Consider the following 265,813-nt stretch of genomic DNA (forward strand, 5'->3'; position numbering starts at 1 on the left):
GAACTTGTGGTCAATCATCAAGAGACGGGTGGACAAACAAAAACCTTCAAATTCAGACAAAATAAAAGCATTGATTTTGCAAGAATGGACTGCTATCAGTCAGGATTTGATCCAGAAGTTGATTGAGAGCATGCCAGGGAGAATTGCAGAGGTCCTGAAGAAGAAGGGTCAACACTGCAAATATTGACTTGCTGCATTAACTCATTCTAACTGTCAATATAACCTTTTGTTACTCATAATATTGTTGCAATTATATTTCTGTATGTGATAAAAACATCTGACAAACACACATAAAAACCAGAGGGCAGCAGATCATGTGAAAATATAATATTTGTGTCATTCTCAAAACTTTTGGCCATGACTGTATAGTCTTGTACACTTCAGAATTCATCCGGCTGCTTCTGTCTTCAGTCACATCATCAATAAACCCTAATGACCCAGTGCTATTGCATGCCATTCATGCTCATGACAAAGAACAAGAGGGTGGAGGTGTGGCGCTCCTTAGGCTCAGTCGCCACAGAGGTACTGCACCTTCTCCTAAGGTGTAGTGCCCCACCACCTAGGTAAGTTGGGAACTCCTTTCCACACTCCAACACCTGCATCCCACACACAAGATAGTTCAGCACTGACCACATTGCGGCTTCATGCTTAGAGGATAGCAGAGCACCTTTCGTGGTTCCTTGCTTCGTAACACGAGATGTGCTGGGAGGTGGGTGGAGTTAGATATAAAAGAGTGGGAAAGTTTAGAATTACAGGATCAGTCTGGAGGTCAGTCAGTCAGGAGAGTCTGAGGACGGATCCCTGGAAGAGGGATGGAGGAAGGAGTGCTGCAGCTGCCTCAGTGATCTGAGCCAGCTGGCAAGGGAAAGGAACAGAAGGAGAAAGATGTAGAACGGCAACCTAAGCTTCCATAAGAGAGAGAAGGAACAGCGCGGAACGAAGGAGTAGAACAGAGAGGAGTTGTGGGTTGGAAGAGGAACCCTGCCTATAGGTTCTCAGCGCAAGGCCAGGGCCCGGTCCCCGAGGTTGTATGGACACTTATGGTTCTGCAGCAGACACCGGTGGAGTAGTTGGCTGTAAATGCACTACTCCCATCTAAGACTTGGGGTACAACAGCAACTGAATAGAGAGCCAGGACTCCGGAGAAGGGAGTCCCCGAGAGAGGCTACAGCTGTCTGTCATACAAGTAGAGTTGTTAGGAACATCTGACAGGAGGAACTTCAGAGTACCACGGTACTGGAGCTCTTCACACTAAAAGGCGCAATAGAGGAGTCGTTCAGGAAAGGTACATGTTGGCAGAGTGTTGGAGAGGAGAATCCTGACTTGCCCGGGAGGTTGATTGAGTCTCTACCCCGGAGGACACGGCACGGAGGCAGGCACCAGTGTGTACCATGAACTGTGAGTAAAGCTTTGGAACTGCAAGCTCTGGTGTCTTCCATTCATTTGTGCGCCATTCCACCATTATCAAAGTGAACCAATACACCAGTGCACAAAAAATATCATTAAAAAAAAATTTAATTTTTTTCATCCCTGTCAAGGATATTTTGTCTTGCAAAAGCATCAACCCCCTGTATGGGAAGATAATCTATACCAATTATATCAAAAATTTAACAGACTCAGCTTCGCCAATTATATACATATCATGTGAAGCACAAGAAAAAACGTCCAGATAGACAATTTTAAAAAAAAGTTAAAGGAACAATCTCACCCATTTCTGGTAGTGCCAGTCGTCCTTTATCCAAATCATGAAGTCGGGGTCCATATATTGTCCCTACCAGTCCCTATTATGGACTGATCCTGACTCCTACCCTTACAAGCTAGCCCTGCCACTAGCCAGCCCTGGACTGACCCTGTGTGCCTCCCGACGCGTTTCCTCAGTGCTTTGATTCATCAGGGGAATAGCAAATATTCTTCCTTCTATTAGGAGTAACAGGCGGCATGTCCCACCAGGAACAGCATAAATGCAATGGCGATCATATCCTCCCACATTGCCTCTTATATATCGGACCAGATTGATGAATTTAGATTTCAAACACCTGATTAAACCACAGAGGTTCTAATGGGAAGTACGTCCTTTTCTTAAAACGTCCCTAGCGCTCACTAATACATATGGAGCGCTGACATAGTAATTATCCAGAATCCCCCACAGATGTGTTACTCACAGCTTGTATACCGACGGAGGCATTTACTTCCTGCTTATCGCCATATGTATAGTTCCCCCGTCCCACTTCGATCTATCAGACGCTGTGACCACTTCCGGTTCCCAGCTGGTGCTACATCCAACACACCTCTGAAGATAGGAACCTTCAGCTCCCTTAACTGCTGTGGAACCAAAATCACATCCCCTGTTTCTGGGGTGTTCACAAAGTAATCACACCAAGCACACATTTCTCTCTTCCTGGTGTGCAGAGTGCAACAACGCTCCATTGGCGCAGTCTCCTCCCTCAGCATAAGGAGCACATCTCACTAACGCTCACTGAAATATCAGGATATCTTTTATTCAATCGTATAAACATTACTTTCTTATACCACATCACGTTTATAGATATATCCCGATTTCTTTATTCCCTCACAAAGGTAGCACATTTAGCCGCCAGATCGCGCTCATTAATAAATGTGGTACTCATACCAGCCATTCTCTCTGCCTGTTCGCGCTTAATGGTATATTACGATAAAATTATTTTATATGCGCAGCCCTCTGGCAAATCACGCTCACCAATACTTCACAATATCTCAGCTATAGCACCAAAGTCCCATGCCTTGCAAAAGTATCCAAAGTGCACATCATATATATAAAAAATTCCAGGGTGTATTGGTTCACTTTGGTAATTTGGTAATGGTGGAAATTGTCCCCTCATCCCCCAATCCTAGTATGCATCATCCCCTCACCCCCCAATCCTCGTATGCATGGTCCCCTCATCCCCCTATCCTGGTATGCATGGTCTCCTCACCCCCCTATCCTGGTATGCATGGTCCCCTCATCCCCCTATCCTGGTATGCATGGTCTCCTCACCCCCCTATCCTGGTATGCATGGTCCCCTCATCCCCCTATCCTGGTATGCATGGTCTCCTCACCCCCCTATCCTGGTATGCATGGTCCCCTCATCCCCCTATCCTGGTATGCATGGTTCCTTCATCCGCCTATCCTGACACGTATGGTCCCCCTCACCCCTATTAAACTTCACACATGCAAAAAACAAACATTTATACTCACTTTTCTTCGCTGTTCTCCAGCGCTGTCCCGTTCTGCCGGAGGCCAGGGGAGGAGTACGGTGCCGAAGTACGCGCATGCCCATACTGCGCTGTCCAGCGCCATATTGCTGAAGACACACTGCAAATGTGTCTTCAGTAAAATGGATTCGGATAGCGCTATGCACATGCGCGATTCCGACAACAAACTCCTGCCCCTGTCTCCGGCGAGAAGAGAAGTGCCGAGGCAACGCTCCTCCCGGTCCTGCGGATTTAGTGCGGATTTTGTCTGCGTTTTTACACCTGCGGATTCCTAGAATGGAATAATGTGTAAAAACGCTGCAGAACCCGCACAAAGAATTGACATGCTGTGGAAAATAAACCGCTGTTTCCGTGCGGAATTTTCAGCAGCATGTGCACAGCGGATTTGGTTTTCCATAGGTTTACATGGTACTGTATACCGCATGGAAAACTTAAATCCACAATGTGTGCACATACCCTTGGGAGCAGTGTCATTAGCTGATCACATCGGATGCTATATGCTTGTGTGACTCCAGCCTGAAGATGAGAGTCTGCACTTTAAGCCAATATTGATTATATAACTGTATCATGAATTTGTTTCTATAAACCGAATGCTAAAACTTGTGTCACCGTCCAAATATTTCTGGACCTAACTGCATATGTGTTTTAAATGTCTTTATTTCTAACTGGGGGGGGGGGTGGAGGGAGGTGGGTGATTCAAACCATTATAATTTTATTTTGCAGGACTTGCAATTGTCTGATCACCTATAACATATACTGCAACACCACGGTATTGCAGTATGTAATAGAATCATGTGCTCCAATGAACACCAGCTACAGTCTGATGTTAATAAGAGCACTATCATGACAGGCACGGAGGTCTTAGGCTGGTTTCACATTTGCGTTTTATTGCACTGCGTTTTTGCGCATATATTTAACATGGGCATGCGTTTTTTCCCCTATATTTAACATGGGTGAGCATACGTGCGCGTTGGCATGCGCACGTATGCGTTTTTCGTGCACTGCGGTTTTTTAAGGTGTGTGTCCATAAAGTTCAGACGCTACATGTTGCATTTTTTGGTCCGCCCGACTGCTTAAAAAAAAACACATGCGCATGTATGCGCACGTTTTTGCCAAAAAATTAACATTACAGTCTATGGGTGCGCATACGTGCGCGCTGGCATGCGCACGTATGCGTTTTTTTAAGCATGCGTTTTTTAAGTCAACATTGGGGATGAGCTTTACTATATTGACTACTAACCCTAAACCATAACCCTAACCCTACTAACCCTAACCCTATCAATAACCCTAACTCTATCCCTACCACTAACCCTAACCCACCTAACCCTACCACTAACCCTAACCCTACCCCTACTAACCCTAATCCACCTAACCCTACCACTAACCCTAACCCTACCCCTACTAACCCTAACACTACCCCTACTAACTCTAAGCATAACACTAACCCTACTAACCCTAACACTAACCCTACTAACTCTAAGCACAACCCTAACCCGACTATCCCTAACCCTACTAAACATAACCATAACCCCTAGCCCTACTAACCCTACCACTAACCCTAACCCTACTAACCCTAACACTAACCCTACTAACTCTAAGCATAACCCTAACCCTACTAACCCTAACCCTATCAATAACCCTAACCCTACCACTAACCCTAACCCACCTAACCCTACCACTAACCCTAACACTAACCCTACTAACTCTAAGCATAACCCTAACCCTACTAACCCTAACCCTACTAACTCTAAGCATAACCCTAACCCTACTAACCCTAACCATACTAAACATAACCATAACCCCTAGCCCTACTAACCCTACCCCTAACACTAACCCTACTAACTCTAAGCATAACACTAACCCTACTAACTCTAAGCATAACCCTAACCCTACTAACCCTAACCCTACTAAACATAACCATAACCCCTAGCCCTACTAACCCTACCACTAACCCTAACCCTACTAACCCTAACCCTACTAACTCTAAGCATAACCCTAACCCTACTAACCCTAACCCTACTAAACATAACCCCTACCCCTAATCCTAACCCTACCCCTAACCCTTACCCTACTGACCCTAACCCTACCCCTAATCCTAACCGTAACCCTTACCCTACTAAACATAAACCCTAACCCTACCCCAAATCCTTTTTTGGGTGAAGACAAACAATGTGGAAAAAACCGCAAACGCACTAAAAACGCATACAAATGCATAAAAACGCTGCTTTTTTTTCCTGCATGAGCACAAAAATGCTTGAAAAAAAAACACAGCGTTTGTTTGCATTTGTATGCGTTTTTTCCATGTGTTTTTTTTGCACAAAAAACGCGCTGCAAAAAAAAGCAAGTGTGAAAGTAGCCTTAATGAGACTCCCGGCTGTCATGGTAAATGACACCAGAGGGTTACATTGACATTTAACACGACAACAGCGGAGGGTGGAGGCCAGCTCCACCTGCGGCTATTAGTGGCAGATGATCATCATCACAGTCATCATCTGACGGCATAAAGGCAGGCTTAATTGTTGAGCCTGCTTCAAACAAGGGGACCCAGCAAAAGACATAAATGTAAGTCATTTGTTAGGAAAGGGTTGAACCACTTCTTCCTTTTACAATTTTGAATTATTTTAGTTACTTCAGACCAGCTGTGAATGCATTACATCCCATCTTACACAGAACAAATTTTGGACTACAATTTACCATTTCATTCTTCCCTGGCAGGATGCGATAGCAGCGTAGGCATAGTGGAAGTGAGGAACATTCACCAGACGGTTAGAACTGTAGGGCACTGACCCAAATCCTAGACTGCTCCGCTTTATCCAGGAGAGGACGGTTGGGATCTATGGTTTTATTTTTTGTTCCTTTATTCATGGTTGTAGCAGCCATAGATTTCTCATTTTTGTGTATGCTTCACTGCATGACATCTTGCTCTTTTAGATCTGTAAGGTAGTATTCAGAGTGTAAAGGCTGTGGTTTTTGTTTAATGCACGTATTCCGCACCATATTACACAACAAAGATCTTTTCAGGTTATTGCATTTTTTTTAATCCGCTTTCCCCCTTCTCTGATGCATTTTTGGTATAGATTTGAAGCAGCATTTTTAAGATGGGATTTAATAATACAGAAAAACTTTGACTCTGCAATTAAAAAACAGTTTATTATAAGTATTTTTTATGCTCCAAATTGAAGGCTACAGCAAGGAAAAAAACTACCAAAAATAGCACAGTTCAACAGCGTCTTTAGACACACAGGGGGTGCAGTTTTCATGAAATCACATCCGATTTGCTAGGACAAATAAATGCAGCAGATTTTCTGTGCAAAAGAAGCACAGGGAAAAAAAAAATGTCACTGCCTAAATGTCCAAGCAAAAAGGTTGTGATTTCATGAAAACTCCCCCCCTTGGTGTGTCTAAGGGTATGTGCACATGTTGCGGATTTGCCGCTGCAGATTTCCTAGTGATTTACAGTACAATGTTAATCTATGGGAAATAAAAACCGCTGTGCACATGCTGCAGAAAAGTCCACGCAGAAACGCAGCAGTTTATTTTCCGCAGCATGTCAATTCTTTGTGCGGAATCCGCAGCGTTTTTAAACCTATTCCATTATAGGAATCCGCAGGTGTAAAAAAGCAGGGCAAATCTGCACAAAATCTGCAAAAAATCAGCAGGAAAAACGCGCGGATTTTGATCTGCGGATTCTGCCAATATTAGCAGATTCTGCGTGGAAAAATCTGCACAGCAATCCGCAACATGTGCACATACCCTAAAGACGCTTTTCTACCTTGCCATTTTGGTTCCGTTTTTTTTTCTCTATAAGCTTCTATAGGGAGCCTGAATAAATGCATGTAAAAAAACAATGTGGCATTTTTTTAAGCACAGAATTTATTTTCGCTGCCAAATTTTGTTTTTTCTTGGTCGTCACAATACTACAAAAAAGAGATAAAATCTACCTCGAAATGTTACCAGTAGAGTTGAGCGACTTTTGGTTTTTTAGGGTCGCGTTTCGTTTCGTGAAACCCGACTTTTCCAAAAGTCGGGTCGAGCAAGATCGTCCGATTATAGGGAAAAGTCGGGGTCGTCCCGAAACACGAAACCCAATGTAAGTCAATGGGGAATAAAAGTCGGCAGTGAGAGGACAGGAAACACACCTACAGTGCCCATTTGAATGCCAAAAGCATCAATTCTTCTTACTTAAGCTTGTCAACCTTAATTAACTTCATAACACAAGTTACGCACTGAAAAATGGGGGTTATTTGGCTAAAGTTGTGGGGGGGGGAGGGCTGGCTGCAGGTTTTCATGTGCCCTGGGCGAAAGAGCGCCCCTTTAACACATACCACAACTCATCATGCTCCGATACAGCAGATAAATAGCGGTATAGTACAATGAAAAATACCTCACTTTTTACATCTCATGACGAGGCCCATCTATTTCTCCATACAGAATCATTGGTCCCATATAATGTTTGAAACAGTATATGATGAGCTCCACATAATGCTACAGTATATGTTGTTCCCCATGGATGAAGCTCCACTGTCTTATGGGCCCAAATAATGCTCCAAACATAATGGGCCCCATTTCTAATGCTCTAGTGTATAATGGGCCCTGTAAATGCTGCTCCAGTGTCTGATGTCCACCTTTGGAATGTTCCAGTGTATGGTGGGCCCCATCTATCATTCTCCAGAGTATAGTGCTCCCCAAAAATTGCTGTCCCAACATTGAAAACAATCAAATAAGTCTCCTCGCTAGGGAATCCCTGTACTTGTCTGGACAGGTGCTGTAGCTTGCTTAACAGCTCGCCAGCCGTTCTCACGCCCAGTATGGATTGCACGTGATTGCACAAAGGTTAGAAAGGGTACCGTATCCCTGGATAACATGTATGGATAGCGTACACATTCAAAATATATGTCTCAGGAGGCAGGCTCAGACGGTGTCAGGCCCAGTATGGATTGCACGTGATTGCACAAAGGTTAGAAAGGGTACCGTATCCCTGGATAACATGTATGGATAGCGTACACATTCAAAATATATGTCTCAGGAGGCAGGCTCAGACGGTGTCAGGCACAGTATGGATTGCACGTGATTGCACAAAGGTTAGAAAGGGTACCGTATCCCTGGATAACATGTATGGATAGCGTACACATTCAAAATATATGTCTCAGGAGGCAGGCTCAGACGGTGTTAGGCCCAGTATGGATTGCACGTGATTGCACAAAGGTTAGAAAGGGTACCGTATCCCCGGATAACATGTATGGATAGCGTACACATTCAAAATATATGTCTCAGGAGGCAGGCTCAGACGGTGTTAGGCCCAGTATGGATTGCACGTGATTGCACAAAGGTTAGAAAGGGTACCGTATCCCCGGATAACATGTATGGATAGCGTACACATTCAAAATATATGTCTCAGGAGGCAGGCTCAGACGGTGTCAGGCACAGTATGGATTGCACGTGATTGCACAAAGGTTAGAAAGGGTACCGTATCCCCGGATAACATGTATGGATAGCGTACACATTCAAAATATATGTCTCAGGTGGCAGGCTCAGACGGTGTTAGGCCCAGTATGGATTGCACGTGATTGCACAAAGGTTAGAAAGGGTACCGTATCCCCGGATAACATGTATGGATAGCGTACACATTCAAAATATATGTCTCAGGAGGCAGGCTCAGACGGTGTTAGGCCCAGTATGGATTGCACGTGATTGCACAAAGGTTAGAAAGGGTACCGTATCCCCGGATAACATGTATGGATAGCGTACACATTCAAAATATATGTCTCAGGAGGCAGGCTCAGACGGTGTTAGGCCCAGTATGGATTGCACGTGATTGCACAAAGGTTAGAAAGGGTACCGTATCCCTGGATAACATGTATGGATAGCGTACACATTCAAAATATGTCTCAGGAGGCAGGCTCAGACGGTGTCAGGCCCAGTATGGATTGCACGTGATTGCACAAAGGTTAGAAAGGGTACCGTATCCCTGGATAACATGTATGGATAGCGTACACATTCAAAATATATGTCTCAGGAGGCAGGCTCAGACGGTGTCAGGCACAGTATGGATTGCACGTGATTGCACAAAGGTTAGAAAGGGTACCGTATCCCCGGATAACATGTATGGATAGCGTACACATTCAAAATATATGTCTCAGGAGGCAGGCTCAGACGGTGTCAGGCACAGTATGGATTTGACGGCCCAGATTACACAGCGGAGGAGCAGGGAGAGGTAAAGATTGCAAATGCTGGCGCCCTGCCCAAGCAAGGGGGGCCCACTCGTGGGCGTCGGTACTGGCACTGGGCCCCTCATAGTACAGCGGTGTGTCTGACGGCGGGTGTGCACCACCACCGTCAGAGACACTTGATTGCACTATGAGGGACCCTGTGCCAGTGCCCGCGCCCAAGAGTCGGCCTACCCACCTGTCCAGGGCAACGGCACTCGCACGGTGTCGTGCGCTAGGTGGTGACCCCGGCCATGGGGGGGGAGGCAGCACAGTTAGGGAGTTTTAGAAAGTGGCATATGTTGATGTTGGACATTCAGCTGATGCAAAAGGCGAAATAGGTGAAGTACCAGGAAGAGGTGGACCAAAGCAAGCCATTTTTCTGTCACCCTATGTGTCATCAGGGGAAGGTGGGACAAAATCCTTGGAAACCCATGCGTGGTTCATTTTAATGAAGGTTAGATCATCCACATTTTGGGTTGACAGACGGGTTCTTTTTTCTGTCAGGATTGATCCAGCTGCACTGAAGACTCTTTCCGATAGCACACTTGCAGCTGGGCAAGCGAGCTCCTGTAAGGCATATTGGGCCAATTCAGGCCAGGTGTCCAGTTTAGCGGCCCAATAGTCAAAGGGGAATGACCTGTGTGGGAGAACATCGATATGGGAGGAAAAGTAGTTTGTAACCATAGTTGACAACTGCTGTCTCCTGTCACTTTCCATCGATGCAGTATTACCAGTTGTGTGAGCGGTATTTGAAAAATCAGTCCACAACATTGTCATGAAACCCCTGTCTCCAACGCCACTTCTGCTGTGTGCACCACGAACACCTCTGCCAAGCTGCCCCCGGCCCGTACGGCTCGTGTGAGAACCATCACCGCTGCTGTGTGCTGGGAATGCCTCAAGCAACCGATTTACCAGAGTTGCTTGTTTATTAGCCAATATTAGGTCAAGGTTCTCCTGTGGCATGATGTTTTGTAATTTGCCTTTATAGCGTGGATCCAGGATGCTGGCCAACCAGTAGTCGTCATCGTTCATCATTTTGGCAATGCGGGGGTCCCTTTTTAGGATCCGCAAGGCATAATCTGACATGTGGGCCAATGTTCCCGGTGTCAATGATGCACTGCGAGTGCTGGGTGGAGGAGCACTTTCTGGCAAATCCACATCCCTCCAGTCACGCACAAACCCTGTACCAGACCTTGCCATGCCAACATTTTCACTTGCCCCACGAGATGCATCCTCCTCCCCTAAGTAATCATCCCCATCATCCTCCTCCTCCTCCTCTTCTTCCTCCACCTTGTCCAGGAGAGGTCCCTGAGCAGACAATGGCTGAATGTCATCAAGGATTCCCTCCTCCTCTTCCTCCTCATCAACATTGGCTGCAGACGCCTGCTCCTTAAGGTGCGTCAAAGTTTGCATGAGCAGACGCATAAGTGGGATGCTCATGCTTAGGATGGCGTCGTCTGCGCTTACCAGCCGTGTGCATTCCTCAAAACACTGAAGGACTTTACAAAGGTCTTTCAGCTTCGACCACTGCACGCCTGTCAACTCCATGTCTGCTCTCAAAGTGCCTGGCCGTGTATCCTCCCACAAATGCATTATGGCCTGCCTCTGCTCGCACAGCCGCTCCACCATGTGCAGGGTGGAGTTCCACCTTGTTGCAATGTCGATAATGAGGCGGTGGTTGGGAAGGTGGAGCAATCGCTGCAGCTTCTGCATACGAACGGAGTGTACAGGCGACCGGCGGATGTGCGCGCACAGTCTTCGCACCTTCTGGAGCAGGGCTGTTAACTCCGGATAATTTTTGAGGAAGCACTGCACCACCAGGTTCAAGGTGTGAGCCAAGCAAGGTATGTGGCTGAGTTTTGAAAGGGCTATGGCTGCCACAAAATTACGGCCGTTATCACTAACTACCTTGCCTGCCTCAAGATGTACACTGCCCAGCCATGACTCAGTTTGTCGCTTCAAGTACTCGGCCAGCACCTCGGCGGTGTGTCTGTCGCCCAAACACATCATCTGCAACACAGCCTGCTGACGCTTTCCACTAGCTGCTCGATAGGGGGACACATCGTGTGCAACAGTGGCAGCTGCAGATGGAGTGCTCGTACGACTGCGCTCTGTGGACGAGCTTTCGCTTCTGGAGGAGGAGGAGGAGGAGGAGGATCGAACGCCTACAGCCAACTGTTTCCTATACCGTGGGCTAGGCAGCACTGTCCCACCACCGCTGTCCCCTGTGGACCCTGCATCCACCACATTAACCCAGTGCGCAGTGATGGACACGTAACGGCCCTGGCCATGCCGACTGGACCATGCATCAGTTGTGAGGTGCACCTTTCCGCTCACTGACTGCTTGAGTGCATGGACAATGCGGTCTTTCACATGATGGTGGAGGGCTGGGATGGCTTTGCGAGAGAAGTGGCGACTGGGTAGGTCATAGCGTGGTACTGCATAGGCCATGAGTTCGCGGAAAGCTGTGCTTTCCACCAACCGAAAGGGCATCATCTCAAACGAGATTAGTTTGGCAATGTGGGCGTTCAAACCCAGTGTACGCGGATGAGAGACTGAGTACTTTCTTGACCTACTCATAGTGTCTGGGAGGGTGAGCTGGACTTGAGAGCTGCATATGGTGGAAGTAGCGGTGGACAGGACGGACTGAGAGAGGGTTGATGATGGTGATGGAGTTGGTGTTCTTTCTGATGGCCTAGAATCAGTCTTTCGTTGATATAACAGTGGGATTCCCTGACTGCTGTGGTCTTGCAACGACACCTCAACATTTGCTGCTGTGCTAACCGGTGGGCTTACAGTGGGGGAAACAATGTAGCGTTGCTGACTACCTTCGTTGTGATCAGTTGCACATGTGGCACTTGAGGTTTGGTGTTGTGTCCACGCTTGCAAGTGCATGCTGGTTAAATGTCTAAGCATGCAACTGGTATTCAAATTTTTCAGATTTTTCCCTCGGCTAAAGGTCTTTGCGCACTTCTTACAGATAACCTTGGCCTGATCATGAGGATTTTGTTCAAAAAAGTGCCACACTGCACTCTTCCTACTTTGGCAGACATTTTGCGGCCTAGCACGCTGTGATCTTTTGACCCTCTGGACAAGCTGTCCAGCAACTCTTTTGATGTTTGGAACCTGTCTTTGGAGTGCTCCGAGCCTGCCAGATAACAGCTGTTGCGATGTCGATGTCTGCTGTGGATGCTCATCTGAGCTATTGGAAGCAGCACCCTCTTCCCCCAATGGATGCCAATCTGGGTCAACAACTGGGTCATCCATCACCTCCTCTTCTATGTCATGTGCACCTTTCTCTGTGTCACCGTGTATGGTGGTATAGTGTGCGGGAAGGGGCACCTGAGTCTCATCAGGGTCAAAATCTGGCTCTGTACACTGCGAGGACAATGTAGTGCTCTGAGTGAATGTACCAGCAGAATCATCCATCAGCGGCTGTGCATCAGTGCACTCCATGTCAGATTCATCTTGGCCTGGGTAATTCACCATTTCACTTGATAATCCAGGCATGGTATGTGAAAACAGCTCCATGGAGTAATCAGTAGTATGGCCTGCGTCATCCTTCAATCTTGGTTGGGGCGAAGGACACAAGGAAAGGTGTGGTTCATGAACATGAGCCTCCAATGACGACTCAGTGCTTTTACTTTTTACAACTGAAGAAGAGGAGGCGATAGAGCTGGGGGCTGAGTCAGCAATGTAAGACAAAACTTTTTCCTGATGCTCTGCCTTTAAAAGCGGTTTGCCAACTCCTAGAAAACTAAGCGTTCGAGGCCTTATGTAGCCAGACGATGACGCAGGGTCAGCACCTCCTGCATTCGGTCCTATTTTGCTCTTGCCACTACCATCAGATCCACCACCAACACCATCATTACCAGCTGCCAACCCCCGCCCAATTCCACGGCCTCTTCCACCAGCCTTCCTCATTTTTGGTAGAAATGTAGACAAAATCCAACAAACTATATAGTAATGTAAAACAAGGTACAAGGTGTCTATAGGACAGGGGAGATTTAGAATTTCTGCACACACTTGTGGACAGTGGACACTTTTGGATTGTGTGAGGCCCACTGATATCTGAGCGCTATGTGACAGGCTCGATGGCACAGCTGCCTGTGACCAAAGTGACGAGAGGATAATGGAGATTTTGAATCTCTGCGCACACTTTTGGACAATGGACACTTGTGGATTGTGTGAGGCCCACTGATATCTGAGCGCTATGTGACAGGCTCGATGGCACAGCTGCCTGTGACCAAAGTGACGAGAGGATAATGGAGATTTTGAATCTCTGCGCACTTTTGGACACTGGACACTTGTGGATTGTGTGAGGCCCACTGATATCTGAGCGCTATGTGACACGCTCGATGGCACAGCTGCCTGTGACCAAAGTGACGAGAGGATAATGGAGATTTTGAATCTCTGCGCACACTTTTGGACACTGGACACTTGTGGATTGTGTGAGGCCCACTGATATCTGAGCGCTATGTGACACGCTCGATGGCACAGCTGCCTGTGACCAAAGTGACGAGAGGATAATGGAGATTTTGAATCTCTGCGCACACTTTTGGACACTGGACACTTGTGGATTGTGTGAGGCCCACTGATATCTGAGCGCTATGTGACACGCTCGATGGCACAGCTGCCTGTGACCAAAGTGACGAGAGGATAATGGAGATTTTGAATCTCTGCGCACACTTTTGGACACTGGACACTTGTGGATTGTGTGAGGCCCACTGATATCTGAGCGCTATGTGACACGCTCGATGGCACAGCTGCCTGTGACCAAAGTGACGAGAGGATAATGGAGATTTTGAATCTCTGCGCACACTTTTGGACACTGGACACTTGTGGATTGTGTGAGGCCCACTGATATCTGAGCGCTATGTGACAGGCTCGATGGCACAGCTGTGACAAAAGTGACTAGAGGATAAGGGAGATTGGATTGCTTTTAAAAAAGCAGTTTGCGGAGCAGTGGGTAAACAGCAATGCCAGTGTGTCAGGAAGCCTTAAAAGGCAGCCCAACAACCAACACCACTGATACACCACAATATAGCCTCCCCTTGCACTGCACACACAGTGACTTGTGTGTTGTGCAGGCCAAATTGCTAGCAGCAGAAGCAGTTTTTTTGTCTTCTTCCCTGCCTAACGCTCTCCCTACAGAATCAGCAGCAACCTCTCCCTATACTAAGATCGGCAGAAGATGGCGGTCGGCGTGCACGCCCTTTTATACCCCCTGTGACGCCCACCAAAGCAAGCCAATCACTTGCATGCCCTTCTGAAAGATGGTGGTGACCCGTGCCTAGGTCATCACGTTGCCCACAGTGTCCGTGGATCCTGATTGGCTGAAAAAGAGCGCAAAACAAACTTTTGAAACGCGACTTTGGCGCGTAAGTCGCCGACCTCGTGGCCGACCTCATCCTAGGGTCGGGTTTCGTTTCACTTTTGAATTTTTTCGACCCATTTCGCTCAACTCTAGTTACCAGTAAAAAAGTTGTCTTAACCCTCACACAGCTCCATCAAAAGAAAAAGGAAAATGTTATGAGTCTCGGAAGATGGCGCCACAATAAAAAAAAAAAATAAATAAAAAAAAAATTTTTTTTTATTTTTTACAAATTTCAGTTTTTTTTTTCACCATTAAAATAATTAAAAGAAAATGGACACGTTTGGCATCGCCATAATAGTACAATGAGGAGAATAATATTGGCAGGTCATTATTACCACACAATGTACACAGTAAAAATAAATTTCAAAAACATGTCCCCTGATTAATTTCACTTCTTGTCAATTGAGCAACTTTTCCTCCGGCCTGCTCTGTTATCGGGGATTTATTGTAGATGTCAATTATACTGCACGGTGAACACCATGAACATAAATCAATATGACCAAACTGAGTTTTGCTCATCTCACCTCCCCCAAAATGGATTGATGGTGATCAAATTATTGTAAGTAGCGGAACAAAGGAAATAAATAGTAATGAGTAGTAAAGCAAAACCTAAGCGATTGCACAATTCCTGTTACTTTCCCATTGGCTACAGCCCGTTAAGAAATTTGTAGCCGTAAAAATATCTTTGTTACAGTCATACAGTTACATGAGAGGAAATCTTAGGATCTGATCTACTGAGTGGGTTGGCTATTAGGGAGATATTATATGGATATCGCTAATTAGTGAACTGTTATGGTGGATAACATTCCATTACTGAAGTTTATAGGGGGTTGTCCAGTCCAAATCAATAGTCTGCAGCCACTCTAACTGCAGACTTATGAATCGCCCCAGTGCCTGTACTGTGAGGATGCACCGGTTTCTGAGCCGGGAGCGGAGGATACGTAAGCATTATACATACTCCAGGCCAGAACCTGACTAGTGGGCGTGACCTCGTACAATACAAGTGTATGGAGCTATGCCGCGCCTACTAGTCAGGCTCTGGCCGGGAGCATGTATAATGCTTACGTATCCTCCGATCCCGGCTCAGAAACCAGCAAATCCTCACAGTGCAGAGTGGACTGGACAATCCCTTTTACCCTTTCACGACCTTCTGATTTTCCAATTTTGTTTTTCGCTCCCCTTCTTCCCAGAGCCATAACTTTCGTATTTTTACGTCAATATGGCCATGTGAGGGCTTGTTGTATTTTTGAACAACACCATTTGTTTTATCATATAATGTACTGAAAAACGGGAAAAAATTCCAAGTGTAGTGAGATTGCAAAAAAGTGAAATTCCACAACTGTATTTTGAGGTTTTATTTTTTTTTATCATGTTCATTAAATGGTTAAACTGACTTGCCATTATGATTCTCCAGGTCATTAGAAGTTCACAGATACCAAACATGTCTAGGTTATTTTTGATTTAAATGGTGAAAAAAAAAAAATCCAAAGTTTGTAAAAAAAAAAAACCAAAACACATTTTCCGAGACCCATAGCGTCTCCATTTTTTGGGATCTAGGGCTAGGTGAGGGCTTATTTTTTGAGTGCCGAGCTAACATTTTTATTGATACCATTTTGGGGTTGATAAAATGTTTTGTTAGGCCTCTTTCACACATCAGTTTTTTGCCTTCAGGCGCGATCCGGCTTTTTTTTGTAAAACCGGATCCGGCAAAATGCAATGCCGGATCCGTTTTTTCCCCATTGACTTGCATTAGCGCCGGATCGTGCCGGATGGCATTGCGTTTCATCCGTTTTTTGCCAGATCCGGCAACTTGTCTCATTCCGGCGTCTGGAAAAAACGGCTACTGTAACGTTTTTTGTCTCCGGCGAAAAAGCTGGAAGCGCCGGATCCGGCGCTTCCAGCTTTTTGCTACAATGAAAGTCTATGGGCGCCGGATCCAGAAAAAGACGGATCCAGCCACCGGATCCGTTTTTTTTAAGTCTGTGCATGCTCAGATCCAATTGGCCAGCCGCCAGGAACAGAGACGGATCCAGCAAAAAACCGGATCCGTTTCTACAGTTCTCCAAAATTTATGCCGGATCCGTTTTTTCTAAAAAAAGCCGGATCCTGCCTGACGGCAAAAAACTGATGTGTGAAAGTAGCCTTAGCCTGTAATTGCAAGGTTGTGTTGACAAAAAAAATGTAATTCTGGTGTATTGATTTTTTTTTTTCTTGTTAGGCTGTTTACCGATCAGATTAATTCTTTTTAGATTTTGATAGATTGCAAAACACTGCAAAACCAAATAAGTGTTTTTTATGGTTTTATTATTAATGGGGCAAAAAGGGGTCATCAACTTTTATATATTTTTTTTTATTTTTAAAGGCCTTTTCCCTACTCTTTACTTGCTTCAATAGTCTCCTTAGGAGACTTGAAGCTGCAATCGTCTGATCGCTTGTGATACACAGCAAAAATCATCATCTTTTACAAAAAGCAGGCCATGGGCCGGTGTTCATAGCAGATCAGCAATGACAAGCACGGGGGGGGGGGGTTCTCCAAACCTCCAGGTTGTCATGTCAATCCATCAGCGCCCTGTGATAATGTGACAGAGGCACCAATGGGCGAAGTTAATGACACTTCTGGAGCGATTATGTTAAATGATGCTGGAAGATCATGTTTCCACCTGTGGCTGTTAGGGACACATGACAGATTATCAAATCAGCTGTTACGTGCCAGAAAAGATGCAGGCTCTGCACCAGAGCCCGCATCAAAGGGTGATACACGAACTGTGATGTACCTATACGTCAGAGATCTCATTTACATGTATAAATATGTGTAGTAAGTCAGTACAAAGGACTTGTGCATGACTTATTTCTTCCAAAGACCATACTAAGGGACCAGGGGGCACTTATTACGGGTGGTTCCGACAGCTAAATAGGAAAGGGTTCTTTACAGTGAGAGCAGTCAAGACTGTGGAATGCCCTACCACAAGAGGTAGCTTTTAAAATAAAAGGACTGGATGGTTTTCTTGGTATACAACATTGTGGGATATAGTTTTTAGTGACAAAATGTATAATTGCTGGAGAAAGGTTGAATTTGATGGACCTAGGTCTTTTCTTCAACCTATGTATAGGTCATGAAGGGGTTAATATTTTGATTATTTCTAGTAATCCTATAAACAAAACTTCTTTGTATTCAATTACATGAAAAATTTCTCCAATGGTAAAATTAATTTGGATCTATTTCCCGTCCTCGGCCAAGTTTTACAATTGGCCTTCAACAGCCCAAGCAGAATGTGATGATTGCTTGCAGGTGCCTCCATGTGACAGCAAATTTTAGTCGATGCAAGCATCAAACATCAAAAATCTCCAGGCTAGGGTCTAAGAAGTAAGGTTTCTCCTTGCGGAGAGTGACATGCCAGCTGTGGCTTGTCAAGGTAAGGAGACTTATTCGCCGTGCAATGCTCCTCTGGGAAAATAATATGCAAATTGCCTCTTCAGAAAGAAAGAGGATCGCTACTACCAATAGGTGGCGCTGTAGAGTAAAAGTCCTCTTTCTTTCTGAAGAGGCAATTTGCAAAAATCTCCAGAACCTCGCTTTTAACACACCCTGTTTGTTATGTCAGAAGCATACCACAAAAAAAAAAAAAGTCTGGAAAAAATACTTTTATTAATTTCACTATTCAGACACAAAGTGGTAGCCAACAATGGCAATGCATTGCTCATAGCTCTCAGGCCTTATTCAGACTTGTGGGCACGTACATTCTTTCCATAGTCTACCAATAGCAACCTTGCTTTATCCAGCATTTATAGTACTTTTCTAAGGATTTCTGAAGTAAATTTGGAGACCTGACACCTCATAGATCACTAGATGCCAATTCCCTGCGAGCAGAGTAATCGTGTCCAGATGCAGTGACATAAGGAGAGACAATACACCCTTTTGTGATTGGACCCAGATCAGATTTCAAAAGTGTAAAATCAAAGCTCAAACAACTGGTCCTTTTTAATAAATACCATATGCATTTCTTCCAAATAATGATGTCTCCCAATGAGAAACCGCTTAACCTACTAGCTTAGACTCGGGTAAATGCATGATATTAAATGGACTGAAACAATTGGTCTTAATTTGGTGGTTTTAAAGTCTTGCTTTGCTGACTTAGTGTTTCTGGTGATAAAGCAGTACCTACAAACCATCAGGTTATTGACCATTTTACTACCCCCTCTAAATCACACACAGCATTTTGTTTTTAATATTGTTTTGCTAGAACAGAATTTTATGGAGATTTTCTGAACAATTACACGAGAGCGTAGACAAGGTAACGTTAAGACAAAACCCAAGATAAAGACATAATAAGCAAATACCCTGCAGTAAATAAACAGCAATAGCGCATGAAAATAATATAGGGTGCTTAGTTAACATAATTTTGATTAAAAAATTGCAAAAGCCAGCCCATCACGTCACATCACAATGACCCTATTCGGGATGGTCCTAACATCTAATATTGAAACCTTACCATTTGTCAAGTGAGGTACATGTGGATGAGGGCAGAGAAGGACTGAGACCCGGCTAGTGGACACGCAGCCATGGGGAATTACATGAATGTAATATCCAGCTCAAAGAAAGGCCACACCTTTATATGCACTGGGTGCAAACTAACAACAAACCTGAAGAGATGAACTGGCATACGAGTTGGTAAAGTTAAGGACATGAGGATTAATTAGGTATAACTAAATTCTTATAGCTTCGAATTAAAGCTTCCATGTCATTTTATAAAGGGTTATTTTCAGTTCCATTTATTGTACCATTGATAAACAAAAGCTTAATCCTATTAGACGGGAAAATGATGCTTCTCTGGTGACTTTGGGTCACATTTCACAACTCCTAGGCTTGGAAAACAGCCCAAAAACCTGCATTGTTATGTCACTGGAGTGCAAAAATTGTATCATCTTAGGCTTGATTCACACATCCATGTTTCTGAGTACAGACCACTATACACAGACCGGTTGCAGGTCTCGTAATCCACACCTGGCAACATAATATATGCATATAAGGGCGCAGTCAGATGGCCATATAACTTGGACCAAGCTTGGACAGGCCGTGCCTTTCCCGAAAGCGTCATAGCTGATACAAATATAAGGGCAGTCAGGCTCGGGTCGTTAGGGCCGCTTGCCAGTCCTTGCATTGCACTCCTTTTATAAATCCATCTGACTTCGTGATAAGCCTGTCTATGGCCGAATTCAGGTCGGGAGATTTATTTCACCATACATGAAAATCACTGATGGCAAAAACCGACACTCGGACTATTTATTGCATATGTGAAAAATCACAGACATCTAAATGAGCACCAAGACAAAATGTAAACACAAAGCACAACATAACACTATTAAAAAGGCCAAAAGATACAAAAAAGTCCAATCAATTTTCAAATATGGTACGCTGAATAAAATATAAATGTGAATCATAAAATATATCTGAAATCATAGCCAATGCGGAGGTTGATGATGGCATCAAAATGGTTGGAAAGATGGGGAAAAAAATAAATAAAAAGGAATATATGAAAATAATTTATAAAAAAAAATAATTGCAAAAAGCTTGGTCACTTATGAAAAAAATGATGTAGAATTGAAATAATCACAATGGTCTACAAAATAAAAGCTAAAAATTTCATTTATGCTGCACAGGAAATGTTGTAAGCCAAAAAATATGCGGTGTTTGTTTTTTTTTCCATTTTTATCTGCCACACATCTACCTCCTGACCTTCCTCCCCTTAAAAAGAAATACCTCGTACTAAATACAATATATACCAAAGTTTTCTTAAAAATACAACTGGTCCTTTAAACTTTGTAGAAGGCTACTCCAAACGTCTGATTTCATATAAACAATTAGGTTACGTTCCTACCATGCGAGAATACATAGATGTCAGTGACAATACAAAGGTGATATCACCCCACTTGCCACCGCTACAAAGCAAGTGGGAAGAGCAAGGCTAAGTGCCAGAATTGGCGCATCTTAGAGATGCGCCTTTTAGGGTGCAGCTGAGAGCTGATGTTTGTAGCCTGGGGGGGGCAGTATCCATGGCACCTTCCTAGGCTATTAACAGCCCATAGGTGTCTGCCTAACCTTTCCTTGTTATTAATTATAAGGAAACCCTAAGTCATTTTTTTAGGGTCCCCCATTTTAATAGCCAGTAAAGGCTAAGTATACAGTTGAAAGCTGATATTGCCCCCTTCCCAGGCTATAAACATGAGCCCCCAGCCATTGGCTTTCCCTCTGCTGGTTATGAAAATTGCGCGGGAGCCCACTGTACTAACGGTATGTTACAGACCTCTATATCTACCTATTCTATTTGTATTTATTGTATGTAATACATCTCTTCTATCCTGTCGACTCCTGCTGTGATTTTACAGAACACGGCAGATGAACTGCTGGCTTTTCCTCTATGTAATATATATATTTGTGTGTGCCAATGACATCTATATAGCTTTGTATTCAATGTGTATATATCTATTCTAACCTGGCAATCTGATAGTACTGTACACGGCACATGAATTGCCGGCGAGTGTATGTTTTGACGAATATTTCCTTTGAAAACAATGTTTTAATGACAGAATTGCTCTATATAAAAGCTCATGTTAAAATCGCATAGCAGTCTGATAGCATTTGCACTGCATGCAGATGTACAGTACAGACCAAAAGTTTGGACACACCTTCTCATTCCAAGAGTTTTCTTTATTTTCATGACTATGAAAATTGTAGATTCACTCTGAAGGCATCAAAACTATGAATACATGTGGAATTATATAATTAACAAAAAAGTATGAAACAACTGAAAATATGTCTTATATTCTAGGTTCTTCACAGTAGCCACCTTTTGCTTTGATTACTGCTTTGCACACTCTTGGCATTCTCTTGATGAGCTTCAAGAGGTAGTCACCGGAAATTGTCTCCCAACAGTCTTGAAGGAGTTTCCAGAGATGCTTAGCACTTGTTGACCCTTTTGCCTTCACTCTGCAGTCCAGCTCACCCCAAACCATCTCGATTGGGTTCAGGTCTGGTGACTGTGGAGGCCAGGTCATCTGGCATAGCACCCCAACACTCTCCTTCTTGGTCAAATAGCCCTTACACAGCCTGGAGGTGTGTTTGGGGTCATTGTCCTGTTGAAAAATAAATGATGGTCCAACTAAACGCAAACCGGATGGAATAGCATGCTGCTGCAAGATGCTGTGGTAGCCATGCTGGTTCAGTATGCCTTCAATTCTGAATAAATCCCCAGCAGTGTCACCAGCAAAGCACCCCAACACCATCACACCTCCACTTCCAAGCTTCACACGGTGGGAACCAGGCATGTAGAGTCCATCCATTCACATTTTCTGCATCGCACAAAGACACGGTGGTTGGAACCAAAGATCTCAAATTTGGACTCATCAGACCAAAGCACAGATTTCCACTGGTCTAATGTCCATTCCTTGTGTTCTCTAGCCCAAACAAGTCTCTTCTGCTTGTTGCCTGTCCTTAGCAGTGGTTTCCTAGCAGCTATTTTACAATGAAGGCCTGCTGCACAAAGTCTCCTCTTAACAGTTGTTGTAGAGATGTGTCTGCTGCTAAAACTCTGTGTGGCATTGACCTGGTCTCTAATCTGAGCTGCTGTTAACCTGCGATTTCTGAGGCTGGTGACTCGGATGAACTTATCCTCCGCAGCAGAGGTGACTCTTGGTCTTCCTTTCTGGGGCGGTCCTCATCTGAGCCAGTTTCTTTATAGCGCTTGATGGTTTTTGCCACTGCACTTGGGCACACCTTCAAAGTTTTCCCAATTTTTCAGACTGACAGACCTTCATTTCTTAAAGTAATGATGGCCACCTGTTTTCTTTACTTAGAATTTGTATTATGGCAAGAAAAAAGCAGCTAACAGTCCATTCAGTAAGACTATCAGCTGTGTATCCACAAGACATCTGCACAACACAACTGATGGTCCCAACCCCATTAAGAAATCCCACTTATTAAACCTGACAGGGCACGCCTGTAAGTGAAAACTATTTCCGGTGACTACCTCTTGAAGCTCATCAAGAGAATGCCAAGAGTGTGCAAAGCAGTAATCAAAGCAAAAGGTGGCTACTTTGAAGAACCTAGAATATAAGACATATTTTCAGTTGATTCACACTTTTTTGTTAGTTTTATAATTCCACATATGTTAATGCATAGTTTTGATGCCTTCAGAGTGAATCTACAATTTTCATAGTCATGAAAATAAAGAAAACTCTTGGAATGAGAAGGTGTGTCCAAACTTTTGGTCTGTACTGTAAATCGGATGCTAGGTGTGAAAAATTCGATTGTACTTGTATGACACTTGTGTGACTTTCGGCAGGGGGAAACGATTTTTCAAATGTTTAGTGTGACTCCAGCTTTAGAAGATCCCTACCCCACGCTCCAAAGTTTTCAGTTAACTACAGATACAGCTGCAGGTTTCTGTTTGTTTTTTTTAATTATTTAATAAAAAATGCTGTTTCATCAAAGAGTACAACTCAAAGCAAAGCCTTGGGAAGAAAAAGTCAGTCATGATGGAGTCATGGAATTGAATCACCAAATTGTAGTTCATCCAATAATTAACAGAGCAACTGGAGCAATACCAGATTTCATGTTAAAAAAAAAACAATCCTCTGGAAAACCGTACATCAAAAGGCATGATCAGTACTAGCTGTAACATCCAGTGTATAAGGCTGTGTGCACCCGATGCAGATTTGTAGCGGATCCGCAGCGGATTTTACCGCGCAGAAACGTTGCATTTCTGCATTGTGATGTACAGTAGCCTTAAAATCAATCTAAAAAAAAAAACGCTGTGCAGACGCTGCGGATTTTTCCGCGGTACAAAATCCGCAGCATGTTACTTCTTTTGTCCGGTTTTCCATCTCCCCTGTCACCAAATCCGCAGGGGAAAACCGCAATGGAAAACCGCATGAAAAATGGAAGAAATCCGCAGGAAAAATGCAGGTCATTTGACCTGCGGATTTCTTCCATTCTGCGCGGAAAAATCCGCAGGGCCAAAAAGTACGTCTGCACTCAGCCTAAAGGTTACTGAGAATATGGATATTTGTGGAAGCCTTGCAGATCTGCTTGACTTTGCATGTGTCCTCTCAAGATGATGACATCACAAGTGGAATCAACTTTCAGTCTCCGAGTGCCCTTGCTTGTCATATGCTTCGAGTAATACCCAATTGATTATCTATGATGTCATGTACATACGTTGTGTATTTGATCAGTATTTTACCTCAGTATTTGTAAGACAAAACCAGGAGTGGGTGATAAATCCAGAAGTGGTGACGTGTTTCTATTATACCTTTCCTCTGATTGTCCCATTCCTGGTTTTGGCTTACAGATACTGAGGTAAAAAACTCACCAAATACTGAACATGTGCATGCGGTCCAATGGTAGTTTTTTTTTTTTTTTTTTTTCAATAATGCTGCCCTTTCCCATGTTAATAACAACCAATAGTTATGTACAAAAAATATGGCTGGAAGAAAGAGGTTCAAATAGAGGAGATATAAAGGCCCAGAAAAACTAAATTGGGGAACATTTACACTGAGCAATAATTGGAAAACAAACATTCATAGGAAGACTCAATTCTTGATTATTGACCTGTCTAGACAAGTGAAATTATTTTTAAAGCTGTTTAGAGGGTCTTAGATGTAAAAAGTTTTGCTTTGTGAAGAGCACCAAATTGGTGTAAAGAGACTAACAAGTCAGGCAATGTTAAAATGGGAATTTGAATATGCAAACCACCTCTTCAAAGAGGAAAAAGACCGGAATTCAATTGCCACCTATTGGATGTAGCAATCCTAAATGTGAATATCAACCCTTTAAAAAGGGCCCTGCCACATGACTTCGGATAAGCCAAAGTAGACACTCATTTGCATATACAAGTTTTGGGGTGTTTGCCCCTCATCAGTGCAAAGCAAGAGACAACAACCCAGTTCTCTCCTGCATTGCACTGATGAGGGGCAAACAGCTTGAATCAGGACTGCAAATTAAGTTTCTGGTTTTTCATGTGGTAATACCCTTTAACCCCTTAAGAACCAGGGGTATTTCAGTTCTTTGCTTTTCCATTTTTTGCTCCCCTTCTTCCCACTGTCGTAACTTTTTTAGTCTTCCACCAATTTGGCCATGTGAGGGCTTGTTTTTTGCGGGATGAGTTGTACTTTTGAATAACACCATTGATTTTACCATATCATGTACTGGAAAATGGAGAAAAAAAATTCCAAATGCGGTGACATTGCAAAAAAGTGCAATTCCACAATTGTTTTTTGGAATTTTTTTTCCATGTTCACTAAATGGTAAAACTGACCTGCCATTATGATTCTCCAGGTCATTACAAGTTCAGACACCAAACATATCCAGGTTCTTTATCATTTAAGTGGTACATTTTTTTTCCAAAGTTAAAAAAAGTTGCCATTTTCCCCAGACTGTAGCGTATCAAATCTCGTGACTTTGGGTTGGGTGAGGACGTTTTTATGGATACCATTTTGGTGTGTATATAATCGTATGATCGCCAGTTATTGCATTTTATTGCAATGTTGCAGCAACCAAAAAAAAAAAAAAAAAAAAAAAAAAACAATCCCGGCGTCTCGATTTTTTTTCTCGCTACGTTGTTTACCAATTGGATTCATTATCTTTGTATATTGATAGATCGAGCGATTCTTAACCCAGCAATACCAAATATGTGTATATATGACTTTTTTAATGGTTTTATTTTGAATGTGGCGAAAGGGGTGTGATTTGAACTTTTATATTTTGTTTAATATTTTTAAAAAACTTTTTTTTTTACTTGCTTCAATAGTCTCCATGGGAGACTAGAAGCTGCGATCATCTGATCGCTTGTACTACATACAGCAGGGCTGAAGCCCTGCTTTATGTAGCAGAAATGCTCACTTGCTATGAGCACCGACTGCTGGGCGGCACTCATAGCTATCCAGCTATGACAACCACAGGGGTCTCCTGCTGACCCCAGGTTGTCATGTCAAACCATCAGTGACCCGTGGTCACGTGACATGGGCGCCGATGGGAGGAGGCAAGACGTGTTTCCTGCGCGTGCATGTTACACGCCGCCGAGTTTGACAGCGGCATTTAACAGGTTATCAGCTGCGGGTAGATCACGATTCCACCCGCGGCTGTAAGGCTATTTTCACACATCAGTTTTTTGCTGTCAGGCAGGATCCGGCTATTTTTAGAAAAAACGGATCCGGCGTAAATTTTGGAGAACTGTAGAAACGGATCCGTTTTTCTGCTGGATCCGTCTAGCAGGTTATATCTGTTTCCTGGGGGCTGGCCAATTGGATCTGAGCATGCGCAGTCTTAAAAAAACGGATCCGGTGGCTGGATCCGTCTTTTTCTGGATCCGGCGCCTTCCGGTGCCCATAGACTTTCATTGTAGCAAAAAGCCGGAAGCGTCGGATCCGGCGCTTCCGGCTTTTTCGCCGGAGACAAAAAACGTTACAGTAGCCGTTTTTTCCACACGCCGGAATGAGACAAGAAGCCGGATCCGGCAAAAAAACGGATGAAACGCAATGCCATCCGGCGCGATCCGGCGCTAATGCAAGTCAATGGGGAAAAACTGGATCCGGCATTGCATTTCGCTGGATCCGGTTTTACAAAAAAAAGCCTGATCGCGCCTGACGGCAAAAAACTGATGTGTGAAAGAGGCCTTAGGGGCACATGTCAGCTGATCAGATCAGCTGTCATGTGCCAGGAATGAGCCCATCCCATACAGTGGAAGGCATGACAAACTCTGCCCATCATTGGACATTAAGGGTTTAAAGGAATTTTGACTCCAGTTTGCTACCCCATCTGAGAGCAGCATGTTGCAGAGACAAAGACCCTGGTTGTAGTGATGATGGGCTTCATGATGTCATTTTGATAAAATAACCATTTTATCTGTTGCAGATCTACCAGCTCTCTGAAAGCTAATCTGTTTATACCACCACCCACACTCCTGACTGCACATTTTTGAAGGTTAGGCAGAAAGTGGGGGTCCAGTTATACAGAGCTCATGAAAATAGGAGATTACATGGCAGCAGGTTAGCAGTTCCTCTAGTGAAAAAAAAAATCACTGTTTTATCACAGGAGATTATTAAAACTATAGCAAAAAGCCCAGTAAGTGACATTTCTGGAATCAGGGTCCTCAGTCTCTACATTATTCTGCACTCAGGTGACAGATTCCCTTACAGGGGTCGATACTAACTTTTAGATTTGCTACATCCAATAGAAGGCACTAGAGTTCCAGTCTCCTTCCTCTCTCAAGAGGCTATTTGCAGATATCAACTTGCTTAAAACTCCTTGAGGAATGGGCTAAGATTTTTGAGGAACGCTGCCAGAAGCTGGCGTCTGGCTATGCATCATGTTAGCAGAAGGTCATAGCAGCCAAAATGAGCTTGAGCACTAAAGACTCCCATCAAGAAGGGGTTAAATAATTCTAATACTGTGGTTGTAAAAGTGTCATATTATGATACACTTGGAGAAACCATTTGTTATATTACCATAGTTGTTTTGAGCAATTTAAAATGGATCTTGTTTAATAGGTGTACAAGTCAAACATTCAAACTTTCTGCTGTTTGTAATTAACCAAATCTGCAGCAAGGGTTGAATAATTTGGATTTCATCTGTACGTAGCATGTAGAACTCAGCAAATGTGTTCATTTCCAGAAAGAGTTATGAAGTTAGGGTTTGGCTTGGCTAAAACTTTCACAATTAAAAACCATGCAAAAAACATTTACAAAAAACATTACAACTTGATCCAAAATTGCTTGAAGGCACTGCTGGGCAATCACTTCTCCCTCCCCACACCCAACTCCTCACCTATATATAACCAAAACAAAATTCCACATGGTCAAGTGGAAGAAAACCTCTAGACCACAAACATAGAAAACCAAAAAAGAGAAGACCATGAAGGTCAAAGGGGGATCAAGCAAATTCTTTTAAGTGGGAGATCTAAAGAAAAAGATACACATGCTAACTATCAGGCCAATTTTATTACTACCTACAACTCCCAACATAAGGAGATTAAAAATATACTAGGGGACCTATGGTACATTATCCAAAAAGATCCTGTACTTAATAAAGTTTTGCCTGACAAACCTACTGTTACATTTAGGAAGGCCAGATCACTAAAAAATCATCTGGCCCCTAGCAGATTGAGCCAATATACTCCCGACAATCATACCGGCTTGACACCAGGCATTTTTAGATGCCAGAGGCCCAGGTGTAGCCTTTGCAGCAATATTGCCCATAATACCTTCATCTTTTCACATCCATTCACCTCAGAAAAATTCACCATCACTAATCACCTGTCCTGTGTGTCTGCCTTTGTTATCTATGTTATCCTGTGTCCTTGTCCTAAATTATATGTTGGGAGAACCACACAACCCCTTCATTGTAGAATTAACTCACATAGACACAACACTAAAATTGGATATCAACAACATGGTCTGTCACGACACTTTGATTCATTTCACCAAAGAGATTTCTCTAAAGCCATCATTTTTCCTATAGAACACATCCCTGAACACGTTTCCAATAGAACCCAAGCATTAAACAGAAAAGAGGTCTATTGGATCTATAAATTGAAGACAATTGGCCCCTATGGCCTCAATATTATCAATGATGCTTTTATTTGATTTTATCCTTATTGTGATTTTCATACACTTTTATTACATTTTACCCAATTTTAAGTTTTTTTTTTTTTTTTTCCTCTGATGTCCGATTTTGATTTTCTCTCTACAAAATAAAATGAAAAGACAATTTCTTTACAAAAAAACATCATTTAAGTCTAATGGTATAATGTACTAATACATACAAAAAACATCATTACAGTCTTATAGTCGAGTGGACTAATACCTTGTAATTGCACCTTATAGCCTGCTATGAGCCAGGTCCTAATACCATTTGAAGTTTTTTTTTGAATTTTGATTCCTATAAAATAAATTGACAAACAATTCCTTTTATGTTCTTCAAACCACTTCTGTTTATTCTAATGGTTCAGTGGATTAATACCTCGTACTTTACAACCTGCACTTGCACTTTATTAGTCAGGTTCTAATACCACTTCAAGTTATTTTGCTGAATTTTGATTTCTATAAAACAAATAATTTCTTAAATTCTTTCTTAAACCACTCCAGCTAAATCCAATGGTTTAGTGGACTAATACCTGGTACTTGCACTTTACAGCATACATCTGCACTTCATGAGCCAGGTTCTAATACTCCTTGAGGTCTCACCCCTCCCCCCCCCTTTTTTTCATTAACCTTAGCCACTTTTTACCCCGTGATCCATAGCACTCTGTTTTATTTTTATTTTTGCATAATTTTATATATTTTTTCTCATTTTAATACACTTTTATTGTGGTGTTGTTATGTTAATAAAATTTCATTGTTTTTGAGTTTCTTTGACCTTTGCTGATGTCATTTAACCCTGTATTGGCGCCATTTTTTTCTCTATAAGAATGTTTCACCATCTTTCAATGTAATCTGCCCTGATGAAGTGAGCCAGTAGGCTCAGGAAACGCGTTGGCTGAATAAAGAACCTTGTACTCCACCAGAAGCAAGCGCAGTCCTTATTGCACTTTCACACCGTTTTTACAAAGGGGGATCAAGGGTAGACGTAGTTATGGTAAGGAAGAAGGATATAAATATCTATCAAAAATTGTCAGTAATACCTCAAAAATAAATATCCTTCACCTATTAATAACCATAAGTATAGATGTATAATAACATTACTCCTTGATACAATAGAGGCTCCATATACGGTAAATAATTAGCATAAAAAGATTTTTTTATTAATTTTTATTAGACAAAAAGTATAAATAGTGACAACATGGAAGCAAGCAGAACACGGGACAGTGAAAATATAAGTAGGGTAATCATAAATAACCAAAGCAAGGAGAAAAACATATGTCCTATGTGTACAGCCGTATGCCAACACACAGCAGATGAATGCACAAAATATTGACAACAAAAGTACAAGCTTAAATGGCCGATTGTGCGTATAGAGGTCAGCAACATATAAAAAGGACAAATGTCTCCCTGTACAAAATAAATAGGGAAGGAGGGGAAACTGTCACACACTGCCTAGCATGATGGCTGCAGCCACTCTCAATAGGGTAAAGTACTATATGTGTGCGCTGCGCTCGTCCTGTGGTGTCTGGGTGGCGTGCGCGTTGCCTTGTCGATGGATGGGGATGACGTTTGTCCTCCCCTCCATTGCCGAGGCGCGCGCTCGCCGCCTTGCACCACGGACGGGCGCATCACACAGGACGCGCGCCGATATACCTGGACTTGCCCCTGTACTTGGGATGCCACGGCGAGATATCCCAGTACCGCCCCCTTTGGGGGATGTGTACGTCGCTGTGACACTGTTCAGCGACGTCACTGCCCTCTTTTTCATTGGTTGGAGTGCGCTCTGTCGCCTCCCCTTTATGGGCGGACCTTTACACATGACGAACCTTGATTGGCTGAAGTTTCAGCCCTTGTATTTAAAAAGCCCATGCCTCCTCGAATTAGCCACGCCTCCCGACGAAGCCATAGGCGAAACGCGCGTCGAGGCTCCCGGTGTCCCACACGTGCCTGCTGCACCCACTCTCTGCTACACTATGACTAAAGGTATTTAATATAATAGTATATCTACTTATTTGCTCCCACCTATGCCATATTGCCTATGACACAGCCATCACTTTACCTAGGTTTTTCACTGTGGCTGCATCAGATATGGTAAAAGGGGAGTACTTTACCCTATTGAGAGTGGCTGCAGCCATCATGCTAGGCAGTGTGTGAGTTTCCCCTCCTTCCCTATTTATTTTGTACAGGGAGACATTTGTCCTTTTTATATGTTGCTGACCTCTATACGCACAATCAGCCATTTAAGCCTGTACTTTGTTGTGAATATTTTGTGCATTCATCTGCTGTGTGTTGGCATATGGCTGTACACATAGGACATATGTTTTTCTCCTTGCTTTGGTTATTTATGATTACCCTACTTATATTTTCACTGTCCCGTGTTCTGCTTGCTTCCATGTTGTCACTATTCATACTTTTTGTCTAATAAAAATTAATAAAAAAATCTTTTTATGCTAATTATTTACCATATATGGAGCCTCTATTGTATCAAGGAGTAATGTTATTATACATCTATACTTATGGTTATTAATAGGTGAAGGATATTTATTTTTGAGGTATTACTGACAATTTTTGATAGATATTTATATCCTTCTTCCTTACCATAACTACGTCTACCCTTGATCCCCCTTTGACCTTCATGGTCTTCTCTTTTTTGGTTTTCCTCACCTATATAGTTTTAGAAAAATAAAAGTGGGGGGGAGGATTTTTTTATTCTATATTTCAGGATTGTTTGTTTTGATTGTGGTAGTAGAGCAAACCATCACATCAGGACATTCATTAACGGTCAATTTGTAATACTGTGAGCCCTCGTGGGCCGGGTTCTCTCACCTCCTGTATCAGTCTGTGATTTGTATGGTTCATGATTATTGTACTTGTTTTTGGTCATGGAATAAATTGCGCTGTAATAAATAACAGATACACATTTTTGCACTGTTTTATTTAAACAAAATTCAATTCCAATTCTAGCGGTTTACCTTTTTTTTTTTAGCAGCAACAAAAAGGCACATGTTTAAAAAAAGAAGCCAAAAGGAAATTTAGTACAAAATATCAGTAATTACAAACGATAGATTAAAAGATTATTTACCATAGGATAGGGTGGTATAAGAATACACATTTATAATTGACTCTTACTATAGCTACTAAGTAAACGTACATTTTGATTAAGGGACCATTGAAAAGACTAATGTACCCCTGCAACACCAACTGTTTAAAGTATTGTCCCCTGTCCTTGAAATGCAAAGAAACTACACTTCACATAAAACAAAGTTTAAAGTGAACCAGTCACCATGTTTGACCGATATGAGATACGGCCACTACTTTTCAGCCCTCATATACACCATTCTATATTCTGTATATAAGCCTCCAACCCAACCTGCAAGACAGGAAAAAAACCTTTTATGATACTCACCTGCGGCGGTCCGGTCTGAAGGGTGTCGCTAGTCTTGGTCCTGCACCTCCCATCTTCTTGCTTCATGCTGATGATGAGTCCTACATCATCCACACAGTGTAACAAATTGTGTTCCTACGCAGGCATACTTCTCAGACCTGACTAAGGCCGGCTTCACATTTGCGTTCCTCAGAGCTGCGGAGGGCTGCTTAGTTCCTCCATGAAGCTCCGACCACTGCCGCACCTCCTCCGGGCAGCTCCACCAACGTCTGCATGTGGCCTGCGTACCTATCTTTAGCATTGGGTACGCAGGCCGTGCGGATGTATGCAGATGCGTCTGCATGCGTCGTTTTTACGATGCGGCGACCCACGTCGAAAACACAGTGTAGCAATTTGTTCTGTTCGCCGCATCGTCAAAACGACAAATGCGGACGCATCTGCATACATCCGCACGGCCTGCATACCCAGTGTTAAAGATAGGTACGAAGGGTGCATGCAGACGTCGGCGGAGCTGACCGGAGGAGGTGCGGCAGTGGGTGGAGCTTTACTGAGGAACTACGCAGCCCTCTGCAGTTCTGAGGAACGCAAATGTCAACCTAGCCTAAGGCATGCATCGGGGGCCTCTTTGATCTTTCCCAGCTCCTGCGCACTGTAGAACTCTGCTCTGCCCTTGTCAGGGAGAAGGACGCCTGAACAGGAGCGCGATGCTGGGGACACTGTGTGGATGATGTAGGGGGACGAGTCATCCACACAAAAGCACAAAGGAGGATGGCAGTGCAAGAAGGGACCAAGTATGGAAAGACAGTCCAGCTCAAAAGGGTAAAATCCAAAATATTTTATTTAGATATCCATAAAATAGGTATACAAAAAATGCCTATACCCGACCGGAAAACCGGAGGGAAGGTTGAGGAGACACTGTACGCGTTTCGAACAAAAAGTTCTTAAACTCAGTACTTACTGAGTTTAAGAACTTTTCGTTCGAAACGCGTACAGTGTCTCCTCAACCATCCCTCCGGTTTTCCGGTTGGGTATATTCATTTTTTGTATTTTGTATACCTATTTATGGATATCTAAATAAAATATTTTGGATTTTACCCTTTTGAGCTGGACCGTCTTTTTCCATATTTTGTCTACTGCCTGACAGAGCTGTGGCCCGTGCTTGAAAGCAACATGGAAGTACAAAGGGTGACCTGAACAATTTTTATTTTTCTTGCACAAGAAGGGACCAAGACCAAGAACAGCGACATCCCTCGGACCGAACCGCAGGCGAGTATAATAAACAGGTGTTTTTCTGGTCTTGCAGGTCAGGTTGGGGGCAAATATACAGCATATTAGAATGCTGTTTATGAGGCCTGAAAGGTGGTTGTCTTACTTCATATCAGTCAAACCTGGTGATAGGTTCGCTTTAAATCTTTATACAAAGCTGAGCAACTTTGCAGATACTTCATTTTAGCTTTTTTTTTTTTCATTGTATTTAGTTATTTACTATTGTTTTCTACAGTCATATACATAGCACATTATAAAGTGGCTATGTCACCTGATTTTACAATATAAACGGATTACATTATTGCATGAACATGGTAAGGCTGGTGTATTTATTTTGAAAATCCATGCCTGATTGGCTATGTTTCCCTCTTGGTAAAGAAGGCTCAGTATTCTTTTCTCCCCAAACCTTGTGTATGTGATGTAGTGAAAATACATTACAATATTTACAGATCACCATCTTCCCCAGATTCCAGCGTGGTGCTCATCGTCTTCTGGCCCACGTGACCGCTCTTCAGCTATGAATGCTTGTACAGAGAGTCCAATGTAGGGGCGTGCGTCTTTTCTAAACTAAGGCTATGAGAACCAGAACGATGTTCCATAATCTATAGCCTGCTTCAGACATCTGTGCAATTCGGTCCGAACACGGACTGGCCACAAGTCTCCTGAGCATGATAGCTTTAGATCTGACTACGAGCCTGTGATTCTAGGATCGGGAGAGCCATGGCTTGTCCATAAAGAAGCCCTTACATTGAGAAAGTGATTTCCATCCCACACACAAACCTCTGTGCGAGCCTGTTACTCTCTTTTTAAGATCATGTGGGCAAAAGAGAACCAGAGCAGCGCTAGAAACCAGGGAAGACTAATCACTAAGTACTTTATAGGGAACCTATCGTGAAAAAAGGCCATTATCCTACAGATATGGGGTTAATTTGCCAGTAATAGTTTAGAACCTGCCCCTGCCCACACCTAGACCCCTGCTGCTGGGGGGAAACGAGCTTTACTGCTCTGGGCAGCAGTCATGGGGGTGCCGCTGGTGCAGGCTCAGTCCCCGCTCTGCGTATAGTGAGCAGCAGCTGTCTCTGCACTCCCAGCACTGACTGACAGCAGGAAATGCATTAGAGCCGACTGTCAGTGTTGGGAGAGTGGTTACATCCACCGCTTGCTATACAAAGAGCAGTAACTGAATCTGCGCCAACATCACCCCTGTGACTGAAACCTGAGCACTGCCCACAGGAATAAAAGTTTATTTCTTCCCGGCAGTGTGGCTCTAAGTGCGGGCACCGGACAGGTTCCAAACACTAACCTAACACCATATCTGCAGGTTACTAGAGCCGTTTTCCCCCCTTTAACATATGATGTATACAAATTTATATATATATATATATATATATATATATATATATATATATATATATATATATATATATATATATTATATTTAAATTGATGATAGCCATGCTAACTTGGATTTTCAAAGTAAGCAGCTCATCCTCTCATCAGGTATAAGATTTATCTATTAATGTATGCATGTTGCATGATGAAACCTGGTGACAGATGTCCTAAAATTGTGTTCAAATTCAACAAAACAGTCAATAAAAACAGTAAATTTTCAAGCACATAACTTAACAGATATTTATTCTGATCTGCTTCTCCCACCCAAAGCGACAGTAGGAGATAGCAGCTGGTATGTTGGGCATCTGCCAAGAAAACGGCACAATGACCAAAGCATCTACTGTACATAGCTCCCATTAGTGTGTTTAGCCCAAACTTTCGATAATCTCTACTCTCACCATACACTTTATAAATTATTAAAAGGGAATCTGTCAGCAAGTTTTTGCTACCTCATCTGAGAGCATCATGATGTAGAAAAAGAGAAGCTGAATCCAACCATGTTTCACTAAGATTACTGGGTGCAGCCATTCTGATACAATCAGAGCCTTTAGATTTATCAATACAGCAGAGCCGAGAAAGCTAACCCCACCCACACAAGGCTCTCCATGTACAAAGTCAATAGATAGTGAAGTGCTAATAGCAGGGGGCAGGGTCATACTAGTCTGGCAATGTTAATCTCTTAGTGATGAATCCTTCACAATTAGTAAACAACAGCAATCACTTTGACAAGCAACACATCCCTGAATTCTGTGTTTCAGCCTCTATCTCCTGCTGTCTTCAGATTACATAGCAAAAACTTGCTGACAAATTCCTTTTAAAGGATAAAAAAAATCCTTGAATTTAGCTTTGAAAAGCGTAGGTGCATATAATTACACAATATAGAATTGTATTTGACAAAAAACATGTAGTATATTGTTCATAATATGACAACGAAACGTAACATGGCAGCAACAACTAGCAAATATAAAGCTCTGGTTGCACAGGTAATCATGTATGAATATGCTTAATATAAAAAATAGACATGGCAGATGGACAACAGCATAAACAGGAAATGATGGCATGAAGTGACCTTTCAAACAGTAATGTATAGCTGCCATTGTTAGCACAACTAGGTACAGATCAGATCATTAAAGCACCACTCCAGTGGGTTTTTTCTTTTAGGATTTTTTATTTTACCGCAGTAGTAGTGTCACTAATGTAAGTTCCCTGTCTCTAGCCTTATACTTACCAGCCTCCGTCTTCATCTATTCTTGGCGCCGCTCCGGTCGGTCTTCAGTTTGTGACCCGCCGATCACTCCAGTGTTTGCTGGGCGATCCGGCCATCACTGCTCTTCTATGTAAGTCTTTGAGGGCCAGAACAAGGCTGTCATAGACGTACATTGATAACTTGTGACCACTACCTCTGATTTCCGGTGAGTCACAAGTCACGTTCACAAGATGGCGGCACGGGACCGGTGAGGCAATTGGAAAAGCTGAAGACAGAGGCCGGTAAGTATAATACTAGGGCAGGAACTTCCAATAGTGGCACCACTCCAGGGCTGAAATGAAAAAATGCTGTAGTGGTGCTTTAAAGCCCTAATGGTTTTCTACACTGGCATTCACCAGAAGGACAGATACTTGATGTCCCTCTGCAGGGGATATGTTATTTCTTTTTAACACCACGGCTTTAGGTTTCCCCTTTGAAAATATATATAAGGCAGAAAACTAAACGTAACTTCCATCACGCAGTTTTAAGTCACAACGCAACGTAAAAATGGTCAGAAAGTTGTCAATTTTGCTTTTCTATCATGGATGTGACATGTTTGTAAAAGAGATAATGTGCTTGTAACCTGAAGGAATCATGTAGATAAATACAGCCCTTATGTATGGCACGGACGAGTTCTACAATGGTAAACTTGCATCCACTCACATTTGGTATATACACAGACAGCCATTTCTGTGTGTTCATGAAGAGAAGTAGAAAATACTTCACTTAGGAGCATATGTTACAGATACGCAGACCACTATTAAAACTGGAAAGAAAATTCCTGCACCTCTTTGTACATTACTGCTGAAAATGATATGTCTGGTTAAAGGGAATCTGTCACCTTTTTTTTTCCCTATTAGCTGCCGGCATTGACATCGGGGGCTTATCTACAGCATCCTGTAATGCTGTAGATAAGCCCCAGATGTAACCTGAAAGAGAAGAAAAACAAGTTATATTATACTCACCAAGGTGGGCGGTCCGGTCCAATGGGTGTTGCAGTCCGGTCAGACGCCTCCCTTCTTCATGTGATGACGTCGTCTTCTCCCGTCCTGAAATGGCTCCGGTGTATTGCTCTGCCCGGTGTTGAGGACAGAGCAGAATTCTGCAGTGCGCAAGCGCCAGACCTCTCGACGCCTGCGCACTGCAGGACTCTGCTCTCAACAAGGCAGAGCAGTGCGCTGGCGCCGGAGCCATTACAGGACGGGGGAAGAGGACGTCATCGCATGAAGAAAGGAGGTGCCGGACGGAACGGCGAAACCCATCGGACCGGACCGCCCACCTCCGTGAGTATAATATAACGTGTCTTTCTTCTCTTTCAGGTTACATCGGGGGCTTATCTACAGCATTACAGAATGCTGCAGATAAGCCCCCAATGTCTATGCCAGCAGCTGAAAGGTCAAAAAAAGGGTGACATTCTCTTTAAATACATTTACACTGTGTCATCTGTGTTATTTACAGCTATAAAACCCAAATCTTAAAAATAAAAAAAAAATTTTAAAAAATGAAATGATACCATCAGCACAAATTAGACTTGTAAGAAATAGGCATTGTAGATTTAAAAAAAATTAGTTATTCTATATACTTGTATTCATAATTGTTTTTTTTAACACAATCAGGAATATAAAATAGTGATAGTCATATTTATTAATAAACAATCTCCTGTTTCTCTCCTCGAACTATCTGAAATTTTGCAAAAGGTTCAACATAAAAAAGTGTGCATGTATTCAATTGCATATTAGTACACATTTCTATAGAAGCCCACACCTATCAAGATGATAGGCGCAGAACGTGCATCTATGAACATACATGTCTTCTATGTAGCTGTAGGAGGTTTTGTTAGTAAGCACAACAGAAGAGAATTTTCTTGTTCCAGCTGACAAAAAAAACCCTAAAACTGTTTTTAGTTTACATCTCTGTGGGGAATATATATTTTTTTTTTATAAAGTTATTTGGAAGTAAACGGAGTAAGAAAAAAAGATCACAGCGTAACAGTACTAAAACAGTCCATGACAATCTGTACACGCATCATTATTTGGTTTTCCTCTAGTCTTTTTTCCCCATTGCCAGGTCACTCTCTTCACTTCCTCCGACCTGGAACGTACGCTGTTGTAAAGCTACGTGTGTAGCATCTTCCTCTCTGAATTCCTCACACTGAACAAGAGCTTACCATCATTAGAATGTCCGGAATTTAGCAGAAATGTATCAATATAAAAAAGGAAAAGTTAATTTAGTATCAAAGTAGCTGCTTGCTTGATCACAGAGGCAGCCATATCCAATTCTTCATCTGTTTGCTCGACAGTCACAATCACTCTTATGCTGTAAGATACCAAGGAAAAAGAGGTGGTCATTCACTACAAGCAAAATGAGGATTTTTGGTACTCACCGTAAAATCTCTTCTAGTAACCCTCATTGGAGGACACAGGAACCTTAAGTTATATGCTGCCACCTGGAGACTGACACTAAATATATCTTGGGGAAAAAAGTTGGCTCCTGCCCAACAGCCTACACCTGGTCAGCAGACACCCAGGTTTTCAGTTAGTGCAAATGCAGTAGGGGGAACAAAACCAAGACCCTCCCCCCAAACAAGGGAGGGTGTTGAATCTCCAATGAAAGGTACGAGAAATTTTACAGTGAGTACCCCAAATCCTCATTTCTCAAACACTTCATTGGGAGGACACAGGTACCATGTGGGAAAACTAAATACCAATATGGTAGAAGCTTAGGCAAAAACAGGCGTGAAACTCAGACCTGTGTCTACCTCCAACTTGACACTAAGCTAAACTGAAATCGCTGGGTGTTGACTTGCCAGGTATAGGCTGTTGGGGAAAGGCAGACTTTCAAATGAGGAGGCTTCTGTACACCCTTAGCCTCGGTTGCAACCACCCAGAGATTCCTGAACAGTCCATAACAATAGGGCATTTTTTTGTCCCGTCCGTAAAAAAATTGGACGTGTCTGTGATTTTTTGACACTGAAGAAACTTCTACAGATTTTAACTGTAATGATAATTTTATAATTCACTGTAAAAGCAGTTAATTTCTTCATATCAGAATTATGGACATCACTTAAAATCATAAAGATTTAATACAGTTTTCCAAATGGGTCCATAAAAAGTACTGATAAGCTGTCCAGAAAAAATAAAAAGTCAAGCTGGCAACTCTGCCCTTAACGTGGCCAAGAGGAGTTTGTTGCACGGTTATGCCTCATTTGCGTATTGGAGCCCATCCTTCACTTCTGATTGACAGTGCTCGCTTCCCAGAGCAAGCACTGTCTGAATGCTGCAGGCATGTGTGCGTTCTTCTGTATCCTCTCTTATGACGCTACTCTTCTGGGTGTATTAGAGCAGTGTGCAGGATCAGACAAAACGAGACGGGAAGGAGCGGATGGGCCTCAATTTGAAAATGAGACGCCGTAACTGTGCACCATACGCTTGACCACGCAAGGGTACACCAAAGGCTCCCTGTTTGCATATGATTTAAAGCAGGTACAGTGCTAGTATAGTTGTTATAGAGGTCCCTTCCAACTCTGTTCAAGTTATGAGGAGCGAGCTGTTGCTAGAGTTCCACAATGTGGAGAGCTGAAATAAGTGCTGGATAGAATCTGTGCTGACATATGAGCTAATTAAGGACGCAGAACCCTGGATACACACAGATCTCACACCCAACCTATATTACTGGTAGGGACACTCCAATAAAAGAAAATTCTGAAACATAATCGGGCTGCAATTTGCATATGAAGAGAGCCTACAATTGAACAAAGGAATAAAGATTGTGGGCTGAAACTAAATGGATCCACTAATATAAGTAAAAATAATGTCCCAATGTCAAAAGTTGTCCATAGCCTTTATGGCTAACCATACAAACCATGACATGGAATTGAAAATTAAGTTGCAATAGTACAGATATATTTTTTCAGTCTCCCCAGTGGACAAATGGTTCTATGCAATTGTAAATTGCTAAATTTTACAATTACACAAGACTCAGAAATATTTATTAGTTGCGAAGGTCCACTTTATTACCTGAATGACAATATACTTTAGCCGCGCATGTTGATGTACAGTATGTACACTTCCAACACTGAAACTTGGTTCTTTATTTTCCCCACTTTTTATAGACAATTTATTCTTTCTAAATATGCATCTTTCTTTTTACTCCAATACAGCACTTATAAAATATTACACTAAGAAAAGCGAACATGGGGGCGTGGCTAGTTAGCTGAAGAGAGAGGACGCATGTTGGGAGAGCTCCCAAGAATCCTGCCCTTATCCTGCAACTAAGACCTTATCACTGCAATATACCAGGCGGTACTTGGACCCCTGGATATCGGGACCCCCTGGACTCCCGTGGGAGGACACGGAGCATCTCTGGTGAGCTAACTGCTGGGGAGGCCAGGACGGACGGCGGGGCCTGCACGAGGCGGCGGCCATCTTAGACGCGCGCTCTGGCAGTGAGAGCTGCGTCGGCCTTCACAGCTGCAACGCCACCCGGGTAGTGAACATCCATTCTGAGGACTAGAGGGGATGCGCGATGAGTGCCCTGAAAGATTGGGCCCTGCGTTTTCTCCCCCCCTACTGTTATACTCGCTATACCTGTTGGCGCCATTACTGTGGGAGCTTGTGGACTTCCTTCACTGCTGCTGTCTCTGTGGGTGCTGCGGATCCCCCTCCCCGCCGCAAGAAATCCTGTTGACTCGGCACCGGACGCTGTCCTCATAAGCTCACGTGGCTCCTCTGTGTGGGAATTATTCTTGGGCAGGAATCATTTAATAATAGCCCTGTTGTGTTTATCATCTGACGTGGGAAACAACCGGAGCATATACCTCCAGTTATCTTGCTGTACCATACTGTCACTGATCATGAATCGTTCTAAGGGGTCAGGAGCAGCAGAAAAGTTGAAAGAATATGCCAGACCAGATCCCTCTGAAAGTGCACGATCTCTTAGAACCAATCCCTCTCAAGCTCAGCGTAAAAATCGTCCATCTGGGGGAGAAGAAGAATCTGAGCAGGAAGAACTGACCCTCAAACAGGCGTCATAACAGTTGATGCAGGCCATTTCATTGACTAGGACATCCCTGACTGAGAAAATAGAGGATGTATATACTGAGGTGGGATGACTTGGACAGGATATGCAAACCATGAGGGGACGCAGAGTGTCCCAGGTGGAGGACACCATCGCGCCTATGGAGGCCAAGTGAACGAAATCTGCAGGTTCTGTGAACGCCTGGAGGCAGAAAGCGGACGACATGGAGAATAGAATGCGTCGGAATAATATTCGTGTCATTGGTCTGCCGCAACGCTCAGGAGGTCAATATCCTGAGCAACTTCTGGAAGGTTGGCTTAAGGCTTCTTTGGGAGATGAATTCTCTCCAATGTTTGCCGTCGAAAGGGCTCACAGGGTCCCTACAAAACCCCTTCCTCCGGGAGCCCCACCTAGACCTTTCCTGGCACGTCTCCTCAACTGTAAAGACAGACACTGTTCTGCGCCTCACATGGCAAAAAGGCCCCATCAAGTTCAACAATGCCGTGATCTCAATTTTCCCAGACTTTTCCATGGAACTTCAGAAACAGAGGGCACAATTCATCGATGTAAAGAAGCGGCTCAGAGAGAAATGTTATATACTCAATGATCTATCCGGCCCGGCTCTGGGTCGTACATGGGGGCTCCTGTGTTTTTTACGGATCCAGCAGAGGCGACTGAGTGGCTGCGGTCTCATATGGGATCCCCTGCAAAGGAATCCTAATATACTTATTACTAACCTAAATTCTTTTATTAATGGTCTAATGGGGGCTCTCCTTGCAGGTACCCAGTTTACCAACTATACCAGACACTGTGATCAGTGATGGTATTCATCTGCTTGTGTTTTGCTAGGAGCGTGATACTTTGCTCCACTAATGTTTGGTTCCTGTTTTGTTTTCTTTTTTACAATAGTATTGATTGTTACTTAACCCCTTCATGACCCAGCCTATTTTGACCTTAATGACCTGGCCATTTTTGGCAATATTGACCAGTGTCCCTTTATGAGGTAATAACTCAGGAACGCTTCAACGGATCCTAGCGATTCTGAGATTGTTTTTTCGTGACATATTTGGCTTCATGTTAGTGGTAAACTTAGGTCAATAATGTTTTCATTTATTTGTGAAAAAAACGGAAATTTGGCGAAAATTTTGAAAATTTCGCAATTTTCACATTTTTAATTTTTATTCCGTTAAACCAGAGAGTTATGTGACACAAAATAGTTAATAAATAACATTTCCCACATGTCTACTTTACATCAGCACAATTTTGGAAACAAATTTTTTTTTTGTTGGGAAGTTATAAGGGTTAAAAGCTGACCAGCGATTTCTCATTTTTACAACAAAATTTACAAAACCATTTTTTTTTTAGGGACCACCTCACATTTGAAGTCACTTTGAGGGGTCTATATGGCAGAAAATACCCCAAAGTGACACCATTCTAAAAACTGCACCCCTCAAGCTACTCAAAACTATATTCAAGAAGATTATTAACCCTTCAGGTGCTTCACAGCTACTAAAGCAAAGTGGAAGGAAAAAATGAACATTTTAATTTTTCCAATAAAAAATTTCTTTTAGCATCAATTTTTTCATTTTCACATGGGCAACAGGATAAAATGGATCCTAAAATTTGTTGGGCAATTTCTCCTGAGTACACCGATACCTCGTATGTGGTCATAAACCACTGTTTGGGCGCACGGCAGGGCTCAGAAGGGAAGGAGCGTCATTTGACTTTTTGAATGGAAAATATGCTGGAATATTTAGCGGTTGCCATGTCGCGTTTGGAGAGTCCCTGTGCGCCTAAACATTGGAGCTCCCCCACAAATGACCCCTTTTTGGAAACTAGACTCTCCAAGGAACTTATTTAGATGCATAGTGAGCACTTTGAACCGCCAGGTGCTTCACAAATTGATCCATTAAAAAAAAAAAAAGGACTTTTTTTTCACAAAAATTTTCTTTTAGCCTCAGTTTTTTCATTTTCACATGGGCAGTGGGATAAAATGGATCCTAAAATTGTTGGGCAATTTCTCCTGAGTGCACAGATACCTCATATGTGGTCATAAACCACGGTTTGGGCACACGGCAGGGTCCCGAAGGGAAGGAGCACCATTTGACTTTTTGAATGGAAAATTAGCTCCAATCGTTAGTGGACACCATGTCGTGTTTGGAGAGCCCCTGTGTGCCTAAACATTAGAGCTCCCCCACAAGTGACCCCATTTTGGAAACTAGACCACCCAAGGAACTTTTCTAGATGTGTGGTGAGGACTTTGAACCCACAAGTGCTTCACAGAAGTTTATGACGCAGAAAAGTGAAAATAAAAAAATAATTTTTTTTCCTCAAAAATGATTTTTTAGCCCGCTATTTTTTATTTTCACAAGGCTAACAGGAGAAATTGGACCACAAAAGTTGTTGTGTAATTTGTCCTGAGTACACCGATACCCCATATGTCAGGGGAAACCACTGTTTGGGCGCATGGGAGAGCTCAGAAGGGAAGGAGCGCAATTTTGGAATGCAGACTGATGGGATGTTCTGCGGGCATCATGTTGCGTTTGCAGAGCCCCTGATGTGCCTAAACAGTAGAAACCCCCCACAAGTGACCCCATTTTGGAAACTAGACCCCCCAAGGAGCTTATCTAGATGTGTAGTGAGCACTTTGAACCCCCAAGTGCTTAACAGAAGTTTATAAACGCAGAGCCATGAAAATAAAAAATCATTTTTTTTCCTCAAAAATGATTTTTTTAGCCCGCTATTTTTTATTTTCACAAGGGTAACAGGATAAATTGGACCCCTAAAGTTGCTGTTCAGTTTGTCCTGAGTACGGTGGCACCCCATATGTGGGAGGGAACCACTGTTTGGGCGCACGGCAGGGCTCAGAAGGGAAGGAGCGCCATTTGACTTTTTGAATGGAAAATTAGCTCCAATCGTTAGCGGACACCATGTCGTGTTTGGAGAGGCCCTGTCTGCCTACACTTTGGAGCTCCCCCACATATCACCCCATTTTGGAAACTAGACCCCCTAAGGAAAGGAAGTTATCTAGATGCATAGTGAGCACTTTGAACCCCCAGGTGCTTTACAGAAGTGTATAACGCAGAGCTGTGAAAATAAAAATATTTTTTTTCCTCAAAAAATGATTTTTTTAGCCCGCTATTTTTTATTTTCAAAAAGTTTACAGGATAAATTCGACCCCAAAAGTTGTTGTCCAGTTTGTCCTGAGTACGCTGGTACCCCATATGTGGGGGGACCACTGTTTGGGCACACATTGGGGCTCGTAAGGGAAGTAGTGACATTTTGAAATACCGACTTGATGGAATGATCTGCGGGCGTCATGTTACGTTTGCAGAGCCCCTGATGTGCCTAAACAGTGGAAACCCCCCACAAGTGACCCCATTTTGGAAACTAGACCCCCCAAGGAACTTATCTAGATGTTTGATGAGCACTTTGAACCCCCAAGTGCTTCACCGAAGTTTATAACTCAGAGCCGTGAAAAAAAAAAAAATCATTTTTTTTTCACAAAAAACATTTTTTTAGCCCCCAATTTTTTATTTTCCCAAGGGTAACAGGAGAAATTAGACTCCTAAAGTTGTTGTGCAATTTTTCCTGAGTACGCTGATACCCCATATGTGGGGGTAAACCACTGTTTGGGCACACGTCGGGGCTCGGAATGGAGAGAGTGCTGTTTGACATTTTGAACGCAAAATTGGCTGGAATAAATCGTGGCGCCATGTCGCGCTCGGAGACCCCGTGATGTGCCTAAACAGTGGAAACCCCTCAATTCTAACTCCAACCCTAACCCCAACACACCCCTAACCCTAATCCCACCCTAATAATAACCCTAACCACAGCCCTAACGCCAACACACCCCTAACCCTAATCCCAACTCTAACCCTAACCCTAATCCCAACCCAGCCCTAACCCTAATTCCAGCCCTAACCCTAATTCCAGCCCTAACCCTAATTCCAACCCTAATTTTAACCCTAACCCTTATTTTAACCCTAATTCCAACCCTAACCCTAATTCTAGCCCTAACCCTATTTCTAACCCTATCTGTAACCCTTATTCCAACCCTAACCCTAGTTCGAACCCTAAATGGAAAAAAAAATATTTTTTTTATTTTATTATTTGCACCTGGCTATGGGGGTGATAAAAGGGGGGTGTATTTACTTTTTTTTTTCATTTTGATCACTGTGAGAGTGTATCACAGTGATCAAAATGAAAAATGAACGGGCAACCGGCAAATTCATGGGCGCCGCCATCTTGGACAATGGCAGGCGCACTGCGCATGCGCCCGCCATTTTGCAAGATGGCGGCGCCCATGATCCGGACGCCGGGAGCCACGGCGGGACACCGGGAGCACGATCGGAGGTCCTGGGGGCATCGGAAGGTGGGAGGGAGCGATAGACAGGGGAGGGGGAGCAGATGATGACGGCGAACGATCGCCGCCGTCCATCGGTGGCGGGGGCCGATCGGCCCCGCCAGTCGGCGTGTGGGGGGGGTCGGGGGTCAGTGTCCAGCCATGTCCGATGCTATTGCAGCATCGGCCATGGCTGGATTGTAATATTTCACCAAATTTCATTGGTGAAATATTACAAATCGCTCTGATTGGCTGTTAAAAGTGAAACAGCCAATCAGAGCGATCGTAGGCACGTGGGGGCTAAGCCACGCCCCCAGGGATTAACTGTAGAGTGTCCTTTGTGTGCGGGTCGGGTGACCTTTCAGTGACCCTGGTCACCCGACCCGCAGGGGGGCTATTTATAGCATGACGCCTACGTAGGCGTCATAGGTCGTTTGGGCACGACTTTTCATGACGCCTACGTAGGCGTCATGGGTCGTGAAGGGGTTAAACTGTGTTCCAAATTATTATGCAAAAAGAGTTTAGAAGTGATAAGGTTAGAATTATTTTGTTTGTCATTTAAACTCATTGATGGTGATGTGTGTCAGGGCTCTTTATATCACTGAAAGCAATTGCTGTTACCTGTGCAAATTAGTTTGGCAGGTGTGTCCAAATAAAGGTAAGACTACTTAAGAAGGCTGTTACACATTATTAAGCAGCCTACATTTTTTGCCAAAATGGGAAAGAAAAAGGATGTGTTGGCTGCTGAGAAGCAACAAATTGTGGAGTATTTAGGTCAAAGCATGACTACAATCAACATTGCCAAGACACTTCATCGTGATCATCGCACACACAAAAAGTATGTAGCTGATTCCCAGCACACACGTGTGCGTGCTGATAAGGAAAAATTGAGGACTCTTACCAACATGCAATTGCGTCAGGTTAAAAGAGCAGCTGCAAAAATGCCTTGTCATAGCAGCAGACAGGTTTTTGAAGCTGCTGGTGCCTCCAACGTCCCCCGAACAACAAGATGCAGGGTCCTTCAGAGGTTTGCAGCTGTGCGTAAGCCATCCTGTCGACCACCTCTATCCACTGTACACAAGCAGAAACTGCTCCAGTGGGCCAAACGATACATGAAGACTGACTTCCAAACGGTTTTGTTCACCGATGAGTGCCGTGCAACGCTCGATGGTCCAGATGGATGGAGTGGAGGATGGCTGGTTGATGGACACCCCATGAAAACACGGCTAAGGCGCCAACAAGGAGGAGGTGGAGTAATGTTTTGGGCTGGAATCATAGGGAGAGAGATTGTCGGCCCCTTTAGGGTCCCTGAAGGGGTAAAGATGAACTCCATAATCTATGTGGAGTTTCTAAAACAGCACTTCCTGCCATGGTTCAAGAGGAAGAACCGTGCTTTCCGCAGCAAGATCATTTTCATGCATGAGAATGCACCTTCTCATGCTGCAAATAACACATCTGCATCTCTGGCTGCTATGGGCATAAAAGAGGACAAACTTATGGTGTGGCCACCATCTTCCCCTGACCTCAACCCCATTGAGAACCTCTGGAGCATCATCAAAAGGAGTGTCTATGATGGCGGGAGGCAGTTCACATCTAAGCAAGAGCTCTGAGAGGGTATTCTGTCCACATGCAAAACAATTGAAGCACAAACCATCCAAAAACTGACAAATTCAATGGACGAGAGAGTTCAGAAGCTTCTTTCGAACAAGGGGTCCTATGTGCAAATGTAACATCACCTAGAATAAAGTTTTGACTTGAAAACTGTTTGATTTCATTTTGTAATAAGCTGATAATGCTTATAATTTCACAATTGACCATTTTTTTGTTCAAAATAAAAAAGGTTGAAAACTCTGCTGTGCATAATAATTTGGAACATGCATTTTGAGTGTTTCTTATTTTTAAAAATATACTGTTTTCATAGGCAGTTTGTTCAAAAACATTGCAATTATACTAGAATATTAGATGACTGGAAAATAACTGACTGCAATTCATATAGGTAATTTAGAGAAAATATGAGGAAATATTTTTTGCATAATAATTTGGAACACAGTGTAGGTAAAAGTCGCAGCCAATGGCAATCTCTATGTGGTGCCTCTAAATTCTGCTCGGGTAGTACTGTATGCCATATTCAATGGAGTAAGTATGGGGTCTGAGATGATATGCATGACATGGAACGTGAGAGGTATAAAAGGCCCCCCGGAAAAGGATCAAGGTTTTCTCGCAGATCAGACATTATCATCCTCACATTGTGGCCTTGGTGGAGACGCATCTGACCAGAGATACTGCTCGGTGCGTGCAGAAACCTTGGGTACAATGGTTTGGCCATGCATTTCACACTAGTTATTCGAGAGGGGTCTCATTGCTGGTACATAGAGATGATAGATGGGAAGCCAGGGAGACCCAGAGGGATCCTGAAGGTCGCTTTGTCTTTGTACATGCATTGATAAATACCAAGGAATATGTAATCCTACGTGTTTATAACCCCCCCACCGGCCAATACATCCATTCTTCAAAAATCAATGAGCTTTGCCTTAAATCATCCAGAGGCGGAGGTCATCTGCATGGGAGACTTCAACATGGTCATGAATACCCACCTTGACAAATTGAGATCAGAGGGAGGCACGTCTGGGGGAGTTTCTTCGTTGAATGTGACCCAACTCTCAATATTTATAGAGGGTAGCGGGTGGCTAGATTTATGGAGGATGCGTCACCCTGAATCAAGGGAGTATACCTGCCACTCATCCACTAAGCGATCTCTATTGCGCATAGATTATATATTCGGATCCAGCGGTCTGGCGATGTGGGTAGACAACATAGAACATGGCAGGAGGGGGATTTCATTCCATAGTCTGGTCATTCTTAAACTTAAATATGGGCAGCCAAATAATAGGATGTTCTGGAAGTTGAATCCTTTTTGGTTAAAGTTAATGGCGACTCCAGATAGAACGATCGATCAGTTGCATTGCTTCATCTCGTCCCACCCAGAGCCTCAAGATATCAATTTATTTTGGGATGCTCTTAAGGCATATCTGAGGGGTTGCTTATCTTCCACGATTTCTTATATTAAAAGGGTAACCTCAAGGGAGGATGATGAGATGTAGCGGCGATTGAAAGATTCAGAGGCTACATATATATCTAACCAAACTAGCGATAACAGGACTGAGTGGTTGACTGCTCAGAGGTTATATGCTCAGCATAAGGACACTAAGTCTAAGCGTAAACTATTCTTTACTTCGCCAGTCGTATTTTGAGCTGGCAAACCAGGCAAGCAAACTCTTAGCCTATTTGGTGCGCCAACATAACACCTCAAATACAATACTACAGATTCGTAAGCCGGATGATTCATTGGTATCTTCAACCGAAGAAATACTTGGCTGTTTTTATGATTATTACAGGTCATTATATGAATCTAAAAGTGACTGACAGCTTGGGGTGTTTAGACTGTCAGCTGTGACATTTCCTCCATTAGCTCCTGAACAACGGGCCCTTATGGACGCTGAATTTACTGCGGAGGAGATAGAAAATGCCATAACAGACATGGCCTCTGGGAATGCCCCAGGGCCAGATGGATTCCCTATTGAATTGTATAGGAAATATAGGGATATATTAACGCCACTTTTGGTTAAAGTATTTCGGGAATTTGGGAAAGGGAAATCTATGCCTGAATCCTTTTACGAAGCTAATATCATAGTGCTTAAGAAGGAGGGGAAGGACCCTTTGAAATGTGGATCCTACCGCCCTATCTCGTTAGTAAATGTGGACTATAACATTTTTACTAAGACTCTAGCTACCAGACTGAATTCGATTATATTGAGCCTTATACATTCTGATCAAACAGGTTTAATGCCTGGTAAGAGCACTTCCATTATCAGATGGGTCCAATCAATAGCCCTCTAATGCCAGACAACAAGTGGGCACTGGCATCGCTAGATGCTGCCAAAGCTTTTGACTCGGAGTGGTCTTTCCTCTCCGCATGCTTACAAAGATATGGCTTTGGGGATTATATATATATATATATATATATATATATATATATATATATATATATATATATATATATATATATATATATATATATATATATCCCAAAGCCCATATTATAGTGAACAACTCCGTGTCTGAGTCTTTTCCATTGCATAGGGGGACTCATCAAGGGTACCCCCTCTCCCCGGCCCCATTTGCTCTTGCAATTGAAGCATTAGCAATACGCATTAGATCTTCCCAGGTATAAAGGTATAAATATAGCGGGTCGGGTAGACACCATTGGTCTATATGACGACGATATGGTGATATTCATGGATGAAGCGGAGGAGACTCTACTACAAGTAATTGCCATTATAGATAGATTCAGTAAATACGTAAATACTCAGGTCTACATATAAATTGGGAGAAGTCCGCTCTGCTACCCCTTTCTCACGCCCCAATGCCCCAGCTAGAAGCTCTCTCCTCGCTGCCTATTGTATCTAGTTTTAAATATTTGGATATATATATATATATATATATATATATATATATATATATATATATATACACAGTGCCTACAAGTAGTATTCAACCCCCTGCAGATTTAGCAGGTTTGATAAGATGCAAATAAGTTAGAGCCTTCAAACTTCACACAAGAGCAGGATTTATTAACAGATTCATAAATCTTACAAACCAAAAAGTTATGTTGCTCAGTTAAATTTTAATACATTTTAAACATACAAGTGTGGGTCAATTATTATTCAACCCCTAGGTTTAATATTTTGTGGAATAACCCTTGTTTGCAATTACAGCTAATAATTGTCTTTTATAAGACCTGATCAGGCCGGCACAGGTCTCTGGAGTTATCTTGGCCCACTCCTCCATGCAGATCTTCTCCAAGTTATCTAGGTTCTTTGGGTGTCTCATGTGGACTTTAATCTTGAGCTCCTTCCACAAGTTTTCTATTGGGTTAAGGTCAGGAGACTGACTAGGCCACTCCAACACCTTGATTTTTTGCCTCTTGAACCAGGCCTTGGTTTTCTTGGCTGTGTGCTTTGGGTCGTTGTCTTGTTGAAAGATGAAATGAAGACCCATCTTAAGATCCTTGATGGAGGAGCAGAGGTTCTTGGCCAAAATCTCCAGGTAGGCCGTGCTATCCATCTTCCCATGAATGCAGACCAGATGGCCAGGCCCCTTGGCTGAGAAACAGCCCCACAGCATGATGCTGCCACCACCATGCTTGACTGTAGGGATGGTATTCTTGGGGTCGTATGCAGTGCCATCCAGTCTCCAAACGTCACGTGTGTGGTTGGCACCAAAGATCTCGATCTTGGTCTCACCAGACCAGAGAACCTTGAACCAGTCTGTCTCAGAGTCCTCCAAGTGATCATGAGCAAACTGTAGACGAGCCTTGACATGACGCTTTGAAAGTAAAGGTACCTTACGGGCTCGTCTGGAACGGAGACCATTGCGGTGGAGTACGTTACTTATGGTATTGACTGAAACCAATGTCCCCACTGCCATGAGATCTTCCCGGAGCTCCTTCCTTGTTGTCCTTGGGTTAGCCTTGACTCTTCGGACAAGCCTGGCCTCGGCACGGGAGGAAACTTTCAAAGGCTGTCCAGGCCGTGGAAGGCTAACAGTAGTTCCATAAGCCTTCCACTTCCGGATGATGCTCCCAACAGTGGAGACAGGTAGGCCCAACTCCTTGGAAAGGGTTTTTTTACCCCTTGCCAGCCTTGTGACCCTCCACGATCTTGTCTCTGATGGCCTTGGAATGCTCCTTTGTCTTTCCCATGTTGACCATGTATGAGTGCTGTTCACAAGTTTGGGGAGGGTCTTAAATAGTCAGAAAAGGCTGGAAAAAGAGATAATTAATCCAAACATGTGAAGCTCATTGTTCTTTGTGCCTGAAATACTTCTTAATACTTTAGGGGAACCAAACAGAATTCTGGTGGTTTGAGGGGTTGAATAATAAATGACCCTCTGAATAAACTTTTCACAATTTAAAAAAAAATTAAACAAAGAAATAACATTCTTTTTTGCTGCAGTGCATTTCACACTTCCAGGCTGATCTACAGTCCAAATGTCACAATGCCAAGTTAATTCCGAATGTGTAAACCTGCTAAATCTGCAGGGGGTTGAATACTACTTGTAGGCACTGTATATATATATATATATATATATATAGAGAGAGAGATAGATATATACATACATATTATATATATATATATATATATACACACACAGTCATATGTAAAAGTTTGGGCACCCCTATTAATGTTAACCTTTTTTCTTTATAACAATTTTGGTTTTTGCAACAGTTATTTCAGTTTCATATATCTAATAACTGATGGACTCAGTTATATTTCTGGATTCAAATGAGGTTTATTGTACTAACAGAAAATGTGCAATCTGCATTTAAACAAAATTTGACCGGTGCAAAAGTATGAGCACCCTTATCATTTTCTTGATTTGAACACTCCTAACTACTTTTTACTGACTTCCTGAAGCACTAAATTGGTTTTGTAACCTCATTGAGCTTTGAACTTCATAGCCAGGTGTATCAAATCATGAGAAAAGGTATTTAAAGTGTCCACTTGCAAGTAGTTCTCCTACTGCACAGTGACACCATCTGCAGCAAGATGATGCTGCAGGTCTTTGGAGGTGGTCTGTGGATTGTCCTTGACTGTTCTCACCATTCTTCTTCTCTGCCTTTCTGATATTTTTCTTGGCCTGCCACTTCTGGGCTTAACAAGAACTGTACCTGTGTTCTTCCATTTCCTTACTATGTTCCTCACAGTGGAAACTGACTGGTTAAATCTCTGAGACAACTTTTTGTATCCTTCCCCTGAAAAGCTATGTTGAATAATCTTTGTTTTCAGATCATTTGAGAGTTGTTTTGAGGAGCCCATGATGCCACTCTTCATAGGAGAACTACTTGCAAGTGGCCACTTTAAATACCTTTTCTCATGATTTGATACACCTGGCTATGAAGTTCAAAGCTTAATGAGGTTACAAAACCAATTTAGTGCTTCAGGAAGTCAGTAAAAAGTAGTTAGGAGTGTTCAAATCAAGAAAATGATAAGGGTGCCCATACGTTTGCACCGGTCAAATTTTGTTTAAATGCAGATTGCACATTTTCTGTTAGTACAATAAACCTCATTTGAATCCAGAAATATAACTGAGTCCATCAGTTATTAGATATATGAAACTGAAATACCTGTTGCAAAAACCAAAATTGTTATAAAGAAAAAAGGTTAACATTAATAGGGGTGCCCAAACTTTTACACATGACTGTGTATGTATATATATATATATATATATATATATATATATATATATATATATCAAAATAGTACGCTTGACTCACAACTCAATATTCACCCACTGTGCTGGAACTAGTTAAAATTAAATTCACAACTTGGCGCAAACTCCCGCTGTCTGTGGCCGGACGTATAAACCTAATTAAAATGATATTACTGCCCAAGCTTAGCTACTCCCTTCAGCATAGTGTTGTAATAGTACCCAAATCCTTCTTTGTAAATCTCAATTCCCAGATCATATCTTTCATCTGGGGGAAAACTAGGCCCAAAACTTAAACTGACCAGCCTGCAGAGACCAAAATAGGGGGGTGGGGCGGCGTTACCAGATTTTTTCTTATACTATTTGGCTGGGCAAGCTAAAGCTTTAAAAAAATGGATGCTTGGTAGTTGCCTCCCCAATTCAGAAAGCCACCTACTCCATGCTGCGTGAACTGACTGCCCACTAGGTTTCCTTGAGTTGGAGAGGACTAATGTCCCTCATCTACTACCCTTTGCTCCGACTGGCACGATTAGTATGGAGACAGATTAAGAAAGTGATTGGGTTTAAAGATTTTATAGCTGAAATGCCCCTATGGAATAATGACTATTTCCCAGAACTACTGAACCACCCATCCACGGTTTTTTGGATGCAATATAATGTTTCCTCGATGGGAGACATGTATGACCTGGGGACCTTGGTGTCTTTTGAGCAATTACAGGTTGCACATGATATTCAGAGATCCCAGTTTTTCTGTTATTTACAGCTGAGATCGGCTCTTCAATCACACGAGATGTGGGGGTGTGGACCGTACCATTTCATCTCTGCCTCTGATAGGAATCCTTAATTCGCAGGGTCCCCAGGGTCTCATCTCCTCTTTATACACGTACATGCTGTCGGTGGGAACGGAATCTGCTATAAGCTCTATTAAAAGGAAATGGGACAGACTCATCCCTGATGCTCAGGGAGAGGAGTGGGAGGAGCTCCTGGAATCTCCGATCGGAGTATCACCATCTATTAATAATAGAATGATACAGCTGTATATAATTAATCAATCATACTTAACTCTGACACAACTTTTCAGGATGGGTTGACTTCAATCATCAGAATGTCTGCGATGTCATTCACCAGATGCGGATTTTGTTCATATGATCTGGCAATGTCCCATTATTTTACAGTACTGGAAAGAGGTGACCCTGCTTTTGTCATCCTTGATGCGGGCCCCAGTTCCTGTTGTACCACTGGTCTGCTTGTTTGGGGTATGGGATGAGGAGAATTGGGGTCATTATGACGGGATTTTTCTGCGTGAAACACTATTTATGGCACGGAAGGTGTTGGCACTACGGTGGATGGGGGGTTTATGTCCCTCCCTTAGAATGTGGATTGACCTGGTGAACTCGATTGTTCCATATGATCGTACGCTTTATCAAAATAGGGGATGCCCGGGCAAGTTTGAGATGATCTGGGAGAAGTGCAATTCCTCTCACCTTACTTTGCAAAATTGAGACATCATATGTGAGATAACATGATATAAGATATTAGGCTGAGCAGTAGTAGGCACCAACTGATATAGTGAAGGAATGTTCTTTATTATCCGAATGCATAATATGATAACAGCTGGTGAAAGTCAACTGATATACATGCTTCACAATGTATAACCGGTTGGCTGTTTTCTGTATTCTTGAAAGGCTAATGTTCTTTATTATCTGCATGAACAATATGATAAAAGCCTGTGAAAGTCAACTGATATACATGCTTCACAATGTATAACCGGCTGTTTTCTGTATATTTGTAAGGACTATGCGAGCATTTTATTATCATAAGCCAATATGTATGTTATTCTCCTTTTTGTTCAATAAACTAATTTAAAAAAAACAAAAAAAAACGAACATAAAGTAAAACAAAATACTCTTATTACAGATTTCCAGAGGAATAATATAGGGTTACTGACCTTGGAGGTGGGAGATTTTTCTCCTCTTTTTCCAAATAACGAGCTTGAGTTAATGCAATTTTCCTATTCATGCACTGAAACATGAATAAGTTGGGTTTAATGTAATGCCCAGATGTTGTGCATTTAAACAGTAATGCCAAACCTGTAAATGCTGTGACCGAACACTGTCCTGTACTAATATAGATTAAGCTATGTAAAATCATTAACATCTAAAAAAAAACAAAAGGCAAATCACAGTAAGGATCAAAATTTTTGGAAGCTGGCATAGTACATCCTGAAAACACCAATAAGAAATTTTATAAATATACTTCACACAGCACAAAACTTCTCAATTAGTCTGTAGAAAGTAAAATACCCAACAACAAGTGTCAAAGTCACACTTAAATGTGGAAATGTCATAAATGTCTGAGATGAGATCACGATCGCCAGTTCAAGATGGCCATAAACTTGAGAGCTTTTGGCAAAACAAACATTCAGGCAGTAACTCTCAATCCTGAAAACGCCATATGCATGGTGTATTTCAATGGTTAATAGGAGAATAAGAAGGTGGCAAACATCTAGCAGCAAGACCCTATACATTTTAGATAGGCTTCTAGCTGATTGATGGTTTGGTTATCATGCATGGATCTTTCATACATGTGAGTGCTCACTCTGCCGAGTCGGGTGGGCCCACATACACAGACTGTGGGTTCGGCCGGCGATGGTCTCATATGTATGGGGGCCTTTGGATAATCGATATTTGGTCAGCTGGTCTGATTTTTATTCTAGGTGTAAGTCCAGCTATAGAAGCCAGCCCAAAGAGGATACAGTATGTGCCAATGTACATTTGTCTCACTGTGTGAAAATCTAAATGAAGCTTTCCACAGATATACACACGTAGTCAAAATAGTTGGTACCCCTAGTTTAGTGACAGAAAAACCCAAAATGGTCACAGAAATAACTTGAATCTGACATAAGTAATAATAAATAAAAAATCTATGAAAATGAACAAATGAAAGTCAGACATTGCTTTTCAACCATGCTTCCACAGAATTTAAAAAATAAAATAAACTCATGAAATAGGCCTGGACAGAATTGATGGCACCCTTAACTTAAAGGGAATCTGTCATCCTTTTTTTGGCCTTTCAGCTGCCGGCATAGACATCGGGGGCTTATCGACAGCATTCTGTAATGCTGTAGGATAAGCCTCTGATGTAACCTGAAAGAGAAGAAAAACACGTTATATTATACTCACCGAGGTGGGCGGTCCGGTCTGATGGGTGTCGCCGTCCCGTCCGGCGCCTCCCTTCATGCGATGACGCCCTCTTCTCCTGTCCTGTAATGGCTCCGGCGCACTGCTCTGCCCTGTTGCCGGCAGCCAATAGGAGAAAAAAAAAAGGGTGACAGATTCCCTTTAATGTTTTGTTGCACAACCTTTTGACGCAATCATTGCAATCAGCCGATTCCTGTACTGTCAATGAGACTTCTGCACATCTCAACAGATATTTTGGCCCACTCCTCAAGAGCAAACTGCTCCAGTTGTCTCGTGATTGAAGGTTGCCTTTTCCAGATGGCATGTTTCAGCTCTTTCCAGACATGCTTAATAAGACTTAGGTCAGGGCTCATAGAAGGCCACTTAAGAATAGTCCAATGTTTTCCTCTTAGCCATTCTTGGGTGTTTTTAGCTGTGTGTTTTGGGTCATTATCCTGTTGCAATACAGTGTTCTTTCCTTGATATGCTTCATTTTTCCATCTGTGAACATAGAGCTGATGTGCCTTGCCAAAAAGCTCCATTATTGACTCATCTGTCCATAGGACATTCATCCAGAAACTTTGTGGCTTGTCAATATGTAGTTTGGCAAATTCCAGTCTGGCTTTTTTATGATTTTTTTCAACAATGGTGTCCTCCTTGGTCGTCTCCCATGAAGTCCACTTTGACTCATACAACGATGGATGGTGCGATCTGACACTGACTGATGTTCCTTGAGCTTGTTTACCTTTAATCTGTTAAGAAGTTTTTCTGGGCTCTTTCTTTACCATTTGTATTATCCGTCTCTTTGATTTGTCATCAATTGTCCTCCAGCGGCCACGTCCAGGGAGGTTGGCTACAGTCCCATGGAGCTTAAATTTCTGAATAATATGTGCAACTATAGTCACAGGAACATCAAGCTGCTTGGAGATGGTCTTATAACTTTTACCTTTAACATGTTTGTCTATAATTTTCTTTCTAATCTCCTGAGACAACTCTTTCCTTCGCTTCCTCTGGTCCATGTTGATTGTGATACACACCATGTCACCAAACAGCACAGTGAGTATCTGTAGCTCTCTATACAGGCCCACTCACTGATTCCAAGATTGTAGACACTTGTGATCCTAATTAGTGGGCACACCTTGATTTAACGCGTCCCTTTTGTCACATTATTTTAGGGGTACCATCATTTGTGTCCTGGCCTATTTCATGAGGTTTTTTTTTTTGTTTTTTTTTTAATTCTGCGGAAGCATGGTTGAAAAGCAAGGTGTGACTTTCATTTGTTCAATTTAATAGATTTTTGATTTATTACTACTTTTGCCAGATTCATGTTATTTCTGTGACCATTGTGGGTTTTTCTATCATTAAACATGGAGTACCAACAATTTTGACCACATGTGTTGTTATTGGAGATCACTGGCAGATCCAGCCGCTGGTAATCCACTATAAACACCAAGATCTCTAATATATAGCTGGATCTGCAAATTGGTTACATAGTAAAATATTTTGTCTGACGACTACTTGAAACTGATGACACAGACTCTTAATTAAGCTAATTGATAGGAGTGCAAGCAGTCAGACACCCACCAAAGAGTCATTAAAACCCCCTCTAACTCCTTAAGGAGGCAGACAATTTTGATTTTTGCAGTTTCCCTTACCTTTTTTAACAAGTCATTACAAGACATGAGACACTATACATTTTACCAGATAGTGTATGGGTAAAAAAATTTAACGTGGAGTGGAATGGTTAAGAAAGAAAAAAACAATACACCATTGTTTTTTGTGGGAGGTGCAGCAACAAAACGTGACAATTTTGACATTTAAATTTTTTTCTTTTTTTACGATATGTACCGTATAGGATATTTAATTTTATATTTTGATATAAAAAAGGGGCAGGTGGATATTAACATTTCTATATATTAGTTTTTCTTTACCATATATTTTATACCACATCGTAATACTGTATTATTGCAGCCTATAGTAAAAATAACAGCCTACTACAAAGACCCCAAGCTGCGATGGCAACCCATCAATGTGATTGTGAGGGGCCGATGGGCGCCTATCGCAGCTGACTGCAGCTGTTAGGCCATGTTCAGTATTTGGTCAGTATTTCACATCAGTATCTGTAAGCCAAAACCAGGAGTTGGTGGATAAATACAGAAGTGGTGACGTGTTTCTATTATACTTTTCCTCTGATTGTTCCACTCCTGGTTTTGGCTTACAGATATAGAGGTAAAAAACGGTTTGTGGCCTTAGAGGCACAGATACTGGCTATGTAACAGATGGCATTTTCACTGTTTGGAGTGAATGTAGATCTGTCACCAGAATTAACAATACAAACTGCTTACATTACCAAATAGTTCTCTTAGACCTGATGAGTCTGGTGTCTTAGAATATGTGTATAATCCGGAAATTCAAATGAGCATTTTGTCAATCAAGCTAAAGAGTAAAACCCTCACGGGTCCAAGAGAGTTCAGTCTGTAGCCTCCAGCTGCACTTATAATGGCATCTGGCCCAGTGAGATCTCAGCAGAAAAGAGGGACACTGAGGAGCTGTCAATCAGGATAAAAGGTAATACAGACATTCTGACATGAATTTACAAAATATATACTGTACATCAGCTTCGTTGGGTTTAACAGATGTATTTAACCCTTTCACGACAGAGCCCATTATCGTTCCCGTTTCTCCCTCCCTTTCTTCCCAGAGATATAACATTCTTCTGCCCACATACATACGATTGCCTGTTTTTTTGCGAGACGAGATGGAGTTTTGAATGACATTAATAATTTTACCACATAGTGTACTCGGAAATGGGGAAAAAAAAAAAGATGGATTTTTGGTTCTTACCGTAAAATCTCTTTCTTGGAGTCTTCATTGGGGGACACAGATTACCATGGGTGTATGTTGCTGCTGCTGCTAGGAGGCTGACACTATGCAAAAACAAGAAAATTGGCTCCTCCCCGGCAGTATACACCCGCCGACAGATACCAAGTACCTCAGTTGGTGAAAAAGCAGTAGGAGAAGCCACGCAACTATAAACATATGTACCAACCCAACAAGGGACTCAAGGACCCAACACGGTACAACTTAAACAGGGAGGCTGCTGTGTCCCCCAATGAAGGCTCTAAGAAAGATTTTACGGTAAGAACCAAAAATCCATCTTCCTTTATCGCCTTATAGGGGACACAGATTACCATGGGACGTTCCAAAGCCGTCCCAAGGGCGGGAACAACAATAAGGAACGAAAGAACAGGAAGGGCTTAGGTCGGCCGGTGCGCCACCGCCGCCTGCAGGACCTTCCTACCAACGACTGCATCAGACGAGGCCTGGGTATGAACCCTGTAGAACCTCACAAACGTGTGCAAAGACGACCAGGTCGCGGCCCTGCAAATTTGCAAGGCCGAAGCCTGGTGTCGAACAGCCCACGAAGCTGCCACAGCCCGGGTGGAGTCAGCCCTCACTCCCGGAGGGGGCCGTTTTTCCTGAAGTCGGAACGCTTCCAGAATGGTAGAACGAATCCAGCGAGCGATCGTGGATTTGGATGCCGGAAGCCCTTTCCGGCGACCTTCAGAGATGACCAGCAAGGAATCGGACTGGCGAAGTGAAGCAGTCCTGGCGAGACAGACTCGAACTACATCTAGTTTGTGGAGAGACTTCTCAAGAGGGTGAGAAGGAGCGGGACAAAAAGATGGGAGGACGATATCCTCATTAATGTGGAAAGAGGATACCACCTTTGGAAGAAAAGAAGAACGGGCCTCAGGACGACCTTATCCTGGTGGAGAACCAGATAAGGGGAACGACATGACAAGGCCGCCAACTCAAACTCTTCTGATGAATGTAATGGAAATCAAAAAAGTTACCTTCCATGGAGAGAAAGGATAACGGAATGTCCTGGATAGGCTCGAACGGCGTCTTTTGAAGAGCACTAAGAACGAGATTGAGATCCCACGGTTCTATCGGCGAATGATGAGGAGGAGCCACGTGGGCGACCCCTTGGAGAAAGGTTTTAACCTGCGACAAGGAAGCAAGCTCTGTTTGGAAGAGGATAGAGCGGAGACCTGGCGCTTGAGGGTACTAAGGAACAGACCCGCCTCCAAACCAGACTGGAGGAACCCAAGTATGGATGGAATAGAAAAGGACATCGGAAAGACTTTTTTTTTTTTACCGTCGCACCAACGGAAAAAAGCCTTCCAGTATCTATGGTAAATGCTGGAAGAGGCCGATTTTCTGGCCCTGATCATAGTCTGGATCACCTGGTTGGACAAACCTGATTCTCTCAGGATTGCGGCCTCAATGGCCATGCCGTTAAACTCAGACCGAGAATTCTCGTGGTAAAGAGATGATCTGGACGGTCTGGAAGCCTCCAGGGAACGTCCGCGAGCATGTTCACCAGTTCCGCGTACCAAGGCCGTCTCGGTCAGTCTGGCGCCACTAGAATCACTGGCACGCCTTCCAATTTTATCTTTTTGACCACTTGAGGAATCAAGGCAAGAGGCGGAAAGAGATAAGGAAGATGGAACTGGGACCACGGAATTACTAGGGCTCCGCAAGCGACGGCTAGAGGGTCCCTGGACCTGGTTACGAAGCGTGGAACTTTGTGGTTCATCTGAGATGCCATGAGATCGACATCCGGCGAGCCCCAGCGCTGGCATATCTGATTGAAGACTGTGGGATGAAGAGCCCATTCGCCGGATGCTAGGCCCTGACGACTCAAAGTTGGCTGCCCAATTTTCCACCCCTGGAATGTGAACGGCGAAGATCGCCGGAACGTGACGCTCTGCCCAACGCAGTATCTTTGCCACTTCTGACATTACCTGCTTGCTGTGAGTACCGCCCTGGAGGTTTATGTACACCACGGCTGTGGCGTTGCCTGATTGAATGCGGACTGGTTTGCCTACGAGGAGAGGCTGCCAACGGAGGAGAGCAAGAAAAATTGCTCTGATTTCCAGAAGGTTGATGGGAAGAAGAGTCTCCTGGGTGTTCCAGCGCCATTGGGCCGTTTTCCGCTGGAAAACCGCCCCCCCATCCTAGGAGACTGGCATTGGTGATGACTTGCCACTGAGGCGGAAGAAAGGACCTTCCCTGGAGAACTGATGCCGGCAATGCCCACCAAGTCAGCAATTGCCTTACTCAGAGGTAGGAGAATGGGAAGGTCCAGAGAAAGCGAGGTCTTGTCCCAGACTGAAAGGATGAACTGCTGGAGAGGGCGAGTGTGAAATTGTGCAAAAGGCACTGCTTCCATGGAAGCTATCAACTTCCCCAGGACCCTCATGCAGGACCGAAGGGGAATGGGCTCTGAGCGTTTTATGGATCAGATTCCCTTGCTAGGAGCCGAAAATTTGTCGTTCGGAAGAAACACCCGGGCTCGATTCGTGTCGAATTCCATACCCAGAAAGGTCAGACGCTGAGCAGGATGCAGGACAGACTTCTCTTTGTTGACTATCCATCCGAGGCGGTCGAGAGTATTCAGGGTTATCTGAAGACTCTGAAGATAGTCCTGGCGGGACGAGCCTTAGATCAAGAGGTCGTCCAGATAAGGGATGATGAGAATCCCCCTGGAGCGAAGAATAGCCATGACTGTTGCCCTCACCTTCGTAAATACCCGGGGAGCGGAAGCTAGGCCGAAGGGGGGGGCAACTCCCCGGGTTCCATTGAGGCCATCACCGAGCGCAGGGACTCCATCTTGAAGTAGAGGATCCTTACGTGGCGGTTGAGCAACTTGAGGACCAAGATTGGACGAAGGGAGCCGTCTTTTTTGGGAACTATGAAAAGATTTGAGTAGAACCCTGAAAACCGTTCGTTTGAAAGAACGGGGACGATAATTCCGTCGGAGAGAAGGGAGGAAAACGGCTTGAAGAAACCCTGGAATTTGGGACCGCTGTCTTGGTGATCGCGACAGGAAGAAGCGCATTTTGGGGGGGGGGGGGAATTCGATTTGTATCCGGACAGGACGACTTCCCTGACCCAAGCGACGTCGACAACAGACGGCCATGTGTCCATGAAAGAGGAAAGTCTGCCTCCCACCCTGGAAGAATTTCAGGCCTGAGGACCTGGAGGGTTGGCCTCTTGATCTCCAGCGGGGAGCGTGTGTATACGATGGTTTTCTGCGATCTCTGGAGACAGAGGACCGGTCCTGCTGGGATGATCCTTCTGCTGAAGGGAAGGGACGAAAGGACCTAAACGGCCGCGGAGCCTTTTTGTTGAAAAAAGTGTCTAGGCCAAGACTGGGGAAGAGAGATACTTTTACCACCTGTGGCATCGGAGATTATTCTGATCCAGCTTGGCGACAGAGTCTAGAGCCGTGAGATGCTAGGTTAGTGAGTGACTTCTTGGAGGTGGTAACCGCACTCCAAGACTTCAACCAAAGAATACGGCGTATAGCTACTATGATGCTGTTAGCTCTTGCTACACACCCGGCCGCCTGTAAGGCGGCGGCCAAAAGGTATTTACCCGCATGATTAATTTGGTCTGCCAGATCTGCCAAATCGTCCTGAGGGGCAGACGACAGAATGCCCCTGCGAAGAATTTTTGCCCAAGCTGAAATGACTTGCCACCCAGGCAGAAGCAAAAAATAGGGCAGAAAGAGGCGCCGGATGCTTCAAAGAGGACAGACGAGAAACTGGTCGGTCCACGTCGGGAGCTTTCGTCCATTTTGTAAGAAGGTGCGCATCGAATGGATACAGGATGTCTAAGTACCTGCGGCCTGAGAAGCGCTTCTCAGGGGGCTCCCAGTGTTTGGATAAAGTGGTCTCGAACTCTTTGTGGTTAGGAAAGGTTCGGGAGGAAGGTTTCGCTCGTTTAAAGGGGACGGAGCCGTCCTGAAGAGGAGCTTTATCTTCCTTTATTTCGAGCGTTTTGAAAATGGCCGATATGAGACTATCGACCATGTCCTGAGACTTGGACATGTTATCTGCATCTGAGTCAGATCCCGTCGTTTTCTGACGAGGGAGACGAGGAAAGCAGCCTGGGTGGAGCGGACGGACCTTGTGAGCTGGAAGACGAGCTAGAGATAATGCGCTTCCTAGCAATCCTACCCGGCCTGTCCCTGTGGAGGTCGCGGTCAGGTGCAGACGACTCACCGTGAGAGGCGGTCGGAGCACAGGTGGCTGAAGATAGTTGCGTAAGTCGCTCCGAGACCTGGACCAGGGACTGAGAGACATTGCAGCAGCCCACTCTGGAGGAGGGGGGGGTGCGCTCATCCCGGGACTCAGGGTGCTCCAGTGGGGCAGACATCGCGGAAGGACTGCAGGACGGGCAGAAGGGAGACAACTGCCCTGACGCCCACTTCTTTTTGCAGCGCGCGCAGGCGTAGTGGGTAGCAGTGGGTCTAGGGTAAGGAGCCCCTGCAGAGTAGGACATATGCAAGGACTGTAGAATTACTGCGGTCAGTATCTGAATAGGGAGTACTGCCGCGGGAGCTAAAATAAGGGGCTCAGAAAAAAATAAGGGCCTACCGTCACCAGCACCGTTATCTGATGTGCAGCAGAACAGCAGAAGCGTCCCCCAAGCTGAGATCCCTGGCGTGTCTCACACGAGGAATCAGGGAGGCGCAGGACCTTAGAGATGGGCGGCAGCGCTGCGCGATTGGCTGAGACCTGCGGGGGGGGCGGGTCATAAGGAGAGGATCCATGAACAGAGCGCAGTACTGTGACGGGCTGAGGAATGGCGCCAACAAAGCGTGCGCTCTGCAGTGGGCGCGCACCGGAGCAGAACAGAAAGTGAAAGTAAAATCAGCGCCGCGCCAGTTTCTGCTCCCTGATCCTGTCGCGATGAGCCCGTGACGCCGCGGTGGATGAAAGGTAAGGGAGAGAGGCCCCGCTGCCTGTTGCTTCAGAGAAGGGCACCCGGCGTGGGAGCTGAAAGGCGCGTGACTGCAGAGAATGGGCGGGAAATTCAAAGGAGACTCTGCTACCAGGCTGTAAGGAGCGTGCATGGGACTGATGGTAGCCCTGCTTACCTGACGTCCACATGCTTCCTGAAGAGGATGACCACAGGGGTCCGCGATGAGGGGATGCCGCTGGGAATGAATGTCCTCTGCCCCGCACTCTCTCTGAATAGTGCAGAAGATGGCGCCAAACCTTTCTGCCTGCGAGGGATAGTCACCGCCGGTGACCGCCGTCTTCCTCTCAGCCCTGTCCCGGGAGAGAGGTGAGGAGGGGAATTGGCTAGGACCCGCCACCTGAAGTCAGCCCGTAGCACACGAGGGTGATAGGGAAAGGGTCCTGCCTGCCAGGGGCTGGCTGGCACATTTCAGCCTGGGGGTCAATCACATGGCAGTGGCCCTCGAATTGTGGTGGCCCACCTCTGCCCAATTTATCTCTGGCCGCTGCATTAAAGCAGCAGAGATGACAAGCTTTAAAAACAGGCTGGTACATAGATATGGGAACAGAACAAAGCTTGCTGCATAGATATGGGAGCAGAACCAAGCTTACTGCCTACATAGACACGAGAACGGACCCAAGATTATTACGTAGATAAGGGAACTGAAATGAGTTTACTACAGTAATAATAATAATAATAATAATCTTTATTTTTATATAGCGCTAACATATTCCGCAGCGCTTTACAATTTGCACATATTATCATCACTGTCCCGGATGGGGCTCACAATCTAAATTCCCTATCAGTATGTCTTTAGAATGTGGGAGGAAACCGGAGTACCCGGAGGAAACCCACGCAAACACGGGGAGAACATACAAACTCCTTGCAGATGTTGTCCTTGGTGGGATTCGAAGGCTGCAGCGCTAACCACTGAGCCACCGTGCCGCCCATGAGATGTGAGATGTGAGAGCAGAACCAAGCTAACTACAAAGATATGGGAGCAGAACTGAGCTTACTACAGAGATATGGGAGCAGAACTGAGCTTACTACAGAGATATGGGAGCAGAACCGAGCTTACTACAGAGATATAGGAGCAGAACCGAGCTTACTACAGTGCTATGGGAGCAGAACAGAGCTTACTACAGAGATATAGGAGCAGAACCGAGCTTACTACAGAGATATGGGAGCAGAACCGAGCTTACTACAGAGATATAGGAGCAGAACTAAGCGTACTTCAGTGGTATGGGAGCAGAACAGAGCTTACTACAGAGGCTAGTACAGAAATATAGGAACTGAAAGGACCTTACTACAGAGATATGAGGGCAGAACAGAGCTTACTACGGAGATAAGGGAGCTGAACCAAGCTTACTAAGTCTACTACATAAAATTGGGAACAATACCAAGCTTATGGCATACATATGGTACCAGAATCTAGATTACTACATCGATACAGTACCAGAACCAAGCTTACTGCTTAGATATGGTACCATAACTGAGCTTACCTTCAAACATATATACAACTCCAGAAACACGGACATGTAAACACACAGTACGCAGGGGCGTTGCTACTGTCCAAAAACATCAGGGGTCCAAGCCCCAAAGTGTATGTTTCCCCATATGACCCCCCTATAGCCATATAAAATAGCATCTGTACATATGTAATTACAGTATACCACTAATGCTAGCCAACAACACACAATGCAAAGACCAATATTATCAAAATGACTACAATAAAAGACCAAAACAATACGGATGCATAATGTCCACTATGATCACCACTACACAGCGAATACATAATAAGACCATTACCTCTACATAACAAGACACTCTATACAAAGACCAATGACACCACCATACACCTTCTACTACATAATGACTGAAACTAGAGTTGAGCGAAACAGGTCGAAAAATTTCAAAAGTTGCCGACTTTTGGCAAAGTCGGGTTTCATGAAACGAAACCCAACCCTAGGATGAGGTCGGCCACGAGGTCGGCGACTTAAGCGCCAAAGTCGCGTTTCAAAAGTTTGTTTTGCGCTCTTTTTCAGCCAATCAGGATCCACGGACACTGTGGGCAACGTGATGACATAGGCAGGGGTCACCACCATCTTTCAGAAGGGCATGCAAGTGATTGGCTTGCTTTGGTGGGCGTCACAGGGGGTATAAAAGGGCGTGCACGCCGACCGCCATGTTACTCATGCTGATTTCAGAATAGGGAGAGCTGCTGCTTTTGTAGGGAGAGCGTTAGGCAGGGAAGAAGACACCAAAAACTGCTTCTGCTGCTAGCGATTTTGCCTGTACAACACACCAGTCACTGTGTGTGTGCAGTGCAAGTGGAGGCTAGATTTTGCTGGATCAGCGGTGTTGGTTGTTAGGCTGCCTTCTAAGGCTTCCTGACGGCTGCATTGCTGTTTACCCACTGCTCTGCAAACTGCTTTTTTAAAAGCAATCCCAATTTTTTTTTTTGTCCTGGTGAGGTACTAAGCGTGCATTTTTTCACACCATACAGCGGTGCACACTCTTCACACAGTACCGTGTAACGGCTGTTATCACAGCCACAGTGAAGCTATCTGTTTGCCACTCTGTAAGAATAAGTCGAGGACATGTTCCGTTCTTACAGACCTGCACCTTCTAGTTTTGTCTAGTTTTCAAACAGTTAAATATATTTGCTGTTTGATCACATTCAAAACTATAGAGAGACAGCGTGTCAGTCCGTATACTTAAAAAACACGGAGCTTGACAATTTTACGTACACCGGACAGCCGTGTACGTGCACGCTCCTCTCTCAGCACCGTGTAACGGCTGTTATCACGGCGACAGTGAAGCTGTGTGTCGCTCTGTAAGGATAAGTCGAGGACTTGTTCCGTTCTTACAGACCTACACTCTAGGGAGATTCCTATTCTGCCCAATTCTATATCCTTTATCCTCTAGTGACATTTTTCACACCTGCGACATCGAGCCTGTCACATAGCGCCGTGATATTCAGTGGGCCTCACACAATCCAAAAGTGTCCAGTGTCCACAAGTGTGTGCAGAAATTCAAAATCTCCCCTGTCCTATAGACACCTTGTACCTTGTTTTACATTACTATATAGTTTGTTGGATTTTGTCTACATTTCTACCAAAAATGAGGAAGGCTGGTGGAAGAGGCCGTGGAATTGGGCGGGGGTTGGCAGCTGGTAATGATGGTGTTGGTGGTGGATCTGATGGTAGTGTCAAAAGCAAAATAGGACCGAATGCAGGAGGTGTTGAGCCTGCGTCATCGTCTGGCTCCACAAGGCCTCGAAGGCTTAGTTTTCTAGGAGTTGGCAAACCGCTTTTAAAGCCAGAGCTTCAGGAAAATGTTTTGTCTTACATTGCTGACTCAGCCTCCAGCTCTATCGCCTCCTCTTCTGAAGTTGTAAAAAATAAAAGCACTGAGTCGTCATTGGAGGCTCATGTTCATGAACCACACCTTTCCTTGTGTCCTTCACCCCAACCAAGATTGAAGGATGACGCAGGCCATACTACTGATTACTCCATGGAGTTGTTTTCACATACCATGCCTGGATTATCAAGTGAAATGGTGAATTACCCAGGCCAAGATGAATCTGACATGGAGTGCACTGATGCACAGCCACTGAAAGATGATTCTGCTGGTACATTCACTCAGAGCACTACATTGTCCTCGCAGTGTACAGAGCCAGATTCTGACCCTGATGAGACTCAGGTGCCCCTTCCCGCACACTATACCTCCATACACGGTGACACAGAGGAAGGAGCACATGACATTGAAGAGGAGGTGATGGATGACCCAGTTGTTGACCCAGATTGGCATCCATTGGGGGAAGAGGGTGCTGCTTCCAATAGCTCAGATGAGGAGGAGGAGCATCCACAGCAGACATTGACATCGCAACAGCTGTTATCTGGCAGGCCCGGAGCACTCCAAAGACAGGTTCCAAAAATCAAAAGAGTTGCTGGACAGCTTGTCCTGAGGGTCAAAAGATCACATCGTGCTAGGCCGCAAAATGTCTGCCAAAGTAGGAAGAGTGCAGTGTGGCACTTTTTTGAACAAAATCCTCATGATCAGGCCAGGGTTATCTGTAAGAAGTGCGCAAAGACCTTTAGCCGAGGGAAAAATCTGAAAAATTTGAATACCAGTTGCATGCTTAGACATTTAACCAGCATGCACTTGCAAGCGTGGACACAACACCAAACCTCAAGTACCACATGTGCAACTGATCACAAAGAAGGTAGTCAGCAACGCTACATTGTTTCCCCCACTGTAAGCCTACCGGTTAGCACAGCAGCAAATGTTGAGGTGTCGTTGCAAGGCCACAGCAGTCAGGGAATCCCACTGTCATATCAACGAAAGACTGAATCTAGGCCATCAGAAAGAACACCAACTCCATCACCATCATCAACCCTCTCTCAGTCCGCCCTGTCCACCGCTACTTCCACCATATGCAGCTCTCAAGTCCAGCTCACCCTCCCAGACCCTATGAGTAGGTCAAGAAAGTACTCAGTCTCTCATCCGCGTACACTGGGTTTGAACGCCCACATTGCCAAACTAATCTCGTTAGAGATGATGCCGCGAACTCATGGCCTATGCAGTACCACGCTATGACCTACCCAGTCGCCACTTCTTCTCTCGCAAAGCCATCCCAGCCCTCCACCATCATGTGAAAGACCGCATTGTCCATGCACTCAAGCAGTCAGTGAGTGGAAAGGTGCACCTCACAACTGATGCATGGTCCAGTCGGCATGGCCAGGGCCGTTACGTGTCCATCACTGCGCACTGGGTTAATGTGGTGGATGCAGGGTCCACAGGGGACAGCGGTGGTGGGACAGTGCTTCCTATACCGTGGGCTAGGCAACAGTTGGCTGTAGGCGTTCCACCCTCCTCCTCCTCCTCCAGAAGCGAAAGCTCGTCCACAGAGCGCAGTCGTACGAGCACTCCATCTGCAGCTGCCACTGTTGCACACGAGGTGTCCCCCTATCGAGCAGCTAGTGGAAAGCGTCAGCAGGCTGTGTTGCAGATGATGTGTTTGGGCGACTGACACACCACCGAGGTGCTGGCCGAGTACTTTCAGCGACAAACTGAGTCATGGCTGGGCAGTGTACATCTTGAGGCAGGCAAGGTAGTTAGTGATAACGGCCGTAATTTTGTGGCAGCCATAGCCCTTTCAAAACTCAGCCACATACCTTGCTTGGCTCACACCTTGAACCTGGTGGTGCAGTGCTTCCTCAATAATTATCCGGAGTTAACAGCCCTGCTCCAGAAGGTGCGAAGACTGTGCGCGCACATCCGCCGGTCGCCTGTACACTCCATTCGTATGCAGAAGCTGCAGCGATTGCTCCACCTTCCCAACCACCGCCTCATTATCGACATTGCAACAAGGTGGAACTCCACCCTGCACATGGTTGAGCGGCTGTGCGAGCAGAGGCAGGCCATAATCCATTTGTGGGAGGATACACGGCCAGGCACTTTGAGAGCAGACATGGAGTTGACAGGTGTGCAGTGGTCGAAGCTGAAAGACCTCTGTAAAGTCCTTCAGTGTTTTGAGGAATGCACACGGCTGGTAAGCGCAGACGACGCCATCCTAAGCATGAGCATCCCACTTATGCGTCTGCTCATGCAAACTTTGACGCACCTTAAGGAGCAGGCGTCTGCAGCCAATGTTGACGAGGAGGAAGAGGTGGAGGGAACCCTTGATGACATTCAGCCATTGTCTGCTCAGGGACCTCACCTGGACGAGGTGGAGGAAGAAGAGGAGGAGGAGGATGATGGGGATGATTACTTAGGGGAGGAGGATGCATCTCGTGGGGCAAGTGAAAATGTTGGCGTGGCAAGGTCTGGTACGGGGTTTCTGCGTGACTGGAGGGATGTGAATTTGCCAGAAAGTGCTCCTCCAACCACCACTCGCAGTGCATCATTGACACCGGGAACATTGGCCCACATGTCAGATTATGCCTTGCAGATCCTAAAAAGGGACCCACACATTGCCAAAATGAAGAACGATGACGACTACTGGTTGTCCAGCATCCTGGATCCACGCTCTAAAGGCAAATTACAAAACATCATGCCACAGGAGAACCTTGACATAATATTGGCTAATAAACAAGCAACTCTGGTAAATTGGTTGCTTGAGGCATTCCCAGCACACAGCAGCGGTGACGGTTCTGACACGAGCCGTACGGGCCGGGGGCAGCTTGGCAGAGGTGTTCGTGGTGCACACAGCAGAAGTAGCGTTGGAGACAGGGGTTTCATGACAATGTTGTGGTCTGATATTTCACGGACCGCTCACACAACTGTTAATACAGCATCGATGGAAAGTGACAGGAGACAGCAGTTGTCGACTATAGTTAACTACTTTTCCTCCCATATCGATGTTCTCCCGCACAGGTCATTCCCCTTTGACTATTGGGCCGCTAAACTGGACACCTGGCCTGAATTGGCACAATATGCCTTACAGGAGCTCGCTTGCCCAGCTGCAAGTGTGCTATCGGAAAGAGTCTTATCTCGCCACAGCCCCTCATCTCGCCACAGCCCCTCATCTCGCCACAGCCCCTCATCTCGCCACAGCCCCTCATCTCGCCACAGCCCCTCATCTCGCCACAGCCCCTCATCTCGCCACAGCCCCTCATCTCGCCACAGCCCCTCATCTCGCCACAGCCCCTCATCTCGCCACAGCCCCTCATCTCGCCACAGCCCCTCATCTCGCCACAGCCCCTCATCTCCCCACAGCCCCTCATCTCCCCACAGCCCCTCATCTCCCCACAGCCCCTCATCTCCCCACAGCCCCTCATCTCCCCACAGCCCCTCATCTCCCCACAGCCCCTCATCTCCCCACAGCCCCTCATCTCCCCACAGCCCCTCATCATCCCCCCTTCTCCCCACACCCCTTATCTCGCCACAGCCCCTAATCTCCCCACAACCCCTCATCATCCCTTCTCTCCACAGCCCCTCATCATCCCCCTTCACCCCACAGTCCCTTATCTCCCCACAGCTCCTCATCTCCCCACAGCCCCTTATCATCCCTCCTTCTCCCCACAGCGCCTTATCATCTTGCCACAGCCCCTCATCATCCCCCCCTTCTTCCCACAGCCCCTTATCCCCCCTTCTTCCCACAGCCCCTTATCTTGCCACAGCCCCTCATCTCCCCACAGCCCCTTATCCCCCTTCTCCCACAGCCCCTTATCTTGCCACAGCCCCTCATCTCCCCACAGCCCCTCATCATCCCTTCACCCCACAGCCCCTCATCATCCCCCTTCTCCCCAGTCCCTTATCTCACCACAGCCCCTCATCTCCCCACAGCCCCTCATCATCCCTTCTCCTCACAGCCCCTCATCATCCCCTTCTCCCCACAGCCCCTTATTTTGCCACAGCCCCTCATCATCCCTTCTCAGCACACAACCCCTCATCATCCCCCCTTCTCCCCACAGCCCTTCATCATCCCCCCTTCTCCCCACAGCCCCTTATCATCCCCCCTTCTCCCCACAGCCCCTTATCATCCCCCCCTTCTCCCTACAGACCCTCACCATCCCCCCTTCTCCCCATGGCCCCTTATCCTCCCCACAGCCCCTCATGTCCCCACAGCACCTTATCATCCCCCCTTCTCCCCAAGCCCCTTATCCCCCCTTCTCCCCACAGCCCCTCATCATCTATTCTCCCCGCAGCCCCTCATCATCTCCCTTCTCCCCGCAGCCCCTTATCCTCTCGCCACAGCCCCTCATTATCCCTTCTCAGCACACACAGCCCCTCATCATCCCCCCTTCTCCCCACAGCCCCTCATCATCCCCCCTTCTCCCCACAGCCCCTTATCTTGCCACAGCCCCTTATCCCCCTTCTCCCCACAGCCCCTTATCTCGCTACAGCCCCTCATCATCCCCCCTTCTCCCCACAGCCCCTTATCCCCCCTTCTCCCCCACAGCCCCTAATCTCCCCACAACCCCTCATCATCCCCCTTCACCCCACAGCCCCTTATCTCCCCACAGCTCCTCATCTCCCCACAGCCCCTTATCATCCCCCTTCTCCCCACAGCCCCTCATCTCCCCACAGCCCCTTATCCCCCTTCTCCCCACAGCCCCCTCATCTCCCCACAGCCCCTTATCATCCCCCCTTCTTCCCCACAGCCCCTTATCATCCCCCCTTCTCCTCACAGCCCCTCATCTCCCCACAGCCCCTTATCATCCCCGATTCTCCCAACAGCCCCTCATCTCCCCACAGCCCCTTATCCCCCCTTATCCTGACAGCCCCTCATCTCCCCACAGTCCCTCATCATCCCTTCTCAGCATACAGCCCCTCATCATCTCCCTTCTCCCCACAGCCCCTTATCTCGCCACAGCCCCTCATCTCCCCACAGCCAATCAATATTCCTTCTCCCTACAGCCCCTCATCATCGCCCCACAGCCCCTCATCATCCCTTCTCCCCACAGCCCCTCATCATCCCTTCTCCCCAGAGAGCCTCATCATCCCTTCTCCCCAGAGAGCCTCATCATCCCCCTTCTCCCCACAGCCCCTTGTCATCTCCCCACAGCCCCTCATCATCCCTTCTCAGCACACACAGCCCCTCATCACCCCGCCTTTCTCCCCATAAAGCCCCTCATCATCCCCCCCATTCCCCACACAGCACCTCATCACAATCTTCCCTTTGCAGGCCCACTCAAGTGGCATCAACCCCTTTCCAAAATACATCCTCAGGGCCCTCACACCAAGTTCTGCATCATCACTCCCATTTGCAGCCCCTCGGTCCTCTCCTCACAGGGCTCCATGGTGCAGCCCCTCAGCTTCCTCCTTCAGCAGCCTTGCCAATTGCCAAAACACAGCTTCACTTCCTGCTTTTGGATCGTCACTGGACTGAAGGAGGCCCCGCCCCTTCTAGTGACATCATTACCTCAAGAAATCAACTCCGATCTAGACACAGACAGTACTGTGCTTCACAGTAGACACGGCCGCATGCAGTTTGCTGTGTGCAGCCATCAGGCGGCCGGCCCTGCACAGCTGCAGGGTGAGTGGCCCAGGGGGCATTTGCCTCCCTGCCACCCAGCCCAGCCCGCCCCTGCTGCCTGCGGTCCTGAGAGTTGCGATGTGGGTAACACCACATTGCTCGCTCAGCCACATGATATGGGAAAGCAGGGTGAACATTTACCCCCTGTTTCCCGGAGTAGAATCTTCTGGAAAATAAATGGGAAAAGATTAATACACACACAAAACCTAAAAGAAAATGGTTAGATGCGGATCTGGGAAGATCCCGGTCCGCCTCCTACAGACACCAAGCACAAACTGAGGTACTTGGTATCTGTCGGTGGGTGTATACTGCCGGGGAGGAGCCAATTTTCTTTGCATAGTGTCAGCCTCCTAGCAGCAGCAGCATACACCCATGGTAATCTGTGTCCCCCAAAAAGGCGATAAAGAAATTGTGTTTTTCTGTTGTACATTTTGCGGTAAAAATGACCATGCAATATAATTCTCCTAATCAATATGAGTACAATAATGCTAAACATGTCTAGTTTTTTAAAAATTTTAATGGTGAAAAAAAAAAAAAAAAAAAATTTCGAGTTGTGTTGCCATTTTCCGAGATCCGTAACATTTTTATTTTTTGGCCGATGGAGCTACAGGATAGCTTATCTTTTGTGGGCAGAGATGACATTTTTATTAGTACCATTTTGGGATTGATGTGACTTTTTAATTGCTTATTACAGCAATTTTTGTGGAAATGTGGCGACCACAAAAGCTTACGGTAATTTTGGTGTTTTTGAATTTTTCCGTTTATCAATTGGGTTAATTGTTCTTATATTTTGATACATTGCACTTTTCTGAATGCGTTACCAAATATGTATATTTAATTTTTTTTTTATTTTTATTTTTTTTTAAAGTTTTGAATGTTTTTCCTGATCGCTTGTGCTATATGCAGCAATGCCACGGCATCACTGCATATAGCAGAAATCACAGTCTCCTTTGAAGCTATGACAAAGGAGTTTCTGAAAAGAAGTTCCGAATGACAGTCACGGGGGTCATCAGTTGACCCCTAGCTATAATGACAATACATCGGCGACTCGTAATCACATCACAGGTGTGTTGACAGGCGCAAGTACTTCATTGCGCGCACGTCGGGGTGCAATTTCTCCACTGCGCGCACGTCAGAGCGTTAAATGCTGCTGACAGAGATTGACACTGTGATTTAACAGGTTAACAATCATGGGTGGAGCTCCACTCCACCAACAATTGTTAGCAGGTCATACCCGGCAGGTCCAGCCATCGCCTGCCGGGTATGGCTGTGTATTCATATAACCGCTTTCGACTTGTACTGTATATATACGGCGCATGTCATGAAGTGGTTATAAATGTAGGAAGTTTGCATTGTGAAATATGGTGACTGATCCTCCACTTTAAAAGGATTTTTGTTAATGAAGAGCTGCCATCTTTCAAGGTCATTTTTTTGAGCTCCTCCTTTTTTTAACCAAAGGATGTCCAGAAATTCAGAAAACAACAGATTAACAAGGATATCGGATAAGGCTGTGTACACACGTTGCGTTTTTTCAGTGCAGATTTGTCACAAAACCTGAAGGGTTTCCTGATGCCAGCAAAGTGAATGAGAATCCTGATAAGTCATGCACATGTGGCTTATTCGTGACTTGTAGATTTGGTGCAGATTTAAATCAGCAGTATGTCAATTCTTTTAGCATTTTTTCTGATTTCACCGGTACTATCGAGTAGGCAAAGATCTGCCCTCAAAACACAAGTAAAAACACAGCAAAAATGCGTGTTTTTGCAGCTACGTTTTTCCTCCCAAGAAATGCAGAAATGGTGCAGAAATTTCTGCACCAAATACTTAACATGTGCACATAGCCTTAGCAAGGATATTTATGATGTCGTCCTCATCATAAAACTCAATCTAAAAGCTCTGAAAGCAAATTTTGATAAAGCAGCTGCTATGTCTGCTCAAGTATTCGAAATAAGAGTTGCTTTACTGTCAATGGTCAGAATACTTTGGATTATCATTTATCCCTCAATTTACTCTAATAATTCTAGAGAGCGATGGTTGGATAAGTGGCTCCCAGATCTGGTCCTAAATATTGCACCTTCACTCCATTTAGAAGCCTACTAAGATACACAGTAGGAAAGCTCCATGATGACTCCCAAAAAAAGGTACTATGAGTAGTGTTGAGCATTCCGATACCGCAAGTATCGGGTATCGGCCGATACTTGCTGTATCGGAATTCCGATACCGACTTCCGATATTTTTTCAATATCGGAATTCGGCATCGGAATCGGAAGTTCAAAGTTGATTGACAGCCTGACGTCATCATGATGCGCGGTGTGTGCGCATCATGATGCGCCGTCATTTCGGGCCTTCCGGGGGTCTCTGCCGGCCTGCCGGGGGCTGTGTGGACTGCCCGGGGTCTGTACCGGCCTGCCGGGGGGCTGTGCCGGCCTGCCGGTGGTCTGTGCACCCTGTGGGGGTCTGTACCGGCCTGCCGGGGGGCTGTGCCGGCCTGCCGGTGGTCTGTGCACCCTGTGGGGGTCTGTACCGGCCTGCCGGGGGGCTGTGCCGGCCTGCCGGTGGTCTGTGCACCCTGTGGGGGTCTGTACCGGCCTGCCGGGGGGCTGTGCCGGCCTGCCGGGGGGCTGTGCTGATGTCCGGGGGTCTGTGCAAGCATCGTCCGATGGGACTACAAGTCCCATCTGGCGATGCCTGCTACCATGACAGTGATTGACACATTAGCCAATGATGGGACAGTAGTAGTCCCATCATCCGGCTAATGTGTTAAATGTTAAAAAAAAAAAAAAAAAAAAAAAATACTACATACATACATACTACATACATACTATATGCATGCTACATACATACTACATGCTACATACATACTACATATATACTACATGCATGCTACATACATACTACATACATACTACATACATGCTACATACATACTACATGCTACATATATACTACATACATACTACATACATACTACATACATACTACATGCATGCTACATACATACTACATGCATGCTACATGCTACATACATACTACATATACAGTGGGGAAAAAAAGTATTTAGTCAGTCAGCAATAGTGCAAGTTCCACCACTTAAAAAGATGAGAGGCGTCTGTAATTTACATCATAGGTAGACCTCAACTATGGGAGACAAACTGAGAAAAAAAAATCCAGAAAATCACATTGTCTGTTTTTTTTTCATTTTATTTGCATATTATGGTGGAAAATAAGTATTTGGTCAGAAACCAAATTTCATCTCAATACTTTGTGATATATCCTTTGTTGGCAATGACAGAGGTCAAACGTTTTCTGTAAGTCTTCACAAGGTTGCCACACACTGTTGTTGGTATGTTGGCCCATTCCTCCATGCAGATCTCCTCTAGAGCAGTGATGTTTTTGGCTTTTCGCTTGGCAACACGGACTTTCAACTCCCTCCAAAGGTTTTCTATAGGGTTGAGATCTGGAGACTGGCTAGGCCACTCCAGGACCTTGAAATGCTTCTTACGAAGCCACTCCTTCGTTGCCCTGGCGGTGTGCTTTGGATCATTGTCATGTTGAAAGACCCAGCCACGTTTCATCTTCAATGCCCTTGCTGATGGAAGGAGGTTTGCACTCAAAATCTCACGATACATGGCCCCATTCATTCTTTCATGTACCCGGATCAGTCGTCCTGGCCCCTTTGCAGAGAAACAGCCCCAAAGCATGATGTTTCCACCACCATGCTTTACAGTAGGTATGGTGTTCGATGGATGCAACTCAGTATTCTTTTTCCTCCAAACACGACAAGTTGTGTTTCTACCAAACAGTTCCAGTTTGGTTTCATCAGACCATAGGACATTCTCCCAAAACTCCTCTGGATCATCCAAATGCTCTCTAGCAAACTTCAGACGGGCCCGGACATGTACAGGCTTAAGCAGTGGGACACGTCTGGCACTGCAGGATCTGAGTCCATGGTGGCGTAGTGTGTTACTTATGGTAGGCCTTGTTACATTGGTCCCAGCTCTCTGCAGTTCATTCACTAGGTCCCCCCGCGTGGTTCTGGGATTTTTGCTCACCGTTCTTGTGATCATTCTGACCCCACGGGGTGGGATTTTGCGTGGAGCACCAGATCGAGGGAGATTATCAGTGGTCTTGTATGTCTTCCATTTTCTAATTATTGCTCCCACAGTTGATTTCTTCACTCCAAGCTGGTTGGCTATTGCAGATTCAGTCTTCCCAGCCTGGTGCAGGGCTACAATTTTGTTTCTGGTGTCCTTTGACAGCTCTTTGGTCTTCACCATAGTGGAGTTTGGAGTCAGACTGTTTGAGGGTGTGCACAGGTGTCTTTTTATACTGATAACAAGTTTAAACAGGTGCCATTACTACAGGTAATGAGTGGAGGAAAGAGGAGACTCTTAAAGAAGAAGTTACAGGTCTGTGAGAGCCAGAAATCTTGATTGCTTGTTTCTGACCAAATACTTATTTTCCACCATAATATGCAAATAAAATGAAAAAAAAACAGACAATGTGATTTTTTGGATTTTTTTTTCTCAGTTTGTCTCTCATAGTTGAGGTCTACCTATGATGTAAATTACAGACACCTCTCATCTTTTTAAGTGGTGGAACTTGCACTATTGCTGACTGACTAAATACTTTTTTTCCCCACTGTATACTACATACATGCTACATACATACTACATATATACTACATGCATGCTACATACATACTACATATATACTACATGCATGCTACATGCATGCTACATACATACTACATATATACTACATGCATGCTACATACATACTACATACATACTACATACATACTACATACATGCTACATACATGCTACATACATGCTACATACATACTACATGCATGCTACATACATACTACATACATACCACATATATACTACATACATACAATACATACATAGACATACAGTACATATAACATAGAGTAACATACTTACCAATACTTGTCACATTGTTCCCCGAAGCCATTGTCTTTTCCGGAATAAATATTAACATAACAAACCACAAAAATACTCACCCACGATCCGAAGCAGTCCACGAGTGTGTCCCACGACGATCTTGGGTAGAGAACTGCAGCATCAGATGATGCTGCCGTTCTCTACGGGCTGCAGGAATCCAATGACGGAAGGTAGGTATCCTTCCGCACTGTATTCCTCCGCCACTTAAAAAAAAAAAAAAGAAGTTGCGGAGGAATACAGTGCGGAAGGATACCTACCTTCCGTCATTGGATTCCTACAGCCCGTAGAGAACGGCAGCATCAGCTGATGCTGCAGTTCTCTACCCAAGATCATCGTGGGACACACTCGTGGACTGCTTCGGATCGTGGGTGAGTATTTTTGTGGTTTGTTATGTTAATATTTATTCCGGAAAAGACAATGGCTTCGGGGAACAATGTGACAAGTATTGGTAAGTATGTTACTCTATGTTATATGTACTGTATGTCTATGTATGTATTGTATGTATGTAGTATATATGTGGTATGTATGTAGCATGTAGTATGTATGTAGTATGTATGTAGCATGCATGTAGCATGCAGTATGTATGTAGCATGCATGTAGTATATATGTAGTATGTATGTGGTATGTATGTAGCATGTAGTATGTATGTAGCATGTATGTAGTATGTATGTAGCATGCATGTAGTATATATGTAGCATGTAGTATGTAGCATGCATGTAGTATGTAGCATGCATGTAGTATATATGTAGTATGTATGTAGCATGTAGTATGTAGCATGCATGTAGTATATATGTAGCATGTAGCATGTATGTAGCATGCATGTAGTATGTATGTAGCATGCATGTAGTATGTATGTGGTATGTATGTAGCATGTAGCATGCATGTAGTATGTATGTAGTATGTATGTAGTATATATGTGGTATGTATGTAGCATGTAGTATGTATGTAGCATGCATGTAGTATGTATGTAGTATATGTAGTATGTATGTTGCATGTAGTATTTATGTAGTATGAATGTAGCATGTATGTAGTATGTAGTATGAATGTAGCATGTATGTAGTATGTATGTAGCATGTAATTTTATTTTTTTTTTACATTCAACACATTAGCCGGATGATGGGACTACTACTGTCCCATCATTGGCTAATGTGTCAATCACTGTCATGGTAGCAGGCATCGCCCGATGGGACTTGTAGGACTCGGACGATGCCTGCACAGACCCCCGAAGCCTGCACAGACCACCGGCAGGCCGGCACAGCCCCCCGGCAGGCCGGCACAGCCCCCCGGCAGGCCGGCACAGACCACCGGCAGGCCGGCACAGACCACCGGCAGGCCGGCACAGACCACCGGCAGGCCGGCACAGACCCCCTGGCAGGCCGGCACAGCCCCCCGAAAGGCCTGTACAGACCCCAGAGAGGCTGTACAAGGCAAAAACAGGGTTTTTCTTATTCCGATACCGGAAGTCCCATAGACTTGAATGGGACTTCCGGTATCGGAATCGGCGATACCGATACTTTTTTTTAAAGATCGGCCGATCCATTCCGATCCGATACTTTGAAGTATCGGACGGTATCGCTCAACTCTAACTATGAGCTGAACCACAAATAGTATGGTCCCCAGGGCCAACTCTAGTTTAATTAAATCAGAGTACGGTACTCATAGTATGTTGCGCGTAGCATACAGAACCATTTCAATACATCTAATGGTAAGATCACATGGAAGGACAATATTCTAGATAAGTTTTAAAGTTTTCCTGTATTTTCCTTTGCCTGAAAAGTAAAGGATTCCCTCTGATAGAGTTGAGGAGGTGTAGGGAAAAGGAAAGTTTTACTTTAATTCCTTGTTGCTATAATTTGGAGGATTTAACCAAAACCACACCATGACTTAGAAATGAGGACTTGTGTCATGAGAAAAGGTTCAGATTTCACTATTGTATGCTGTGCCTATTTATGTGTAAAATCATAACACTAGTCTCCAAGGAAATGGTTGAAAGGGTCAAGGAGAACACTGCTGGGTCTGGCAATGATTACAGTCATCTATTATAATACTTGATGTTTTCAGGTATGCAGGAGTTTAAAAGTCAGTCCAAGAATAAATCAGTGGTCATTTGCAGCACTTACGTGATCTACAATATCTTGTAGCTGCTTTGAATCTTTTTCCCGGCATCCGGTGCTTTCTTCTAACTGCAGATGAAAGGCAGGGGAGAAGTTCTCACCAACAACCTTCAAACCCTTCACACTACATAAAGCCAAAAGAGTACAAGAAGGAAAAACATCTTTAGGAAAAACTACAGTTAGGACAAGGAAATCATGCAAGGCCACCTAAGGCTGGTGTCACCCATTTGAAAAAAAACAGACTGTGCTCGGATCGGTAGACCCATCCTGACCAAGGGGTCTCCTGGCCTGAGCCAACTGCCTCGCAGTCATATAGAAAGCAGTTACCTCAGTTAAGGAGTCAGGAACTGTGAGAAACCGGCCTAAAGTGCATAAAGTCATGGCTCATACTGCAACATGTGCACCCAGGCTCTGAAGATTCTTGCTTTCAGTGGATAAAAGATGCATCTGCTGGGTGTCTTTAGAGAATAGGACTGAAGACATCTGCCACACTTGTGAAGTTTAACAATGCCTGAGGGCCTCACACAAAATGCGAACACCACCACTTGCACAGATCTTTTTCAAAGGAACATGCATGTGTAGTTTTCATAGCATGTGATATTTTCACACTGACTTTTCTTATGTGCTCTGAGTAAAGAATGCTAATGAAAAGCAGCAACATGGCAAAATATATGCGGAAAATATAATCAGTGATTGTAATATCTAGATGCTACAACTAAATAAACGGACCAAAATGCGGACCGGTCACTGAACAAAAGACATGAAAAGAGGAGGTGTGGAAACCACAGACAGGACCAAAAAGTCCATTTGCATTAAAAAATGTAATACTATATTGAAAATATTAAGTAGATATACGACAAATACGGTGTACATATAGTGCAACCACTAGGCACAAACGTGTAGCTATAAGAGAGACGCCCTAGCCCAGGGAGCCAGTATGGCAAATATTAGATACAAAAAAGTCCCAGTACTAATGTATCAAAATAGCTAAAGGAAACCGCCAAAAGGGTATATATCTATCTAGACATAGATGTACCTAAGGTAGATCTATACAAAATATATAATAACCCCTCCCATATAGGCAATATCGGGCTCAAAAGAGCCAGGCAGAATCACTATGCTAGACTAGTAACAAATTAGTACTGTGCTGTAAATGAGTCATAAGATGTGCCAAAATCCATATAATTACCTCCAGTGAGTGACACAATAAGGCTACCAGGGTTAGCGCGTCAACCCCGACACGTGTTTTGGATGACAAAGGACGAGCATCCGAAACGTGAGTCGGGGTTGACGCGCTAACCCTGGTAGCCCTATTGTGTCACTCAATGGAGGTAATTAAATGGATTTATTCGGACTCCCATGACAGCACCACAAGACAGGGGATCCGTCCTTCAGGAACAGGAAACCTACAGATACAAAAGGGCGGCATCTCTCCCACGCATCAGTTTATTTCCTCATCCTGAGGGGACGGGATCCTACAGTCCGGACGGATCCCAGGCCGACCGGTCGGTACAGGTAGCGGGGGGGGGGTGTCCTACCTCGGCCAGTTGCGGAGCCCCTGAAAGACGCCACGGTGGTCCTGGATGGGCTGCACGACGGTGGTGTATACAGCAGGGAGCAGTATCCGGAGGATGTCTGCCTCCAAGAAATCAGCCGCCGCCGGTGAGTATGCCCCCCGGCGCGGTTGCTGTGGTGAGGGGGGGTGGGCTAGGGGTGCTGCAGGCTGCAGTCCCTCTCTAAATTAGTTTACATCTCTGTAATTCTCTCGTGGTGCTGTCATGTGAGTCCGAATAAAGTATTAAGTTACGTACCGGTAACGGTATTTTTCGGAAGCCAATGACAGCACCCTTAGTTCCCTCCATTGTTCACGCATAGGGGTGCAATCTTTTAGAAGATTGTTTCACGGATTTACCTTATGTGGGAGATAGTATAAAAATTTGTAAATAGGATATATAGATTGTATATATGCTGTGCCACTAACCATGGTAGCCTCTCAAGCTCTGTAATCCAACTGATGCATGGGAGAGGTGCCGCCCTTTTGTATCTGTAGGTTTCCTGTTCCTGAAGGGCGGATCCCCCCTCTCGTGGTGCTGTCATGGGCTTCCGAAAAATACCGTTACCGGTGCGTAACTTAATACTTTTGGCATTTATGACTCATTTACAGCACGGTACTAATTTGTTACTAGTCTAGCATAGCGATTCTGCCTGGCTCTTTTGAGCCTCATATTGCCTATATGGAAGGGGTTATTGTTATATATTTTGTATAGAGCTACCTTAGGTACATCTATGTCTACATAGATATATACCCTTTTGGCGGTTTCCTTTAGCCATTTTGATACATTAGTACTGGGACTTTTTTTGTATCTATATATGCCATATTGGCTCCCTGGGCTAGGGCGTCTCATTTATAGCTACACGTTTGTGCCTAGTGGTTGGGGTAAGATATAGATGTAGGGAAGGGACTATTTTATACATACCCTTGCAATGCTTTATGGATTCTTTGGCACTTTTCTTTTAAAGTGTAGAATATTTCTATTAAAAAAATACAATATTTAATTTTATTTAAAAAATATAATATAATATAATCACTTCCCAACAGAAGCTTTCACAAAGTATTGCTCTACCAGAAATCAGATTTTGTAGCACGTTAGGGGTTCTCTCAGGTTGTAAACACTACCCAAGATGGAAGGCAAAAGTGAAGAATAATCAAGTAAAATCAGAATTTTAATCATGCTAATAGCAAAGTAATCAGTGACTGAATAGGAATCACCACAGAGCAAGAAATTATATGAAAGAACTGGTGACAGGGTATGTCAAAAAAGAACACAGCAAGAAGTAATAAATAGTGAAGAGGGAATTAATAAATTTCATGTAAACTATTGCTGGAGAAAATCCAAAAGCAGAAAATGTTAAACAGGCACTTCGGACTGACTTCAAGTCAGTAACGCCCTTGAAAAATCAAAATGAGCAGCCACCTGTTAGCCTAGGATATTTTATTTCTGAAATCGTAATATTTCTTTATTGCAGCTCATCTAAACGTGAGACTACTGCATCCAAGACACGTTGGGAGATGACAGCTCTGAAGACCGTACATTACGAGCTGTTCTGCAGTACCCAACAGTGGCCACTACACATTAAATGGAGCTGTACTTTTCAGCAACACTCCATATTTACATTTGCCTACGATCGGAGCAAAGAACAACTGATCGGTAGTGGTGCTGGGTGTCAGACACCCACATCTGATATTGATGAACTATTTAAGCGCATAGACCGCTATTCTATCACCCATAAAGCAAACCTTAGAAATAAAACAATACCTGAAGTTTCCTCCATAATATTAAGGCCTTCGATAGCAGCAGACGCTAGCAAAGGGGGAAGTGATGCTGAAAAACAGTATCCTTGGCCAGATAGTCTCTATTATAAATATAGAAAAAATAACATTGAGTTTTTATTTTTAAAATTCACATACATTATATTTTGCAAGCCTATGGAGCGCTTAGAGGACATATCACCAAATCACCTTTTATCATTAAAGAGACTATCAGGGACTTTTTTTTATGGGACTAAGAACTTATAGGCAGGTAGTTGCCAACTACCTACTTGGTAATTGCTGTTCTACCCCTGCCAGCAATTCTGCGGCCTCCATTGAGGCCAAGTTGACAGAGCAGCAGTCTCTTTTTCCATACAGAGTAGCAAAAGAAGGTTTTTGTTCTTTTAAAATTCTTAACAGGAACCCATTCTCCTGGCTCCATGAAAGAAATTTAAATGGAGTCTGTCAGCACTAAAAAGGAATGAAAGTAAGCACAGATCCTTGTAAGGGATCTTGTGCTGCGAGGAGCCATACCTTTAGTACAGTACAAAAAAATCTGATGGCTAATTTTAGAGACAACATATGGAAATGTAGTGCTTGAAGCACTGACTGTGTGACCCTGCCATCAGTGCACCCGTACTCCGAGAGATTCACTGGGTAGTGCCACTGCACCCCACGTTGCTCTGATTCATGGTGCCAAGACACATTATATATATATATATATACACACACACATACTTTATATATTATTTATATATATATATATATATATATATATATATATACACACACACACATACATATATATATATATATATATATATATATATATATATATATATATATATATATATATATATATATATATATATATATATACATACATATATATATATACACACATACACACACACACACACACAGGGGTTGGACGGAATAATGGAAACACCTAACGTTTTGGCATCATAATCTTCGAACATGTTATAAACAAGCAAACTGTGACATATGGTAATGTTTTGTAGTTATTTGTGTTATGTGATATGTGTATGTAAATTAACTGTTTGTTTTGCCGAATTGTAAGAACATTGATGAGAGCCTGATACCAATGGCAGACCTCTCGGATTTTCAAAGAGGCCAAATTGTTGGTTCTCGTATGGCAGGTGCTAGTGTAACAGAAAGTGCCCGAATGCTTGGCGTGTCAAGAGGTATTGTCTCCAAAGTAATGACTGCGTTGGAAAGAGAAGGAAAAACGTCCGCAGCAAAGCACAGGTCCGGCCGAAAGTCGAAGTTGACTGAGAGAGACTGTCGGAATCTAAAGCGAATTGTGAGAGAGTATCGCAAGACCACGGCTCCGAAAATCACTGCTGAGCTCAATGAACACCTACAGAACCCAGTTTCCATGAAAAATGTTGGTCGGGAGCTGCACAAATCTGAATTCCACGGAAGAGCTGCAATTCGAAAACCGCTGCTCTCAATGACAAATGTTTCCAAGCGTTTAGAGTGGTGTCGAAACCTCCAGAATTGGTCCCCCAAACAGTGGAAACATGTGATATTCTCAGACGAATCATCGTTTACCCCATTTCCGACCTCCGGCCGAGTGTACATTTGGAGACAGACGAAAAAAGCATTCCATCCAGACTGCCTTCTCCCAACCGTAAAACATGGTGGTGGTTCTGTGATGATCCGGGTTGCTATTTCGTGGCGATCCACCGGGCCAATGATATCCCTTCATGGAAGAATTAACAGCCGCGATTTAGGCATTTTGGGCGACCAAATGCATCCTATGGTTCAAGCACTGTTCCCGGAGGGGGAACGCCACCTTTCAGGATGATAATGCACCAATTCATACAGCTGGAATCGTTAAAGCATGGCACGAGGAACATTCTAATGAAGTTGAGCATCTCATCTGGCCCCCACAATCCCCAGATCTCAACATTATTGAGCATTTATGGTCGATTTTAGAGATTCAAGTTAGACGTCGATTTCCGCCACCATCGTCGCTCAAAGAACTGGAGGGTGTTTTAACTGAAGAATTGGCTAAAATTCCTTTGGAAACAATTCACACCTTGTATGAATCCATACCTCGGAGAATTGAGACTGTAATAATCTCAGAAAAAGGTGGACCTACACCATATTAAACTAACCTTTGTTGATGTTTCCAGGTGTTGCCATTATTTTGTCCAACGCGCGCGCGCATATTATTTATATATATATATATATATATATATATATATATATATATATACATATATATATATTGTACACAAGCAAACACACACTGGTCTGCTGGACCTCTACTCATAAGTATGGCTAAAACCATGTATCTTTTTGATAGAGAATATAAGCTAGAAAAAGAAGCTATAATAAAAGGTAGAATAAAGAAAAAAAAGCATATAAGATTAGTGTGAACATCCTTTGAAGTTGGAAAACATGTACGTACTTGATGATCAATAACAAACGATCGGCCACAGCAAAAACCTCCGATGGAAGCAAGAGCATTCTCCATATTTGCACTTATCAAGTCAATGTCATCAATCTAAAGAAAGATGAAAACACATAAAAAAAAAAAAAAGAATGAAATGATTGCATGAACAGGCATGATATTATGCATGGCAGACCCCACGGTTCGGTTTACAAAAGGATTCCGGTGACTTAGTCGTTGGATCATATGGCAAATTAATTGTGGACTGCTGGCGATGAGTAAACACTCTATTCACAATTAAAGGGAGCCCAAGACAGCTGAAAACTAAGAAGTAAGGGTCCAGTTACACTAAACGACACACCAGCGATCCAGACAATGATATTAACTGGTCAGGATCGCTGGTGTGTCGCTACATGATCACTGGTGGGCTGTCAAACAGGCGGATCTCAGCATCGATAAGGGCCAGCGACGACGCAGGTAACAAGCACGCGCGTTGCTTAGTTAGCCGCTGTTTACCTTGGATACCAGCTCCCAGAGTCTGCTTACAGCGCTGGGAGCTCGATGATTGATGGTATCCCGCTGCCACACACAGCGATGCGTGCTGGCCAGCGGGAGACCGACGATCAAAAAATGGCCCAGGACATTAGAGCACGATCAGCGATACCCGGCTCTGGGCGGTCGCTGACACGTGTCACACACAGCGAGATCGCTGTTGCGTCACAACACTTGTGACTCAGCAGCGGTCTCGCTAGCAATCTCGGTTAGTGTGACGGGGACTTTATGCAACAATTGTCAGTTTTCATTTTAAAAAGGGCATCTGTCAACAGCATGATGTAGGGGCAGAAAATCTGATGCCAGCAATGTGTCACTTGCTTGTCTGTATGCTGTTATTTTGTTACAATCAAACAGTTTTCTATGCTGCAGATCTAGCAGTGCTCAGAATGCGGCGTTCTGTATAACCTCGAGTACAACGCTGATTGGCAGCTTTACGTGTACACTATACATTGACAGAAAGCTACTAATCAGTGTTGGGGACCTGGTTACAAAGAGAAGGAGGGCTACATGGCATGAGATAACTAGTCCTGTAGTGAAAATATCTTGGTTATAAAACACTTTGATTTTATTGAAATAGCAACACAGCCTAATAAGTGACAAATCACTGGAATCAGGGATTCAACCCTTAGCTCATGCTGCTCTCAGATTACCTAGCAAAAACTTGCTATTGGATTGCCTTTAAGAACAAAATTGTATAAGCTGAAGCCCTATTTGCCAGTTTACATTGGAGTCACATATATCAAAACTGTGCAGAATATATCACTGTCCATGATTCCCATTTAAGAAATTAGCAATTGGCTGCTATTAATGAGGCCAAGCCTTACTTTTGTGAAGGGTTCACAAGAATAATGATGGTTAAATAAATAGCAGTGCCAACAGCATATTTTCTATCAGAATAAACTATGGTCAAAAAATGTTTTAAAGAAGAAAGTCCAAATAGATAATTGAACAAAAAATATAGGAGTGCTGACTTCATCTGTAACAATATAGCATAAATTATAAATTTATTGATTTTTTTTTATATATAAATGTTTCAATGCATATGACAATAAAGACACACGAGGTAAACAAAAGAGAATTCAAATGATCACCCTGGGCATAGGAAACTGGGAAAGAGGAGTTATCAGTAATAGTGCATGAGGCCGATAGATTGGGATTTCATGCCACAGAATCTCATAGATTAAATGCATCACACACAGAAACACGACCTGATCATGGGGATAATAAGGTGCATAGGCTGAAATTCAAGAAGCGTCCCTGGGAATCTACGGAGAGCAGACGGCCAGTCCAAGATTTGCGATGCGATCTTCTGACATACGGCAGTCCAACTCAATTAGTGATGTCGGCACAGAGGGGTGATGGGGATTATGGGCGGGGGAAGGGATGATTATTCATTTATTATTTACACATTATGACATTATGGCACGAGGCAGTAAATTTGTCCTTGGGCTTACAGCAAGACAATGGGGCCACGCAGAAAAATAAAAATTACATACCCTGAAAGGATTGCCCAAGCCCAATTTAAGGATACTATTACTACAATATAAAGAAATTACCTGACAGATTCCCTTTAAGGGCACGCTATACAAAACACTATATACACAATGGATATACATATACAGTGGTCAGATATGAAAATACAGGTGGTAGTACAGAGCAGATGATACAACAGTCAGTTACCAGTTGGTTGTCAGACCTTGGTGCTGGCAGCCACATGGTAGGTGTAGGGTGCCATGAGCCAGCAGGTTCTGGTTTCTTGTGACACAATACATTGTGTGACCTCCCTTAGAAGAGAACAAGGGTCACAGCCTTGCATGACCAATTAACCCCTTGGTTGGTCACTCCCATTTCCCGCCCCCAGGTTGGTCCTAGTTTTTCCATCCCCTCGAGTCTGGTAGGAAATGAAGGCTCCTGTACGTCTGCAGTTAAGCAGATTTTTTTTTTTAAATTCGTTTATTGAACTCAAAACAAGAAAAGGATGTAATGTACAGCATACATATTTGCTTGTGGTTGTGAACATTGTACAGAGCATAAACACTCTTATTAACATACGGGTAATACATGCGTGATCCCCCAAGCATATACAAAGAACAACGGCCTATATATTATGAACATGTACATCAATCATATCTCACAGGCCTCTAGCATGTCGCTTAGATAATGCAGATCGATTATAAATTCCTAAACTAAAACTACGTCAACTATCTACTAATTCGCAGCCTACTGTCCTTCACCATAGTGTCTCACATGCAATGTCTCCAGTCTACAAAGTGAGATGAGAAGAATTCCACTTATCCCAGATTTTTTCAAATTTACCCAGGCATCCCCTGTTCTGATATAATGTGCGCTCGTGTTTACCAAGTCAATCCAGGTTCTAAGAGAAGGACATGAATTGCCCATCCACCGTAGTGGCAATACTTTCCGTGCCAGAAACAGTGTCTCACGTAGAAAGATCCCAACATGGTGACCCCAAATCTCTTCCTCCCATACCCCAAACAAGCAGGCCAGTGGCTCAAGAGGGACAGGAGCTTGCACCAGTGATGACAAGAATAGCGTCACCTCTTTCCAGTACTGTAGGATAGTGGGACATTGCCACATCATGTGGCTAAAGTCTGCATATGGTGCATGACAACGCAAGCATTCCGATGATTGGAATCGACCCATCCTAAAAAGTCGTATCGGCATCAAATATGATTGGTTTATTATATACAGCTGTATCATTCTATTATTAATAGATGGTGATACTCCGATGGGAGACTCCAGGATCTCTTCCCACTCTTTTCTCTGCGTATTAGGGATGAGTCTTTCCCACTTCCCTTTAACTGAGCTTATGGCAGACTCTGCTCCCACCGACAGCATGTACGTATATAAAGAGGAGATAAGGCCCTGGGGACCCTGTGAGTCAAGAATTCCTATCAGAGGTAGGGACAAAATGGCACGGCCCACACACCTCATGTTCGACTGAAGAGCAGATCTTAGTTGTAAATAGCGGAAAAATTGAGATCTCGGGACATCATGTTTAGCCTGTATCTGCTTGAAAGACATTAAAATCCCATGATCGTACAGGTCTCCTATCAGGGAGACATTATGTTGAATCCAAAAATCAGTGGACGGGTGATTTAGTAATATCGGAAAACAGGCGTTTTTCCATAGGGGCATTTCAGCTATGATATCCTTAAATCCAATCACTTTTTTAATTTGCCTCCATACTAATCGTGCCAGACGGAGCAGGGGCAGTAAACGAGGGACTTCTCCAACTCCAGGAAACCCAGTGGGCAATCAGTTCTTGCAGCGTGAAGCAAGTGACTTTCAGAATTAGGGAGATCATTACCCGGCATCCATTCACTGAGAGCTTTAGCCTGTCCAGCCAAATAATATAGAAAGAAATCTGGTAGCGCCGCCCTACCTCCCTTTTTAGGCCTCTGTAGAGTGGACAATTTAAGTTTGGGTCTGGTTTTCCCCCATATAAAAGATGTGGCCTGGGAATTAAGATTCACAAAAAAGGACTTAGGTACCATTACAGCACTGTGCTGAAGGGAATAGCTAAGTTTGGGAAGTAATATCATTTTAATCAGGTTGATGCGTCCGGCCACAGACAGCGGTAATTTGCTCCAGGTTGCAAATTTAACTCTAACCAGTTCCAGCAATGGGTAGATATTAAGTTGTAAGTCGAGCGTGCTGTTATGGGATATATGAACACCTAAGTATTTAAAACTAGATACATTAGACATCGAGGAAAGAGCCTCAAGTCGGGGCATCAGGGCATGGGATAGGGGTAGTCGGGCAGACTTTTCCCAATTTATATATAAGCCCGAATATTTACTGAATCTATCTATGGTGGCAATCACTTGAGGCAAAGTTTCCTCCGCCTCATCCATAAATCTCACCATATCATCTGCGTATAAACCTATGGTATCTACCCGACCCGCTATATCTATACCCCTGATGCCAAGGGAAGACCTTATATGTATTGCCAATGCCTCAATCGCAAGGGCGAAGAGGGCCAGGGAAAGGGGGCACCCCTGACGGGTCCCCCTGTGTAATGAAAAGGACTCAGATATGGAATTGTTCACAATAATACAGGCTTTAGGCATCATATATAGTGTTTTAACCCATTTTATAAACTTATCACCGAAGCCATACCTCTGTAGGCATGCGGAGAGGAAAGGCCACTCAAGAGAGTCAAAAGCCTTGGCGGCATCTAACGATGCCAGTGCCCATTTGTTGTCTGGCATTAGAGAACTACATTGGACTATTGACTGGACTCTTCTGATATTAATTGAAGTGCTCTTACCAGGCATAAAGCCCGTCTGGTCAGGATGTATAAGGTTCAGTATAATCAAATTTAATCTGGTGGCGAGAATCTTAGTAAAGATTTTATAGTCCACATTTACTATCGATATGGGAACGATAGGAACCACATTCCAAAGGGTCCTTCCCCTCCTTCCTAAGCACTATGATATTGGCCTCGTAAAAGGATTCAGGCATAGATTCCCCCTCCCATATTCCCCGAAATACCTTTTTCAAAAGTGGCGTTAATATGTCTCGGTACTTCCTATACAATTCAATAGGGAACCCGTCCGGCCCAGGGGCCTTCCCAGAGGCCATGTCCGTTATGGCATTCTCTATCTCCTCCACAGTGAATTCAGCATCCATAAAGGCTTGCTGATCAGGATCTAAGGTAGGGAATGTTACATCTGACAAGTAATCCAAACACTCCAGATTATCAGAGCCACTTTTAGATTCATATAATGACTTCTAATAATTACAAAAGCAGCCAAGAATCTCCTCAGCTGAAGACACCAACGAATCATCCGACTTCCGGATCTGCAATATTGTATTAGAGGTATTATGTTGGCGCACCAGATAGGCCAAAATCTTACTCGCTTGGTTTCCCAGTTCAAAATAGGATTGGCGAGCAAAGAATAATTTGCGCTTAGACCTAGTGTCTATATGCTGGGTGTATAATCGCTGGGCCGCCAACCACTCAATCCTATTGCCACTGGTTAGATATGTATGCAGCTTCTGAATCCTTCAATCGCCGTTACACCACCTCATCCTCTCTTGAGGTTACCCGCTTAATATAAGATTGTGGAGGACAAGCAGCCCCTCAGATATGCCTTAAGGGCATCCCAAAATATATTAAATATCCTGAGGTTCCTGGTGAGACAAAATGAAACAATGCAGTTGATCAATTCTTCTAATCGGGAGTTACTATCAATTTCAGCCAGAAAGAGTTTAACTTCCAAGCCATCCTGTTATTTAATTGCCCGTACTTGAGTCTGAGTATGACCGGGCTGTGGTCAGAGATGCCTCTAATACCATGCTCCATACTATCCACCCACATCGCCAGACCGCTGGTTCTGAATATGTAATCTATAATCTATGCGCGATAGGGAGCATTTAGTGGATGAGTGGCAGGTATACTCAGGGTGCCGCACTCTCTACAAATCTAGCCACCCACTACCCTCCATAAACAACGACATTTGGGCTGTTGTCGGCGAAGGAACCCTCCCAGCTACTCCATCATCCAATCTCAATTTGTCGAGACAATTGTTCATAACCATATTAAAGTCCCCCATACAGATAACATCCACGTCCGGATAATTTAGGGCGAAACTCACCGCCTTCTGAAGAATGGACAAATTAGCCGGAGGCGGATTAGGCTGGTTTCACATTAGCGCTTTTGTGCGCAGCGCATCGTGCGCACCGCGCACCTATGTTTAACATGATGTGCGCATGGTCTTGCGCACACTTGCGTTTTCGTGCGCATGCGTTTTTTTGTCTTTCGCGCCAGACGCAACATGTTGCATTTTTTGGTGCGCCCTGTCTCGGCAAAAAAACGCATGCGCACGCTTGCGCACGGAATGCGCAAAAACAACACATTGAAGTCTATGGGAACGCATGCGCGCGGTCCTGCGCACGCTTGTGTTTTTTTGCGCATGCGTTTTTGAGTTAAACAAGTCTAGAATGTTCTCTAGACAATGGAAAAAATGTCACACCTAAAAACGCATGTGCATAAAAAAACGCAAACGCATGCAAAAACGCATGTAAAACGCAAGCAACGCTGCGTTTTTTTGACGCATCAGCGTGCGCATGACGTAAAAAAAAAAAGCGTGTTTGTTTTGCGTTTTTCTTTGCGTTTTTTATGCGCCCGATGCGCTGCGCAAAAAAACGCTAATGTGCAACTAGCCTTATGAACACACAAAATTACATATTTCCTGGCATTTGATTCATATACGAAGACAAATCGACCCTCAGGATCCGTCCGGGTCACCCTGACTTCCCATCTAACATCTCTGTGTACCAGCAGTGAAACCCCTCTTGAGTAACTTGTATGGAATGCATGAACAGACCATTGTACCCAAGGCTTCTGCACGCACCGGGCTGTATCCCTGGTCAGATGCGTCTCCACCAAGGCCACAATGTGAGGGCGGTAATATCTAATCTGCGAGAAAACTTTGATCTTTTTCCGGGGGTTTTTTATACCTCTCACATTCCATGTCATAAATATCATTTCAGACCCCATATTTACTCCGCTGGATATGGCCTACATCAATATCCGAGTAAAATTTAGAGAGACCACACAAACTGAAAATGCTGCTGGCTGCGAGTTATATCTAGAGAACAAATAAAACCACTACAAAAATACATCAAAGTGGAAAAGTAAACAGTACGGGAGCAAAGTCCTGCTCTCCCAACACGAAATAAACACAGGGATACCGTCACTGGGCTCAGTGTCCGGTATTGTTGGTAATCCGGACGCCCGTGGAAAAAGCTCCAATCAGACCGTTAATAAAAGAAAAAAGAAAGGATTCTGATTATCAGTAAAAAACATTAGGATTCCTTCGCAGCAGACCCTTTGTGGGACCGCAACCACTCAGCCGCATCCGTAAAAAATATAGAAGAACCCTCGTGGACCACCCGAAGCCTGGCCGGATAGATCATTGAGTACACAACATTCCTCTCCCGGAGCTGCTTCTTGATTTCCATGAATTGTGCTCGTTGTTTCTGGAGTTCCATGGAAAAATCCGGAAAAATCGAGATCATGGCATTGTTGAACTTGATGGGACTTTCCTGTCAAGCCAGACGTAGGATCACATCTATGTCCCTACAGTTGAGGAGACGTGCCAAGAAAGGTCTAGGTGGGGCTCCAGGAGGAAGAGGTCTTGTAGGGACCCTATGAGCCCTTTCCACAGCAAATGTTGGGGAGAATTCGTCTCCCAGAGATGTTTTGAGCCACTCTTCTAGAAACTGTTCCAGATGTTGACCTTCCGAGCGTTCCGGCAGACCAATAACCCGGATGTTATTCCGACACATTCTATTCTCCAGGTCGTCTGCTTTTTGCCTCCATGCTTTCACCGAGCCTGCCGCTTTCGTAAGCTTGGCTTCCATGAGTGCAATGGTGTCCTCTACCTTGGACACCCTTGTCTCCACCTCTGTAATGCGCCCTCTCATGGCCTGCATATCTTGCCGAAGACGTCCCACTTCGGTATGCACGTCATCTATTTTCCCCGTCAGTGATGTCCTAGTTAAGGAGATGGCATGCATCAGTTGCTCAGATGCCTGCTTGAGGGTTAATTCCTCCTGCTCCTCTTCACCCTCAGAGGGACGGTTTTTACGCTGAGTCTGTGAGGGGTTATTTCTGAGGGACTGGGTAGTATCAGAGTGGTCAGGTCAAGCAAATTCAATTTTTCAGCTGCTCCTGCCCCCTTGGAGCGGTTCATTCTCAATAGCAATATGGCATTGCCAGGTAGCAGAAATGGTGTGTCCAGGAAACCCCCAGATCCAAGTTATGCACAGCAGTGTTATGATATGATAAGCGTCCCAAGGGTGGCACAAAGCAGAAGGGCCACACAGGAGAATGAAACTCTGCACTGAGGAGTAACCAAGATGTCCTATGGCTAGGGAGGGATCCGCAGTGCCCGCAGAGATAGCAACCAGGGACGAGTCTAAAGGACCCTGAAGTAATAGCACCGACTAGCTGGGCGATTTAGCAGAGGGGAGTGCGGGGCCCAATCTTCCAGATTACTCACCGCTACTCCCCTTCAAATCCACAGGATATGTGCTCACCGTCCTGTCAGCGCTGCGAGGAGGGAGCCAGCGCCGCGTCTCTCACAGCCAGAGCGCGCGCTTCTGAAAAAGGCCGCCGTCCTGTGCAGGCCCCGCTGGCTGCCCCAGCCCTCACTGCCGTCAGCCCACCGAAATCCGGCCTCCCGCGGGGGTCCCGAGATGCACCACAGGTCAGGGGGTCTGATACTGGCAAGTCTGCCGCGGTACCACGGGTCCGCTAACAGGATCGATTCAGGATGTAAGGTGCTCTCCCTGAATGCGTCCTCTCCCAGCCACTACATAGCCACGCCCCAGTTAAGCAGCTTTGACTCCCAAGGAGGGGTCCTTCCTGCCAGAAAGGTCTTGGTACCAGCCAGGATGCTTGGGGTGTGAGCATTTCCATTTGGAGCTTTTAAAGCTGGACCACCAGCTAGACCAGGTGTCCTGTCTCAGCTTCACAATTTGAGAGAGTGCCTGATTCTTGGACCAGATATGGTACAGTTGATTGGCATGAAATTATATCATCCATATTCTTCACAGGGGTCACTCAGCCAGTCAGAGTTGTGAACGAGTGTTGTGCCATGCTGGCGGTCATATGGGCCACACTCTCTCACTCCCCATGCCCATGTGGACAGGGGGTGGGTGAAAAACTGTGCCAAGCTAACCTTACGTATCCCTCTAGGGGTGAGGAATGTGACGTTGGTAAAAGTGGGGATACCGTACCCTGTGACCCCCTAAGTATTAGTGATGTCAGAAGGGGAGGCTGCAAGATGCGTTTCTTCACATAGAGCTACAACAGATCAAGAGGCCATGCTGAAGTCTGAACTCTCAAGGGCAATGTACATAAAGCAGCACTTTCAGCATTTCTTGCTGGGAATAAACAGTTGTGACAATAGCATTGGACCGGAAGTTTCTACTATACGTAATAACTCCATAAATCAGTTTTAATTGGATAGGGATGAATGAAGGCAGCCTTGGACAGCAGAGTTATATAATTATTTTCTGAAAAAACATTACTTTAGCCACACAGACCAAGGATTTATAACCAGGGTTCATATGTTAAATAACGATGTTTTTGTGTAGAGGTTCCAAAGAGCCAAAAAGAGCTCACCACCAGCAATCATGGAGCTCTCTCTCCATGCAGTCTTTTACTTGATAAGGTAAAAATGGAATAAAAAGCCATTTTCCAGCTATAAAATTAATTTCAATTTCCTCTGCTGAAAGCAGAACGCTGCCCCATTGTGCATTTATGCTTTGGCAAGGTCACGTCTCAGCCCATATAATTACAAAACATAAAAACTATTTTATGGAATCCACATAATGACCCAGTCCGTGCGACATCCTTTGGCTATTGCCTAAAAGCAAGTAACACATCAAATGAGCTTAATTGCTCTCTTTTGCTCCAGGAGGGTAGAGACAATAAAAGATAACTTCTTGGACATCCAAAGATGATGCCAAATCAACAATAACCACTATCGCCATATATACATGTATGTTGAAGGTGACATGTCATCAGTAAAAGGGATCCTATTTAAAGGACAGGGTTTTACAATAACAGGTCCACTGGTTAGGTATAACAAAGGACAAAACAAATTAAAATCAGGCATATAGACATCATAGAGGGGTGTAAAAATAGAAAAAACATTTTTCCTTTAGCAAATGAGGCCAGGCATTTAATTATAGCAGTCTTTTGTGCTCCAGAGCTGCTCGCCCATTTCTAAACATAGCAGCGATCTACCCATACGTAATATGGTAGTCGATAGTACATAAATTGCATTTTTGCCTCCAACTGATCAAACTTACATTTATTCCAAAGTGTTCAGTAACTCCCCGTCCATGTTCCCCTAAAACGCCAAACGAGAGGCTTTCCTCCAGGAATATTCTTACTTTGTATTTGTATTTTAACTCAACCTGCAATTTACAAAAACATCAAAAGTTAACATTTTAATAAAAAAGGAAAGGGATGTAAACACTGGATGAAAAAAAAAAAAAAACCAGTGCACGAATTACAGGATGCAGCAAAGCGGTTCCAATATTACAGCATAGAAAAACTGTTTGCAGCCGGTAATTATTTTTGAAAAGTCCCCACATAAGTGGGAAAAGAAACATAACGCACATTGCTGCAATTCCTTTTCTATAAAAAATACTTTATCTGTTTGGTACCTTAAACATATGGCATTTCAGAAACTTCTTAGAGGATAAAGAAGGCAGTAGTTTCCCAATCCAAGGAAAACATGTTACAGATATAACTTCATAAAACATGGTTGACTGCCACATGAAAAATATTTGGCAACAACATGAGTCTTCAGCAACTTTCTACTTCTGTGAACTACAACTGCAGTGTGTAAACCACATCCTCTATCAATCCTTATATACAGTCCCATAGCCAGCAGCATAGCTATTGGGGTAGCAAGCCAATCATGTATGCCGAACCCTGTACTGCATGGTCTGTCAATGTAATGTACCAAAGGTGGTAGCCAACTGCCATTTAGGAGTGACACAGTGGCTCTACCAGGGCCAGACATACCGCTGGTGCAGCTGCATCGGGGGCCCAGAGGCGGAGGAGGGCCCTTGCAGGCAGGGGCGTACTGCCAAGAGCAGGCTTGTACAGGGGGCAAATAGCCCCTGGGCCGGTCCCCCAGCAGCAGTTGTGGGCCGCCCAGCTTTCTGCTGCTTCAATAGACACTTGCCATCACTGTACTGTATAAGTGCCGGTATTCCAGAGCACGCCTGTTTCAATCTGCTAGAGAGGAGAGATGAGGTCAGCAGAGAGCCAGAGGGGTCGGAGCTGGAGGTAGGTGAGATTTATTGCACCATTTTAAACTTACATACAGATCAGATTGCTCTGTCAGTGGAGGCACTGTCTCCAGCATCACCTGATCTGTATGCAAGTTCAAGCTGCAGCAATAACTGACAGTGATCCTCAGAGTGACTGCAGACAATATACAGACATCCTGCAGTGTGAGACCCTGAGTGTGGCTCCAGGACGACCTGGATTATATATCATATATACATTATAATGTGTAGTCTTGCAGCCTCCAGGAGCGCTCAGTCAGTGCACATAACACTGTATATGTGCACATAGTATAGTACATAACACTCAGTACACAGATTAGGATATGGCTCAGATATAACAGACCTTGGCAAAGTGCAGCCCTCGGACCGAGAATGCCAAAGGTCTGAAAACACCTGTCCGCAGGCTGTACTATACGGCCGCCATGAATCTAGATTTCACAGCTATCTGCATCTTCAATAATGATGGAGGGGGAACCACCGGCTCCTTCCACCAATCAGCGTGTGCGACAGACAGCAGACTTGATGACGTCACTGCATTGCTTATGCTGTGCGAAGAGTCAGCGCACACAGCAAAGACTGGAGCAGAGCACCGGGGGAACGGGTGCGAGGTCAGTATTTGTGTTTTGTTTTCTTTTTAATATGTGTGGGATGTGTTCCTGTACCCTGCCCATGCGCTGCATGAAGGCTGCACCCTGCCCATGCGCTGCATGAAGGCTGCACCCTGCCCATGCGCTGCATGAAGGCTGCACCCTGCCCATGCGCTGCATTAAGGCTGCACCCTGCCCATGCGCTGCATTAAGGCTGTACCCTGCCCATGCGCTGCATTAAGGCTGTACCCTGCCCATGCGCTGCATTAAGGCTGTACCCTGCCCATGCGCTGCATTAAGGCTGTACCCTGCCCATGCGCTGCATTAAGGCTGTACCCTGCCCATGCGCTGCATTAAGGCTGTACCCTGCCCATGCGCTGCATTAAGGCTGTACCCTGCCCATGCGCTGCATTAAGGCTGTACCCTGCCCATGCGCTGCATTAAGGCTGTACCCTGCCCATGCGCTGCATTAAGGCTGTACCCTGCCCATGCGCTGCATTAAGGCTGCACATGCTCTGTATGAATTGCTGTATGCATCGCTTTATTCTGAGAGCTATAACTTGTTTATTTTTCCGCTGATGGAGCTGTATGGCAGCTTGGTTTTTGCAGGACAAGATGACGTTTTCAGCGTTACCATTTTTATTTATATTAAGGCCCCGTCGCTGCTGAGTCACAATTTTTGTGACACAACAGCGATCTCACCAGCGAGATTGCTGTGTGTGACAGCGATCAGTGACCGGCCCACCTGCCGGTATCGCTGATCGCTGCAGGAAAGGCCAGGACTTTTTTTGGTCGCTGGTCTCCCGCTGGCCCCCACGCATCGCTGCGTGTGACAGGCGGAAGACCAGCGATCTGCTGGTAACTGATGTACACATCGGGTATCCAAGGGACGTGCGTCCCTTGGATACCCGATGTGTACGTTAGTTACCAGCTTCCTGCATCAGCGCGCTGGTTACTAACGTGCACAGCGACGCCGGGCATCGCTGTGCTGATCGCTGGTGAAGCTGTCTGTTTGACAGCTCACCAGCGATCACATAGCGATTCACCAGCGAACCTGACACATTGATATCGTTGTCAGGATCGCTGGTGAGTCGCTATGTGTGACTCCAGGCTTAGTCTTTTTTATCACGTTGTATTCCACTTGTTTTCCAGCAATATGGTAAAAGCATAGTTTGCTAGATTTTGTGTGTGTTGATTTTTTTACGGCGTTCACTGAAGGGGTTAACTAGTAGGACACAGATTAGGTTGTTTCGAATGCGGCAATACCAAGTATGTGTACTTTTTATTTATTTAATTTTTCTATACGTAAAAAATTTGTATTTAAAAATGGGCCCAACAAACAGACAATCCCTGCATGTGTTGCGGCTGTCAAGACTCGATTAGGACAAGAGAGCGCTCGGATAACACCTTATCAGTGCATGCTCACTCACCACTACGGCTTATCATAACGCCGATGTCACACTGGTCTGCTTAACCAAACTCAGCAGTCTCTTATATTTCTATAAAACGGCTGAGCTCAGGCCAGAAGGCCCATGACTATTCTGTACAATGCAGTCCATACTTAAGGCCCCGTCACACATAGCGACTCACCAGCGATCCCGACAACGATATCAATGTGTCAGGATCGCTGGTGAGTCGCTACATGGTCGCTGGTGAGCTGTCAAACAGACAGCTTCACCAGCTATCCGCAACAGCGACGCCGAGCGCGCGGCGTAGCTGTGTACTTTAGTTACCAGCGCACTGATGCAGGGAGCTGGTAACTAACGTACACATCGGGTATCTAAGAGACGTGCGTCACTAAGGCTACTTTCACACTAGCGTCGTGCACTGCACGTCGCCATGCGACATTGCAGCGCACCGACGTATAGTGTGGAAGCGCCGCACAACGGGGGCAGCGGATGCTGTTTTTCATCGCATCCGCTGCCCCATTGTGAGGTGCGGGGAGGCGGGGGCGGAGTTCCGGGAGCGCGTGCGCGGTCGGAAATGCTGCAGACGACGCACCAAAAAACGTTACATGTAACGTTTTTTGGTGGCGACGGTCCGACGCAACCATCGCACGATGGTTGCGACGTGTGGCAATGCGTCGCACTGCGTCGTTAATAAAAGTCTATGGAGAAAAAAACGCATCCTGCAAGCACTTTTGCAGGATGCGTTTTTTCTTCAAAACGATGCATAGCGACGTGCAGTGCACGACGCTAGTGTGAAAGTAGCCTTAGAAACCCGATGTGTACCTTTGTTACCAGCTCCCTGTATCAGCACGCTGGTAACTAAGGTACACATCGGGTTTCTAAGTGACGCACGTCCCTTAGATACCCGATGTGTACGTTAGTTACCAGCTGATCGCTGGTCTCCCGCTTGTGACACGCAGCGATGCGTGCTGGCCAGTGGGAGACCAGCGATCAAAGAAATGTCCAGGGCTTCCCAAGAGCGATCAGCGATACCGGCAGGGGGGCCGGTCGCTGATCGTTGTCACACACAGTGATCTCGCTAGCAAGATCGCCATGTGTGACGGGGCCCTTAGACCATGAATGTCAGCTTTGTGTACCCAAATCTAGATCACAAAAATGTTTGGCCAACCCAAAAAGGTATGGTTTTTGGAGTAAAGGGAAATAGTTGTCGACCAAACAGTTTCATTTATATGGCCCGCTTTAAATTTATTACAGAATACGGAAAGTCTCGTACCAATTGAGGAAGAGGACAAATATCACCAGTGTTCATATAGACTCCTTCAGCAACGATAAATCGTCTGGTCACCCTGGCTTTACGTGGATTCTAAAAGGAAGGAACGATACAAAACTATTATTATCTATATACAACAAGCAAAGAATGAAAACCTTTAGACACAGTTTGGTTTCACTTGTTTGTTTTCTAGCCTGTCACCTAGTTTTCCTTTCCACAGATTACTATGCCCGCAGCAGGTTTTGTTCTCAGCCACAAGCAAAGTGATCTTTTCCTAATGATATACACCACTGAGGCCATTTATCATGCAACGCTCAGTTCTTGGCTGCAGCCAGCAAAGTCCGTTTGCAAAGGCCAAGAAAACCGAAAATAAAAACAAACAGTCATAAATCCATGTTTGGGCCACATATTTTATCAAGCCTTTATTTTTACATACACATGGATCCCCTGGGTAATGGCCCATACACAGGAATTCCACAAATTATACCAGCATATTACCCATAAAATTTACAAGTCCACGTGTGTGTTCCCTGCACTGGGGGCTAGCTTGTCACCGCTTTCATTTTTTGTCTTTTTTCTCACAGGAAAAGTAACAAGTACAAATAACACTGTTTTATCTATTATATCATTGGATGCACGAGCTATATACCTAGCGGGATAATTTACTTCTTTACTGGAGCTGTGTACATTAAATCCTCATGTTACATTTGTATGCAATTTGTTACACCACATTAAAAAGAGACTGACCCGGAATTCAAAGAACTTATTATTACTTCTACTTTTATTGGCCAGTTGAGGTTACTAGGCCTCATTTTTCTAGTGTTGTAAAGTAGTCAAATAATTATCATATATTGCCACAAGTGAGATTTACATGGATACATGATTTAGTGGAAAGACTTGCCATAAACTGACATCAGTAAAAGTGAGTTTAATATAGAGGTTTCCATAAAAGATAATTTTTCCCGGTGGAACAACTCTAGCATTGGAGAACAGACAGACTGTTCCAGAATCATTCCTTTTCTTAACAACTTGCCAATACAAAGTCTATTCTATTTATTAATGCAGGCACTCAGCGCTCCAGGTCATCTATCAACAGAGAACTAAGCTGTGAAAACCGGCAATTACATCTCATACAAGTTCTTATTCTACCTGTACACTAGAAAGAGAGGCTTTACAACCAAATCTAAGTTCAGCTCAAAACATCAACCATTTCTCTAGATGGCTGACAAGAAAATAGTGAATTTAATCTACACTTAGGGGCACAATGAAGAGTCATACAAAGACATGTCTGCCGATAGTCAACACTGTAAGGTGCACCACTTACTGGCCCGAATACTGAGCACAGTGATAGATTGCCCACAATCACACATCCAGACAAAGCTATTCTGTTCTCCCCCTGGCCGGCTCCTCCTAGAACTGCTGTAGGTGATTGACAGCTCTCCCCCATAGCACAAGACCTGTCAATTATCTGGAGCAGTGTTAGCAGAAGGTGACTGGGGGCACAACCAGACTAGCCTGGTCTTGGGCTCTGGTCCCCAGCCAATCTTTAAAGGGAACCTGTCACCAGGTTTTTCCCCAGAGGTAAGGCCAGTACCTATAAGCCCTCATATACAGAATTCTAATATGCTGTATATATATGTCCCCTATCTGGCCTGCAAGACAATAAAAAGATCTTTTATTATATTCACTTACGTGGTGGTCCGGTCCAATGGGCGCCACTGGTCTGGATCCAGCGGCGACTCCTTGCAATTCAGTCCTTTTTCTGTGCTTCCTGTGGACGACGAGTCCTATGTCTTCCACACAGTCTCCAGCATTGCGCTCCTGGCCAGGCATACGTCTCTCTGCCCTACCGAGGACAGAGTAAAGTACTGCAGTGAGAATGCAAAGGCGCTCTATGGCCTTTTCATCTGCACGCGCACTGCAGTATTTTGCTCGGCCCTCGGCAGGGCAGAGCGAAGTACGTCTGCGCAGGAGTGTGATGCTGGACACTATGTGGATGACGTAGGATGAAGCAGAGAAGGAAGATCGCAAGAAGAGAAGAGGCACCGGTTCCAGATCAGCTACTCAAATCAGCCTGGACTGTCTGCAGACAATTATCATAAAAGGTCTTTTTCTTGTCTTGCAAGCCGGATTGGGGGCATATATATGTCATATTAGATTGCCGTCACATGGTGCTAAATGGCGCTGGCCTTACCTCATATGGGAAAAACCTGGTGACATGTTCCCTTTAAAACTATAATGAGCTCAGTGATTGGCTGAGGTGTTTTTGATGTGAAATCCGAGCCATAGGCAATGACTGACGCCGAGCAGTGGAGACCCAGGGAAGACTAGTAGCAAACTTGGACTGAACACTATCTGTAAAGGGACAATCCCTTTAATGAATTCTTATGGAAAGCAATAACTCAGTTTATTTATTTTTTTGTAGCAAGACAAGTCTAGGTTTATAGCCCAGGTACAATGTCAAACAGATAATTACCATGCTCATTTTACAACAAATTACTCAGTTTTTGGCAAGAAGCACCCACAAACACTTCACCTAGTTTTATTATACACTGCTCAAAAAAATAAAGGGAACACTTAAACAATAGAAAATAACTCCAAGTAAATCAAACTTCCGTGAAATCAAACTGTCCACTTAGGAAGCAACACTGATTGACAATCAATTTCACATGCTGTTGTGCGAATGGAATAAACAGATGGAAATTATTGGCACTTATCAAGACACCCTCAATAAAGGATCGGTTCTGCAGGTGGGGACCACAGACAAAATCTCAGTACCAATGCTTTCTGGCTGAAGTTTTGGTCACTTGAATGTTGGATGTGCTTTCACACTCGTGGTAGCATGAGACGGACTCTACACAAGTGGCTCAGGTAGTGCAGCTCATCCAGGATGGCACATCAGTGCGAGCTGTGGCAAGAAGGTTTGCTGTGTCTGTCAGCGTAGTGTCCAGAGGTGCTACCAGGAGACAGGCCAGTACACCAGGAGACATGGAGGGGGCCGTAGGAGGGCAACAACCCAACAGCAGGACAGCTACCTCTGCCTTTGTGCAAGGAGGAACAGGAGGAGCACTGCCAGAGCCCTGCAAAATGAACTCCAGCAGGCCACAAATGTGCATGTGTCTGCACAAACGGTTAGAAACCGACTCCATGAGGATGGTCTGAGAGCCCGTCGTCCAAAGATGGGGGTTGCGCTCACAGCCCAACACCGTGCAGGACGCTTGGCATTTGCCACAGAACACCAGGATTGGCAAATTCACCACTGGCGCCCTGTGTGTGCTCTTCACAGATGAAAGCAGGTTCACACTGAGCACATGTGACAGACCGACAGTCTGGAGACGCTGTGAAGAGCGATCTGCAGCCTGCAACATCCTTCAGCATGACCGGTTTGGTAGTGGGTCAGTAGTGGTGTGGGGTGGCATTTCTTTGGAGGGCCGCACAGCCCTCCATGCGCTCGCCAGAGGTAGCCTGACTGCCATTAGGTACCGAGATGAGATCCTCAGACCCCTTGTGTGAGACCAAATGCTGGGGCGGTTGGCCCTAGGTTCCTCCTAATGCAGGACAATGCCAGACCTCAAGTGGCTGGAGTGTGTCAGCAGTTCCTGCAAGATGAAGGCATTGAAGCTATGGACTGGCCCACCTGTTCCCCAGACCTGAATCTGATTGAGCACATCATGTCTCGCTCCACCCACCAACGTCACGTTGCACCACAGACTGTCCAGGAGTTGGCAGATGCTTTAGTCCAGGTCTGGGAGGAGATCCCTCAGGAGACCTTCCGCCGCCTATCAGGAGCATGCCCAAGCGTTGTACAGTAGGGAGGTCATACAGGCACGTGGAGGCCACACACAATACGGAGCATCTTTTCCTTATCATGAGGCATTTCCACTAAAGTTGGATAAGCCTGTAATTTGATTTTCCACTTTGATTTTGAGTATCATTCCAAATCCAGACCTCCATGGGATATTCATTTTGATTTACATTGATAATTATTTTTTACTGTTCTGAACACATTCCACTATGCAATGAATAAAAATTTGCAACTGGAATATTTCATTCAGAGATTTATCTAAGATGTGGTATTTTAGTGTTCCCTTTATTTTTTGAGCAGTGTATTTAAAAAACACCTTTAGATGTCTTTACTAACCACTGTAGACCGTGACGGGCACTAACATATCAGAACGTGAACAAAGCAGGACATAGGCACAAATAAGTACAATTTAAAGAGATGCTAAATTTAACAAATATTAATTGTGAGGCATTTTCTTGAAGTCTAAAAAAATAGGTTTTTTTATTTCTGATTAAGTACATATGTGTAAATATTATGCTTAGTTGGTCATTTCAGTGAGCTATTAACATGAAAAAAGACAGAGGTCCATCATCTTCTTGACCAATTGTACATTAGCCATCACAGAATTATTTATGACCCACAATTATTTACCTTTTGATCTTCCAGCTCCTGCTCCTTTAACAATCGCTCCAAGTCACTCATATCATTATGTCTGAAGTACTTGATGTTGCTTCTTGATGCTTGAAGCCCCTTCTGAATAGCAAAACACGCAGCTTCATCCCTGGAAACACAAAGAAGAACAGCGCTCACAATAGTATAAGCAACTTGGCTGTACTATAGTCCCTCAGCCTTACTACACATTTCATGTGTAATATAGAACGACCCCTGTGTAATTTTCATCAGATCATTAATCAAGACTCATATAATCTAAGAAATACTGCTATAAACAATGCTAATTGTGATTCATGGTGAGGTCAGAAACCGTACGAAACCGTACGTGGGTCAAGCAAGTGCACGAAAAGCAGAGATCTGAAAACACAACAGATCCAACTTTGCACCTTGAACTTACACTTTGTCTACTCTAGTAAACTTTTATATTAAAGTTCGGGAATGTAACGTTTTTTGGCAGCTTACGGCTCCCGCCAGTTCACTTCTCTCCCTGCACTGGATCAGTATCAGTCTATATTAAAATATATTTGGGGGGTTTAGGCTGTACAGATCTGCACATATGGTTTCAGTCATATATAAATAAAAATAATAACTTTGCCCCAGAGCGTCACAGCTGCACTCCGGTAATAAAGGGCACGCTACAATGGAAGAAAGAAAAACAAGAGGCAAAGTACACGCTTCCATAGAAAACTGCAGACGCTGCGGATCAGAACTACACACAAACGTCTCAACACTCGAGAGGCAAAAAAAAACAAAACATGACACCCAGTCTAGAGAAGCATGCGCCCATCCCATAGAGCAATGACAAGCCATTACTGTAAACTAGGAGCGGGGCCCGTGTACACCTGGAGACCGTTTCCATTCCGGCAGAAAGTGATAAATTCACATTATAAAGCCCCGATGCAATAGCTTCACCAAATAAACCCATTATATGTTCTGTATAGTGCTTTTTATTTTATGGTAAGATGGGCCAGTCAACTGGAGTCTGGGTTAGACCATTATCTCCACACCCTTATAGTCATGGGTATGAATCTGCTCTCCGTTCTACTGATGATCCAAAACTAACCTCCTCCATAATACAAAATATAGATTATAGTTTTTTTTTACCAAAATGGGAGTGTGTGTGCAATAGTATCAAATTATGGAACAAAAGCAATATGACTTCACTTGGATTGTCTGCGAGTAAACTGATGAGGAAGACAGAAGCCTTTGAATGATCCTTTAAGATGCATTAACTGTTGTTTGAGCAATAGTGATCTCTCTAAATGATTTAGCAACCAGGAAAATGTGGATTGAGTTACAAAGTGAAAATACAGGTTAGAACAGTTAGATCACCCATTGATACGGTTTCTCTCAGCAAGGTTTCCTTACCAGGAAGCCGCATCATTAATAAAGCGGTACACCAGTGTTACGCAGAATATTAACATCAAGTCACAGAGAAAATGATGGGGGGGGGCTCAACAACGTTCACCATTCAGATCTTGCCACCTGATCATATCCACCCTTGAAGATATTTCAAGGGGTGTCCTCAAGTTCTTAATTTGTTGTAATTCGTAACAATCCATGAAAATAAGCAAGGATGCAATTGATTCACTTTCTCTCTGCTGTAATTCGTCTACAATTACAGTTTTTTTATTATATGGTGTACAGCTCCTGACCATGGAGCTTGACCTCCAGACCAGGGTCTGAGTATGCAGTACATACCAGGAGTTAGGCTAAGAGATAACCTACCAGCCACCAAGATTAAGGCCAATGTGCCAGAAACATATTTTTTAAACCTCCCCCTACATATATGTTTTTAATGTATTAGCAATAAAGCTCAGGATATCATTTATATATCTGGATGTGCCAGACCTTCTTTTCACTTTTCTCCAGGCCACTGATTTCTATACAGCAGTTAGCAGCTCACCTCCTGAAGAGATGCTGTTATAAATCACCAGCCTAACATTCATACAGGAAAGATATATATCTTTGTACCGTGTTAGCCAGTGGATTGAAAAACATTTAGAATTAAGAGTCCTCAGTGGTTGATACCTTTTAATGACTAACTAAAAAGATGGTAACAAATTGCAAGCTTTCGAGACTACTCAGGTCTCTTCATCAAGCATAGACTAATACAACATCTGAAGAGTCACATATTTATACACAACACAGCACAGAAATAATGCAATAGATAAGACAAGTGATGTGAAGCAGCACTATCATTATGGGAGAGGGATAAACATAAAAATTGGAACAGTTCATAGATAAGGAGTCTGGATGTTTTATTGTCTTCTGATTGGTGTCTGGTTCTGTGTTGTGTGATGCCCCCAGAAGGTCTGAAGAGCAAATTCCTTAACTGATGTAAAAAGACATAAATCCATGCGACACATTCATTCCTGCACTGAGTGTGTCAAAGGATGTCATAAATTTATACTCCCAGACTCTTCTGTCTCTCTGAGACTTGAAGTTACCTTTTAATACAAGTAATTTAATGTCCATGATGCTATGACCGGGGACACAAAAATGCTTTGCCACAGGTAGATCCATTCTCTCTCTTATTGTGTGACAGACCCCTAGTTGGACATTTAGTACAAATAATTAGGTACACCACATTAGATGTGACGCACCTGAAAAGTACCTGGGATCTTGTAGTCCTAATGTGAGTTGGGGATCTTTATCTTGTCCGTCACCATAAATGGACAGGTTTTACATTTTTTCTGGTTGCAAGGAAAAGGTTCCTGCAGCTCTTGGAGAGGACAGGGAGCTTCTGACAATAATGCTTCTTAAATTTGGGGGCTGCCTAAAACACAGCAGTGGGGGGTCTGGAAATATGGATTGTAATCGGGCATCTTTTTGTAGTAAAGGTTGTAATTTCCGTGCAGCTCCCCTTAGCACTTCCAGATTTGGTTTGTAGGTGACCACTAGAGGCACCCGGTTATTTTCATCTTTAGCTTTGTAATGTAGCAGGTGATTCATGGATATTCTGGTGGCTCTTGTAATTTTGGTTTTCAATTGTTCTTGGATGGTAGCCCTGATTCAAAAAGGTCTTTCTGAGGCGACCAAGGTGTTTGTCTCTACCCATGGGGTTGGAACATATACGATAGTATCTGTTGGCTTGGCTGTAGACAATAGAGTTTGTGTGTTTTGGATGGAAACTGTCCCATTTAAGGTATGTTGGGTGGTCGATTGGCTTCTGATACAAGCATGTCTCCATTTCATTGTTCCGTAGCTTAATGATGGTGTCCAAAAAGTTAATTTCAGTGCTGGAGTAGTTGAGTGTAAGATGATGGTGGGATGAAATTGATTAAACTGTTCGTGGAATGTCTTTAGCTGTTGCTCAGACTCTGTCCAGATGATTGATGATATTCCAATGTCTAGGTAGTAGGCCAGAGGCCTGATGGGACATGAGGACAAAAAGTCACTTTCAAGCTTGGCCATGAAAAGATTTGCATACTGTGGAGCCATTTTACTTCCCATAGCTGTGCCAATCTCCTGTAGATAGATCTTGTTGTCAAATTCAAAGTAATTGTGGGTGAGGATGAATTTTGTTTTCAGAGCAGGTCTGCCAATCACGGCTCTGAGCTGTGTGCTTGTTCAAATGCCTTGTTAGCCCCATGTGTGAATGTAGTGATAGCGGTGTACACTCAGTGTTTTACTCATTTATATAGCGCCATTAATTCCTCCGTGCTTTACAGACATTATCATCACTGTCCCCTATGCGCTCACAATCTAAATTCCCTATCAGTATATCTTTGGAGTGTGGGAGGAAACAGGAGAACCCAGAGGAAACCCACGCAAACACTGAGAGAACATACAAAATCCTTGCAGATGTTGTCCTTGGTGGGATTTGAACCTAGGACCCCAGCGCTGAAAGGCTGCAGTGCTAACCACTAAGCCACCCTAGGATTTTTTTATAAAAAAAAAAGCCAAGAAATAACATGTAATAATCAAAGCCACTGATGGCAAATGCAAATTTTAAAGCTAAATCGTAAAAAGAAGAGTCAAACTTTGTTGTTTTATCACCTGTGTAATGATTCCAGTGATACGCCACAAATAAGTCAATAAACAACTTCTGTAAAGATTTTGAGTGCTATTAAACAGCTTACTAGCCATGCTACCCGACTATAGGCGTGCAGGGATGCCATATGAAGCAGTGGACTACAAAAACACCAACTGATTCAGCAGCGAGGATGTGAGCACTTTTTGGCGATGTAATTCTTTTACACATTTAGGTATAGAGATACGACAATAACAGACCGCGAAAATTCTGTACTTACACAAACACTATGTCTCCCCGCTTCGAGTAAGCTGGAATAGCACTTGCAATGGTTGCAAATCCATAGGAATAAATAATTGCTTCTTCGGTCCTCATAAACTTGGCCAGTCTTTCTTCCAGTTCCAAATGTACATCTGCAAGAAAGTTTGTGAAGGAGTTAAGTAGAGTGGTCAGCCAGTTGCACGGAAAAATGTGGCAGACATATGTGGACCCTCCAGAAAATATCCTAAAGACGTGTGAAGAAGCTGTGGGAGCTTTGAAATGGGTTTATGCGGAATATACACACTTTGTGAAGAGCACATATTGTTCTGGAATCTCGGGGCATTGATGTCCCCCAAAACTTCACATACAGCTTTTATGGTTTCCCCCACACTACCATCTACAAGAAGCACATACTACAAATGTTCTGAACTGAAAATACCCCTTTAAATAAACGTTCCAAAAATTAACTCTTTATGGAGAGCCACACCCCTCTGGTTCTTGGTAGCACCCAATAGATCCAAGGAGCGACACAGATCATGTTTGACATATCTCAAATATAGAAAAAGGTGATGTGAAAGACATACTTTAAAAAAGTTTCACCGCTTACTAAAGAATCGCAGTAGGCAAATACTTTGGTATGGCGCTGTATTACAAAGTTATTGTCTCCTACAAGCAGAGCCTCTATGGGAATAGCTCGGTAATACAGCACCCAACAGATCACTGCTAGAGACGAGCGAATCAATGTAGAGGACTGCGGTACAGCAGCCACGAGTAGTCAGCGACCAGCAGATGGGAGCACTGCGAGCTGCCTCCTGCTTTCTGGAGAGTTCAACGCCTTTTATAATTAGTAGGCCCAAAGTGATGTCACGTGGGCATCACACCACAACGGCGATGTCACGGTGAACCTGCAAATCAGAAAAGACGCAGGGGATTCTGCCAAGCAGAAGGAGGTGCGCATAGCTCCCATCCGGGGGTCACTGAATAATGACAGCTAGCCTAGGGTCCTACAAGTAAGTTCACTCATCGCTAATCACTACTATGGGAAAATTAATAAATTGCGACAAAAAGTATGGCATTACCGTTATTCTCTGTAGTGGATACTAAAAACAATCAATATAACACTACAGGGTATTCTTAGGGTAAATGTAAAGCTCATTATGCAGAATTAGGAGGTTTCCATTGATCAGAAAAGTAGGAAAAGGCTGCCCTCTACTGGCCACTCGAGGCATCACAGACGAGTAAAGAAAAGCAAAGAATCAAATGGAAAAATGGACAAAATAATTGTGAAAATATACAGTTATTTTCAGTACAATGCCAGAAAGTGGCTGCCTGTTCGAACCTCTGACTAGAGGCCCCAAGCAGCACATGGGTGTCAGATGTGGATCTGTCCTTCTGTAAGTAGGCACAGCAGGTATGCACTGCAAGGTCCTGATATTCAGGTGCTGCTGATTTCGCATTGCGGCCCCCACAAGTAATCTACTTACCAAATGTACCATAAAACCCTCTTGGACCACATGTTCCAACACCATACTTTCTAAGTGATGCCAATGCTGCACTCTGCAAATTACACAAGAATGCAGAATTCATTATCAACCTTACATGCAACAATTTACAAATGTTTTCTGTATTGGATCTGGAAATGGAAGGATGCTGCCAGTATAAACACAGTCTTATAGGGCATTTGTCAGCAGATTTGTGCCATATAAGGCGAGAGCAGCATGATGTAGAAGCAGAGACCCTCACTCCAGCAAAGTATCATTTACTGGGCTGCTTGCTACAGTCAGTTGTGATAAAAATCATAGTTTTGTGCTTGCAGTTCTCTGAATGCTGAGCTCTGTATAACTCTGCCCACACCACTGAGTGGCAGCTTTCAGCGTACACTGCATAGGCAGAAAGCTTCCAGTGGTTAGGGACAGATTTATACAGAGCAGGGCTACTACATGGCACACAAGAATAAGACCTCTAGCAATAGAACAACCTGACCAGCTCTATCAAACTACCACTGTGTATTTATTGCTTTGTGTATACCCTAACAATCCCGTTTACTGTCTATAAGGACTATTGTGTATTGCAAAAAACTTTTATAACTTTGCTGCCGATATGCTAGGGGGCGACTATTTGTGGGAGCGCCATTTTCTCCAGACTAATCGTCTTATTAATCATATTATCACACCACTGTGGGCACGAGTAACAATCTACAAAACGAGTCACCTCCAGCTCTTTCCAAATCTCTGCCTCCCTGATAACGGTCTATAGGCTGGGTGTACGCACCGCAGATACATCAGCGCACCGCGCATTTCCAGGGAGACAGCAGTGACATAGGACTCAACTAGCCATTATGGCGGTAAACACCCCAGCTACAATGGCGGACTGCGCATGCCCAAAAAGGCAGTGGCGGCAAAGGACTTAGGCCTCTTTCACACATCAGGTTTTCGCCGTCAGGCGCGATCCGGCGCTTTTGACAGAAACCGGATCCGGCGAAATGCGATGCCGGATCCGGTTTCACCCCCAATGACTTGCATTTGCGCCGGATCGCGCCGGATGGCCATGCGTTTCATCCGGTTTTCGCCGGATCCGGCAATGTGTCGCAATGTGTCGCGATCCGGCGTCTGGAAAAAACGTCTACTGTAACGTTTTTTTGTCTCCGGCGAAAAAGCCGGACACGCCGGATCCGGCGCGTCCGGCTTTTTCACACAATGAAAGCCTATGAGCGCCGCAATGCGCCGGATCCGGCGAAAGCCGGATCCGGCGGCCGGATCCGGTTTTTTGGTCTGAGCATGCTCAGTAGCTCTGCCCACAAGACATATATAAAAGCAAGACAGTGGGACCCACAGCCACACCCAACATGCCACCCAAGAAAGCAACCAAGCGAAGCAGGAGAAGGCAGGAGACCACTGCAGCACCATCAGCACCACCACCACCCCAAATGGAGCAGCAAATAGAACATGCTGAGGAGGGGAGGCCAGCATCAGATGAGAGACGGTAATTATCAAATCCCCCATTCCTCCAAACTAGGGCCATGGAATATCAAGATATTCATTGGCCCTTTGTTTCTCTTTATTCAACAGCCACCAAATAGATGCAGCAGCAGCACCATCAGCACCACCCCAAATGGAGCAGCATGCTGAACGGGAGGGGAGTCCAGAAGCAGATGAGAGACGGTAATTATCAAATCCCCCATTCCTCCAAACTAGGGCCATGGAATATCAAGATATTCATTGGCCCTTTGTTTCTCTTTATTCAACAGCCGCCAAAGAGATGCAGCAGCAGAAATGGCATCACTGGCAGCAGCAATACCCACAGCCATGGAGTCTGGCCATCAACAGGACAGCACATCTTCTTCTGGGAGCCCTCCCTCGCATCGTCAGCGTTTGACGGTAAGTTTTTATTTCCAAAATCCATCATCTCTGTAATATATGTCTATTCATTGCCTTTTATTTCAAAACAGGAATCACAAGATGAAGAGGAGCTCCCAGAAGAAGAAGGAAGGGGTGGACAGACGCTTGGAGTGGGCTCACAATTCGTAAGTTTTTTGCATCAAACGCAGAAACACAACATCACACTACACACAACACATAGAAAACAATGTTCTGCAGACCACACACAGCAAACAAATGCCTACATCCAAAGACATAACATTTTTTGTTTTCTTCTCTAGTCTTCCCAATCTGGTGCTCGGCCAAGAGGTCCTCGCAGTGCCTCCCGGGGTCGTCGGCGACAGCAACGCGGCGGTCACCAGCGTGTAAGTATAAATATTTTTGCTTTGTTTTTTTGCACTTTTTATTTCATTTCTTTTGTGGAGGCTAATTATGTTATTTTTGTCTTTTTCTTTAACAGCCTTCACAGCGTGCTCCCGACTCTGACGGTGAGGATGGAGGACTCGATGTGGACCGCCTCATCGATCTCGTCAGAGAAAGGGAGCCGCTCTGGAATATGGCTGACCGCCGCCACGCTGACCTTATCGTTACCCGACGACTCTGGGAGGAAATCTGTTCACTCCTTGTTGGCCGCTGGGAGGACCTCGAAGCTCGGGCCCAGATTAAAGAGCGTAAGTATATACAGTACCGGTTGCTTGATGTAAACCAGTGTTTCCCGAACTCCAGTCCTCGTGGTCCCCACGGATCATGTGTTCAGGATTTCTATTTACTATTGAAATCCTGAAAACATGACCCCTGGGGACCATGAGGACTGGAGTTTGTGAAACACTGATGTTGTATACTAACCACTCCTTTCTCGTTTCAGGGAACAGAATTGTGAATCGGTGGCGGTCTGTGAGGGATCGTTTCAAGAAGGAGTTCAATAAAGAGATGCGGGCCCCGAGTGGATCTGGAGGACGCAGGAGCAAGTACAAGTACGCACAAGCCCTGTCGTTCCTCCGGGAAACAATGCTCACCAGAAGGTAAATATTACACACCACATGTGAAAAAAATGTTAGATGTAACTTTTTTTTTTTCAGCCAGGGCCATACCATGTCAGTATTTTAATTGTTTTTTTTTCTCTTTATTCCACAGCACGGTGAGCAGCACTCGGGAGCCTGCACGATTGGACCCTTCTGAGGCGATCCCTGAGGAGACCGGCACCGAGGGACACTTCGACCGCCCCGGTACATCTGCACCTTCCCTGCCTTCCCACACATTCGACCCATCTGTCCCATCCACCAGCACAGGAGCATCGTGGCCGCCTACATTACATGAAGCTGCTGGTGAGGAGATCGCTTTCCCTTTACCCCACCCTTCTGCCCCTGCCGCCTCTAGTACACCTGCGGGTACTGGGCGGCAGCTGCAGAGGGGTCAGGAAAAGAGTTATGCGCAAGAGTTATTGCATCTGAATGCATCTTTCCAGAACTGTCTCAAAGTCTTGTCAGAGCAAATCTCCGCAGGCTTTCAGCAGATCAACTCCAGCATTCTGGAGGTGAAGACACTTCTGCAAACCATGCATTCAGAAGCAAGATCTTCGCCAAACCACACCTTTTTCAGGTCTGTTGTGGAGCGCATGGAAACGCTCTCTCCTGCCCAGCAGATGCATGTAATGCATTCGTGCCACGGTGCTCTACAGCAGGTTACCTCCCAACCTCCACCTCCCACCACTGTAGTTCCTCCACCTGCACCCCCTCCAGCCACTTTCCATCCTCCCCCTCCTATTACATCTGCACCCCCTCCAGCCACTTTTCATCCTCCCCCTCCTACTACATACCAGCAACCTGCCCAGTACCAGCAACCTCCCCAGTACCAGTCATCTCCCCACTTCCAGCAACCTGCCCCGTACCAAACTCCTTCCCCGTACCAAACTCCTTCCCCATAGAACTTTCCATCAACATCATCTGCTCCTACAGTCCCTGCCCAACCCTCCACTCCACCACCCACCACCTCTTCTGCTTCCCACATGTCCACCCATTCTGTAGTTTTTTCCACACCTTCACCTCTAACTGTTCCTTCCCCACCAAGATCCCAGTCCTCTCTCCACACACCCAGTGTCGAAGTGTCCCGCAGCCCCTCCAGCAGTATTTCCACCCCACAGTACACAGAATTGTAATGTGTGTTTTTTGTAATAAAAATGCCCATTGGGTTTAAAACCTTTCTAAAAAAGTTTTTTTGCACTTTAAAAACATTTTACAAAAAAAAAAAAACTTAAATAAAAGTTAAATTATCGTTTCACAATGGTTGTCTGTCATTTCTTTCTGCGGCGAACTATGTTTTAAAAAAAGGTTAAATACAGGGTATTTCAAAGGTAAAAAGGTATTCAAAACCAGGTATATAACTGTGGGTAAATTTTAGCTTTTTGCCACAGTTGTGTTCCTGGTTGTGTTTGAAGCAAAGTATTTCACCTAAAAAGTTGTGTTTATTGTTGGTGATTTCCTACCAATGTACACAACTTTTGTTAAAAGGTGAAATACTTTGCATAAAACACAACCAGGTACACACCTGTGGCCTAAAGGTAAAAATAGTAAGACCATGACAAGATAGCCAACTTTGGTTGGCAAAGGTATATACTGTTGGTCCAGAAGGTACACAAGTTTAGGGCAAAAATCTCTCACACTCTGTCATCCCAGTGTACTCTGCCTTGAGGTGACAAAGTATAGTGGAAAATTGTCCCTGAAACCGTCACAGAACTTCTAGTGGTAATATTTCCAATGACAACATCCATCTTCGCCAGTACTCTTCTCTCCAACCTGCACTTTCTTCTCTACAACCTGTCAAAGAAGGGCTGTAGGAACATGCTATATCTAGTTTTCCAGTAGCCAATCCCGTTCGGAAGGCCACAAGGGTCAATTTTAAAAACCGGATCCGGCGTAATCCGTCGAAAAACGGATAGAAAAACGGATGAACCGGATGAGACGGATCCGGTTTTGTCTGTCAAGAAAAAGACGGATCCGGCAGAAAACCGGATCCGTCACATCCGGTTTTACTAAACATTTGCCGGATCCGGCGTTCCGGCACGACGCCGGATCGCGCCTGACGCCGAAAACCTGATGTGTGAAAGTAGCCTTAGCCAGTCATTTTCAGGCTGAGTCCTACATCACAGCTTCTTCCTTGGGCGAGCACAGTGCGTCGGTGAAGCAAGGGTACGTACACCCAGAATGCCTGGCGGAGTCCTACGTCACGGCTGTCAGCCTGGGCTTGTATCAGGGGTGCGTACACCCAGCTGACAGAGCATTAGAGCTGGTGGTGATGTCGCTCTTGTAAAACACGTTACTCACTTCCACCGATTACTCTGGGGACAACATCCACACGACAGTCACCCACTAACTAACATATTGCAAAAGTAATAAAACAGTTTTTTTGTAAATATTCAGTGGTCAGTAAGATGACAAAAAAAAAAAAAAAAAAAAAAAATTGTTCCAGAAAGGGTATTCATACCGCAATAAATATGACGGTCTGGGGAACCTTGGCAAGGTGCCAAGTTCACTTTAATCTTAGTAGATGTAGTAAGAAATACAATATTTTAGTCATTTTAAACAGATTAAAAAAAACACATCTCTTTAATACAGTAAAATGTACAGTGCCTTGCGAAAGTATTCGGCCCCCTGGAACTTTTCAACCTTTTCCCACATATCATGCTTAAAACATAAGGATACCAAATGTCAATTTTTGGTGAAGAATCGACAACAAGTGGGGCACAGTTATGAAGTAGAACAAAATATATTGGTTATTTTAAATTTTTGTGGAAATACAAAAACTGAAAAGTGGGGCGTGCAATATTATTCAGCCCCTTTAACTTAATACTTTGTTGCGCCACCTTTTGCTGTGAATACAGCTGCAAGTCGCTTGGGGAATGTCTCCATCAGTTTTATACATCGAGAGACTGAAATTCTTGCCCATTCTTCCTTGGCAAACAGCTCGAGCTCAGTGAGGTTTGATGGAGATCATTTGTGAACAGCCGTTTTCAGCTCTTTCCACAGATTCTCGATTGGATTCAGGTCTGGACTTTGACTTGGCCATTCTAACACCTGGATACGTTTATTTGTGAACCATTCCATTGTAGATTTGGCTTTATGTTTGGGATCATTGTCTTGTTGAAAAACAAATCTCAGTCTCAGGTCTTTTGCAGACTCCAACAAGTTATCTCCAAGAATGGTCCTGTATTTGGCTCTATCCATCTTCCCATCAATTTTAACCATCTTCCCCGTCCCTGCTGAAGAAAAGCAGGCCCAAACCATAATGCTGCCACCACCATGTTTGACAGTGGGGATGGTGTGTTCAGGGTGATGAGCTGTGTTGCCTTTACGCAAAACATATCATTTGGCATTGTTGCCAAAAAGTTCGATTTTGGTTTCATCTGACCTGAGCACCTTCTTCCACATGTTTGGTGTCTCCCCCAGGTGGCTTGTTGCAAACTTTAAACCCTTTCTGCCATGTGACGTACTATCCCGTCCATGTGCCCTGGGACTTAATTCCCAAGGACGGGATAGTACGTCATGGCATTTAATGCGACATCGCGACATCCCACAACCGCCAAACTGATAAGTGACACAGTCACTTATCAGAGCTTGTGCCTGCTGATTTCCTTTTTTTCACCCCCCCTTGCACCACACCTGTACGCACACCCAGAAGCCACCACTGAACTTTGATAAGTGACGCCGTTCACTTATCACAGCTAGGGCCTGCTGTTTTAGACTTTTCTTTTCACAGGTATTTTTCTCCCCATTTCCTTCTCTTCATCCTCTTCCGGTCCTGCGGAAACGCCACGCAGGCACTCCAGGACAGAAGAGGAGGCAGCGCCCACCATGCCCGAAGCTGATTCAGTAGACCCTGTATGGACTTCGCCCCCCGAAAATTAGGAGCCACCGATTCCTGATTTTGTGGCAGAATCAGGAATCAAGTTTGACACCACCGGCCTAACAGAAATAGACTTTTCCAAATTCTTTTTCTCTGAGGATTTTGTTAACCTCATGGTGGAGCAAACGAATTTGTACGCTCGTCAATTTTTGGCGGAAAACCCGCGTTCATCATATTCCAACTGGTCTCCTGTGGATGCAGTTGAAATGATGCAGTTTTGGGGCCTGGTCCTCCACATGGGGATACTGAAGAAGCTGGAAATTCGGCAATATTGGAGTGTTGATATTTTATACAACACTCCAGTGTTCTGAATGGTCATGGTCCGGACGCGTTTTGAGGCCATCCACAAGTTTCCTCATTATACCGATAATACAGTGTCCCGCACGAGAAGACTCCAACTTTGACCGTCTGTTCAAAGTTCGGCCGGTCATCGAACACTTCAACAAAAAGTTTGCTGAAGTGTACGTGCCCCAAAGGGAGATCAGCGTGGATGAGTCCTTGGTCCATTTCAAAGTAAGGCTCGGATTCCGTCAATACCTGCCCAGTAAGAGAGCCAGGTACGGAATCAAACTCTACAAACTTTGTGAGAGCACCTTAGGGTACACTCACAGGTTTAGAGTCTACGAAGGAAAGGACACCAGGATTGAACCCCCTGAGTGTCCTCCTGTCCTAGGAGTGAGTGGGAAAATTGTGTGGGATTTGGTTCACCCACTGCTGGATAAATCACCTCTACACTGAAATCTTTTAGACCAGCATCCCACTCTACAAATCCTTCTCTGCGCGAGGTACAGCAGCCTGCGGTACTGTCCGCAAAAATCAGAGAGGCCTTCCGAAGACGCCACTTGGGCAGATGCTCAGAAAAGGTGAGAGCAGAGCCCAATGTAGCGACCACCTACTGGTGGTCAAGGACAAGAGGGATGTTCATCTCTTGACCAACATACAACGGAGATGGCAGCACCCTCTGCACTGTACGGGGTAACTTCCACACAGGTCAGCAAACCGACCTGTGTAGTGGGGTACAACAAAAACATGGGGGCATTGATCTCTCCGATCAAGACCTCCAACCCTACAATGCTCTCAGAAAGGCCAGGGCATGGTACAAAAAGCTGGCCGCGCACATTGTACAAATGGCAAAGCTCAACGCATTCCTGCTGTCACAATGTGCACGCCACACCGATACGTTGTACCTCCATTTCCAGGAGGTAGTGGTTAAGGCCATGATGTTTGGCGCTCAGGAAGGAGCAGGTCCCATTACTTCCGGAACTGAAGGTTCTCGTATCGTACCAGGTCAGCATTTTCCGGGGGTGGTCCCGCCAACTGGTAGAAAAGGTAAGCCGCAAAAAAGGTGCCGAGTGTGTTACAAAAAGGGAATACGCAAGGACACCATTTACCAGTGCGACACCTGCCCCGAAAAACCTGGCCTGTGTATGAAGGATTGCTTCAAATTGTACCACACCTCCATGCACTACTAATTTACATTAGTTTAGTTGGTGGCACATCTAAATTTGTTCTTTGGGGGGTCTAGTATACAAAATGATGTCACATGTGGGTTTTTTTCCTGTTTAGGCACATCAGGGGCTCTGCAAACGGAACATGACGCCAGCAGACCCATCAAAGTCTGCATTCCAAAACGTCACTACTTCCCTTTCGAGCCCTGACATGTGCCTAAACAGTTTTTTCCCCACATGTGGGGTACCAGCGTACTCAGGACAAATTGGACAATGTCTTTTGGGGTTTAATGTCTCCTGTTACCCTTGGGAAAATTAAAAATTGGGGACTAAAAGATCATTTATGTGGAAACAAAATAGGATTTTATATTTTCACGCCCGGGCATTATAAGCTTTAGCGAAACACTCGGGGGTTCAAAGTGCTCACCACACATCTAGATAAGTTCCTTAAGGGGTCTAGTTTCCACAATGGGGTCACTTGTGGGGGGTTTCCACTGTTTAGGTACATCAGGGGCCCTGCAAACGGAACATGACGCCCGCAGACCATTCCATCAAAGTCTGCATTCCAAAACGTCATTACTTCCCTTTCGAGCCCTGCCGTGTGCCCAAACAGTGTTTCTCCCCCACATATGGGGTATCAGCGCACTTAGGACAAATTGGACAACAACTTTTGGGGTCCAATTTCTCCTGATACTCTTGGGAAAATAAATTGGGGACTAAGATCATTTTTGTGGAAAAAATATGTTTTTTTATTTTTACGCCCAGGCGTTATAAACTTCTGTGAAGCCCTTGGGGGTTCAAAGTGCTCACCACACATCTAGATGAGTTCCTTAGGGGGTCTAGTTTCCAAAATGGGGTCACTTGTGGGGGGTTTCCACTGTTTAGGCACATCATAGGCTCTGCAAACGGAACATGGCGTCCGATCTCAATTTCAGCCAATTTTAGGTTGAAAAAGTCAAACGGCGCTCCTTCCCTTCTGAGCCCTGCCACGCGCCGAAACAGTGGTTCCTCCCCACATATGGGGTATCAGCGTACTTAGGACAAATTGGACAACAACTTTTGGGGTACAATTTCTCCTGTTACCCTTGGGAAAATAAAAAAATTGTTGCTAAAAGATCATTTTTGTGACTAAAAAGTTAAATGTTCATTTTTTTCCTTCCACATTGCTTCTGCTCCTGTGAAACACCTTAAGGGTTAATAATCTTCTTGAATGTAGTTTTGAGTAGCTTGAGGGGTGCAGTTTTTAGAATGGTGTCAATTTGGGTATTTTCTGCCATATAGACCCCTCAAAGTGACTGAATGTGAGGTGGTCCCTAAAAAAAAATGGTTTTGTAAATTTTGTTGTAAAAATGAGAAATCGCTCGTCAACTTTTAACCCTTATAACTTCCTAATAAAAAAAAAAAATTTTGTTTCCAAAATTGTGCTGATGTAAAGTAGACATGTGGGAAATGTTATTTAACCCCTTCACCCCCAAGGGTGGTTTGCACGTTCATGACCGGGCCAATTTTTACAATTCTGACCACTGTACCTTTATGAGGTCATAACTCTAGAACGCTTCCATGGATCTCGGTGATTCTGACATTGTTTTCTCGTGACATATTGTACTTCATGTTAGTGGTAAAATTTCATTCAAATAACTTGCGTTTATTTGTGAAAAAAACGGAAATTTGGCAAAAATTTTGAAAATTTCGCAGTTTTCCAACTTTTAATTTTTATGCCCTTAAATCACAGAGATACGGCACACAAAAAACTTGATAAGTAACATTTCCCACATGTTTACTTTACATCAGCACAATTTTGGAACCCAAATTTTTTTTTGTTAGGAAGTTATAAGGGTTAAAAGTTGACCAGCGATTTCTCATTTTTACACCACCATTTTATTTTTAGGACCACATCACATTTGAAGCCACTTTGAGGGGTCTATATGATAGAATGGTGTCACTTTTGGGTATTTTCTAAAAACTGCACCCCATAAGGTGCTCAAAACCACATTCAAGAAGTTTATTAACCCTTTAGGTGCGTCACAGGAATTTTTTTGAATATTTAAAAAAAAATGAACATCTAACTTTTTTTCACAAAAAAAATACTTCAGGTTCAATTTTTTTTATTTTACCAAGGGTAACAGGAGAAATTGGACTGCAAAAGTTATTGTGCAATATGTCCTGAGTACGCTGATACCTGATTTGTGGGGGGGAACGACTGTTTCGGCGCATGGCAGAGCTCAGAATGGAAGGAGCGCCGTTTGACTTTTTCAATGCAAAATTCAGATCGGACGCCATGTCACGTTTGGAGAGTCCCTGATGTACCTAAACAGTGGAAACCCCCTACAAGTGACCCCATTTTGGAAACTAGACCCCCCAAGGAACTTATCTAGATAAGTGGTGAGAACTTTGAACCCACAAGGGCTTTACAGAAGTTTATAACATACAGCGGTACAATTAAAAAATCATATTTTTTCCACAAAAATGATCTTTTCACCCCAATTTTTATTTTCCCAAGGGTAACAGGACCCTAAAAGTTATTGTGCAATTTGTCCTGAGTATGCTGATACCCCACATGTGGGGGTAAACCACTATTTGGGCGCATGGCAGAGCTCGGAAGGGAAGCAGCGCCATTTGACGTTTTTGGCCGGAATTGAGATCGGACATCATGTCGCGATTGGAAAACCCCTGATGTACCTAAACAGTGGAAACCCCCCACAAATGACACCATTTTGGAAACTAGACCCCCTAAGGAACTTATCTAGATGTGTGGTGAGAACTTTGAACCCCCCAGTGCTTCACAGAAGTTTATAACGCCCGGGCGTGAAAATAAAAAATTCGTATTTTTTCCACAAACATGATCTTTAGTCACCATTTTTTTTATTTTCCCAAGGGTAACAGGAGAAATTGGACCCCAAAAGTTGTTGTCCAATTTGTCCTGAGTAAGCTGACACCCCATATGTGGGAGAAAACTACTGTATGGACACACGTCAGGGCTCGGAAGGGAAGTAGTGACGTTTTGGAATGCAGACATTGATGGAATGGTCTGCGGGTGTCATGTTGCCTTTGGAGAGCCCCTAATGTACCTAAACAGTGGAAACACCCACAAATGACCCCATTTTGGAAACGAGAACCCCTAAGGAACTTATCTAGATGTGTGGTGAGCACTTTGAACCCCCCAAGGGCTTCACAGAAGTTTATAATGCCCGGGCATGAAAATAAAAAAATCGTATTTTTTCCACAAACATGATCTTTAGTCACCATTTTTTTTATTTTCCCAAGGGTAACAGGAGAAATTGGACCCCAAAAGTTGTTGTCCAATTTGTCCTGAGTACGCTGACACCCCATATGTGGGAGAAAACTACTGTATGGACACACGTCGGGGCTCGGAAGGGAAGCAGTGCCATTTTGGAATGCAGACTTTGATGGAATGGTCTGCGGGTGTCATGTGCGTTTGGAGAGCCCCTGATGTACCTAAACTATTGAAACTCCCAACAGGTGACCCCATTTTGGACACTAGACCCCCCCACGGAACTTATCTAGATGTGTGGTGAGCACTTTGAACCCCCAAGTGCTTCACAGAAGTTTATAACGCTCGTACGTGAAAATAAAAAAATCATTTTTTTCAACAAAAATGATATTTTTGCCCCCAATTTTTTATTTTCCTAAGGGTAACAGGAGAAATTGGACCCCAAAAATTGTTTTGCAATTTGTCCTGAGTAGGCTGATACCCTACATGTGGGGGTAAAACACTGTTGGGGCGCATGTCAGAGCTTGGAAGGGAAGGAGCACCATATGACTTTTTCAACTCAGAATTGGCTGGAATTGAGATCAGACGCAATGTTGCATTTGGAGAGCCCCTGATGTGCCAAAACAGTGGAAACCCCCAATTCTAACTCCAACCCGAACCCCAACACACCCCTAACCCTAATCTCAGCCCTAACCCTAGCCCTAATGGAAAAATGGAAATAAATAAAATTAAAAAAATGTATTATTTTTCCCTAACTAAGGGGGTGATAACGGGGGGTTTGATTTACTATTTATGGCGGTTTATTTTTGGCAGCTGTCGCACGCTAAAAGACGCTTTTTATTGTAAAAATAGTTTTTGCATCACCACATATTGAGAGCTATAATTTTTCCGTATTTTGACCCACCGAGTTATGTGAGGTCTTATTTTTTGCGGGACGAGTTGACGTTTTTATTGGTACCATTTTCGGGCACATGACATTTTTTGATCGCTTTTTATTTCGATTTTTGGGACGCAGAATTAACAAAAACCAACGTTTCATGAATTTCTTTTGGGGGAGTGCGTTTACACCGTTCCGCGTGCGGTAAAATTGATAAAGCGGTTTTATTCTTCGGGTCAGTACGATTACAGCGATACCTCATTTAGGTCGTTTTTTTATGTTTTGTCGGTTTTATGCAATGAAAACTATTTTATATAAAAAATAATTATTTTTGCATCGCTTTATTCTGCGAGCTATAACTTTTTTATTTTTTCGCTGATGATGCTGTGTGGTGGCTCGTTTTTTGCGGGACAAGATGACGTTTTCAGCGGTACCATGGATATTTATATGCGTCTTTTTGATCGCGTGTTATTGCACTTGGCGGTATGATAATAAATCATTTTTTGCTTCGTTTTTTATTTTTATTTTTTAAGGGGTTCGCTAAAGGGGTTAACTAATGGGACAGTTTTATAGGGCGGGTCGTTACGGACCTAATATGTGTACTTCTATTGTTTTGGGGTTTTTTTTATTTTCAAAAAATGAATTTATTGGGGAATATTTTTTTTTTTTTATTTTTTTTTACTAATTTATTTGGCGATTTTTTTAAAATTATTTTTACACTTTTTAATTTTTTTTTTTTACTTTATTACATAGTCCCAGGTGGGACATCACTGTCCTGTGACAGATCGCTGATCTGTCACATCACAGATCACTGTGACAGATCAGCAATCTGTCACAGGCAGTGCACAAGGCTTCCTCATGCCTGCGCTTTGCAGGCACTGAGGAAGCCAGCTTCTTCCAGGCCCCCAAAGGCCCCCGTCGCCATCTTGGATCCGGGGGCCTGGAGGAAAGGAGTCCCCCGCAGCAGCGCTGCACATTGCGCTGCCGTGGGGGGCTCAGGGAAGCACGGAGGGAGCCCCCTCCCTGCCGATGCTTCCCTTTAACTCCCGGTACACCGCGATCATGTTTGATCGCGGTGTGCAAGGGGTTAACGTATCGGGGGCGGTCCGTGACCGCCCCTGACACATAGTGCCGGGTGTCAGCTGTGATAATCAGCTGACACCCGGCCGCGATTAGCGGCGCTCACCACGTGGGCGCCGCTGATCGCGCTAGACGTACTATCCCGTCCATGGGCATAGGGGCCCGGGTCCCATGGACGGGATAGTACGTCTGATGTCAGGAAGGGGTTAATAATTATTTTGTGTCACATATTTCTCTATTTTAAGGGCATAAAAATTCAAAGTTTGAAATTTGCAATATTTTCAACATTTTTTCCATATTTCCGTTTTTTTCACAATTAAACGCAAGTTATATGAATGAAATTTTACCACTAACATGAAGTACAATATGTCACGAGAAAACAATCTCAGAATCGCCTAGATCCGTTGGAGCGTTCCAGAGTTATGACCTCATAAAGGGACAGTGGTCAGAATTGTAAGAAATGGCCCGGTCATTAACGTGCAAACCACCCTTGGGGGTTAAGGGGTTAAATGACTTTTTATGGATATCTTCGAGAAATGGCTTTCCTTCTTGCCACTTCCATAAAGGCCAGATTCGTGCAGTGTACAACTGATTGTTGTCCTATGGACTGTCCCACCTCAGCTGTAGATCTCTGCAGTTCATCCAGAGTGATCATGGGCCTCTTGGCTGCATCTCTGATCAGTCTTCTCCTTGTTTGAGATGAAAGTTTAGAGGGGCGGCCGGGTCTTGGTAGATTTGCAGTGGTATGATACTCCTTCCAATTCAATATGATCGCTTGCACAGTGCTCCTTGAGATGTTTAAAGTTTTGGAAGTCTTTTTTTATCCAAATCCGGCTTTAATCTTCTCCACAACAGTATCACGGACCTGCCTGTTGTGCTCCTTGGTCTCCATGATGCTCTCTGTGCATCAAACAGAACCCTGAGACTATCACAGAGCAGGTGCATTTATAGGGAGACTTAATTACACACAGGTGGATTATATTTTTCATCATTAGTCATTTAGGACAATATTGGATCATTCAGAGATCCACAATGATCTTCTGGAGTGAGTTTGCTGCAAGGAAAGTAAAGGGGCTGAATAATATTGCACGCCCCACTTTTCAGTTTTTGAATTTCCACATAAATTTAAAATAACCAATAAATTTCGTTCAACTTCACAATTGTGTCCCACTTGTTGATTCTTCACCAAAAATTTACATTTGGTACCTTTATGTTTGAAGCATGATATGTCGGAAAAGGTTGAAAAGTTCCAGGGGGCCGAATACTTTCGCAAGTCACTGTAAACTGGTAATTTTAGGATGACACATTCCCTGTAAGAATATTACACACTGCGCAGAATGGGAGATTTCCAAGTACATGGGGGCACAGAATGCAGACTTCCACTATCTTCTGATATTCTTTACGTGAGATGCCAGAAAATATTTAAACAGAATTTGTCACCAGGTTTTTGCCACTTAAAAAGCAGAACAGTGATTTTACCAAAACTTCAGTAAGTAGCCCAGTAAGTGACACATCATTGAAATCAGGGTCTCTACATCATAATGCTCTCAGAGGGGGTGGCAAAATCCTGGTGACAGATTCCCTTTAAAAAGGTGAATCTTCATCAAAAGGAGTTTTCATCACATTTTAATTTGAATCTCGTTTGGCCCAGTGGGGTGTGATTTAAAAAAATTTTAAAAAAAACAAGAAAAAAAAAAAAAAAAAGGAAAAATAGTACTCCTCTCAATGAGAAGCCTTACTCCTTTGCTGGACTCAACATCTGGCAGGGGAAATCACACGACGGCTGCAGCCATTTCATTCCGCCGATCAGTATCAGCTGATTGGCTGCAGCAGTCATGGAACGCACGCCCCCTGTTGGATGTCAATGTCAGGAATCTGGTCAGCCGCAGAGGGGAGGTGGTGGCTTTTTGATCAGGAGACCTTGTGTAAATACCGGATGGTGAAACATTAAAGGACATATGGAAGCAAGATCTCGGTGTGACTGTCACACAATATTAACAATTTGTAGGAGATTCTGCAGAATTTAGTGTATGATGGGTGTACAAGAATAATATTACTATGCTCAGGTCATATTTGCACAACAGAGAACGTCACCAACCTTAACTCTATCGTTATCAAGAAGGCCAAGAAAATTAAAGGATGAAAAATTAATACATTCTTTCCCATTGACAACAATCTTGTGGCTTGGAGGGCTGCAAGACAAAAAAATACATATCAAAAAGGATCCAAACTGAAAGCATCAGGAAGCCACAAAAAAAAAAATAAAAAAATAAGGAGAGAAAATACACCCAAGAACTATTCCAGACACATTATATAAACCTAGCTGTCCATTGTGCTAATTTAAAAGGGGTTTTCCCATCCCCGAAATGTTATTACTATTTCATATAGAAGGCTCTAAAATAAACACGTGACCAATACAACCAGTCACATCCGCGGCACAGTAACATGCCCGTCTGGCCGGAAGAGAAGCGGTATGGGGATCTGGAAGGCAATCAGGATTTGTGTGTGCGCTTTCATTTTTTCCTCTCCTTTTCTAAATAGTCATTACTTTTTTTTTCTATTTATGTAGGACAAAGTTGTACTTTTGAATGATCCAATTAATTTTAACATACAGTGGCTTGCAAAAGTATTCACCCCCTTGGCTTTTTTTTTTTTTTTTTTTCCCATTTTGTTACATTACAACCTGTGTTTAACCCCTTAAGTACAAGCCACTTTGTAAGTCAATAAAAGTCAGTGATAAGCGGTCATAAAAGAGCGCTTAGGAAGCAACCGAGGGGCAGACAAGGATGTCAGGTCACCACCGCAGCTCCAGCCGAAAACCTCCAATGGAGGATAGGAGAAATGATAAAATGGAAAACGGTGTAAGCTTCCACCTGATGAAGACAGATCCTCCGTCAAAACGCGTTGTGGGTTAAACCCATCTCTTGTCTGAGTCCCTCTCCTGCGCTCTTAAGCCCGTTTTCCATTTTCTCACTTGTAAGTCAATGACTGGGTCTTATTAAATCTGACCACTGCCACTTTATGAGATAACTCTGGAACACTTCGACGGATTCCGGTGATTCTGAGACTTATATTGTACTTCGTGTTAGTGGGAAAATTTGTTCAATATTTTTTGCGTTTATTTGTGAAAGTATCGGAAACTTGGAGAACATTTTCAAAATGTTGCAAATTTGAAACATTTTTAATTCTTATGCCCTTAAATCAGAGAGGGATATCGCAAAAAATAGTTAATAAAGAACATTTCCCACATGTCTACTTTACATCAGCACAATTTGAAATTTTTTTTTCTTTTTGTGAGGACGTTATAAAGGTTAAAAGCTAAACAGCATTTTTCCAACACAATTTACAAAACCATTTTTTTAGGGACCACCTCACATTTGAATTAACTTTGAGGGTCTATATGACAGAAAATACCCAAAAGTGACACCGTTCTAAATCTGCATGCCTAACAGTCCTCCAAAACCACATTCAAGAAGTTTATTAACCCTTCAGGTGCCCCACAGCAATTAGCACAATGTGGAAGGAAAAAAAAAAAAGGAGATTTTTGTGTACTCACCGTAAAATCTCTCTCTCTTAGCCTCTAATTGGGGGGACACAGAACCATGGGTGTTATGCTGCTGTCCACTAGGAGGCGACACTATGCATAATCTGAAAAAGATTAACTTTGGCTCCTCCTCTGCAGTATACACCCCTGGACGGCGTCAGCCTTCTCCAGTTTTGTGCCAAAGCATTAGGAGGAACGTAACCAAATAACATAACCATGCCTGTAAGAAGGCTACTATGTACGAGCTCAAAGAACAATATGAGAACTCAACCGTAAACAACGGCCCATAAGGGCAACAGGGTGGGAGCTGTGTCCCCCAATTAGAGGCTAAGAGAAAGAGATTTTACGGTGAGTACACAAAAATCTCCTTTACTCTGTCGCCTCATTGGGGGACACAGAACCATGGGACGTCCCAAAGCAGTCCCTGGGTGGGAAGCAATGGACAAATATTGTGCTAGCAGGTCCCTAAATTTGGGGCACTGCCGCCTGCAGAACCAGTCTACCCAGGCTCGCATCCGCTGAGGACTGGGTATGAACACTGTAGTGTTTCGTAAACGTGTGTAGGCTAGTCCAAGTGGCCGCCTTACACACTTGTTGTGCCGAAGCCTGATGCCGAATGGCCCAGGAGGCCCCTACTGCCCTTGTAGAGTGTGCCGTGATACCGGCCGGAAGAGGGGAACTGTTAAGTCGGTAGGCCTCATGTATGGTGGACTTGATCCACCTGGCAAGGGTAGCCTTGGAAGCCGGCAGCCCCTTGCGACTACCTTCCGGAAGAATGAAGAGGGAATCAGACTTCCGGAAAGGTGCAGTCCTGGACACGTAAATCCGCAATGCTCTGACGAGGTCAAGCGTATGCAGAGCCTTCTCCACTCTATGAACCGGAACCGGGCAAAGGGATGGCAGTGAAATCTCCTCATTGAGGTGAAAGTTGGACACAACCTTCGGAAGGAAGGATGGTACCGTGCGGAGAACCACCTTGTCCTGGTGAAAGGCTAGGAAAGGCCGTCTGCAGGAAAGTGCTGACAATTCCGACACTCTGCGTAACGAGGTGATCGCCACTAGAAAAACCACTTTCTGAGACAGAATGGAGAGTGGAACTCCTCTAAGAGGTTCGAAGGGTGGAGCTTGCAATGCTGTCAGGACCAGATTGAGGTCCCACGTATCCAGCAGACGTTTGTAGGAAGGAACCAATCGGGAAACTCCCTGGATGAAAGTCCTGACTTGCGGTTTAATAGCAATGCGCTTTTGAAAAAGGACTGAAAGCGCCGACACCTGACTCTTAAGCGAGCTTAAGGATAGCTTGGCGTCTAGGCCCAATTGAAGAAAACCTAGTACCTTCGGGAGGGAATAAGGGAGTGGGACTTGTCCATGAGATTCGCACCAAGAAAAGAAAGCTCTCCAGGTACGATAATAGAGCTTGGTGGAGGCAGGCTTCCTTGCCCTGATCATAGTTGCAATGACTGCCGGTGAAAAACCTGCCTGGGTTAGAATCCAGGTTTCAAGGGCCATGCCGTCAAATTGAGAGCCCCTGAATTCTGGTGGAAGAACGGACCTTGAGACAGAAGGTCGTGACGGTCGGGTAGACGCCAGGGGACGTCTGCTGTAAGTTGAACGATGTCGGCGTACCATGTACGTCTGGGCCAGTCTGGCGCGATGAGGATGGTTGGAACTCCCTCTTGCTTGATCTTCCTCACGACCCTGGAGATTAGGGGGAGGGGTGGAAAAATGTACAGGAGTCGGAACTGGGACCAGTCCTGGACCAGGGCATCCGCTCCGAGTGACTGCGGGTCGTGTGTCCTGGCCATGAAATTGGGGACCTTGGTATTGAGATGGGATGCCATTAGGTCCACCTCCGGGGTTCCCCAACGTTGACAGATCTGGTAAAAAATCTCGGGATGGAGAGACCACTCCCCCGAGTCCATTCCTTGCCTGCTGAGGAAGTCGGCTTCCCAGTTTTCTACACCCGGAATGTGGACCGCAGAAAGTACCGACCTCGTGTCTTCTGCCCAGCGGAGGATATGCGCCACTTCTCTCATCGCCTGGGCGCTGCGGGTCCCGCCTTGGTGGTTCACGTATGCCACAGCCGTGGCATTGTCCGACTGTATCCGTATTTGCGAGGCTGCAAGCAAGTGATGAAAGGCTCTCAGTGCCAAGAGGATGGCCCTGATTTCCAGAATATTGATGGGCAATGTCACTTCCCTCGGTGACCACTTGCCTTGTGCCCTGTGATGTAGGTGCACCGCCCCCCAGCCTGTCAGGCTTGCATCGGTAGTCAGGATCTCCCATTGTCCTGAGAGAAAGGGCTTCCCTCGTGTAAGCGAGGTTGGTTTGAGCCACCAATGCAGGGACCTCCTGGTTGACGACGTCAACCTGAACTCCCTGTCGAGGGAGAAGGGATTCCTGTCCCAAGATCTGAGTATGGCTAGTTGAAGGACCCTGAGGTGAAACTGGGCAAATGGCACTGCCAGTATTGCTGCTGCCATCCGGCCGAGGACTCTCATGGCAAACTGGAGAGATCGAGGAGGACTGCGAAGGAGTGTACGAACTCCCAGACGGATGGCCAGTGTCTTGTCCTTGGGAAGGAGCACCAGGCCCCTGGAGGTGTCGAATAACATTCCCAGGAATGTTAGAGAGTCTGACTTGGGATAGTCGACGATTTCTGTAGGTTGACTAGCCATCCCAGTCGACTCTGTGTCTATTGTGATTGAGACACTGACCTCGCAGTCTTTGAAAGTGGGAGACTTGATGAGGAGGTCGTCCAGGTACAGGATGACTAGAATGCCTCTTGAGTGCAGAGCGTCCATGGTGGCCGCCATGACTTTGGTGAACGTTCTTGGAGCCGTGGCGAGTCCGAACGGAAGGGCGACAAACTGGTAGTGGTTTTGGTTGATCGCGAACCTGAGAAACCTTTGGTGGGCGGGGGGCATTTGGTATGTGCAGATACGCATCCTGTATGTCTATGGAGGCAAGGTATTCTCCCTGCTCCATGGATGCAATGATGGACCGGAGTGACTCCATGCGGAAATGACGGACCCGTACGTAATTGTTGAGCTGTTTTAGGTCCAGTATGGGTCGGACGCTGCCTCCTTTCTTGGGGACTACGAACAGATTTGAGTAGAACCCTCGGAATCTCTCGTTCGGGGGAACAGGCACCACAACTCCTGCTTGAAGGAGAGAGGAGACCGCTTAGTGGAAAGCACGAGCCTTGTCTGGTAGTGTTGGAGGAATAGAAAGGAAGAACGGTTCGGTGGAGCGGAAGTGAACTCTATCTTGTATCCGGAAGACACTATTTCCCTGACCCACTTGTCTTCTGTAATAGGCAGCCAGACTTGCTGAAAGAGTAAAAGTCGGCCGCCTACTGGTGGGGTGTCTTCCGGAGTTCGTGAGTCCTCATGGTGATTAAGTAAGACCTTAGGTGGTTTCTGAACACTTTCGAAGCAAATCCTATGTTCTGGGACTTCCGGGGCCGACTCTGGAATTTTTAGCACCCGATGGATGACAGAGATTATGTCCTCAACTAGCGCTGTATTGCTAGGGGGAGAAGGTACCACGGACCTCTCCGTTTCGTTATCTGAGTCGGAGTCACAGATGCCCTCCGAATCTTGTGCCTCGCTAAGGTGATCCCTGGAGGGCGACCTGGGGCGGGGGTCTTCTGTGGTGGGGGATCTCTGTGGTAAATTGCACTGTCTGTCTGTGACAGGGGACTGCCTAGGAGACCTGGAATGACGCTGTCTCTCCCTGGAGGGGGGACGACCTTGTGCTATAGGACGACTCAGGTGATCGAGACCTGTGGGTCCGCTTACGTCTGTGAGAGTCGGAAGCAGCATGTTCCTGAGACAAGCTGTCCGTTTGCTGTGTAACGTCCATAGCCGGAGCCCGACTCTGCAGAGCTTGCAGCAATGTGGCAGTTAGACTGACATCTGAGTTGCCCATTCCGGCGTGGCCTGTGACACTGAAGCGTCAGTAGGGACTCCCTGGGGTTCTGACCCAGCGTTCTGGATGCAGTCCCGGTAGTGCGGATACGTGCTGCCACTAGGGAGCGTGGCTTTGCAGGCTGTGCAGAATGCATAGAAACATTCCTGCCTGGTTCTCTTCCTTGAGCCCGGCATAGTGCACAGAGGCTGGCTATCAGGGATCGAACAGGGGTGGCTACGCAAAGGGAACCCACAGAGAGCCTTATAGGAAGTATGGATTCACAGCTGAGTATGAGAACCCAGCTGTGAGCTTACCCCACCGGTGTGCCCCTAGGTCCAGCGCCGACAGATCCCAGTTCTGTGCCCCCGGAGACCGCTGTGATGCTCCTCTCCTGGATCTCATCCAAAAAAAATGGCCACCGGGACTCTGAGGAGAGGGAGGAGGGGGCGGAGAGCTGAAAAGGGCGCGCTGGGCTGTGTAAAAACGCGCCCTTTCTGCCTCAATCCGCCCCTTCTGACACTCCAGCGTGTCATTTTAGTCATCCGGGGGGCGGGGAAAAGGCGGCGGCTTCGGCTAGGCCGAAGCCGCAGTCTAAATTAGAGGCCTGATGCCCAGGAGGGCTCCAGAGCGGCACGGTAGTCCGGGGGGGGGGGGACGGATTTGTACCAAACCCCCCCAGAATGGTCGACTGGATAGCGGTGGGGGTAGCGGTTCCTGTATGGGGGGGCCCCTGGAGCGCTATGGAGCCGCTGCTGCAGAGACAGGGACGCAGAAAAGCCCTGTCTCTGCTGTGCCATCCAGTCCGCACCCTCCCCCCGGCCCCAACAGGATCCCTCAGCTGGTCTGGGGTCCCTGGAAGCTGCGGAATGATGCCTGTTCTCCGACCCTACCTGAGGCGTCTCAACCTAATGCCCCCTGCGGGGGATTAGGGAGGGTGCGTCTGTCACCGTCAGGGGGTCTTCATCCTCGCCTCAACCCAGACCCCAAAGGGGTTGGGGAAGGAGGGGGGTCTCGACCTCGAACCAGGACCCGAGGGACTGGGGAGGGAGCGACATGGGGAATAGCCACCTCGACCTCAACCGGGTACCCCTAATGGGGGACCGAGGAGGGAGCCATGCCGGGAGTCTCGCTGGAGACCCGCTTTTCTTCATCTGTAGTCCTTTGGAAAAAAATCCAGGAAAAAGACGGAGTAAAAAAAAAATTCTTAGGTGTGCCTCTTGCGACACTAAGCAAAAACTGGAGAAGGCTGACGCCGTCCAGGGGTGTATACTGCAGAGGAGGAGCCAAAGTTAATCTTTTTCAGATTATGCATAGTGTCGCCTCCTAGTGGACAGCAGCATAACACCCATGGTTCTGTGTCCCCCAATGAGGCGACAGAGTAATGAACATTACTTTTTTTTACAAAAATTTTACTTTAGCCCCATTTTTTTTTTTTTTTTCACAAGGGTAACAGGAGAAAATAGACCCCAAAATCTGTGCAAATTCTTCTGAGTACACAGATACGTGGGAGAAAACTGCTGTTTGGGCGAACGGCGCAGCTCAGAAGGGAGGGAGCACCGTTTTATTTTTTGAACACTAAAATGGCTGGAATAGAGAGCGGACACCATGTCACGTTTGGAGAGCTCCTGCTGTGCCTGAACAGTCGAAACCCCCCACAAGTAACCGCCATTTTAGACACTAGCTCCCTCAATCAATGTATCTAGATGTGTGGTGAGCACCTTGAACCCCCAAATGCTTCACAGAAGTTTATAACATGCAGCCATGAAAACAAAAAAAAACAAAAAATTTCTAACAAATATTTTTAGCCTCAATTTTTTTTTTCATTTTCACAAGGGTAACAAGAAAAAATGAACTGTACGATTTGTTGTGCAATTTCTCCTCAATACAAAGATACCCCATAAGTGGTCAAAAACTACTTTTGGGGCAAAGCTCAGAAGAGAAAAGGCGCCATATTGGAGTTCACATTTTGCTGCACTGGTTTGAGGGTGCCATGTCACATTGCCAGAGCCCCTGTGGTGCCAGAATGGCAGAATCTCCCCATAAGTGATGTCATTTTACAAACTACACCGTCAATGAATTCATCTGCAGTCAGCATGTTGGCACCACATGTGCCACACAGAAATGTATACCATTGCTAAACATGGTCTAAGAGGCTTTGTGTAGCTTGGTGACCCGGGGTTCGTCATGATGACCTAAGGTCACGATAATGATCGGGCCCCCGTGATGACAGTGTGCGGACGCTGATCTGAAGGGAGAGGGAGCCCCCTCCCTCTACTAACCTCCTAAGTGTTGCGATCGCAGCATTTAGGGGGTTAAACTGTAAGGGGCGGTGCTGGCACAGTCCCTGGCTGTTAGCATTTTGGGGCATACAATCATACATTTTTGTTGGTTGCATTTTTTGTTGGAGGTAGAGCAACAACAAAAATAACCAATTTTGGAGTTCAGACTTTCTTCTTCTTTACGGCATTTAGTGCATTGATTTAACTTTTCAGATTTTGATTGATCAGACTTTAACAGGTGTTAAGATACCAACAACAGTGGACTTAAATAGTATACACACCCCTGTTAAAATAACAAGCTTCTGGTATGATTCTTTTCCATGACAAATGCTTTTTCCACCTGTAATGTCAGTAATAATCTGTACAATTTAACTGAAATCTTTTTGGATGCAAAACAAATGTTACATACTAAAATAATGCAGCTGCCCAAATAAATATGCACACCCTTATTTATACTAATACTTTGTTGTAGCACCCTGAAATTTATGGCAACATTGAGTCTTTTCGAGAAGGAGTCTAACAGCATAGCAAATCTAAAGTTATCATTCTTTGTCTATTCATTATATAAAAATATATTTGCGCTGTCAATGCCTTCCCAAAGGGAGATAAGACAAAAATGTAAAACTACAAGGAGAAATGTAGGGAAATGAAGAGAAACCAGGGGGCATCTATTGTGCCAATATCGCACCTGCAGTACCAGGTCAAAAGGGCTCAAATGGAGTCTGAACCCATCGGTAGGCAATAGCCTGGCTATTCAAGCAGGCGCAAAAAATGGCCGACTGTGTCTATTGTGCCACTTTGAAAAAAAAGAGAATAATGCCGAAAACAAAGTCAGACAGAGCACAAAGCGACTCAGTCAGCTTTATTAACCCCTTTCCGACCTTAGATGTATCCATACGTCCAGGTGGCCTGGTACTTACCGACCTGGGACGTATAGATACGTCCAGGCGATTTTGCAAGCCAAAACGCCGTACTCGCACGATCGCCACCTGGTGTCATCCGATTGTGACAGCAAACACCAGGCATTCAGTGCCAGGTACGGTCCCGCACCGTTCATGGCATTTTAATCCCCTAAATGCTTCGATCAAACTCCATTGCAGGATTTCAGGAGCAGGCAGAGGGAAGACAGCCCCTCTGTCCTTGAATCGGAAACCCCAAAACGTCATCGCGGGGTTCCGATCGTTGCCATGATGATAACATCTGGGTCACCAGAGCTAGCAAAGTTACTTGATCATGCTCAGAGCATAATGAAGCAACTTTGTCTGTCAGTGCAAGAGTTTGCATAGCATAGGGAAGCTCCTGCCTCCCTATGCTATACCAGCAATCAGCCTTCCAAAAAAATTGTAGGTATATATGTGTACACATTTGGTTTTTGGTAACTATGTTCTCTGTAGAATAGTTTTTATGTAAAAGCGCTAAAACAAACAAAAAAAAAAAATTTATATATATATATATATATATATATATATATATATATATATATATATATATATATATATATTTGGCATTTCTGTATCGATGAGAGCCTGCCTAATTTACGGGTGTGTGTCTCCAGGTGCATGAGCTGGGCACCACAGAGTACTGGTCACTACAGCCGCAGTTTGCAATTTTCACTCCGCAACATCCACTGATGCTTATTTCTGGATAACACCCATAAAGTCAGAATTGTCACTACACCTGTAGATAAACTCCCAGAGGGTTAATAGAATTATAATTATAATTTCCAAAGTGTGGTCACTTGAGGGGGAATTCTGCAAACTTTTCAAGGAAAATCTGTGCTCCAGGAGACAAATATCGCTCCACCCCTCCAGAATCTCTCCATATGGCTAAGCAGTACTCTACAGCCACATATGAGGCATTGCCACGTTCCGTAAAAACTGTTGGACAAATTATGCCACCATTTTTACCCACTTCTTGTAAGAAAATGTAAAATCTGCAGTTAAACTAAATTTGGTGGTAAAGATGTAGTTATTTTTCCTTCACTGACCAATGGTATAAAATTCTTTGACACACCTGCGGTGTTAATTTGATCACTGCACCAATAGATGAGCTCATTGAGAGGTGCAGTTTGTAAAATGGGGTCACTTATGCCTCAAAAGTAGTTTCCTCCCACATATAGGGTATCAGCAAACTCAGGAGAAATTGCACAACAAATTGTATGGTGCAATTTCCCCTGTTACCCTTGTGAAAATAAAAAAAAAAAAAAAAAAATAAAAAAAAAAAAAAATAATATGGGGCTAAAATTTTTTTTTTTTTTTTTTTTTTTATTTATTTTCACTGGCTCAACATTATAAGCTTCATAGTGCTCAACACACATCTAAATACATTCCCTGAGGAGTCTAGTTTCCAAAATGGTGTCACTTGTGGGGGATTTTCACTGTTTAGGTACATCAGGGCTCTCCAACAGGACATGGTGTTCACCAACTGTTCCAGCAAATTTAGCATTCAAAAAGTCAAATAGCGTTCCTTCCCTTCCATGCCGTGCTGTGCGCCCAAACTGTGGTTTTGCCCCATATGGGGTATTGGTATGCTCAGGAGTAATTACACAAATTTTGAGGTCCATTTTTTTCTGTTACCCTTGCAAAAACAAAAGGGTCTAAAGTAAAATTTGTGAAAAAAAGTTAAATGTCCATTTCCCACACACACACACACACACACACACACACCAAAAATTCCTGTGAAGCAAGTGAAGTGTTAAACTTCTTGAATGTGGTTTTGAGCACCTTGAGGGGTGCAGTTTTTAGAATGGTGTCACTTTTGGGTATTTACTGTCATACAGACCCCTCAAAGGCACTTGAAATGTTATCCCTAAAATAAATAGTTTTGTAAATTTTGTTTGAAAAATGAGAAATTGATGGTCAAATTTTAACCCTTATAACGCCCTAACAAAAAAAAAAAAAAGTTCCAAAAATTGTGCTGATGTAAAGTAGACATGTGGGAAAATATGTACATAACAAAATAGTCCAAAACTAATAGCCACCTCAATTCAGCATATTATATCTCAATTTCTGCCACAGATTTGGGCAGACATAACAAAGGCAAATAGGCAAAAAATAGATGAATCAATAAAACCAATCATTTATTAATAAATTTCATAAAATTCTTTTAACAAGGAAATTTCTAAAAAAAAAGGAGTACAAATGTAATGATAGATGCTCACAGAATTAAGCTTTATGCACCATAATCACAGAATGTTTTTTTCTTTTCTTTTTTACATACAAATTATCTCCAAATAGTGTTTATTTCTTAAGCATAAATTCATAAGCTATATTTATATAAACTTCTGTCTAAATATTTTTGGGAAAAGGCCCAATAGTTCTAAAAGCAGAAGAAACACATCTTTGATTAAATAGTGTGAAATACACACTGCTGAAGGTAAATAACAATTGGGTTTAGCTCCCTATACTATGTGTATACCATGATAATCAAAGACAAGGCTAACTAATCCTTAATGGAGTAATCACAATGCATAAATGCTCAGATAGTAGCGACTTTTGTTCTCAATGTTTCTATGATTAATTACAAATATTTATAAACAAAAATGCATAAGCTTTCTTGATTGTGTAAATATGTATCTAATTGTTGTAACAAAGGAACAACCTAACTGTATGTGCGGCAAAGAAAATTTCTCCTTAATATGAATATATCCAATGCCTAGTGCAGAGAACTACAGGTTAATCATGTGTCCTGCTTAATATGCCAGCTATACTGATTCAATTTGAAATAAGCTATTCCTGCATGATGTAACAATGCAATCCTGTTTGCAATTATACAACAACTTACATGGATAAAACTTCTGCGGCTCTCTCATACACGTGTCTGGTTACCCCGACAGCGCCGTTTCGCCATACTGGCTTCCTCAATAGGGGGCGTACATATACATGTAAGTTGTTGTAAATTGCAAATAGGATTGCATTGTTACATCATGCCTTAACGCATAAGGACGTACATGGTTAACATACGAATTCCAATTGTGGAAAAAATGAGGTTCTATCGGGAGCTGTCAGCTAGTTTTACTCGAATGCCGTAGAGCTCGATTCTTTTCTCAAATTTGCCATGACAATGGACTGAACGTCCTGCCTTAGTCAAGACCTGAAATTTTGCCTTTTGGTGATACACTTCCAGACAATTATTTCAATTTAAAATCAGTCTAACAGCAACCATCGCTATAACTAATTAAAGAGCCACTTACCCGGAAACAATGTTATAACTGAGAGCTGGGTGATCTTTAGAGACAGGAGGGACAAGGGGTTCAGGGTGCCACTCATCTATTAACTCTTCTTTCTCCTTCAAATCCAATAACAGAATAAAGTTCACAGGAGGGAGATTACTGTCCACATTTACAACACAAATGCATACGAATTCGTATTCACAAATGTCAGCATGGAGATGTCCAGCCACTCATGGTACACATTGTACAGACGATAAGTGCCATCTGTCTTCTGTCAGGCACTCCGGAAAACCCTGAAAAATTATTTTTTTTTTCCCCATGTACAAAAGAATCAACACTCTTGATTGAATTACAGTATGTAAAGAAATTCTTTAATCATATTGGTCCAATACAGAGTATAAATCATATGATGTTTTGGTCAAACTGGCCTTTATGGGGCCATAAAGGATGATATGGGACCATTAGGATGAGGATATGGAGGCAGAACTATAAACTACAACCGGCTTCGCTGAGAGATATGTGGTCCAGATATGGTACCTATCACTTGTGATAAACACCAAAGGGGGTAAAATAGCAAAGCACAACAATCTTACGCATCAATGGATATAACCAAATTCCTTGTATCAAAAACCAAGTGGTATCTTTGCTGGATGACTAAATGGACATGTTAAAAACAGGACAGTCATAACATTAACAGCAACACAAGAAAAGGACAAAAACCGACCAAAAGTCCAGAATAGGTGATATAAAGTTTATTAGTATGACAGGAAAATTAATAATAAAGAAAAGTCAATGTATAGATCAAAATCTTTATATAATAAAAAAAAAAAAAGGCGCTACTATCCAGAAAAAAAATCAAAAATACAATATTGAATTGTGCTAAAAATCATAAAATTGCAATGATATGCATACAACATCAAGTGCACAGAAAGTTGTAACCAATTAAATATATAAGACGTGCATATATGAACAGATGTAAAAAGTAAAGTGCAAGTGCTAAGGAAACCAGTAGGTGTCAGTGTGTATACATCCTACACATCAAGACCAAAGCAAAAACCATGTAACGAAAGTGAGAGATATACAAATGCAAAATCATGTAATAACTTACAGTGTAAAATACACCTGGTCTCCTGGATAGGCGCCCTCCCCAACGCGCGTTTCGGCACACTGCCTTCACTTTCATTACATGATTTTTGCTTTGGTCGAAGAATGCGGCTGTATGTATTTCTATGCAGCCGCATGCTCCGTTCCCGAGTATTAAGATGCGAGACTCGTCCGAGTTTCTCGCATGTGTGATCCCGGCCTTAAGAGGGTTATCAGTAGTGATGAGCGAACGTGCTCGGATACAGTGTTACCTGAGCATGCTCGGGTCCTAACCAATTGACTTCGGTGTGCTTGAATAATATGCTCAAGTCCCCGCCACTGCTTGTCTCACGGCTGTTCAACAGCTGCAACACATGCAGGGATTGCCTGTTCGTTATGCAATTCATACATATGTTGCGACTGTCAAACAGCTGCAAAACATGGAGCGGCGGGGACTCGAACATATTATTCAAGCACACCAAAGACACTCTGATAGCACATGAGCATGCTCAGATAACATTTTAACTGACCACGTTCGCTCATCACTAGTTTCCATGTCTAAAATAATAGGTCAGCAGTCACTCTGTGTGACTGCAGACTTATGAATCTCGATGTGAAAACCTCAAAGAGAGGAAAAAAAAATCCTCCAAAAAATTCAGTTACAAACCAGACAGGCCCAAATGCATAATGCATAAGACTAATGAATCCCCCCAGTGCACACATTTTGTACTGCGGGGATTCACTAGTTTCTGACCTGGGACTAGCAGGTACATATGCGTTATGCATACACCCAGCCAAAACCAGACTAGTGGGCTCAGCCTCGCTGTATACAAGTGTATGGAAAAAGGGCGCAGCCATACAGAAGGCAAAGTCATATGAATAGGCCAAAACGGTATCCCATTTTTATTACCTTTTCTGTAAGGTCAGATCTTTCCTGAAGTTTGTAAGTTTTGGAAAATAGGAGTCTAATAATCCATAGGATGAGAATTCCTTCAAGTATAAGGTGATATGCAGGTGCCTACAAAAATACAAAATTGGCAGAAAAGTCAAATTTTAGGAAGTAAGTTTGTCAAATGTGTACATTTAAAAAAAATAAATAAAATAGACATGATTTTCAACTTATTGCAATTTCCCAGTGCACAATTATTCCTAAGAAAATACTCAAACTACTACAGGAAAATCCACAACATGGTGAAAATGTCCATGCTGTCTATATAGGAATTACTATGTAAGGCCTCTTTCACATGTCAGTGTCTGTGGTACATGTGGTGACAGTTTTCACACGTACCAGAGACACTTGAAACGTAGACCCATTCAAGTGATTGGGTCTGTGCACATGTCAATATGTTTCCACGGACTGTGTGTCCATGTGACACTTACACATGTCTGTTTTTTACCGTCAGCACAGACAGCAAAACGTCCCGCACACATGCACTCGAATGACACGCATGGATGTCATCCCTGTGACACACACCGGCGCCAAGGAAGAAGCGCTACAGTAAGTGCTGTTCCCCGGCACCGGGTGCTGAAGACGGCTCTCATCATTCTCCCCTGCTTAGTGTGATCTGCTATGAAGAAGACACGGAGTCTGAACTGCGGCGACCTCATCAATGGCTTTTTCCCACGGTGCTAAGGTCGCCGAAGTCCATCCCTGCTGGGAACGCAGCCTCACTGACAGGTGGTAACCGCAATGATGTCACTGCTGGTCAATGATGATGCGCTCGCAGCAGCTCATTATTCTTGAGAACCAGCCTTGCTGAAGCTGACAGCTGAGGGATGCAGCCCCGAGCTGTGAGTTTTGCCTCGCTGGTTATAGAAAATAGAGGGGAACACACGCCAGGTATTTTACTTATTTATAGCGCAAGCGGTGACTGATGAATACTCAAACCAGCCGCTCTCGTAGTCACTGTTATTAGTGGCAGCAGGTGTAGGTTGATGGGAATAGTCCCATCAGCTGTTCCTGTTGTCATTGTTCTGACTTGATTACAACTCTCATCATTCTCCCCTGCTCGCACTGATTGCCGGCAGAGCAGGGGAGAATGATGAGGGAGACTTCAGCACCCGATGCCGGGAAACAGCGCTTACTGTAGCGCTTCCTTCCTGGCATTGGTGCGCACGATATTGATGCGGCACACGGTTGCCACACGTGTGTCGCAAGTATTACACAAACGGGCACTGACATCTCTGGTACCATTTTTTTACAGTACCAGAAATATCAGGACGTGTGTGAAATTGTCCTAATGCTAATTTTCAGCCACATATCCACAAATACCCCGTATGGATTGTATAATACAGCCTAAAGTGCATATGGATACTGTGCATACAAGATGCAGGTAATAAAGCAGGAGCTGAGCAGATGGATATAGATTCAGGCCTTGATTCAGCATTGCTGCTTCTGGAGGAGTTTGTTGCTTGTTTAATTGCTTTAATAGTTGTACCTTATTCTCTACATGTTTCGCACCACTTTCTAGGTTGTTTTTCTTTTTTAAGTTTTTTTTTTTTTTATTTTGCCTCAGCTTTACTAATCCAGATGTTTTACACAGATTCATTAATTTTACCAAATGACACATATTTGTCATATCTCACTCCAGTTCTTTCCCCTAGAGTTAAGTTTATTGAGAAGTTTTCAATTTGGCACATTTTTTTGCGACTTCTTAAAAGATATATGACTTGGTTCTGAAAAGTTAAAAAAAAAAAAAAAAAAAAAAAAAATGGTTGAAAAACAGAAATAAACACCATTTTCGCTTTTGTGCCGAACTCACAAACCACGTGTTCCATTTCGAAGAATCTGTGGAGAAAAAAATGGCAGCATATTCCACAACAACAAAAAGAGTAGAGACTTTAATAAATTGCAAATTATTATTTTTTTTTTTATATATACTTGATATGTACACCAGGATTAGGTGTTGGATGGGTGCGTTTGGCACAGCCTCCACTTAAAGGGAATTATGTTACATCAGTTAACGCCATTTACATGCAGATACAGGGTTATTCTACAGCTTTTGGCTAAGTTCACACTGGGCGTTTTTTACAGCCTTTTTATGCAAATTTTGAGCTGTGTTTTAGTACCAGGAAAGTGAGATTTCAGAAATCTCATGCACACACATTGGTTTTTTGTCTTCAGGATTTTTATCTTTGCATGGTTTTTTGCACAATGGAGCATGTCACTTCTTTCAGCTTTTTTTACCCATTGAAATGAATGGGTGGTGAAAATACGCTGAAAAAACACAGGCATCAGGGTTTGCTGGGTTTTTCTATAGGACGACTTTTTTTGCAACACTAAACTTTACCAGCATGCACAAGAGACAAATCTAGCATGCCAAAACTGCAAGGAAATCAAGAAAAACATGTTTTCTGCAGAAAAAAAACCGCTGAAAGAACGATAAGTGTGAACTTACCCTAATAGTGGATCCTCGCTCATAAAATCACATTATATTTTAATTCCTTCTAATGAAGATCTGTATGAAGACCAGAAGTAGGTACATTCAGGGCACCCACACATGAGCATAACTTGTTTGCAGCAAAATTGCAGAAAAATCCATTGGTGGTGTTATGCAGGCTTTGCAATGGATTATTTTGCAAATTCACCCTATACAAAGCATAACATTAACAAGATCCAGTGCACAGGTTACATTTTCATTGACAATGCTAGTACTGTTGTTTTCTTTTAGGCTGTGTGCCCACGTAGCGATTTTTAAGCGTTTTTGCCGCGATTTTCGGCACGAAAACGTTTAAAAATCGTGTACAGAACGTCCCCCATGCATTCCTATGGCATTCTGCACATGCTGTGCTAATGCTGCGCTTTTTTCCGCGGCGGAATCGCATCGCGGAAAAAAATCGCAGCATGCTCATTCTTTTGTGCGGAATTGCAAAGAATTGCCGCGATTCCGCACCCATAGGAATGCATGAGAATCGCTTACTTCCCGCATGTGGCTATGCCCACCATGCGGGAAGTTAAGCCTCTCATGTGCGGTTGGTACCCACGGTGTGGAGGAGAGGAGACTGTCCTCCAGGCCCTGGGTACCATACCCCTGTAAAAAAAAAAAAAAAAAAAAAAAAAAAAAAAATCGGGGTATATTTACCTTCCGACGTCCCGCGCTGCATTCCCGGCCTAAGCGTTCCCAGTAATGCCTTGCGGCATGGTCCTGCGAGATCGCTATAGCAACGCGAGACCAACGTCATCACAGGTCTCGCAAGGCATTACTGGGAACGCTGAGGCCCGGGATGGCAGCGCGGGACGCCGGAAGGTAAATACACCCCAATTTTTTAATTTTTTTTAGCATTTTAACATTCTATCTTTTACTATTGATGCCGCATAGGCGGCCTCAATAGTAAAAACCTGGTCACACTTGTCAAACACTATGTTTGACGAGTGTGACCAACCTGTCAATCACTTTCCAAGCGATGCTTCAAATCGCTTGGAAAGTGCTTGAATATTGCGCACGAAAATCGTGGCAAAATCACGATCATAATCGCGGTGAAATCGGGCGGGAAAAAACACGGAATTTCTGGGAAGGAGTCCGGTTTTTGGTGTGCGTTTTAACACGCAACGTGGGCACATAGCCTTAGGCAGATTTACTGCAGCAAAGTGGTCAGCAGGCAATTACATACACACATACCTGCACGCACAGGACAAGCTGCTAGTTAGGCTAAGGGTATTGTGCACACTCTGTGGATTCTCCTGCGGATCCGCAGCAGATCTGCAGAGTGCAGACAGTGTACAGTATAATGTTATCCAATGGGTTTTCAAATCCGCAGTGCACATGCTGCGGTTTTTTCCGTGCAGAAAAACTGCGGTTTGAAATCCGCAGCATGTCCATTCTTTCTGCGGATTCCTCTGCGGTTTGACACCTATTCCATTGTCCATGTGTCAAACCGCAGGGGAAAACTGCTGGCCAATATGCAGGAAAACCACAGGCCACTTTACCTGCGGATCCGCATGGAAAAATCCACAGGTGAATCTGCAGCGTGTGCACGCAGCCTCATAGCAGCACACATTCCAGAATCTGAATGAAGAGGTGAAACTGGGAGAGTAATGCCCCACCCAATACAAAGGCCAGGTGACAACAACCTCCGACAAAGCCAAGTAAGATCCAAAAACAGGACTATCCAGCAAACGAGATGACAGAAACTCCGATCAGCAAGAAGATCTCCCCTGCCTGCCCCAATAAATAAGCATGGCCACCTCTATATTTATGGCATATTGCCGATCTTCCCATTGCACTACATTCAGCATCTCTACACCACTGTGTACGGTGTCCAAGTCTCATCTGCAGGGTATGACATGTAGATTGTACAGGGGTTGGACAAAATAATGGAAACACCTAACGTTTTGGCATCATAATCTTCGAACATGTTATAAACAAGCAAACCTTGACATATGGTAATGTTTTGTAGTTGATTATTTGTGTTATGTGATATGTGTATGTAAATTAACTGTTTGTTTTGCAGAATTGTAAGAACATTGATGAGAACCTGATACCAATGGCAGATCTCTTGGATTTTCAAAGAGGCCAAATTGTTGGTGCTCGTATGGCAGGCGCTAGTGTAACAGAAAGTGCCCGAATGCTTGGCGTGTGGTACTGTCTCCAAAGTAATGACTGCGTTTGAAAGAGAAGGAAAAACGTCCGCAGCAAAGCACAGGTCCGGCCGAAAGTCGAAGTTGACAGAGAGAGACCGTCGGACTCTAAAGCGAATTGTGAGAGAGTATCGCCAGACCACGGGTCCGAAAATCACTGGTGAGCTCAATGAACACCTACAGAACCCAGTTTCCACAAAAACTGTTCGTCGGAAGCTGCACAAATCTGGATTCCATGGAAGAGCTGCAATTAGAAAACCGCTGCTCTCAAAGATAAATGTTTCCAAACGTTAAGAAGATCAATCACTACAGATTAACCTGCCAACCTACCGAGACGCTAGATGGCGGCCGGGCAGGCCACGGCTGGACTTCTGACGCACCATGTCAGATAGAAGCTGCTGGCTTGACTCGTAATATATCTAAATGCCTCCTATCCACACTACTGTAAGGGAACGAGAAGAATCCCCGCTTCACACTGGAGTGAGCCGCCTTTTACATTCCCCCTGCAGCTGCCACTATAGAGGAAGTGCCTGACTGACTGCCACAAGTGCAGTCACCATATCTGTAGTAAGGAGGTTGTTGGAAATACAAACACCTTTACAGGAGCTCACCCAGGAGTACCCCGCTATTTCCCATATGACCACATCATAAGATGCTCCTATTAACGAAAATGGGAAGTGACACCCGATCCCACAAGAATTCCTGCCTTGTCGTACTACTTCTCACTCTCAGATAGGGGTTCCAGTTTTCATTCAAGGAGAAGTTATGCTTAACCGTGTCTTAAATAAGCTCTCCAATCAGAGTGTTTATCCTCCGACTTTATAGCAATCGTTATATTATATAGCACTGTGTACTTACAATTGCTCATTTTGCCTCTCTACCCAGTTATTCTCTTTTCTATAGGAACAGGAAGTATCTTGTCCCTGCATTTATCATTTTCCACTTCAACTCCTGACCCAGCGGCTCCTTGCTCCCCCCTGCCAGAGACTTTTATAGTGACTGATGACTCATACAGGGAAAATTGACCTCCTGTTTCTATACAGAGCGTAGCAAGTCTGTTTTTAATGATGTGATATTATCATAGACCTAATGGAAAACAGAAGAATTAACTGAGTAGAAAGGCAAAATGAGCAATTGTACGCACACCGTGCTATAATATGATGATTGCAATATATTAACAGTATGAAAGTTTTGATGGGAGGAGGAGGAGTGCTTCTCTAAGTCAAGTGCAACCCTAAAAAAATTACTGGTCATACTCCAAAACACGACCAGAATGTAACCCAGGTCTTTCATGACGCACTGATAAAACACTGTGTTCAGTATGTGCGTTGACTTTTTTTATGAGCTTTTTCAGAGCGTCATTGCTGGTCTGTTTTCCCACCAGATCATTTAAATGGATGAAAAACTTTGCAAAAAAGCTGAAAATATTGACAGGCTGCAGGTTTGTAAAAACACATTGATTGTTATAATTCACAAGGTGAAAGTAAGCAGCATGTGCATCAGATGTCAGAAATTTCATTCACTTGTTGATACCATAGTCTAAGGGCAGGTTCTGACGAACGTATAAAAAAATCGTTCTGCGCTTCATCCAGAAAAGTACCGTAGTAGGACTTTTCTTCTCACTTGTCATCCGTGTGCGTTCCGTATACAATCTATCTTTATACAGCAGTCGCTAGTAGAGTTGAGCGACTTTGGTCGGATCGGGTTTCGTGAAACCCGAATGAAACAAAATTTGAGTCGGATGAAACTGGTCCGACTAGGACAAAAAAGTCGGAGTTTCTTCCGAAACCCGACCCCAATGCAAGTCAATGGGGAATAAAAGTCGGCTTTGAGCAGATGACATTCATCCACTCAATGCTTTGGGGTCGGGTTTCGGACGAGACTCTGACTTTTTTTGCCCTAGTCGGACCAGTTTCATCCGACTCAAATTTTGTTTCATTCGGGTTTCACGAAACCCGATCCGACCAAAGTCGCTCAAATCTAGTCGCTAGTAATCTATTTCAGGCCCATTCACAGTTTCCGGTGTTACAGAATTGCAAAGTATCAGTAAAAGTCGGATGCTATAAAGTGACTCAATATGGTATCTGATTTTTTTTTTTCATGCCCCTACAGAATTGAATGGGTTTCCGATTTACAGAAGAAACTAGCACATGCTGATTTGGTCAGTGAAAAAAAAAAAACCTCCCCACTGAATAACATTGGTCAGAGTGTTGGCTGCTTTTTTTTCCCCGTACACCACTTGGCCAGAAATATCGGTGATGTGAATGAGCCCTAACAGTGACACAAGTTCCCACGATATTTGGGGAGCTTCTGATGTCGCACATAAAGCGACTTTATTTTTGATACTTCTTGGTATTTGGGTTTGACAAAACGTTATTGCTACTGTAATGGTCGGATCACATGCGGTGTTTTTTTACCTCTGGATTTTGCGTGTCTAATGCAAATCTATGGGGAAAATCTGCCCATAAAACTCATCGTATCAGCAAGAGAGACTGACATGCTGAGGATTTGAAACACACACCTCAGGTCAGTATAAAAAAAAAAAAAAGCCCAGTGAGCACTGGGCAGGAGATCCTATAGATACCATCCACAGGAGATCCTATAGATCCCATCCACTTTGCTGGAACTGGAAGACGCTGCGTTTTTGATTCAGTGAAAATACGCAGCGTAAGAAAACTCATCATGGGAACGTGACCTTGGAGGTTGGAAATAAGTGAAGAAGTCCGGACACATTTGCACCCCCCCCAACATGACTGCGGGATCCTGACTGTGTCATGGCAGCCCCCATGTCTGTACACCTATGAAGCCACACACCGCCACTTTTTTCTTATTGCTTCCTGTAAGGGTTATGAATCTATGATCAATACTGTAATATTGCGGTGTATGGTCACATGACCAACCTGCACTGAAGCCCGTCACGTGACCTGCGGTTCGACTTCACCATACGCTACAATATTACACAGACTTCTTCTGTATTACCACGTGTGGAACCGGGCAAACAGATTTATCCTATAGGGTGAAAGTCAAAATACAAAAGAGGGAACAGAAAGGTCATAAAGTCTAACGGCCCCTCCAATGGTGATGATTAGAGTTGCCACGTCAGTAATCTGTGGCGGCTGGACATGAGCGGTGACGGGTGCTTTGCCTGTTGGCATCCATGTCTCTTCTTTTGATTAGACGGCCTGGCGCGACATCATGGTTGTGGTCTGATTAACATGTGACATATCGCCAGCCCAGCGAATCAGAAGAAGAGTCGTGAAGCCGTCGGGACAGAGGCAGCGCCTGTCCAGGGGGGACAGAGGCAGCGCCTGTCCAGGGGGGACAGAGGCAGCGCCTGTCCAGGGGGGACAGAGGCAGCGCCTGTCCAGGGGGGACAGAGGCAGCGCCTGTCCAGGGGTCACAGGTTCCTGAAGTGGCTGAGGAGTCATGAGGAAGACTCCAGGTCAGCTGGAAGGAGCCACTGGAGCAGCACAGACCTGGCGTGGGCCCTGCTGCCCCCTGGAGGCCACCTGCACCAGCTCCTGCCTCCGCTCACACCTGTCACGGAAGTTCCTCGGAAGTAGTTCCCGACGCCGACAATGCGGCTCGGAGCCGGCCGGGGTCTTTCCCCTCTCAGGGTGCGCCAGCCTTCTCAGCCACCCACCTCATAGAACGCCTGCACCATCTCCACCAGCACCCACTGCTGACTCGCCGCCATGACTCCCGACACACCGCGCCGTAGCGTAGCCACCAGAAGCCGGATGCTTCCTGGACTCAGAGTGACAGAGGTCGGTAGGCGGGGATTTGAGAGAAGCTTTGTGGTCATTGGTGGTTACTAAGTGACGTCATCACAAGGAAGGACCCAGGCGAGAAGCCGAGTGTCCTGAGAGAAGAGGGCGGAGCCTCGCTGGCGCTGCCCAGTGCTGACTGCCGTTAGGCGAGGCGGAAGCGGCGGGCGCTAGAGCTGGGTGTGTTGTTGCCGTGGTGACGGAAAGAAGCGGAAGTTTACGAGCTGCGATGTGGGCGTTCATTGGCTGTCGTGTTCAGGCGGTTAGCTATTGGCTGAGGCGGCATGGTGAAAGCTGCCCTGGGCTGAAGTCACACATGGCATTGTGCGGCTTCTAGTCTTGTAAGGCTGAGTTCACACGTGGCGTTTTTTTCGCGTTTCCGCGGCGGTTTTAACCGCGCGATTTTGCCGCGAAAAATAAGCATCCCATGCATTCCTATGGGATTCCGCAATGCTGTGCTAATGCTGCGGTTTTTGCCGCGGCGGAATCGCTTTGCGGTAAAAACCGCAGCATGCTCATTAATTTGCAGAATCGCGGCGATCCCGCATCCATAGGAATGCATTGTTCCGCTTACTTCCCGCATGTGGCTGTGCACACCATGCGGAAAGTAAGCAGAACATTTGCGGATGGTACCCACGGTCCGGAGGAGAGGAGACTGTCCTCCGGGCTCTGGGTACCATATCCCTGTAAAAAATAGAATTTAAAAATAAAAAATATTGTTATTCTCACCTTCCGACGTCCCGCGCAGCCTTCCCTCCTCTCTCCACGCTCTCGTTCCCAGTAATCCTATGCGAAAATGCTCGCGATGACGTCCGTTCTCGCGGGATCGCGAAGTCTCGCGGTCATTCGCGCGACGTCATCGCGATCCCGCGAGAACGGACGCCATCGCGGGCATTTTCGCAAAGGATTACTGGGAACGGCTGCGCGGGACGTCGGAAGGTAAGAATAACAGTATTTTTTATTATTTACATTTTATCTTTTACTACTGATGCTGCATAGGTGGCCTCAATAGTAAAAAGTTGGTCACACTCGTCAAACACTATGTTTGACGAGTGTGACCAACCTGTCAATCAGTTCTCCAAGTGATGCTACAGATCGCTTGGAGAACGCTAGCATTCTGCAAGCTAATTACGCTTGCAAAATGCTAGTTTTTCCGCGGGAAAATCGCGGGAATTTAAAATGCGACTTTCCCGCGGAATGGAATTCCGGAATTCTCGCGGTAATTTCCGCGAGAGTTCCGGTACGTGTGCACATAGCCTAAGGCTATGTGCACACGGTGCAGATTCTGCTGTGGAATTTTCCGCGCAAAACTGCGTTTTACCTGCAGTTTTAGTGCAGATTTATCGCAGATTTAGTGCAGTTTTTGTGCGGATTTCCCCTGCAGTTTCCACCTGCAGATTTCTATAATGGAGCAGGTGGAAAACTGCAGCAAAACCGCACAAAAGAAGCGACATGCTGCTTCTTTTATTCTGCACCAAATCTGCGCAGAAAAATCTGCAGCATGTGCACAGCGTTTTTTGTTTTACATAGCCTTAATAGTACTGTACATCACATGCAGTTCTGCTGCTTTTCTGCTGCAGTTCTGCAGGGCCAAATCTGCTGCAGAACTGCACAGAATCTGCACCGTGTGCACAGGGCCTAAGGCTGTGTGCACACGCTGCGGATTTTGCTGCGGTGTACAGTACCATGATTCCCTATGGGAATCAAAAACCGCAATGCAGATGGTGCGGAATTTTCCGCGCGGATTATCTGCGGTTTTCAATCCGCAGAAAGAATTGACATGTCAATTCTTTCTGCGGATTCTGCTGTGGTTTGCCATCTCCTCCATTGAGGAGATGAAAAACCGCAGAGCAATCCGCAGGTAAAACCGCAGGTATTTTGACCTGAGGTTTCACCTGCGGATTTTACAAAATCCGCACGGATGAATCCGCACCTAATCCGCAGCGTGTGCACACAGCCTGAATATGTCCTAGTATGGGCGGGGTTTATGTAAACTGGGGTGTCACTGTGAGGGTTGGGGGGCTCTGGGGCAAAGGCAACACATTTGAATCTCTTGGCCACAACGTTATTATTATTATTATTTATTTATATAACGCCATTAATTCCATGGTGCTGTACATGGGAAGGGGGGTTACATGCAAAGTTATAGATATCGTTACATACAAAGTTATAGATATCGTTAACAGTAAACAAATTGACAATGACAGACTGGTACAGAGGGGAGAGGACCCTGTCCTTGTGGACTTACATTCTTTTCTTACATTACTTCCATGGCAGTTTAAAGGCAGGAGGAGACTGACATGGCCTTTCACAAAACTTTATTGATAAAATTAAATATATTTTTGATGAGTTTCCTCACTGAAAAGGCACTAAAATCACAATACTTGCAAATTTCCCACATCTAATGCAAGACTATGGGGAAAATCGTTTTGAACCGTTGCTTATGCGAGTAATGTAGTATTTTGACAGGTCAACATACACTGCTCTAAAAGATAAAGGGAATGCTAAAATCCCACAACCTAGATATCTCTGAATGAAATATCGCAGCTGCAAATCTTTACTCATTACATACTGGCATGCGTTGAGAGCAATAAAACATAATAATTATCAATGAAAGTGAATATCCCATGGAGGTCTGGATTTGGAAGGATACTTAAAATCAAAGTGGAAAATCAAATTACAGGCTGATCCAACTTCAGTGGAAATGCCTCATGACAAGGAAAAGATGCTCAGTATTGTGTGTGGCCTCCACGTGCCTGTATGACCTCCCTACTGTACAACTCCTGGGCATGCTCCTGATGAGGCGGCAGATGGTCTCCTGAGGGATCTCCTCCCAGACCTACAATAACCCCTTTACCCCCAAGAGTGGTTTGCATGTTAATGACCAGGCCATTTTTTGCAATTCTGGCCACTGTCCCTTTATGAGGTAATAACTCTGGAATGCTTCCATAGATACCAGTGATTCTGACATTGCTTTTTTCATGACATATTGCATAGCTCCCAAGCGTCCCGGATATGGCGGGACAGTCCCGTTTTTGACTGCCTGTCCCGCTGTCCCGAGTGGGACTCTTTCCCCCCCCACTGCACTGAGCCGCCACGCCCCCCCATGCACCGACCCCATCCTCACCCTCCCAGAGACCCCCGCAGCACCCCCCACAGCCTGCGATGACTTGCTAGGCTGTAGCTTCTGTGCTCACAGAGCCACGTGTGTATGGAGCGCAGCCATGTGTGTGTACGAGGTATATGAAGCGGAGCCTTGTGTGTATGAGGTGTACAGAGAGGAGCCACGTGTGTATGAAGCGGAGCCGTGTGTGTGTACAACGTATACGGAGCGGAGCCACGTGTGTATGAGGTGTATGGAGCAGAGCCGTGTGTGTGTGTATGAGGTGTATGGAGCGGAGCCACGTGTGTACGAGGTGTATGGAGCGGAGCCGCATGTGTATGAGATGTATAGAGTGGAGCCGTGTGTGTATGAGGTGTACGGAGTGGACCCACGTGTGTATGGAGCGGAGCCATGTGTGTACGAGGTATACGGAGCGGAGCCATGTGTGTACGAGGTATACGGAGCGGAGCCATGTGTGTATGAGGTGTATGGAGAGGAGCCATGTGTGTGTACGAGGTGTGCGGAGGCATGTCTGTATGAGGTGTATGGAGTGGAGCCGTGTGTGTGTGTATGGAGTGTAGCCGTGTGTGTGTATGAGGTGTACAGAGCAGAGCCACGTGTGTGAGGTGTATGGAGCGGAGCCTTGTGTGTACGAGGTGTATAGAGCGGAGCCTTATGTGTACGAGGTGTATATTGCGAAGCCGTGTGTGTACGAGGTGTATAGAGCGGAGCCGTGTGTGTACGAGGTGTATAGAGCGGAGCCGTGTGTGTACGAGGTGTATAGAGCGGATCCGTGTGTGTTCGAGGTGTACGGAGCGGAGTCACGTGTGTATGGAGCGGAGCCATGTGTGTGTTTGAGGTATACGGAGCGGAGCCATGTGTGTACAAGGTATACAGAGCGGAGCCATGTGTGTGTACGAGGTATACGGAGCGAAGCCATGTGTGTGTACGAGGTATACGGAGCGGAGCCATGTGTGTGTACGAGGTATACGGAGCGGAGCCATGCGTGTGCGAGGTATACGGAGCAGAGCCATGTGTGTGTACGAGGTGTACGGAGCGGAGCCACCTGTGTGTACGAGGTGTGCGGAGCGGAGCCACCTGTGTGTACGAGGTGTGCGGAGCCACGGGTGCAGAGATGTGTACGAGGTATGTGGAGCATAGCCACGTGTGTATGAGGTGTATGGAGCGGAGCCATGTGTGTGTATGAGGTGTATGGAGCGGAGCCGTGTGTGTACGAGGTGTACAGAGCGGAGCCACGTTTGTATGAGGTGTATGGAGTGGAACCGTGTGTGTGTGTACGAGGTGTGCGGAGCCACGTGTGTATGAGGTGTATGGAGTGGAGCCGTGTGTGTATGAAGTGTATGAAGTGAAGCCGTGTGTGTGTGTATGAGGTATACAGAGCGGAGCCGCGTGTGTGTACGAGGTGTACGGAGCGGAGCTACCTGTGTGTACGAGGTGTGCGGAGCGGAGCCACCTGTGTGTACGAGGTGTGCGGAGCCACGGGTGCAGAGATGTGTATGAGGTATGTGGAGCATAGCCACGTGTGTATGAGGTGTATGGAGTGAAGCCGTGTGTGTGTGTATGAGGTATACAGAGCGGAGCCGTGTGTGTGTATGAGGTGTATGGAGCGGAGCCGCGTGTGTACGAGGTGTATAGAGCGGAGCCGTGTGTGTACGAGGTGTATGGAGCGGAGCCACGTGTTTTGAGCAGAGCCGTGTGTATGTACGAGGTGTGCGGAGCCACGTGTGTATGAGGTGTATGGAGTGGAGACGTGTGTGTGTGTATGAAGTGTATGGAGTGGAGCCGTGTGTGTGTATGAGGTATACAGAGCAGAGCCGTGTATGTGGTATACAGAGCGGAGCCGTGTATGTGTATGAGGTGTATGGAGCGGAGCCGTGTGTGTGTATGAGGTGTATGGAGTGGAGCTGTGTGTGTGTATGAGGTGTATGGAGTGGAGGCATGTGTGTGTATGTGGTGTCTGGAGTGGAGCCGTGTGTGAACGGAACGGAGCCGCGCGTGTACGAGTTGTACGGAGAGGAACCGTGTATGTGTACGAGGTGTACGGAGAGGAGCAGTGTGTGTGTACGAGGTGTACAGAGTGGAGATGTGTGAGTACAGAGCGGAGCCACGTGTATATGAGGTGTACAGAGCGGAGATGTGTACAGAGCGGAGCCGTGTGTGTGTGCGAGGTGTACGGAGCAGAGCTGTGTGTGTACAAGGTGTACGGAGTGAAGATGCGTGTGTACGGAGCGGAGCCACGTGTGTATGAGGTGTCCAGCACCGGGAGGCTCAGGTGGGCATTACAATGGGAGCCAGGCTGCTATAGTATCTTTATAGAATCTTTCTTTCTTTGTTTCTCTCTCTGTTCTTTCTTTCTCTCGCTCTCTAATCTTTCTACTTTTTCTCTCTCTCTCTGTTCTTTCTTTCCTCTCTTTCTCTCTCTTCTTTCTTTCTTTCTTTCCCCTCTTCCTTTCTCTCTCTCTGTTCTTTCCCTCTGTTCTTTCTTTCCCCTCTTTGTTTCTCTCTATAATCTTTCTTTCTCTCTCTGTTCTTTCTTTCTCTTTCTTTCTCTCTCTTCTTTCTTTCTTTCTTTCCCCTCTTCCTTTCTCTCTCTCTCTGTTCTTTCCCTGTGTTCTTTCTTTCCCCTCTTTGTTTTTCTCTATACTCTTTCTTTCTCTCTCTGTTCTTTCTTTCTCCCTCTTCTTTCTTTCCCATTTTTCTTTCTCTGTTCTTTCTTTCCCCCCTTTCTTTCTTTCTTTCTTTCTTTCTTTCTTTCTCGCTCTGTTCTTCATTTCTTTCCCCTCTTTCTCTCTCCCTCTGTTCTTTCTTTCCCCTCTTTGTTTTTTTCTCTCTCTCTGTTCTTTTTTTCTGTCCACTCTTTCTTTCTCTCTGTTCTTTCTTTCCCCTCTTTCTTTCTTTCGCTCTGTTCTTTCTTTCTCCTCTTTCTTTCTCTCTCTGTTCTTTCTTTCGCTCTGTTCTTTCTTTCTCTAATCTTTCTTTCTCTCCCTCTTTTCTTTCTTTCCCCTCTTTCTTTATCTCTGTCTGTTCTTTTTCTCTGTTCTTTCCTTCCCATCTTTCTTTCTCTCTATCTCTCTGTTCTTTCTTTCTTTCCCCTCTTTCTTTCTTTCTTTCTTTCTTTCTCTCTCTGTTCTTTATTTATTTCCCCTCTTTCTTTCTTTCTTTCTTTCTCTCTGTTCTTTATTTATTTCCCCTCTTTCTTTCTTTCGTTCTTTCTCTCTCTGTTCTTTCTTTCTATCTCTCTGTTCTTTCTCTTTTTCTTTCTTTCTTTCTTTCTTTCTTTCTTTCTTTCTTTCTCTCTGTTCTTTCTTTCTCTCTCCCTCTCTGTTCTTTCTTTCTTTCCCCACTTTCTTTTTTCTCTCTCTCTGTTCTTTCTATCTTTCTTTCTGTTCTCTCTTTTTTCCCCTCTTTCTCTCTGTTCGTTCTTTCTCTTTTTCTTTCTTTCTTGCCTTCTTTCTTTCTCTCTGTTCTTTCTTTCCCCTCTTTCTTTCTCTTTCTTTCTCTCTGTTCTTTCTTTCTACTCTTTCTTTCTCTCTCCCTCTCTGTACTTTCCTTCCCCGCTTTCTTTCTCTCTCTCTGTTCTTTCTTTCCCTTCTTTCTCTCTGTTCTTTCTTTCTTTCTCTCTATCTCTCGGTTCTTTTTTTCCCTTTTTCTTTATTTCTTTCTTGCTTTCTTTTGCTCTTCTTTCTTTCCCCTCTTTCTTTCTCTTTCTTTCTCTTTGTTCTTTCCACTCTTTCTTTCTCTCTCCCTCTCTGTTCTTTCTTTCCCCTCTTTCTTTTTTCTTTTTCTCTGTTCTCTCTTTCTTTCCCCGATTTCTCTCTCTCTTTGTTCTTTCTTTCCCCTCTTTCTCTCTGTTCTTTCTTTCTTTCTCTCTCCTCTCTTTCTCTCTTTCTCTCTGTTCTTTCTTTCCCCTCTTTCTTTCTCTGGGTGTGGCTGGGGCATGGACATGGGTGTGACTAGTTGTGAAATGGGTGTGGTCAGGGTGTGGAATAAAATTTGCTGCACACCAAAATCTTTGTCCCTCTTTCCCTTCTTCAAAAGTTGGGAGGTATGCATATTGTACTTCATGATAGTACAGTGATGGCGAACCTATGGCATGCATAGCCCTCCCTGCTGGCACGCAGCATCGCCTCATCCTTGCTCCAGAGCTCCGAGCTGCAGCTTCCTACCTCACACATTGAGCGACCGCAGCTGGATGTCATCATCATTCAGCTCCGCTGCCGCTGTGCCAGTGAGAGGAAGGAAGCTGCCGTCACGCTGAGAGGTGAGTGTGGCCGCTGTGCCAGTGAAGCTGCTGTGGTGTGTGTGCCAGTGAACCTGCTGTGGTGTGTGGGTGTGTGGGTGTCAATGATGGGGAGAGGACCAATGAAGGGAGTGATGGGGAGAGGGGAATGATGGGAGTGATGGGGAGAGGGCCAATGATAGGAGTGATGGGGAGAGGGCCAATGATAGGAGTGATGGGGAGAGGGCCAATGAAGGGAGTGATGGGGAGAGGGCCAATGAAGGGAGTGATGGGGTGAGGGGAATGATGGGAGTGATGGGGAGAGGGCCAATGATGGGAGTGATGGGGAGAGGGCCAATGATGGGAGTGATGGGGAGAGGGCAACGATGGTGGTGGGGGACAGGGCAATGATGGGGTGATGGGGAGGAGGAAATGATGGAGGTGGTGGGATGGGCAATTTCTACATGAAGGGGATCATGATGCAGCATATTTCTGCATGAAGGTGATCATGATGGGGCATATTACTGCATGAAGGGGATCATGATGGGGCATTTGGCATGTGTTGGCACTTCGTCATAACTAATTGGGTTTTAGGTTTCAGGTTGGGCACTTGGTCTCAGAAAGGTTCACCATCACTGTGATAGTAGTAACATTTCTTTGATATGACTTGCGTTTATTTGTCAAAAAAAATGGAAATTTGGCGAAAATTTTGAAAATTTCGCAATTTTCCAAATTTAAATTTTCATGCCCTTAAATCACAGAGATATGGCACACAAAATAGTTCATAAATAACATTTCCCACATGTTTACTTTACATCAGCACAATTTTGGAACCAAAAATTTTTTTCTTATGAAGTTATAAGGGTTAAACAGCGGTTTCTCATTTTTACAACATTTTTTTTTAGGGACCACATCACATTTGAAGTCACTTTGAGGGGTCTATATGATAGAAAATACCCAAAAGTGACACCATTCTAAAAACTGCACCCCTGAAGGTGCTCAAACCCACCACATATCAAAAGTTTATTAACCCTTCAGGTGCTTCACAGGAATTTTTGGAATGTTTAAAAAAAATGAACATTTAACTTTTTTTCACAAAAAATTACTTCAGATCCAATTTTTTTTATTTTACCAAGGGTAACAGGAGAAATTGGATCCCAAAAGTTTTGCAATTTGTCCTGAGTACACTGATACCCCATATGTGCAGGTAAACCACTGTTTGGGCGCATGGCAGAGCTTGGAAGGGAAGGAGCGCCGTTTGACTTTTCAATGCAAAATTGGCAGGAATTGAGATGTGACGCCATGTCACTTTTGGAGAGCCCCTGATGTGCCTAAACAGTGGATACCCCCCACAAGTGATATCATTTTAGAAACTAGACCCCCTAAGTAGAAGACGCTTTTTATTGCAAAAAAATAGTTTTTTAATCACCACATTTTGAGAGCTATAATTTTTCCATGTTTTGGCCCACAGAGTCATGTGAGGTCTTGCTTTTTTGTGGAACGAGTTGACGTTTTTATTGGTACCATTTTTGGGCACATGACTTTTTTTATCACTTTTTATTCTGATTTTTGGGAGGCAGAATGAACAAAAACCAGCAATTCAAGAATTTCTTTGGGGGGGGTCGTTTATACCGTTCTGCGTGTGGTAAAATTGATAAAGCAGTTTTATTATTCGGGTTAATACGATGACAGCGATCCCTCATTTATATTTTTTTTTATGTTTTGCGCTTTTATGCAATAAAAACTTTTATATTATTTTTGCATCGCTTTATTCTGAGAGCTATAACATTTTTATTTTTCCGCTGATGGATCTGTATGGCGGTTTTTTTTTTTACAGGACAAGATGACATTTTCAGTGGTACCATGTTTATTTATATCCGTCTTTTTGATCGCGTCTTATTCCACTTTTTGTTCAGCGGTAAGATGACAAAGCATTGTATTCTGCCTTGATTTTTTTTATGGTGTTCACTAAAGGGGTTAACTAGTGAGAGAGTTTTATAGGGTAGGTAATTACGGATGCGGGGATACCAAATATGTGTACTTTTATTGTTTAGATTTTTTTCAAATATTTATTTATTGAAGAGATATTTATTTTTTAATTATTATTTTTTAAAATATTTTTACAATTATTTAAAAAAAAATATTTCATTCTATGTTTTACACTTAGTCCCACTATGGGACACTCATTTCTCACTCATTTTCAGGAAGTCTCTCAGGTCAGTGTAAAACACATGCAGCGCTGACAGCTTCTACAGCATGCAGATCTGAAAATGAGTGTCACAAACAAAACACTTTGTCTTTTCTTTGGTTTTACTTGTTTCTATGGCCAGTGTGAACATGCTTTTACATCTTGCATGTTATTAAAGTCATACTTCGGCTCAGTTTTCTTTTTTTTCTTCAGTATTTTTGTATGCAGTACAAATAGGATGGTGGCCCCCTTTTCACTGAGCTGTGCAGTTCATATAATGTCCTTCCAAAGCTGGGTGTCCTGATGGGACCTGGTGACTCTTTGCCACTCTTCGCTCTAGGTAGGTTTTAACATTAGAGAGTGTAGGTACTGTCCCAATTGGGTATACCTTATCGCGGAAGGACAGCTTTATGCTTTTTAATATTAAAACCTGTTTTTACTAAGTACCCTATGTTAATTATTTAATGCACTTGCTTTTTTACTTATTAATTTTCATTAGGGTATATGGACACATTGTCTTTTCTTTGGTTTTGTTTTTTAACACTTAGTCTATTAACAATTCTTTATCTACATATTTCACTTATAACATATAACTTTTGTGCCTCAAAGTCACACTACTATTAGGTATACAGGTGTATACTATGGGGTTCAAATAGCACTTAGCACCACTGGAACAAATGGGCAATTTAAGTTATGTTTTCTTTTGTCAGCCATGGTCAGTATTTAAAGGGGTTGTCCGCTCCAACTCGATAAGTCTGCAGTCACTCTGTGTGACTGCAAACTTATGAATCCCCCCGCGCATGTACTGTGCAATGCAGGGATTTGCCGGTTTCAGAGCCGGGAGCGGATGGGTATGTATGTGTTAGGGGGCAGACAGACGGCTGTATTTCTTGTGCGAGGATCGCATTGGAATCCTCGGATTGACCATCAACTCTCCTGAGCTGAGTGTGACAGCTGCATAGAAATGCATCACGCTGTCACGCTCAGGTCAGGAGAGTTGCCGGAACAGTCAGTGCACTATGATTCGATCCTCTCACGAGAAATACAGCTGCTTGTCTGCGCCCTTATACATACTCCTGGCCAGAGCCGATCAGTGGGCGCGGCCTCGCTCCATACTTTTGTATACAAGATGGGCCCTGTACAGGATTATGTTTACCACATACATACCCTCCTGTCTCGGCTCAGAAATCAGCGGATCCTTGCAGTGCACAGAGTGACTGTAGACTTTCCAATTTGGACCGAACAACCCATTTAACTTTAAAGAAGTTGTCCACTACTTGGACAACTTGTGATACCCCTCGCTTGTCCCTGGTAAAACGATAAAGCCTATAATTACCTCCAGTGTGTAACGAATGGAAGCGGAGGCACAGGTGTTGTTGTGCACATTCGTCTATTGCTATTTTTGTGGGACCACGGACTGGGGGCTCCGAAGGGGGCATGACAATGCTAGCCCCAGACAACCGTAGTAAGACCCCTTGAACAGGATAAGACAAGAATGTCCAGGGGACGCAGGTGCTACCTCCAGTTAGACCCGGAACACATGGAAGCTGGCGAAACAGATGAACAGGCAAGGATAACAGGTAGCATTGAACTTGATAAGCGAGAAGCAGCGGCACGGGACGGAGCTAGAACAGGCAGTACTGACGTCATCCTGGGAACAGAGTAGAGAGCCGCTGATACTCTGAGAAGCCAAATAGTATTAGCTGGGTACTGGCAGGCGACTGGCGGTGCACAACAAAACACAGGCACAACAGAACAGTGAACTGGAAACTAGCAACAGGAAACACTTGCTGCTTCGGCACCTCCTCTATGGCAGAGGGTCCAGAAATAGTACTCACTATAACACCATTGGTCTGCAGCATATTTGAAAAATGCGCGCTGTCTCTTTAAGAGACCGGAAGCGTGTGTGTGACCTCAGTGTCATGCCTGGAGATCTGGCCACGTGCCAGGAAGCAGGAGGAGGAGGGGGACCAGGAGCCAAAGCTGGGTAGCGGGGAGCAGCCTGAGAGCGGGGACCCTGACGGGGACCCGCGGAGGTATGGATATGGATGTTACACAGTGCCAGTTCCTGCGGTGTTGGCATTAATTCTCCTGGGACTCCCGTGCTGATGTTGTGACACGTGATGCTGACGGTCAATCAGTTCTGGTGTCACTGTCTCCACCTTCGGACAAATCGAAAATGAAAAGGAAGTGAGAGATCAAGCTGCAGCCCGGACTTCCTATTCATATTCGATTAGTCCGAAGGCGGGGACAGTGATGCCAGTGCTGATTGGGCGCCGGCGTCATGTGTCACAACAACAGCACGGGAGAACCATTGGCGATGCCACGGGAACAGCGCCGCCACAAGAGATAAGCTTTATTATTTTATTGGGGCCAAACATTTTGATCAATAAGGGGTTGTCCTAGTAGTGGACAATCCCTTTAAAGGTTATTCTCATCATAAAAATTTACCACCTATCTTTTATAACACGTGTTGGGGTCCGAACCTCACCAATTCCTAAAATGGGGTTCTGAAATGCCCAGTTACACTTGCGAGAGAAAAGTGCTGTACTCGGTTATATCTGTCAGTCCCATAGAGAATGAATGGAGTGGCATCATGCATGCACATTCTAACAGTCGGAGCATGATCACCCAACTGAGGCTTCCATAGAGAAGCATTAAAAAGCACAAAGACTTTGTGGAGCTCAGCCAATGGGGACATGTAAACAGCATAGATGCTTGCAAGCAGCTTGTACATTAGCATGTGTACAGGTCTGTATTACTGAATGAATGGATGGATCTTTATGAATCTTTCTAAATGGATTTTATTGGATCTTCATAAAAATGTCCATGGGCATAAGGTCTCAAAGATCAGGCGGGCACATGGGCTTTGGTGCAGTAGGCAGTTGAGGCACGCGGAAACAGATAGCAGATGTATGGGAGACCCCAGACAGACATTCCAGACAGATTACAGGAACTGGTAGCAGAGTGCCTGGAGACTGCAGACAAGTAGGCAAGGTCATGGAGACAGCAGACAGGTAGCTGAGGTCCTGGACTGAAGGCAGGTAGCTGAGGTCCTGGAGACCGCAGACGGGTAGCAGAGGTCCTGAGGACCACAAACAGGTAGCAGAGGTCCCTGAGACCGCAGACAGGTGGCAGAATTCCCTGAGACTACCAACAGGTAGCAGAGGTCCCTGAGACCGCAGACAGGTAGCAGAGGTCCCTGAGACCGCAGACAGGTAGCAGAGGTCCCTGAGACCGCAGACAGCAGAGGTCCCTGAGACCACAGACAGGTAGCAGAGATCCCTGAGACCGCAGACAGCACAGGTCCCTGAGACCGCAGACAGGCAGCAGAGGTCCCTGAGCTTGTTGTGGTGCAAAGACAACCTTAAAGTCTTAATACCAAGACACAGGTGTTATATAGTCCTAGGCAGATGATCACATGGAAGTTCACCAGGCTACTAACAAAGCCCGACCTGGAGCACAAGAGAGTTTAGCGGACTGGGGTGAAGGGAACAGATCCCGGACCCAAGACAGGTATGTAACAATAGATAATAAAAGCTGTAATAAGTGTTTCTGTACATTGTGAGTGGCTATAATAAAAGTAAAAAAATGTTTTTATACATTGTACTTGTTTAGACAAAGCAAAGGTACAGTATGGCTGAGAGCAAGGTATGTTATGGCCAACCAACTGCAGGAAAAACTCAATATAACACTCAGCCAAATAACTGACACTTGTCTACATGTGTTGGCATAGCGTTGGGAATACCAAGGGTGGGCTTACTGCAGACTAGATGGAATAGCTCCAATTCATCATTTTATAAATTAACCCATAAGGTACACAATGTAGAGAAGAGATTGCAGTTATGCCAGCCTTAGGCATTGTAGTTCCTTCTCCAAAATTCAAAATCTGTAACAAGCCAGCCACCTATCATGTACCATTTATAAAACTGGTGACTTCTTGTGGCATATGGACCATTGGCTTGTATTGGGCATCAGGTATATAATTTATGGCTTTGTGCTTCTTCAGATCCATTGTGCCTTTTATTGCCTGGCTATATGACTTTGACCACTCAATGCACTTATTAGTTTTACAATTTCCTCTAGCAATTAGTTTTCCTAGATAAACAATTATTATTTTATCTGCATGAAGTGTATCAACTAATTGATGTGGTTATAAATGCATGCAATGTGCTCCTAACTTCCTGTAAAGTCTATCGACTAATTGCTGCAGCGTGCCAATTAGTGGCGATGTATGTGTGCCTCTCATCCTTTATGACAATTGCTTTGGGGAAATCTCCATATAAAAAAAAAATTTGACTATGTTGATTGCTAGAGCTAAATAAGATGCTCATTTTATGACAATTTTAATGTACACAAGATTTCTGCTCTATTCAGACATCAATTTCAAAAGTCCGTCAAGAAATCGACCAAAGAGACCAATGTTATTTCAACCATAATGTTATTTATTCCCCAAACATTGGCAAAAAAGGAACATTGTTAATATGATGCTGTAGAGTAGTATAAAAGGAATGATATGCTAGATATGCTTGGTATTTTCTTAGTTTCTTGTGGGTTTCAGTTTGCAAAATAGTTTTGTACAGGAACAGATTTTTCAGGTTCACAATTGAACACAAGGAGTTTGACTGGAACAAACTGCAAAAATCCACCTACGGAAAGTGTGTTCTGCTGATGCAGTATCTGATACCAGACTTCATTCCATTTACAGAGGAAGCGGTAATTAGACATTTTATAAGACTATATCCAGATTGCATACCACTGAGACGACAAAATGGCGAATCGCCAAAATGTTTTCGCCAAAAAACTGGCATAATACCCTATGAAAAGTTGCTAAATTTTCAAGCAATATGGAGTTGTAAAAAAAAATTTGTTACAATTTTCATTTTCACACTGGTTTCAAACAGCCCGGTCAAAAATGGTGGAGCTGTGGAAGAGTTGGGATGGGGCATCACTACACCTGCCAAATTCATCAAAAGTGGCAGCTTTTCTTACATCACAAATGTTACTAGTAACATTTCTCCCAAAGCGCATTAGGGGTACAAACCACTAATAAGATGTGCCAAATTCATTAAGTAGCGTGAGCCAATTAAGCCCTTCATGACCTTGCGATTTTCCGTTTTTGTGAATTCGTTTTTTCCTCTCCATATTCCAAGAACCATCATTTTTTTATTTTTCCATTCCCACAGCCATATGAAAGCTTGTTTTATTGCGGGACGAGTTGTATTTTTGAATTACACTATTCATTTTATTATTTGATGCACTGAAAAGCGGGAAAAAAATCCAAGTGCTTTGAAATTGCAAAAAAATTTAAATCGCACAATAGTTTTTATTTTTTTTGTTTACCATGTTCACTATATGGTAACACTGACAATATGACTCTCCAGGTTAGTACAAGTGATAATAAACATGTATTTTTTTTTATTTAAGCAGTGAAAAAAAATGTGGAAATATATTTTGGGCAATAATTCTGTTTTTGTCTATTCCTTTGTGCAGGGGGATGGTTGTCCATGTCGATTGCAGGCTGATTTTTGGCTGATGAGACCAATGTGGGATAAGCAATTCTGGCCATATTGACTTCAGGGAAAAGTCTGCTTTGGACATGGTGCTGCAGTTCTTGCGCTGTTCCTAGTTCTTGCGTTGTTATCTTTTGTATTTGAGGCTACCACGCCATGAGTTCTCAAAGAAGAAGACAGTCTAGTGGATGGTATGTTTCTAAGCCTTGCGATTAGCAGCTAAAGCAGGTCACTGACAGTGGTCAATATGGCAGACATCAGAGTATTTTCTTCAGGATGTCCCTGCAGCTCTTCTTCAGTGACTCTCTGTCACAGTGGTCCATGGTGAGTTCACCATACAGTGCAATCTTGGGTAGACAATGATTTTGTAGATGTGACCTGCCCATCACAAGTACTTCTTCTGCAGCATGGCCTCAATGCTGGTAACTGTTACCTATTGAATAATTGTGGTGTTATTGATTAAATTCTTCCAGTCGATATGCAGGATGGTATGGCAGCAGTGCTGATGGAAGCACTCGAGGAGTCGCAGGTGAAGGCGGTAGTTATGGCTCGCCCTCCCAGGGCTGTGGGGTACTCGGTACCGGGACGGTCTCTCAGATGGGAATGTCACAGCAGCGGTGACCTGATCCGTGGCCCTGGGCGCCCATGTGAAGGGGTTGAATAAAGTTTATAAAGGAATGATTCGTGACGCCACCTGTGGTGTTCGGCAAGGGAGGTGTTAGGCCGACGCTGCAGACAGATCCTCTGGGACTGATGGTGTAGTGCAGCTATGATGTTGTAGCCCTCCACAGGCAGGGCTGTAGTCCCAGGGCAGTGTAGATAAAGGGTTAGGAAGAAAGTGCAGTGTTTGGCACAGAGATGTAGCAGTGCTGAGGATGTTGCAGGAAGAAGGGAAGGACACAACAGGGTACAGTTTCTTTACCTTTACTTGGCAAACGCAGTGCAGGGTCCTGATTACAGATGGCAGAGGAGCAGGCTAGCCTGGAAGCAACTCAGGGATCTCTCTATCAGATGGGTTGTGTTGTCTCCTTCCTAACGCTGGCTTGCGGCACATCCAGTACTATGTTACACTGAAGTTCCTCCTTATCTTCTCTTAGAACTACCTCGTATGGCAGACAGCTGTAGCCCTCTATCTCTCTTGGCTCACCCGTTGCTGTTGTGCCTCCGAGTCTTAGTTGGGAATAGAGCATTTACAGCTTCCTACGCCTCTGGTTTCTGTTGCAGGACCTTCAGTATCCAAACAACCGTGGAGACCAGGCTCCAGATCATGCACTCTCACCGAGAGGGAGCTCTCTATCCTCAGCTCAACCTCCAGCTTCTCTCCACATGTCTACACACATTGCCCTCCTCACACTAACTAACTATTCCCCCTCCTGGCCCTCAGAGCGCCCTCCTCCCCCAATCCTGGTTCAGAGCTCCCTCTGCTGGCCTGAAGTGGGAACGTGTTGCATGCAAATGATTAACTGTTAGAGAGACCCTTCCTTGCTTCCAAGCATGACATCACCCTCCCTGGAGGAAGGCAATGCCACTGTGGCGACCATACTCCTGGGGGCGCCACAGTTAGACCTCGTCTTAGTCCCATACGGGAGGGTGGATAATATAATAGCATAATATAAACTGATCCTTAAGCTTTTTTTATCCAGATTTTATAATACAGCCTACCAAATGAACTGTATGCCTTTGCCAATCTATTATCAATTTGTTTGTCAACCTTAGAATCTGAGAAGATGATGCATCCCAGGTAGCTGAACTTTTGGACTGTCTTCAGCTCTGACTCCACCATAGTGATGTGTAGCGTGGGGTAAGCTTCTTGAAGTGCCAGCTCATACAGTACCTCTGTCTTCTTCAGATTGACTTTTAGTCCAAAGAGTCCGACGGCTTTTGCAAAACAAGATGTTGTATGCTGTATACCTGTTTATATATGTGAAACAAGAGCAGCAGCAGCAACAAAGAGCAGCCTCTGGACATGTTATTTCGTGGTCTTAGTGTGAGTCCTAGTCACCTTCAGTGCTTCAGTGCAGTGTTGGATGTAGAATGTATCCCCATCTTCAATGTCTGCTTGTGGCCCTTTAAAGTTATGCTAAAAAAAATGGTGAAAGAGTAGGTGATTGTACGCAGCCTTGTTTTACACCGTTTTTATTAGGATGGGTTCTGAGAGTTCACTTCTGTGTCTGAGTCGACCATGTTGACCTTTATATAGTTGGATAATCACGTTGAGGAACTTTGGAAGACATCCTAGTTGTTCCAGCATTTACTACATCTCATTCATACTCATTGTGTCAAATTCTTTAAAGAGGTCCAGAAATTATACATACTGACCATTGTTCTTCTAACAGTCTTTGTTCTTCTTTGAGGAGAATCCTAGGATTTTTATAGAGTTCTGCTTGATGCTGATTTTTAGGTGTTTTCAAAGAACTTCTAGAGAGGAGTCTGTGGGACAACCGAGGTCTAGACTGGCGGTTCGCATGGTAGCTAGTCTTCTGCGCAGTTAACTGGAGATGGACTACCTGGAATTTTTCTCTTTGGAGGCCACAACTCTTTCACTTTGGTTTTCAGTGCAGCCTGAGTTTGCAGCACATAAAACCGTGGTTAGTGTAACATTCGGCACTGGGCATCACTCAGGTGTGTAGGACATCCTGTTGCTCTGTCAGGCGCCCTAAATTATAGTCTACCAGAAGCCAGTGTTTAGATTTAGGATGCATCCACATTGTCTTCAGGCTGTCTTTCTGCTGGAAGAGTAGTGATGGTAAAGACAAGTTGCAGCTCTGCACAGAACCCTAGCAAAAGGCACCTGTTATCGTTGCAGTTTTCAAGGCTGTTTTTGCTAAATGCTCCTTGTAGCTGTAGAGTGTGGCATACTGCTTGTTCCAAAATGGTAGGCACAAGAAGATGATGCAGTCAGAATGTCATGTTGGTAAGTTTTTAAGTTTGGAGGTGATGGATGACTTGCTTGACCAACATAGGATGTAGCGTGCACCTTGTTCTTGAAGGCCTGCCTTCCTATGGGAGCCGAACTTCATTGAGAGCAGCAGTGCCATCATCCATCTTTGATAGCTAATGAGAAGCTAGAACAGAGTGTCATTCTGGGCAGCCATTGTTTGCTATGTTGAGCATGGTTCTAATTTTCATTTTCATGCAAGTTTCATTCCAAATATACCTTGTGAGACTAGTCCATGCTTGCCTTTTTGTCTTTACCATTTTACATCTTTAAAAGATGCCTGTTGACAACGGGTAGTCAACTGGGTGAGGAGTTGAAGTGAGATTTCATTGGGCCACCTTTTCTAGACCCCTGTCCATGTGGAGCAAGCAGTGCTGTCTCCTAAGAGGGCTGCTTGGTTATCTATGGTGTAGTTGGATGCTACAGCCAGGTGACCAATATCCTGATGTGCCTACAGTACATGCATGGTTGGGACTGTGGCTCCCAGTTGGCATTTTCCAGCTACAGCTTTGCCTCTAAACTGTTGCTACAAGTGTGCTGTTCCATGCATGTTTCTAGTTAAAGAAATGTATTTATGTTTTTTCGCTTGTCTCTGCTGCCATCTACTGGCCAGACCATTTAGTTCCTCGGTCTTTCCTTGTTCAGCCTATGGGGAGGGGCTTCTCTTCAGCCTCTTCTCTTCCTGTTTGCTCAGTCATCGGCAGACATCTTACCTGAGAGAACTGTTCTCCCTCATGAGCTGAAGAAGCAAAGTCTTTTGACCCGCAAGTAGCGACTCCAGAGACAAGCTCCATGCAAGAGACTCAGTGTAATGTTTGAATCGTTATCTACGGAATAAACCAACATTGTTCTTCATCACAACGCGTGTATGCTTATCTGAGAAGCTGCTAAGGGTCATGTCTGCCTCGCTTATTGGATACACAAAGGTAGGAACTTCTCTCACTTACATGTCTGCATACCTTTAATCGCCGTTAAGTGGGGACAGAACAGTCAAAAGACTTTGCTTGTCGGCCCATACAAGTCAGAAGACTACTTTTAAAGCTCATAAGCAGCTAGAAAACCTCCTTATAGCCCAGCACCCCAGCTACAGATCTCCATCTGCCCCATCTCCCTATGTGTAATCTGCCCAGCAACAAGCCTCGCACACCAGTCTGCCTGCAGCAGTGCACGTCTGGACAAGCCTAGAAGTAGCTCCACCACCTGCCACATCTTGCAATAACTCTGCTCGTACTGTTAATGAGGACTGTCTATGCACCTGCTGTTTCCTTCTGGCCACATCGCTCCTAAAGGCCTGCAGTACTCCATACCTCATTACCGCGCACCAGCGATCCGCGAACCCCCAAGTTTCGCCAAAGCCACTCTGGGAATCTCATCCGGGACCTCCCGCAGAGCCGCACAGCGATTTTCGGACCCCGATTCAAAAGTTGAATTTTTTAAAGAGACAGTACACCTTTATTCAAAATGGCCGAAAAAGACCTCGGACAGGTCCCTACTGATGAAACAGTGCAAATACAACCTGATACCGTCCACGATGAAGCCCAGGAGGCAGACCCCACATCTCAAGCAGACCAAGTCACCCGACCAAAACGTTCTGCCAAACCAACTATAAAGGTGCTTGAAAACTATCACAATATGAAAGATGAGCTATGTGATCACCTGGAAGAACAGTGGGAATGCGTCACCTCTTATATGTCAAGACTCGAATCCTCATCAGGCAACGCCGCAAGCTTGCAATCCGTCATGGAGCGGCTGAACACCGCCCGTGAAAGGTACAAGAGACTATCAGCAAAGTACATCGCTCTTCTAAAAGATTTTAATTCTGATGAAGCTCTTCCAGACCTCAGTGAGGCGCTAGAGACGGACAAGGAGAGAGACGCCAAGGTCCAACATGCCATAAACAAGGCTGAACACCGTATCTCTCACCTGCAAGAAACCAGGTCACACCGATCGACCTCATCTAAACGTTCCTCTCGGTCATCCAGGGCATCGTCCTCAAGAAGTTCAACCATGAGCGACAGGATACTAGAGGCCCGCATAAAGGCAGAGAAATCCAGAGTGAGACGTTCTTTCAGTGAGAGAGAAGCTAAGGCAGAGGCAAAAAGGGCAGAAGCAGACATGGAAGCAAAAAGGGCAGAAGTGGAAGCAAAAAGGGCAGAAGTGGAAGCAAAAAGGGCAGAAGTGGAAGCCAAGAGAGCAGAAGCAGAAGCGGAGGCTCAGCTGAAGATTCTTCGGTCACAGATGGAAGAGGAGGTCGCACTAGCTAAAGTGAGACTACTTGAGCAGGCGTTGATCCAAGGTCCTGATGCAGCTAACTTGCCACCACTGGAATCAGACGATCCAGTCAATCGCACGAAAGACTATGTACTAAACCAGCTACCTGTAGCAACCCCGGTCTACAGTACCGTCCAAGTCGACGACACCAAAACCTCCAACGTACTCCCAGAGATACCTTCTCAAACACAGTCACCACAAGATGGCAACCAAGTGTTTCCTGACCCACCTTTACAGCTCAAGCGGTATTCGTCAGATTCTTCAAGGGCTAAACCACAGCTCAACCCTGCAGCAACATCATTCTATCCGGGAACAGCTCATCCATTCACACCAGGCGGCCCATACGCCCCAGGGGCATCACGAGTCGTCGTGGCAACGAGTGGTGAGAAGTCGGATATGTCCGAGTTCGCCAGGTTCATGGTGAGCAGAGAGCTAATCAACACCAGTCTTACGAAGTTTGATGATCGTGCAGAGAGCTACAGGGCCTGGAAAGCAACCTTTAAGGCAGCCATCGCCAATCTCAACCTAACTGAAGAACAGGAACTTGACCTCCTGATAAAGTGGTTAGGTCCAAGCTCTTCAACCCGCGTCAGGAGCCTCAGAGCGGTCCACGTGGGACAAGCAGAAGCAGGTCTCGCTGCCTCATGGCAAAGGCTGGAACGCACCTTTGGCAGCGCAGAGGCAATAGAGAAAGCCCTATTCAAGAGACTGCAGGATTTCCAAAAGATCAACCTTAAAGACGTCCACAAGCTGCAAGACCTAAGTGACCTGCTAATGGAGCTGGAGCTCGCCAAAAGAGACCCTCGTCTGTCTGGGCTGTGCTATCTGGATTCAGCCCATGGAGTAAACCCGATCGTGGTGAAGCTGCCATACAGCCTGCAGGAAAAGTGGGCAATGTCAGTATCAAGATACAAAGGAGTGAACGACGTTACCTTCCCTCCATTCATCCACTTCTGCAGGTTCATCGATGAACAGGCCCAGATGAGGAATGACCCCAGCCTCGACTTCCTAGAGTCCAACGCTTCGACAGCCGCACCAACTCCTGCGCCAAGGTATGAAAACACCACATACAAACGCAGAGACACTAAGAGAGCTGTGAGCGTTAGGAAGACCGAGCTACCATCACCTGCAACGCCCACAGACGAACAGAACATCGTCTCAACACGAGATAAATCCTTTAATCGTGAATGTCCCATCCACAAGAAGCCACACTCGTTGACCAAGTGCAAAGGGTTTAGATCCAAAACCCTACAGGAGCGCAAGGAGATCCTCACAGAGCTCGGGGTTTGCTTCAAATGCTGCGCATCACTTGAGCACATGGCCAAGGACTGCAAATCCACAGTCAAGTGTGGGGAGTGCCACAGCGAAAAGCATGTTTCAGCCATGCACTCAACCCGAATAGCTAGAGACACACCGGCTGCAGTCACCACTTCTCCCGCTCCAAGTCATGGCGGGGAGCCACAGAATCAGACCGACACCGCCACAACTGTCTCCTGCTCATGCTCAGAAGTATGTGGAGAGGGCCGCATGGAGAAATGTTGCGCCCGAATATGCCTCATCAAGGTTTACCCCGAAGGACATCCAGAAAAGGCAATGAAGGTGTATGCCATCATAGACGACCAAAGCAACCGGTCCCTGGCAGGAGCCAAATTCTTTGAAGCCTTCGGAATTAGTGGACCATCAGAGCCCTACACCTTGAACACCTGCTCAGGCCGCATAGAGACTAGCGGCAGAAGAGCCCAGGGATTCATCGCTTCTCCTATCAACGGGAAGACTGAAATACCTCTGCCAACGCTAGTTGAATGTAACCAAATACCCAGCCATAGGAGTGAAATTCCTACCCCAGAAGCTGTACTTCATCAGCCGCACCTGAAGCACCTCGCAAGCGTCATCCCACATATGGACAACAACGCGGAGATTCTACTCCTGCTCGGCAGAGACAACCTGAGGGTACACAAGGTGCGACAACAGTGCAACGGACCTGACTACGCACCATACGCCCAGAGACTGGACCTCGGATGGGTAGTCATAGGAAACGTGTGCGTTGATCGATCAGAAATCGACTCCTTCAGGACCTACGTCCATGGAGACGGACGCACAACCTGCCTAAGGCCATGTCCTCATCACTATGAAGTGAAAGAGAAGCCCCCAGACTCAATACAGCTGCCTGACATCGCTTCTTCTCTGCGTACCGACAACTTGGGAAGATCAGTCTTTCACATCACCAAGGACGACGATAAAGTAGCCTTGTCAGTGGAGGACAGAGAATTCATCGACATAATGGACCGTGAGTTCTCTAAGGACAAAGCCGACCACTGGGTCTCTCCATTACCCTTCCGATCCACCAGGGTAAGACTGCCAAACAACCGAGACCAAGCTCAGAACAGATTCAACTCTCTTCAACGTTCAATGAACCACAAACCTGAAATGAGGGAGCACATTGTCGCCTTTATGGACAGAATATTTCGCAACAACCACGCGGAACCCGCTCCTCCCGTGAAGAAGAACGAAGAGTGCTGGTATCTGCCTTCATTTGGTGTCTACCACCCACGGAAACCGAACCAAATCAGGGTTGTCTTTGACTCCAGCGCCAAACATGGAGGCGTATCACTCAACGATGTCCTCCTCACAGGTCCCAACCTGACGAACAACTTAGTAGGAGTGTTGCTGAGGTTCAGGAAAGAACTCGTCGCCATCACTGCCGATATTGAACAGATGTTCCACTGTTTCCTAGTCAGGGAGGACCACCGGAACTTCCTCAGATTCCTGTGGTTCAAGGACAACGACACCAACAAAGAGATGGTGGAATACCGTATGAGAGTCCATGTCTTCGGGAACAGCCCTTCACCCGCAGTAGCAACCTACGGTCTCCGAAGGACCGCATCAGAGGGAGAGTCTGAGTATGGCACAGACGCAAGAGACTTCGTTGAAAGAGACTTCTATGTAGACGATGGGCTCAAATCCCTGCCCACTGAAGAAGCAGCCATTGATTTGCTCAAGAGGACCCAAGGTATGCTGGCCCAGGCAAGGCTCAGGCTTCATAAAATCGCTTCAAACAGCCCGACCGTAATGAGAGCCTTTGATTCGGGTGATCACGCCCCTGGATTCAAGGACATTGACTTGGGGCTAGACAGCCCACCCGTGCAGAGGAGCCTAGGCATCAGATGGGATCTCGCAGCCGACTCCTTCGGGTTTCAAGTGAATTGCTCGGACAAACCGTTCACAAAACGTGGTGTCCTCTCCATAGTGAACAGCTTATTTGACCCGCTGGGGTTCGTGGCGCCCATCACCATACAAGGCAAATCCTTGTTGAGACAACTATCTGAAACTGTCAAGGATTGGGATACCCCGCTCCCCTCCGACAAAGAGAAAAAATGGGAAACTTGGAAACAGTCGTTGTGCGGATTGAACAATATTCACATCCCGAGATGCTACACCAAAATCTCCCTTGCCTCTAGCGGAAGGAAAGAACTCCACGTCTTTTCAGACGCCTCCACAGAAGCCATAGCGGCGGTTGCATACCTGAAGGTGATGGACGCCAGCGGGCAAAGCTACGTCGGATTGGTGTTCGGCAAGGCGAAGCTAGCCCCGAAGCCCGACCACACCATCCCCAGACTCGAACTCTGTGGAGCCGTCTTGGCAGTGGAAATTGCTGACTTCATACTACAAGAACTGTGTATCGAAATAGATGAGGTCCAATTCTACACCGACAGCAAGGTCGTTTTGGGTTACATCTACAATACATCGAGACGATTCTACGTGTATGTCAGTAACCGCATCGAAAGGATCAGGAGATCCTCCAAACCGGAACAATGGCGTTACGTACCATCGGAGCTGAATCCAGCAGATCTTGCAACCAGACCCATGTCTATATCTTCTTTCGTTAACTCTTCTTGGCTTACAGGTCCAGAGTTCCTGCTGAGACGGTCAGAAGAAGGTGTCCAGGAAGACTTCAGCATCCTAGATCCAGACAACGATCCAGATGTCCGAACTGAGGTCCATACCCTGACCACCAGTGCTGAGAAAACATCCTACCTCGGCTGCCAACGTTTTGAACGTTTCTCCAGCTGGTTAAGACTCGTCAGGACTGTTGCCAGGTTAGTGCACATCGCCAGATGTTATCGTGCAGACTTTAAAGACAAGGACTGTCATCGCTGGCATGTATGCCACAGACCTCTTTCTGCTGAGGACATCTCCCGTAGTGAGTCCCTCATTATACGCCACCTCCAACAGAGCGAATTCGCCACCAAATGGAAGTGCTTAAATAACAAACAGCAGATTCCATTAAGAAGCCCCCTCGCCAATTTAAACCCAGTAATGGACAGCTTCGGCTTACTGAGGGTTGGCGGTCGTTTAAGCCAGGCTCGTTTCGGTGTCGCAGAGCAAAATCCTCTCATCATTCCCAACAAACACCACGTTACAGTCTTACTGATCCGTCATCATCATGAAAGGGCTGAACACCAAGGCAGGCAAATTACAGAGGGCACTCTACGGTCTGCAGGCCTCTGGATTGTCGGGATGAAGAGACGTGTAGCACAAATACTTCACGATTGTGTGCACTGTCGCAAAGTGAGAGGAAAGCAACTGTGCCAACAAATGGCCGACCTACCTACAGATAGACTTTCCATGGAACCACCTTTCACCTATGTGGGCCTAGACGTTTTCGGACCATGGATGGTATCCACACGCAGAACTCGTAGCAGCCGTGCGGACAGTAAGCGGTGGGCTGTGCTATTCACCTGCTTGAGCATCCGAGCCGTTCACATCGAGGTGTTAGAGTCCATGGATACCTCCTGCCTGATTAACGCCTTGAGAAGATTCCTCGCCATCAGAGGACCAGTAAAGCAGCTGAGGTCCGACCGCGGCAGCAACTTCGTCGGTGCATGTAGAGAGCTGAACATCGACACCAAGCCAATCCAAGACCAGCTGGCAGACAAGGGTTGCACCTGGATCTTCAATTCTCCTCACAGTTCTCACATGGGAGGCTCCTGGGAGAGGATGATCGGAATCTCACGCAACATCCTGAACTCCATGCTAAAGGACGTCAACTCCTCGAGACTCACGCACGAGACTCTAGTGACTCTTTTAGCCGAAGTCTCAGCCATCATCAACTCGAGACCCCTTGTGCCGGTGTCAATGGATCCAGAGGTACCAACCATGTTGACTCCCAACATCCTTCTTACTCAGAAGATCGACAACGCGGTAATTCCCAGCGGAGATTTCACTCATGCCAACACCTACCAAAGACACTGGAAACGAGTCCAATATTTGGCCGACTACTTCTGGAACCGATGGAGGAAGGAATACCTTACCATTCTTCAAGGGAGAAGGAAGTGGCGACATCCCAAGCCGAATATCAAGGAAGGAGATCTGGTCCTCATGAAAGACCAGACCACTGAAAGGACTGACTGGCCTCTGGGACTTGTTACCAGGACACTGCCTAGCCAGGACGGCAACGTGCGGAAGGTGGAGCTGAGGGTCTTTAGGAAGGGTGAGACGAAGATCTTTGCGAGGCCAATCCATGAACTCGTCCTCTTACTGCCTATCGAGAGCGCCACTACGGGATGAGCGTTCTGCACCCGAAGTTTGGCCGTTTTTCTGATTTTTTGAACTTTAATTGTTGCATTTAACATGCCCTTTCTTTTAGGTTTATTATTATTATGGACAATAGTGGAATCCCCATAGTGAATTCCAGACGGGGAGTGTGCTGTTCCATGCATGTTTCTAGTTAAAGAAATGTATTTATGTTTTTTCGCTTGTCTCTGCTGCCATCTACTGGCCAGACCATTTAGTTCCTCGGTCTTTCCTTGTTCAGCCTATGGGGAGGGGCTTCTCTTCAGCCTCTTCTCTTCCTGTTTGCTCAGTCATCGGCAGACATCTTACCTGAGAGAACTGTTCTCCCTCATGAGCTGAAGAAGCAAAGTCTTTTGACCCGCAAGTAGCGACTCCAGAGACAAGCTCCATGCAAGAGACTCAGTGTAATGTTTGAATCGTTATCTACGGAATAAACCAACATTGTTCTTCATCACAACGCGTGTATGCTTATCTGAGAAGCTGCTAAGGGTCATGTCTGCCTCGCTTATTGGATACACAAAGGTAGGAACTTCTCTCACTTACATGTCTGCATACCTTTAATCGCCGTTAAGTGGGGACAGAACAACAAGGCTTGATGCATGACATGGACTATACCCTACAAGCCTGTGCTTTAGAATTGCAGATTGGTGTCAGTATTGCTGTGTGCACATTACTAACACCACTCTTTACACAAGGGGTCCATCTGTTATTGCCTACCAAGCTGGGATGGTGGTAGTGATGTCAAAGGGTCATAGGGGTTACTGTACATTGGAGTGTCCTTCTCATAGATGGATAGCCTGCTAAGGTAAGATGGGCTCTAACTTCTCAAGTTTAAAGTCAAAGTCTACCTTCTCTTAGACTGGCTGACAACTAAAACTAATTAGTCCGGCCTGCCTTGATTATGCTTAGTTTGGCTCTTCTTGATTGAGACCTGTATTGCATGTGTGGCCCTTCTGGTAGCATACGCTACTACCACCATAGCTCTCTACTTCATCAGAGCACACAAGATTCTCCCCTACATTCCAGAGGTGCACACGGAGGAGTATTATTATAATGTAAGGGTATATGATAGATAAACAGCAATGATTCAGATGGAAGGAAAAATAACCAAATGTCCTTGCACTTTCTGGAGTCTCCACGGTAGCTGCAAATGTATCCTAAACTGGCATCATGGAGATTCATTGTAATTTTGATAAGATAAATGTAAAGTGATGCACCTATTGTGCAGTAATCATATTCTTGTATAGATATTCAATGAATTTACAAGTACACAAGGCAGCAGTGCTCAATGTCAAACACCAGATGCAAAAGCAAACAAAATATTAGGGTGCACAAACAGAGAGATAGAATCCTGTGATTTATAGATGGATAGTATCACCCTTCTGTAAATCGCTTGTAAGGCCACATCTTGAATGTGAGATTCCGATTTGGGCTCCACATTATAAAAAGGTTATATGAGAGCTGGAGATGGCTCAGAGGCAGGCATCTAAATTATTACAGTATAAGGGATGGGTGGTCTGTCTTTTGTTCAGAGTATTAATTGGGTTGAAATAAAGATGTCTCGGTGGTGATGAGATTTACATTTATATGCCAGTTTATTCAGGTTTTTTAAAATGCTATCTAAACAGGACCACAAGGAGACGCTGCTGAGGTAAGATGATTTTAGCAATGTATCATAAAAAATAAGCACATAGCGAAACACTAGTGAAGTATTATTTCAGTTCTCATTTTCTATCTTTTACCAGTTATGCCGCTACCATCCATTTACCCACGTCAAATGATGAAAACACTTTTGGATTAATAAAAAGCGCTGTTTGACATGACAAAGGTTTGTAATAGGATTCCAGTAGAAAGAATTGCTGATCTGAATTTATATAGCTAGAAACTAAGTACATTCTGCTGCGTGTTAGCTAAAGTTGTACTGTATATAAAGGTTTAAAATTTGACTTCTGCCTTAGTGTACATTGTTACTAAGATGGAATTTATGTAAAAAAATTTCTGCCTATGAGCAATAATTGTGATAAGGGAGGTCCATTGCTCAAAGCAATATTTGAAGTCACTGATCATTTTTTGAGACTTGAAAACTTGCAATGTGTAAATGCAGCTTTACATCATTTAGAATTATATTAACATTTAAGTAGATGGGAATTTTGATATTCCATTGTATGTAACAACAGGAAATTTCCAAAATAGTAATAATTCCCTGAAAGAGACTGGGTGATAAGGTGAACAACAATTGGCCTATTTGCATTATTTATTTAAAAAATAATCTGTTTTTATATATAACAAGCTGTTTTTGTTTTACAGTTAGGTCCAGAAATATTTGGACAAAGGCACAAGTTTTTTGCATTTTAGGTGTTTACCAAAACATATTCAAGCTACAGTTATATAATTTATATGGTCTTAAAGTGCAGACTCTGAGCTATAATTTGAGGTTATTAACATCCTAATTTGCATAAAGGCTTAGAAATTACAGCTCTTTAATATGTAACTGCCTCTTTTTTTAAAGGGACCCAAAGTAATGGGACAGTTATCTCATAATCTCCATAATGGGCTGCATGGGCTACTTCCTCATTAATGCATCACCAATTAAGAAGTCAAAAGGTCTGGAGCTGATTCCAGATGTGGTGTTTGCATTTGGAAGCTGTTACTGTGAACCCACATCATGGTGATTCGTCCAATTATTAAAAAAAGAAATGGTTGAAATTCCTAAACTTTTCACAGGGTATTTTTGTTCAACTACTTTAATTAATCCTGAAAGACATTGAAAGTAATTGAAACCTTCAATTGCATCTCAGTTGTTTCATTTTAAATAAAAAATAGTGCCATGCGGAGCCTAAATCACAAAGATTCATTCACTGTCATGGTTGGGAAGCGGATATCGCAAAATTTATGTAAATTATGCCATAGCAACCATGCGGGCACAGGAGCAGTGCAAAAACAATTGCCACTGGTAGCTCAGCTTAAGTGAAAACCAAGCCTCGGCTGTCACTACAGGAGCCTCAGGCAATTTAACCCCTTAAATGCCGTGATCAATATAGATAACAGCAGTTAGAAAGCAGGGAGAAGGAGGGAGTTCTCATCTGATTGGTGCCTCTGCAACATCATTGTGAGGGCCTGATCACTGCCATGGCAACCCTAGGGCTTCTGTCAGTGCAGCACCGATAGTTATAAACCGTTGCAATGCATTATACCAGTGTTCAGACTAATAAAAGTTAAAGTCCCATTGAGGGATTAAGTAAAACAGCTATAAAACATTTTAAAAATTTTTTTAAAAAAATCATAAAATAAACAAAAAAATGAAATAAATATTAAACCGATAAATAGGTATATTTATGTAGAAAAAAAACATATTTGGTATCGATGCACCCGGAATGACCCAACCTATCTATAAAACTGTAAAAATGTCACACTATTTGGCAAGAAATAAATTAGTTGTAGCTCTCAAAATAAAGCAATGCAAAAACAGTTCTTTTTTCTATAAAATAGTTTATGTGTAAAAAAGCGACAAAGCATAAAAAAAAAAGATATAAATGTGGTATCACTGTAATCATACTGACCCAAAAAATAAAGTTGTCTAATCACTTTTACCATACAGTGAATGACATTAAAACTAAAACGCCAAAAAATAATTACTGGCTTTTGTTCATTCCGCCTCCCAAAAATTGGAATAAAAAGCGATAAAATTATGCTATGTACCCAAAAATAGTACCAATAAAAACAACAACTCCTCCCTCAAAAACAAGTCCTCACATGACTCTGTCAGCAGAGATAGCTTATCCAGAGAAAATCTATCAAGAGGGGAAGGATTGAATAATACTTTTCCCAATAACAGCCATTAGTCAGTGGAAATTGGCACAGCAATTTCACTGTGAGAGGAGGTCTCATATGTACCACGAATGGCTAAAACAGTAAGTTAGGACGTTACTAACCAATGTGGACTCTGTATTTTTAAATGAGCACAAATTATTATTATTACTATTATAGGTTAATCAATAAAAGTTATTTTTTAAATCTCAGAATCTTTAGTTAGGGTCTATTTGCCATCCGGCAATTTGTAAATTATATTGTTAAAAGGAACCTGTCAGTAGGATTGTGCACAGTAACCTACAAACAGTGTCAGGTCGGTGCCGTTATACTGATTACAATAATACCTGGGTGATGAAATCCGTCTTATGGTTGTTGTGTAATCTTTATTTTCAGTTTTGAGTTAATGATATGCTCATGCCCTGGAGGGGCCTGTGGGGGGGTCTTTATGTGGTGCTCTGATTAGGTATTCATAATGGAAACTGCACCTTGCCCGCCCCTCGCTGTCTCCCGCAGTCAGAATTGGTGGAGGAGTGGCCTCCGGCCACTTCCTCCACCAATCAGAATGTGAAACAGCTGACGCCATGACGTCATTTCATCGCGTCAGCCGTGTATTGCCAGAGAGTCAGCCATCCAGAGGCAGAAGCAGGGCGTCTGGGAACGGGACTGAAGTAAGTATGTGGTGTTTTTTTTTTCTTTTTTTCATGTGTATGAATATGGGGGTGATCATGGCGGTTCTATGGGGTGAACATGGGGATTCTATGGGGTGAACATGAGGATTCTATGGGGGTGAACATGGGGATTCTATGGGGGTGAACATGGGGATTCTATGGGGTGAACATAGGGATTCTATGGGTGTGGACATTGGGATTCTATGGGGGTGGACATTGGGATTCTATGGGGGTGGACATGGGGATTCTATGTGGGTGATGTACAGCACATGGGGATTCTATGGGGGTGACATACAGCACATGGGGATTCTGTGGGGGTGACGTGCAGCACATGGGGATTCTTTGGGAGTGACATGAGCACATGGGGATTCTATGGGGGTGACATGCACATGCGGAGGCTATGTGAAGGCTGTATACTGTCATGCAGTATATAGGGAAGCCGTATGGGGCTCAATCAGTATATGGGGAGGTTGTGGGGGCCTCATGCTGTATATGGGAGGCTGTGTGGGGCCTCATTCAGAATGTGGAGAGATTGTAGGGCTCATGCTATATATAAGAAGCCTGTGTGGGGCTTATGCAGTATATGGGGAGGCTGTGTGGGGCCTCATGCAGTATATGGGGAAACTGGGGCTCATGCAGTATATGGGGAAACTGGGGCTCATGCAGTACATGGGGAGGCTGTGTGAGGCTCATGCTGTAAATAGGGAGGCTGTGTTGGGCTTATGCTTTATATAGGTAGGCTGTGTGGGGCTCATGCCGCATATGTAGTAGGCTGTGTGAGGCTCATGCCGCATATGGGGAGGCTGTGTTGGGCTCATGACCCATATGGGGGAGGCTGTGTGGGGCTCATGCAGTATATGGGGGAGGCTGTGTGGGGCTCATGCCGCATATGGGGGAGGCTGTGTGGAGCTCACGCTGCATATGGGGAGGCTGTATGGGGCTCATGCCACATATGGGGGAGGCTGTGTGGAACTCATGCCGCTTATGTAGTAGGCTGTGTGAGGCTCATGCTGTATATAAGAGGTTGTGGGGGGGTTTTAAGGATATATAGGGGATGTGTCAGCATACATAATTCTACTCAATATTAAGTGATACAATTAATATTAATAAAATAATGTTGAACTATTAACCTGCATAAAGGCCATAAAGCAATAAAATTAATAATATAGCGCCAAAAAAAGAGCTTTACGCACAGCCAAATCACAATGATATACTTTTATTGAAGCAAGATAAGTACTAAAATATATAAAAATATGGGGCAAAACACCACAAATACAGAAAGGAAAAGTGGGAACCACCGGGATTGTAAATACATACAGTCATAGCGTATATATGCGTATACCAAAAAAGTCAATATATTAGCACATAATTTATAAGTACATAGAAACCATGGCAGTAGAAAAATTAAACAAATGTACACAATAGATGCCACCAGTGAATTTTTTCCTCTTTTCCCTATGCAGTAGGAAACACATCAAAATATACATGTAAAAAATAATAATTAGGCAAAGTTGCAATAAATATATATATAGAGAGAGAGAGCGAGAGAGAGCTATGTATCCACCTGCATAGAGCAACAATAGCTATACACCCATATATAAGTATTCATATCAAGTGATATGTAGGCTTCTAACACCCATGGTACTATGAACCAATAAACAGTTAGTCAGTAATCAAAGGTATACATAGTGTGGTGTGACTGGTGGTCACGTGGTTAATGGGAGGTATGTTTCACAGGGATGGCAGCTCCCTGTGATGTAGCCCGGAGTGTTTTCTTAAGTGTACATAAATTTTTAAGTAGTTGTTGAGTTGTTGTTGTTTACATTTGGGTCCAGGCTACGGGTAGCTATGAGAGTTGGGAGGGTCTGGCTACTCATGTACCTCACTCCGTAGTGAGGGGGGCTTACTGTACCCCGTTTGGTCTGAAGATATGTGTATGGTTGTGAAATTTGAGGACCTGTGATGAGGTCATGAACTTGTGACTAGCCATGTGATAGCCTGTAACCACTCCCAGTTACCTATCTAAGGTAGGTGTGTTGCACATGTGAGAGTTTGTGTTAGGAGTCTGTCAGCCCGGATAGAGCTCCCATATTCCAGGCTCGTACGTTGCACAGACTGGGGAAGCAGTGCCGGCGAGTCAGAGCCAAAAGGAGCAGATGGTCTTGAAAACCGTATGATACTGACCGGGATCAGTGAGAAGTATGTACCGAATACCTCTGCAGATAAGAGGGATCCAAGAACCTGCGTGGCCAACAGGTAACGGTCTTGAAAACCGTGTGATACTGACCGGGGTCAGAAAGAGACTGTGTGTGAACTGATATTTATCGGATACCTCTGAGGATAATAGGGATCCGAGAACCTGTGTGGCGATCCAAAAGGCAACGGTCTTGACAACCGTGTGTTATACTGACCGGGGTCAGTGAGAAGTATTATTCAGTGAGAGACTGTTTTCATGTGTTAAAACTGAATCTTTAATGGACAGTGTAATGCTTGATGGAACTGTCTAAATAATAAACCAAATGGTCTCGTTTGAACCCTGAGCGTGCCAGTGTTTGCCTCAAAGACCTGCAAAGTGAGTAATCCCTGTCCACTCACATGGTGGAACCATACAATACATAAATCAATGGTATAGTTACCTAACCATGTAGCCCCGGGGAACCCACCACACTCGACACGCATTTCGCTATGAAATGCTTCGTCCAGGGGTTCATAGCAAAACGCGCGTCGGGTGTGGTGGTTCCCCGGGGCTACATTGTTAGGTAACTATACCATTGATTTATCTATGTACACCTTTGATTACTGACTAACTGTTTATTGAATCATAGTACCATGGCTGTTAGAAGCCTACACATCACTTGATATAAATACTTATATCATACTTAAAAATGCACCAAAACTGCTGAGTTCAGCAGCATCTGCAGACAACAGAGGGGGATATTTCAGAGAAAGACATCCATTTTGCTTCAAAATTTAGACCTTGTTCGCATGTTGGATAAATGCTGCGTATTTTCTGCTGCTTTTTTGCACAAAAATTCTGCTGTTTAACCCCTTTCTGACATTGGGCACAATAATATGTCCCTTGGCCCTTAGCCTTATTGACCAGGGACGGATTATTACGTATAGGCGATCGGCCACGTACACAGGCTGTGCGCGCGTGATCGCTGACGGGTGTGAGCTAATTCTGTGACACACCCATGGTGTCAATATGATCACTGCACCCCTAGATGAATTCATTGAGAGGTGATCGTTTGTAATTTCTAAATGAATGCAGAATTTTCAGTGACATCTTCCCTTCCTAGCTCCCAAGAGCAGACCAGACAGGTGATGTGATTAAGGAAACCATCTTGTCTGGCTCTGTCCTTCCAAAGACCACCCATTCCCATGCCTGTTGAGGCAGCTATCTATACAGAATCCTTTAAGGTCAACCGTGTTTGACTGGCTGAGAAGAAGCCAGAACTCAGTCGTGAGAAGGGATTGCAGTATTGCTGCGGTTGTATGGAACATCCCAACTTTCTTTGTCCAGAGAAATCTAAAAAACTCCAAAGCTTTGGGCCAATAGGAGAGGCTGTCCTTGGCTGAAGTATTCCCTCTCCACCTATGTCTGTGACTGACAAGAGGAGACTTGTGTTCGGCTGGAAAGTTCGTGCTGCAAACCAGGAAGAGTTGGTGTCAGATTCCCGTCCGGCAGCTCTAGAATCCGGTGAGGGTGTTGTCAGGTGAAGGACTAGACCTACCAAAAGAAAGACAAGAAATCAAATGCGCATTCTAGTCTGGAGACCCCGTGTGGTGCTACGTTGGGGACAGTCGAGTCACAGGAGGAGTCTGGTCCCCATACGTCTAGGTCAGTCATCAGTGTCGCCATCTTCTCTTCCAGGTCTGCTAATAGCCGACTCGCTGTGTGCTGGCTTTTCCAAAGGAAGGGAAGAGGAGGCAATGTCCCCACACAGTCTTGGAAATTGTTCCAATGATCTTTCCCTCAGGAACTTCCCTGCCTCGTGGACATGCCATCTTGGAGACCAGACTGAAGATGGACCCTAAGGAGGTATCTTCAGTTTCTAGAGAATGTCAAGGCAGTGGCATCTTCCAAGTCCGTGCAATCCACCAACCAGGCTTAGGAACTCCAGTTGGTCCTTGAATCCTCCGGATGGTAGTTGATCTCAACGAACCAAGAGAGACTTCCCAATGCTGAGTTCCTGGTACTACGTGTGCTTTGTCCTGTGCTGATGATGGCTTGATGTAGAGAAGCATCCTAGTCGTGAAGATGGTGAGCGATGTCACTTTTCTTCTAGTGGACAGGAGAAGTCATGGTCCTGAAGAGAAGTCATGGGAGACTGACTTCTCTGCACAGAGTCCTAGTGACTTGTGAGGTTCCCTAGTCCTGGCATGCCCAGTGTCCTGAATCTGAAGTCCCTGGTCCTTGAGCGGCCAGTCTGAACCTATAGTCTTTTGTTTTTGTGTGGCCAGTCCTAAACCCGTAGTCCATCAGGAGCTCCAGTGAACACCAGGTAAAGTTGATTTTAACCTTAAATACAGTGGGTATTATATTATTACAGCCATTTGGTAGATTCAAAAACGTTCTTTTTTTTCTCATTAATGTACACTCTGCACCCCATCTTGACTGAAAAAAAAAACAGAAATGTAGAAATTTTTGCAAATTTATTAAAAAAGAAAAACTGAAATATCAAATGGTCATAAGTATTCAGACCCTTTGCTTAGTATTGAGTAGAAGCAACCTTTTGAGGTAGTACAGCCATGAGTCTTCCTGGGAATGATGCAACACGTTTTTCACACCTGAATTTGGGGATCCTCTGCCATTCTTCCTTGTAGGTCCTCTCCAATTCCGTCAGGTTGTATAGTGAATGCTGGTGGACAGCCTTTCTAAGGTCTCTCCTGAGATGCTCAATTGGGTTTAGGTCAGGGCTCTGGCTGGGCGAGTCGAGAATGGTCACAGAGTTGTTCTGAAGCCACTCCTTTGTTATTTTAGCTGTGAGCTTAGGGTCATTGTCTTGTTGGAACGTGAACCTTCGGCCAAGTCTGAGGTCCAGAGCACTCTGGAAGAGGTTTTCATCCAGGATATCTCTGTATTTGGCCGCATTCATGTTTCCTTCAATTGCAACCAGTCGTCCTGTCCCTGCAGCTGAAAAAACCCCATAGCATGATGCTGCCACCACCATTTTTCAATGTTGGGATTGTATTGGCAGGTGATGAGCAGTGCTTGGTTTTCTCCACACATACCGCTTAGAATTATCATCAAAAAGTACTATCTTCATCTCATCAGACCAGAGAATTTTATTTCTCATAGCCTGGGAGTCCTTCATGTGTTTGTTTTTTAGCAATTTCTATGCAGTCTTTCATATGTCTTGCACTGAGGAGAGGCTTCCATCGGGCCATTCTGCCATAAAGGCCCAACTGGTGGAGGGCTGTAGTGATAGTTGACTTTGTGGAACTTTTCCCATCTCACTACTGCATCTGAGGAGCTCAGCCACAGTGATGTTGGGGTTCTTCTTTACCTCTCTCACCAAGGCTCTTCTCCCACGATTGTTCAGTTTGGCTGGATGTCCAGGTCTAGAAAGACTTCTGGTGGTCCCAAATGTAAGAAGATGAGCCGAGACAGAGTCAGCGGTTTTCGGTGCCCTTTGGGGCCGGAACTATTGGGACTGTCACCTCTGTTGCCGGGAGAGGGGAGGACCTTCCCGCTGGACACAAGGGGTATGGGGTATATAAGGAGGACTGAGCGTGGGAACGGGTGACACTTGGCGGGAAAATGATAGGAGAAGGTTGACTCCCTCTCTGCTTCTCCGGCTGACAACTCCACGCCACCCATCACTCAGCGTGCTGACTATAAGATTGACTTTGACGCCATTAAGTTATCGTCTAACCCTGTTCTTTTGGACAGCCCTGTCCTGTTTGTAATAACAGATAAGCTGCCTAGAGAATATCCCAAGAGACCGCCCTCTGCCTCTGTCTGTGAGCGTGCCCACGGCTTGTGTTTGGCGCCATTCCTGAGGAACCCACATAAAGGACTGTTTCCGTGTTCCAGTGCACTCAAGCCAAGCAGGACCGGATCCATCAGCACCGTCGGGAGACAGTGCTTCTCGTTTATCCGTAACAGAGCCAGAGACTTTGTCCACGATTTGCAACGCTGTCGGGAGAGTTTCCAGACTTTCCCCTGCAAGAACTGCAAGCGATAAGTTACCTTGTTTTTTGTATATCTTATTCTCGAGTTTTGTGTTTGTGTGCAATTCCCGCCGCTGTCGTACTAGTCTTGCCTCCCTGCGTGGAGTATTACTTTTTAATTGCCTGTTCAGTAAATCCTGTTATCCCATTCTCTGCCTCCGGCTCTTCACTGCATCCAACGAACCTCTCTCCTTTACACAAACTTCTTCCATTTAAGGAGGATCACAAGGAAATGGACAGCATGTGACTTAAATATGAATTTCTGAGCAAAGGGTCTGAATACTTATGATGATGTGATATTTCACTTTTTCTTTTTTAATAAATTTGCAAAAATTTCTAACTTTCTTTTTTTTTTCAGTCAAGATGGGGTGCAGAGTGTATATTAATGAGAAAAAAAATTAACTTTTTTAATTTACCAAGTGGCTGAAATGAAATAAAGAGTGAAAAATTTAAAGAGGATCTAAATACTTTCCGTACCCACTGTATCTATTTATTCAATGTTATAATCTAATCACTTTTACAATATACTTTAGTGAAAAAGTCACTACTGCTCTCCACTCAATCTAACTTCCTTTTTTATGATTATTCATTTAAGATTATCAACTTAAAAATGACATCAGGGGACCAGTGCTGTGGTTACTTCCACAGTTGCTTTCCCCACTTTGAAACGAAGTATCATCAGTGATGTCCATTTCAGGGGCTGGACTTTTCCCACCTCTACTGAGCATGGGTCAGTTGTAAGTTCAGATGCATGCTCAGTATCAGCTCTGTGCAATACTCTTTTTCAATATCATCCCAAAGAATCAGAGCCTAGAGGCAGCTTCAAAAATCAAACATAAATCCAAAGAGCTGAAATAAACTATATGCCAAAAATGATAAAACAGCAAAGTTTTATTGAAACAATATTAAAAAAATACATAAAATAATATCATGAATGGAGACACAATGTACAAATGAACCACTCAGCTAAAGTAAGCAAGCCACTGAAACATCAAAAAAAGCCTATAAAAAATATTTAAGTAAACTGTGGGAAAAACCTCACTTGCAATTTATGCAATTTATGCAAATATAATAGGCTTAATATTAAAAGAGAATCAATAGAAGGGAGATAACGCCCTCCTATACAATGTTGAAAATAGGTTCCAAATATACGTACATAGAGATATAGACTGAAAGCGATTTTTAGCTTAAGTAAGCAAAGGGAAAGAGGGAAAATCCATAAAGCTGGCAGTTTGAAGGTATGTAATAAATAAGATGAACTAAACAAATGATGAGGGAGAAAGTGGCCTACATTACCTTAAGTGGTGGCGGTACCCCGACGCCCATTTCGCATGTTGCTTTTTCAAGGGGAAAGCCTATTATACTTGCATAAATTGCAAGTGAAGTTTTTCCCACAGTTTACTTAAATATTTTTTATAGGCATTTTTTATGTTTCAGTGGCTTGCTTACTTTAACTGAGTGGTTCATTTGTACATTGTGTCTCCTTTATGATTTTTTTTATGTATTTTTTAATATTGTTTTAATAAAACTTTGCTGTTTTATCATTTTTGGCATATAGCTTCTTTCAGCTCTTTGGATTTATGTTTCTTTTTCAATATGCAGTGACAGTTCATTCTCTCCCTGATTCTAATGAGAAGTGATGAGCCGGCAAGTGAGCGCATTGTGAGTGTACTTTGTAAATTAGAGAACGTGGCGATCAGGAAACGCAGAGACCAGCCCCGCCCAGAAACAGTCGTCACTGATGACGTCTAGGGGACATAGCTGGTATTTACTCTCCCTGCTTGCCACCTTATCTCCTTTTCACATTCTTTTCTGTTGGTCATCAGTCTTGATGAATCATGACCATATTATACACCACTGGTAAGTAATTGGTATGGGGAAGAAAGGGAAAAGAAAATAAATATAATTGATTTCCATTTCATTAAATTGTCCCTCTAATAAAATGATTTTTCATGTCTATTGTGTTTTTATTTCACATTTATTAGGCTACATTCAAACACACTGTACTCTACGCCACGCACTAATTTGGGGTTTCTGTTGGGAATCCTGCTAAACATTATTCCAAACCACGACAGAGTCCATATGTAACCATTAACTTGAACAGACGGAGTCACTCTGGACTCTGTCTAGCCTCAGTTCTGGCAGTATTTGATTTTTCCGACATATACAAAAATGTTGTTAACCATATTTTTATGCTTGTTGCAAAAAGATTAATACAGTCAGATTTGAGGCCATCCTATGTCCAGAATGACTCCATCTGCTCCATTCAAGTGAATGACTCTTTTGGAGTTCAGGGGTTCAGAATAAAGATTGTTTGGGGATTTTGATGCATACCCTGATATAGTGCTTGTAGCAACAGCATCCACCTTTTATTCCTTGATACAGTAAGAAAGTCCCAAACTGTGGCCATTGTATGGAACCACAATGGGGGACTTTATTAATATACCCCATTATAAAGTCCCCACTTGTGACCTCATATAGTAATAATCTCCCCCAATAGGTCCCATACAGTTATAATGTCCCCCAATTGGGCCCAATACAGTAATGATGTGGCCAATCTGGCCACAATATACAGTGAGTTGCAAAATTATTCACGCCCTTGGTATTTTTTGTGTTTTGGTACTTTACATTTGGTTTTCTTTTTATTGTGAAGCAAACAACAAATTGGACAAAATAACTCAAAACTTCATTGTGCAAATATAAAATTTGTTCGATCCTACTTTTCATTTTTATGCCCTTAAACCAGGGAGTTATGTCACACAAAATGGTTAATAAATAACATTTACCACATTACATCAGAACAATTTTTATAACAATTTTTTTAGGAAGTTAAAAGGGTTAAAAGTTTACCAGCAATTTCTCATTTTTACAACAAAATTTATAAAACCATTTTTTTAGGGACCACCTCACATTTGAAGTGACTGTGAGGGGTCTCTGTGACAGAAAATGCCCAAAAGTTACACCATTCTAAAAACTGCACCCTTTAAGGTGCTCAAAACCACATTAAAGTTTATTAACCCTTTAGGTGCTTCAAAGGAATTAATGGAATGTTAAAGGAAAAAATTAACATTTAACTTATTTTCACAAATATGTTACGTTAGTCCCAATTTTTTTATTTTCACAAAGATAACAACAGAAAATGGACTCCAAAATTTGTTGAGCGATCTCTGCTGAGTGCGCCGATACCCCATAGGTGGAAGAAAACCACTGCTTGGGCGCACGGCAGGGCTTGGAAGAGAAGGCGCACCGTTTGACTTTTTGAGCGCAAAATTTGCTGAAATCGAGAACGGATTTGATGTCGCATTTGGAGAGCCCTTAATGTGTCTAAACAGTGGAAACTCCTCACAATTGAGCCAATTTTGGAAACTAAACCCCCTAAGGAATTTATATAGATATGTGGTGAGCACCTTGACGCCCCCAGGTGCGTTACAGAAGTTTATAACATTGAGCCATGAAGAAAAAAAAAAACTTTTTTTCCACAAAAATGATTTTTAGCTGCAATTTTTTTTATTTTCACAAGGGTATCAGAGAAAAATGGACCTCTAAAATTGTTGTTCAATTTCTCCTGAGTATGCCGATACCCCATACTTGATGAAAAACTACTGTTTGGGCGCACGGTAGGGCTTGGCAGTAAAGGAGTGATAGTTTGGAGCGCAGACTTTATTGGAATGGTCTGAGAGTGTCCAGTTGCGTTTGGAGAGCCCCTGATGTGCCTAAACAGGGAAATCCCCTATTTTTACTCTATTTTGGAAACTACGCTAATAGGCGGATGATAATGAGGGCAATCTGGGCTACCGCCAGATTGCCCTCATTATAGTGTTTTGTGCGTTGCCATCTCCAGTGCACATATCCCAGCAGGGAGCTTTCCTGGCACTGCTGCAGATGCAGAATGGCAGCGCAGCTCCTGTCTCCTCTACTGTGCCAGCACGATGACATCATCAGCTGGCATCGGCATGATGACGTCATCACGCTAGTATGTATGCACTGGCCAGACCAGAAGTGGTGCCTCAGGGACCACAGCAGAACGCCAGAGGGATGGGCGCGAGGTGAGTATGTCTGTATGTCTTTGTTTTATTATTAATATATGTATAAGATGTGAGAATTAGTACTCTATATAGGAGGCTATATGGGGGCTCACACTGTATACAGGAGGCTATATATGGGCTCACTGTATACAGGAAGCTATAGAGTGGCTCACACTGTATACAGGGAGCTATATATGGGCTCACACTGTATACAGGAGGCTATATAGGAGTTCACATTGTATACAGGAGGCTATAAAAGGGCTCACTCTGTATACAGGAGGCTATATAAGGGCTCACACTTTATATAGGAGACTGCAGCCTCACACTGTATACAGGAGGCTTTGTGCAGGCTCATGCTGTATATAGGCAGCTATGCGGGGGGCTCACATTGTATACAGGAGGCTATATAGGGGCTCTCAAGGTACACAGGAGGCTATAAAGGGGCTTACACCGTATACAGGAGGCTATATAGGGGATCACACTACAGAGGAGGCTATGTAAGGGCTCATACTGTACACAGGAGGCTACATAGGGGCTCACACTGTATATAGGAGGCTATGTGCGGTCTCACATTGTATACAGGAGGCTCTGCAGGCTCACACTGTATATAGGAGGCTATGCAGGGGCTCATACTGTATACAGGGTGCTTTATAGGGGCTCACACTGTATACAGGAGGCTATATAGGGGCTCACTGTATACAGGTGGCTCTACATGGTGGCTCTCACTGTATACAGGAGGCTATACAGTGGCTCACACTGTATACAAAAGGCTATGTGCTTCCTCACACTGTATACAGGTGGCTATGTGTGGGTTCATACTGTATATAGGAGACTATATGGGGGATCACACTGTATACAGGAGGTTCTATAGGGGTTCACATTGACCATAGGAGGCTATGTTCAGGCTCATACTGTATATAGGAGGCTATATGGGGGCTCACACTAAATACTGTAAGCTATGGGGGCTCATACTGTATATAGGGGCTATGTACGGGCCCATACTGTATATAGGAAGCTATGCGCGGGCTCATACTATATATAGGAGGCTACATGGGGGCTCATACTCTATACAGGAGGCTATGTGCAGACTCATACTGAATATAGGAGACTTTGTGGGGCTTATACTGTACACGGGAGGCTATGTGCAGGCTCATACTGTATATAAGAGGCTATGTGGGGGCTCAATATAAGAGGCTATGTGGGGGCTCATATTGTATATAGGAGACTATGTGGGGGGCTCATACTGCATATAGTAGGCTATATGAGAACTCATATTTTATATAGGTAGCTATGAGGGGGTTATACTGAATATAGGAAGTTATGTCAGTGCTCATACTGTATCTAGGTAGCTATATGGGGGCTCATACTGTATGTACGACTCTGCAAGCCAAGTCTAAGGAAAAGATAGCGTGCAGAGTGGAGATCGCTTTTTTAGATTAACCCTATTGGCATTGATTGGCTGAAAAATAGTTTCCGACCAACCAACGCCAAAGGGCTTAATCAGGCGTTGTGGAGTCGAGATCACCCCACCCATTGTGACTCATGTGATTGGTGCTCTGTCAGACAGCACCGATTACACCATCTCACATGTTTTTTTTTCTTTAAACTTTATTGTCCCATTGCTGTGGTTGGCTAGTCATTTCTGACCAACCAATCACAGTGATCGCCTACGCGGGGGGCTGTACAGACTCCTGGAGTGACATGCAGGGATGACCCGCTGTCAGAGACAGCAGCCATCTGTCACGGGGTTACTGTGACAGTGTGGAGCTAGAAGACCGCAGCGTCTAATTGCTCCTACTCCGGCGCTGAGAAGCACTTCTTCATTTTAAATGTGTTTATTCCTTCTGACAGAACAGGGGTTAATCGGCCTTGTTGGAAATCCCTGTGCTCATGTAAGAAACAGCAGGAACGCAGGATGCAGTGACAGGACACAGGCAGAACAAGGGTTAACAGGTTTATTTACAGGGGAATACTCCACGCATGGAGGTAAAGGGTTAAACAGGGAAGACAAACAGTGCATAAAGACAAAGGATAACTTGAGGTGAAGAACAACGGTTCAAATATCGGCAGTTCGCTAGACTAGGAGTAAAGAAGTTCCTGAATGGCAGCTCCTGCTGCAACGGCCGACGCGGTGTCCTTAATAATGGGGTCCAGCACACAACAATACCCCGTGTTCTGGTGACAGTGGTCGGTTTCCGGTACCTTCCACTGCCCCTAGTCCATATACTGTTGTGGCTAAACAACGGTGAGGGCCACAGTCCTGTACGAGCCCAAAGTGGCTCTGGAAGTATACAATGGTCAAGTCAAGTCACAAGTATCTGGGGCTAAGATTTACTAGCACAGTCAGGGTGTATGTTACGGTCTCGCTCCTGGTCTCTTTCAGGCGGCACACGCACAGTACTCACGATTATGAAGTATCTGGCACCTGGCTTTATGTCGGTCATCGGGCACACATTGCCCGTCTCTCTCTGGTCCCCGCGGTTAGCGGAGGGCGACAGCCGTTGCTGGTCTGTGTGGGGCTTGTGCTCCCCAGATGGAGCACTCCTCTTTCACTGTTGCAACACCCGGCTCGACTCTACTCTGTGTGCACGGCTCTGCCCGGTTCTGCTCTGCTAACACGGCTCTGCACGGCTCCACTCTGGCTCTCCCCGCCCTACTCCATGCTCAGGAAGGTCCTCCTCACCCAGGCTTTCCCCAATCAGCAGGGGAAGGTCCACCCCACTCAGGTTTCCCCCCGGGAACAGAGGATGCAGCCCTCCCAGTTCCAGACCTGGCATACAGGTGTACGCGGTCCGGTCCATCTCCCTACACTCATAGCTGAGCTTGGTTAGCCACTCCTTTTCCCTTTATAATCTAGGCTCTGTTACAAATCCTTGTCAGAGTTCGCTTTATTGCTGTATGGCTAATGAAGGGAGAGGAGTTCTTATGAGAAGTAGAGTTGAAGGAGTTATTAGTGACTGTTGCTTGGTTTCCATGCTTGGTAATTCCTTAACTTTCTCTATTTTGGTTTATTCCTCTACCTTCACACCCCAGTGCATTCCTCTGTTATATGTGAGTGAATTTTCTGTATGCCTGGAGTTTTCTGTTAACCATTGTTTGTGTTGCCTTGTTTGTCTAGTTGGTGTACTACGTTGCACAGTAGCGCCCCTCTTCCCTGGGTGGAGGAAGAGAACAGACAGAGGGCTAACTCAGGAGATAAGACAAGGGCAGAGGCCCCAGCACCTTCGGAAGAAACCTGGGGAGTAGGGCGAGCTAGGGCGCCCCCTAGTGTTAGGGACAGGGAAGGAGCCCCTAATACCTGGTTACCCAACAGCTGTGTCTTGACATTAGCTCTGACCACAACCATTTTCTCTGATCCATGATGGATCCAATTTCTGCTCTGAGAGGGCAATTGCTGCAGCTTGGTCTGGAGGTGGCGGATTTACGCAAAGTAGTTTTGCAGCACCCTAATACATCTGGTGTGGGGATTTCATCTCTCAGGCAAACCTTAGTGGAGCCCAAAATCGCGTTACCGGACAGATTCTCTGGGGGGTGTAACTAGTTTGTTGTTTTCAGAGAGGCTTTAAGTATGATTTATTAAAGGAGTCTGTGACATTCTTTCTATTAAAGGACTTTTTTTTCTGTGTGTGTTTTTATATGATATGACTATGGGATTAGTAATGGAGGTGTCTTATTGACGCCTCTCCATTACTAACCTCAGGGCTTGATGTCACCTGACAATACAAAGGTGACATCAACCCCCCCAACTATCACCACACTTGCCACCGCTACAGGGCAAGTGAGAAGAGCAAGGCTAAGTGCCAGATTTGGCACATCTTAGAGATGTGCCTTTTCTTGGCGGCTGAGAGCTGAAGTCTTTAGCCTGGGGGTGGCCAATATTCATGGCTACTTCCTAGGATATTAATATCAGCCCGCAGCTGTCTGCATAGCCTTTGCTGGTCATTAATTATAGTGGGACCTCACATCATTTTTTGGGGGGTCCCTCATTTTAATAGCCAGTAAAGGCTAATTATACAACTGTGAGCTGATATTAATAGCCTGGGAAGTTCCATAAGTATTACCCCCTTCCCACACTATAAACATCTGCCCCCAGCTGTCAGCTTTCCCTCTGATGGTTAACAAAATTACGCGGGAGGCAACATCATTTTTTGCAGAAAAATAATTTTTTATTAAATACATGTACAGTAAGCTGCACACACACACTGTACTAATTGTATATGTTACTGACATCAATATATCGACCTATTTTATGTGTATTTACTGTATGTAATCCATCTCTTCTATCCTGTCAGCTCCTGCTGTGATTTTACACTACACGGCTGCGGAATTGCCGGCTTTAATTCTATCTATTGCAGGGATCCAGCATGACATAGTCGCCGAGCCCCAGGTAAGGGTACAGAGGAAGCCATACCGAAGGCCTGAAGCCCAGTACTTAGGTTACGGGATAGGCCGTGTGGTTGTCAGACCCCAAATAAACAAGGTTGAGGCCAGCCAAAGCTGACCCAAACCTGTTGTCAGTAAGGAAAGTGGGCGTGTCTTCTGCAACGGAGAATGAGGAGGTGGTTGGTCATGTAAGAAAGCGTGGAGGAGAAACGCAAAGGAGAGGAATGCGTGAGTCATCCAATGGTCCGGTCCCTACAAAACTTTGGCTTCTCAGTGGAGCATCAGGCGGGGAAATCACAGAGACATGCAGTGCCCTGTCACGGCCCCCCTGTGTGGTGGCTAGTGTTCAGCCCCACAAGTTTGAACAGAGCAGGCAGTGACTGGTGTCATATGCGAGAGTCGCTATGACCCCCCCCCCAGGAAGTGCACAGAGGTGTATTGAGGATGTAGGAGTGCATTGCAGTCACAGGCATAGCTGTGATTGCAATGTAAAATAAAAGTATTGGTCTTGGGCAAGCTATTTGTCCAAGGCAGATTTAATAAAATCTGCCATGGGCTTTTATTTTTGAAAAGGACTACAGGATGTTAGTGGGACGGTCTGTTTACCTTCCTGGATCGGTTCTTTGTAAAAACCCCTGAAGCAGAGGGGTGGGAGTATCAGTGTGGTCTTGTAAGCGTGCAGAGCAGAAGGCTCTGCAGAGCTCTACCTGTGTGAGGCAAAACAGGCAAGTGGAGCAAAAAGGCCTGACACCCCTCAGCGTACACGGCAGTGCAGTTCTCAGATGTGGACAGTGTTGCTTACTGCTGCACTAATATATATATATATATATATATATATATATATAGTTTGAAGATTATTTCCTTTGAAAATGATGTATAAATGATTTTGAGAGTTTCTCTATGTAAGAACTCATGTCAAAATCGTATCTCAGTCAGATAGCAATCACACTGGATTCGGATGTACAGTTAGGTCCATATACACTCACTGGCCACTTTATTAGGTACACCTGTCCAACTGTGTGTTAAGACTTAATTTCTAATCAGCCAATCACATGGCGGCAACTCAGTGCATTTAGGCATGTAGACATGGTCAAGACAATCTCCTGCAGTTCAAACCGAGCATCAGTATGGGGAAGAAAGGTGATTTGAGTGCCTTTGAACGTGGCATGATTGTTGGTGCCAGAAGGGCTGGTCTGAGAATTTCAGAAACTGCTGATCTACTGGGATTTTCATGCACAACCATCTCTAGGGTTTACAGAGAATGGTCCGAAAAAGAAAAAAAATCCAGTGAGCGGCAGTTCTGTGGCCGGAAATGCCATGTTGATGCCAGAGGTCAGAGGAGAATGGGCAGACTGGTTCGAGCTGATAGAAAGGCAACAGTGACTCAAATTGCCACCCGTTACAACCAAGGTAGGCAGAAGAGCATCTCTGAACGCACAGTGCGTCGAACTTTGAGGCAGATGGGCTACAGCAGCAGAAGACCACACTGGGTACCACTCCTCTCAGCTAAGAACAGGAAACTGAGGCTACAATTTGCACAAGCTCATCGAAATTGGACAGTAGAAGATTGGAAAAACGTTGCCTGGTCTGATGAGTCTCGATTTCTGCTGCGACATTCGGATGGTAGGGTCAGAATTTGGCGTAAACAACATGAAAGCATGGATCCATCCTGCCTTGTATCAACGGTTCAGGCTGGTGGTGGTGGTGTCATGGTGTGGGGAATTTTTTCTGGGCACTCTTTGGGCCCCTTGGTACCAATTGAGCATCGTTGCAACGCCACAGCCTACCTGAGTATTGTTGCTGACCATGTCCATCCCTTTATGACCACAATGTACCCAACATCTGATGGCTACTTTCAGCAGGATAATGCGCCATGTCATAAAGCTCGAATCATCTCAGATTGGTTTCTTGAACATGACAATGAGTTTACTGTACTCAAATGGCCTCCTCAGTCACCAGATCTCAATCCAATAGAGCATCTTTGGGATGTGGTGGAACGGGAGATTCGCATCAGGGATGTGCAGCCGACAAATCTGCGCCAACTGTGTGATGCCATCATGTCAATATGGTCCAAAATCTCTGAGGAATGCTTCCAGCACCTTGTTGAATCTCTGCCACGAAGAATTGAGGCAGTTCTGAAGGCAAAAGGGGGTCCAACCCCTTACTAGCATGGTGTACCTAATAAAGTGGCCAGTGAGTGTATATATTTGGACAGAGACAACATTTTTCAAATTTTGTTTCTAGACATTATCACAATGAATTTTAAACAAAACAATTCAGATGCAGTTGAAGTTCAGACTTTCATTTGAGGGTATCCACATTAAAATTGGATGAAGGGTTTATGAGTTTCAGCTCCTTAACATGTGCCACCCTGTTTTTAAAGGGACCAAAAGTAATTGGACAATTGACTCCAAGGCTATTTCATGGACAGGTGTGGGCAATCCCTTCGTTATGTCATTCTCAATTAAGCAGATAAAAGGCCTGGAGTTGATTTGTGGTGTGGTGCTTGCATTTGGAAGGTTTTGCTGTGAAGGAAACAGTGGTCAAAGGAGCTCTCCATGCAGGTGAAACAAGCCATCCTTAAGCTGCAAAAACAGAAAAAACCCATCCGAGAAATTGCTGCATTAGGAGTGGCAAAATCTACAGTTTGGTACATCCTGAGAAAGAAATACTGGTGAACTCATCAACGCAAAAAGACCTGGGCGCCCACGGAAGACAACAGTGGTGGATGATCGCAGAATGGTCTCCATGGTGAAGAGAAACCCCTTCACAACAGCCAACCAAGTGAACAACACTCTCCAGGAGGTAGGCGTATCAATATCCAAATCTACCATAAAGAGAAGACTACATGAAAGTAAATACAGAGGGTTCACTGCACGGTGCAAGCCACTCATAATCATCAAGAATCAAAAGGCTAGACTGGACTTTGCTAAAAAACATCTAAAAAAGCCAGCACAGTTCTGGAAGAACATTCTTTGGACAGATGAAACCGAGATCAACCTCTACCAGAATGATGGAAAGAGATAAGTATGGCGAAGGCGTGGTACATCTCATAATCCAAAGCATACAACATCATCTGTAAAACACGACGGAGGCAGTGTGATGGCTTGGGCATGCATGGCTGCCAGTGGCACTGGGTCACTAGTATTTATTGATGATGTGACACAGGACAGAAGCAGCCGAATTAATTCTGAGGTATTCAGAGTCATACTGTGTGCTCAGATCCAGCCAAATGCAGCCAAACTGATTGGTCGTTTCATACTACAGATGGACAATGACCCAAAACATAAAGCCAAAGCAAACCAGGAGTTTATTAAAGCAAAGAAGTGGAATATTCTTGAATGGCCAAGTCAGTTACCTGATCTCAACCCAATTGAGCATGCATTTCACTTGTTAAAGACTAAACTTCAAACAGAAAGGCCCACAAACAAACAGCAACTCAAAACCACCGCAGTGAAGGCCTGGCAGAGCATCAAAAAGGAGGAAACACAGCGTCTGGTGATGTCCATGAGTTAAAGACTTCAGGCAGTCATTGCCAACAAAGGGTTTTCAACCAAGTACTAGAAATGAACATTTTATTTACAACTATTTAATCTGTCCAATTACTTTTGGTCCCTTTAAAAACAGGGTGGCACATGTGAAGGAGCTGAAACTCCTAAACCCTTCATCCAATTTTAATGTGGATACCCTCAAATGAAAGCTGAAAGTCTGAACTTCAACTGCATCTGAATTGTTTTGTTTACAATTCATTGTGGTAATGTCTAGAACCAAAATTAGAAAAATGCTGTCTCTCTCCAAATATATATGGACCTTCTGTAAATCGGATGCACGGTGGCAAAAATTATATTGTACTCACATGAAAATTGCATGACACTTGCATTACACTCATCCGACTTTGCAGGAACAAAATCGGACCAAATTTAAAATCGCTAGTGTGACTCCAGCATTAGGCTGGGATCACACTTGCAAGTGTGACCCTGGCCTTATGATGAATATAGAGAGCCCTATTTTAATGATTCCTGAGGCTTCAGAGTACTCCCTTGGTTAGGTACTAAATATAATTTATTGGAAAACCCTTTAAAATTTACTAAGAATTTTGTTTTTATGGTTTATTTAATCGTAGCATGCATCTTTAGTAACAAAATGCATTAAGTTGAGATTTTGAATCCACGCATACTACATTTTCTATTACTTCTTTCTTTCTTTTCTCTACTCTAAAATATTTTTTCTTACAGAATAAGACGTAGTGTAGGTTTTAGCTTGATCCATTTATATTTATAGCCACACAATACATGCATGGCCAGGGGCCGAGAATCTAAGCCAAAAATCTGCCCCTGCTCTGTGTAAAAGGTTTATATTTTTGGACTGGAAGTTATTTGAAGAGGGATTAACCCAAAAAAAGTGAAAAATCAAAAAAGCTGATACAATAAGAAAGTCAGTACCAGGAATCACAGACTTATAAAAAAAAAATCTGTTATCGTGTTCATTTACAGAGAACGTGTCAAAAAAACGCTGTTATCCTGCATATATGGGGTTAATCTTTAGGTTAATAGTGTTCTGAAGCTGCCTGGTGCTGGCACTTAGACCCCCGCTGCTGAGAGGAGAGGAACTTTTCTTCTCCGGTTTTCAGTCACAGAGATGCAGCCAGCGCGGCTTCAGTCACCGCTCATTACATAGTGAGCAGCAGCTGTAACTGCATCCCCAGCACTGACTGACAGCTAGCTTAGCACTGATGCCCTGCTGAGCTGGCTGTCAGTCAGCGCCGGGGCGTGGTTACTGCCACCACTCACTGTGTAATGAGCGGGGGACCGAAGCCCCTATGATTGAAAGCCCAAGGCTTCTAGGATGAATAAAGTTAACTTCCTCCCAGCACTCGGTTTTTCAGATTGATAGCCGCACTGCCTCAGAACGCTATTAACCTGCAGATGCATGTTAAATGTTTTTTGACATGACAGATTCCATTTAAAGGGAATTTGTCACCCCTTTTTTGAGATATCATATAATGATATCATTCAATTGTGTGTCACATAAGCATTCTCTTAGTACTTTTTCTTCCCCCTGACCCCGCACCTTTCATGCATAAATACCTTTTTTATATCCGTTCAGATGTATGTAAACTGCCACGGTCCGGTCTGATGGGCGGGGCTTATTCAACTGCTCCCCCCTCCCTGTCTTGCTCTACACAAGAAGAAATGCATAGAGCAAGACAGGGAGGGGGAGCAGTTAAATAAGCCCCGCCCATCGGACCGGACCGTGGCAGTTTACATACATCTGAACCGATATAAAAAAGGTATTTATGCATGAAAGGTGCGGGGTCAGGGGGAAGCAGAAGTACTCAGAGAATCCTTATGTGACACACAATTGAATGATATCATTATATGATATCTCAAAAAAGGGGTGACAGATTCCCTTTAAAGGGATCCTGAATGACAACCTATTTTTAAGAAAGTTAATGCTTAGGTAGGTTTTTGCTACAATAATGTTCCTTCTTGCATGTTAGCGTCAGTAACAACAAAGGATTGTTCTATGCCTCTCAAGATATGTCATATGACCTGTATGTACATGCATGTCACAATATTCAAGAGTATTCCTAGAGCAAGGGTCCCCAACCTGTGGCTCGAGAGTCACATCTGATTCTCGTGCCCATATTGTGTAGCTTGCGGCTCTGCCAACTTGGTGCATTAGGACCAGGTCTACCACACAGTTAAGAAGAGCAGGTCTCCAGACTCTTCAGTGTAACCTAACACAGAAGAGCAGATCTGGAGGTGCATATACTAACTGGCCCATGGAGGTGAAGAGATAATATTGTGAGCTGGAAATAGGATGATACTGCCAGATATTGGGGGTGCTGGGAGCTGGATATGATAATGTGGTTGGAGTGTTTTATACAAGAACACCAAATGGGGTTAAAGAGGAATTTTTTGGCCACAAGTATGCTGCCTATAAGACAGGGCGGTACAGAGTATAAGTGGTATAAGTGTGATTTCTGTTTGGGAAGCTTTGACTGTCATTATACAGGTAACGGAAGGCTGTGGGTGTCACCACTCGCAGGACTCTGGATGTGGCTTGCAATCATCTGTCAGAGATGAATGTGGCTCTTTGATTGCCTTAGAGCAGACCTGGGCAAAGTGCAGCCCGCGGGCCACATCCGGCCCCCTGGCTGTTCCAGTCCGGCTCACAGACCAAGACAACTGAGGGGCTGAATACCGTGCCTGCCCGCCCGTTGTCTCCGCCTGCCTGCTCGCTGTCTCCATCCACACTGACTGTATTGGTGGAGGTGGGGCCTCCAGATCCTTCCTCCACCAATCAGCGTGTGAAACAGCTGTCTACTGCGGCGATTCAGTGCAGCAGAGGCAGAAGCAGAGCGTCGTGGGAACGAGAGAAAGTTGAGTATGTGTTTTTTTATTTATTAATTTATTTATGTGTATGAGATGTTTGGCTACACATGGGAAAGCTATATGTATCTTATTATGAATATGGGGAGGTTATATGGGTCTTATCATGGACATGGGGAGGCTATGAGGGTCTTGACATGGGAAGGCTATAGGGGTCTTAACATGGACATGGGGAGGCTATGCTAGTCTTAGCATCAACATGTGGTGGCTGTTTGGGGCTCATATGGTAGCCATGGGGAGGCTGTGTGGGCCTTATATACTGGACATGATGAGGCTGTGTGGGCCTCAGATGCTGGACATGATGAGGCTGTGTGGGCCTCATATGCTGGCCATGGGAAGGCTGCGTGGACCTCAGATGCTGGCCATGGGGAGGCTGTGTGGGTCTCAGATGCTGGCCATGGGGAGGCAGCGTGAACCTCAGATGCTGGCCATGGGGAGGCTGTGTGGGTCTCAAATGCTTGCCATGTGGAGGCTGTGTGGGCCTCAGATGCTGACCATGGGGAGGCTGAGTGGGCCTCAGATGCTGTGCATGGGGAGGCTGCATGGGCCTCATATGCCGGCCATGGGGAGACTGTGTGGGCCTCAGATGCTGGCCATGGGGAGGCTGTGTGGACCTCAGATGCTGGCCATGGGGAGGCTGCGTGGGCTTCAAATGCTGGCCATGGGGAGGCTGTGTGGGCCTCAGATGCCGGCCATGGGGAGACTCTGTGGGCCTCAGATGCTGGCCATGGGGAGGCTGCGTGGGCCTCAGATGCTGGCCATGGGGAGATTGTGTGGGCCTCAGATGCTGGCCATGGGGAAGCTGTGTGGGCCTCAGATGCTGGTCATGGGGAAGCTACGTGGGCCTCAGATGCTGGCCATGGGGAGGCTGCAGGGGCCTCAGATGTCGGCCATGGGGAGACTGTGTGGGCCTCAGATGGTGGCCATGGGAAGCCTGTGTGGGCCTCAGATGGTGGCCATGGGAAGGCTGTGTGGGCCTCAGATGCCGGCCATGGGGAGACTGTGTGGGTCTCAGGTGCTGGCCATGGGGAGGCTGTGTGGGCCTCATACGATATATTAAAGAGACTGTATTCAGGTTCAAATGGTATATAGAGGGATGTCAGCATACTTAATTCTGCTCAATATTAAGTGATCTAATTAATATTAATATAATTATTAATTATAATTAATGTGTTGATATTAATATTGAGCCTAATCAATTTCAGCCTATTTATTCGCCCCTCCACAACAGTCACGGTCTCTCGGGAAAATTAATTGCTGACCCCTGCACTAGAGGATCCCTGAAATTGCCTTACACTTGACTTTGTGTATTTTAATTTATATTCTTTGTACATACTGTCGTAGCCAAAAGTTTTCAGACACTTTTTTCACAATTTCTACGTTTTTGTTTGGCCACCAGCTTTTTGACTACAAATTCTTATTAGAATTGAGATCTGAGGAGTTTCCTGGCCATCGACCCATAATTTCAATATTTCGTTCACCGAGCCACTCAGATATCAGTTTTGCCTTGTGACAATGTAGTAGGTTTGGGGAAGTTACCCTGAACCCCTGAACATGTTCCACTGTAGAATGTATATAATGTATATTTCATGCTGCTATGTATATTTATGTATAATGTTGTTTCGTAATGTCATTAAGATGAATATTGTATGCCGCCCTAAAATGTGTAAATAATGCTCCTTTATATGTGTTTAATACACATATAAACAGGGAAAGTGCAGTATTAGTAACTGGCCACTAGATGGAAAAATATTCAGAATTGAGAGTCCTCAGTGGTTGATACCTTTTAATGGCTAACTGAAAAAAGATGGTAACACATTGCAAGCTTTCGAGACTATTCAGGTCTCTTCTTCAGGCTGGACTAATACAAAATCTGAAGAGTCACATATTTATGCACAATACAACACAGAAAAAATGCAATAGATGAGAAGTGACGTGAAGCAGAACTATCAATATGGGAGAGGGAGAAACATAAATAATGGACCAGAAAAGAGATAAGGAGTCCGGATGTTTTATAGTCCTCTGATTGGGGTCTCCCAATGTGTTGTGATGCCCCCACCAGATCTTGAAAGCAAATTCCTTAATTGATGTAAAAAGACATAAATCCATGCGACACATTCATTCCAGCACTGAGAGTGTCAAAGGTCGTCTATAAATTTATACTCCCAAACACGTCTCTCTCTCTGAGATGTGAAGTTACCTTTCAATACCAGTAATTTCATATCCATGTTGCTGTGATCAGGGATACAAAAATGTTTTGCCACAGGTAGATCCATTCTTTTTTCTCTTATTGTGTGACGATGAGCATTCATCCTTGTTCTAAGCTTTTGCCCTGTCTCCCCCACATACAGACCCCCAGTTGGACATTTAGTACAAATAATTAAGTACACCACATTAGATGTAATGCAGCTGAAAGTACCTGGGATCTTGTAGTCCTGATGTGAGTTGGGGATCTTTATCTTGTCCGTGGTCATTATAAATGGACACAGTTTACATTTTTTCTGGCTGCAAGGAAAGGTTCCTGCAGCTGTTGGAGAGGACAGAAAGCTTCTGACAATGATGCTTCTTAAATTTGGGGGCTGCCTAAAACACAGCAGTGGGGGGTCTGGAAAAATGGATTGTAATCGGGCATCTTTTTGTAGTAAAGGTTGTAATTTCCGTGCAGCTCCCCTTAGCACTTCCAGATTTGGGTTGTAGGTGACTACTAGAGGCACCTGGTTATTTTCTTCTTTAGCTTTGTAAAGTAGCAGGTGATTCCTTGACATTCTGGTGTCTCTTGTAATTTGGTTTTCAATTGTTCTTAGATGGTAGCCCTGATTCAAAAAGGTCTTTTTGAGGCGACCAAGGTGTTTGTCTCTATCCTTGGGGTTGGAACATATATGATTGTATCTGATGGCTTGGCTATAGATAATAGAGTTCTTTATGTGTTTTGGATGGAAACTGTCCCATTTAAGGTATGTTGGACGGTCGATTGGCTTTTGATACAGGGATGTCTCTATTTCATTGTTTTTTAGCTTAATGATGGTGTCCAAAAAGTTAATCTCAGTGCTGGAGTAGTTGAGTGTTAAATTGATGGTGGGATGAAATTGATTAAACTGTTCGTGGAACGTCTTTAGCTGTTGCTCAGACTCCGTCCAGATGATTAAAATATCATCAATGAAGCGGTAGTAGGCCAGGGGCCTGATGGGGCATGAGGACAAAAAGTCGCTTTCAAGCTTGGCCATGAAAAGATTTGCATACTGTGGAGCCATTTTACTTCCCATAGCTGTGCCACAGCATCAGCATCAGCTACATTCAGGACACAACTGACCTATTGAATAAACTAGCAGCAATAGGTCCTCTACCAGAAGGAACCATCCTGGCCACCATGGATGTGGAATCTTTGTACTCTAATATCCCCCACCAAGATGGATTAAATGCCTGCAAATTCTTCATGGAAAACACAGGGACTGATGCTGATGCTGTGGTGAAACTTATAAAATTCATCCTCACCCACAATTACTTTGAATTTGACAACAAGATCTATCTACAAGAGACTGGCACAGCTATGGGAAGTAAAATGGCTCCACAGTATGCAAATCTTTTCATGGCCAAGCTTGAAAGCGACTTTATGTGAACACATATTTATGCTGACGTAAGGCGTCCAAAACCCAGCCCACCTACATCATAAACTCCGCCCACTTGCTATTAACCAATTAAATTGATGCGTGTGTGGAGTTTTGTTCGGGTGGGTCTAGTTACGCCTGCCTAACACAAGCATTGTTCATCACTAAATTGTTCCTGGATCATTGAAAGACTGTTCTCTTTTATTTGGCTGTGATTGATGTCTGTGATAATGGGTCCGATGTTGGATCACAATATACGGGCTGGTCGCACATCACTTGACCCAAGCGGATAGCTTCATTGAAAGATATGAAGCCATCATTCTCAGTCAGGAGATGTCCGGCCAGCTCGTAAATTGCAATCCGACATCAAACCCATTATCACAGACATCTAAACAACCCTAAAATGTTTAGATCCCATTCTTTATACATGGCAGTGTTCCTAGGTAAAATTGCAAGTGAGCCCAATCCCTTGCATCAAAGCAGTTCCATACTTGAATCGTGTCAGGATGTTGTATTATTGGCATGACACAGGACTCATGGTAGCTTATATATACACACAAACACATATATATATAAATGTACTGTATATGCAATACAGTATATCATTTTTCAATACATATTAAACTGTTCATAGGCAATTATCAAAAGACCATAGATTCTCAGACACTTATGACAGCTTCTTGTACCGTAACATGGTATTTCCAGGCTGATTCATGACTTTATGGACAGTTATTAATAGGGTTTATTTTTAGCCCAGAATAAATGTAAGGGATGCAAGTTCTTAAATGCACTTTGCTCTTTGTGAAGCTAAAATAAAAACTTTGCTCTTTGTGAAGCTAAAATAAAAAGTCAAAAAATAAACAATCTAATGGCAAAGCTTCAGAATAACTTTGTTCAGAGATAGATAATTCCCTGAATTGGAGTCAAGTGGCTTCTAAATCTGTAGACATTTCTGGTTTACAGCTGAAACCATGGGAATTACAGTCCTATTGTGGATGGCTCAGAAATCACAGTGTTCTGAAAGATCGATTTTGTAATAAGTGTATAAGGTTCATTAACCATTTCACAGTGTCAGAGGGTAAATCTGTGATGAAAGAGTTGGCCTGTGAAGCGCAGACATAAATTTCTATTACTTTTGAGGGATTTTCCCCTAATTTCATATTGGTCATCTATTCCTGTTACAGGTCATCAATACAACACCAATATAAGCAGTAGGTAGAGGAACCAAGATCAGCAAGGGCCTGACTACCACCAGCATGCTCATGCACATGTCTTCAAAGCACCCCACTAGGTGGGCTGAAGCCTGTGTCCACAATCTGTGTCTGCAGTGAAACCACTGCCTCTTCCCCTGTGTTACGTGTTTGTCGATTCCCTGAACAGGATGCAGGCACGGATGCCTCCCAAGCACCATCAGGAACCACGTGGAAATTCTTTGTCACAGTGTTCAGCTGTCTCTACCCCAAACCTTGTAACCCAAAAGCAAATACCTACCCAACCACTCTCCTACAGTCCCAAACACTAAACAGGCACATTTCCAGACTACTTGCCCTGGAAATGTTGCCATTTAGTCTTGGGGGCACTGAGGATTTCTGCAACCTCATGGCAACTGCTGTCACTCAGTACTTGATCCTCAGCCACCACTATTTTTCTAGGTGTGCCATCTTACACAAGGATGTGTCCCATAACATCACCCGTGCCCTGACCAATGCAGGTACTGGAAAGGTCCAATTAACGTCCAACTCGTGAACAAGTGCTTGTTGCCACTATATTTCCCTGACAGCGAACTGGTTGAACCTTGTGGAGGCCGGCACCGACTAGGACCCTAGAGGCACACGTGCTACAGACGCCAAGGATTGCAGGCCATAGTTCCATCAGGTTATCCTCCACCGGTTCCTTCACCTCTTAATTGTCATTTCAGAACACGTCGTCCATATAAGTCGAACTGCAGAACTGCCTAGGTGAAACGGAATCAGGCTGTTCTGAATCTAATTTGTGTAGGTGAAAAAGAGCACATCGCCGCGGAGTTGTAGAAAGATATAACAGAGGAGACAGATCTGTGGATCTTGCCACTGAACCTAAAACCAGGCAAGGTCGTGTGTGATAATGACCATAACCTGCTGGTGGCTCTGAAACTTGACAAGCTCGCACATGTACCATACCTGGTCCATGTGCTCAACTTAGTGGTTCACCTGTTTCTGAAAACCAAACCCAGTGTCATGCTCCTGGATTCGATCCTTTGAACTTGTGTTCTATGGTCAGTTTCTCTTTCTTTTTCTGCCAAGCCACTGGAGACACACCTTTCTCTCGGTGTTTGGGTTCTGCTATTCTGGCTGCTGTCTATCTAGCTTAACACAGCTGCAGCCTTATATTCTGTCCCCCAGCTGGCATTTCCTGCTGGTGATAGATTCTTTCTTTGTTCTGACATTCTAATGATGTTTGGAGCCAGTCTGTGCATTTCTTTGCACCTATCTTCTGTTCATGATTAGGAAGTACACTACCGTTCAAAAGTTTAGGGTCACTTAGAAATTTCCTTATTTTGAAATAAAAGCACAGTTTTTTTTCCAATGAAGCTAACATTAAATGATTCAGAAATACACCCTATACATTGTTAATATGGTAAATGACCATTCTAGCTGCAAACGTCTGGTTTGCAATGCAATATCTTCATAGGTGTATAGAGGCCCATTTTTTTTTTCACTTCAATAAATCTTTATTACATATTTTCGAAAAAGAAAACATATAAGTAACAACACCCCCAATGTAGGCGTTTAAACAAGGGAAACATAAGCATAAATGTGCATACTCATAGATTGACATAATGTATAAAACAGAAAACATATCGACACTTGCATAAAAAAAAATTCATATGAAAAGATATAATGTACATCTTCAATGCAAAGGGGCAGACCTCTGACTAAGCAACCACGGTTCCCATATTCGATCAACCTTTTTCTTGGTAACTGACGAGTGCGCCAGAGTTTGTTCATATTGACAATGTATATTAATTTTTTCCACCACTTCTCTCATGGTGGGAAGAGACATCCCCTTCCATTTAGCAGCAAAGGTGAGCCTAGCTGCAATCAGAATATGTGACACTATACCCCAGATATTTAAAGGAAAATCAGTTGTCACTATATGCAACAGTCCATTGATGATGTCAAGCTAACCTGAATCCCAGTCACCTCCCTTAACAACATATTTATAGTATTCCAAAAACCGATCGCCACCGGACAGGACCACCACATGTGGCTCAACGATCCTAAACCACCGCAACCTCTCCAGCAAGCCGAAGTCTGGTTTGGCCCATAATGTACCAGTTGTCTTGGACACCTATACCACCTAAGATGCATCTTCTTTAACTGTTCTAGGTGACCAATACAAGATGACACTCTACGTATTTCTCTTAAACTATCCCTCCATTCCTCTGGATCCCACGTTGTTCCCAATTCCTCCTCCCATTTTAGCATATATGATAATTTAGCATCCACTTCTGGATCATTTAATACACTATAGAGGATTGAAACACCTTTGGGGCCTGATTCAGGTCGTAGGAGGAATCCCATGGCTTTGTGATTCACAGGGGTTTAAGGAGGAGGGAGTCTGGCATAGTTTGGAGCAGATGTCTGATCTGTAGGTATTGGTAAATAGATGCCTAATACTAGGGAATTTGGAACAGAGTTGATCGAATGGGATGACAAGAGAGCCATCCATCAGGTCCTGGAGGGATTCAACTCCTGCAGCGGACCAGCATTGTAAGTTAACAAAGGGGATATGCATTTCCAAAGCTTTTAAGGAAATATTTGTTAAAGGAATATTTAGAAGGCTTGAAGCAAATTTCCTCCAATAACGTATTGCTATTGATGCGGTAGGTAGATACGGGGTGTAGTTACTAAATTTAATAGCTTCTATTTCCAACGTAAGCAGCGTCGAGTTCAATTTAGAATAAAATAACTCAATCTAAAGCCACTTATGTGTCATCCAATAACCACCAGTCTCTAATACCCATTAATATTGCCGCTTTATGATAAGCATGTAAGTTAGGGGCACCCATCTCCCCAAATTCATAAGGATAATATAGTAACCTACCAGCCACTCTTGGTTTTTTATATGCCCAAATGAAGCCATTAGCTATTTTTTGAAGGAATTTAATTATCCTAAGATGAATCTGGACAGGGATGCAACAAAAATAATATAAAACCTTGGGAAGTACCAACATCTTATAAATGTTAATCCTTGCTATCCATGACATAGTAGCTGTACGTAATTCGTCCAGACTCCTCCTAGATTCACTAGATAGCACTCCGTTCCTCCAGAGTCTCTCCGTATATTCTCCGTATAGCTAAGTAGTACTGTATTGGCGCACTCAGGAAAAAAGGACATCAGTTTGTTGTAAAAAAAAAATCCTATTAGTCCTTAGAAAAATTAAAAACTTGGGGCTAAAACAACATTTTAGTGGTAAAAATGTAATTTATTCTTTCTTCTCCTTTCAGTGGTATAAAACTCTGTGAGGCACATGTGGTGTCAATATGATCACTGCACTCCTAGATAAATTCATTGGGGAGTGTAGTTTGCAAAAGGAGTTCACATACAGGGGGTTTCTGATGTTCAAGCACCTCAGGGGCTCTGCCAATGTGACATGGCACCCTCAAACCATTCCAGCAAAATCTGAGCTCCAATTATTATTATTATTTATTTTTTTATTTATTTATATAGCACCATTGATTCCATGGTGCTGTACATAAGAAGGGGTTACATACAAATTACAGATATCACTTACAGTAAACAAACTTACAATGGCAAACTGATGCAGAGGGGAGAGGACCCTGCCCTTTCGGGCTTACATGCTACAGGATGGTAGGGAAGGAGACAGTAGGTTGGTGGGTTGCAGCAGTTCCGGTGTAGGTTGAGGTGATATCTCTGGTAGTGGTGAGGAGGTAGTGGGGTCATTGCAGGCTGTAGGCTTTCTTGAAGAGGTGGGTTTTCAGGTTCCATCTGAAGAATCCGAATGTGGTTGATAGTTGGACATGTTGGGGCAAAAAATTCCAGAGGATGGGGGCTATTCGGGAGAAGTCTTGGAGGCGGTTGGGTGAGGAGCGAATAAGTGTGGAGGAGAGAAGGAGGTCTTGGGATGACTGGAGATTACGTGAGGGTAGGTATCGGGAGATTAGTTCAGAGACATATGGGGGAGACAGGTTATAGATGGCCTTGCAGGTCAGTATTAGTCAATTGAACTGGATACGCTGAGGGAATGGAAGCCAGTGAAGAGATTTGCAGAGGGGAAAAGCGGAGGAGAAACGAGGAGAGAGATGAATTAGTCAGGCAGTAGAGTTAAGGATGGACTGGAGAGGTCCGAGGGTGTTAGCAGGGAGACCACAGAAAAGGATGTTGTAGTAGTCGAGGCGGGAGATGATGAGGGCATGCACAAGCATTTTAGTAGATTGAGGGTTGAGGAAAGGACGGATTCTGGAAATATTTTTGAGCTGGAGGTGACAGGAGGTAGAAAGAGCTTGCATGTGTGGTTTGAAGGACAGGGCAGAGTCAAGGGTTACTCTGAGGCAGCGGACTTCCGGTACTGGGGAAAGCGTGATTTCATTAATTGTGATAGATAGGTCAGGTAAGGAAGATCTGTGAGATGGCGCCTCTTAACTTCTAATCTTTGCACTGTGCCTCAAAAGTAATATTCCCCCACATACTTAGGCGTACTCAGGAGAAATTGCACAACAAATTGTATGGTGCAATTTCTCATGTTACCCTTATAAAAATGGAAAATTTGGTGCTAAAATAACATTTTTGTGATTTTATTATTTTCACGGCTCAATGTTATCAACTTCTGTGAAGCACCTGGGGGGTTCAAGGTGCTCACCATGCACTAAATACATTCCTTGAGGGGTCTAGTTTCCATAATTGGGTCACTTGAAGGGGGTTTGCACTGTTTAGGCACATCAGAGGCTCTCCAAACGTGACATGGTGTCCACCAATTGTTCCCTTATGAAAATGCAATATTTTGTGCTAAAACCATATTTGTGGGGAAAATTTGACGTTATAAACATCTGTGAAGAATCTGAGTGTTCCATGTGCTCACCACACATCTAGATCAGTTCCCTGAGGGGTCTAGTTTCCATAATAGTATCATTTGTGGGGTTTTTCACTGTTTAGGCACATCAGAGGCTCTCCAAACGCGACATGACATCCGCCAATTGTTCCAGCAAATTCTGCATTCAAAAAGTCAAATGGCGCTCCTTCCCTTCTGAACTCTGCCATGCGCCCAAACAGTGGTTTTCTCCCTCATATGGGGGTATTGACGTACTCAGGACAAATTGCACAACAAATTGTATGGTGCAATTTCTCCTGTTACCCTTAGGAAAATGCAATATTTTGTGCTAAGGACATATTTGTGGGGAAATTTTTTTATTGTTATTTTTTTCGGCTCAACGTTATAAACTTCTGTGAAGTACCTGAGGGTTCAATGTGCTCAGCACACATCTAGATTAGTTTCCTGAGGGGTTTAGTTTCCAAAATGGTGTCAGTTGTGGGGTTTTTCACTGATTAGGCATATCAGAGGCGTGGTTTTCTCCCTCATATGGGTTATCTGCATGCTCAACATGTGAACAGCAAAGTCATTTTACAATAGGTATTAAAAGTTTGTGAACCCTTCAGAATTTTCCATATTTCTGCATAAATATGACCTAAAACTACATGAGATTTCCACACAAGTCCTAAAATATTAGTGTGTGTCTGTCAGGAACACCGCACTGCACTTGCTCACTGAGCCAGTGCGCGTGTCCTGAGTACAAAAACAGTTCTCAAAGATACCTGTGGAGCGGATTAGCAGCGGTGACGATGCGTGCTTCAGACTATCAGGACCTGAAGCACATGACTGCTGGGAGCATGACCTAAGCTCCACAGAGCTAGGAGCTGCAGGGAAACTCCTAGAAAGGTAACTACGGGACAAGTTACCAAGGGGCAAAGACCAGAACAAGCCGGGTCAAAGCACGAGATAGCAGGACAGTACCAAAGGGTTAGACAGAGCGAATAGTCAGGAAGTAGCAATAGATCAGAAAACCAGAACGGGCAATAGACGGTACAATAGGGACAAACTGTAACGGAGTAACAATAGCCAAGCCAGGAGGTCAGAACCGGAGAAGACAATAGTACCAAAACGAGAGACGGAGTACAGAGTGAGGGGACAGACCGGGTCATACAAACAAGCAATGCAGTATGCACGCACACCAGGGGGGTAAGACACACAGCCAGAATAACAGTATAGCTGACAGGGAATCCTAGCCTGAAGTGAGTATAGATACCCCTCCCAGATCCAAAGAGAGGCCGGCAAAAGTTAACCCTGTGAGAACAGGACATTAACCATGTCCTAACCATGACAGTACCCCCCTCTTAATGGGGGGCCACTGGACCCCCAGGTTTCTCAGGGTATCTGGCATGAAAAGCCCGCACCAGTCGATCAGCGTGCACCGAACTGGCCGGAACCGATCCTCAACGGAATATCCCTTCCAATGAATAAGGTACTGAAGTCTCCGGCGCACCCACTGTGAATCAATGATGCCCTACCTCGTACTCTAGTTGACCCTCTACCAACACTGGTGGAGCCACAGATGAGGGATCTTCTCTAACTGTCCCCACAGGTTTTAATAGGGACCTGTGGAAGATGTTAGATATTTTGAAGGAGGTGGGCAACTGTAATCTGTATGCCACCGGGTTGATCACCTCTACAATCTTGTATGGGCCAATAAATTTTGGGCCCAACTTCATAGAGGGTATTTTAAGCTTGATGTTACGGGGTGGACAACCAGACTTTTTCCCCCACTGTTAATGCAGGACCCAACCCCCTCCTCCTGTCCGCAAAATGTTTGTACTTCTTCTGGGCTTTGGAGATGTTCCCCTGCACCTCCCTCCAGAGGGTTTTTAACTGTTGTACCATCTCCTCGGCACCAGGGCAATCCGAATCCATACGGCAAAATTCCCCAAACTGCGGAACAAACCCATAATTGACTTGAAAGGGAGACTTTCCAGTAGACTGATTAATACGACAGTTGAATGCAAATTCTGCCTTGGGCAATACCTCACACCAGTCTTCATGTCTGGAGGAGGCCAGGCATCTCAGAATCTGCTCCAACGACTGGTTGGTGCGTTCAGTCTGTCCATTGGATTCCGGGTGATAGGCAGAGGAGAATGACAATGTGACCCCAACAAAACGCTCTCCAAAACCTGGCCACATATTGCACACCCCTGTCCAACACCACATTCACGGGCACTCCATGCAATCGAACAATATGCTGTATAAACAAGCGGGCCAAGGTTTCAGCAGATGGTAACGCAGGTAATGGCACAAAGTGGGCTTGCTTAGAAAATATATCAACCACTACCCATACCACTGAGTTGCCCTTGGAAGATGGAAGATTAGTGATAAAGTCAATGGACAGGTGTGTCCATGGTTTATCCGGAGTTGGCAAAGGCACCAATTCCCTGGCCGGCCGGACCTGAGAGCTTTTAGAGCGCACGCACACCCCACAAGTATTTACAAACCTTTTTATATCAGTACCCATAGAGGGCCACCAAAAACCCCTAGCTACTGCTCCCCCGGGTAGCTGCAATACCAAGGTGTGCACTTAACACAGAATCATGAAATTCTTGAAGGAGTGTGAGACGGAATTGTTCGGGTGCAAACAATTTACCTGGGGGCTTATTCCTGGGAGCTTGTGCTTCCAGAATCATTCTCTGTAACTCAGAGGAGATTTCAGCTACAACCACTCCCGGTTGAAGGAAGGAGGTTCTGGAGGGGACACAGAATTAAAACTTCGGGATAAGGCATCCACCTTTACATTTTTAGACCCTGGTTGGAACGTAATGGTAAAATGAAATCGAGAAAAAAAAAAGTGCCCACCGAGCCTGTCTGGGGGTCAATCTCTTAGCAGACTCGATATAGGCCAGGTTTTTATGATCAGTGATGACGGTAATGGGATGAGCGGTCCCCTCCAAAAATGCCTCCATTCTTTGAAGGCCAATTTAACCGTTAACAAATCCCTGTTACCGACATCATAGTTTCTCTCGGCCGAAGAGAACTTCTTAGAGAAAAAGGCACAGGGTTTGAGGTTAGTCAGGGTAGAGGGGCCCTGTGACAATACTACCCCCACCCCCACCTCCGAAGCGTTGACCTCGACGATGAAAGTTCTTGACGAATCGGGTTGTACCAACACAGGGGCTGTGGTAAAACACTTCTTTAATGTAAGGAAGAAATTTTTTGCGGCCACGGACCAATTTTTTACATCTGCCCCTTTAAGAGTGAGGTCAGTCAAGGGTTTCACCACCTGCGAGAACCCTTTAATGAACTTCCTATAATAATTAGCAAAGCCCAGAAATTGCTGCAACCCCTTCAGGTCATGAAGCTGCACCCAATCGGTAATGGCCTGAACCTTCCCTAGATCCATGCGGAATCCCTCCCCGGATACAATTACACCCAGAAAAGACAGTTCTTGCATAAAAAATGAGCACTACTCCAGCTTAGCATACAAATGGTTCTCCCAGAGTCTCATAAGAACCATACGTAAATGGTGTAAGTGTGACTGACTGTCCTCAGAGTATATCAAGATGTCATCCAAGTAGATGACTACATAACGCCCAATCAAGTCAGAAAAAACAACATTAATGAAGTTCTGAAAAACAGCAGGAGCGTTAGTGAGGCCGAAGGGCATAACCAGGTTTTCAAACAGCCTCTCAGTTATCAGGAACGCTGTTTTCCATTCGTCCCCCTCCCGGATCCTTATAAGGTTATAAGCCCCTCGTAGATCGAGCTTAGAAAACCATTTGGCCCCCGTAAGTTGGTTGCATAGATCAGGAATCAACGGGAGAGGGTACGTGTTCTTAACAGTAATTTTGTTCAGTTCCCGAAAGTGGAGGCACGGTCGCAACCCACCATCTTTTTTCTTTACAAAGAAAAACCCCGCTGCCATGAGTGAGACCGAGGGCCGAATATGCCCCTTGCAAAGGCTCTCTTTGATGTACTCTTTCATAGCTTGGCGATCAGGCCCAGACAAATTAAACAAATGAGCCTTGGGTAATATGGCTCCAAGTACTAAATCGATAGCACAATCAAATGGTCTATGTGGTGGGAGCGCCTCAGCCTCGCTTTCGGAAAACATGTCTTCAAAGTCTCTCAGGTACTCCGGAATACCCTCCAGACCGACAGACGACACAGATACAGATCTTATTGGATTGACAAAAGGAACCGGGTAACAACACAGACCATTATCATTACATCCCCATCGGATGATCTCCCCCTTCAACGAGTCAATGAGAGGATTGTGGCGTTGCAACCAGGGCATCCCCAATACCAGTCCTGCAGGCAGATTATTCATAATGAAACAACTTAACTTTTCCACATGAGTGGAACCCATTTTCATAGAAAAAACTTCAGACATAAAGCAAATTCCATCCCGGGTAACAGGGGATGAATCCACAGCCACAATTTTAACAGTGTCTTTTAACCTGACTGTCCCTATCTTATTAAGAGTCATAACTTGGGCATCAATCAGATTAATGGAGGAACTACAGTCAACAAAGGCGGTGGTCATAACAGGACCGCCAGCAAGTTCCAATTCAACCTGGAGCACCTTCTTTGTACATGAGAAAAAATGTACCTGGGAGTCTGGACAACCTCCTCGATTGTTGCCCAGACTCAGTCGTTTCTCTGATGGCTTCTCTGAAGAAGGGCAGGAGGGGCAATTCCTTTTCCAATGTCCAGAGGCTCCACAGTAAAAGCATAGTAGATTGTCTCTACAGTGCCTTCTCTCTTTCTCCTTAACCGAAACTGACCCAACCTCCATGGGCTCAGATACAGGTGCAGTGTCACACAATTTGGGGTACAAGGGAGACTCTTGTTGCATCATTCCTCTAGCACGGAGTCTCCGGTCCATATGGACTGCCTGCATCATGGCATCCTCCAGGGTATCAGGGGGAGGATGTAATGCCAGAGCGTCCTGCAGACGGTCAGACAGGTCCCTGCGGAACAACCCCCTCAGGGCGTTGTCGTTCCAGGATACTTCGGTGGTCCAACATCTAAACTCTGAGCAGAACCATTCAGCAGAGTGCCTCCCCTGTGTCACACTCATCACCATATCCTCTGCCAGACGCACTCTATCAGGCTCATCATAAATGTGCCCCAGAGCTTCAAAGAACAAATTCACAGACATACGTTCAGGAGCAGAGGAAGAGAGAAATAAAGACCATGCCTGCGGAGCCCCCCGAAGTAGGGAAATGACGACCCCCACCCTCTGGAACTCATCCCCGGAGGAGCGGGGCCTCAGAGAAAAAAAAAGCTTGCATCCTTCACTGAACGACCTGAACTCCCTTTTATCCCCTGAGAAAGGGTCTGGCAGTTTGACCTGAGATTCGGGGGATGCCAATGACACATCTCTATCCCCAGCACTAGGAGCCCCTGCAGCGACAGCCCCCTGCACAGTATCCACCAACTGTTGCTGGGTATGGGCCATCGTGCGCTGTTCCACATTAAGTTTGTGGAACATTTGGGTCAGGTGCTTGACCTGATCAGCCAAAGCTTGTATGGGATCCATGAGGATAACACACTTTTTTTTTTCCTTCAGAGGAAAAAAAACCCTGAAATGGTCAGCTATAATGTCAGGAAGACCACACTGCACTTGCTCACTGAGCCAGTGCATGTGTCCTGAGTACAAAAACAGTGCTCAAAGTTACCTGTGGAGTGGGTCAGCAGTGGTGACGATGCGTGCTTCAGACTATCAGGACCTGAAGCACGTGACTGCTGGGGGCGTGACCTAAGCTACTCAGAGCTAGGAGCTGCAGGGAAACTCCTAGAAAGGTAACTACGGGACAAGTTACCAAGGGGCATAGACAGGGACGTAAACCATATCAAGCTGGGTCAAAGAACGAGATAGCAGGATAGTACCAAAGGGTTAGACAGAGCGAATAGTCAGAACTTAGCAATAGATCAGAAAACCAGAACGGGCAATTGACGGTACAATAGGGACAAACTGTAACGGAGTAACAATAGCCAAGCCAGGAGGTCAGAACCGGAGAAGACAATAGTACCAAAATGAGAGACAGAGTACAGAGTGAAGGGACAGACCAGGTCATACACAGGAATCAAACAAGCAATGCCGTATACACGCACACCAGGGGGGTCAGACACACAGCCAGAATAACAGTGTAGCTGACAGGGAATCCTAGTCTGGAGTGAGTATAAATACCCCTCCCAGATCCAAAGAGAGGCCGGCAAAAGTTAACCCTGTGAGAACAGGACATTAACCATGTCCTAACCATGACAGTGTCATTTTTAAATGAGAATGATACAATATCACATGTGAATGGCAAAAGAGTATGTGAACTGCTGCCTTCAGCATCTGGTGGGACCTTATTGTGCAACAATATTTATTATTATTATTATTATTATTATTATTAACGGCCTTCAGCTTGATCTCGAGCCATGGAGACTTAATGGATGAACGCTCTGTAGGAAGATCGATCTTGGGCAAGCCTAGATAGGTCCACCCGTGTCTTCTCCACCGTTATCTTGATTGTATCAAGCCATTGGGTTGCTGGTCTTCCTCTCTGTCATGTTCCTTCTATTCTTCCAACCATGATGTCCTTCTCCAGTGCTTGCTCTCTTTGTATGATTAATGTGTAAGGAGGAAGACCGGGAAGTGGGCGCTGACAGAGCACCGGGTCCGGAACTGCTGCCGCGCCTCTTGTTGCAGGGGGGAAGGAAATTGAGGATGGAGAGGACCCATGACTTGCAGAGAGGAGGCGTGGTAAGCCAGGGAGAGACAATGAGTTGTGCGGCAAGGGGAGAGAGTTACTGCTGCAGGGAAGAGAGAGCAGGGACCAGCTGCTCACCTCAGAGAGAGACAGACTGCAAAGAAGAGACCCAAGATGGGTGCAGGGGATACTCCCGGGTACCAGTGAGTGTGCATAGAGACAGGCTCCGAGAGAAGCGTCACGGTGTGGCTAACCAGATACCAGCAGACGCACCAAGAGTCGGACGCCAAGTGAAGCATTGTGGTGCGGGCATCCAGGTATTGGCGGGTGCACAGGAAAGCACACGCCAAGTAGAGGCTTGTGCAGAGCTGTACTCTTCGGCTCCACAGTTCAATGGACTAAGGGATCAGAGGGCAAAACCGGTGACTGCTCGCTGCCGCCAGAAGCTGGACCGTGTGTTGGGCGGGGAAGCCTGAAGACGCAGCACCGACCTCCGTCGTCATCCCATCACCCATCGGACTGCAAGCATATAAAGGACAATAAGTTGAACCTGATAAAAAAGACTGCTGAGTTAAAAATAACCCTTACTATACTGTCCTCATACACGTTAGCAGGGTGTGCAATGAGACATGTAGCTAAACCCCCTGTCTTCTTTAAGAAAAGAGGCTGTAAAATTGTAACTTTCTTTTATTGATTGCAGATGTGACAGGAAAGGGTGAAACTATAGGATGCAATAACAGGAGCATTTCAGAATATATAACTGCACAGAGCATAAAATACAGATAGTCTGCAATACACAGTAACATGAGGTAATACATAGGTACCATGAGGTAATACATAGGTACCATGAGGTAATGCAATACACAGTAACATGAGGTAATACATAGGTACCATGAGGTAATACATAGGTACCATGAGGTAATACATAGGTTCCATGAGGTAATACATAGGTAACATGAGGTAATACATAGGTACCATGAGGTAATACATAGCTGATGATTACCTATTTAATACAACAAATGTTATAAACACAGAATTATAACACCTAGATAGTGCTTACCAACTATGCTTAGAGCAGGCTGTTTAAGAAGCATGAAGAACACGAATGGTGTAGTTTCTCCTAAGAACAATCCCACAATACATTGCAAATTAAACTAGAATCTATGCATTAAACGGCCAGCAGGTGGTGCTGTTACCTTACAGTATGAAATATATGAAGGATTAATACACACAAAAATACAATGTCTGTAATAATCGAAGACATAAAAAAAATGACTAGACCTTCTAGACAGCAATTATATGGCTGGACAGAACACTCCCCGCTTGACGTCAGCCGACGTCACTATTGTGTTTATTGGACGAGAACAGCAGAACGAGTTCCCCTACTGGCCTGAGGAACAATTTGGTCTTGCCTTGTTTTCCTATTTTTACTTCCACCTTACGTACGATTCCATCCTTACTTGGGAATGTCTGGAGACCTAATGGCCATTCATTTCTTCGAGACTGACAGTCTTTCATTAGTACTATCCACTTGTCCCAAAAGGCATTGGAGAGACTCTGTACTTGTCTCCATCGACTCCTGTAACGGTCTTTAACATTAAATTCTCCAGGTGGGGAGCAATTAGGGTCGGTCTTCTGCGTAGCAGCAGGATGGGGTGAGAACAGTTGGGTCATCAGGATCACTGGAAATTGGAGTCAGCGGTCTGGCGTTTATGATGACTGACACGTCGGCCATGAATGTTTTCAAGCTTTCGTGTGTCAGTCTTGCAGATTCTTCCTGTAAGAAGATTGAATCGAGGATTCTCCTTGCGACACCTATCATTCTCTCCCATACACCTCCCACATGTGAAGAATGTGGTGGGTTGAATGTCCAAGTACACCCTTGTACACTTAGGTATTTTTCTACGTCATTCATATCCAAGTTGGAAGAGAGTTGCAGTTCGCTTGCTGCTCTGAGTTTCCTCAGAACACTATCTTTTGGTATTGGTCTTTGATTGGTTAAACAGTCGATTTCTTTGGCATAGTTTTCCTGTTGTACAGCTTGGATAATTATATTCTTCGACTGCTCTGGCTGTAGAGCTGTGTGGACGTGTTTACCATGGTGCCAGTGGTCCTCAAAGTCTTGAAGTGTAGGTGTTAACTCTGCATGACCGTTCTTACATATCTCCTCCATGAAGGTTAAGAAATGGTCTTTCATCTTTGGTCTACTACAGAAGCTGTGCATGAGGGAGACAAAGTGTTTGTAAACTTGTTCTCTGTTGTTAGGCAAGCGTTGTCTTTGAGGCTTGAAGGGTAGAGATGCAATCCAGTTCTTCGCTTTGTCCTGCACCATTCCTTGCTCCATCATCTCTAGGAACAGTCTATCTTCAAATGACATTGTACTATTATCTCCGTTGGTCTTGTGGAAGACCGTACACCCAAGGTGATCTTGGTTGCAATTCTGAATGCAATCATCATTGGCACGACTCTCTAAGATACTTGGTGCTGAAGTGCTGTGTAGCCACTCCTTTATAAAGTAGTGATTTTCACATGGTTGAAGGAGAGATGGACTTCCATTCTCGAGAGTCCTGGTAAACATGTTGTTAACCACTGTCTGTTTGTGTGCACCTCCTAAACAGACCTCTCCTACAAAGACCCACCCAAGGTCGAGTCTCTGAGCATATGGAACATTGTGAGAGCCATTGATATGCTGCCTAACCTTGTGGACTCGTAGAATATCTCTCCCAAGGAGCAAGACTATTTGAGCCTCTGGGTCAAGGTTAGGAATCAGGCGTTCTATACGCTTCAGATGAGGATGATACGATGCCACTTCAGGCATAGGTATCTCTGACCTGTTGTCAGGAATCTGGTTACATTCTAATATGGTTGGTAAGGGCAGACACATTTGGCCATCTATAGACTCGACTACGTAGCCTGTTGCTCTCCTACCAGCTGTCTCTACTGTACCGGCACAAGTTTTCAAGGAGTAGGGGGCACTGGGTCCTCTGACATTAAAGCTATCAAAGAAGGCAGACTTGGCTAATGACTTGTTACTCTGATCATCTAAAATCGCGTACACTTTGATGACTTTGTCCCTTTCGCCTGCCGGGTAAACTCTCACTAAGGAAATTTTAGAGCAGGACTTGCCTCCTATGAGATTTCCACAAACTTCTGTACACTTAGAAGTAATGGCTGGAGTGTCAGTATTTGAGTCATTCAACTCCCTGCTATGCTCTTGGGGCAAAGCATCCGATGGTGGTCCAGTGTGTAGAACTGAGTTATGTTCGGTGCTGTCACATTCAGTACACCTTGCACAATCCTTACAGTCCCTGGCGAAGTGGGATGTTGAAGAGCAGCATTTGTAGCAGATGCGGTTCTCCTTAAGGAAGGCCTTCCTTTCTTCCAATGACTTTTCTCTGAAAGCTCTGCACTTAAGTAAGGAATGTGGCTTCTTGTGTAAGGGACACTGCTTGCTTGGGTCCTTGGATTTGTCTTCTCCTTGACCGGAGCTGAACTCTTTGCGATCTGAACCTGTGGAAGAAATGTTAGTTTTGTGGACCTCTACAGTTGTTCTACGAGGTTTACTAACAGAGTTATTGGCACATGACAGCATGAAATCAAAGCTAGGATCATTTCTAATTTTTGCTTGTTCTGAGACAAAATCTACAAACACATTGAATGGAGGAAATGGTACATTGTAAGTCTGTTAATACCTAGAACCATATATAACCCATTTGGCTTGCAGGTTATATGGGAGTTTTTGAACTATGGGGTTCACACCACTAGTAGTGTCGAGATATGTCAACCCCACAAGATCTCCTTCTGCTTTTGCTACACACAACTCCATTAACAAGTCAGTTAATTCTCTGAGCTTTGAATAATCCTTGTTCACTATACTAGGAAAGTCCTCTATTCTTTTAAACAAGGCACTTTCTATAACCTCTACAGGACTGAGCCATAGGATTAATCAAGTCTATTCCAAATTCTTTTGAGGCCGACATCTGGATAATTTACATTAATATCTCTGATTCTCTTTGCATGTTCAGCAGACTCACTTCCTAGCCATTTTACCAAGAGATACACTTCTTCATTACATGATAGACCTTTGTCTCTTATGGTATTTTTGAAGGAGGCTCGCCAAGCCCTGTAGTTTTCAGCGCGATCGCTGAACTTTACAAGTCCCTTGTCACGCGGCGGCTGCCGCGGACTTCCTCTCTTACCTCCCTCCGGCCCCGGCTCACCCGCTCTCCGGGGGTCACCTCTCTGCCGCACCGGCCGCTGCGGGTCTCGGAGCGGTCTCTCCCGGCCTCCCGTCCACGGCCCACGATTGCCTCTGTCCAGCCCCCTGGTGCGCGCTCCCGCTCCTCCTCCTCGGCGGGTGCGTCTCCTCGCTATGGCCGGGCGCGCGCTCTCCCCCACCTGAGGACGCGCGTCTCCTCCTCCAGCTGGAGGTCATGACCTGGAAGGCCTTCGCTCTCCCTATATCAGGCCGCCTCCTTCTGGAGGCGATGCCTGACTATCATTAGTACTTGCTAGTGAGTCTGGCCGCTCTCCTAGCGCTCCCCTGCCTTTTCCCGTGCATTTACCTAGTTCCTCTTGTGCTTCCTCTCCTAGGTTCTGTGGCTTCGGTTCTCGTCCGTGTCCCTCCTGTGTCTTCAAGCCTTGCCATCCCTCCTGTCTCGCCAAGACGTGCCATCTCTCCTGTGTCTCCGAGCCGTGTCGTCTGTCCAGTGCCTGCTCTTTGGATCTACCTGTCTGTCCGCTCTGACTTTCCCGGGTACCGGCTACCGTGGTGATAGTTCCCCGTGGGCCTGCCCCATACACTCCCTGTATAGGGGGTGGTCCACCTGGTCAGCTCGCCCTCGGGAGGTTCGTTGCCACGGTCTAGTGGGTCCACCCCAGGAGTACCTTACAGTATAGTCAGGCCATGGATCCCGCTGGTACCTCGACCCCGACCCAAAAGGAACTTTTGTTCCTTCGTGAGAACCAGGCGAGGATCATGTCGTTCCTCAAATCGATGGAGTCCCGACTTTCCTCTTTGCAGACCTCCGATCCGGGAATTGCCTCCCAGATCTCCGGCCTGCAGCAGGAACTGGCCCAGCAGCGCGACACCCAGGCCCATATTTTGAACTACATTGCCTCTGTAGATAACCGCTTACTAGCCCTACAGGCGGCAGCCGCAGTTCCGGCACCTGTGGCAGTTCCACACTCCTCTCCCCGGTTGGCCAAACCCCCACGTTATAGCGGAGATCCCAAACTCTGTCGGGGGTTCATCAACCAGTGCCAGTTGCATTTCGAGTTGGCTCCCCTACAGTATCCCTCCGACCGGGCCAAAGTGGCCTTTATGATTTCCCACTTTGAGGGTGAGGCACTGGCCTGGGTGAATCCCTTGTGGGAATGCGATGACCCGATAGTCTCCCAGCTCGCGACTTTCTTGGAGACCTTTCGTAAGGTCTTCGATGAGCCCGGTCGCCTGGTCTCTGCTACCGAGTCTTTGTTCTGCCTTCGCCAGGGTACCCTCTCGGTAGGACAGTACGCCATCCAGTTCCGTACGTTATCCTCGGAGCTGGGGTGGAACAATGAGGCCCTGGTTGGGGCTTTTTGGCGAGGCTTATCATCCCGAATCAAGGACGAGCTGGCAGGCCGGGATACACCCTCGACTTTGGAGGACCTCATCTCGCTGGCAACACGAGTTGATCTGCGTTTTCGGGAGCGTTCCCGCGAGATCGCCAGGGAGAGAAGGCCCAATCGTTTTTCTCCTCCTACACACAGCCCACCACGCTCACGGTCCTCCGCCGCAGCCGCAGCTCCCGAACCCATGCAAGTGGACCGACTAAGGCCCGCGGAGCTTCGCCGCCAGGACAGACTCGCTCATGGCCTTTGTCTCTATTGTGGCAGCGCCTCCCATCTCCTGCGTTCCTGTCCTGTGAGGCCGGGAAACTCCTCCGCCTAGGACAGGTAAGAGAGGCCTCCCTAGGTGTCACTGACACCTCTCTACCCTTGACCCTTTCGGTTGTGTTTTTCCTGGGCTCCAAACGTTTTTCGGAGTTAGCCTATATTGATTCGGGGGCTGCGGGAAACTTCATCCAACTCGAGGCGGTGAAGAGATTAGGGATACCTGTCAGGTCCTTGGAGGTTCCCCGGCAGTTAGCCTCTGTCGACGGTGCTCCCTTGCGCAAAGCCGTTACTCTGGTCACTGAAGAGCTGGAGTTACAGATCGGGGTCTTGCACCGTGAAAAGATAACCTTCTTCGTGCTGCCGTCTTTGTCCCACACCGTGCTTCTGGGTCTTCCGTGGTTGCGGATGCATGAACCTGTTCTGGATTGGCGGTCCGGAGACATCCTTCGCTGGGGCCGTTTCTGCCAAACCAGATGTCTCCGCCCAGTACGACCCCTCAAATGCTCATCTCCTGTCTCGGGCCCTGCGGAGTTGCCTTCGGCTTACTGGGCCTTCGCGGACGTCTTCGATAAAAAGGAAGCGGAGGTCCTTCCTCCGCACCGGCAATATGATTGTCCCATCGAGCTTGTTCCTGGCTCGACTCCGCCCCGAGGGCGGATCTATCCGTTGAGTCCACTCGAGTCCCAGGCCATGACCGAATATGTACAGGAGAATTTGGCTAGGGGCTTCATCCGAAAGTCTTCTTCCCCTGCTGGAGCTGGCTTCTTTTTTGTCAAGAAAAAAGACGGGTCCCTGCGCCCCGGTATTGACTATCGTGGTCTCAACGAGATTACCGTTAAGAATAGATATCCGCTACCTCTCATCCCCGAGTTGTTCGACCGGCTACGTGGGGCACGAATCTTTTCTAAATTGGATCTCCGTGGAGCCTATAATCTCATCCGTATTCGCTCTGGAGATGAGTGGAAGACCGCCTTCAACACCAGAGATGGACACTATGAGTATCTCGTCATGCCCTTTGGGTTATGCAACGCTCCCGCAGTCTTTCAGGAATTTGTGAACGACGTCTTCCGAGACCTTCTGTATTCCTGCGTGGTTGTGTACCTCGACGATATCCTGGTCTTTTCTCCTGATCTGTCCACTCATAGAAGAGATGTCCGGCGCGTGCTGTTCCGTTTGAGGGAGAATCGTCTGTACGCCAAGTTGGAGAAGTGTGCCTTTGAGCAGTCCTCTCTTCCATTTCTGGGCTATATCATCTCCGACTCTGGTCTGCGTATGGATCCTGAGAAGGTTTCGGCCGTGCTTAACTGGCCACGTCCTCAAGGGGTGAAAGCCATTCAGCGTTTTCTCGGCTTCGCAAACTACTACCGGCAGTTCATCTCCCATTTCTCCTCTTTGACTGGCGCTATCTCATCTTTGATCCGTAAGGGAGCCAACCCACACGTCTGGACCCCTGAAGCAGAAGAAGCCTTTCTATCTCTGAAACGTGCCTTTGCCACGGCCTCCGTACTCCATCGCCCTGAGGTCAACAAACCATTCGTTCTTGAGGTAGATGCATCCGCAACGGGAGCCGGAGCTGTTTTGTCTCAGAGGTCCTCCTCCGGCAGGCTCGTTACGTGCGGTTTCTTTTCAAAATCTTTCTCCACCCCAGAGCGGAATTATTCCATCGGAGACCGAGAACTGCTTGCCATCAAGTTAGCCCTAGAAGAGTGGAGGTACTTGTTGGAGGGCGCCGCACATCCCTTCACAATCTACACAGACCATAAGAATCTGGCGTACCTGCGGTCTGCACAAAGACTCAACCCTCGGCAGGCCAGGTGGTCTCTGTTCTTTGGCCGATTCGATTTTGACCTGCATTTTCGTCCAGGCAACAAGAACCTCAAAGCCGACGCCTTGTCCAGGTCCTCTCTTTCCACGGATGTCGAGGAGGAACCTGCACATATTTTGGATCCATCCAGGTTCATCACCGTGGCACCGCTTTCTCTCCTCGCTACCCCACCTGGTAAGACTTTTGTTTCTGAGAGGGACCGAAGACGAATCCTTCACTGGGGCCATGCTTCTAAACTGGCGGGTCATCTCGGCCATAAAAAGACACTTCTTCTGGTGTCCCGCTATTACTGGTGGCCGACCCTTTCCCAAGATGTCCGGGATTTCGTCGCCTCCTGTCTCTCGTGTGCCAAAATCAAGGTGCCTCGGCAGCTGCCTTCTGGTCTTCTACATCCACTTCCAGTACCCTCGTCGCCTTGGCAACACATTGCCATGGACTTTATTACGGACCTACCCTCCTCTGCCAAGTGTACTGTCGTCTTAGTGGTAGTAGATAGATTCTCTAAAATGGCCCACTTCATCCCTTTGCCTGGCTTGCCATCGGCTTCCGCCTTGGCGAAGATTTTCGTCCAGCACATCTTTCGTCTCCATGGACTGCCCCAACATATTGTCTCGGACAGAGGAGTCCAATTCACCTCTCGCTTCTGGAGAGCTCTATGCAAATCGATGGATGTCACCCTTGACTTCTCATCTTATCATCCACAGTCCAACGGTCAGGCAGAACGGACGAATCAGAGTTTGGTGAACTACCTCCGGCACTTTTCTAATATCCACCAGAACGACTGGTCTGAATTACTCCCCTGGGCTGAGTTTTCCTATAATAACCACATCAGTGAATCTTCTGGCAAATCCCCGTTTTTTGTCGTCTACGGTCTACATCCTGGTGTACCCCTACCAGTTCCCCCCGCCTCGGGTGTACCGGCGGCTGATCTTCTGTCCGGCGAATTCTCCAGGATCTGGCAGGAGACCAAGACCGCTCTCGAGTTGGTGCGTAACAGGGTAAAAGGATTCACAGACAAGAGGCGCCTGGATGTCCCACCATATCACCCAGGTGATAAAGTTTGGCTAGCCTCCAAGTTTATTCGCCTCAAAGTCCCGTTCCACAAACTGGGCCCCCGCTATATTGGACCTTTTGAGGTCTTGTCCTGTATTAATGATGTCTCCTATAAATTGCGTCTTCCCGCCTCTCTCCGCATCCCTAATGCTTTCCATGTGTCTTTGCTTAAGCCAGTTATTTTCAATCGTTTCCTTTCTGAAGCTCCTCACTCACCTCCGCCTGCCGCCGCAGACGATGTATTTGAGGTGAGAGATATTTTGGCCATGAGAAAGCAAAAAGGGAAAATCTTTTTTTTGGTTGATTGGAAGGGCTTTGGTCCTGAGGAGAGATCCTGGGAGTCCCAGGAGAATATCCAAGCTCCTCGAATCTTGGCTAAATTTTTGTCCGGTCTGCGGGGGAGGGCGCGTAAGGGGGGGGTACTGTCACGCGGCGGCTGCCGCGGACTTCCTCTCTTACCTCCCTCCGGCCCCGGCTCACCCGCTCTCCGGGGGTCACCTCTCTGCCGCACCGGCCGCTGCGGGTCTCGGCGCGGTCTCTCCCGGCCTCCCGTCCACGGCCCACGATCGCCTCTGTCCAGCCCCCTGGTGCGCGCTCCCGCTCCTCCTCCTCGGCGGGTGGGTCTCCTCGCTATGGCTGGGCGCGCGCTCTCCCCCACCTGAGGACGTGCGTCTCCTCCTCCAGCTGGAGGTCATGACCTGGAAGGCCTTCGCTCTCCCTATATCAGGCCGCCTCCTTCTGGAGGCGATGCCTGACTATCATTAGTACTTGCTAGTGACTCTGGCCGCTCTCCTAGCGCTCCCCTGCCTTTTCCCGTGCATTTACCTAGTTCCTCTTGTGCTTCCTCTCCTAGGTTCTGTGGCTTCGGTTCTCGTCCGTGTCCCTCCTGTGTCTTCAAGCCTTGCCATCCCTCCTGTCTCGCCAAGACGTGCCGTCTCTCCTGTGTCTCCGAGCCGTGTCGTCTGTCCAGTGCCTGCTCTTTGGATCTACCTGTCTGTCCGCTCTGACTTTCCCGGGTACCGGCTACCGTGGTGATAGTTCCCCGTGGGCCTGCCCCATACACTCCCTGTATAGGGGGTGGTCCACCTGGTCAGCTCGCCCTCGGGAGGTTCGTTGCCACGGTCTAGTGGGTCCACCCCAGGAGTACCTTACATCCCTTAGGCCTGTTTCACACATCAGTTTTCTTGTCAGTCTAAATCCGCCAAAATAGCGGAAAACGGATCCGCAGGCGGACTGACAGGAACGGGTGTCACCGGAATGGCGGATGTATGGATCCGCCGATGGTTAAAATTTAAAGGAACCCTCGCAAAGAGCATATCGGCGCGATATAGCAGAGTACCTGCCTGTTGGAGCGGGGGTCCATGGCTGCGATATGAAGGCATCGCGCGATGAAGTCACAGGTGTACAGCAGTGAAGGCATCGCGCGATCATGGAAGAAGGCATCGCGCGATCATGGAAGAAGGCAGCGAGCGATCATGGAAGAAGGTATCGAGCGATCATGGAAGAAGGTATTGAGCGATCATGGAAGGAGAGAGAGAGAATTTTCCTCCAGCAGCGAGACTTGATTCAGGGTTAAAAGGGGAAAATGCGGATCCGGACAGCAAAAAAACGTTGCATGGTCCGTTCGGTGATCTCAGCGGACGCCAAAATTTTGGCGGATCCGCACAAATACGGACGCAATGGACGATCATCAGTCAAAATCCGCCGATAATGAAAGTCAATGGGGAAAAAAATGGATCCGCCAATAAAAATGGCGGATCCGTTTTTTTTGGCAAATCGGCGGATCTTGACTGATTGTGAAAAGCTGAAGTGTGAAACAGGCCTTAGTGACCAACTCACGTTGAGCAAGGAACTTGGCAAAGTCCATCGTGGCTTGATTGGCACTGATGCCAGCTGATGGAGTGTTGTCAGAGTACATGTGTGCTGTTCGATCGTACCTGTTAGATGTCTCTGGTTTGGTCCAACTGCTGTAGTACCTTTCTGAAGCGAAGGGATTCTCTTTAAGCCGGGACAGATTCCGGATCTTCTGTTCTGGAGAAAGATTATTGTAGTCAGTATCATCCCAATGTGTATTTCCTTGCTTTTGGTAGGGAGACTGATAGTTGGCTTTCTGGGGGTCCGAATTATCTGGTTGGCTTGAGTTGTTGACAAAATGCTCTGTCTTCGCCTGTGGGTCTGGATCGTCATTTGATTAGGAATGCTGATGGACATACTCTGCAGTACGCTGCAATGGATCGTGAGTAACTTGCTGTAGGCCTAGCACACTGCTGCGTTCATCGTCAGAATATACGATGCTTCTAAGGCTTCTGCTTCTGCTATGGCAGCTGCTGTTTGTTTTTCAGTAGCAAGTTTCTGTAATGTTTCTTCAAGGCGCGCTTTCTCTTCATCCAGGCATGCTTGTTGGCGTGCTTTTTCTGCATCCAGGGATGCTTGTTGGCATGCTTTTTCTGCATCCAGACATGCTTGTTGGCGTGCTTTTTCTGCATCCAGGCATGCTTGTTATAGTTTCAATTAGATCTCTTGCTCAGCAAAGGTGCTTCTTGCTTTTGCCGCTTCAGCTTTTGCGCGGGCAATAGCGGCGGCATTGCTGACGGATGATGTCTTGGAGGAACCAACTCGCGATCTCGTCTTGAAAGAGGATGCTCGTCCTTGAGACATGATTCAACAGTTAGGCGACCGCTGTGATATCCCTTTGTCGGCTCTGCGTGGATAATGGCGGGCTCCGTATGGTCCGATTATTCGGTCCGACCGTTAGGAGGTTGCTGCAATATCCGTATGCAATAACCGTATGCTTGGATAATGGCGGGCTCTGTAACGTCAGATCTTCTGAGCTTGTTCTCAGCAGTTGTTTCACTATACTGTCCTCATACACGTTAACAGGGTGTGCAATGAGACATGTAGCTAAACCCCCTGTCTTCTTAAGAAAAGAGGCTGTAAAAATGTAACCTTCTTTTATTGATTGCAGATGTGACAGGAAATGGTGAAACTATAGGATGCAATAACAAGAGCATTTCAGAATATATAACTGCACAGAGCATAAAATACAGATAGTCTGCAATACACAGTAACATGAGGTAATACATAGGTACCATGAGGTAATACATAGGTTCCATGAGGTAATACATAGGTAACATGAGGTAATACATAGGTAACATGAGGTAATAAATAGGTACCATGAGGTAATACATAGGTTCCATGAGGTAATACATAGGTAACATGAGGTAATACATAGGTACCATGAGGTAATACATAGGTAACATGAGGTAATACATAGGTTCCATGAGGTAATACCTAGGTAACATGAGGTAATACATAGATAACATGAGGTAATACATAGGTACCATGAGGTAATACATAGCTAACATGAGGTAGTACATAGGTACCATGAGGTAATACATAGCTGATGATTACCTATTTAATACAACAAACGTTATAAACACAGGATTATAACACCTAGATAGTGCTTACCAACTATGCTTAGAGCAGGCTGTCTAAGAAGCATGAAGAACACAAATGGTGTAGTTTCTCCTAAGACACGTGAAGGAATAAAGGCTGCTGTTCCCCTCACAGCGTCATAAACAAGAATATGATGTAACAGGAACAATCCCACAATACATTGCAAATTAAACTAGAATCTATGCATTAAACGGCCAGCAGGTGGTGCTGTTACCTTACAATATGAAATATATGAAGGATTAATACACACAAAAATACAATGTCTGTAATAATTGAAGACATAAAAAAATGACTAGACCTTCTAGACAGCAATTATATGGCTGGACAGAACACTTACACTGTTTAAGTTGTTTAACCCCTATTGTGTTAATTAAACCACACACTTGTTAACCCTGGCTCTGCATATCTGTGTCGCTGCATCCGATTACCTGCTTTACAAATGTGCGTCATTAACTGCATCTTAAAGTTTCACGTAATCGATCAGTTCTGTACATCAGCTAAAAAGAATTTTTGCTCAATCAATCCTATGAAACAGCTTCAACTGTGTTATGTTGGTGGGTTTTCTCCCATGAACGGCTCACTTCAGGTTCTTCAACTGCATTTCTATAGATTTAAGGTCAGGTCTTTGACATGGCCATGCCAAAACGTTAACCTTATTGTTCTTTAACCATTCTTTTGTAAAATGCTTGTGTGCTTTGGGTTGTTGTCATGATGAATGACCCACGTTCTATTAATCTTCAGCTCATTGGCTAATGTCCTGACATTTTACTTTAGAATTTGCTGATAAAATACAGAATTAACTGTTCTTTCAATGATAGCAAGCCGTCCAGGCCCAAACTTAGAGACTACTAGCACCATGGTCTCATCTGTCCAGAAAACATTTATCCAATAGTCTTCTTGATTGTCCAGGTAATCTTTAGCATACTGCAGACAGGCAGAGGCTTTCTCTTTGCAATCCTACAATGAATCATAGAATCATAGAATCGTAGAGTTGGAAGGGACCTCCTGGGCCATCTGGTCCAACCCCCTGCTCAAAGCAGGATTCGCTAAATCATCCCAGTCAGATGTCTGTCCAGCCTCTGTTTGAAGACTTCCATTGAAGGAGAACTCACCACTTCTCGTGGCAGCTTGTTCCACTCATTGATCACTCTAACTGTCAAAAAGTTTTTTCTAATATCTAATCTGTGTCTCCTCCCATTCAGTTTCATCCCATTGCTTCTAGTCTTTCCTTGTGCAAATGAGAATAAAGTTGATCCTTCTACAATGTGACAGCCCTTTAGATATTTGTAGACAGCTATTAAGTCTCCTCTCAGTCTTCTCTTTTGCAAACTAAACATTCCCAAATCCTGCAACCTTTCCTCATAAGACAGGGCTTGCAGACCGGTCACCATTCTGGTCGCTCTTTTCTGAACTTGCTCCAGTTTGTTGATGTCTTTTTTAAAATGTGGTGCCCAAAACTGGACACAATATTCCAGATGAGGTCTGACCAAAGAGGAGTAGAGGGAAATAATGACTTCACGTGATCTAGACTGTATGCTTCTGTTAATACATCCTAGAATTGCATTTGCCTTTTTTGCTGCTGCATCACACTGTTGACTCATATTCAGTCTGTGATCTATTAGTATACCCAAGTCTTTTTCACATGCGCTGTTGCTTAGCCCTATTCCTCCCATTCTGTATATACTTTTTTCATTTTTATTGCCCAGATGTAGTACTTTGCATTTTTCCCTGTTAAAAACCATTCTGTTAGTTGCTGCCCACTTCTCCAGTCTATTTATATCTTTTTGAATCCTCTCTCTCTCTTCTCTAGTATTAGCTATCCCTCCTAGCTTTGTGTCATCAGCAAATTTAATCAGTTTACCCTCAATTCCTTCATCTAAATCGCTGATAAAGATGTTGAACAATACAGGACCCAGGACAGAGCCCTGTGGTACCCCACTTGAGACATTCTTCCAACTGGATGTGCAGCCATTTACGACCACTCTTTGGGTCCGATCACTAAGCCAGTTATGAATCCACCTAACAGTTGCCTTGTCCATTCCATACTTAGTCATTTTTTCAATAAGGATTGTATGAGATACTTTGTCAAATGCTTTGCTGAAGTCAAGATATACTATATCTACAGCATTTCCTTGGTCCACCCAATCAGTGATTCCATCATAGAAGGAAATTAAGTTAGTCTGACATGACTTATTAGTTACAAACCCATGCTGACTCTGTTTAATCAATTCATTCTTATCCAGGTACTGACATACATGTTGTTTAATAATTTGTTCAAAGATCTTTCCTGGTATAGAAGTCAGACTCACCGGCCTATAGTTGCCTGGGTCCACCTTCTTCCCCTTTTTGAAGATGGGAACAACATTTGCTCTTCTCCAGTCTTCTGGGACTTCTCCTGTTCTCCAAGAATTTTCAAAGATTATGGAGAGGGGTTCAAAAATTTATTCTGCTATCTCCTTCAGTACTCTGGGGTGTAATTCATCTGGACCTGGAGACTTTAATTCATTTAGGTTAGCTAAGTGTTTCCTCACTATCTTTCTGTTTATAGATATCCTGGATTCTTCTATTCCCTTAATAGGACAGTGAAGAACAGTTGATGTTACATTTCCTTTCTTAGAGAAAACAGATGCAAAATAGGAATTCAAAAGTTCGGCCTTCTCAACATCCTGTCTTACCATTTCATCATTTTCATCCTGTAAAAATCCTATAGCATCTTTGACTTTTCTTTTACTTTTGACATACTCCCAAAATCCTTTATTATTGCTTTTGACATCTCTTGCAAGCCTCAATTCATTGTCAGCTTTAGCTAATCTGATTTGTGCCCTGCAGGTTCTGCAGACAGCATTATATTCTTCTTTAGATATGCCTCCCTCTTTCCATTTTATAAACATTTTTTTCTTCCTTTCTAGCATGTGCTTAAGTTCTGTGTTCATCCATCCTGGCTTCCTTAAATGCTTGCTATGCTTCCCTCTTTTCGGAATTGTTAACAATTGTGCTTTGAGAATTTCATTTTTCAAGATTTCCCATCCTCCCTGGACATTTTTGTCTTTAAGAATGTCCAGCCATTCGATCCCTCCAGTTCTCTTTCTGAATCCCTTAAAATCTGCCTTTCTGAAGTCTAACCTTGACGTCTGAGTCTTCACAGGTCTTCCTCCTCTAGTTATCCAAAATTCTAAAATAGCATGGTCGCTACCTCCTAGGGTCCCAGCCACTTTTACCTCCACAACCATTTCCTCCCTGTTTATAAGGATTAGATCCAAGGTAGCAGTTCCCCTTGTTTTCTCCCCTACCTTTTGGAAGATAAAGTTGTCAGCAAGAGAGGATAAGAATTTCCTTGACCTGTTAGTTTTGCCTGAGAGAGATTCCCAACAAATGTATGGATAGTTGAAATCTCCCATGACAACTATGTCATATTTTTTGGAGAACTTGGCCATTTGATGCATAAAGAGTTCATTCATGTCTTCAGCTTGCACAGGGGGCCTGTAGTAAATGCCTACAATGGTGTCCTTTCCATTGGTCTGTCCTTGTATTCTTACCCAAACAGTTTCCACAGAACTCCCAGTCTATGAAGCTTCAATCTCTGTGCAGATATACGCATTTCTAACATACCATGCGACACCTCCTCCTCGTTTATCAAGTCTGTTTCTTGCAAATAAGTTGAATCCTTCTAGTCTTGTATTCCAATCATGTGTATTGTCCCACCAAGTTTCAGTGATTCCAATGACATCATATTTCTTTTCCTGTGTTAGTAGTTCCAATTCTCCTTGTTTGTTGCCCATACTTTGTGCATTAGTATAGAAACATTTTAGTTTGTGATTGGTTTCTCTTTCTCCAATATTTTTATTAATTAGATTCTTTTGTCTTTTTTCTTCCTTTCCACTTCTAATAGCAGAGTTCTCAATAGCATTTGTCAGGTGTATGGCTTTTTCTGGTCTTTTGCTTCCCTTCCCATGTTGTTCTAGTTTAAAGCTCTCCTTACAAGTGTAGCAAGGCGACTTCCAAATACATGTTTTCCAGTCTTCGTAAGGTGCACCCCATCTCTAGCAAGTAGTCCATCGTAAAGGTAATTCACTCCGTGATCCATAAATCCAAATCGTTGCTGACGGCACCATCGACGTAGCCAGTTGTTCACCTGCAGAATCTTATTCCACCTCCTTGTTCCATGGCCATCCACTGGGAGGATGGAAGAGAAGACCACCTGCGCTCCCAGTTCTTTCACTTTCTTGCCTAAGTCTTCAAAGTCTCTGCAGATGGTTTCCAGGTCGTTTCTTGCGGTGTCATTTGTCCCCACATGTAGTAGCAGGAATGGGTAGTCATCTGTAGGTCTGATGAGTCCTGATATCCTGTCAGCCACATCTTTAATTTTTGCACCTGGAAGACAGCACATCTCTCTTGAAGTTATATCCGGTCTGCAGATAGCGGCCTCTGTTCCTCTCAACAGGGAATCCCCCATGACCACCACTCTCCGTTTCTTCTTCACAACATTTTTCTTTCTCCATCCAGGAGGACTCTGAAGGCGCACAAGGTTGCTGTTTGTGGGCAAAGTCTTATCCTGATGTATTTCTTCATCGTTTTCCTGCGTGAGAGCCTGGTACTGGTTCCTGAGAAGTATGGGTGCTGACTGCCTTCTGATCCTCCTGCTTCTCTGGGTCACATGTCTCCATTCCTCTGTTTCTTCAGGTGCACTTCGAATTTCTTCTCTTTCTGTAACATGAAGAGATAATTCTGCTCTGTCTAAGAACTCTTCACCTTCCTTAATGATCTTCAACGTAGCTAACCTCTCTTCGAGATTTTGCAACTTTTCTTCCAACAGGGACACAAGCTTGCATTTGTGGCATGTGAAGTTTGGCTTTTCCACTGGTAAGTCTGTGAACATGTAGCAAGAAATGCAGCTCACCAAATGGCTCCTGGCCTCTTCCATATTGAGATTTCTTAAAAACGATGAAAGATGAGCCGTTTCTGATTTCCTCTTTTCAGCTGCAATGGCCAAAACCCAGTGATCGTTGAGCTCGCAGAGACTCTTCACTTATCCCAGAAAGCACTGGGAATATGCAAATGATCTCCCCAGGACTCTTCCCCTGGTTTTCCGATTTCCTCTTTTCAGCTGCAACGGCCAAAACCCAGTGATCGTTGAGCTCGCGGAGACCCTTCACTTATCCCAGAAGGCAATGGGAATATGCAAATGATCTCCTCAAGACTCTCATGAAGACTCTCATGAAACAATTGTTTAGTGTCCTAGTGAAGGTGGACTTCTGAACATTAAAAATAGCTAACAGACAAAAGAGATTCTCCCCCCAATCTGCTGTTTTTATCCCAGGTGTCGGCTGGATGTATATATTACAAGGAGTGGCAATGTGTAGTTCCATTCAATGTGTAGTAGCCCCTGCTGAGTACTGCAGATCAGCTCCTATTTGTGAGACTAGGAGCTGAGTTTCAAGAGAATAGGGGCTGATCTGTAGTACTCAACAGGGGCCACTACATATTAAATGGAGCTCTGTTCAATATTTGCTTCAAAGCTGCGGGCAGACCTAATGAGAGCTGATTAGTATGTGTCTCGAGTGCTTATAACAGTTGATCAGAGGTGGTATCTGATTGGTCATCAATATCAATACATCTTGCCCAGAGAACCCCTTAAAAGAGTACCGTCATTGATAAATGCATCTGAGACTCTTTGCTCCCAAACGTGATTCTATTTACTAAGCACACAAAGAGCTAGCCACAATTTTTAAGGACATGTATAGGGAAATCCTGCTAATTTAGTTAAGGTGACATGTAAGAAAGTCCAATCACTTTAACCCTTTAACCCCCAAGGGTGGTTTGCACGTTCATGACCGGGCCAATTTTTACAATTCTGACCACTGTCCCTTTATGAGGTAATAACTCGGAAACGCTTCCATGGATCCTGATGATTCTGACACTGTTTTCTCGTGACATATTGTACTTCATGTTAGTGGTAAAAATTCATTCAAATAACTTGCGCTTATTTGTGAAAAAAACGGAAATTTGGCGAAATTTTGGAAAATTTCACAATTTTCCAATTTTGAATTTTTATGCCCTTAAATCACAGAGATATGGCACACAAAAAAACTTAATAAGTAACATTTCCCACATGTTTACTTTACATCAGCACAATTTTGGAACCAACATTTTTTTTCATTAGGAAGTTATAAGGGTTAAAAGTTGACCAGCGATTTCTCATTTTTGCAACACCATTTTATTTTTACGGACCACATCACATTTGAAGCCACTTTGAGGGGTCTATATGATAGAAAATACCTAAAAGTGACACCATTCTAAAAACTGCACCCCTTAAGGTGCTCAAAACCATATTCAAGAAGTTTATTAACCCTTCAGGTGCTTCACAGGAATTTTTTGAATATTTAAAAAAAAATGAACATTTACCTTTTTTTCACAAAAAAAATACTTCAGGTTCAATTTTTTTAATTTTACCAAGGGTAAAAGGAGAAATTGGACTGCAAAAGTTATTGTGCAATTTGTCCTGAGTACGCTGATATGTGGGAGGAACCACTGTCTCGGCGCATGGCAGGGCTCAGAAGGGAAGGAGCGCTGTTTGACTTTTTCAATGCAAAATTGGCTGGAATTCAGATCGGGCGCCATGTCACGTTTGGAGAGCCCCTGATGTACCTAAACAGTGGAAACCCCCCACAAATTACACCATTTTGGAAACTAGACCACCCAAGGAACTTATCTAGATGTGTGGTGAGAACTTTGAACCCCCAAGGGCTTCACAGAAGTTTATAATGCCCGGGCGTGAAAATAAAAAAATCGTATTTTTTCCACAAACATGATCTTTTCTCCCTCAATTCTTATTTTTCCACGCTGATACCCCATATGTGGGAGAAAACTACTGCATGGGCACACGTCGGGGCTCGGAAGGGAAGTAGTGACATTTTGGAATGCAGACTTTGATGGAATGGTCTGCGGGTGTCATGTGCGTTTGGAGAGCCTCTGATGTGCCTAAACTATTGAAACTCCCCACAAGTGACCTCATTTTGGAAACTAGACCCCCCACGGAACTTACAGTCATATGTTAAAGTTTGGGCACCCCTATTAATGTTAACCTTTTTTCTTTATAACAATTTTGTTTTTTGCAACAGCTATTTCAGTTTCATATATCTAATAACTGATGGACTCAGTTATATTTCTGGATTCAAATGAGGTTTATTGTACTAACAGAAAATGTGCAATCTGCATTTAAACAAAATTTGACCGGTGCAAAAGTATGGGCACCATTATCATTTTCTTGATTTGAACACTCCTAACTACTGTTTACTGACTTCCTGAAGCACTAAATTGGTTTTGTAACCTCATTGAGCTTTGAACTTCATAGCCAGGTGTATCAAATCATGAGAAAAGGTATTTAAGGTGGCCACTTGCAAGTAGTTCTCCTATTTGATTCTCCTATGAAGAGTGGCATCATGGGCTCCTCAAAACAACTCTCAAATGATCTGAAAACAAAGATTATTCAACATAGCTTTTCAGGGGAAGGATACAAAAAGTTGTCTCAGAGATTTAACCTGTCAGTTTCCACTGTGAGGAACATAGTAAGGAAATGGAAGAACACAGGTACAGTTCTTGTTAAGCCCAGAAGTGGCAGGCCAACAAAAATATCAGAAAGGCAGAGAAGAAGAATGGTGAGAACAGTCAAGGACAATCCACAGACCACCTCCAAAGACCTGCAGTATCATCTTGCTGCAGATGGTGTCACTGTGCATCGGTCAACAATACAGTGCACTTTGCACAAGGAGAAGGTGTATGGGAGAGTGATGCGAAAGAAGCCGTTTCTGCAAGCACGCCACAAACAGAGTCGCCTGAGGTATGCAAAAGCACATTTGGACAAGCCAGTTTCATTTTGGGAGAAGGTCATGTGGACTGATGAAACAAAGATTGAGTTGTTTGGTCATACAAAAAGGCGTTATGCATGGAGGCTAAAAACACAGCATTCCAAGAAAAACACTTGCTACCCACAGTAAAATTTGGTGGAGGTTCCATCATGCTTTGGGGCTGTGTGGCCAATGCCGGCATCGGGAATCTTGTTAAAGTTGAGGGTCGCATGGATTCAACTCAGTATCAGCAGATTCTTGACAATAATGTGCAAGAATCAGTGACGAAGTTGAAGTTACGCAGGGGATGGATATTTCAGCAAGACAATGATCCAAAACACCGCTCCAAATCTACTCAGGCATTCATGCAGAGGAACAATTACAATGTTCTGGAATGGCCATCCCAGTCCCCAGACCTGAATATCATTGAACATCTGTGGGATGATTTGAAGCGGGCTGTCCATGCTCGGCGACCATCAAACTTAACTGAACTGGAATTATTTTGTAAACAGGAATGGTCACAAATACCTTCATCCAGGATTCAGGAACTCATTAATAGCTACAGGAAGCGACTAGAGGCTGTTATTTTTGCAAAAGGAGGATCTACAAAATATTAATGTCACTTTTATGTTGAAGGTGCCCATACTTTTGCACCGGTCAAATTTTGTTTAAATGCAGATTGCACATTTTCTGTTAGTACAATAAACCTCATTTTAATCCAGAAATATAACTGAGTCCATCAGTTATTAGATATATGAAACTGAAATAGCTGTTGCAAAAAACAAAATTGTTATAAAGAAAAAAGGTTAACATTAATAGGGGTGCCCAAACTTTAACATATGACTGTATCTAGATGTGTGGTGAGCACTTTGAACTCCCAAGTGCTTCACAGAACTTTATAACGCCCGGGTGTGAAAATAAATAAATCATATTTTTTTCCACAAAAATGATATTTTTGCCCCCAATTTTTTATTTTCCTAAGGGTAACAGGAGAAATTGGACCCCAAAAGTTGTTTTACAATTTGTCCTGAGTAAGCTGATACCCCATATGTGGGGGTATAACACTGTTTGGGCTCATGGCAGAGCTTGGAAGGGAAGGAGCACCATTTGACTTTTTCAACGCAGAATTGGCTGGAATTGAGATCAGACGCCATGTTGCGTTTGGAGAGCACCTGATGTGCCCAAACAGTGGAAACCCCCCAATTCTAACTCCAGCCCTAACCCCAACACACCCCTAACCCTAATCTCAGCCCTAACCCTAATGGGAAAATGGAAATAATTTTTTTTCATTTTATTATTTTTCCCTAACTAAGGGAGTGATAAAGGGGGTTTTATTTACTATTTATGGCGGGTTTTTATGTTTGGTAGCTGTCACACGCTAAAAGACCCTTTTTATTGTAAAAATAGTTTTTGCATTACCACATATTGAGAGCTATAATTTTTCGATATTTTGACCCATCGAGTCATGTGAGGTCTTATTTTTTGCGGGACAAGTATCGCTTTTTATTCCGATTTTTGGGACACAGAAAGAAAAAAATCCAGCGTTTCATGAATTTCTTTTGGGGGGTGCGTTTACACCGTTCCGCGTACGGTAAAATTGATAAGGCAGTTTTATTCTTCGGCTCAGTACGGTTGCAGCGATACCTCATTTATATCTTTTTTTATGTTTTGGTGCTTTTATGCAATGAAAACAATTTGTATAAAAAAATAATTATTTTTGCATCGCTTTATTCTGCGAGCTATAACTTTTTTATTTTTTTGCTGATGGTGCTGTATGGCAGCTCGTTTTTTGCGGGACAAGATGACGTTTTCAGCGGTACCATGGATATTTATATGCATCTTTTGATCGCGCATTATTGCACTTTTTGTTCGGCGGTATGATAATAAATCATTATTTTTTGCTTCGTTTTTTATTTTTATTTTTTAAGGGGTTCGCTAAAGGGGTTAACTTATGGGACAGTTTTATAGGGTGGGTCGTTCCGGACGCGGAGATACCAAATCTGTGTACTTTTATTGTTTTTTTTTATTTCCAAGAAATTAATTTATTAAGGAATATTTTTTTTTTTTTAATTTATTTAGCGATTTTTTAAAAATTAATTTTACACTTTTTTTTTTTTTTTTACTTTATTACATTGTCCCAGGGGGGACTTAACTGTCATGTGACAGATCGCTGATCTGTCACATTACAGATCTTTGTGACAGATCAGCGATCTGTCACAGGCATTGAAGCAGACTTCCTCATGCCTGCGCTTTGCAGGCACTGAGGAAGCCAGCTCCCTGCAGGCCCCCGAAGGTCCCCGTCGCCATCTTGGATCCGGGGACCTGCAGGGAAGGAGCCCCCCGCAGCAGCGCTGCACATTGCGCTGCTGTGGGGGGCTCAGGGGAGCACGGAAGGAGCCCCCTCCCTGCCGATGCTTCCCTTTAACCCCCGGTACACCGCAATCGTGTTTGATCGCGGTGTGCAAGGGGTCAACGTGTCGGGGGCGGTCCGTGACCGCCCCTGACACATAGTGCCGGGTGTCAGCTGTGATAATCAGCTGACACCCGGCCATGATCTGCGGCGCTCACTCTGTGAGCGCCGCTGATCGCTGTGACGTACTATCCCGTCCCTGGGAATTAAGTCCCAGGGCACATGGACGGGATAGTACGTCACATGGCAGAAAGGGGTTAATAGGGTGCCTCATTCAAGGTATAGTTAGGGGACCACATCTTGCAATGCTAAAACAGTTGAGGATTAGCATAAACATTGTCATTGTTTTACTTTACCTCCAACTTAGGAAATAATGATTCAGCCACATTTGTATCATGTGTGGTACCGGCAGGTACACGGGATGCAGTGATGAGATGCGAGACTTTATGCTTTTGGTGATAACCTTTTATAAGTATAGATCAGGTGACTAGTCTAAGCAACCAAACGGTTAATAGGGATTGTCCTCGCAGGGACTCAACACAAGCAAACACGGATATATATGAACATGACTACCCTGGCAACAGCCGGTCACTATAGGGCCGCGGTATGGCCAACTACGGGTCCTTAGTTATATAATGTCACTTATCCGTCCTGACGTCTTCGGCGTCCTGGGTGATGGTTCTTCGGCGTAGCAGCCGCTGGGCCCAGCTGCTGAAGAACTGGCGAAGTCTTTGAGTGTTCCGACGCTTAGGTGAAGCAGGGGCACAACAGGCCCCGAAAGAGTTCTTGGACAGATGGGCCGCAATCCCCGGACGGGGATAAGCGGTCGCGAAGCGGGGTGGTGATTGACAAGCCACCGGCGCAGCCAGCGGCTGTAACAGGGAGTCCGTGGCAGGTGATGGCCCGACTCTTGCCACGGACTGGAGCGGGGAACTAGTGGCTGCCGTCTGCAGTGAACTGGCCGCAGCTGCGGTCGGGAGCAGGGCGGCTGCGGGCGGCGAGGGGTAGGCCGCAGCCGCGGTCTGGAGTGAGGCGGCAACAGCCGCGGGTGTCCGCGGGCAGGCCGCAGCCGAGGGCTGGAGTGTGGCGGCAACGGCCGCAGTTGACCACGGGCAGGCCGCAGCCGCGGGCTGGAGTGTGGCGGCAACAGCCACGGGCGTCCGCGAGCAGGCCGTGGGCTGGAGTGTGGCGGCAACAGCCGCAGGTGTCCGCAGGCAGGCCGCGGGCTGAAGCGGAGCAGCGGTTCTCTGATGGCCTACTCGGCGCCGTCCCCCTGCTGTCCAGTGTAAGTGTCCCTCTTGCTTCTGTCCTCCTCTCGGGCCTCTGTACGTCGCTCTGGCTCTCACACACTCCCACGGTCTCCTGCTCCTTTTTCCCCATTCTGCTGACTCACTGTGACTGGCGTTCTCCTCCCCTTTTATATCGGCTCCTCCCCCAGCCCATCGTCAGTCTCAACGGTCCGGCCCTGAATTCTGTCCCCCAGAAGCAACCTGCCCCGGAACCTAAATGACGGTTCCCTTGGTTCCGGCCCGGACACTTAATTGGGGCCCCTTCACCCACACCCTCCATCCTGTATGCTCGCCAGTACTCTGGCAAGGGCCTTAGTCGGCTTGAAGTGGTCTTTGGAGATGACAGTTCTTGATGCCATACAAATTGGTCCTGTTCGAAACGTTCGGGGGGTTTGCCAGCTGTTGACCGCTCGGAGCGTCTGAGTTCAACTGTGGTGGAGCCTTCTGGGGTGGTGGAGGGTGGTGGGCTTGTCGACCCTGGTGGGCTGACTGAGTCTACTGCCATGTCCCTACTTGGAGGGCCCGCTGATATGACTGGGCAGTCCTCTTCGTCATCTAGGTCCCAGACCTTTGGCGGAGGGTCAGGGACCTGAGGGATAGGCTCGGGTCGCGTGGGGCCGGTGGATGCACATGGACGTAACATATTACGGTGCACGGTACGAGTGAGGGGTTCACCGTCCTTCTCAGATTGTATTTCATACACAGGTCCATCGGGGCTTACTCGGAGCAACACTCGATAGGGGTTTTCCTCCCACCGTGGGTATAACTTGTTTTGGGACCGCTGATCTAGGACAAGTACTCAATCTCCAGGTCGGAAGTCAGTTGGTGGAGGCAGCGCTCCCCCCGGGTGTTCCAGGTCCTGAAGTTTTGTATGGACGATTTGGTGGAGGGTTTGTAGGCGGTGCCGGTGGTTTCGGACCCATGATGATACTCCGGTCCAAGGTTGGGGTTCTTCCGGGTTTAATTCCACTTCCGCGATTCCATTGCCTTCTCGTCCAAATAGCAGCGAGTAGGGGGTGTACCCGGTCACCCGATGCACCCGGTTGTTATAAACCAACACCAGCTCAGGGACATACTCAGGCCAGCGGGCTTTTCGGTCACTCTCCAGGGTGCGCAACATTTGGATTAGTGTCCGATTAAATCGCTCGCAGGCTCCATTTCCCTGCGGATGATAAGGCGTAGTTCTGGACTTGTCGATACCATAGAGTCGATGCAATTCTTCCATGACTTTTCCTAAGAAGCAGGCTCCCTGCTCTGAGTGTATTCGTTGCGGGCAGCCGTATACTTGTATGAAGTTTTTACAAATTGCATAGGCGGCCGACTCCGCAGTTTGGTCTCGGGTGGGGGTGACCACGGAGAACTTAGTGAAATGATCCACCATCACGTGACAATGTTCATACCCCTGGTATGCGGGACCCATGGTTAAATAGTCCACCGTTAGGAGCTCAAGGGGAGCTGAAGTCACTATTGTTTGCATCGGGGCTCGTGCGGATGGTTTGGTGCGCTCACATGGGCGGCAGGTCCGGCAAACTTCTTCCATGGCAACGTGCAAGCGCGGATGGTAAACGATCTGTTGCAACCATTGCAAAGTCTTTTGAGCACCAAAGTGAGCCCTCTTTTCATGGGCTTCCCTAGCCAGCTCGGCTAGTTGGGTTTCGGGTATGACCACCTGCCAGGTTGTAGCAGACGTCGTCCGTGACAATGCTTTATGGTACAATAGCCCTTTCTTGATGGCAAATTTTTCCCATTGGCGCAACATCAACATGTCCTCAGTCAGAGTCTGTCTCTGTGAATCAGTGGGCAGTTTGCCGGTGGTCAGGAGCCCAATTTCTCCATCTTCCTGCTGCTGTTGGGTCCATTTGTCCTGTGGTTGCTCCAGCATCCCCCATGAGGGTCCTGAATGGGATGCTTCCTGTGTGCTGGCTGTAATCACGGCGTGGGTAAGGGCGAACGGCGTCTCTTCCCCTTCCAGTTCATCGTCCCGACTTTTCCCTGGAGTTGTATGCCGAATTCTGGAGAGGGAGCCAGTGTGTACATTTTCGGCCCCTCTTTTATAGATGATCTTATAATTGAACTTGGCCATTCGAGCCACCCACCGTTGCTCCAGGGCTCCCAACTTGGCATTTTCCAGATGGGCCAGCGGGTTGTTGTCCGTCCGCACTACCTCGGAGCCCGCCAGGTACTCTGCGAACCTCTCCGTCATGGCCCACACTACTGCGAGGAGCTCGAGCTTAAAGGAGCTGTAATTGTCAGGGTTACGCTCGGAGTCATGCAGCGATCGGCTCCCATAGGCTATCACTTTCTCCCGACCATCCTGAACCTGTGACAACACAGCCCCTAGTCCCTGGAGGCTCCCATCAGTGTGCAGTATGAACAGTTGCGAAAAATCCGCATACACTAACACCAGGGCTCCCGAGAGGGCAGCCTTAAGGTCTTGAAACACGTCTTCTTGCGGTTGCTGCCATTGAATTTTCCGTTCATTCGCCCCGGCAGGAGCCCCCTTTAGCAGGTCCTGCAGGGCTCGGGCTCGGCGTGCAAAATTCTTCACGAACTGACGGTAATAGCCGGCCAACCCCAGGAAGGCCCGCACGTCTTTCACCGTCTCAGGGGTAGGCCACCCCTGGATGGCGGCAACCTTTTCCAGGGACGGCCGAACGCCCTCAGCCGAGACTACGTGCCCCAGATATTCGATCTGGGTGCGAAACAGGTGGCATTTCTGGGGCTTTACCTTCAACCCATACTTCTGCAGCCGACCGAGCACCTGCCCCAACCGCCGCAGGTGGTCCTCAAACGTGGCGGAGTAGATGATGATATCATCCAGTTATATCAGAGTGGCTTCGAAGTTGAGATCTCCCAGACACCGCGCCATCAACCGCTGGAAAGTTTCCGGGGCGTTGGCCAGCATTCGGTTGAATTCAAACAGTCCCATAGGGAGAATAAATGCCATCTTGGCTCTGTCTTCCTCCGACATTGGCACCTGCCAGAACTCACTGGCCAGGTCTAGAGTAGAGAAGTACGTTGCTTTTCCCAAGGCGGACAGAGACTCTTCTATGCGGGGCAGCGGATACGAGTACTTAATGGTGCAGGCGTTCAGCTTTCGATAGTCCACACAGAACCGGAGGGTATCATCCTTTTTGCAGACCAGCATGATGGGAGCCACCCAGGGGCTCTGGCTTTCTCGTATGACCCCTTTCGGGAGCATTTGCGCTAGTAGAGTTTTCACCTCCTGATATAGCTGTGGAGGGATTTGCCGATATCGTTCCCGGATTGGGGCCGTTCCTGCCGTGGGGATTCCATGTGTGATGGTCGTGGTACACCCAAAATCATCCTCGTGGCTAGCGAATACTTCGTAATACTGTCCAAGAAGTGTTTCTACCTGGAGAAGCTGGGCTGACGTCAGGCCGGAGAGTTCGGCCCGCATTCTTGCCAGGACGGTTCGACCCTTCTCCGAAGTTTCGGCCGTCTGTATGGTTCGTATCGTTACTGCCCACGTTTCCTCGGGTTGCACCTTTAACTGGACCGCAGGGGCTTGCAGCACCTCCTCCAAAGGCCTTACTAGCTTGGCCACTTCGGCCTGGGGCTTCAAGACGATATCTTGGTCTTCCAGGTTATTGCAGCGCACCCGGACAGTCCCTCCTCACACCGTGGCCAGGGAGCGAGCTACCAATATGCCAGGGTGCAGGCGTTCCGAGAAGCATGGCTCTACCTGCATCTCCACGCCCTCCAATGGTATCGGGGCGCGGATCGGCAGGGCTACCACTGTCTGCCGGGAGGAAGCACGGGCGGGTGAGCCGCAGGCGCGATGACTTTGCCCAGCGCCTCGCTCTCCTGGCTGTCCTGGAGTACTCGCGCCTCCTGCACCAGCTGCTGGAAAACCTGCCCTTGGGCAGTGCGGGAACACCAGTTCAGGGTCTCTTGCGTGGGGTCATTGAGGAGTAGATTGCCAAACTCCCGCAGTACGTTCATGCCCAGGATAACTGGATGATGGTGATTAGTTTCTCCTTGGGTCAGGACCACTCCCCGGTGGCCGAGAGATTTACCACACAGCGTCATTTGTAGCTATACCACTCCGGCGACAGGTACTGGAAGTTGGTTAGCGGCTACCAGTCTTATCATGGATCCCCACTGGGGCCTTGCTGCTTCAGGGAAACGCTGCCGAAAATAAGTTGCCGGCATGGTCGTCACTTGCGACCCCGTGTCCACTAGGCACCGTACGGCATGGCCCTCGACCTCTGCCCATACCACTGGACATTTTGCGACCAGATTTTTGGGACTTCCACTACCCCTCGTTGTGGCTTCTGGCTCCGAGCGGCGTCCCCCCTGCCCGGAGCCCTCTAGTTTAATGGCCGTCGGGGTGGGTATCTCCCACGCCGCGGACACTCTCGTGTGAAGTAGCCCGACTCCCCACACTCATAACACCGGGATTACGAGGTACGACCACTCCGAGCATTGAAACCAGGCCGCCCAGTTGTGCACTCGGTTCTCCTTTTCACTTCGGCCAACTCGCCTCTGATGTTTTCAGCTTTTGTCTCATCTCTTCGATCCACTGGGGTTCTTCAACAGCGCTTACGGAAGCCTCCATGCCCCGGACCTTTCCCACGGGGACCGTCATTCCCTGCTCCTGCTCTCGTACTCGTGCCTGACTCCCCACCTCAGAGAAGGCCATACGTGGGTTCACGTGGACCTGCTCCTGCAATGCCTGCTTGATTAATGGGTCTCGGAGTCCAGTCACTAACAGGTCACGTAAGGTAATGTCGATGGGTCCCACCCCTACACCGTCCTTCCGTTCGATGGCCGTGTATAGCTCTTGGAGGACATTCATATACTAGTTGATTGTCTCCCCCTCTCCCTACATTCGACTGAACAACTGGGTCCTCAACTCTCCCACATTGGTTGGATCCCAATGGGTTTCTTCCAGAATCCGCAAGACCCTAGCAAAGGTGTTACGGTGTCCCGGGGGCCTCAACATTACTGTATTCCGGGCCTCCCCATCTAAGGCCATGAGAGCTACCTCACAGCTTCGGTTGGGAGCAGAGCGGCTGCGGGCGGCGAGGGGTAGGCCGCAGCCGCGGGCTGGAGTGAGGCGGTAACGGCCGCGGGTGACCGCGGGCAGGCCGCAGCTGAGGGCTGGAGTGTGGCGGCAACGGCCGCAGTTGACCGCGGGCAGGCCGCAGCCGCGGGCAGGAGTGTGGCGGCAACAGCTGCAGGCGTCCGCAGGCAGGCCGTGGGCTGGAGTGTGGCGGCAACGTCTGCAGGTGTCCGCAGGCAGGCCGCGGGCTGAAATGGAGCAGCGGTTCTCTGACGGCCGTCTCGGCGCCATCCCCCTGTTGTCCAGTGTAAGTGTCCCTCTTGCTTCTGTCCTCTCGGGCCTCTGTACTTGCTCTGGCTCTCACACACTCCCACGGTCTCCTGCTCCTTCTTCCCCGTTCTGCTGACTCACGGTGACTGGCGTTCTCCTCCCCTTTTATATCGGCTCCTCCCCCAGCCCATCTGTCAGTCTCAACGGTCCGGCCCTGAACTCTGTCTCCCGGAAACAACCTGCCCGGAACCTAAATGACGGTTCCCTTGGTTCCGGCCCGGACACTCGACGGGGGCACCTTCTCCCACACATGTACATATTGCAGCAGGTTACTTGTAGGGTATGTAGGAAGATGGATCAACCTAGGGCTGGTCCTTGCGTCTCCTGTTTGGTCGAGCAGGAAAAAGTATCACCAAGTTAGAATTGGATCCAGAGGAAGAATGCTCTCGAGCTGGGGTGTCCTCATGGATATGGGAACATCGTCATCGTCTGCAGACCTTGCATAGACAAGTACAAACTTGTCTTCGAGAGCTGGAACATGCTGAGAGAATGATCATGTGACTCCTGACTCCTCCCCTCCTGTGACCTCATCACAGGTCCTGTGTGCACTAACTAACTACACCCTAGCGTTCATTGCAGGCTGTGACTGGCTTCGGTGCATCTCTGGGAGGGCGAGTATGGGGAGGGGCGTGCGGCTTGTCTCCCTGCATTGCGGGACAAATAGTATCGCGGGCGGGACAGCGGGTGGGAGGGGCAAAAACGGGACTGTCCCGCGGAATCCGGGACACTTGGGAGCTATGCCGAGAGATCTCACCAGGGAAAACTAGTAACCGCCGCATCAGTTCAGAGACTGTTACAACTTTATCCAGGACCGCTTCAACTACATCTCGCGCCACCTTCGGCGCCATTATAGGATCTTCCAACTTCCACCTTCCAGGACCCCCGGACTGATAAGTTAACTTGTTTAATACTGTTCATAATCTGCACCGTATTTTGTTTACAATTTTTGTACCTCTTATCCGGTCAAACTCTTGTGCTCCCTGCGCAGAGAGTTTACTGTTGATTTCCTTTTCCTGCATAAAAAACCCGTTAACTCTTGCTCTGCCTCCTGCTTGTCACTGCTTCCCACGTTCCTGATAAACCCTTACACTTGGCTTAGTTGTCAGGACGCGTCTTTTTAGCCACATGCAGAGAGAGAGAGAGACTGTGATGCAGTATATGAATGCATTGCAGCAGTTACATACTGTGATAGTGCGGAAGGACGACATTGGAATAGGACCAACTGATATAATTCTGCAAGACTTATTAGTGACATGCTTGAGGGACACACTGAAAAAACAGGCCCTGCGCGTGCGGGTGAACCCCCGTTTGACTTTTTCCGAAATAGGAAGTGAAACGCGCACACGCAAACAGGATCAGGGGGTGACAGTCTCGGCAGGGAAGATCCGGAGAGTAGAAGTGTCTGTGAATGCAATTACAGAACCCCAATGGGTGGAAGAAATGAGGAAGGAACTCCAAAATATAAAAGGAGAATTAGAAGATGTTAAAAAGAAAACTGAGGCTGCTACAAATGCTTACGGAGCTGGAGGAGGTCCGGAGTCCCGTCGCCAAACAAGAATTCCCCGCCCACAGAGACTTCTCACGTGCTTTAATTGTGGTGGAAGCGGACATTTCGCGCGGGAGTGTCCCCGCTGAGGGAGGATACAGCCCGGAGGCTCCGAGCCGGTGTGTTAGGGGCTGGCGGAACGCATCAAATAATATAGAAGGTATTTAGGTGCGTTCGCAGCCCGGAGTCCACCGTGCAGAAATGGTAACTGCTGCTCGGTAATGGCGGATGCTATATAGCGGTATAACAAATGAACACACGCAGGTTAACGTCACCCGGTGTGTACGGGGCGGACTCTGTTGCTCCACAGAGCAGCGCTACCGCTGAATATGTCGAAGCCTGTTAAACTCACAGAGCTTGGAGAAGTGAGCGCTGGTGTAAAGTCACAAGACTCTGCCCCAAGACACAGGGTCGGAGTCCTTCTAGACTCACCAGCACTCGGCGCCGCAGCTACGGTGATAGGGAGGACTGAGTAAGTAAATACCGCAATAAAGTGCATGCAGTGTCCAGACTGGCGGATTCCACTAACCAGCCTAGACTTAGGACTGGAAAGCGCACTTTAATAATATGGCGCTAAGTGAGGTGCTGACCTGGATGCACTGTGACGCAAGGCAATGCCACTGGTAGGCGCTGACTCTAACTACAGTTCCCTATTACATGCGTATCCTAGGGAAGGGAGTAATAATGAGTCAGTCACCAGTCTCATGCATCCATCATCACTCACACACATAGTAACAAGAGTCTATACTAGCACATGGCCGAGCGGCCACTCGAACCTTTTATAGCAGCATCCTTCCGAGACCTTCGTGATGGTCCAATCCGTGCTGGAGAAGGACCTGAGCATGTGACCTCTGATCTCCAATAAGAGATCGTCCCACAGGCATGCTCATTAGTCCCTGGAGTAGCTAGCTGCTGATCAGCATGCGTTGCTGTAGCTGGACCAGAGGTGGCAGCAGCAACCAAACTCACAGTGCTAGTCTGAGCAGAGCGCCGGTATCGGCGAGTCTGCAGAGCAGCCTCCTCTGTGGCCGAAGAGGAATGGGAGACCGCCGAAGGCAAGGCTTGGGATTCCTGCTGTGCAACGACAGGAACCTGACGCCTAACATTACCCCCCATCCTAGGGCCCCCTCCTCTCTGAGCCTCGCTACGCTCAAATGCCGCAACGAGAAGCGGAGCGTGGATGTTCTCCACTGGCTCCCAGGTCGGACCCTCTGGACAATGACACTTCCAGTCCACCAAATAAGGTATAAGACTTTGCAAACATCTCTCCGGTGGGAGTCTGGAGAGTAGATGAGGATTTCATCCAGATAGACTACAACCGAGGTGGAGAGCATATCCCAGAAGATGTCATTCACAAAGTCCTGGAAGACGGCCGGAGCACTACAGAGCTTGAAGGGCATCACCAGGTATTCATAGTGCCTGTCCCTGGTGTTAAAAGCCATCTTCCATTCGTCCCCCTCACGGATGCGAATCAGGTTGTAAGCCCCCCGCAGATCAAGTTTAGTAAACACTCTTGCTCCCCGTAGCCTATCAAACAGTTCTGATATCAGGGGTAGAGGATACTTATTCTTAACGGTGATAGCGTTAAGACCCCTGTAATCGATGAAGGGACGTAGTTCTCCATTCTTCTTCTGGACGAAGAAGAATCCCGCCCCTGCTGGTGACACCGACTTCCTAATGAATCCCCTTGTCAGATTCTCCCTGATATACTGAGACATGGCCTCTGTCTCCGGGAGAGATAGGGGATAGACTCAACCCTGGGGAGGCTCAGCACCAGGCAAGAGGTCATAGGACAGTCGTAGTGGCGGTGAGGCTGAAGGGTCTCCGCCACCTTCTTGGAGAACACATCTGCATACTGTCGATAGTATTTGGGAAGAGAGGAGAGATCTGCGGGGACTTCAGTGGAGGCAACCTGAACGTACTCCCTCTGACATCTACCCTCACAGGATTTACTCCACCTGAGAATTCTCCCCGAGGACCACTCTATATGGGGAGAGTGATGACACTACCAGGGAACCCCTAAGAGAACCTGGTCGATACCCTCGGGCATGACGAGAGATAGCGTCTCCTGATGGGAAGGAGACAGAGAGAGTATAGCGGGGCAGTCTGGTGGGTGATCTGAGGGTAGTGTCGCTCCATTCACCACTCTGATGGTGACTGGCTGAGGCAGTAAAACCAGAGGAATTGTGTGCCGTTGGGCAAAGGCAGGCAACATGAAATTGCCCTCCGCCCCGGAGTCCACGCAAACCTCCACCGCCAGAGTGGAAGAACCAAACTCAAGCGTCCCCTCAAAGGACAGCTTGGAGGAAAACGTTGCTGTATCTAGTAAGCCTCTTCCAATAGCCACTAGAGGGGAACGTTTTCCTGGCCGCTGTGGCACCTGTTGGCAGGGTGACCAGACTGCCGGCAAATGTGACAGACCACGGGTGCTCGCGCGGACCGGGACCTGGAACCCACGCAAGAATTTCCCATGGCCTCTTGGAGCTCGGACGCCCGATTGGGAGCTTCCGGAGGTTTAGCAAAAGTGGGTGCCAACCTAAACCTCTTCCTACACTGGGACCGCTCCAACCTTCGCTCCGAAAATCGAAGGTCTATGCGGGTGGAGATGATGATAAGCTCCTCCAGTGTGGCGGGAATCTCCCTGGTGGCCAGAGCATCATTCACATGGTCAGGATGGAGGAGTGTCGGGAAAAATGATTGTGCCCACTTCGACTAAACTCGTCGTGCCCCCGGGCAAACTGTGCTCACTCTGCCCGTCCAAGCTCACGTCCCTTTGGAAGGAGTGGAAATACAAGTTGAACCTTCCTTTTCTGAACAACTGCCCTCTGGAAGGAATGGAAATACAAGTTGAACCTTCCTTTTCTGAACAACTGCCCTCTGGGTTTTTGGTAGCCCGAACATTAGCCACCTTGAGAGATGGAGCTGTGCTCATACGACGTGTGAACCTGGAAGATCAAGACATTACCGTTTGCCCCAGAAGTGAAGTAGCTCGGATTGTGGGCCTGCCTGAAGAGATTATGCTGCCTCCGGCGGTGCAACTCAAAGTTCATCAGGGGGACCCCTGGACTGTGACAGTGAATTCTCTGTTGAAGACAGAGCATCAGCATGTCCAAGATTGACTAATCATACTAAAACGAATGCGAGCTGACCAAGGAGCAGGTTCAACAGATGGAAGCTCTCTTAGGGATATATAAGGACGTATTTGCTCAACATGAAGATGATTTTGGCTGTACTACAGCCATTACGCACAAAATACCCATGGAAAACACAGTGCCCATAAGAGAGAGTTATCGTCAAATTCCCCCACAATTGTACGAAGTGGTTAAGAGTATGTTGGGACAAATGCTGCAGAAAGGGGTAATCCGTGAAAGCCAAAGTCCCTGGGTAGCCCCGATAGTGTTAGTGCGGAAGAAAGATGGCACTTTGTGTTTTGTGTGGACTATCGGAAACTGAACGCCTGTACCGTGAAAGACTTGTATCCTCCCACCAGGATTGAATAATCTTTGTCAGTGCTAGAGAAGGCCAAATTGTTTTCCACCTTGGATCTTGCCAGTGGCTATTGTCAAGTACCGATGTGAGAATGGGATAGAGCCAAAACTGCCTTTATCTTGACTATGAGCTTGTTTGAGTTCAACCGTATGCCGCACAGTTTGGCCAATGCCCCTGGAACTTTTCAACGACTCATGGAACGATGTCTGGGTGATCTGAACTTCAAAGCCACACTCATTTACCTAGATGACAGCACAGTTTATGCTGCGTCATTCGAGGAACATCTACAGCACCTGGAACAAGTATTAAGTCGTTTGCAGAAACATGGGTTGAAAGTGAAACCCCAAAAATGCCAGATCGAATACCTAAGTCATGTAGTATCTGCGGAAGGAGTGAAACCTTCTCGAGAGAAAATCGCGGTGATACAGGATTGGCCTACCCCAGAGACCATGAAGGATGTTCGAGTATTTCTGGGACTAACCGGGTACTACTGCCAGTTCATGAAGAACTTTGCCCGCCGCCCAGACCACTGCAAGAACTGTTGAAAGGGGTGCCCTCGGGCACAAAAAGCTAGAACATTCATTGGAAGGAAACTGAGGAAGAAGCCTTTCAAGACCTAAAGAAGGCATTGACTGAAGCACCCGTGTTGGCTTATGCGGACTTTGCTCAACTGTTTATTCTCCACACCGACGGTAGTTTGCATGGACTTGGGACTGTGTTGTCGCAGATACAGGGAGGAAGAGAGAGGGTGATCGCTTATGCAAGTCGGTCCCTTCACGATTCTGAACGTAATCCGGACAATTACAGTTCTTTCAAGTTGGAGCTGCTGGCATTGGTGTGGGCCATGACTGAGCGGTTTGCAGAATATCGGCTGGGTCAGAGGTTCTCGTATGCACCGATAATAATTCTCTTGCGCATCTGGAAAATGCGAAGCCCGGGGCCCTAGAACAGAGATGGGTGGCCAGAATGGCAAAATTCCAGTTTAAAATTGCGTACAAGAGAGAATATACACGCTGATGTCCTGTCTAGAGTAGACACGCTGAACCTGGAAAGAATAGGGAAGAAGAATTAGAAAGAGAAGAAGTTCCCCGGTTTCTTAGATCTGCCAGAACGGTGGTGGCGAAGCAGCTCCAAGTACAAGCACAGTCCAGAGAAGCCATTCTGAGCTGGTCTCGAGATGACTGGGTTCGGATACAACAAGAAGATGTAGAACTTGCTCTGCTGAGGCAGTGTGTGACTTCAAAGATACTCCACAGCCTTGCCGAAAGGAATGCGCTTACTCCAGACACCTTGTGGATTCTTCGTCAATGGGAATGTCTTCAGACGAAGAATGGCTTACTCTACCGGAAGATACATCTACAGTCAGAGCCGGGAGCTACCTGGCAAGTGGTAGTTCCAGAATGCCTGTATCCGAGATCTCCACCGAGGCTCACGAGAAGGGAGCACACTTTGGTTCAGAAAAAACTTTTCAGTGGTTGCAGCTGTTCATTTATCATATCATAAGGTGGTGGTTGAAGAGACTTGTAGGGCTTGCCATATGTGCGAATTGACCAAACCACCAGAGCAAAGAGCTCCCACGCAAACCATTGTGACATCCGCTCCCCTGGAACTATTAATGATAGACTATTTGACCGTCGGTCCAGCCAACCAAGGATATGAACATTGTTTAATAATGATAGACCATTTCACCAAGTTTGCGGTCCTTACTCCCACCTGAGATCAAACTGCAGAATCAGCCGCACATGCCATCTGTAAAAATTTTATTCAAGTTTATGACTGTCCAAAACTGATCCACTCTGATCAAGGAGCCTGCTTCTTGAGAAAAGTAATGGAAGAGTTGCATCAAATATACCAAATAGACAAGTCACGGACTACTCCATATCATCCTCAGGGAAATGGCGCATGTGAACGGTTCAACCATACCTTGATTCAAATGCTAAGAACTTTAGAAGAAGATCGAAAGGCCAGATGGCCCGAATACGTATCAGAATTGGTCTTGGTGTACAATAATTGGGTACACCGAACCACGGGGCACACGCCTTATTCCCTCCTGTTTGGTTGAGCAGGAAAAAGTATCACCAAGTTAGAATTGGATCCAGAGGAAGAATGCTCTCGAGCTGGGGTGTCCTCATGGATATGGGAACATCGTCATCGTCTGCAGACCTTGCATAGACAAGTACAGACTTGTCTTCGAGAGCTGGAACATGCTGAGAGAACGCCGCCGCGGGCAACGAATCTTCAGGTGGGGGACCGTGTCTTGGTCAGGGAAAAACATCCTCGAGATAAATTGGAGCATCGCTGGGAGAAGGAAATGTATCGGGTCAAAAGAAGAGTCAATTTTGAAGGGCCTGTGAATGAGATTCAACTAGAAGGGGGAGAAAACTCACTCGGGTGGTACACCGTAATATGCTGCGGCCCTGCCTATCGACAGACCCAGTACGAGTGGAAGAGGAATTAAAGCCCCCAGAACCAATTCCTGTGGTGATAGAAGAAGAAGATGAAGAAGACGTTGATCAGAGAACCCGAGCTCCACAAGAACGTGATTTGGAGGGTCTTTCCGGGCTTTCTTCAGTGCAACCAGATTCCACCACCCCAGAGGACTCCACTAATCCATCCATTTTATGATGCTCCGAAAGAACAACTGCTGGTAAACTCCCCAATCATTATGAACAAGAGCAATTTATTTGGCAACAAAAGGTACAAAAGAAAGAGAAAGTCCACGTAGCCCTCAAAAATCCTCACCCATGGAATGGCGAGTGAAAGGAGTGGGGGAATGTAGGAAGATGGATCACGCTAGGGCTTCTCCTTGCTTCTCCGGGCTAGAACTGTCAAGCCTGTCACCAGTGTGGCCGGGAAAAGGACTTTCTGTCCAGAGCAAACCTGAGCACCTGACTGAAGGGGGTGGGTCAGAGATAAATAGAGGCACGCGCGCGAGGTTGGGGCTCTTGGTGGGAAGACAGCTTACCCAGAGGGAGAAGGTTGACTCCGTTTCCGCTGACCCTGACCAAAGATTCAGCCCGCTCCGCAGCCTATCCTCCTCTGCGTGCAGACTATACAGCTCCAGACGCTAGGGCCCTTCCGACGTGTAACTGTGAGGGTCCAGACAGACCGGTGCCCCCAACTATACTGGGCACGCGACACAGTGCTAGGCACTCTCACCACATGTCTTCAGAAGGTGCAGCCACCGCTGTTGCTCCAGGACTCCGTACTCCGCTCTCTGTGTCACAGAGCTCCTCTTGTTCCACGCCGTATACCAGGACCGAGATATCTTGCCAGGGAAAACTAGTAACCGCCACTTCTGTTCAGAGACTGTGCTACTTTATCCAGGACCGCTTCAATTACGTCTCACGCCACCTTCGGCGCCATTGTGGGATCTTCCAACCTTCTACTTCCAGGACTCCCGGACTGATAAGTTAACTTGTTTAACACTGTTCATAATCTGCTCCGTATTTTGTTTACAATTTGTGTACCTCTTAACTGGTCAAACTCTTGTGCTCCCTGCGCGGAGTGTATACTGTTGATTTCCTTTTTCTGCATAAAATACCCGTTAACTCTTGCTCTGCCTCCTGCTTGTCACTGCATCCCACGTTTCTACTAAACTCTTACAGGTTAATATTGATGCAATGGGTCTCTTTATAGGCGTCTGTAATTACTATTAGTTCATGTTGTTTTTGGCATAGATTGTCCGAAGTTATTTTCTATTATCCCACGTTTCTGAATAATTATACTATGTAAACGACATATTGTCCTACATCTTGATAAGAACATTGTTGCTACATTACAAAAGCAAACTGCTATCCCTTGATGTCATGTACACTTATTTTCCTGGTTATTGTTATGTTATGTGCATGAGCTAATTTCCTACAAACTGCCAGGAATATGATACTTGATTATTTAGAGGAAGTTTTGACAATGGAGAAAATGAAATTTATTCTGTAAACCTGTTCTAAAGGTAATAAATTCTTAAGATAGGCAAAACCAGAAGATCGCTGTTTTATTATAGCCTAATTGGAGGATGTCATCTTTAGTTTAAAAAAAGAAAAGAATGGGCAAAAAAGTAAATGAACGTAAATTTTAGCTTCCAATTGAAAACATTTTTAGATAAGCATTCTCAGCGAGAAAAGATGTTACATTACAGTACATATTCTGTGCAATGTTTTGAGTGACAGCCTCAATAATAATCAGTATTAGGCCCTGTTAAAACATTGAGTATTTGGTCAGTAATTTACATCAGTATCTGTAAGCCAAAACCAGGAGAGGAACAATCAGAGGAAAAGTATAATAGAAACACGTCACCACTTCTGTATTTATCACCCACTCCTGGTTTTGGCTTACAGATACTGATGTAAAATACTGATAGTGTGACCGTGGTCTTAAAGGGGTTTTCCCACGAACAAAGTTCATTTGAAAGTTGAATTTAATCAATAAATCTGAGAATAATAATAATAAGTTGAAGTATTGGATGTGTTTATAAAAATGTTCCTGTGCTGAGAAAATCTTATAAATGTGCCCCTGCTGTGTACTGTGTAATGGCTGTGTCTGACCATGCATTAAAATGGTCGGATCATACCACTGCTCCTGGGCAGAAGGGAAGCAAGAGCGTCTACAGACATTACAGCAAGGGATTACAGCTGACTCTTTTTGTAACACATTTCTCTGCTTGTTTTCAAAAAATGTTTTACCTCAAAGAAACAACTATTAGCAATATATTTTTGGAACATCCTCCCCATGCCCAGGAGCATTTTCCTGCACGGTAAGACATAGCAGAGGCACATTTATAAGATGTACAATCTGGACACCCGCCATCCTAGTGGTCTCAACTTGAGACGTGAAGTAATGTTTCATTATTAGCGCATAACCTTGCAATGTTCACATGTATGCATTCAGCACATGTGTAGCTTTGATAAAGAAGGCAATGTGTGTTCGAAACACGTAGCTGTGTCTATCCTCATGATGGAATCCTTCTAATCCAATAAATTTTGCAACTTTTGAAGCTCCATGCCTCAGGATGCCTGGAGCTGGTTTATTTTTCTCATTCTAAAAACTGCATCGCTCAAGATCCTCAAAAGCCCATTCAATAATTTTATTAACCCTTCAGGTGCTTCACAGGATTTAATGGAGTGTGAAGGGAAAAATTAACATTTCACTTCAATTTTTTTATTTTCACAAGGGTAACTGGAGAAAATGGACACCAGAATTTGTTGTGCAATTTTTCCTGAGCACATCGATACCCCATATGTGGGGTATGCTGCAGTGAGCAGAACCACTAAGGACGTCTAACTGGGTGAGCTGGCTATAATTTTTCTTGTTTGAAACTGCTGTTTTGGTACACGGCAGGACTAGGAAGGGAAGGAGCGCCATTTGACTTTTTGAATTCAAAATTTGCTAGAATAATTAGCGCATGCCCTGTTGCGTTTTGGAGAGCCCCTGATGTGCCTAAACAGTGGAAACCCCCAACAAGTGACCCCATTTTGGAAACTAGACTAATCTGTGAAAATTAAAAAAATAAATATTTTTCCCACAAAAATGTTGTTTTTTCCCCAATTTTAATGTTAATGACCAGGCCAATTTTTACAATTCTGACCACAATCCCTTTATGAGGTATCATAACTCTGTAACGCTTCCAAGGATCACCGGTGATCCCGGTCATTGTTTTCTCGTGACATATTGTACTTCATGGTAGTAGTAAAATTTATTTGATATGACTTTTGAAAATTTTGCAATTTTCGAAATTGGAATTTTCATGCCTTTAAATCACAGAGATATGTCACACAAAATACTTACAAAGTAACATTTCCCACATGTTTACTTTACATCAGCACAATTTTGGAACCAAAATATTTTTTGTTTGGAAGTTATAAGGGTTAACTTTAAACAGCGATTTCTCATATTTACAACACCAGTTATTTTTAGGGACCACATCACATTTGAAGTCAGTTTGAGGGGTCTATATGATAGAAAATGCCCAAAAGTGACACCATTCTAGAAACTACACCGCTGAAGGTGCTCAAAACCACATTTAAGAAGTTTATTAACCCTTCAGGTGCTTCACAGGAATTTTTGTAATGTTTAAAAAAAAATGAACATTTAACTTTTTTTTCACAAAAAAATTACTTCAGATCCAGTTTTTTTCATTTTTCCAAGGGTAACAGGAGAAATTGGACCTCGAAAGTTGTGCAATTTCTCCTGAGTACGATGATACCCCATATAGTGAGGTGAACACTGTTCACTGTTTGGGCGCATGGCAGAGCTCAGAAGGGAAGGAGCGCAGTTTGACTTTCCCATGCAAAATTGACTGGAATTGAGATCTGATGTCATGTTGCATTTGGAGAGCCCCTGATGTGCCTAAACAGTGGAAACCCCCCACAAGTGACACCATTTTGGAAACTAGACCCCCTAAGGATCTTATCTAGATGTGTGGTGAGCACTTTGAACCCCCAAGTGCTTCACAGAAGTTTATAATGTAGAGCCTTAAAATAAAAAAAATCATTTTTTTCACAAAAATGATCTTTTCGCACCCAATTTCTTAATTTTCCCAAGGGTACAGGAGAAATTGGACCACAAATGTTGTGCAATATGTCCTGAGTATGCCGATTCCCCATATGTGGGTGTAAGTCACTGTTTGGGTGTATGGCAGAGTTCGGAAGGGAAGGAGTGCCAGATTTTACTGTTAAGGTTTGCAGGTGCCATGACCCACTGGGAGAGCCCATGAGGTGACAAAACAGCAGAACCCCCCATAAGTAACCCCATTTTATGAACTACGCCTCTCAATTAATATATCTAGGGGTGCAGAGATCATATTGACACCATGAGTGTGTCACAGAATTTTATACCATTGGGCAGTGAGGACAAAATCACCGGCAGAGCAGGGGAGAATGATGAGAGCCGTGTTCAACACCCGCGCTGGGGTAACGCACTTACTGTAACGCTTCTTCCCTGGCGCCCATCCTTGTGGTACTGATGTGGCACAGGCATGCCACACGTGTGCTGCAAGTATTACACACACGGACACTGACATCCACTTTTTATTGCATCTACGCTTTTTATTGCATGCTATAGAAGCTGTCAGCGCTGCACTCTGGTAACGATCGGGACCCCACATCACACCGCGGGGTCTCCGATCCAAAGGCAGAGGGGCTGTCAGTCCTCTGCCTGCTCCCGGAACACTGTGATCGTGTTCAATTGCAGCATTTCGGGGGTTAAATTGCTGGGAGTGGTCTGTGACCGTTCCAGACACCTAGTTATGTGTGTCAGCTGTGAGAATCAGCTGACACCCGGTGGTGATCAGATGTGCAACCCTCGTGTGCGCGGCCAATCAGTTAGACATAACTATTCCGTCCATGGTCCAATTGGCCCAAGTCACATGGACGGAATAGTATGACTGAAGTCAGAAAGGGGTTAATTTACACAAGAATAGCAGGAGAAAACAGACCACAAAATTTGAACAATTTCTCCTGATTTCACTGATACTCTAAATGTGGTCGAAAACTAATTTTGAGGCACAGTGCAAAGCTCAGAAAAGGAAGGAACGCCATATTGGAGTTCAGATTTTGATGGACTGGTTTGAGGTTGCCATGTTACATTGGCAGAGCCTCTGAGGTGGCAGAACCTCTCAATGAGCTCCTCAGGTGTGTCACAAAATGTTATACCATTGCGCAGTTAAGAAAAAATAATTACATTTTATTTTGGCCCCAGCTTTTATATTTTCACACTGGGAAATGGGTATAAATGGCACCACAATTGTCCCACAATTTCTGCTGAATGTAGAAATACCCCATATGTGGCTGTAGAGTACTTCCACACAGCGAGACTCGGGAGGGACATAGTGCTATTTGCCTCCTGGAGCACAGATTTTCCTAGAATAGTGCACAGACTCCATACACAGAGCCCCTAAGTGCTAGAAGAGCAGAATCCCCTGCAAGTGATCCCATTTTGAAACCCCTTTGGGAATATATCTACAGGTGCAGTAACGAGTGTGACTCCATGGGCGTTTTCCAGAAACAAGTGCAGTGGATGTTGTTGAGTGAAAGTTGCAAATTGACATTGCAGTGACCAGTATGCCCAGCTCATACTTCTGGAGACACGCATTCATAGATTAGGCAGGGTCCATTGCTACAGAAATGCCAAACATGTGGACACTAAATGTGGTTTAGGCAGACTGGGGCTAGAAAGGGAAAGGGGCATTTGTATTTAGGAGCATAGAATCTGCTGGATTTCTTTTGGTGGGCGAGGAGCAATAGCGATGTTCCAGAGCCTTTGTGCAACTAGTAATGTTAAAGCTTCTATATTTCTGTTAACAGACGATGGATCTAAGTGGGGACATGCTTTTTTTGTGGATTTAGTTGAAGCTTTTATTGGAAACATTTTACTTAACGTTTGGGATTACATTTATCCTGCGTTCTATGTGGAGCACTTACTTTGGGGTTTCCATCTAAATTCCCAAGTGACAAGAGTCAGATGAAATCCCTGAGGGATCCATTCACTATAATGAGACAGCATTGTTACCCTGGACTCCGTCTGGCCTTTGTTCAGCATTGTCCTTCTTTTCAGAAGTGCACAAAACTGTGGCTGACCGTGCATTTATGAACGACTAAAAACATGGACACTGCATGATCAAAGGCCAGACGACGTCCACAGTGCCTCCATTTGCCTAGTTTTAGGGAATCTTCCGTCTGGGGTTCCATCTGAATCATGTATTTGAGATTTACACGGAAACCCCGATGTTAGCACTTAGCGCAAAGCACAACAGGCTCTCCATGCACGTGTTGTGACTGTCACACTGCCGCGACACATGCAGTTGCGGAGCCGAACAGCTGATCAGCCGGCGCGATTCAGGAAGCCCGGTTCCCTCTGCAGCTTATTCGGCAAATGTTATAGTTTGCCGAATAAACCCTGACCTGATCAAATTCGCTCATCTCTACTGTTAGGAACGGTGGAATGCACTAAATGAAATTATAATAAAGTGCGTTCACCGCTCGGGGTCCACCGTGCGGTAGATGGTATAACCGCTGCTAGAGGATAGCTGAGCAAAGTAGCAGTGGTGTGCACAGGGTTAAAGGCGTCACCCAAGTGCATTGTGCAGGCTCTGTACACACACAGAGCTGCAAGCTATAGCACACGTAGTGGTTACACTTGGAGCAGGCTCTGTTTCACACACAGAGCTGCAGCATAAACATATGCAATAGTAACGCTGAAGCAGGCTCTGTTTCACACACAGAGCTGCAAGGGTAAACGTATGCAATAACAAGGCTGGAGCAAGCTCTGTTTCACACACAGAGCTGCTGCATAAAAGTAAATACAACACGCTGAGTCTGTTAGCTACTCACAGAGGCTCAGCGAGACAGACGCGGTAATCGGTCACAGGAGTGGCCTATGCTGGCAGGACACTCTCCGTCTAGACCTACCGGGAGTCTGTAACAGAGATGTTGCAACTGCTAACACTCTCTGAACTGTGCACGCAGTGCGGCGAGGATAGTGCCGCGGGGAGGCACCGCTGAACAGGAAGCATGATGAAAGACGCTTAGCTGCTGGTAAAGCTGAAGCTTGAGCGCCCTGGCGCTGGCGCTAATACTGGCTGGACACAATCACTCACACAAACGTAATAACCAAGGAAGGGGGTATTTAATGAGTCATTCACCAGTCCAAGCATCCATCAGCAAACACACAGCAGCAAGTATGAAAAAACTAGCGCATGTTGGAACGGTCAAGCGCACTTTTTATAGCGTATGGGACCTGCCGGAAATCTCCAGAGCCTTGAGCAGAACCAATGGAATCAGGAGCAGGACCTGAGCACCTGACTCCTGAACTCCAAAGGGGAGCTCGTCCCATGGGCATGCTCAGAAGCTGGGAAGGACTTAGCCTCTGGAGGCAAATGTGAGGATCTGGATTGCTGCATAGGCATGGTAGAAACCAGATTCCTAACATCTACTAGTCCAGGTGTCGTCATGACAAAATCAGGTCGCGATAGCAACAATCGACCCTTCGCGATGACGTTGTGGAGGCACCGATCTGAGGGCAGAGGGGGCTCCAGTTGTGGATCTTATTATTTCAAAATCTATTGCTTAAAGTGTACTTTGTTCAACTTATACAGTTATATATATATTTGAACCAAAAAGTTCCCTTTTCTATAACAAACCATAGGAAGGTCCTTTTCTTTCCTATCTCCGATTGTTTGGTCAGAAAGGACTAATGAAAAGCCTACAACTTTAATTTAATGAATCCACAAGTGTTAGTAAAAGAACCTTTAATTCATGATTTCTCAATCACATGGTGCAAGGAAAATTAATACAGTAGAGGGACTCTGATTATAATCATATACATATTAAAGTACGATCAGCATCCTAATTATTGCATTGGGTGGGGAGGTGTTAAAAGGAACTCAACTAATCATAACAGGAAGGTTCGCTAAGTATGATGAGGGTATTGCTTTCATATGTATAGGATAAGAACTATGGGCAAAGCATAAAATCATTATTGCGCATGCGGCGGCATACTCAATTACGTTCTATGGCCCGTAAGTATCGCAATATCACAAAAAATGGGTGACAGATTCCCTTTAATGAACTTTGCTTTGCTCCAATCTCACTGGGGTCCTTTTGATGGGAGGAGTTGTTGGTTCAATAATTAGGCCAGGGTCACACATGCGAGAAACTCGCATGAGTCTCGCATCTCAATATCCGGCCCTGCCACCGGCACTCAGGACCGGAGTGTGCGGGTGCATGTATTTGTATGCAGCTGAGAGCTCCGGTTCCGAGTGCCGGGTATTGAGATGCGAGACTCATGCGAGTTTCTCGCAAGTGTAACCCCGGCCTTATAGTGATATAAATGTACCCTGAGACTGCTGTAGTAAATCAGCCCCTGTGTTTGTGAAGGTGCCTGCCAAACATGTGGATGCTAAATGTAGTTTAGGCACACTGTGGTGCTCAGAAGAGAAGGGGACATTTGGATTTGGGAGCGCAGAATCCACTGAATTTCTTCTGGGGGCCGAGGGACCATAGCGCTTTTCCAGAGCCTTTGTACTATCAGTAACTTGGAAGCACCCTATATTTCCATTGACAGATGACGGACTTAAGTGGGGTCTTGCTTTTTTTGTGGATTGTGTGGAATCTTTTATTGGGAACATTTTACATAATGGTTGGGATCACATTTATCCTGTGCTCCACCCTGAGCACTTACATAGAGGTTTCCATCTAAATCTCCAAATGAAGTGAATCAGATAAAACCCCTGAGGCATCCATTCACTATAATGAGGCAGCAGAGTTACTCTGGATTCTGTCTGGCCTCTATTTAGCATTCTTTTCAGTAGAGCACAAATCTCTGGTCAACTGTGCTGTTATTCACGCCTAAAAAGATGGACACCACTGGATCACAAGTCAGATATCGTGTACAGTGCCTCCTTCTACCTCATTATAAGGAATTTTCTGCTGGGGTTCCATGTGAACCACTTATTTCAGAGATTCACATGGAAACCCCGGTGTAAGCGCAGAGCGCAGGATAAATGTGAGCCGAGCCTAAGGCTGGCGTCACACTAGAGAGGAATACGGACGAGTGAGAGACGATAAAAAAACGCATTGCCCACGGACCAATGATTCTCTATGGGGTAGCTCCCATCAGCCGAATTTTTCTCGCGTATTTTCTACGGTCCGTGCCAATCGCAGTATGCTGCAATTGTCAGCGTATTACAACCATAGTACGCCAACGCAAGTCTATGGGTGCGCTAAAAATACGCATTACACACGGACCACATGTGGGACTTGCGAGAAATACGCACCCGGTGTCTTTTAGAAAAGCCGGCAATTCAGTGCGCTATACAGTAAAATCACACTGACAGGTTTAATAAAGAAACAAAATAATAGATCTAGACACATAGAATACATATATACATATATATACACACGTCATCGAGACACATATATTTATATTTCACAGAGTTCTTCATAGCAGAATAGCCGCTAATTCAATTGCCGGCTTCTGTCAAATCATTCCCCAACCCAACATGAAATTACACATGGTTTACATACCGTAAACCATTTCATTTCCCTTTTTTTTTTTGTATATCCCTGACTAATAATTAGACGAGGGTTTGTGTGCAAAATTTGGGAGGTGTGTTAGTTTAAGGGGTTAATTCGTTGTAAAAAAAATGCGTGGGCTCCCGCTGTAATTTGTCAACCAGAGAGGTAAAGCAGGTGAGGGCAGATTTTAATAGCCATGAGAGTGACCATTGTTTTTGCCCCCCCCCCCCCCCCCCCCCGGTTACAAAAATCTGCCCCCAGACACCCCAGAAATGGCGCATCTATGAGATGTGCCAATTCTGGCACTTATCCTCTCTATTCCCATTGCCCTGTAGCGGTGGCGAATGGGTTAATATAACAAAGGGTTAATGTCACCATTCGATTGTAAGGTGACATTAAGACGATTAATAATGGAGAGGTGTCAATAAGACACCGATCCATTATTACCCCTATACTAAGAAAGGGTTAAAAACCACACACAGACATTAATTAAAAAGTCTTTTAATGAAATAAATACACCAAGTTTTTTACAAATAATTTTTATTAGTCTGGTAATCCAAAATAAAACCATGACCTGCAACAAAAATAACATAAAAAAATCACCAATATCCTTACCTCTCCGCTGTTTAGTCATGTCCCACGCTGCAATCCATCAGAAGGGGTTAAATAATTTACAATGAGGACCGGTGCTAATGCGACCAGCCTCACTGTAATCTACTACAAAATGAATTGATTCAACTCTGCGCAGCCTCAATGGCTGCCTGTAGATGATCTAATTACCGTGGGAAAGTTTCTGACTTTTTCCCACGGTCATTAGTTCATTCACAGATCAGCCAGGGACTCCTGCTGACGTCACTGAGGCTGCGGGGAGTCCCCGGGTGATCTGTGAATGAACTAATGACCGTGGGAAAAAAGCTGATCATACTTTAATATGTATATGATTATAATCAGAGTCCCTCTACTGTATTAATTTTTCTTGCACCATGTGATTGAGAAACCATGAATTAAAGGTTCTTTTACTAACACTTGTGAATTCATTAAATTAAAGTTGTAGGCTTTTCATTAGTCCTTTCTGACCATACAATCGGAGATAGGAAAGAAAAGGACCTTCCTATGGTTTGTTATAGAAAAGGTAACTTTTTGGTTCAAATATATATATAACTGTATAAGTTGTACAAAGTACACTTTAAGCAATAGATTTTGAAATAATAATAATAAGATCCACAACTGGATGTGTTTAACCCCTTTCTGACATTTGCATATATATGTCAAGGTTGGCAGTACTTCTCGACCAATGAAGTATATATACGTCATAGCAATAACCGATCGCATGTGCACAGGATGTGCGTGGGCGAACATTGCTGGGTGTTCAACTGATATGACAGCTGACACCCGGCACTGACTGCCTGCCCCGCTCCCGGGAGTTTTACCTGCTAAATGCAGCATTGAAGAGCAGGCAGAGGGAGGGAGCCCCCTCTGCCCTCAGGTCGGTGCCCCCACATCATCATCGCGAAGGGTCGATTGTTGCTATCGTGACCTGATTTTGTCATGACGACACCCGGACTAGTAGAGATGAGCGAATTGATCGGGTCAGGGCTTATTCGGCAAACTATAGCATTTGCCGAATAAGCTGCAGAGGGAACCAGGCTTCCTGAATCGCGCAGGCTGATCAGCTGTTCGGCTCCGCAACTGCATGTGTCGCGGCAGTGTGACAGTCACAACACGTGCATGGAGAGCCTGTTGTGCTTTGCGCTAAGTGCTTACATCGGGGTTTCCGTGTAAATCTCAAATACATGATTCAGATGGAACCCAAGACGGAAGATTCCCTAAAACGAGGCAAATGGAGGCACTGTGGACGTCGTCTGGCCTTTGATCAGGCAGTGTCCATGTTTTTAGTCGTTCATAAATGCACGGTCAGCCACAGTTTTGTGCACTTCTGAAAAGGACAACGCTGTACAAAGGCCAGACGGAGTCCATGGTAACAATGCGGTCTCATTATAGTGAATGGATCCCTCAGGGATTTCATCTGATTCTTGTCACTTGGGAATTTAGATGGAAACCCCAAAGTAAGTGCTCAACATAGAACGCAGGATAAATGTAATCCCAAACGTTAAGTAAAATGTTTCCAATAAAAGCTTCAACTAAATCCACAAAAAAAGCAAGTCCCTACTTAGGTCCATCATCTGTTAACAGAAATATAGAAGCTTTAACATTACTAGTTGCACAAAGGCTCTGGAACATCGCTATTGCTTCTCGCCCACCAAAAGAAATCCAGCAGATTCTATGCTCCTAAATACAAATGCCCCTTTCCCTTTTTTGCCCCAGTCTGCGTAAACCACATTTAGTGTCCACATGTTTGGCATTTCTGTAGCAATGGACCCTGCCTAATCTACGAATGCGTGTCTCCAGAAGTATGAGCTGGGCGTACTGGTCACTGCAATGTCAATTTGCAACTTTCACTCAACAACATCCACTGCACTTGTTTCTGGAAAACGCCCATGGAGTCACACTCGTTACTGCACCTGTAGATAAATTCCCAAAGGGGTTTCAAAATGGGATCACTTGCAGGGGATTCTGCTCTTCTAGCACTTAGGGGCTCTGTGTATGGAGTCTGTGCACTATTCTAGGAAAATCTGTGCTCCAGGAGGCAAATAGCACTCTGTCCCTCTCGAGTCTCGCTGTGTAGCTAAGCAGTACTGTACAGCCACATATGGGGTATTGCCACGTTCAGTAGAAATTGTGACACAAATTTTGGTGCCATTTTTACACTTTTCCCAATATGAAAATGTAAAATATGGTGCTAAAACAACATTTTTGTGGTAAAACGCTAATTATCTTTTCTTCGCTGCCCAATTATATAAAATTCTGTGACACACCAGTAGTGTCAACATGATCACTGAATCCCTTGGTGAATCCATCAAGAGGTGAAGTTTGTAAAATGAGGTCACTTATGGGGGGATTTTGGCACCTCAGAGGCTCTTTCAGTGGGTAATGGCACTTGCAAACCACAACAGTAAAATTTGCACTATAAAATATTGTTCCTTCCCTTCTGAGCTTTTTACTGTGCCTGAAAAGTAGTTCCTGACTACATATGTGTAGTATTAGCGCAATCAGGGAGAAATTGCGCAACAAACTGAGAGGGCTATTTTTTCCTATTAACCCTTATAATAAAACATTTAGTACTAAAACATTTTAGCTGTAAAAAAGTAATAATTCTTCTCCGCCTAATGGTATAAATTTCTGTGAGGTACCTGTGGTGTTAACATGCTCACTGCACCTGTAGATAAATTCATTGAGAGGATACATTGTAAAATCACCTATGGAGGATTTCTGAAGTTCTAGCACCTCAGGGGCTCTGTCAATGTGACATGGCACCCTCAAACCATTCCAGCAATCTGAACTCTAATATGGTTCTTCTTTCCTTCTGAGCTGTACCTCAAAAGTAGTTTTCAACCACTTACTGCACAAATGGGGTATTGGCACAAAATGCATGGCATTCACTCTTGGTTGTAGCCACTTTTGCATTCAAAAAGCAAGCCCTGCCATGAACACAAATAGTAGTTTTCACCCACATATGGGGTATTGGCATACTCAGGAGAAAATGAACCCCAAAATTTGTTGTGCAATTTCTGTTACCCTTGTGAAAAAAAGTGTTTTTGTGGGAAAAGTGTGATTTTTTTTTTTAATTTCCTCAGCTCAACGTTCTAAACTTCTGTGAAGCATCTGAGGGTTCAAGGTGCTCACCGCACATTTAGATACATTAGTTGATGGTTCTAATTTCCAAAATGGGGTCACTTGTGGAAGTTTTCCACTGTTTAGGCACATCAGTTGTTCTCCAAACACAAATGGTGTTGCTCTCCATTCCAGCTATTTTTGTTTTCAAAAAGTCAAACTGTGCTCCTTCACTTCCGAGAACTGCCGTGCACCCAAACAGTAGTTTACCTCCACATATGGGGTATCAAAGTACTCAGGAGAAATGAGGCCCGATCATTAACTTACAAAGTGGCTCAGTCCTTGAAGGGGGTAACTTTTGTATTACGTTTTTCAGTGAGCAAATCTTAGAGAGCTGAAACTAGGTGTAGCGCCTTCCAAAGTGCCCGATTTACCTATATAAGACATTCAGGGCAGATTGGTCCAGTCATTTGGGCGTAAATTAGTAATTGTTTTTGTGTTCCCTTTTTTTTTGGCAAATATCTCGAGAACAGTAGGTCTGAGATAAAATCCGGCCTAAACCCT

General features: G+C 45.1%; 1 protein-coding gene across 2 annotated transcripts; it reads right to left on the reverse strand.

Annotated features, from left to right (window-relative positions):
• Positions 1 to 34,721: 34,721 nt before the first annotated feature.
• On the reverse strand, positions 34,722 to 147,848 carry SPTLC1 (serine palmitoyltransferase long chain base subunit 1). Of its 2 annotated transcripts, none has more exons than XM_073575343.1 (15): positions 147,661 to 147,845; positions 139,350 to 139,457; positions 137,378 to 137,472; positions 125,546 to 125,639; positions 110,019 to 110,091; positions 108,554 to 108,686; positions 104,277 to 104,406; positions 99,845 to 99,934; positions 95,583 to 95,690; positions 85,191 to 85,286; positions 82,758 to 82,854; positions 81,918 to 81,972; positions 79,447 to 79,564; positions 54,320 to 54,393; positions 34,722 to 38,057 (listed from the first exon to the last, which is right to left on the reverse strand). In XM_073575343.1, exons 1-15 carry the CDS (start codon positions 147,820 to 147,822, stop codon positions 37,964 to 37,966), a joined length of 1,527 nt encoding a protein of 508 aa, XP_073431444.1. In that variant the 5' UTR covers positions 147,823 to 147,845; the 3' UTR covers positions 34,722 to 37,963. The 2 variants fall into 2 exon arrangements, with proteins under 2 accessions (XP_073431444.1, XP_073431445.1); XM_073575344.1 differs by lacking the exon at positions 34,722 to 38,057 and adding an exon at positions 53,937 to 54,074 and having other exon boundaries at positions 147,661 to 147,848.
• Positions 147,849 to 265,813: the final 117,965 nt, after the last annotated feature.

The sequence above is a fragment of the Dendrobates tinctorius genome, unplaced genomic scaffold (genome assembly GCF_039654945.1).
Source record: "Dendrobates tinctorius isolate UK_male_01 unplaced genomic scaffold, ASM3965494v1 ptg000044l, whole genome shotgun sequence".
NCBI lineage: Eukaryota > Metazoa > Chordata > Amphibia > Anura > Dendrobatidae > Dendrobates > Dendrobates tinctorius.

Bases quoted from the DNA above. Each gene is read 5' to 3' on its own strand.
- SPTLC1 (XM_073575343.1), bottom strand. From the start codon at position 147,822: ATGACCACAAAGCTTCTCTCAAATCCCCGCCTACCGACCTCTGTCACT. The intron at 85,287-95,582 runs GTAAGTTTGATC...ATCTTTCTTTAG, and splicing joins CTGAACACTTTGGAATAAAT to ATTGATGACATTGACTTGAT. The intron at 81,973-82,757 runs GTATTGTTTTAT...TTTTTTTAATAG, and splicing joins TATTATGGAGGAAACTTCAG to AAATATTCTACACTTTAAAA.